The sequence below is a fragment of the Zosterops lateralis genome (genome assembly GCF_965231275.1).
Source record: "Zosterops lateralis genome assembly, chromosome: 7".
In the NCBI taxonomy this organism is placed as follows: domain Eukaryota; kingdom Metazoa; phylum Chordata; class Aves; order Passeriformes; family Zosteropidae; genus Zosterops; species Zosterops lateralis.
This window is the reverse complement of record NC_139767.1, coordinates 38,361,702-38,650,059: the sequence shown is the minus strand read 5'-3', so window position 1 is coordinate 38,650,059 and position 288,358 is coordinate 38,361,702. Positions and strand designations below refer to the sequence as shown.

Below are 288,358 nucleotides of genomic sequence, written 5' to 3'. Positions count from 1 at the left end.
TGCCAACTACCTGCAAGAGGAAAAACAGCAGGAATAAAGTTTCAAACAGGAGGTCCTTGGTTCAGGCAGACTGAAGTGCAGCTCCCAGGGAGCGAGTCCAGGCTGGGCCCAGGGGAGCTCCGGGAATCTGGGATTGCCCGTGGAATTAAAGGGCTGGAAAAGCAGGACCCACCTGCTGGGTTTAGTGCTGGGACACAGCAAGGCCTCGGCTCAGGGGCAGCAGTTAGAGCCGGGACCGCAGGAGAACGCCCCAAAGCCGGGTTAAACATCCTGCGTGACATGCAGCACGCTCCAGGAGAAACTCGGGTGGGAGAAGCCCCCGGATGCTCCACGTTCCTTGCCTTTAGCTGCTTTGCCTCCCTCAGAATGCTGACCTCGCCGTGCAGCTCCTACAAAATAGGAGAACCTATGGGAATCATCCACTGGTGGATCTCTAGTTATTAAGAAACAAAATGTGTCCAAGCTCTACTGCAAAGCAGCAGCTCCGAGGAGACACAGGGATTTATTCCAGAGGGGACACAAGTACTTCACAGCTTTTAATACATAAATGAATAGGAGCAGAAATTTTGCGTTTATTTTAGGTCTGATGATGTCCACAGTTGCACAAGCATGGAGGGGCCGTAATCACATTCCTATGTTATTTAGGATATTTTGAATGGCAATATATAACAAACCAATATGTCTCATAATCTGCTATTCAAAGGAAACTAATCATAAGCCGATAACGTGCAGTTTGGGGTCTATCTGTAATTTACCACACTTTTGGTTAAATTACAGCTCCTGACTGTAAATCCCCTGAGAAATCACAATTTTAATCAATTACACCTCAAAATAAAAGAATTGTGATACATAATGGCATTAAAAATTATATTCTTGCATATATAACGCAGACCTTTATCAAATACCAAAAGGTATAGAAAATCTATTTGGTAATTGCTTTGATGTCTCCTGTGAATACAGCAAATTACAAGACCCTCCTGTCGCTACAATAAGATTTGAATGTATCCACTTTCTGGAGTGTATATTGGACAAGAACAAATATTTGCAAAGGTCCGGTTTCACTTCGAACTTCTTCCAAGCAGTTGTCTCCTGTCTGATGCAGATATTTTAGTATTTTGTTGATGGATTATGATATGGATTAAGACAACAGCACACTTCTTGGTCTTTTCAGCTACGTACTGAAAAATTACCTACACAAGAAATGAAAAGCCTTACCCGAATGAATTTACCTCTCGGACAGAAGTTACAGCAATCATCTGCCTGCCTTTGACGACAGTAGCTTCTCTCTGAGAACTTCTGCCCAGTGTTGAAATGTTTCTGGTAGATCTTCAAGCATTCCCCATCTGAGGCTTTTCTCCTCCACAGAAATCCTGCAGAAAGGAAAGCTAAACCAGAAAAGTTGTTTGTAAGAGATTCAAACAAGTCACACCTAGATATATAACAGCAGGAGAAGGAAGCAAAAGTTTTGGGTGGGTGGTCTGACAAATATTGAAAAGAAACAAATTGTTTTTCTAACACAGTAGGCCCATGAAAGCAGAACTGGCTGAAGGACCCAGGGGTTTCTTACCAAGGCACAGCAAGGTGGTACTACCTGCCTAGAGAAAATTCATAATAATCCCCTAAAAATTACAGAAAAACAACATTTTCTTTAAAATAAAAATACAACCACACCATTAAATTATCACATTGGCAATATTCACAGGTTTTCAAGTATTACACTCGAGTTGACTTAATACATTTTTCGGAGCATGCACAAATAAATATTCAGAATTCCCAAGTACCTTTCCCTGCCTTGGCAGATTCTCCTCAGAAGCAGCCAGGACTTGGAGATACTGTAATTGCTAAGACACTTAAAAAAAAAAAAAATTTGAATTCCAGCCTTTGAGATCACTTTATCTGGCAGGAGGGCAGTAGGATTCCTATTTGCTCAAACAGGATTCAGCCCTTCCTGCTGAGATGCCCCCAGAAAGCTGGCTCAGAATCACCAGTGAAGGTCAGAGCTGTTGGTGAAGCTGTTTTCCACTGTGTTATCTGATTGCTTCAACATCATTTCCCCGTATTCACCAATTTCCCTCTTGTGCATGAAATCAATGCATCAATTTACTTCCTGACTCCCAAAGCTCATTCTGCTTTTCATTTAAAGAAAAAGAGAGTGAAAATCAATCCAAAATGGTTCCGCAGCTGCTGAATTATTCTCTGCCTCGTGTCTTTACCGATGCTGAGGGGCACCATCATGCAGCTGCTTCTAGGAACTGGACTTCACCTCACCGAGTGGGTGGCGAGGGAGGCTCCGTCCGTCCCTGGATACGAACGCTGCGGGAAAAGGAAAGACCTCAGCGGCCCGGCCCCGGCCGAGCCCGGCAGCCCCCCCGGCCCTTCCTGCCCCGCTCCCCCTCAGAGGAGAGGGGCTGCGCGCCCCGGCCCACGGTCCCCTCCCTACCTGCAGCCGGGCTCGGCGGGCTCGGGCCGGGCTCGCCTCGGTTCGGCTCCACCCGGCGCGGTTCGGCCGCGCTCGGCCAAGCGGCACTCGGCTCCGCTCGCTCCGCAGCCCCGGCCGCAGGCGAGGGCTCGGTGTGTGCGGCGGGAGCGGCGGGCGCGGAGCGGAGCGGGGCCGGCGGGCGCCGGAGCCGTCCGGAGGCCTCTCGGGCGGGCGCGACCCCGGGAGGGCGGCGGCATCTCGCCTCCGGCGGGCCGCACGACGGGCCGGTGTCCGCGGCGCCGCCCGGCCGGGCTCCAGCGGGCCCGGGCTCTCCGCCTCAGCCGGGGGCACCGGGGACGGGCGGCGGCCGGCCGTGAGGAGCGAGGTGCTTTTGTCCCTCCCACACATCTCCAGCCTTCAGCTTGGGAGCTCTGGGCCCCTCCCTCATACACCGATTCTCCAATTGGTGGAGAGCCGCCGCAGTGACTGCTGCGCTGGCCTGAAGCTTGAGATCCCGCAGTCGCTGCTGCTGCTGCTGCTGCTGCTTCAGCCTTGCCGCGTGCACCGTGCAGCCCCATCTCCTCCTCCTCCTCCTCTTTCTCCCGATCCTCCTCCCTGGGATGTGGGCAGACCCAGAGGGTAAGTGGGAGCCCTGGCTCACCTCAACCGTTCTCATCCCCCGCCCTGTCACAGGACCCCACAAGTTCACTCAGGGGAGGCACGGCCAGGCCACTGGGCCGTATGGGGGAGCAGATAATTCCCAGCATCAGAGGGTGACCTCCCACCATGCACCAGCCAAGCATGCTTTGTCCCTGCCCACCCTCTCTCTTCCTGCCTCCAGCTCAGGACTTCTGTCCCACCAGCTCCAACACAGAGCCTTGGGCACACGGGTAGAAGAAACAAGAGTGGTGCCAAAAGAGGCCTTGAGGCTTGAGTTTGCCTGCAAGATGTCCTCCCCCTGCAGGGAGCCCATGGGTGCCAGGCAAATCTGAGATCCACAGGGTGCTGAGGGCCCCTTAGAGCAGCCCCTAATTTATTAGGGAGCTGCATCTGCTAAACGGTGTTTCAGGCACTGCTGTCACACAGAGATTTTTACCACAAGCCCGTGAGACTTTATGCTTCCAGGGCAGGCAGCATCAGCCACAGAAAGGCAGGATTGATCTCTGGGCTGGGCTGGTGTTCTGGCCCTATCAGGGAGCCCCAAGCCTGGACAAAAATGCTCTTTCCTATCAAGCATCCTCTATCCTGCGTACCATGTCCAGGTCTTTGGCAGACACAGGTCCTGGCACAGGTGCTTCTCCTGGGGGGAACCATCACCCCAAATAAGCAGCAAGGGTGCTGTTCTCGCAGTCAGACAGCAGCTCTAGCTGGGAGGGAGGGGATAAAATGGCTAAAATCTGCAGCAGACAACCATTGTTGAAAGTAAAACAGAGAATCAAAAAGAGCGTGAAGTCAAACAAGAAAGCAACTCGGAGGAGGGTGAAGAGCATAGAATCATAGAAGCACAGAATGATTTTGGGGTGAAAAGGACCTTTAAAGGCCATTCAGTCCAAGCCCTCTGCCATGGGCAGGGACACCTTCCCTGCTGAGAGCTCCAAAAAACCTGGCCTTGAACGTTTCCAGGGATGGGGCTCCACCATACGTTTGGGTAACATATGGCAGTGTTTATCTATCCCTCACACAGAAGATTAATTTCTTACTATCTGATCTGAATCCCATGTTCCCCTGCCAGCACCTCCATTTGCCATTTCCCCTTTAGCACCTCCAGTCATCTCCTTCCTGCACCCTTTCCTGTCTCCATCCTCCCTCCTAGCAGAGTTGCAGGTTATCCAGTAGCTCCTGAGTGGCCTCTTTGCCAACATCGGGTCTGCTGAGGTGTCATGCGTGGCACTCGTAGGGGACATATGCATCTTACCAGTGCATCCTGCCCACTGGAGCATCTGCTTCCACTGGCCCCGGGCCAGCCAGGCTGCAGCTGAAGGTGATGGGGAAAAGATCACGTCCCAGTACAAAATCGGTTTGTGCAATATCATCCAATTTGTGCACGCCACAGTTCAGCAGACAGAAGAGCAGTGTGAGTAGAGGAAGGAGCCCTGCCAGAGCCCTCCTCCTCAGCAGGATGGCATCTGATGTCTCATCGGGTGTAAGAGCTCCTGAAACCCTGCAGCTGCTGGGGCATATGACTAGCAGGGTTGGGCAGGGCAGCAGACCAAAAATGCCCCTCAGAGCTCCTGCCATGTGGCACAAGGAGCCCCTCTGCGTGTCAGAAAGCTGCCACCAAATTTCCTGGAACTGCAGGATTGACACAGCCAGAATCACGAAAGAGAAAACTGAGGGCAAATCTTTTGGAGGACAGAATTCTTTTTAAAGAAGCACCGCACACCAGTATCTACTCTATTCTTAAGAGGCTTCTGTAGGCTTGCAGGGTGTCTGGGGTCTCCTGAAGCATGGCGTGACCCCCTGCTGGCCATTGCACCCTGCTTTCCACTCCATCCCTGTATGTGCCATCAGCCAGACCCCAGTTCATGCCATCCATGTCCCACACACTCAGGGGACCTCTCCACTGGCTTTTCCCTTGACAGAGCCATTGCTGGTGCAGTTCTGTGCAGGTTCTGTGCTGCAGCCCAATACAAGGCAGGGCTTCCTGAATGTCAGCTGGGGTGGCAGAGACCTCGCTGATTTTGAGGTAGATAGACAGCACTGGGGGTCATGGCAGCCATCACAGGTGGCAGAGCTGATCAGCAAGAGCCTCAAGAAGCAGAGGTCAGAGTGCTCATGGAGCACTTTGTCTCCATGTGGATATGCAGAGCAACTTCCTCAGGCTGAAGAGGTATGGGATGGCAATTTTGGAGAGACAAGGTGAGCCCACCGTGACCCTGCAAGAGCTACCCCCACGCTGGGGCCCAGCCCTGCCCCACAGAACTTGCCCCACGCTATTGCTCTCATTCCCCAGAGCTGCCTGTGGCCACGGTCTTTGCGCACAGCCCCAGGCTAGAGCGGCTGCTGCCTGTTTGCCACGCCAGCGGCTTCCACCCCAATCCCATCAGCGTGGCCTGGCTGCGGGACGGCCAAGAGGTGCCTCCGGGCCCGGCGTTTAACAGCAGCCCCATCCTGCCCAAGGCTGACCTCACCCACCAGCTCTGCAGTGTCCTGGCCATGGCCCCCCGTGCTGGGCACAGCTGTGTCAGCCGTGTGAGCCACCAGAGCCTGGGCGCCCGCAGCCTTCTCATCCCGTGGGGTAGGTTCCATTCAGACATGGGGTGCAGGCTGCAGATGACAGCCACTGGCCCTGTGAGGGGCAGCACCTGATGGGCGCTGTCACTCTCACACAGTCGCCCTCTTCCCTCCCTGTCCCAGCAAAGCACAGCACATCCCCTACCATCAGCGTCACCATTGCGGTGCTGCTTCTTGTGGCCACAGCCTCTGCTTGGGTATTTTGGTGGCGGAAGCACAGGTGAGCTCTCCCTCCCATCACCTGCGGTAAGATTTATGGGCATGTAGGTCAGTGCAGGGGTTGCAGCAGCAGCAGCAGCTCTGTAGGGGTTAAGCCCCTGAGTGCCATCAGAGCTCACACATAGCCTTTGCAGGAAGGGTAATGAGGGTGCATGAGAGAGCCAAGAATTTATCATGTGAGGCCTGTTTGCCCACAGAGCAACAACTCTTCTACTCTCTCGTGGAGTCCCCGGAACCCCCATCCCCTCTCTAGATCACTGACCCCTGCCCTGCTCTTTGGACCACCCCCGTGCCCTTAGACCATTGGTTCCTGATCCCTATTTAGGCCCGTGCACAGCACATGGCCAGGTCTTTCTGTCCCTGAACCCTCTGGTGTGCTGGAACAAACCTTGCTGGAATTTATCATAACAACAGTCCCTTCTTGCCTCTCTTTGCTGAGCCTAGCCACGGCATGTGTGATGTGAGTCTGACTGCTTAGCCCGAATCCTCCGCGAGTGGCTTTTCCACAGGAGATGTTTATGGGGCTCTAGGTAGCAGCTCCACCATGCAAAAAGCACACTGCTAGAGATCTTTGTCTCGGCTCCAGCTCTGCAACAATTCAGCTGATTTGAATATCATCACTAAGTCCACTCCAGAGTCAATATCCCAGCCGCACCGTCCTTTTCAGCTGCAGCCCTAGAGTCCCCATCCCTGCCCCACAGTCACTATGCCAGCCCTTTCATCATTTCACCATGCACCTCTCAGTTCCTTTCTCAGCTCTGCGGTTTCTTTCCATTACCACTCACAATTGCAGCCCCACAGTGATTTCAGCAGCAGCCCTACAGTGGCTATCACAGGCCCAGACAATATCTGTGCAAGCCTGGGATTTCTGGTGCAATCTTCCATTCCCCTTTTCAGGTCTAGTGATCCTGTTCCATTTTCAGTCACAATAGGCAGTGCAAACATCAATATCACAGGCCTACAGAGATTTCAGCACACAAATCCTACAGTCTTTACACCCGTCCTATAGTTCCTATGCCATTAACAATGTCTATCCCACCCTCTGGTGATTTCAAGTGGAGTTCTAGAAAGCCCTTCCCAGCCCCAGTGGTTATAGCTCTTAACCCACAAGCTTTATTTCACGGCCAGCTGGGTTCTTCTTCATCCAGCCCTACGTGTGTGTTTCTCCACCTCCGCAGCCTGAATCTTGTCCTGCTTTAAATAGGCAGGATCTTCATCTTGGCACCAGCCCGGTAACAATTCAGCTCTGAGCCCTACAGTGTCTATGCTCACCCTGCAGTCAATATCCCAGCCCCACTGTGATTTCAGCCCCAGCCCTTTAGTGCCACACCCAGAGCCAGGCAATATCCCAGCAGCGCCAGCTTCTAAGGAGCCATCTTAGAGCAATCCCTTTTCATCTGTACACCCCTCTCCTCCCAATTTCAGCCTCAAGACCCAGCCCCAACATCAATATCACAGGCCTACAATGATTTCAGCACAGCAATGATACAGGCTCTATGTCAGCCCTGGAGTTTCTATGGCCTTGGCAGTCTCTATGCCACCGCTGCAGCGATTTCAGCTGGAGCCCTGCAGAGTCCCCTTCCCAGCCCCAGTGATTTCAGCTCTCGACCCGCAAGCTTTATTTCAAGTCCAGCACAGTTCTTCCAGCTCTGCGTGCGTTTTTCTGCCCGTCTCTGCCAGGTGTAGCTGCTGCAGGTTGAGACAACAGGGTCCTTTTTTTGTCTCTAGTTGTGCGGTTTCAGCTTTAGCTCTAGAAATGGTATTCCACCTCCATCCCATTAATCTTTATTCCATTACCAACCCCTGGGCACATGTCCCATTTCACAGTCGCTTCCCAGGTCTACATTCACTATCCCCTTTGAACAGTGACTGCAATTGCAGCACTGCAGTGCCCAGTGATTTCAGCTTCAGTCCCACAAGCTTTATTTCACTGCCAGCTCTTCTATTCCACTTCTGTCTCCACATCTTCCCAGCAGTGGCACAAAATGCTGCTTCTGGTTCTCAGAGTATGATTTTTTTATTTTTGCTCTAGCTCTGTGTTGTTTCAGCTCAGCTCCTGTTCCCATATTCAAGCCTCAACCTGCTAATCCTTACTGCAGCAACAGCTCTCCAGTCCCTACCCCAGCCCTTACAGCGATTTCAGCTCCAGCCCGCAGTTCCCGTCCCGGCTCCATATTCCCCAGAGCAGCCCCCCAGGGGTTTTACCCCAAAGCCTACCATCTTTGTGTCTCCTCCAGCTCTGCTGTCTCAGCTCCAGCTCCTCAGCTTCCCACTGCCTGCAGCTAAAACTGCTACTGCTTCTCACTGCAGCCCGGGGCTGTTGATAAGGCCACAAGTCAGTCATTGTCATCACTTCAATGTCTTTAGGAGTTGTATCACCCACCCTCCTGGGTTCTCAACCTTGGGGACACTTGAAGCCCGAAGGCCAACATGTATCTCCCCCCTTCCCCTGGGTCTCAGGCCAGCACTTGTCCGAAAGCCCTCCAGCTCCCCCAGGCAGCACCAGGGGCTGGAAAGAGCCACTGGGCCCCTGCTCCCTCATCCCAAAAGGTGTCCACGGGTTGGTTCTCGGGGCCTGGAGCCCTCCAAGCCCCCATAGCCTCAGCCTCTGCTGGGTACCACGGGGCAAGGGCTGGTAACCCCCCCCGGCATCTCTTGCAGGCCCTGAGCTGCAGCTCCATCCCCTTCTCCCGTGGGGAGAACCCTCCAGCCCCAGCATTTCCACTGTTCCACACTGTTTTGGGCCTGCCTCTAGTGCCAAGGGCTTTATTCCACATCCTGGGGCATTCTGTCTCTACTGGGCTCACAACTGCTGTTTCAGCCCTAGCCCTACAACCTTTACTGAATTAACATCAGATATTTAGGAAAGAAAAAAAAAAAACAAAAAAACAAAAAAACAAAAAAACAAAAACAAAAACAAAAAAAAAAAAAAAAAAAACCAAAAAAAAAACCCACGAGCCAAAAATAGTGCATTGAAACAAGCAAAATAATGAAAAGATGCAATAAATATGAAAAACATAGTTACTTCTAATAAAAGCAAAATAAAATAAGAAAAAGTGCAAAAACTGCTGCTTTATTTCTGATCCTGTAAACACTGCTTTTAAATCCAGAAACTACACAAGCGCTTCTCGCCGGGCCCTGGTAGCCGCAGCCGGTCCTCCTGCGCCGCACCAGGCCCCGCACCAGGCCTCCGGCCTCCCTTGGTACGGCTGGCGCTACTGCCCCAGGACACCGGCGGCCCCCAGACACTGGCGCAGGCGGACGCGGGAGTCGCGTCCGTGCTCACCCTCGCTCCCCGGGCCGGCAGCTGCGGACATCCCGTCCCGGCGCAGCGGCGCTCCTGCCGATCGACCGCACAGCGCCAAACGCCGCTCCCCGTCCCGCCGCCGGACGGACGCCCCCGGCCCCTCAGGCTGCTATTTATGCCCCAGGGCCGGCCAGCTCAGCCAATCACAAGCGGATGCAGCGCCGGCCCCGACAATCCCTGTTGAGGAAGCGCCGGCCAGGTGAGCCCAACCAATCACAAGCGGAGGCAGCGCCGGCCCCGCCAATCCCAGCTCGGCCAGGCGAGCCCCCCCCGCTGTCCCCTCACGTCCCCGCTCCCGCCAGGGCCGGCGGATCGGGGCCGGGGGGTTCGGGGCCCGGGCTGAGGGCGCGGCGGCGTTGCGGTCGCGATCGGGACCGGGAGCGCTGCGGGCGGCAGGAGCCGCTCCTGCTCCGCCCGCAGCCGGCGCTGAGGCGGCGTCCTGCCGGGGCTCCGGGCACGAGAGGACGGCGGCGGCGATTTCCTGGTGCCGGCAGGGCTGTTGGGTGAGAGGATCTCAGTGTGAGACAAGTGACCATCTGAAATACACAAACAATAAGGGATGCTCAGAGTTGCACCAGAAACACCACTGCCCTGACGACACAAATATATGAATTGTAGAAAACACAAACAAATGTGCAGCAAAAAAAAGCCAACTCTTATTACTGCTAGTCCATTTTCCAAATATAATAAAAATAACCCCATCTCCATTCCCCTCAAAAAACTTCCAAAATATACACCCAAAACCCCCCCAACTTAAAGACCTGCCTCTAACCAAATAAGCATAAACCCTACATCTTTTAAACTATATAAATTCATTAACCTAATACATCAAAACCACAGAATTTTTAATCCTTAGTAAACACCATATACACCGATCCATCACTATATACAAAAACAAATCCTATTTTCTATTAATAAAATAACAAAAAAGTCTCAACTTTTAACTACAAAAAAACCCATAAAAACACCTAATTAAAAATAAAATAATGTCATTATAAGTAAGCAAAAACTTCAAACAAACTTCCTCCAAAATAAGTATTTTAAATGCCAAAACCCCTCAAATATTTAAAATAACTACTTCAGAAATGCCTTCTGTACATTCCAGACTGATTTTGGGAGCAAAGCAAGGAAAGAAAAAGCACACAGCCCGTTTTAAGAAAACAGTGTTTACTCCTGTGCATTCCCTGTCCAGTGTGTTCAGCCCAAGCACAGACAGACTGCAGCACACAGATCTCCTTTGCTCTTTGTTAGTTTTAGCCAGCTAAAGCAAAGACTTCTTTTTCCCTTTTTCTTCTGACTGTTTAAACCTGCTGCAGACTGGAAAACCCAGAGAAGCACAACAATAAACAAATCAATCCACAAAAATAAAAACAGCAGAAATATACTCAAATTAACAGCACCAAAACCAGTTATTCCTGACTCAATAAACCCATAATTCCTCAAAACCATCAAAACAAACAGACCACCTATAAATACACACAAAACCAAAATATCCATTTGACTACAAACAATATCTCCTAAATTATCCAAAACTATAAAACATACACTCTAATCAAGCAGGCTAAATAAACAAACCCCTACAACACCACAAACAATAATGTCATCATAAATATTAAGAAACCCTAAAAAATGAACTACATCACACTCTCTCAAACCCACTAAAACAAACACTAGATGCTCACCACGATAAAAGCCACCACTAAATAAATAAAAACCTCCCCTATACCTCACACCACAGCCAATTACACCACTGTGAACCTTAGAAAACAAACCCTGGAAAAACACAATATCCCCCAAAAACAATTCACCAACAAAACACAGTTCAAAAATACTCTGACCATGTGAACTATGAAACCAAACACGAAATAAATACACCACATGTCTCATCACACCGTCTACAAACAGAATAAAGCCACACAATAAATCATTAAAAACCACCAAACAGAAAAAACCCAGCTCTACCCAACCTGAATCCCTCCACACAACACACAAAACCCCAATAACACATTTCAGAAGTCTCTCAAGAAGAGCTACTTAGATTAATTCTACCTCAAATACAAACAAACCCACCCATAAAGTTATCCTCACTCAAAAACCTGATTATGTATAATAAATAATACTCCAAAAAGTCACGCAAAATACTACATATCCCCTAAGTACATAATATTGAATAAAAGCCACATAGAAACATCATTATTTATTAAAATTCCAGCTGAAAAGAAAATTCCTCCACTTCACACACTGACAACAACAGAAGAGGAGTTTCTCCAATCAATTTGAACTCCTTTTGTCTCCATAACTCCTTTTTCTTCTGGGAGCACCGGGGAGGGATTGGTGAGACGAAGCTGAAAAGAAAAAAAACATTCCCCCAATAAACCCAAAGTGGCTTATCTGTTTAGCATAGAAGTTTGTCCCTTGTCGTCCCCCGAGGAAATGCTCCAAACCCAAATGCTCCTGCAGCCTCGTCATGAACCACGGCCAGAACTCAGGATAAATTCCTCATTCTTCACAGCTCGATATCGAATTGAGCTGATGCTCCCCTTTTAAACCGCCCCCGGCTGGAACCGGCCCCTCGTTATCCATCCCAGCTGCACCTGTGCCTGCTCTGTCCCCTCTACATTAATTCTAATTTACCGGTTTCTCTTCGCTGCCTTCCCCGGGAGCGCCCGGCACGGCTCCAGCGGCGACAGCGAGTGCTCCAGCTCCGGGCACAGCGCCAGCGTGTCCCGCCCGCCCGCCGGCCGGGGGATCGGCAGCGGCCCCGACACCGCCTTGAATGGCCCGCCGAGGAAGCGGCAGTGACGGCGGACACCGGCCGGGAGCGCCCCGGAACTGGCCCCGGCTCGTTCGGTTCGGCTGAGGGGGGGCGACGTTCGGGGAAACTCGGCTGGGTTCGGCTGTTCGGCGATTTCCGTCAGCCGTCGGCTCTTCTCGGCTGTTCGGCAACACTCGGTCATTTTCGTCCCTCCCCGGCTCTGTTCGGTGACGCCGCGACTTACGTCACTTTCACCCCTCCCCGCCGCCATCTTGAAAAGGTCAGGCGCAGCGAACCGCGCCGCCATCTTGGTTGTGGCACACTTAAGGACCCCATCAGTGTATACAACAGGCGCCTGACTAAAATGTCTACCCTGAACCCGCCCGCGGCGCGGCTGAACCCACAGTGCATGTCCCTACACCTGGAAACGCCGCAGAAAATTGTCCCCGGGCGGCGCCGTGGTGGGGATTTTTATGCAGGCACTAAGATAGACACACCACAGGTCCTCTCTGTTTCCCGCCCTTTTGGCCGCCATCTTTAGAAGGTCAAGCGCCGCGAGTCGCGCCGCCATCTTGGTTGTGGCATCCCCCCCAAATGTCCCCCTCGGCTGCTCGCACAGGCGCCTGACCACATCGCCTGCCCGAACACTGCCGTGGCGCCGCTCAGCCCCCATCCCGTGCCCGCGCACCTGCGTACGCCGCGGAAAAAATCGCTCCCGGGCGGCTCCGTGGCCTAGGTCGCGCGCAGGGAGCCGGCTGCCACGTGTCCGGGGGTCCTCGCATTTTTTCTCGCCTTTTTGGCCATGATCTTTCGGTCCTCGGGCGGCAAAACTGCCCGTGAGCTCACAGCCCGGGGCTGCTACGGCGGAGAACTGCAGTACCGCTTTTTATCCACGAGATGGCAGCATTGCCTTACAGTTCACAGCCCAGGGCTGCTACGGGCACGGGGGAGAGCTGCAGTACCGCTCTGTGTCCACACGATGGCAGCATTGCCTCACAGTTCAGAGCCCGGTGCCAGGGAGGGGGGGCTGCAGTACCGCTCTGTGTCCACACGGTGGCAGCGCTGCCGCAGGGAGAGGAGGCAGAAAAGAACGTGGCCAAAATTCCCCTTCCAAACATCCCCGAAAATAAAGGCCCCAAAAGACCCCCAACCACAACAACTACGAGAACCCTGCCATCAACCAAGCCAAAACAAAAATAGCCTTAATTTTATGCTATATTTCCATATTTCTTCTATTTCTTATTAAGATATTTCTATTATCTCATGTATTTATCTAGTATAATTTATCTATTTATATAATCTACCTATTTATATTATTAAAATTTGTTACTATAATATATGGAACATGTAATAATAGTGTAACTAAAGATTTTATTCTTAGATGTTATAGTTGTCTTTTTGTTATGTATATATTTATTTTTTTGTATTTTTATTTTTTTTGGTAGCATTTATTTCTTGATATTTTAAACTATATGACTTCATTAACCTAACAGATCAAAACCAGAGTTAATTAGAATTGAAAGACTGGTTTTCTAAGGGGTAAACACTTAATCTTTATTAAAAAAAAATACATTCTAATAAATAATATAAAAATAATTTAAAAATAATAATATAAAATGAAATAATTTTCTCTTTCTGCGTGCTTTTGGGGGGATTGTTTGTGGGGGCTTTGTTTTGGGGGTTTTTTTGTTTGCTTAGTTTTAGATTTCTTGGGTAATAAACAAGGAGGTTCAGAGAGTTATAAAATAAAATGTCTACTTAGTTTAATTGCTATCCCCTAACCCCTAACCCTAACACCTAACCTGCTACCCTGACCCTTGACCCCCTGACCCCCTGACCCCCTGACCCCCTGACTCCTGACCCCTGGCCCCTGACCTTTGACCCCCGAACCTTGACCCCTGACCTATGGCCTCTTGACCTTTGACCTATGACCTTTGACCTTTTACCTTTGACTTTTGACCTTTGACCTATGACCTTTGACCTTTCGACCTATGACCCTTGACCTTTGACATATGACCTTTGACCTATGGCCCTTGACCTTTGACCTTTCGACCTATGACCCTTGACCTTTGACCTATGACCTTTGACCTATGGCCCTTGACCTTTGACCTATGACCTATGACCCTTGACCTTTGACCTATGACCTTTGACCCTTGACCTTTGACCTATGACCTTTGACCCTTGACCTTTGACCCATGACCTTTGACCTATGACCCTTGCCCTTTGACCTATGACCTATGACCTTTGACCTATGACCTTTGACCTATGACCTTTGACCTATGACCCTTGACCTTTGACCTATGACCCTTGACCTTTGACCTCTGAGCTATGACCTATGACCTTTTGACCTTTGATCTTTGACCCTTGACCTTTGACCTATGACCTTTGACCCATGACCTTTGACCCCTGACCTTTGACCTATGACCCCTGACCTTTGACCTATGACCTTTGACCTATGACCTATGACCTATGACCTTTGACCCATGACCTTTGACCTTTGACCCTTGACCTTTGACCTATGACCCCCTGACCCTTGACCTTTGACCTATGACCCATGACCTTTGACCTATGACCCCCTGACCTTTGACCTATATCCCCTGACCTTTGACCTATGACCTTCGACCCCTGACATATGACCTTTGAACTATAACCCCTGACTTACAACCTTTAACCTATGACCCCCTGACCCCCGGCCTTTGACCCTGACCCCCTGACCTTTGACCGTAATGCATTCTGAACCCTAAAATCAACCCCACATGTAACCCTATATGTAAATGTAACCCTGCATAATTAATTGGGTGGTTTGAATATTTAATTAGATCACCAGCATAATTAATTGAGCGATTTGCATATGTGTAGGTAATTAATAAGGTTATTTGCATAGGGTCATTAATTATTCAACTGGCTAATTGGGTCATTAGTGGTCCAGGTGGGAGTGGGGGGTGTGGTGATTAAGCAGTCATCTATAATCAGCTGCTCCCAGCTGGAGGACTAATTAGGGGGGCATACAGTATGTATACCCTGTGTATAGGGGGGGCTATAGGGTGTATATATAAATTAAAAAGAATAAAAATAATAAGTCTGGTGCAGTGGTAGGAATTTTCATGCGGCCAGGGACCAAATATTTTTATTTATTTAAAGTTTTTTTTAATATTTGTTCCTTGGCCGCATGAAAATTCCTACCACTGCACCAGAGTTAGAAATAAAGTTAAACTTTATTTCTAACTTTAAATTACAAAGAAAGAGAAAGAGAGAAACAGAGAAAAAACAGAGAGAGAGAGCAAAACAGACAGAGAAACAAAGCAAAAAAGAGTCAGAGCAACAGAGAAACACAGTGAGTTAGAGCGAAAGAGAGACTTGGAGAGAAACAGAGTTGTTAAAGTGGAAGTAAAAGAGAAACAGCATTAGAGCGAAACTGAGACAGAGTGAGCGTGAGAGAAACAGAGAAACAGACAGAGACTGAAAGAGAAACAGAGTTACACTGAAATAGAGTTACAGCGAAACACAGGGAAAGAGAAACAGAGCTAGAGAGAAACACAGAATGAAAGCAAAAGAGAAACAGCTAGAAATAGAACAACAGAGGAAAATAAAGAGTTAAGAGAGACAGAAGCAGAGTGAGAGAGAAAAGGAAATAGCATGAAGATATAGAGAGGAAAATAAATAGACTTACCTGGAAGTAGGGAAATAGAGTGAAGGAAAGCAAGAAATAGAGTGAGAGAAAATGACTCAATGACACCAAATAAAGACAGGAGCCAAAGGGGGGCAGAGGGGGCGGGAGGGAATCTTAATTAAGGTGGATTCAACTACTATTGAATGACCATTTTTATTTACACTTCAGCAAAACACATGGAAACAACATATACAAATGCAAGTACAGATACAACCCATAGACACGCTGATAAAAGTACAGCTTCGTACACAGCAATACATGGAAACACTGCAGCAAATGCAAATACGGAACAATACAGGGAACCGCAAGCCAAATACACATTGAGACAATAGAACAGTTTTTCTGCTTCTGAAACATCCATTATATCTCATTTTATTGGTACAGGAAATGCAAAACAAAAGCAGCACATGTAAAATAGAACAGTCATCCACCACACGCACCTCCTTCAGCTTGCACACAAACCCACCCTCACTCTCACCTCAAAGCACCTCCCAACAACCCCCAATCATCAACACACACTCGCAGCACTCCTCGGGAACGTGGTTCCCGGGAGCCTCAACACAAACCGGCCTGCCTGACGAAAACCCCGGTCCCTAGGCCGTCAGCACCCAAACTTTGGCGATGAACATCGCCTCGCAGACCGGCCGGGACCGAGGAAAAAAAAACCCAGCCGGGGGGGGAAAATTAAAAAAACCCCCCCAGCTGGGGATTTTTTATTCTAAATTTAAAATGTGTTGAAAAACCTGAAAGGCAAAAGTCACGCACACAAGGTTACAACCAGTCAAACCAGTCAGCACACACACAGGCAAACACAAGCAAACACAGACAACTCTCATACACACACAGTCACTCTTCAGCGTACATGGTAGATTCCAGGAAACTTGTAGCATCAGCAAGCACAGAGATGCTAATCCTCCTCAGGGACCTGGAAGACAACAAGAGGTGGTCAACAAGGGCTTATCTGACAGCAAGTTATCCCCACTCCAGGCCCATATCTCCTATGCCCAAAACTCCACAGAAAAGAGGTGAACTCTGAAGTTTTACAACTGTTCTACCTCACTAAGACTATGTGCCAGGGCAGGGCAGCTCACACATAAGTGGCATAAGATAGCCTGATACAACATAGTCACATACAATAGCATACAGCATAAGCCAGCATAGTCACATACAACATATTCAGATACAATGTAGGCACATACAATATAAACCAACATAGTGAGATGCAATAGACTCAGATACAATGTAGGCACACACAATATAAGCCAACACTGAGAGACGCAATATTGGCGCATTCAACATTGGCACATACAACGTGAGCAGAGACAGGTAGAATACAAGTGCTGACTTCAGATAACTCTGAAAGATACTGCAGGCACGTGAGGGGAATCTAATACCCTCCCTATAAAAGTCCAAGAGAATGGCATCTGAAAAGGCGGCGCTACCGAAGCTGAGAATGAAAACGGATGAAAACGCTCAAGTGTCCGTGTGCCGGCCTCAAAAAGTCAAAATGTAACGAGGCCGGAATAAGGATGATCTGGGAAAGTACGCGAGGAGAATACGGCCGATGTGGGCCGGAATGATGCAGATAAAGCGTCTGGATGTAACAAAGGCCTATCACACAGAAGACAAGGGACACAAACAACACAATGCAGACGCAGACAACACAGCAGACACAACTTGAAACTGCCAGGCAGCTTCACCTTATGGACCCGAGACTCCTAGCACAAGATGAGCCACAGGCTGATGACACCAAAGGAAAGAAAGCTTTAAGGCAATAGCACGTGATGATGAAACGGAACTCCTTACAAGAACTAGCGCCTAAGTTGTTAATACGATGCTCGAGAAGCTGGGTAGGCCGAGAGAAGGAAGCGATGACTGCCGGGGGACCGTGGCGATAGCTCTGGACCCGAAGGCGACCTCCTCGGGTAAAAACGTCCACGAGGATGTTGAGACTCAAAGACAGATGACGGCGCAAAACACGTGAGGACGCGGAACTGCCCTGCCCGGCAAAGCCTCCGGTGAGGCCGAGGTGAAACCCTCTCCCGTTACTTCCGAGGGGCCCGTCCCACTAGGGCCCTCTCCTCTAAGCTGACTTTGAATTGCCTCCTTTTGCAAAGCTTTTTCCCCTTATCTTTCACAAGATGAGTGGACAAAAATCCATCTTCAATGGAAAAGAACACATCCACTTCAGTGCTGCCATATCCAGTCTTGGGCTCTGCACCTCATGGTACCTAAGACAACAAAACAGAAAATGTGACAATTGCCTGACAGAAAAAGTAATCCCCAGGCCTCCCCTGCACCGCTACCCCGGCTCACCTCAGATCGCCATTTGACTCCTGAGGCTGCCCGGAGGGTACCTGCAAAAGGAAAAGGCACACATTTAGCGTGCTGTTACACACCGCTCACCTGAGTCATCCTGTCAAAATGTCAACTCACCTGCTTGCCCCTCTTCCCTGGTATGCGTAGGGCCGCAGCAGCTCCCACAAAGAAACAAGGCAAAAAGCAGGCTGAGTTACTGTGAAAACACAATTGCTCCAGTCTGACAGAACTCTGAAACATGTATATCTTAAACTTGTACCCACCAAGCTGCTGGGATCCAGGACTGGAACACCTTGCAAGTGGACCACCTAAAAAAAAAAACCCAAAAAAACTCAACAGTGTATGCTTAGAGTTGCACCAGAAATTGAGACCTGAGCAACAACTGCTTCCATCCACCAGTCAACACTCACCCTGTCTGCTTCACCTGGAGTGCCAATATCATATGTTATCTCCTAAAAATAAAGACAAAGAACAATGAAATACACCTCAACGTCAAGTTACTGCTGGTAATACTGTGCATGGGGAGAATGAGACCTAAAAGAAAAAAAGGCACCACAGTGTTCACAGCTTTCTCCATTCAGGTTTTTTAATTTTGCAGAAAATACAGAGGTTTTTTACTAACTGCACTCTCAATTATATCCAGACATCCAATGGACATGGAGGTCATTTTTCTACTCAGGGTAAGAAAGAGAATGGAGAAAAAAAAAAAAAAAACAACAAAAAACAACCCCAAAGAAAACATAAGTTAATGGTTTCTGTGTAGAAGTCCACCGGAAGGGTGGTCAGTGCTCAGAGAATGGGAGTCTCCTGGAAAACAGAGAATGCTTGGTCTTTTTTCATGCTATCCTTTATCTTTTTCATATTAAAGCATGGCACAAATGAATTTAGTGTTCTTTGATGTCAGTCTTTTCCTGGTTTTTCTCTCCTTTAGGGTCAAACTTCCACATACTCTGGGTAAGAAATAGTATTTAAAAAAGGAACAAAGAAAACATGAAAAAATAAAAATTAAAAAAAACTGAATAAAAATAAAAAGTTTTTAAAAATTTAAAATACAAAAAATAAAAACATGGAAATAAAATAAAAATCTAAAAAAAAATCTAAAAGTAATGTTAAAAAAAGTTAAAAATTAAAAATAAATATAAAATCTTTTAAAGAACACAAAACAACAGCTGGACTGGGATGAGGCCTTCCAGGGGCTTTGCTTCCTACTGGCTCCATCCTTTTTTACCAACTACCTGCAAGATGAAAAACAACAAGGATAAAGTTTCAAACAGGATGTCCTTGGTTGAGGCACTTCAAAATAAGATTTTTAACAAAAAGTCAGCCAAAAAAAGAGAGTCTGAAAATCAAGACATAAGCCTCACAGCTATTTAAAAACAAAACAAAACAAAAAAGCTGTCACTGGTGTGCATAACTTGCCAGCCCCTCATGGTTTGAAGTCCTTAGCATTTATTTTTACCAAGTTGACAACTAAAGCCTTGTAGAAAGATTAAAAACAAAATCCTGGACAAAACCAGGCATTTTCCCAAGCCCCCTCAGTGTGGAGCTGTGTCAGCCCCAAGTGTTTGGTCCCCTAGCCCAGCCCAGAGCAGGCTCCAGCTGCTCCCCAGGGGGGGTTACCAAGGGACTCACTTGTTTGGAGCTGTAAATGCAGGTGCCCTGCACTGGAGTACCAATAAATGTGAAATATGGGACTCTCATCATCAACAGTGACTGACCTTCCCTGGGGAGCCCCCTCACCCAGGATGGGGCACTCTGCCATGGATTTAATCCATCTGCATCTGAAAGGAAGTCAGGACAAAAGTCAAAGTGCTGCAAGATAACTTGACAGCTGCAGACAATTTGTGTCAATCCAGGAATACCCTCTACAGCCCAACTACACCCCACATGACAAATTTCAAGCCCCCAGGACTTGTCCCATTCCCCCCACACCCAGACTGAGCAACAAGGCAGAGCAGCTCCAGGCCAAACACACCAACACCCGTGACACAGGACAGGACAAAAGGGGGGACACAACAGGGACAGAAATATCTGGGCAAGAAGAACGACCCTGAGAACCGAGACAACTCGCAATGAGATGACCGAGGTCAGACCGATGGGGAGCTGACCAGGCTCAGAGAACCCTGCAGGAAGAAGATGCCAACGGGATCACTAATCCCAAGAAACGCAGGGATGGATGCCTGAGAATCCTACGGTCAGAATCTTCCACTCAGCTGTGCACTTTTAGAAGACCTAACCTGCCAGAATGGATCACAGCAGTGCACAGCTGTGGATACAGCTCAGAACAAGACCTGGAAAGGCATCAGAGTGGATGGTTGTGAAGAGAGATGGATAAGGCACCAGCCTGGATGGTTGTGAAGAGAGATGGATCCTGATGTGTCTGAGCACCCGAGTCAAGGGTTTGATGCCTGGCCTGGTATCAGCACCAGGAACAGGGAGATGTTAAGAACGATGCCTGGGGTTTCTAACAGATCCCTCAAAGGGATAACACAACAGACACAGAGCGCACAACAGACAAGTGACACGACCTTGCCCTGGGACTGCTCTGCCCTGCACATCTCAGCACTGGGATCAAAAATGAGACTTTTCCCTTTACACAGCCTAAGGGGTCACATCTTGGACATCCCCATCTCCAAACCTGATTTAAAAACCCCTCCTGGTGACCCCTGAACCCACACCCCACTTTCATGCCCTCTGTGGCTCCCAGCCCTCCACTTATCTCTCAGACATCTGGAGATGCAAATCCACGTCAGGTACAAAAAAAGGCCACCTCTCCCTCAGGGAAATTCCTGCTGTCACTGGGCTGTTATCTCACACTCAGCTACAATAAAGGAAAGGAAACGTGACCGTGTGATCTCAGCAGCACATTGGCCAAAAACCAGCAATTCTGCTACTCACCACCTCCTAAGCACACCCAGGTCCTCAGGCCCTGTGCTCCAGCTCTGCTCAGACACCAACACTGCGGGGTGTGCCTGGGTTAAGAGCAGACAAGGTGATGTGGCACTGCTGAAACTTGAGCAGAGCCTCCCTCCTCCTCCCTGACACACCTCAACTCCTCGGCTGTTACCAAAGCCCACCTGGATGGCCCCTTCAAATGGAGAAGGTCAAGGCTTCACCATAGAGTCCTGTAATGCTCCCATTGTCTGGTTGGTGAGGGGAGCTCGGCATCGTGTGAGTGGAACACCTAAAACACACAGCACTGGACGCTCAGTGTTCCACCAGCAAGTGAGGCTTGAGCAATAGTAACTGCTTCTGTCCACCCATCACTGCTCACCTCGTACACTTCACCTTGACTGCAGAGACCCAGCTTTGCCTCCTAAAAACAAAGACAAAGAGCAGTGCTGTGACATGGCCACCATTTACACTCCCCTGCAAACACAAACAGTGACTGACCTTCTCAGGGGAGCCTCCTCACACAGGATGGGGTGCTCTGCCATGGATGTAATCCATCTGCATCTGAAACAAAGTCAGGACAAAAGTCAAAGTGCTGCAGGATCACTTGACAGCTCCAGACACTTTGTGTCACCCTCACTGTTTTTACTCCTGAGGGGTCCATCCCACAAGGGCTCTCTCCTCTCTCAGGTAACTTTAAATTGCCTCCTGGCACTGAAAAGGTTTTTTCCCTTCTCCCAACCACCAGCCCCAGCAACTTAACTTTTGAATATGAGTGGACAAAATCCATCCTGGGCAGAAATGAACGTGTTGGCTCCGTGGATTTGAAGACGTTCTCTCAGTGCTGCCATATCCAAACTCCAGCTGTGCACCTCCTCACACTACCTGGAACCACAGAACAGAAAATGTGACTATTTCACTCCAGAAGAGTCACCCCCAGGGCTCCTCTGCACCCCTGTCCCAGCCCCCCCTCAGATCTTCCCCCCACTCCAGAGGCTGCCCAGAGTGAACCCAGCAAAAGGAAAAGGGACACACTGAGCACAGCACTCACCTCTGGGCCACCTGCCCAAGGGCCAACTCACCCCCTCCCTCTATTCCCTGGCACACCTGGGGCAGCAGCAGCACCTGCAAAGAAACAAAAAAGGAAAAATTATGCTGAGTTACTATGAAACAGCAACCTCCCTGCTCTGCCTGAAGCACAGCACAAGTGAACCTTGATGTTGCACCCATCTACCCTCCTCTGGCATCCTGGGCCAGCACATCTGCCAAGGAAACCACCCAAAATAAATAAATAAATAAAACCAGTGAATGCTTAGAGTAGAACCAGAAGTGAGACTTCAGCAAAAGCAACTGCTTCTGTCCACCATCACTGCTCACCTCATCCACTTCACCTTGACTGCAGAGATCCAGCCTTACCTCCTAAAAACAAAGACAAAGAGCAGTGCTGTAACATGGCCACCATTTACACCTCCCCTGCAAACGCAAACAGTGACTGACCTTCTCAGGGGAGCCCCCTCACCCGGGATGGGGCACTCTGCCATGGATTGAATCCATCTGCATCTGAAACAAAGTCAGGACAAGAGTCAAAGTGCTGCAGGAGGACTCGACAGCTCCAGACACTTTGTGTCAATCCAGGAATACCCTCTACAGCCCAACTACACCCCACATGACAAATTTCAACTCCCCAGGACTTGTCCCATTCCCCCCACACCCAGACTGAGCAACAAGGCAGAGCAGCCCCAGGACAAACACACCAACCCCCGTGACACAGGACAGGACAAAAGGGAGGACACAACAGGGACAGAAATCTCTCAGCAAGAAGAATGACCCTGAGGACCGAGAGAACTCGCAATGAGATGACCGAGGTAAGACCCATGGGGAGCTGACCAGGCTCAGAGAACCCTGCAGGAAGAAGATGCCAACGGGATCACTGATCCCAAGAAAAGCAGAGATGGATGCCTGAGAATCCTAAGGTCAGAATCATCTACCTGTCTCTGCATTCTGACAAGACCTAATCCACCTGAATGGATGGTGGCAGTGCACAGCTGTGGATACAGCTCAGAACAAGACCTGGAAAGGCATCAGACTGGACACTTGTGAAGAGAGATGGATCCTGATGTGTGTCTGAGCACCTGAGTCAAAGTTCAATGATATCAGTGCCTGGCCAAGGAACAAGGAGATGTTAAGAACAATGCTTGGGGTCTCCAAAAGACCCCTTGAAGGGTTAAGGCAAAAGACACACAAAACAAAACACACAAAAGACACAGAGTGCACAACAGACAAGTGACACGACATGCCCTGGGACTGCTCTGCCCTGCACACCTCAGCACTGTGAGACCTTCCCTTCACGTGCCCTAAAGGGGTCACAGCTTGGACATCCCCATCTCCAAACCAGACCCAAAAATCCCTCCCGGTGACTCCCAACCCACACCCCACTTTCACCCCCTCTGTGGCTTTGAGCCCTTCACTTATCTCTGGGATGTCCAGGGATGAGAATCCACATCAGGGGCCAAGGAAGGCTGTCTCTGCCTCTGGGAAATTCCTGCTGTCTCAGTCAGGTGCCATAAAGAAAACCAAACATCCACGGATGATCTCAGCAGGGCTGTTGGGTGAGAGGATCTCAGTGTGAGACAAGTGACCACCTGAAACACACAAACAATAAGGGATGCTCAGAGTTGCACCAGAAACACGACTGCCCTGGCCACACAAATATATCAATTTTAGAAAACACAAACAAAAGTCCAGCAAAAAAAAGCCAACTCTTATTATTCCTAGTCCATCTTCCAAATATAAAAAAAATAACCCCTATATCCATTCTCCTCAAAAAACCTCCAAAATACATACTCAGAACCCCCCAACTTAAAGACCTGCCTCTAACCAAAGAAGCATAAAACCCACATCTTTTAAACTATAAAAACTCATTAAGCTAACACATCAAAACCACAGAATTTTAGATCCTTAATCAACACCAGCACACCATATACACCAATCCCATCTCTACATACCAAATCAAAACCCATTTTCTATTACTAACATAACAAAAAATTCACAACCTTTAACTGCAATAAAAACTAAAAACACCTAATTAGAAATAAAATAATTTCATTATAACTAAGCAAAAACTTCAAACAAACTTCCTCCAAAATAAACATTTTATCCACCAAAAAAACCTCAAACATTTAAAATAACTACTTCAAAAATGCCTTCTGTACCTTCCAGACTGATTTTGAGAGCTAAGCAAGGAAAGAAAAAGCACGCAGCCTGTTTTAAGAAAACAGTGTTCACTCCTGTGCATTCCCTGTCCAGTGTATTCAGCCCAAGCACAGACAGACTGCAGCACACAGATCTCCTTTGCTCTTAGTTAGTTTTAGCCAGCTAAAGAAAAGCCTTTTTTTTTCCCTTTTTCTTCTGACTGTTTAAACCTGCTGCAGACTGAAAAACCCAGAGAAGCACAACAATAAACAAATCAATCATCAAAAATAAAAATAGCACAAATACGCTTAAACTAACAGCACCAAAAACAATTATTCCTAACTCAATGAACCCATAATTCCTCAAAACCATCAAAACAAACAGACCACCTATAAATACACACAAAACCAAAAGACCCATTAGACTACAAACAGTATCCCCTAAATTATCCAAAACTATAAAACATATACCATAGCCAAGCAGGCTAAATAAACAAACCCCAATAACACAAAAAAATAATTTAATTGTAAATATTAAGAAACCCTAAAAAATGAACTACATCACACTGTCTCAAACCCACTAAAACAAACACTAGATGCTCCCTATGATAAAAGCCACCTGACTTATTTATTTATTTATTATTTATTTTATTTTATTTCTTAAATAAATAAACCTTCCTCTATACCTCACACCACAGCCTATTACACCACTGTGAACCTTAAACAATAAACCCTGGAAAAACACAATATCCCCCCAAAAACAATTCAGTAACAAAACTCAGTTCAAAAATACTCTGACCAATGTGAACTATGAATTCTAACATGAAATAAATACACCACATATCCCTCGTCACACCACCTACAAACAGAATAAAGCTACACAATAAATCATTAAAAACCACCAAACAGGAAAAAAAAAGCTCTACCCAACCTGAATCCCTCTATACAACACACAAAACCCCAATAACACATTTCAGAAGTCCCTCAAAAAACTACTTAAATTAGTTCTACCTCAAATACAAACAAACTCACCCATGAAGTTACCTTCACTCAAAAACCAAATTACTCACAATAAATAATACCAAAAAAATGAGACAAACACTACACATCACCTAAGAACCTCATATTGACAAGAAGCCACATAAAAGGGCCACTATTAATTAAAATTCCAGGAGGAAAGAAAGTCTCTCCACTTTAAACACGGATAACAACAGAAAAAAGGAGTTTCTTCCATCAATTTGAACTCCTTTTGTCTCCATAACTCCTTTTTCTTCAGGGAGCACCGGGGAGGGATTGGTGAGACGGAGCTGAAAAAGAAAAAAAAGTCCCCCCTATAAACCCACACTGGCTTACCTTCTGCTGCTGCTGCTGGGTATAAAGGTTTGTCCCTCGTGGCCTCCAGAAGTGACGCTCCAAACCCACGTGCTCCTGCCTTCACTCCAAGAGCCACAGCCAGGACCCGAGCACTCACTGCTCTCAGCTGGATACCGAACTGAGCTGAGGCTCCCCCTCTTAAACCGCCCCCGGCTGGAACCGGCCCCTCGTTATCCATTACGGCTCCCAACTGTGCCTGGCCTGTCCCCTCATTATCCATTACACCTCCACAGTGCCGGGGGATCGGGGCCGGGGGAGATCGGGGTCGGTGCTGAGCGCGAGGCGGAGCCGGGGGCGGTTCCCAGGGCCCGCTGTCCAATCAGCGCTGCCGATTCCTCAACGAGCCCGCCAATTGGGAGCCGGGCGGGGATTCAAATCGGTGCCGGAAAAGGCCGATGGTCTATGAGCTCGGTGTGGAGCTCTCCGGTGGGGTCCGGGGTCCTGGCACCTGGGACCCGCCCCGCGCCCGTGGAGCCCCGCCCCCGGCCGCCTCTGGGCCCCGCCCCCGGCCGCCTCTGGGCCCGGCCCCGCCCCTGGAAGCCTCTGGGCCCCGCCCCCGGCACTGCCCGGCCCCGCCCCCGGCCGCCTCTGGGCCCGGCCCCGCCCCTGGCAGCCTCTGGGCCCCGCCCCCGGCACTGCCCGGCCCCGCCCCCGGCCGCCTCTGGGCCCCGCCCCCGGCACTGCCCGGCCCCGCCCCCGGCCGCCTCTGGGCCCGGCCCCGCCCCTGGCAGCCTCTGGGCCCCGCCCCCGGCACTGCCCGGCCCCGCCCCCGGCCGCCTCTGGGCCCCGCCCCCGGCACTGCCCGGCCCCGCCCCCGGCCGCCTCTGGGCCCGGCCCCGCCCCTGGCAGCCTCTGGGCCCCGCCCCCGGCACTGCCCGGCCCCGCCCCCGGCCGCCTCTGGGCCCCGCCCCCGGCACTGCCCGGCCCCGCCCCGCGCCCGTGGAGCCCCGCCCCCGGCACTGCCCGGCCCCGCCCCCGGCCGCCTCTGGGCTCCGCCCCAGAGCACCCCGGCTCCGCCCCGAGTCGGCCCAGCGCCCCGCCTTCTTCAAGTCCCATTTAACCAGAATAAATTTTTGGGGTAGGAGCACCCAAAGCCAGCAGAACTGACCTTAATCACTTTTGGAGGATCTCTCTTTTCTTCCTCACCAAACTCCCACTGTCAAAACCCAGCCTGAGGCTCAGCTCCCCATCCCCTCAATCCCTCCAACGCATTCCCAATCCAACAATGCTGCTGTCCTTAGTGTATATCTTAATTGCAGTAACTGCTTAAGAAGTAACTGAAAGACATTAAAGGAATGAAGAGAAATTGAACAAGAGCTGCCAGCTCCAGAGGCCATCCAAGGGTTGCTAAAACCCCTTACCATTTATTTTAATTAACCAACTCAGAGCAATTAAGACCACACTGAGAGAGTATGATTCTTTTCAATTGAGTTATAGATTAATATTGCAGAGTGTAAAAACCTTTCTAAACCTAGAAACTTTTTTAAGAGACACACAGGGCACAGCTGCAGACAGAGTCTGGTGACTCAGGGGAAAAACCCCAAAGTTTTCAGTCTTTAGCATCTTCCACAATGTCACCATTGACAGCAAACATGGCTTCAGCCTCAGCAAGACAGACTCAGAGATTTTGCAGATCCTGGTCTCGCCTCAGCATTTCAGCAGGTTCAGTCTGCAAGGAGAGAGAAGAAAATGAGTCAGAATGGACAGCCTACCTCCAGAAAATCAGCATCATCCACAAAGCATTAAATAGAGCTGGAAGAACTTCCCAAAGGTCCATTTCCCTGCAGACTGAGGGCTCCAGGTTGAAGCACAGGCTGCACCTGCCAAGGGCAGACTTTGGGAACCCCAGAAGTAAAAGCTGCTCGATATTTCAATACAAAGTGACAGCAAAAACATTAAGTCCATTTGCACAAAAGGCAGAAGAGACGTGACCCAAAGTTAAGTTAAGATCTGGAGAAGTGAATCACAACTAACTAGAAACAACCTGTCAAATTATTGAGACACAAATAGGAACCTAATGCTGTGCTGGATAAACACAAAATGCTGATCACCATGAAAATTGAAGGAAAAGTTGCTGAAGATCTTCCATAACACAAGATAGCAATGACATGAAGCAGTGCAGTACGTCTTACAATGCACTGAAATGCTCTGGGTGAAATCATCTGTTCTGCAGAAACTGTTGAAGCATATTAAGGTTTCACAGAGATGAATAAACAAAGAATGATATAAGGTTAAATCTCACCCTTTGCAGCACCTCTTGCAAGACAGCTCGACTTTCAAGAGTTAACGGTTCCTCACGAATAACAGCTTGCTTTTCCGGGGTTCCTAGAATAGAGCCCAGATGCCAGAGTTTAGATCCTGAAACGAAAAATCCAAATACAGCACTCCTTCAGAACCCTGAGGGACAGCCACGGATTCTGGGGCTACAGGAAACAGTGAAAAATGGCACCAAGAACAGTGCAGTGCTGGCTGGGAGAAGCAGCATTACTCCCTGAGAAAATGCCATTCTGCAGCCAGCTTAGTGCTCTAGAGAATTTTACTGCCATGGGGGAAAAAAAAAAAAAAAAAAAGTATTATAGCTGGGGAATGAAGGAAAAAAATCCCCAAACCACTGTCCAGAGTACGAGGGTGAACATCCCCAACAACACAGCAAAATAAATGAGAAGTTCAGAAAATAACAGAGACATTAAATCTGGTTCAGATGAACAACCACCCTCCATTAGAACAATGCTCTCACCAAAGAACTCTGGCATAGAGCCTTAATTCAGGATACAGTTACTGAAGAATATTTGAAGACCACTTTTAAATGCTGTACACCAAACTAAACCCAAGCCTGCTTCCATTCTCTAGACACATTCTCCGACAGCTGAGTGAGAGTCTCAAGCACACACTCAGTTGTCAGATTTGCCTTTGCCCTCCTCCGCAAGGACAGAGCAGACGTGGCCAGTGCAGGTCAGACCCACCCCAAGCCCTGCCTGAGCCCCTCTGGCCACCCTTCCCTCTGCTAAGGCTGACCCCAACAGGCTCCAGCCAGGCCCTTTATGAGTTTGCTTTGTGCACCCTCCTGATCTAATGGGAATGAACCCTCCTGTGCCCGGGGCCCGGTGAGATTTTCCTGGACAAAATGCAATTTCTCATACAAAAGGCAGTTTTGTTTGTTTGGGGTTTTTTTTCTAGGATTTGCCTTACACAGGTGATGTTCCTCACAACTCAGCACTACGATGCCAACAGCAGCAATACAGAAAACCCCTCTGGGACAGAGCAGCAGAAAAACCCACCTCCAGACTCACCAGAGAGATGACAGGAGCGCCCTCCCTGCGATGCCTGCTGAGCCAAGTGGAGCTGGCAGGGTGACCCATGGACATTCTGCGTTCACCTTTCAACAGAGTCAATACGGAAACAGAACAAATCTCTCTCGGTGTCGAGATGCCTTCAGGTGCACTTGGAGATGCTCTGGGGTGTCCTTCAGCAGCCAGAGCAGAACAGGGTTTCTACAGTGCTGTAAGTGAGAAATACAATTGAATCAGAAGAAAATAAAAGGAAGCACCTCTCCCTGTGTTTTTTATATTTAAAAAATCATGCATTAGAATTTTTTTAAGCGTTCATTCTTGCTTTTATGCAAGTGTAAGTTATGAGGACTCAGCTTCCAGCCTGAAATTGAAACAGCTCCTCAGGCTGACTGACCTCAGCCAGACCCCCAGAATCACTGAATTGTGGAAGGGAAAGCGCATCCCATTCCAGCCCCGACCCAGGGCACGGACACCTTCCACCAGATCCAGGGGCAGCCACAGCTTCTCTGGGGAACCCGTGCCAGGGCCCCGCCGCCCTCCCAGGGAACAATTCCTTCCTGATATTTAATCTAAACCGGCCTCTGAGGCATAAACTGAAAAATCACAACTAATCCTTTATAGTAAATTAAAGACCATATACATTATGTATATTAGTATAGAATAGTATATAGTATATTATATAGTATATAATATAGTATATTAGAATAGATTCCAAGTAGTATTTTAAAATATATAAGATATATTTATTATTATATATTACATTTATAATATATGTATGTAATATATTATTATATATATTAATATATTATTAATATATTTAGTAACACTGTGCTTATTACTTTTTTGCACATATTTAAACATTACAAATAAGAAACCTTCAAATAATCAGAGAATGAACTAGAAGAACTAACCTAAACAACAGAATAACAGCATTAAGAGCACAAATAAAGAAATGAACACAGACTCTAAAATAATATGTTCTCTTAAAATTGTGCCAAAAAAGCCAAAGCACACATGAGAAAGATAAAGGTGAAAAAATGAATAAAAAAAAAAAAACCCCACGGCCTGGAGACCACCACCACTAAACACTGAGCTTGCCCAGAAAAGCATAAAGTAATTACTATTCCAAACGAAAATAACCAAGATCAAAAAATAAATATGTACGAAGAAAGTCTGTAAGACATTATGCATATGTAAAACCTCAGAAAATAAGAAAAGGGCCAAATCCAGCCCGGAACTGCCCTTGGCTCGTTCGGTTCGGCTGAGGGGGGGCGACGTTCGGGGACACTCGGCTGGGTTCGGCTGTTCGGCGATTTCCGTCAGCCGTCGGCTATTCTCGGCTGTTCGGGGAAACTCGGCGATTTCCGTCAGCCGTCGGCTATTCTCGGCTGTTCGGGGAAACTCGGCGATTTCCGTCACTTCCCGGCTCTTTCCGATTGCTAAGATCATTACGTCACTTTTGCCACTCCCCGCCGCCATCTTTAAAAGGTCAGGCGCAGCGAGCCACGCCGCCATCTTGGTTGTGGCACACTTAAGGCCCCCATCGGTGTCTAAAACAGACGCCTGACTAAAATGTCTACCCTGAACCCGGCCGCGGCGCGGCTGAACCCACAGCGCGTGTCCGTACATCTGGAAAAGCCACAGAAAATTGTCCCCGGGCGGCGCCATGGTCGGGATTTTTATGCAGGCAGTCAGATAGACACACATGGGGTTCTCTCTGTTTCCCGCCCTTTTGGACGCCATCTTTAGAAGGTCAAGCGCTCCGAGTCGCGGCGCCATCTTGATTGTGGCATACTTAAGGACTCCATAGCCGTCTAACACAGGCGCCTGACTAAATCCAACAACCTGAACCCGGCCGCGGCACGGCTGAACCCACAGCCCGTGTCCCTACACCTGGAAACACCAGGAAAAATTGTCCCGGGGTGGCGCTGTGTTCAGGATTTTTATGCAGGCAGTCAAAAACACACACATCGGGTCCTCTCTGTTTCCCGCCCTTTTCGCCGCCATCTTGAGAAGGTCAAGCGCCGCGAGCCGCGCCGCCATCTTGGTTGTGGCACCCCCCCAAATGTCCCCCTCGGCTGCTCGCGCAGGCGCCTGATCACATGCCTCCCAAACACTGCCGTGGCGCCGCTTAGCCCCCATCCCGTGTCCGCGCACCTGCGTATGCCGCGGAAAACTCGCTCCCGGGCGGCTCCGTGGTCCAGGTCGCGCGCAGGGAGCCGGCTGCCAGGTGTCTGGGTGCTCGCATTTGTTTTCCGGCCTTTTTGGCCGTGATCTTTCGGCGCTCGGGTGGCAACACTGCCCGTGAGCTCAGCCCGGGGCTGCTACGGCGGAGAACTGCAGTACCGCTTTTTATCCACGAGATGGCAGCATTGCCGCACAGTTCACAGCCCGGGGCTGCTACGGGCACGGGGGAGAACTGCAGTACCGCTCTATATCCACAGGATGGCAGCATTGCCTTACAGATCACAGCCTGGGAGAGCGCTGCAGTACCGCTTTTTATCCACAGGGTGGCAGCACTGCCACAGGGAGCGGAGGCAGAAAAGAACGTGGCCAAAATTCCCCTTCCAAATATCCCTGAAAATAAAGGCCCCAAAAGACCCCCAACCACAACAACTACGAGAACCCCGCCATCAACCGAGCCAAAACCAAAAAAGCCTTCATTTTAGGCTACACTTCAATATTTCTTCTATTTCTTATTTGGATATTTCTATTAATTATTACTATTTATATATTATATCATGTACATTATATTCCATATATTTTACATATCGTAATATATGGAACATGTAAGAATATTGATTGCATCTATTGATATTATTTTTTGTATTTTATACTTCTCTTTTTGTTACTTTTTTTTTTCAATTTCTGTTTACTTGTTGCTATTTTAAATTATATGAATTCATTAACCAAAGACATTAGAACCACACTTAATTAGAATTGAAGGACCCTGGTTTTCTAAGGGGTAAATATTTAATCTTAATTAAAATAATAAACACGCTTTTGGGGAGGGGGGAATTGTTTGGGGGGGGTTTTGTTCTGGGTTTTTCTTGTTTGCTTAGTTTTGGATTACTAGGCTAATAAACAAGGAGGTTCAGAGAGCTAGAAAATAAAATGTTTAATTTTATTGCTACCTCTGAAAACCACCTCACATCCAGTTACTCCTGGTAATACTGTGCATGGGGAGAACGAGAGCTGAAAGGAAAAAAAGGGCACCACAGTCTTTACACCTTTCTCTGTTAAAGCTTTTTAATTCAGCAGAAAATAGAGAGGTTTTTTGCTAACTGCACTCTCAATTATATCCAAGGAGGACATTTTTCAACTTCTTTCTTGCCAACAGCCAAACTTCCACAGACTCAGTAAGAAAAAAAAAAAAAAAAGAACAAAGAAAACATAAAAAATATGTAGAGGGGAAAAATAGGATAAACAAGTTAAAGGTTTCTGTGTAGAAGTCCACCAGAAGGGTGGACAGTGTGCAGAGAATGGGAGTCTCCCGGAACAGAGAATGGTTGGTCTTTATTCATGTTATTCTTTATTCTTTTTATATTAAAGTGTGGCACAAATGAATTTAGTGTTCTTTGATGTCAGTCTTTTCCTGGTTTTTCTCTCCTGTCGGGCCAAACTTGCAAATACATAGTATTTTAAAAAGGAAAAAAAAAAAAAAAAAAAAAAAAAAAAAAAAGTAAATAAACTGAAAAAAAGTTTTAAAAATTTAAAAATACAAATAAAAAATAAAAAAAAACCCCATAAAAATTAAAATAAAAATCTAAAAGTAATATAAAATAAAGTAAAAATTAAAAAAATAGAAAAAATATAAAAACTTTTAAAGAACACAAAACAACAGCTGGACTGGGATAAGGCCTTCCAGGGGCTTTGCTTCCTACTGGCTCTGTCCTTTTTTACCAACTACCTGCAAGAGGAAAAACAACAGGGATAAAGTTTCAAACAGGATCTCCTTGGTTGAGGCACTTCAAAATAAGATTTTTAACAAAAAAGTCGGCCAAAAAAAGAGTCTCAAAATCAAGGTATAAGTCTCACAGCTATTTTAAAAACAAAGCAGTCTCTGGTGTGCGTAACTTGCCAGCCCCACATGTTTTCAATTGTTACCATTTATTTTCACAAGTTGATGACTAAAACCTTGTAGAAACCTAAAAAAAAAAAAAAAAAAATCCAGGACAAAGCCAGGCATTTTCCCAAGCCCCCTCAGTGTGGAGCTGTGTCAGCCCCAAGTGTTTGGTCCCCCAGCCCAGCCCAGAGCAGGCTCCAGCTGCTCCCCAGGGGGGGTTACTAAGGGACTCACTTGTTTGGAGCTGTAAATGCCGGTGTCCTGCACTGAAGTGCCAATAAATGTGAGATATGGGACTCTTCTTGAACAGTGACTGACCTTCTCAGGGGAGCCCCCTCACACAGGATGGGCCACTCTGCCATGGATTTAATCCAACTGCATCTGAAACAAAGTCAGGACAAAAGTCAAAGTGCTGCAAGATAACTTGACAGCTCCAGACACTTTGTGTCAATCTAGGGATACCCTCTACAGGACAACTACACCCTACATGACAAATTTCAACTCCCCAGGACTTGTCCCATTCCCCCTACACCCAGACTGAGCAACAAGGCAGAGCAGCTCCAGCCAAACACACCAACACCCGTGACACAGGACAGGACAAAAGCGGGGACACAACAGAGACAGAAATATCTGGGCAAGAAGAATGACCCTGAGGACCGAGAGAACTCGCAATGAGATGACCGAGGTAAGACCCATGGGGAGCTGACCAGGCTCAGAGAACCCTGCAGGAAGAAGATGCCAACGGGATCACTGATCCCAAGAAACGCAGGGATGGATGCCTGAGAATCCTAAGGTCAGACTCATCTACCTATCCCTGCATTCTGACAAGACCTAACCTGCCTGAATGGATGGTGGCAGTGCACAGCTGTGGATACAGCTCAGAACAAGACCTGGAAAGGCACCAGCCTGGATGGTTGTGAAGAGAGATGGATTCTGATGTGTGTCTGAGCACCCGAGTCAAAGTCACCTGGCTGAGGAATGCAGAGATCAGAAATGCTAAGATTGATGCCAGGGGTTTTAAAAGGCCCCTTGAAGGGCAAAGGGAAAAGACATGAAAGATATGAGATGCTCCAAAACCACAGAGTGCACAACAGACAAGTGACACGACGTGCCCTGGGACTGCTCTGCCCTGCACACCTCAGCACTGATCAAAAATGAGACCTTCCCTTTACACAGCCTAAGGGGTCACAGCTTGGACATCCCCATCTCCAAACCTGATTCACAAAACCCCTCCTGGTGACCCTTGACCCCACATCCCGCTTTCATCCCCTCGGTGACTCCAAGCCCTCCACTTATCTCTCGGATGTCTGGGGATGGGAATTCACATTGGGTGCCAAAGAAGGTCACCTCTCCCTCTGGGAGACTCCTGCTGTCACTGGGCTGTTGTCTCTCAGTCAGCTACAATAAAGAAAACCAAATAGCAAAGCATAATCTCACCAGCACATCCCCCAAAACCTGGCAATTCTGCTACTCCCCCTCTCCTAAGCATGCCTGGGTCCTTGGGCAGCACACTTCAGCTGTGCTCAGAGGCTGACTCTTGCAGTGCCAAGGTCTTAGAGACATTATTGGTCCTGAGCCCACCCACCACAGCCTCCACTAGGGGTGTGAGCAACCCCAGTTAGAGCAGGAAAGAAATGCAGGCTGGACATCCCCAGTGAACCCAAACCCTGTGGACTCTGCCCCCCACTATCACTTCCTGCCTGGCCCTTGCCTTGGGCTTACTGCCTGCACCTCTCAGGGCTTCTGGCATTGTCCTGCATTAGGATTGCTGCCTGCACCTGCTCTCAGGGAAACACAGTGTTGGTAGCAGTGCTGTGAGGGCTGGTACACCTGTACTCTGACTTGTATCCCAGCCTGTACCCCTGATTTTCACTGTGTGCTCTCTAGCCTGTGAGTCCTTTACCTCTCAAGCCCTCCCTCAGCCTTCAGCCTCTGTAGGTCAATGCTGAAGTGCTCTGCACCCTCCTGCTGAACCCTACTACCCTACACCCTGCAACCCAGGATGCTCCTGGGACACGGATCCCAGGATGCCCAGGCGGGCAAGGCCAAGAATCTCCCCCCACTGCACCCTAACCCTGTGGACTCTCAAAGACTAAGACGACCAACAGTGCAAATCTTGCTAGAATGCAGAGATGGGTTGGGACTGCCCTGCCTGGCCAAGGCTCAGGTGATGCTAAGGAGAAACCCTCTCCCTTTACTCCTGAGGGGTCCATCCCACTAGGGCCCTCTCCTCCTCTAAGGTAACTTTAAATTGCCTCCTGGGACTGAAAAGGTTTTTCCCCTTCTCCCAACCACCAGCCCCAACACTTTGCTTTTGGAATACGAGGGGACAAAATCCATCCTGGACAGAAATGAATGTGTTGGCACCGTGGATTTGAAGACGTTCTCTGCATCCACCTTGGTGCTGCCATATCCAAACTCCAGCTGTGCACCTCCTCACACTACCTGGGACCACAGAACAGAAAATGTGACTATTCCCCTCCAGAAGAGTCATCCCTGGGTCTCCTCTGCACCGCTGTCCCACCTCCCCCTCAGATCTTCACCCCACTCCAGAGGCTGCCCAGAGTGAACCCAGCAAAAGGAAAAGGGACACACTGAGCACAGCACTCACCTCTGGGCCACCTGCCCAAGTGCCAACTCACCCCCTCCCTCTATTCCTTGGCACACCTGGGGCAGCAGCAGCACCGACAAAGAAACAAAAAAGGAAAAATCATGCTGAGTTCCTGTGAAACAGCAACCTCCCTGCTCTGGCTGAAGCGGGACACAAGTGAACCTTAATGTTGCACCCATCTGCCCTCCTCTGGCATCCTGGGTCAGCACATCTGCCAAAGGGACCACCTAAAATAAAACAAAACTGACCAGTGAATGCTTAGAGTAGAACCAGAAGTGAGACTTCAGCAGTAGCAACTGCTTCTGTCCACCCATCACTGCTCACCTCGTACACTTCACCTTAACTGCAGAGATCCAGCCTTACCTCCTAAAAATAAAGACAAAGAGCAGTGCTGTAACATGGCCACCATTTACACCTCCCCTGCAAACACAAACAGTGCCTGACCTTCTCAGCGAAGCCCCCTCACCCAGGATGGGGCACTCTGCCATGGATTTAATCCATTGGCACCTGAAAGAAAGTCAGGACAAAAGTCAAAGTGCTGCAGGAGAACTTGACAGCTCCAGACACTTTGTGTCGACCTCACTCTTTTTACTCCTGAGGGGTCCATCCCACAAGGGCTCTCTCCTCTCTAAGGTAACTTTAATTTGCCTCCTGGGACTGAAAAGGTTCTTCCCCTTCACCCGACCACCATCCCCAACACTTAGCTTTTGGAATACGAGCAGACAAAATCCATCCTGGACAGAAATGAACGTGCTGGCTCTGTGGATTTAGAGACGTTCCCTCAGTGCTGCCATATCCAAACTCCAGCTGTGCACCTCCTCACACTACCTGGGACCACAGAACAGAAAATGTGACTATTCCCCTCCAGAAAAGTCACCCCTGGAGCCCCTCTGCACCCCTATCCCGGCCCCCCCTCAGATCTTCACCCCACTCCAGAGGCTGCCCAGAGTGAACCCAGCAAAAGGAAAAGGGACACACTGAGCACAGCACTCACCTGGGGGCCACCTGCCCATGTGCCAACTCACCCCCTCCCTCTATTCCTTGGCACACCTGGGGCAGCAGCAGCACCTACAAAGAAACAAAAAAGGAAAAATCATGCCGAGTTACTGTGAAACAGCAACCTCCCTGCTCTCACTGAAGCAGGACACAAGTGAGACTTAATGTTGCACCCATCTGCCCTCCTCTGGTGTCCTGGCCCAGCACATCTGCCAAGGAGACCCCCTAAAATAAAACAAAAAAAGACCAGTGAATGCTTAGAGTAGAACCAGAAGAGAGACTTCAGCAATAGTAACTGCTTCTGTCCACCTATCACTGCTCACCTCATCCACTTCACCTTGACTGCAGAGATCCAGCCTTGCCTCCTAAAAATAAAGACAAACAGCAGTGCTGTGACGAGGCCACCATTTACACCTCCCCTGCAAACACAAATAGTGACTGACCTTCTCAAGGGAGCCCCCTCACCCGGGATGGGGCACTCTGCCATGGATTTAATCCATCTGCATCTGAAAGAAAGGACAAAAGTCAAAGTGCTGAAGGAGCATTTGACAATTCCAGACACTTTGTGTCACTCTAGGAATACCCTCTACAGGCCAACTACACCCTACATGACAAATTTCAACTCCCCAGGACTTGTCCCATTCCCCCCACACCCAGACTAAGCAACAAGGCAGAGCAGCTCCAGGCCAAACACACCAACACCCGTGACACAGGACAGGACAAAAGGGGGGACACAACAGGGACAGAAATATCTGGGCAAGAAGAATGACCCTGAGGACCGAGAGAACTCGCAATGAGATGACCGAGTAAGACCCATGGGGAGCTGACCAGGCTCAGAGAACCCTGCAGGAAGAAGATGCCAACGGGATCACTGATCCCAAGAAACGCAGAGATGGATGCCTGAGAATCCTAAGGTCAGACTCATCTACCTATCCCTGCATTCTGACAAGACCTAATCCACCTGAATGGATGGTGGCAGTGCACAGCTGTGGATACAGCTCAGAACAAGACCTGGAAAGGCACCAGCCTGGATGGTTGTGAAGAGAGATGGATTCTGATGTGTGTCTGAGCACCTAAATCAAAGTCCAATGATATCAGTGCCTGTTCAAGGAACAGGGAGATGTTAAGAACAATGCCTGGGGTCTCCAAAAGACCCCTTGAAGGGTTAAGGCAAAAGACCCACCACACAGGAGACACAAAAGACACAGAGTGCACAACAGACAAGTGACATGACGTGCCCTGGGACTGCTCTGCCCTGCACACCTCAGCACTGTGAGACCTTCCCTCTCTGTGCCCTAAGGGGTCACATCTTGGACATCCCCATCTCCAAACCCGACCCAAAAATCCCTCCCAGTGACTCCCAACCCACACCCCACTTTCACTCCCTCTGTGGCTTTGAGCCCTTCACTTATCTCTGGGATGTCCAGGGATGAGAATCCACATCAGGGGCCAAGGAAGGCTGTCTCTGCCTCTGGGAAATTCCTGCTGTCTCAGTCAGGTGCCATAAAGAAAACCAAACATCCACGGATGATCTCAGCAGGGCTGTTGGGTGAGAGGATCTCAGTGTGAGACAAGTGACCACCTGAAACACACAAACAATAATGGATGCTTAAATTTGTACCAGAAACACCACTGCCCTAACCACACAAATATATCCATTTTAGAAAACAAAACACAAACAAAAGTCCATTAAAAAAAAGCCAACTCTTATTACTCCTAGTCCATTTTCCAAATATAATAAAAATAACCCCATCTCCATTCTCCTCAAAAAACCTCTGAAATATACACCCAGAACACCCCCAACTGAAATACCTGCCTCTAACCACATAAAAAGTAGAAAACTTATATTCCTTGACCTATAGAAATTTATTAACCTAGCACGTCAAAAACACAGAATTTTAAATCCTTAGTCCACACCAGCACACCATATACACCAATCCCATCACTACATACCAAATCAAAGCCTATTATCTATTACTAACATAACAAAAAAAGCCTCAACCTTTAACTGCAATAAAACTTCTAATGAAAAATAAAATAATTTCATTATAACTAAGCAAAAACTTCAAACAAACTTCCTCCAAAATAAATAATTTAAACACCAAAAACCCTCAAACATTTAAAATAACTACTTCAAAAATGCCTTCAGTACTTTCAGACTGATTTTGAGAGCAAAGCAAGGAAAGAAAAAGCACGCAGCCTGTTTTAAGAAAACAGTGTTCATTCCTGTGCATTCCCTGTCCACTGTATTCAGCCCAAGCACAGACAGACTGCAGCACACAGATCTCCTTTGCGCTTAGTTAGTTTTAGGGCAGAGAAGTTCCTTGCACTGATTATTTCCCCTTTTTCTTTGGGCTCATTAAACCTGCTGCAGACTGAAAAACCCAGAGAAGCACCGAGAGCTGCACCTGCAGCCACGGGGCCTGGACCTCAGCATTTTATCAACACCAGAACAGCGGATAAGAGACCAAAGGAGATGAGCTACAGCCACAGCAAGGGCTTTCTGAATTTACCATCACCCTTCAGAAAAACAAAGTGTTTTATTATTTTATGTTATTTATTCTTTATGCTTGTGACCACTTTGTTTGTTAAATAAATAGTTTTTTCCATTTCTTCCTAAAGAAATTCTTTCACAAACCAATTGAAAAGAGAGACCATTTTGCTTTACTCTCTAAAAAAAAAAACCCTATTCAAAAGTTTCCTCCCAGGTTTACCCTAAACCACAACAACAAACAAATCAATCCACAAAAATAAAAACAGCACAAATATACTTCAATTAACAGCACCAAAACCAATTATTCCTAACTCAATGAACCCATAATACCTCAGAACCATCAAAACAAACAGACCACCTATAAATACACACAAAACCAAAAGATCCATTTGGCTACAAACAATATCCCCTAAATTATCCAAAACTATAAAACATACACTGTAGTCAAGCATGCTAAATAAACAAATCCCATAAAACAATAATCTAATTATAAAAATTAAGAAACCCTAAAAAATGAACTACATCACACCACCTCAAACCCACTAAAACAAACACAACACCCTTGCCATGATAAAAGCCATGACTAAATAAATAAAAACCTCCCCTACACCTCACACCACAGCCAACTACACCACTGTAAACCTTAGAAAACAAACTCTTGAAAAACACAATATCCCCCAAAAACGATTCAGTAACAAAACTCAGTTCAAAAATACTCTGACCATGTGAGCTATGAAACCAAACATGAAATAAATACACCACATATCCCTCATCACACCACCTACAAACAGAATAAAGCTACACAATAAATCATTAAAAACCACCAAACAGAAAAAAAACCAGCTCTACCCAACCTGAATCCCTCTATACAACACACAAAACCCCAATAACACATTTCAGAAGTCTCTTTAAAAAAGCTACTTAAATTAGTTCTACCTCAAATACAAACAAACTCACCCATGAGGTTACCGTCACTCAAAAACCAAATTACTCACAATAAATAATACCAAAAAAGTCAGACAAAACACTACACACCACCTAAGAACCTCATATTGAAAAGAAGCCACATAGAAGGGCCACTATTAATTAAAATTCAAGGAGAAAAGAAAATCTCGCCACTTTAAACACAGATAACAACAGAAAAAAAGGAGTTTCTCCAATCAATTTGAACTCCTTTTGTCTCCATAACTCCTTTTTCTTCTGGGAGCACCGGGGAGGGATTGGTGAGACGAAGCTGAAAAGGAAAAATGTCCCCCCAATAAACCCGCACTGGGTTATCTACCTGTTTGGTACAAAGGTTTGTCCCTTGGCGCTTCCCGAGGAAATGCTCCAAATCCAAATGATCTTGTAGTCTCTCCATGAATCACACCCAGAACCTCAGGATAAAGTCCTCACTCCTCACAGCTCGATACTGAATTGAGCTGAGGCTCCCCTTTTAAACAGCCCCCGGCTGGAACCGCCCCCTCGTTATCCATCACAGCTGCACCTGTGCCTGCTCTGTCCCCCCTCACTGTTCCCAGCTCACACCCGGCGCTGCTCTCTCCCCTCCCCATCCTGTGGCATCTCTCACCTGCAGCTGCTGCCCGTCCGAGGGTGAGGGCAGAGGGGACTTGCTGTTCATTCCCGAGACGGTTCATTGTCTGCACCTGACACGATGGGGCACCGGGCTTCCCTTGCTGTGGATAAGGACCCCTCTTCTCCTGCAGGTGCCCGAGGCTGAAACGGGGATTCCACCCCCGAAAATCCATATGCCTGAGGATCATAATTCCCAAGGAAATTCCCCAGAAATCGTTACCCTTCATTTGAAATATTTCCTTTGGAATCACTCCTGACTTGTCCTTCTGTGGAAGCGTTTCAAACATTCATTGGAGAGTTGAGGAGCCGAGTTGGCTTGTTTATGACTTGGCTGACAAGCCCAAACAAAACCCAAACACCGAGAACTCCAGCACTGCTGGCCCCGCCCCCTGGAACGCCCGGCCCCGCCCCCGGCCGCCTCTGGGCCCCGCCCCCAGCTTCTTCAAGTCCCATTTAACCAGAATGATTTTCTGGGGGCAGGAGCACCCAAAGCCAGCAGAACTGACCTTAATCACTTTTGGGGGATCTCTCTTTTCTTCCTCACCAAACTTCCACTGTCAAAACCCAGCCTGAGGCTCATCTCCCCATCCCCTCAGTCTCTCCAAGGACCTCGGCTTGGATTTCCCAATCCAACGAGGCAGAAATCCTGCTGTCCTTATTGTATATCCTAATTGCAGTAATTGCTTAAGAAATAATTGAAAGATATTAAAAGAATGAAGAGAAATTAAACAAGAGCTGCCTGCACCAAGGGCCATCCAAGGGTTGCTAAAATCCCTTACCAATCCCTTGGCCCTTGGGGAGGGGGACCGGATTCCTCACCAAAGCTGGTGGGAAGGAAAGGGGAGTTGCCAGGCCCACCCCCAGGTGTTTAGAGCAGAGTTGGGGCTCCCCAGCCGTGTCCTAGCTTGGGACTAGGCGGAACAGCTTGTCCCTTTCTCCCCGGGAGCCCCATCCCCAGAATGAGGTAAGTGATGCAGGGGCAGCCTGAGCTGGAGATGACAGGAGTAGGAGGGGGGTGACCCAAAGTATCCTTTCCCCCTGTGTAGGGGTTGAGAGGACAGAAACCATCCTTCCTGGTCAGGTCTGAAATCCAAAAGCCGTTACCTGCATTAGTGCTGATGCATCTGACAGGAACAGGGATAGGACAGTGTAATATTAGTGTGGAGGGGGCGTCAGGAAAACCCAGCTTGAATATCTTTTTTCCTAGTGCTGCTTCCTGGAATTTTTTTCCCGTCTTCGCCTTCTGACTGGTCTTTTCCCAGCCGCAGCCTGTCACCGTACTTCATGCTCAAGACCTTATTTCAGCTTTTGTCCCTCCCACACATCTCCAGCCTTCAGCTTTTGGACCTATGGACCCCTCCCTGACACACTGATTGTCCTCTGCCATTAACAATCTCTATCCCACCTCTCTGCTGATTTCATGTGTTCAGAGTTCAGGTGTTCAGCAGTTCTAGAAAGCCCTTCCCAGCCCCAGAGTTTTCAGCTCTTGACCCACAAGCTTTATTTCACGGCCAGCCCGGTTCTTCCACCTCCACATTCATTTTTTCTGCCTGTCTTCTCCAAGTGTAGCTGCCCCAGGTTGAGACAACAGGGTCCTTTTTTTTGTCTCTAGTTGTGCGGTTTCAGCTTCAGCTCTAGAAATGCTATTCCACCTCCATCCCATTAATCTTTATTCCATTACCAACCCCTGGGCACGTGTCCCATTTCACAGTCGCTTCCCAGGTCTACACTCATTATCCCCTTTGAACTGTGATTGCAATTGCAGCACTGCAGTGCCCAGTGATTTCAGCTTCAGGCCCACAAGCTTTATTTCACTGCCAGCTCTTCTGTTTCACTTCTGTCTCCACATCTTCCCAGCAGTGGCACAAAATGCTGCTTCTGGTTCTCAGAGTACGATTTTTGCTTTTACTCTAGCTTTGTGTTGTTTCACCTCAGCTCCTGTTCCCATAGCCCAGCCCCAACCTGCCAATCCTTTCTGCAGCAACAGCTCTCCAGTCCCTACCCCAGCCCTTACAGCGATTTCAGCTCCAGCCCGCAGTTCCCGTCCCGGCTCCATATTCCCCAGAGCAGCCCCCCAGGGGTTTTACCCCAAAGCCTACCATCTTTGTGTCTCCTCCAGCTCTGCTGTCTCAGCTCCAGCTCCTCAGCTTCCCACTGCCTGCAGCTAAAACTGCTACTGCTTCTCACTGCAGCCCGGGGCTGTTGATAAGGCCACAAGTCAGTCATTGTCATCACTTCAATGTCTTTAGGAGTTGTATCACCCACCCTCCTGGGTTCTCAACCTTGGGGACACTTGAAGCCCGAAGGCCAACATGTATCTCCCCCCTTCCCCTGGGTCTCAGGCCAGCACTTATCCGAAGGCCCTCCAGCTCCCCCAGGCAGCACCAGGGGCTGGAAAGAGCCACTGGGCCCCTGCTCCCTCATCCCAAAAGGTGTCCACGGGTTGGTTCTCAGGGCCTGGAGCCCTCCGAGCCCCCACAGCCTCAGCCTCTGCTGGGTACCACGGGGCAAGGGCTGGTAACCCTCCCCGGCATCTCCTGCAGGCCCTGAGCTGCAGCTCCATCCCCTTCTCCCGTGGGGAGAACCCTCCAGCCCCAGCATTTCCACTGTTCCACACTGTTTTGGGCCTGCCTCTAGTGCCAAGGGCTTTATTCCACATCCTGGGGCTTTCTGTCTCTACTGGGCTCACAACTGCTGTTTCAGCCCTAGCCCTACAACCTTTACTGAATTAACATCAGATATTTAGAAAAAAAAAAAAAAAAAACACAAAAAAACCCCCCAAAAAACAAAAAGAAGAAAAACAAAGAAACAAACAAAAACCAAACAAACAAACAAAAAAAAAAAACCCAAAACAAAAAAAAAAAAAACCACAAGCCAAAAATAATGCATTGAAACAAGCAAAATAATGAAAAGATGCAATAAATATGAAAAACATAGTTACTTCTAATAAAAGCAAAATAAAATAAGAAAAAGTGCAAAAACTGCAGCTTTATTTCTGATCCGGTAAACACGGCTTTAAATCCAGAAGCTACAGAAGCGCTTCTCGCCGGCCCCTGGTAGCCACAGCCGGTCCTCCTGCGCCGCACCAGGCCCCGCACCAGGCCTCCGGCCGCCCTGGGTACGGCTGGCGCCACTGCCCCAGGACACCGGCGGCCCCCAGACACTGGCGCAGGCGGGCGCAGGCGGACGCGGGAGTCGCGTCCGTGCTCACCCTCGCTCCCCGGGCCGGCAGCTGCGGACATCCCGTCCCGGCGCAGCGGCGCTCCTCTCGACCGACCTCCCGACCGACCGCGCAGCTCCAAACGCCGCTCCCCGTCCCGCCGCCGGACTGACGCCCCCGGCCCCTCAGAGCGCTATTTATGTCCCAGGGCCGGCCAGCTCAGCCAATCACAAGCGGATGCAGCGCCGGCCCCGCCAATCCCTGTTGAGGAAGCGCCGGCCAGGTCAGCCCAACCAATCACAAGCGGAGGCAGCGCCGGCCCCGCCAATCCCAGCTCGGCTCCGCGAGCCCCCCCCCCGCTGTCCCCTCACGGTCCCGCTCCCGCCAGGGCCGGCGGATCGGGGCCGGGGGGTTCGGGGCCCGGGCTGAGGGCGCGGCGGCGTTGCGGTCGCGATCGAGACCGGGAGCGCTGCGGGCGGCAGGAGCCGCTCCTGCTCCGCCGGCAGCCGGCGCTGCGCCGGCGCCCTGCCGGGGCTCCGGGCACGAGAGGACGGCGGCGGCGATTCCCTGGTGCCGACAGGGCCGGGCCGGGCCGCGGGGAACCCCCGTGCCGGCCCCGGGACCCCCCAAATCCCGCCGCTCCCCGCGGTGCCGGGGAATCTGTTTCCAGCATAGGCAGAAAAATCTCTACGAGAAACCTCAAAACTCGAGGACACGGGGTCTGAGGGGAGAGCGGAGATTCTGGTATAATTTCAAAACGCATTGGGAAAAATAAATCTATGGAACAGCTCATTTCCTCTCTATGGAAACCTCAGAAGTAAAAGCTGCTCGGCCAATTCCATAAAGCATTCCAAAATCAGGGTCCTGGGGAGCGACGTTCGGGGCAACTCGGCTGGGTTCGGCTCTTCGGGGAAACTCGGCGCTTTCCCTCAGCCGTCGGCTCTTCTCGGCTGTTCGGCAACACTCGGTCGTTCTCGTCACCCCCCCGGCTCTTTTCGGTTGCGAGTAGCATTACGTCGAGCCGCCATCTTGGTTGTGGCACCCCCTTAAGGCCCCCGTCGGTGTCTAACATAGACGCCTGACTAAATCCAACAACCTGAACCCGGCTGCGGCGCGGCTGAATCCACAGCCCGTGTCCCTACATTTGGGGAAACGACAGATAATTTGGTCCCGGGAGGCGCCGTGGTCGGGGTTTTGTGCAGGCAGTCAACTAGACACACACGAGGTCCTCTCGTTTTTCCCGCCCTTTTCGCCGCCATCTTTAGAAGGTCAAGCGCCCCGAGCCGCTCCGCCATCTTGGTTGTGGCACCCCCCCCCCCCCCCCCACCCCCCAAATGTCCCCCTCGGCTGCTCGCACAGGCTCCTGACTACATCGCCTGCCCGAACACTGCCGTGGCGCCGCTTAGCCCCCATCCCGTGCCCGCGCACCTGCGTACGCCGCGGAAAACTCGCTCCCGGGCGGCTCCGTGGTCCAGGTCGCGCGCAGGGAGCCGGCTGCGACCTGTCCGAGGTCCTCGCATTTTTTCCCTCCCTTTTGGCCGTGATCTTTCGGCGCTCGGGCGGCAACACTGCCCGTGAGCTCACAGCCCGGGGCCCTCGGGGACCGGCACAGGGGAGAGTTGCAGTACCGCTTTTTATCCACAGGATGGCAGCATTGCCTTACAGATCACAGCCCGGGGCTGCTACACGCCTCGGGAAGGAGCTGCAGTACCGCTCTGTGTCCACACGGTGGCAGCGCTGCCGCACGGAGCGGAGACAGAAAAGAACGTGGCCAAAATTCCCCTTCCAAACATCCCCGAAAATAAAGGCCCCAAAAGACCCCCAACCACAACAACTACGAGAACCCTGCCATCAACCAAGCCAAAACAAAAAAAGCCTTAATTTTAGGCTGTATTTCAAAGTTTCTTCCATTTCTTATTTTGATATTTCTATTAATCTTTACTATTTATCTATTAAATCATGTACATTATAGTAGGTATATTTTACATATTATAATATAGGGAACACGTAAAAATACTTAGTGTATCTATTGATATTATTTTTCTTATTTTATAGTTCTCTTTTTGTTACTTATATTTTTCTTATTTTTGTGTATTTTTTTTCAATTTGTGCTTCCTTCTTTATATTTTAAACTATATGAATTCATTAACCAAACACATCAGAAAGACAGTAATTAGAATTGAATGACCCTGGTTTTCTAAGGGGTAAATATTTAATCTTTATTAAAATAATATGGGCACATTTTCTCTTTCTGCATGCTTTTGGGGGGTTGGGGCTGCTTGTGGGAGGTTTTGTGGGTTTTTGTTGGGTTTTTTTGTTTGTTTGTTTGGTGGTTTTTTTTGTTTTGTTTTGTTTTGTTTTGTTTTTTTCTTACTTTTGCATTTCTTGGCTAATAAACAAGGAGGTTCGGAGAGTTACAAAATAAAATGTCTGCATTGTTTTATTGCTGCCTCTGAAATACACCTCGACATCGAGTTATTGCTGGCAATACTGTGCATGGGGAGAAGGAGACCTGTTTAGGGGTTGAAAGGAAAAAAAAGGCACCACAGCTTTCTCCGTTCAGGTTTTTTAATTTAGCAGAAAATCCAGAGGATTTTTGCTAACTGGGCTCTCGATTCTATCCAGACGTCCAGCAGACAGGGCGGTCATTTCTCAGCTTCTTTCTTCCCAACAGCCAAACTTCCATATACTTGGGGGAAAAACAGTAAGGGAAAAAAAAAGGATCAAAGACAACATGAAAAAAAATTTAATTTATTTAAAATAAAATAAAATACAAAAATTTAAAAAAGAAAACTCAAAAGTTATAAAAAACGTTTAAAAAATCAGAAATTAAAGAAATAAAATCTAAAATAATAAATAAAAAATATAATTTAAAATATTTAAAAATACTAAATAAATAACATGAATGTAAAAACTGAAATAATATCCATATATTTAAAAAATTAGGAGTAATTAAGATTTTAAATAGTAATAAAGAAAAATAAAAACTAAAAAATAAATAATAAAAAAATAAGAATAAAATAAATAAACCAAAAACATTTTAAAAATACAAAACAAAGAAAAAAAAACCATGAAAACATTAACCACAATACTATATTTGACATAAAAAAGCAAAAATCAAAAAGTAAAAAAAAAAAGTAAAATAATAAATATAATAAAATATGAAACTGAATAAATGTAGCTCTCTCCTCAGGCCATTGCCTAATAGAGCTCTGGGAGCATCCTGGATTATGCAGGGATAGGGAAAACAAACCCAGTGCCTCCCAGAAAATAAGGTTTTCTAGACTGCAGGAAATCTACTGCGCTCGGCTCGTTCGGTTCGGCTGACGGGAGCAACATTCGGGGCATCTCGGCTGGGTTCGGCTCTTCGGGGAAACTCGGCGATTTCCGTCAGCCGTCGGCTACTCTCGGCTGTTCGGAGAAACTCGGTCATTTCCGTCAGTCGTCGGCTACTCTCGGGTGTTCGGTGAAACTCGGTGATTTCCGTCAGCTGTCGGTCATTCTCGGCTGTTCGGCAACACTCGGCCATTTCCGTCACACCTCGGCTATTTTCGGGTGCGAGTAGCATTACGTCACTTTCGCCCTTCCCCCGCCGCCATCTTAGTTGTGGCTGAAGCCATTTCCGGTCGAGGCGCCATCTTGGTTGTGGCACCCCCTTAAGGCCCCCGTCAGTGTCTAACATAGGCGCCTGACTAAATCCACTAACCTGAACCCCGCTGCGGCGCGGCTGAATCCACAGCCCGTGTCCGTCCACCAGGACGCGCCATAGAAATTTGGTCCCGGGCGGCGCCGTGGTCGGGGTTTTGTGCAGGCAGTCAACTAGACACACACGAGGTCCTCTCGTTTTTCCCGCCCTTTTCGCCGCCATCTTTAGAAGGTCAAGCGCCGCGAGCCGCGCCGCCATCTTGGTTGTGGCACCCCCCCAAATGTCCCCCTCGGCTGCTCGCAAAGGCGCCTGACTACATCGACTGCCCGAACACTGCCGTGGCGCCGCTCAGCCCCCATCCCGTGTCCGCCCACCTGCGTACGCCGCGGAAAATCGCTCCCGGGCGTCTCCGTGGTCCAGGTCGCGCGCAGGGAGCCGGCTGCCACGCGCCCGGGGGTCATCGCATTTTTTCCCGCCTTTTTGGTCGTGATCTTTCGGCGCTCGGGTGGAAACACTGCCCGTGAGCTCACAGCCCGGGGCTGCTACGGGTCCTCGGGGACGGGCAGGGGGAAGAGATGCAGTACCGCTTTTTATCCACAGGATGGCAGCATTGCCGCACAGCTCACAGCCCGGGGCTGCTATGAGCCTCGGGGGGGGAGCTGCAGTATTGCTTTTTCGCCACATGGTGGCAGCACTGCCGCACAGCGCGGCCCGGAGCAGAGTTGCATTTCCGCTCTGTGCCCACAGGGTGGCAGCATTTCCGCACAGCTCCGGCCGGGGCTGCCACGTGCCTCGGGTACCGGCACGGCGGAGAGCTGCAGTACCGATCTTTATCCACAGGATGGCAGCATTGCCTTACAGATCACAGCCCGGGGCTGCACGCGCCTCGGGGGGGAGAGCTGCAGTACCGCTCTGTGTCCACAGGGTGGCAGCGCTGCCGCACGGAGCGGAGGCAAAAAAGAACGCGCCCAAAATTCCCCTTCCAAACATCCCCGAAAATAAAGGCCCCAAAAGACCCCCAACCACAACAACTACGAGAACCCCGCCATCAACCAAGCCGAATCCAAAAAAACCCTTCATTTAACGCTATATTTCAGTATTTCTATTTCTTATTTTGATATTTCTATTAATCATCACAATTTATCTATTATATCATGTACATTATAATATATGGAACATGTAATAATACATAGTGTATCTATTGATACTATTTTTCATAGTTTATTGCTGTCTTTTTGTTATATTTTTCTTATTTTCTTCTATTTTTTTCTCAATTTGTGTTTACTTCTTGATATTTTAAACTATATGAATTCATTAACCAAACACATCAGAACCACAGTTAATTAGAATTGAATTACCCTGGTTTTCTAAGGGGTCAATATTTAATCTTTATTAAAATAATATGGGCACATTATCTTTCTGTGTGCTTTTGGGGAGGGGGGGTTGTTTGTGGGGGGTTTTGTTTTGGGTTTTTGTTCGCTTACTTTTGGATTTCTTGGCCAATGAACAAGGAGGTTCGGAGAGTTACAAAACAAAATGTCTACATTGTTTTATCGAGGCCTCTGAAATACACCTCGACATCGAGTTACTGCTGGCAATACTGTGCGTGGGTAGAATGAGACCTGTCAAGGGGTTGAAAGGAAGAAAAAGGACACAGACGACAACTAATGTGGCTGCTCTGAGGCTCTACCCATCTAAAGCTGTGGGGCATCAGGGTTGTAAGGCAGCTCCCCTCTGAGAGGGTTTGGTGGCAGCGTTGTTCCCAACTGGTGCGTTCGACCCTCTGCTCTTCACCAGCTCCACTGTGGTATCCCCCATGGCACTCTTCCATTTGCACTGAAGCTCGACAAGGCTGTAGGACACCAAATAAACGGATCATTTCAACCACATTTGTATGTGGAGCTCCTTAGATAACTTACCTTCGTGGAATGGTGTTTGTTACAAAGACTGAAGAAAAAAATTTAAAAATATTCTTCAAGTCATCAATTTATTAGGGTATCAGAACCAATGCTTGCAACCCTAAATATATTGAATGCATATGAAATACTGACTGCTTCACTGTATGACATTTTATTAAGCTTTACCATCTAACTCAGCGAGGAGTGAACATTTATTACTCAATTCACCTTCTTCAGAAATGAATTAGAATTAAGATTCAGAATTCACAAATGCCCGGACCTTCACTTTTCAGATGAACATCCCAGAGGTGTATTTCAACTAATTACTGAATAATACTTGTAAATACTTGTAAAAGTGTTGGCAGCAAAAGCCTAAGGTTACCAGAATGGGCACAGAAATAAGACATTTCCTTAGGATTCCATTTTCTTTCAAGTAGTACAGATGACAGACCAACTCATGTCATGCTAGCAAAGTTAACTCTAAAAATCACGAGTTAATTTCAGCTGGTAAGGCACATCCTTTCATCTGCACAAGTTAGTTTTACATAGTGTAACAAAAAATTAAACTCATGGCATTTCAACATACTGCACTCTTTGCAGATACATTGTTACTGTGGCAATTACAAAACTAACACAACATACCTGTAGGAAATACAATTCCATTACATGTATAAGAATTTATTATACCACCATTTATAGAAAGCATTTCAATCCAAAATAGTCAAAACAATCTTAAATATCTGGGTAAGAATTTATAAACATTAGTAAAGATATACCACAGACCACAATTTTCTATGTTTTCAAGTGTAAGTTCTGGTAGATATCCACATTTAAATAAAATGGACAATACTAGCGGAGATGCATACCTCTTTCGTCTTTATTTATAAAGAAGTGACAACACTAGAAAACACATTGATAACCAGTGCTTTGAACAGTGAAGGTGGGATCTAAAAAAAGTCTGATTAAACTAAACAACCTTAGGTCTTTGTCAAGTTGCATATCTGCTAGGAATGCTGAAATGCAGAGTTTACAACTGCAATATTCCATAATGGAACAGCCACATGATATCAAATATAATCTCAAATTTCCAAACTGGTACATAAAAAAAGCCATCACCAAGTATTAAAAGACCACTGCAAGTTCTTATTGCTTTTTGAGTTAAATAATAATCTTCAAATGAGCCAAAACCCCAACAATCTTTATCCTCCTGTTCATTCATTAACAATGGAAGCAATCAGTTAAATGATACGGCAAAAGAGGCATTTAAGAACACCCAAACAAAACCTATTTAAGTACATGGGCATCCCCACCCTCCCCCTGAAACCCACTATAACCACTTAGTGCCAGTACAGGAGCAAAACTCGGTAAGACAAAACCAGAAGTCTGACTACGGTAAGAAGGAAACACAAAGAGAGATAGAGCTTCCTTAAATATTTAGAATCTGATGTCTTCCAAAACAAAGCACAACATCCTCATAATTTAAAAAGGGAAGTTGCTTTCTATGTATCTAATCCTCACACATGCTGAGTAGTTCTTGAGTCCACTGAGCTCCGCTGTGCAGCAGCTGATTTTGAATTCAACAATGCTTCAAAAACTACAGTAATATTCAATGCGCATTTTACTACGGAGAAGAATAAAACAAATGCATATTGGCGTTGTTCTTGCCAGTTCAGCATTTCTGCAGCAATTCCATTTGTTTCTTGCAGTGTGGAAGTTCTACCAGCTTCAGTCTTCAGAATCATCTTCAGAAGCTGTTGGAACAACACAGTGTAATCAGAAGCCTTGACAAAAATGTGTCAACTTAAAGTGCTTTAGGATGAGTAGAGGAAATAAAGGTGATTTTATAATATTAAATAGTAGATTGTAATACCCAGCCAAACATTGCGTAATCACATATCTTAATTCTTAAATGCATCTCGTGTCAGAAAAATACAGCATTTTCAAATCAAAATTCAACAGAATAAATATGCAGTGTCCTCCTACTCTTCTTCCTCAAAGTAAGAGGAAGAAAACTTAGTTATGCCAGAGATTCAAGTTTTATGTAGTGCTTAGAGTGGTTAATCCCAGCAGTAGTCAGAGGAGGATATACTCAATCCATGACAGCAGCACCCAACATAAGGGAAAGAATTTACTCACTAAATTAACAATTTGGATACCTAGAAAGATTCAGCAGTCTAAACAAAGACTTGAATTTATATCTATCTATCGATCTATCTGTTGCTTAATCCAACCTGGGCCTACTTGGAAGCAGCTCCTCTCCTGTCCTTTCAGCATATGCAAGATGAACACAAAGCCCACATATGCACAGGGTCATTGTCATTGCAAGGCAAGTTAAAAGACAAACACACACTTGTCAACTATGACAGAAAAGTCAATACACACATCTGCATTGGGTTTGTAAAATGTTAGCTTGTCTGTAACAGGAATTTAGTGCGTCCTCTTAACCGAGGTCTGCAGGCAACAAAGTATTTATACTGGAGTAACTTGTTCCATCCCTGAACACAGAAGAAAAGTCTGACTCCTTGCTTCCTCAGTTCTTAGAAGAAAAATGTAACTGAAGCGCATCAATAATAAAACTAGAACTTAGTATTCCTCACCTGTAAGTTAAAGGCTGAATCAAATATAGATTGAATTAAGGAGTAAAATGACACTCATTCATTTTCCCCTAGTAAGGATGCACATAGCTGAGGAATGAATTTGGAACTCAAGTCCATCTTTGTCCACTCTGATTGCAGTAATAATCACCTTGAACCAGAACTCTCTCTTTCCCCCCCCCACACACACTCCCATTCTTCATAGTATTCCAAATGCATCCTGTGTACTGAAAACCCATATACAGTTGACAGACACTCACATGCAAAGTAGGAAAAAAAAGTGTAGACCAACTACCCTTCTACTGCCTATTCAACATGCCCAGAAATAGATCCGGGGTATATTCCCTAGAAATTTAGATTTATCAGCATATAGTTTTGAATTTAAACACACTTTAAAAAGTTATTAGATGAATAGTAGGCTAATCCTTTGCCAAACTGGCAACCTTTAGACTTTATTCACGAGGTCTGATAGGTCTGGTCAAGGAACCCACAAAACCAAAAAGTGTGTAAATGGAAAAAAACGAAGAAGAAGAGGGCAAGAAAAAGAAAGAGAAGAAAAATGGCAACACAAGCATCTAATTTAAATGCAGTAAAATTCAATTCTCAATGTTTCTCTCCGACTAAGACTCTTGTAAAAGGAAACAACCTGAAGGTTACCACTTACCCTGTAATTACAAATTACCAGAACTACAATAACCAAACTGTAACTAGTAAGGGATTTTTTTATCGATTGCGGATAACACTTCTGTGGTCTAAACAACTCTGTGCTGTTGGGAAATTAATCATGGAGAATTAAAATTAGTTCCCCCTCAGAATAATTCTACTGATGATGGAAAAAGCACTGCTGAGTAAGGTTTTCAGTAATTATGTTCAGTATTACGAATCTTGGCAAGGAGGATTGTAGTCATTAGCTTTGAGTTGATCTAATGGGAGAGGAGGGAAAGAGGGGAAGCACCTACTTTCAATATCTTCCATATGTGCCTGAAGAGTTCTTGCAAGGTTAATAAACTAGAAACAAGGCAGAGAGAAAGTAGTTTAAAAGTTGCAAAGTTATCTGCAGAAATTTGCAACAAGTTAGCAAAGTTTTCTTCACTTTTAACATCCCAAAGCTTCATGACAGATCTTGATTATCCTAACCCATTTGCCCGACACAAAAAACAGTGCAAAATTTAATATAAATCCCCACACATTATATTTTTAAATTGCTATTGCACAGTTATTTCAGCTGTGAAATGTTTGTGGTAGCAGCTTGTGACATCATCTTCACGTTCTACAGTCTGTAAAACGCATCAGTTTTGAGAGCAGCAAACATAAACAAGTGTCAGTTTAATGAAAACCATTCCTAAAATCTGTAATGCAGAAAAACATAATCACGGTAAGGACTTGCATTAGTTAAATCCATTTCATTTATTTCACCACTAATATAACAAAACAGAACCCTCTGAATAAATGTGGTTCACGAAAAATACATAAACACGAAAGTTTTGTTTATAATTAAAATCTTAGGACCAGGATGACTATTATGCAATAGTGGCAGTTTGATGTTAGAAGCATGTGGTATCAAAACCCAAAGAAAATTCCTACAAATAAAAAGCCTCAGCCAAGTGGTTTTCTTTTGTCACTGCCAATCTGCATCACTGCTTCAGTTAAAAGTCTAGATACTGAGACACAGCAGATAAAATGACCTTCCACGGCTTACTCATATGCTTGATACCGAACACCAGCATTGGTGCTCTCCCTGGTTTAAAATGCAGCGTCACACACAGAAGTATGTAATGCCTCCTCTGATGGGAAACCAGTAAAAACATGTTCTTCAATGCAACCAAGCTAACAATCTACGCTGGATGCTGCCTACGATTAGATCACGTGTCTTAGATCTCTACAGTTGCAGCAGAGAGACCGGACCGTGGACTATAAGCCCTACATTAGACGTGTACAGAGAAGAGAAGCACTGTTCTAATACATTAAGAGATCAGATAGAGCACAGTCCCATCTCTTCCCCAAAGATCTCGTACCTGCTAGCTTCAACCATTCCCATATGCATTGGATAAGCTGAATACTGTCACTTCTTTGTACATAAGCAAAAAACCTAAAAATAACCGGCTTTTCAGGAGCTCGGTTGACTAAGAGAACTGATTAATTATCAAATAAACACGTAGAATACTGGATTTATGTGTGATTCACTGTGCAGAAAGAACTCTGTATGCTGATCTCTTACTGGTTAAAAGGTGTACTTAACACGTTCTTAAGCCAGGCCTTTCAAGTGACAAGAATGCAGCCAAATGCAACTAATAAGAGTTTGTACTACTGCCAGTGAAATCATATTACAGCTATCGGCTGTTGCAGAATGTTAATATTCAAGTACACATTTATGTGTACTCCAGCAGACAAGCACTGCAAGTTCTAGACCTTTACAATATAGACTTGCATAATGAGAAAAATTAAACAAATCAGGTAGTCCAGCATTCTTAACTGCATGTTTGGCACAGAGAGGTTAACCTTCCAGTTTTGCATAAATTCACAATAATCATGACAACACGTATGCTAACTAATCAATTACCAACAACCTTGACAAAAAGCATTCCGCATCAGAATACCCGCAATTATGCAGTACCTTCGGTGGTTTCCAATCAAACACGGTGCACTGACAAGCACAGCCCATTTTAGACCTAAATCTGTTTAAGAAGTGTGTTTCTTGGGTATCTAGCTCCTAGGTCACTGAAGGCAACAATCTTCTTCCAAGTTCTCTGTATGAGCAATTCCTGCCAGAAAATCACTGCATACTTACTCTGACACGTGTGCTGGCCTCATTTGCAGTTCCTAACATATCAGAAAAGCGCTGCTCGCATAAGTGTAACAACACTACAAGGTAGAGACCAGAGCTGATAAATTCATAGTCTGCCTTAAAGGAGATCAAAAGAAACATTCAGAATGTCAGTAATACATCTGCATATATGATTCAAGTATAACAACAATTAGATTTTAATGGAATCATTACAGATTTATCTCTAACTGTTCCAAAAGAATGAGCAAAATGTAACACTAAAAAATTTAAGTTGCTGAAAAGCTATTTATACTTCTAGTCCTTCCCGTCCACCCCAAATCCAACGTTATCCTTGAAGATTAAAATAGAGTTTTACAAATTAAATCTCATGATTAGTTCAGAGGAAAGAATGTACAAATCAGAGCATTATATCATTTGGGGAAATAAAACCAATATTGCTGATTTCTTCTCTGTGGTCCCAAGGCTTTACAGAAAGCCAAAATAAAGGAATTTATTTTAATAATGTCACGATGCTATAGATACTTGAGAAATTCCTTTACCTGCTAAGGTAAGAGAAAAACATCGAAAATGCTACTGCTGAACAGATAATTCAGTCAATTCTTTAGGAAAAAAAATTTCAGAGTTCTTATTGCTGTAAAATTCAGTGACAGCAACTGATAAGTACTACTACTAAAGCAAGATGATGGCACTCTTGAGAAAGACTTTTCAGACACTGCCCTAATTGATAGGAATTCTAGGGTAAGTACTAGAGTCCTTACCCTAGAATTCCTATCAATTGTACTAGCGTAAGAACTGATTTTAAATAATAAAAAAATTAGAGGCTGATCTTTGCCCCAAAACTGATGTCACTTGATATTTCTAGTATCATTAGTCTTTGTACATCGTCAGAATACAACCCAAAGTATGGCGAAAACCCCTCAGAATAAAGTCCATTAAAAATACCAGCTTTGCACTATTTACTCATTTTTAAATACCACACAATCCAGTAGTTCTAAGATACCTTATTTTAAATAACAAGAGTAATACCAATGGGCCCTTGATTATTTTTTAGTTAGGAAATTATTTGAAGGAGCACTTAGAAACTGCTAGAACAGAGGTTAGTTTCTACCACTCTAATGAAACAAAACAAGTTTGTAATTGTATGTTTAGAACAACTGCAAATCTGTGTTCAAAACCAGCTAAAAACAATGACAACTCCTGACTTAATGTGAAATTCAATCTAATCATGCTAGAATTTGCACTGCACCTATGAGGCAGAGACAGTGGATTAAAAAGCTAGGTAACAGATATGAAACTAAGAAAAGAGATACATTACACTAACTGAAAGCTCAGCTCTAGGAAGCGTAGCAGAAGGTAGTCAGAATATTGAGGAGAAAAATCTGTTCCACATTAAAATTACTTTATATGCGTAACAGTCCTTCTGAAATGGGAGATGCATTTGGCTTCTCTAAAGACTGCCCTCCCAGCACTAAAGCAACACTTACCAAATAAGGTAAAATATACTAACTTGTTCATTTGCATGTGCCCTATAGAGTTCGTGAATGTCAAAGTCTTCGAGATTAAGATGCAACTTCTCCTTGCACAATTCACAAGTTGTCACTGCTTCCAAAGAAGAACCTGGTGGGGAGGGAGGCAAGGGGAAAACGCAGTGTCAAGTTTCAACAATCCATGACATACGACACATTCATATAAACATTTTTTGGCTTTATTTTGCAGAGCAAGGTTAGAAGAAAAGAAAGCCTCTAACAGCAATGTAGTGACATCTGCTACTGTCAGAATTTAATTTTTACTGTCAGAATTTAAACACTGCAGAATGCTTATCCTCTATCCAGCTGCAGCTATTTTGCCTCACACTTACTCTGGACATAATATGCCTCTTCCTGCAAGTCTGGCATAAAATCACTTATTGGGCTTTCTGAATTTTACCGTGTAATCCAAATACACAGAAAAGTAAGAATAAATATACCAGAATAAAGTTATTGTTAAGTAACATTTTGTCTTGTACCAGTTTTAAAACAGACTCCTTCATAAGCAAGACGAACAAAGCAAGTTGATAGTGGACTTATGTCTTTATATATAGTTAAATACTTCAAATAAATTTCTTCTACAGGCTGAGGCTTCTAAAACATCCCTCCTCTAGTGCTGAGCAAAAAAGTCCCTTTTTTACTTTTTGTGCCGTGCTTTGGTACAAAGTATTTCACGGCTTCTATCAAGCCACCTACTTCTAAGTCTGAAGAATACTGCAGATAACAGTTACAAACTGGTCAATCAATCTGTTACAAAAATATTTCTACACCACAATGTTTCTTAAAGAATTATATATGCACTTCTAAGTTATTTTTGAACAAGCGATTTTAAAGTGCCTTGAACAGGAATTAGTATCTTTTAAAAAATTGACATATTTAAGTCTAATTACAATGCAAAATAATTTTTCAATTTTCAAATTCCCATCACTGCTAGGAGTTAGCTTGGCTATAGAAGTCTTGAAAAAAAGCACAACCATTTCCCTAAGGGTGGAATGCCACCCAAAGTGGGACCACTGAAGTGGCAGAATAATTCTAAAGCTACACTTCTGCAATGTTCTCTTTTGTTTAACATCTTAGTAGACAATCACAAAAACCATAGCTCTCTAGACAAGAATACAGCTCTTGGAACTACTCACATGAGAAGCTGCACAGACACAAAAGGCCTGTAAGTGCCATACTACTGTTTGTCCCCACTTTCCAACTAAATACTCCAGGTAAGTGCAAACCTTCTGATAAGCTTCCCTGTGTAACTGGAACTCTATCTTGGTCCAGAGTTTGCTTTACCTGAATTTATCTTCGACTGCAGCCATTTTTTCATGCACTCCTGGTGAACATACTGCAGACTTCCAGTGCATTTGCATGGCTCTATTAAAAGGTTGTCAGAACTTGCAGAGGACATCTGACAGATTCTGCATAAGTCACCCTCTTCATCTTCAGAATCTTCTAAAAGAAGGCTGAATAGGATGGAATACCAACAAACGCTGTGACATTTCATGTAGGACTTTTTATAATGAAAATTCCACTTATCAAACTGTTCTCAAACCTATGAGAATTAAAACAGTTTTCTTTAAAGACAAAAGTGAGAATAAAGGTGACAGGGGACTGAGTTGCCACCTCCTCTAAAGGAAAGTTTTCTTTTAAAATCATGACGGCAGAAAGCCACCTCTCAAGTTAAAATATGTACATTTTACTATTGCAAAAGAACATGCTAACTTACCTTTCTTTAATTTTCTGGAGCCTTTCCGGATCTCTTGAAGGCGGTATTTTAGACTTGCCACTTTCTTGTCCATCAGACTGATTCCAGCCAGAGGGAATAATATCTACAGTTATCATAAGATTGTCAGACAGACTGCTTCCTAATGTTGGAGGCACTGCAAAGCGAAAGAGAGAACCAGGCAGAATTCCCGAACTTCTTCCACTAGGGGCTGAATCTGGTGGGGAGGCAGTAGCTGTAGAAATAACAGATACTGCAGGTGTCGGTCTGCTAACAGAAGCCCGAGGAGGGCTATCTGATGCTTCAAGAGAGTTCTCCTCACCTGACTCTCTCCTTCTAAAGACATGTTGTGATCTAGCAGTTGTATCAGAGGTAGAGATCCTTGCGGATTCATCTCTTCCTTCTCTTCTTCTTCTGGAAAAGAGAGGTGTACATCTGTTCCTCAAAGAGGATGACAACCAGGATCCTGTGCTCCTACTTTCAGTATCTGGTCTGTAACTTTCCCCATCAGAATCAGAGCTGCGATTCTGTGAAGCTCCAGATAAACCCCATCTTCGTCCAAGGAAACTAAACCCCTGAGAAGCTTCGGATGACTGAAGTCCCGTAACTTCCGGAGTTGCAGCTCCATTACTACTTGACAGGGTAGTAGCTTGAACTCTTGGGACCACCGTTGACTCTTCAGAGCCCAATGATCTTGTATGCAATGAGTCTTGGCTAGACCTTCGAGAGAAAAACGTAGATGACATACTAGATGCTAAACGAGACAGCAGCTGTCTGGTTGTGCGCCTCCCCTCGCTGTCAGCTGCAGACTCATTCAGTGACCTCTGAGAAGATAAAATCCTTTCAGAACCACTTGAGGAAGGGGTTTCATCTCTAATGGCAGTAAGAGAAAATGCTGGCTGCACACTCCTCTGGGGAGATTCCAATTCATTTCTCCTTTGTCTTGAAGAATAGCTGGATCTTGAAGAGCTCATGTTAGAGTCTCTGTTGAAAAAAGATGGCTGAGGATCAGAAGGCAACTGGCGGTTCATGGGCGCATTCAGCCTCAAAGTGCTTAATGAGTTCTCTTTTGGTCTTGCTCCCTCTGCATATGAAGAGGCAGGTCTGTCTTGAAGATCTGTTGCAGAAAAGCAAAGCAAAATATTACGACAAGACGTGTTCAAACAAATCAGGAAACATTCAAGGTCAGGTTCAACAGGGCTCTAAGTAACCTGTCGTAGCTGAAGATGTCCCCGCTCACTGCAGGGGATTTGGACTAGGGGACTTTAAAGGTCCCTTCCAACCCAAACCATTGTATCTTTCTTACAAGTGTATCTTCTGTAAATGCTGTCTGAGTATCTCAACACACTGAGAAGAATTCCACTGTATAGGAACTGTAGTTCACATGAAGCAGCTGAGGTGGCTAGTCTCCTTCCTCAAAAGGCTGCACTGGGTGTTGTGGGTGGGAGAAGGGGGAAGGAGGAATAAGCATGGATGGATGAAGGTAGGAAACAGAAGCTCTCTATGTATTCTCAAATTAAAAACTTTCATGTTTATAGTTTTGGTGACTTTCCTTTACTGGATTCTGCATTGCAATCACCATTTACTGCTGAAGAAGATCTTTATTTATCTGGCAGATTCCAGCTAATGAAACATCTGCACAGATGCCAATCATCTACCATACGCTTTTGATTACACATCACGGAACACATTTGGGAGTTATTTTATAGCACTTAATATCAGCACTACTGCTAGAAATGCAGCCTAGACAGTACAAAGCAAGGTTGTTCACCAATCCACTTCTACCATTAGGCTCCACCAGGCAGAGTAGTTGAACTGTCCACTTACTAAAAAGTGCTAAGAGTTTGATGACATTAAAATATACTCTTCTGTTGAGGCAAGCCGACAGGATGCATTCTGAAAGTAGTTTTCACTTTCTCTGCTTAGCTTCTATACTTAGAAAGGTGGCGCTTTTTTTAACTTCTGTGTTACAAAGTATCACTAACTCATCTGCAAAAGGTTGCAGATCAAGACTAAAGGTGAGCTTCCCCTGAGACAGCTCTAGAACGTCACAGCACTCTGAACATAAAGTGAACATTACAGTGCAAAAGTCCTTACTAGTCCTAGCAGCTGCCATGAGACAAACCTCTCACCTCACATAAAGTGTGTTTTTATTCATTTTTTATTTTCAGTGGTCTAGCAGTTGTCTAGCAGTTTTCCCTAATAACTATTTGAGAACCCAAACAAGAAGAGATAATATGCACCTTTAAGAAAAAACTTTCCTAGGTCAAATTAACATTATTTCTCTTCCCATACCTAAATACAAACAGATTTTAAGACAAACAAGAAAAGAGCATTACTGAGCAATCACAGAGTTGCAGTGGCGACCACCAATGCCACTTTTACACGACCGAATGCATCTACAAGCTAGACCATTCATATATCCTTTGATGGTTTGGTCAACGCATGGAAAGTGGCTGACCAACTGTATTTAAAAAGATACATTAAACTATATTTTGTGTTCGCGTTTTGAATAAAATATTAGAAGACCATGCCCAGTGAAGTTTTGGATGCTCCATCCCTAGCAGTGTTCAAGGGCACATTGGATGAGGCTTGGAGCAACCTGGGATAGTGGAGGGTGTCCCTGCCCATGGCAGGGGTGGAACAAAAGGTCCCTTTCAAACCAAATCCTTCTGTGATCCTATGAACATGTTAAGAAACTAAAAGCCATACAAACTGTAGGTTTCTCAGCTTTCAGTTACACAAAACATACACGTTGAAGGCGAAAAGTCACTGTTCCTGTAGCTGGGATCCACCAGGTTATTAACAGACAGATCTGTTCTTCTTTCTAACTGTGTTCGCTCTCTCACCAGATCAGTTCCAAGCGAGCCAAGCATTACCGATGAAGATCTGGGAATCCTACTGCATCTCCATGAGGACTCTAGAAAGAAAAAGTAAAAAAATCCCCCATTTTTGTAAACATCTAAAAATCCATTAAGACTGGCACTTATGCAGACATTTTCGTTATGCATATCAAGGGCAAGGTTAACATTACCACTAGGCTGACCAAGGACCCAGCTGCCAACATAAAGCTAAGTGCACTCTGCTGATGCTGGCACTTGCTTCATCTTGCAGCAAGTTAGTTCTGAAAACTAAATCAAACAAAAAGTAATAATACTTTTGAGAAGAGTCAGATACATTAACACTCCTATAGGACAGAAGAGGAAAAGAAGTAGCATCTTGCTTTCTAATGGTAGCTGGTTTTTAAAAAGGTTTCACAAAACAGCAGCTTGAGACTTAGTAAATGCTGCCATTCCTCTTGACACTACTTAAAAGAAATTTCATTTCTCAAAAGAACAGCTGATGAAGCTTAAATGTAGTTTAGACACAATTTTAAGAACAATGACTAATGCTATCCTTGTTCACATTACAGAGCAAAACACTTCAGGATAAAAAGAGATCTTGTTTCTTGCAAACAGCACCAACAACTGCATAGCAAACTGTATATACATCAGCTGTGGACAAAACTCCTGTTCCAAAAGAGTTTTCTTCAATGGCTCTGAAAAATTCACCCTGATATAGCTTCATTGCTAACTTAGAAAACCAAACTTAAGCACTCATTGGTCGGCAGTGGAACGGCCAATCAATGCAGAAACGGAAATATAAACAGTCCTACACCGGAATGAGACATATTAATGGTTGTCATGTTATTAACGGAGTAAGAAAGTATCAATGATACTGAGGTTTGAGCAAGAATTTATTGATTTTTATTTGGATGGCTGTGCAATTCCTTAAGGAGATATTAAAAAACCCATTAATCCATACTCACAAGGGTAATCTGAATTAATCTAATGATCTGTATCAAATGGTTTAGAAATATTTTCAGTGTAAGGTTTTGACCGTTACTTCCTGGGCTTTAGACTTCTGTTGGCATATTGCATAAATACTGTCTATCCAAATTTTCATGAACTTACTCACAGCTTCAATGAAAATCTCAAGTTTTCCTGAAAGAGCACTTAGTGTAGAATGTTTCTTTAGGCAGGACCTAGAGAATGAGTTCCGGCCTTGCTAAAAAAAGAACACTTTCTTCCCTGACCTCTAACAACAGTGCTCTAACCAGCCATGACACTGCGCCTGAACATATTGCTACGTATGGTAAAGGTTTCCTTTCTGCTGTCCTTCACACACCTTGACGCATCAACACCACTTGACCCATGAAGTAAGAGCAGCTGCACTCATTCTTTTCTTGAAATCTTAACCAATTAAGCTACGTTTGAGCCATGAAATTCAGCTTGACCCCAAAAGGAATAGGTACAGGTAATAATTCTGAAATGACGTGAGTACAACTGGATTTTCAAAAGACCACGTTAACAGCATACTTGAAAGTTTGGATACAGCTATCAATTGTGGACATACTCTTCAGACAGGCATAAATTTTTCTTACTTAAGAAAGATATAAGCATAATATTTGAAGCAAGTCTTTTAAAACTTGGTAAAACCTGAACTTACTACTCAGACAATTTCGATGTAACTCAGCTCCAGTAATCAACCTCTCACCTGAAAAGGCAGTCAAGCCATTACTTCTCACAGAAGAGGTAGATGTACAAGATAGTTTAGGTCTCTTTGAATCACTATCTTGCTGCTGGCTATGCAGTCTTGAATATGCTCCCTGAGTTCTCTCAGACTCACCATAACACCCAGATGTGAAATGAGAGGAAGAAGATGTAGACTGAAATAACATTAAAAAATAAATTACATAGTATATCAGATGCACTTACACTGCACAAAAGTGTACATAAAGTAAAACTCACAAAAATTGTTAAGAATAACTTTAGATACAAAACCTTTTCTTTAAAAATATCATAGGAATTATGTTTGTGCTCTTGATTAGTATTTCCAGGTTTACTCATTACAGTCCCACCAACAAAAGTCAGTTTCTATAACATTCAACATTGTATTTCTTTTACAGGTAAATGTGGCTTACAACAAAAAAAATCTTGTAAAAAGGGGGGGAAAAGTTATATTCCTGGCCTGTAAGATGCTACAAACATAACCAAACATAGCTTTATAGATTCCCAAGAGAACATATTCTGCTGTCCAAAAATGGCCAAAACTGAAGAGGTCCATTATTTTATTTCACAGTTTAACTAATCCAACTTACTTTTTATCAACCTAAAATATAATTAGCTAAGGAGTGAACTTAAGGAAAACTGTTCAAAAAAAGTATCTTTTGATTACAGTAAGCGCAACTGAAGGAGTTCGGAGTAAAAAAACAGGTACAAAACAATTTTTGCATTGTACAGCAGTGAAATAAAACAGTTTTCAGAAACCAGAACTATAGGATTTTGAAAAAAATGTTTAGAATAGCCTACAAAGCTGTTCATCCGGTTACTTACAATCAAGGCATTCATTTTCTATTTGAAATACTTCGGGTTTATTTTTCTATATAAAAAAGAAAAAGTTGAGCTCAACCAAAAAGCTGAATTGAGCTGTTTGTCTTCCCAGAAACTATCTATAACCAAGATCCTTTAAAGATCAAACAAATCAGATTATGTTATATCTGTGTTTTATTTCTACTTAGTTATGGTTTTTACTAAGTTTAAGCCACAACTTCTTGCTCTTTTAAACTAAGAAGTCTCTTAAGGATTTCCCTCATCTCACCATAAAAAAATAGTTAGGGAGACAAACTAACATCAGAAACAGAGTACAAAGCCAGGTACTTTCCCTTATTAATCTTCTATTTAACATTTTACTTAGGTTTTAATAATTTGCTACTTGATACATGGAATTTTCAGTATCTTCTGCAAGATTCATTTGCATTAGAATTCACTTTAAGAGAATAATTAACCTTAATGGGGGAAAAAAAAAAGGGGGTTCACCTTGAAAACCACAGCACTAATTTAACTAAATATGTTAGAACCACTTAGATTCCATTTGCATTTAAACCATATGTAGACATGTACCATGACTTCCCCTGAAGGCCAACACGTGCACACCAGTTCCTCCCTCCTCACCCCCCAATATATCAGTGTCTTCACCTTCAAGTCACCTAAGAAAACCAACACCTCCTTTAACAATGCGAGCACTCTTACGAACCCAAACATCTTTCACTCTGAAAGCGAGCAAGATTTTTATTTCATTATCGTTCCACCAAACCTGCTCAGAGTTTTCTGCTTTTCCTATCTTAGTATTTCTACTGCGCTTCAAAGTGTTAACTGTCACTCTACAATGCATAAGCATGTCACAAGCAAACAATTTTATTCTTGGAATTACAAAGGCACATTCTAGAACCCAGTTAAGACAAACTAATAGGGTCTGAGTCTTGAATCTCAGGTAAACATTCTCTCTTACTGTATGATGTAAGCAGCATGTAAGTAAAAACAATTAGACTATGAAATACACCTTACAATTAAATTTCCTAAAGCAGATCTCCAAACCCATGAACTTCGTGTTAACTCACAAAGCTAGTACCATCCAAAAAACACCCCCATGGAAACACCTGAGTGAAAAAGTATAAATAATATCAACTTTGCCATCCACAGGACTCTAATATGTCTGAGATTCTAATAACCCCCTTCTTTTTTCTTTTTCAGAGTCAGAGTCAGGTCAGAGCTACTGACTTCAAATGTATTTCTTAACTCTTAGTAAAACTAATACACATCACTATTTTTATCCTCTGAATGTTTTTTAATACTGCTGTCTTCTAGCTTTTGCTCCATCTTGAATTAGTAAGATTCACTTTTCTTAAAAACATTACAGAGAGTCCCTGCTGGCAGCTTTTGAGATTGGGAAGACTAAAGTAAAACCCTGGGCTTTCAGTATTTTTTCCCAAGTATTGCACATTAACAGTTCTCACCAATCTGCTTCTGCTTCCCAAAAATCTTCCAGAATGAGGGTGATCAAGTGTCCCTGAGTAGCGAGTTGGAGATGATGCTGTAAGCTTCCAAGGAGTTTCACGGGTATCCCTTTCTCCAATTCTCCAATCTCTACTGGAACTATTCAATACACTGGATTCCTGAAGAACAACATGATTATCATATGCATCTTGTAACTCAAAAATAATTCAGTATCTGATCTGAACATTGAAAATACAGGGAAGTAGAAGCAGTAATAAATCTGGAAACATTTAATAAGAAATTTTGAGGGATAGCCCAGAAATAAAACAGGCTTAGAGAGAACCACTGGCAAAACCAAAGTTTTGTTGTTTGGTTTTCTCTAAGTACTTTATAGCAGCTCATTCATCTGTCCTCTGTTTTGACCTAGAACAACAAAAAGTTGAAGTGTAATGCTTTTGAGGCATTACCCTGACTTAAAATATTGCAGCTACAGTGCTGAATTAAGGGCCTCCTTTTCAAGTGTTATGCAAAAAGTCCTACAGGTGTAGAAAGGGTCTCCCTTACAACAAAAGCACCTCTTTGGCCACTAAAACAAGCTGAATTTCAATGAATAGATTATAATTGAGCAAAGAGACTGCGATTTAATTCGTTCCGTAGAATAGTCATGGAGATTAGCAAAATTAATAGAAATAACAGAAATGCAACCGTTTAATTAACGCTAAGCAGCAATTTTAGCTCAGCTTGTTTTCTTCAATTCAGCTTAAGACTATTTAACATCCCTTGTCAGAACTTAACAATTAAATCCCTACATAAGGTATTCCGGGTATGGTGTCAATTTTCAGTAGCTGAGAAATGTGACCAGGAAAACATTCAAAACGATTTTATAAACTACTCTTCACCCTATGCCTCTAATGAAAAAAAAACCAAAAAACTTATAATTAACTCATCATAAAATGTTTACTGTGTTGTAACATAAAGGATAGGATTTTTTTCGCACATGACATTAGTTCAATTTTTGTATTTTAACGTTACCTAGCAACAACACTATATCCCATACATCTGATTAGTTTACAATTAAGCTCTTTGTTATGCCTCCTCAGATAAGCAGGGGCTAGTACCCAGATTGATCTCAAAGTACATGATGTACAAGAATTCGAGATCTGCATGAAAAAAAAAGATACAACAAACTCACCCAATAGAAACCTTATTTGTTAGCCCTAATCAAAACCAAATACAAATTCGACTGATCTGTCCCAGAAGTTTTTGATTTAACCTATAATCAAGTTTTCTCTCTATAGAAATTCTGCATTAAAAATCCAAGTCCTCTTTATACCTAAAGAATTACTGATAGCCAAAATTTTACTTCTAAACAACTTTTAAATCATTTGTAACTGAACTAGATCTTAAATACTTTAAGGTACGTTTCTGAATGGATTAACAAAGTGAAAATGCCTGTCCTTTGCATTCCTATCCAACTGGACTTAAACCTTCTTGCTCCAGTCTCTGTAATCTTAATTTGCAAGCAATAAAGCAATTTGTTCCTACCAGCTCTGTAAGTACCAAAGGTTAGTCAGGAGAGGGAGCTTCCTTATGGAAGCACCAGTCTTGTGTAAGAAGCTGTCATACCTTCTACAAACTGGGAGTGGAAAAAAGGCATACAACACGATCTTTTATCCAAATGCTTTCCCTTCTGTTTTAACTGGCAAGTGTTATGAGATCATTCCTCAGCTCAGAATCACTTTTCTCAACAGGAAATAGTCAAAAGAATACACACTGCAGTGAACACACTGCAGTTCATGTAGTAAATGAAATAATAAGGTACATTGTGTTAAAATCTTTAAACAGCAGTAGCACATCCAACTTCACAGCACCAGTTCAGCTGAAGACTTCTCTTCTGATCAGTGGCTTTCAGTATATGTACATTGTGCGTGGACTGTGTCCATGGATCTCTACAAAAGTAAGACAGTTCCATTTGCTTTTGCTGAGCAGCCAGATGTGGACTCCATATTTTCTGAGCTTGAGAAGAGCTAGCTCTTCTCAAGGGAAACTCTTCAACAGTTTTTCTTTCTCCCAAAACAACATGGTGTAAACAATATTCCTTTCCCATAACAACAGGTGTTTGCTATTTCTGTTACTCAGCCAATGGGAGAGGTGTCAGCCCTATGGACCAATAATGTGTCTTCTTAGTGCAGCGTGTCAGAAAAGGGCTGAATGAATTGTAAATAAACCTTCTGATTTCTACTGCCTCCTGACTGGAGTCACGCATTTTAATTTCATGCCCTATCACGACAGCCAGTGAAAAACATTTAGGACTCCAAAATGCAAATACGACTCACAACTGCTTCCACTTCTACATTCCCTATAGCCTATATAATAACAACCACATGCATCCTAGAGATAACGAAAATGTAACATGTATATTTAATTGTGCTAAAAATAATGCTCTATTACTTGTAAAACTATTTCTCAAACAGGCGTTATATAATACAATGTCCCAGATAGCTTGTCAGCAGGGACCAAACTCCTAACCATTTTTTAAAAAATAGGAACATTTAATCACAGAGTTAAGTTTCTGCAATTTCAAAGACCAAAACGAGTTTACATTTCTGGGCCCAAAATTGAGGTAAGAATTGCTGACAGAAGCAGAAAAAAAAGTACTAAGATAATTGAGTCAAACTGCTATCTGTTGCTTCCAAGTGTCAAAAATAATTTCTACAGTAGTTTAATCTCTGCTTCCCATAATACTCTCCCAAACTGCAAGTATCTGAACAGTGTGAATGCTTCCTCTTGAGCACAGCTCTCCTTCCCCATAAAAGTAGGTTGGTTACTGTAAAATGCTGCTTGTGAAAGAGCAGAAGTCCTTTTTTTTCAGTCCCATGCAGTGCACACAAAGCCAAGCTGGACTAACATACTGACATGACAGGCTAATGTGACTCTGCTTCAGTTTTGTATGGCCTGGTTTTGGTAGCTGGGAGGTCACAGAGGTGGCTTCTGTGATTAGCTGCTGGAAGCTTCCACCATGTTTAGCAGAGCCAATCCCCAATGGCTCTGCAGATGGACATGTTGCTGGCCAAGGCTGTGCCAATTAGAGATGCTGGTAACACCTCTGTGATAACAGATTTCAGAAGAAATTAAAACAAAAGCAGGGATGCAGTTTTAATTTCAGCCACAACAGAGTAGGAAGTGAGAACAAGTGAGGGAGAATAACACGGGGACACCAAGGTCAATGGAGAAGGAGGGGGAGGAGGTGCTCCAGATGCTGGAGCTGAGATTCCTCTGCAGGCTGTGGTGAAGACCATGGTGAAGCAGCTGTGCCCCTGCAGCCCACAGGTCTACGGGGAATACATGGATCCACCCACAGCCTGTGTGGGAGGTGCTCACACTGGAGCAGGTGAATTCCTGGAGGAGGCTGTGATCCAGTGGGAGACCTGATGGAGAGAGAGGGCGCCTGCTCCAGGCTGGAGCAGCCTGTCCTTGGAGGACTTCATCCTGTGGAAGAGTGACTCACACTGCAGCAGTTTTGGGAGCACTGCTGCTCTTGAGAGTGGACCCACACTGGAGAAGTTCATGGAGAACTGACTCCCATGGGAGCGACCCCACAGCCTCACAAGGGAAGGACTCCAGACCCTGAGCCAAGCGGAGGAAAACCTCGGGTGATGAACTGACTGTAACGCCCACGTGCCCTCTCTCCCCACACTATCAGTGGGAAGGAGGGAGGGGTTGGGAGGTGGTGTTTCTCAGGGCTTATTTTACTTCTCATTATCCTCCTCTGATCTTGTTAGTAATAAATTCTCTTTGTACCTTTAATTTCAGCCTGTTTTGCCCTTGGAGTGTCCTCTCCCAGTTCTTACCTCAACTCATGAAGCCTTCATCAAGTTCTTCCCTCCTCTGCCCAGCTGCGGCAGGGGAGGGCGAGTGACTGTTGCGGGTGGCAACTGGCATTTGGCCGGTGTCAAACCACGACAGAGTCTAAAGCTCCTCTTCCTACCTTTTCAAGTATAGGAGGTGCTGCAGAATGGTAGTGCCTTGTGTACTGACAACATAGTCCTGTAGTTTTGCATCACCAACACATCAAGTGTAATGCCCTACACACATCAAAGTTCAAAAAAAACATCACCTCTCCCTCAACAGAAAACTCCATTTACCGAGGTTTATGATGGCAGTGACTCATAAAAAAACAGATCCATATTATCAGGATGCCCTCTCATTCATTAAACAGCTGACTTCTAAAGATGCAGCTACAAACGAGCAGGTAAAACCAGAAAATCTAGAACTACCAGTTCAGTGATTACTGTCATTGGCCTGGTTAGTAAATTCCTGCATTTTAGAAATTTTGTTTGTCTGAGTTTTAGGGCTTTTCTTGGTAAAAAAAGAGACTTTTAAAATCATTTATACTTTATAAAAATAAAAAAAATACATTACCTGGTATCCAGATTCTAATCTCCATGAAGATTCTCTTGTACTATATGCACCAGATAAACTGTTTCCAGTTCTAGATCCTAGAGGAGAGCTCGAAGCCTGAACAGATATTCTGCGAGGAATTCTTGAGGGTTTTGACTCCATTCTTTGTATCCTGTACAAGGACATACTGATCATTTTTTCTCATAGAAGCACGGAACTCATACAAAACAAGTACAGGTCACTCCAGGTGTAACAAATATGATTCACACATACAATTATTTGCACAGTGCTTTGGTCTGACTGTGCATCAGTTAAATCGGGAAATGAGTTCTTATCCTAGTTTTTGTAACCTCTTCTTTACATCTCCTCCCATCCCTCATTAGAGTTCCTTTTATGATTTTGTTATGATATATTATTGCAATTATAAGAGGTACTCCCTAAAACACCACACAGTAACGCAAATGTTACACCACACATATTAACGCAAAATGAGTCAGGAACAGATTACTCAGATTCCTTAAATTCATATATTACGTTTTTACTAATGAAATGCATCTTAACAGTTACAGAAATTATATTCAGACTTCTTACTCTGGGTTGAAACTGTGAAACTTCACCTTCCTGTGAAAAAACACATCTGCAGTCTATCTGCCTTCAACTTCTCCAAAGACAATTCCCATGAAAGCTAACATATGCAAAGGAGCACAGGCTATCTCACAAGTGTATTCATAAATTTACTTCTCACTTGCTGAGTTTTTATCTGCCTTTTGCTATTTCTAAGCATTTTAAAAGAAATGCTCGTGCCTTTTCCACATGAGATGTGTTCCTATACTCATCCCTGTCCTTGAAATGGTATCTGACTTAATGTTTACCTAAAACTCCAGATAGCTAGATTCCTCCTCCTCAGGATAGTACAGACAGAAGCAGACCACAAATGGCAGCTCCTAAAAAAATTTAAGGAAACTGCAGTGTCCTCAATGATGCAGCACATGAAGAGTAGCAAAGACATGTAACAACTCAAACAGGTGGCTTAGAATCCTACTGATACAGGGTGATTTGCCAAAGCAGTACAGTCTATTTAACCACTTCTAATTCTGGCCTAACCTTCTGAGAGCAGGAGTAAATTATTGATTTAAAAAAACCCCTACACATCAACGAAGTACATTTTTTCCACAATTCAGTCATGCTCATCAGTATCACACTCTGCAAAAAGCTGCTATATCAATCCTGACACACTTCATGTCTGGCTGCAGTTTCAAGGTGAGTCCACATACTCAGGATTTTCATCTTTGCTCAAGTCATACTGAATTAAATATTCTATCTGCTAAAAGTCAGTTAGTTTGTACAGAACTCCACTGACCTAACAGTTGGGATGGCTGAGGTTAGTTTCCTTAACCACTGTTCTCATGCATGTTCAGTTGTTAGCCAGCTTTACGACAGCAGCCAAAACACAAATTGCCAAAATGCTTAATCTTGCAAGCAGGACTCTACAGTATACTAAGTTTAAGTGACTGTTTACCTTTGTGTACAAAAGAACTACTGGCTTGTATTACAGAGGACACCTGCTGCTAGACCGCGCTTCCAAAACCAGTAACCCGTTCGTGTTTGCCAAAGCCATTGCCAGGTAAACAAGACTTGGGTAGGAATCTGAAATGCTCACTTGCCCAACTTTGTGTTCATATACTGAAATAATTAAATAATTTAATTTCCTGGATCACATTTAAAACCTTAGGCAAATATTCAGCACTTTATGCAATTCTCAGTTGTAAGCACATCTGTATCAATAAGAATGTTCTAAGCAGCAGTCCAGAGTTCAAAAGAACAGTTAATTGTAGAAACTTAAAAGAAACTGAGGACAAGCCTAACTATCTAAACTACACCACTTCAAGTGGATCATTAGTTCAATAAAATGTAGCAATCATATTTATTCCTAAACTGTAATGATAGTTAATTTACCCTTCAGAGTAATCTGCCATAATGTGCTCTACAACTTTAGTACTTGTATGAAAAGTTGCAATGAGTGCAAAAAAAGTAACTATCAAAGTTGCAAACTGTGAAGCCAAAATAATACTACAATAATACAGACTAGATTGTAGGCTGCACAGAACAGACACATGTCTTGATGAGATCTGATATTCAAAGACTGTTTGTCTATGTTTTATCCTGATATAAAATACAAGGAACAAACAACACAGAATAATGGAGCCAATTCTGTACTATAAGTACTCGACAGAAGTGCCAGCGTTATCTCCTCTATTATGGATCATTCTGTTTCTGAATCACTTTGTTTCAGATAGGTGTGGAACTAGATTAATTCAGTAGCATAAATAAAAGTCAGACATGGACACACACAGAAAATGCAAAGGTTCAAGAAGAGATGGAAGGTCCCACTACTAGGAATTAATGTCCAGATGAATCAGCAGAGGAGACAGAAGTGTAAGACAACTTCAAAGACTAAATTATAAATCATCTAATACCAATAAAATTGCTTATGCGCCATTCACAGCACAGAAAAAAATAAGAGCATTCACACAGAACAGGACAGGGTGGAAGACTTGACACCAGAGCCAACTACCCGCAGAGAATGAAATGGAGTCCAAAATTAGCAAATTCCTTCTACAGATACACATAAATAGACACAAGACTAATTTTCTCCTTCAGTGGTAGCCCCAAGAGGACAGATGATGTTACCCATCAGCCTAATCTTGTAAATTAGCACAGGTTGCGATTTCAATCCAAGTATGTCAGGATAATACTATCTATAGAATATTTTCTTCCTACAAGTGAAGAAATCCTGCAGAAACTATACCCAAAAAAAGGTGCTAAAACCAAGTTAAGGCAGCACAATAGAAATGGCAGAATTTAACGTGTCAGTTTATGTATACACATTAGGATTAAGTTTCTGCGTAGAACCTTAACACTTTTTTCTGCAGTCTTTGCTTCAGCCAGCAAATGAGAAGGATCTGCTATAAATATCAATCAGAGTCACGTAAGAATAGGCATTTGACATCTGTCATGTCTGATGCAGAAACAAAAAGAGGCTGAATAAAAGGCCTTATAATCTAGGCAAAGAAATTCTGATCAAGGAAATTGGATTTTACTTTTATCTTTCAATAAAAATTCACTGACAGAAAGTAGATCATTAAGATTAAACATTTTTTAAAATCTGCTGCCCAAGAGCTCTTCAATTTCTGGCCATCCATTATAAAATTTACTTGCAATCCAACTAGCAGAAATCATAGAATAGTTTGAACTGGAAAGGATCTTTAAAGGCCATCTAGTCCAACTGCCCTGCAATGAGCAGGGACATCGTCAACGAGATGGCTCAGAGGGTGCAGAGTCCCATCCCTTGCATGTTTCCAGGAACAGAGTATCCACCACCTCTCTGGGCAATCTGTGCCCACTATGCTCATCATAAAAAATGCCTTCCTTAAATTTACTCCTTGTCCTATCAGAACAGGCTCTACTAAATGTCTGGCCCCATCTTTCTTATGGACCCTTTTTAAGCACTGAAAGGCTGCAATGAGGTTTCCCTGGAGGCTTCTCTTCTCCAGGCCAAACAACACAAATTCTTTCAGCTTTTCCTCATAGTCTTACCCAGATGGACAGAAATGCAGCTGAAGTCAATGCAGCCATGATATTCATTTACCAGATAGACAAAACTAGATCTAGGCTTTTCACCTCCGGTGACCAACAATAGTAAGATGTCTTCTGGGTTTGGAGTTTTCTCCCAGAGCTCTCTGAAAACCATTTTAAGCACTGTACCTTGAAAGCCTGAGATGCAACTGTCTTCATAGGTGGCTTGAATACAAACAAAACACATACCAGGCTTATGCTGATCATGGTAGCACAATGAGGTGGTGCATGCTAATAAGGTGAGCATGCTAAGCTATCACAGGGCACAGGACAGAGCCACACAATGGTCTCACGCTAAAATAAAAACCACTTTATTAAAGCCATAACAATACTTGTCTGCAAGGGAAATACTGCACTCATATACAATATTTCAGAATGAGAATGGTTCCTTTTTACAGTATCATCATCTTAAGAGTTTTCCTAAAGAAAAACACTCAAAACCCCAAGCATTTTGTTTACACGCACAAGAATTCAACAAACGCCAAACAGTAATTAACATGCTGTAGTGAGTATCATAATGGCAAAGTAGACATTTCGATTTACATAGAAGGTAGAGACCAAAAAAACCCCTTAAATTACTTCTCTGAGGAAATAATAACAATAATCACAGTAACAGAAATTGGGTTATAGTCTGAACTGATTAAAAAGCCTGTTGTTGCCAAAAAGTAAAGGAACACCTTACTAAACTATCACACCTGATGTGTCCTTCATGGAGAACCCTCAACACAGTGAAAATACACTTCTGGCTTCTCCATTATTTTAACACTACTCATGTTCACACCCAACAATAGAGAAATGAGAATGTGTACAGCAGGATGAGCAGCAGTACTCTTCTTATCAAAGCAATGTATTTCATCAGCTTATGCCATGAAACACTACTTAGCACTGAAAACCGCATGAAAAAAATCTGGAAATAATTCCAGAGCCTCCTGTAAAAAGGGACATATGCAATACTTCAAGATTTGGTCAGAAACCAAGTTCTGAAATAAAACTTTTAAGTCATACCTGAGAAACAGATGACCAACTTGAAAAAGGAGGTAGAGCTGCACAGCCTATTTTGAGCACATAGATCAAATGTCCTGCCCTTCTTGAGCTGTCATCCCTCCGGCAGCATTATAAAAGATGAACTAGACCTAACATAGCCATGGGTAGAGATAACAAAGTAATAAAACATCCAAGAGGTTTTTGAGGGAAGGCAATGCAATTTCAAAGGACAAAAATAGTTACTATCCTTAACTGTCTATTTTTACACCCTTTCACAAAAAGGGTTTCACAACACTCAGAGAGCAAATATTTATCTCCTGTCTTGACCCTCTCTATCGATAAAAGAGGAAGAATTTCAGGTAGTCATGTTTACGAGTAAGTAAAGCCTTTGCCAGCTCTCATGATTGCTACGAGATTTAAGCAATCTTGAACTCTCCATCAGAGGGTATCATAAGCTTCACTGCCTGCTCCTAAATTCATTCTTCTAGCTTGGAACTATGCACAGACACTTCTACCTAAGACTCGAGGTCTCATGTCTACATGTTTTTGTGTGGTTTAACATAAAACTATCCATAGGATTTTCTCCCGACCAACCTGTGCTCGCGTGTCGTCCTCGGGGCTTACTCACTGTCATGTTTTTAGGACAAACAAGACACTGCTCACGAGTCTTTCTCTCAGACCGTGAAATTCTTCTTTACGGGTATTTTCTCAACCTTCAATGTAGTGAAATTGACAAATAACTCGGGAGTCTCTCAGGAGCCCAATGAGGAGCAAGAATATTTACAAATGTCGATGGCTGCCCACGCTGCCGCGGCTGGTGGCCTGAGGCCGGACTGTTCCCGCAGGCAGCGGGTGCTCCGCAGAGCCGCCGAGGGCCCCGCACCTCCCCTGCCGGGCCCCGAGGAGCGGCTCGCCCGCACCCGATCCCGCTGCCCGGGCAGCATCCGGCCCCAACCGCCGGGCAGAGGCCGCGAGGAAGGCGGAGAGGACCAGGGGGCACCGGGCGTCACACGGCCTCGCTACGGGAGCGGGCGCGGAGCCGAACGGCCGTTGGGGGCGATGGCGGAGAGACGGGCGGGCGGCCCGGTCCCAGCACGGCACAAAATGGTTCCCTCGGCCCTGGCGTGAGGCCGCCGGGGCGGGCGCGGCCCGAGCCGCAGTGGCCGCCGCGGGCGGTCCGTACTCACCGTCACGGACGGGCCTGGGCCGGGCCGGGCCGGGCCGCGCCGCGCCGCCCGCTCGCGCCGCTCCCGCAACACAATGGCGGCGGAGCGAGACCGCCCGGCTGCCAGGCGCGGCCGCTCCCAGCTCTCGCGAGAGCTGCGGCCGCGCGTGCCGGCCCCGCCGAAGGCGCGCGGCGGGGGCGGAGCCTGACCGGAGCCGAGGGCTGAGGGCGGGAGCTGAGGGCTGAGGGCTGAGGGCGGGAACTGAGGGCTGAGGGCTGAGGGCGGGAGCTGAGGGCTGAGGGCGGGAACTGAGGGCTGAGGGCTGAGGGCGGGAACTGGGGGCTGAGGGCGGGAACTGGGGGCTGAGGGCGGGAACTGGGGGCTGAGGGCGGGCGGGAGGTGAGGGTCGCTGCCGGGAGGGGCGGGATTCCTGTGGGTGCGCGGAGCAGCGTCCCCACAGACATCCGAATCGCATTCCACGTTTAGCCTGAAAACTGCAACACGGTGTTTAAGTTTTCAGTCTATGTCACATTCTCTTCCTTGCCTGAACCCTGTAAATGAATCCCCCCGTCTCTCGTGACCAGGTACAGCGGGCCGTCCCTGAACGACACGGCGGGATGGGAATGTTGGACGCAGCCGCCTCAACGGCAAAGCAACTGAATTTCATTTTAATTCATTTTATTTGCATCGAGGTCTCAGTTTTGTCTTCTAGAAAGTAACAGACTTTGGCAGGCATTTTTACTTGAGGGGAAGACGTTGCATGTTGTAGGAAATCAGGAGATAATCTTCCCAAATTCTTTAAATGCCAAGTCTTCGCATAATCAGAGATTTTAGATTAGCATTCCTAAACAAATGATGATTTCCAGTGTCTCTGGCCACTACAGAACACGGCAGAGACTTCACGCTGTGTTTCTGGGCCAGGCCCGGAAGAAGACAGGTTATGTTATTACTAAGGAATCTAGACTTGTATCACAGCAGTCATGAGTCTATATTTTACAGATCCAACGTCCATCTGGCATCAGTCTGCAGCAGTGAATCCCGGTATCAAAGTGAGTGCCATAGATCACACTTTGCAAGTCAGATAAGGGGGGTGTGCAACAGTAGCAGGCTGGCTATTCTTTAAGGGATGAAAAAAGGAAAAAAAAAAATTAAAAAGGTAAGAAAACACAACCAGCCACCCTGGCATGGGGCTACAACACATACAAATTCAATGTGTCCATGCCTAATAGGTCCGACAGATCTGGGACACATGTAAGACCAGCCAGGCTGGTTAGAAACTAGACAAGTGGTGGCTAAATTATAGACTGTCCTATTGCTATGTTTAGCAATACCTTTGATTCTGTTTCCATTCACGCTTATAAATATGGTTGGATTGTATTGCATTTTATTGACTTCCTCCTACAGAGAAATAGTGGGCAAAGTACTATACTATTGGAGACAAGGATGATGAGCTGGGAAGAGCTGTAAACAGAGAGAGGAACAATTGAATAAAAACTGATGGGAAGAGAAAGGCTGTTAGGTTTTTTTTTTTTTTGCTGATGGGCATGTTCCCTTTTACCATCAGGCCTAGAGCAATGCTTATTGGACTTGGGAAAATCTTGTCTACACCACCCAGAAGCAAGCCGACTGCCCCAGGCAATACCATTTACTCGGCACAACTGTCTCCGGGGACGAGGACAGCTAGAATGGGTTTGTGAATGATTCCAGGAGTAGCAGCTGCTCTTTTTCCTGGCTAGCAAACAAGAGCACTTAGAGAAAGAGCACTTAGATCTACAAATAAATTCAATCTTTAAAGGAGTCATTCTGTGTTTTAGTAATGCAAAAATCAAGGGTTATTCACAGATCTAGTGAAATACCTGTGTAAATGTGGAGGATGAGGCTAAGGCCTTCCCCGCAGCCAGGACAGATCACAGCCACTACTCATCAAGGGTACTATGCTTGTCTTTTTAAAAGCAAATTAGAAGGTAAGAGGGGAAAGCCCCATCCAATACAAAAGTTCAGAGGTCTTCAATTCAATCTTGCTATCATCAGAAGAGGATTTACTGGGAATGCTAGGATGTTATACCATTCACCACATTAGCCCTGTCCAATGCAATGCACAAATTGTAATACTGGAGAGTTGATGCAATAACCTATTATTAACAATCTATGAGCTCTATGAGCCATGTGCTAGCTCATAGCAAAAAAAGAAATTGGATTATCACCTGAGTTCATGAGCTTGTTTTTGGTTTTGGTTTTTTGTTTGGTTTTTTTTGGTGGGTTTTTTTTGTTTGTTTGTTTGGTTGGTTGGTTGGTTTTTTTGGTTTTTTGTTGTTGTTGTTGTTGTTGCTTTAATCTGCATAATGGATCAAAGATCTACCCTGTAACAACTAGTTTAATTACAAAAACAGAAAATCAGGAAAGCTTAAGACATAGTGCTCAATACTACCACAGTGCACAAAGACTTCTCTACAGTCTGAACCATTGATAAAGTGGCACTATCTAATGTGGATATGATTTGGGTTTTGTCTCAAGGAAAATATCTAATCTTGAGTGTTAGTGGCTGAAGCCACAAATCCTGTGTAAGTGTCCTCTTTGTAAATGGCAAAGCAGTAGGTTTAGAGTACATCTGCTTTATCACTTTATTTAACCATATCGATGATATGGTAACAGGCAGATTTAAATCACATAATTATTTACAGTAACTATCCTTAACTGTCCATTCTTACGCCTCTTCACAAAAAGGGATTCACAAAAGCTGTTTTCTCCACAGATGGTTGAACTTTTTGTAGTGTCTGTCCTTAACTTCAATAGGTCATAGTCTGAAATTTTAAGATTATCAGAAATTGGTGTTGTCTAGTTGAATCGTTTATACTTATCCCTATTAGTAAGTGGTTCTTCAGTAAAATTCACTTTTAATAATCATTTGGAGATGGGCAGTTTCCAAAGACTTTTTGTTAAATTTCTGACCAAACTGCAAGAATCTTATTGGAGAGCACATTGTTTTTTAAATGCAATTTAAACTGCATCTTGACTGTTCATTTGTTATGAAGGATTTCAGGCAATATCCTGAGAATTTTAACCCTCTTCTTTCAGAGAGAAAAAGCAGCAAAAAGGTCTCAAATCTAGAAAATGGTTTTTGATATGGCATCACATAGATGATCCCAAATATTACAGTAACCATTTCTGAAGGTGACAGAGGCAGGAAGAAGACCTCCATGGACAGCAGCCATTGTGTCCTAGAAAAAGGAAAACACATCCTTGAGACAAAAGTCCATTTATTCAACATTTGCTATGAAAAAGAGTTTTTGAAATACATCACCTGCCGTGGGTGTGTGGCTTAGACAGCTAAAAAGGAATAGGTTGAATAACTTGCAGACAAGACAAAAACCAAAGCAGTCTCAGTCATCCTTCTAATGTGTTTCTTTTCTGCACTGAAGTGCTACTAAGGTTATACATGGACTTGTTCTTTTTACTGTGTCAGCTGGAACAAGTACCAAGAGGATAGTCCCTATGGTTGACACTAAACACATCCCCGGGGCTGTCTTTAACGAATTTAACCCTTTTCTTCTTTCTGCAGGCTGTTGTGTGCAGAGTCCCCAGAGCAGCCGTCACGGCCCCAAGGCTGCCAGAGCTCCAGAAGCATTTGGAAAAGGCATCCAGGCAGAGGGTGGGATTGTTGGGGTGTCTGTGCAGGGCCAGGAGTTGGACTCGGTGATCCTGATGGGTCTCTCCCAACTCAGGAGATTCTGTGGTTCTGTGTGCACTAGAGCTACTGAGCATGACACTAAATGTATGAGAGGTTCCCTGGTTTCTAGGCTGCCAGGTGGGGTTGTGGTGTTGCTCCTGGTTCACTTGCTAAACAGTAGGTCTGCACCATATAGGTTTTACAGAGGAAGGAAAACTAGGATGTGAAGAAAAGCAGAGTTCATGTTCAACTGTCTGTGGTAAGCCTTATACAAGAAAGATTTCTGAAAATGGACAGTAAACCAGAAAGTTGTTCTCAAAAAATAAATCCAAAGCACAGTTCATAGCTTAAACAAATCTGGTAAGTGCAGTATCTGTAAAAGGCTGGTGGTCTCTATCCAAAATGCAAGATAAACAGCAGTGATACTAAAAAAACCCAAAATAAATAATAATAATAATAATAAATTGCAGAGACAAGAAAGTTTAGAACAGATTAAGCCTTAAAGACCTACTGGAATACTGACAGTGAGAAACATGGCATAACTTATCGAAATACATATATAGGCTTTACAAGGCACTTTGAACATAGTAGTTTTCTTAAGGCAAGGTTAAAATAACTTCTTTTAAATGTCTTAAAATGGGAAATTACCTTAAAACCTAATTTTGATATGGGAAGCTTTGAAACTAAAAGACTTTTTAATTTTTTTTGAATTCAAACTGAAATAACTTTGTGCCATATGGATCCCAGTTTTATGAGATAAAACACTGTGGGGCACACCCATTCTAAAGAGGTTTCCCTCTTGTTGTTTTACCTTATAAATCTCTACTTCTTTTTTAATGTCCATCTAAAATCATTGTCCAGTGCTCCTGAGAATTATTTTTAAGCATATTTACTTTATCCTGTTACCAGTTTATTTTAATCAAGAAACTTCTATGTACCTTCTGAATCACATCTGTTCTTTCTTTTGAACACTGTAAAGTAAAAGGCAATTATTAAACCACACTAACAGATTGATTTTGTAAGTATTACTTATACCTTGGGTAGGTGAACCCAGCGTACCTGTATCTTCTTTTGAAATTTTAGGTTTTGGCTAAACTTATATTTTGTAAGCTAAAAGCATGTGTGTTTAAAATTACAGAAATCATTAGAATTGTTAAAAAATATTCAGTTATGTTTTATAAAGGTAATGAGTTATTTTTTTTTCTATAATTACTATTTCTGGAATTCTAATACTATAAAAAGTGTCAATGTTTAAAAATCTTTCTTTACTTCTTTTCTTCTTCCCATGTTCCCAGTCAGGAAGAGTAAAGCTCTATGGAGCACAAAATTGTACTTCTAGTACTGTTTATTCACCAGGGAGCTCTTACTGCTCATTTTAAATAACGCTGATCAAAATGCTTCTGTTGGTTTTTTCTCTCAGAATACCTATATGCTCTTTCATTCATTTATGAGGAATAACCAGTCTTCTAACTAGAGACACAAAGTTAAAACAAACAAACAAAAAAATACTGAGAGCTTCAGCAAACATCTTTGTTTGTCTTTTCCCTTTCCAATAGCTGTTATGTTTAGGAAAAAAAATCTAAATATTTGTATACCTTGTGAACAAATATCTTAATAAATAGGAAGAGTTCTTCACCTTAAATCACATATGTCAATTGCTTCTCATCTTTGCAATAGAAAAAGCTGCTAGTGAAAAGTAACAACACATTTTAGAGAAAAGAGAGTATTTAGACATCAGTATTTTCTTTCATCTTCCTATCCAGGATGATGTCTTCAACCTGGGCTAGAGCAGGGGAAATTACTCCACTGGAGATGAAAATGTCTCTGTTTATTGTCCTTTAGTGAGAAATTTTAGCTACTAAAAACTAGGATAGCCTTAAACTATCTTTCTATATACCTATTATACAGGATTAAAAGAGTTTTTGAACAAGAATAATAGCAGTGTAAGATTTTACTGAAATCTATCTGAGCTCTGCCACTGAGGATAGTATGTAAGTAGGGTGGGGAGTGCAATCTGTTTTACTTCCTTGTTGATGAGAGTGGACTGGAATCCAGATACAACATAATTATTGTTATTGTCACATGGTGACTAATTCAATGTTAAAGCAGAGAAGGAAGTGGGAGGAGCAAAACGTCAGGAATTATTAGTTACAGTACATATAACGAGGAGTTCATTCTTCTTTTTCTCTAATTGGCAGTGGAGTTGTCTCGAATTTATTTATTTATTTACCTTATTTTTAATGATGTCGAACACTTTTAAGGGTAGGAACAAATGACTGTGATTGAAACATAATTAAAACCAGACAGCATTTGCAACTGTTGCTGAAATTATACCTCTCTCTTGCCCTTGTTTTATGATTGAACAGATTAATACCCCATTCTTAAGGTTCCAGTAGGAAAAAATGAAAACCTGTGTTTTGCTGGGCACTTAACAGGACCAGAGTAAATCTCTTCCTCTTGTGCCTTAAACAAACATGAAAATAAATATCAAGTAGATTTGACTTAATAAATCATGCGAAGGATTAGGAATATAGGCCTTGTTTCTACTGTTGTATGTACTACAAGTGTATTTCACCTATGGAAAAGCTGCTCAGCTCCCCGTCTGCCTGATTTTTTTTTTTTTTTAAACTTTGCAGTGCAGATGTGGTAGGTACAGTGGTGCATTAAAAATATATATAATCTAAACTAAAAGGTGTGTACATAAATGTAACAAAGGCCTAGCTAGAATTTACCTAAGAGGTGATTTACATGAAAAAGGCCCTATATGCTCCACTGTGCCCATTTTAAATCAGCTTAATATAAAGAAATTGAAGGAGAAAATAAAAGGATTTTGTCTTGCCCAAGTATAGGGAACCATCAGTCAGCAGAGACAGGAAGGGAGAAGAAGGTAAATGAGGTCACGATTCTGCATTTGGCACAAGGTTTTCATCAGGGAGGCTCACGTGGGGCTGAGACAGCATATCTTCACCTTTGCCTCACACAGAGAGGACTGAAAATAACAAGAAGACAATATAGCCAATGTCAGAAACAGATCAAGAAATGAAAGTTGACTTCATGGGATATTAAACAACAGAGGCATTTTTTCACCTTAATTTTTTGAATGATGCTATGATAGACGCTGCTCATGTTACACAGACTGTGAGACAGGACATGCACAGAGTTTGTGGGAAGGAACACCCACATACCAGACTTACATTTCAGAGCTATAGATTGAAACCAGGTAGTGACACACATCTTTATGATGACTGATTATTTTATCCTCACAGACACATCCTGTAGTTGTAATTCCAGAATTTGGCTTTGTGATGTGTAAAAAATTTATTATCTTGTTGTTTGCTCACTATCTGATAATTTAATTTGATACTTCCTAATTTCTGAAATAAGAGAAATAGCAAATAATGATTTCCTTTTCAAGGTCTGACTTTATAGATACCTATCATCTTGACTTTGAGTTTTGCCTTTTCTGAACTACAGGATTCTAGTCCATTTTTCAGTCCGTGAGTTCTTCTGTAACTTTGAACATCCTTTATTTTAATTTTCTGGTTCTACTAGATAATTTCTGTCAGAAGTAGCTGTAACTGAACTCATTATTGAGGGTATAGGCACATCATGGACTAACAGTGGTTTGGTGGTGATTTCACGTGTGCACTGTATTCCCTTTCTAAGCACTTGTAACACGGTGCTTGGGGTTTTGATCACTACAGGCCATGAAGAAATACAAATGCCTAAGGATTCAGTCAGGAATGAAATTCATGCTTCTTCCCAAAAGGAGGGTTGAACAGAACTCTGCTGGATTGTAAAACAAGCCAGAGAAGCTGCCTTCATTGTATCTTGTGTTATTCCCATACCCTCACTAGACATCTGCTATTAGCTTGTATAGGGCTTACATGGCAAGGATTTGGTAGTGGGAAGACTGCAGGGGTGGCTTCTGTGAAAAAACATGGGAGTTTCCCCCTTGTCCAACAGAGTCAGTTCCAGGACAAATCCACTGCTGCCCAAAGCTGAGCCCATCAGCAAGGTTGTTGGTGCCTATGTGATAACACGTAAGAAAGTGTGAAAACACTGTGGAGCAGCTGGATGGAAGTGGAAGTGAGAAAAATGTGTACTAATCCTGCAGACAACCAAGGTCAGTGAAGGAGGGAGAGGAGGTGCTCCAGCACCAGAGCAGAGATTCCCCTGCAGCCCATGAGGAAGCCCGCGGTGATGTGTGTTGAGACCCTGTGGCCTGTGGAGGACTCCACACCAGGGCGGTCTGCTGGCAGAAACTGTGGCCCAGGGAGAGGTGACAGGACCTGGTTTTCTAGCAGGCCTGGGGGGGTGCCCACACTGTAACAGTTTCTTCCTGAGGGACTGAACCCCATGGAAAGGGCCCATGCTGGAGCAGCTCTTAAGTAACTGCAGCCCACGGGAAGGATCAAAGTTGGACCAGTTTGTGAAGGACTGTGCCCTGTGGGAGGGATCCCTTGCTGGAGAAGGGAAACAGCATGAAAAAGGTGGAGTTGAGAAATGTGTGCTGGTGTTGACTGAGATAATTTTCTTCATAGTAGTTTGTACGGCCCTATGTTTTGGATTTGTGATGAAAACAGTGTTGATAACGGGAATGCTTTATTGCTGCGTAGTGCAATCCCATTCCCCATCCCCACTGCACTGCTCATGGGAGAGAAGGTAGAAGAGTCAGAACAAAACAGTAAAGTTGAGCCTGGAAAATAGAGGAAGGGGCGGGAGATTGATTTTCATTTTGGCTCTGTCTCTCACCATCCTGCTCAATTTTAAATTGGCAATAAATTAAATTAATCTTCCCCCAGTCAGTTTTGTTTTGCCTTTGATGGTAATTAGTAAGCAATCTGTCTGTCATCATCTCAAGCCACATATTTTTTCATCTTATTTTCTCCCCCTGAAGAGGTGGAGTGGGAGAGGGGCCTAGTGGGCATCTGGCAGCCAGCCAAGGTGAACCCACCACACTGTTGGAGACAAAATACTATCTTGGATGCTCATTTTCTGATCTCATATAGGGAAACTTGTTTGTTTATTCCTTGAATGTTCCATAAGTAGGAAATGTGTCAAACTAAATATCTATCAACTACTGACTTTTTCCTTTCTCACAAGTGAGTTTGATAGCTCTGTTGGGAAGATGGCTCTCTTACTGCTATACACATACCCCTAAATAAATCTAAATCTTCCTGGAACGACTGAACCTGAAATCTGAATCTCTGTTTAGTCACATATGGCTTTTTCATTTGAGGCAAGCTTGTGTGAAATTTGACAAGTCCGGAACAAATTATTTAGATTATTTCCTTTCTAATATTGTGCCCAAACCCATTGAGTATCCCATATGCAGCGCCTTCCATAAAAAGGGATTCATTTTTGATCATATTACCTCGATCTGGAAAAGGGGGGATTTTTATGTGTTGCTTTGTGTTCCAGCTAGTGAAGCTATCTTCTCAAGATGCATAAAGGAAGTGACAGCTGTTAATAACTTTCACTTCTTTCTTTTTATCTGCACACTCAAAGATCATTTTTTGTTCTCTCCCACATGCCGGGATGGATGCGTGATCCAGAAAGGTTCTAAAAGCCTTGACCCAGTGCCTGAGAAAGTTGTGCTCAGGAGAAGAGGATGGGAGGGTTACCCAGGATGGGATTTTGAGTTGTGAGTGTTGCAAGTGAGGTAGCATGTTCCCACCCTGTAGATACCATTTGCTTGGGGTTTTTTTGGCCAGAGTCTTAGGAGAAATACATAGTTATTGCTTTTTTGTGTTCCATTTAGAGGTCATACCCCAGTGACTCAGAGAGCTTTGCTCTTCACCTTGGAAATCAGGATCTAAGATTCAGGAACAATTAAATGCAGGCTTCTCCTGTTTCACATGAGTATTAACTTTATAACTCTGGGTGGGTTTGCATTTTAGGGAAACAAGAATGTCTTTGTCTTGCACAGCTTCAAGTCCTTTATTTCTGGTTTGGCTTTTTTTTTCTCCTCTAAATTTTAAATATCAAATACAATATAAAAGGCTTTCATTTAGATGCTCCGTACAATTTTTGACTTTTGTAAATAATAAACTGGTTTTATCCAAACTGTACAGCCTAAATAACATCACATTCATAAGACAGGATAAGAAAATTTAGATCTTACATTTTATATCAGATTCTTAGTGTAGTTAAGTAGCACTTCTTAATATTTTCATTCTTAGACCTTGAGACTACTAACAAATCTATTGCTTCCAAAAGTAGGCAAAGGAGATTTGGCCACAAGCTGTCAAAACAAGAAATTTTCACAGCTAGAAGTATCTACTTTCTTTGTATATGTTTGTTGAATAAATGGGAACTAAAATATTAGTGAAACAACTTCATTTTTCAAACCACTATTCAAATTATTATTAACATAAAAACCTTTAGTGTTTTGACTGATGATTTAGCTGTGTTTTGCAGAAAGTCATAGAAAGAAAATGCATGGCAGACTATTAGCACGTTCACTTCTCGTTAAAGATGTAAAGGATAAAAAAAATTCTAAAAACACAACCAGTAACATTTTACTTCTAAAGACAATGAAATCTGGGAGAAAAGGCTTTTACAATGGGAGCAGCTCTGAATAGCAGCTGGTAGAGCCTATTTAGAAGACTTTTGTGTGAATCACAAAATGTGGAATTTAAGCTGTTGTTAAATGCAGATAAAGGTCAGAGATCATGATCTCCAGAGACAATTGTTTGCAGTATTTCCAACTTCTTTTATGTACAGGAGGCATGTGCAATGCAAGAGAGTAGACAAATCACTGCAAAATAAGGTTTTCTTGGCAACAGAGAAGAATTTACTGCTTGTAACAAAGACCAGCATACAAATGGGTTCGAAATTCAGACACAGACAACTGTTGGAATCAAGAACTGAGGATAAGAATTTGTCTTGCTGAACTGGCTGGTAGGGAAAGGATATAATGTAACTTTTTTTTTCTAGGAAATTGCCTCTTTGTCACTGGAGTACTTTCATACGAGTTCACACTTAGAATCTGTAGATATAATTTTTTTTTTAGTTATATAAGCATTTACAGAACCTGTAGTTCATACATATTGGCATGGCATGGCATGGCATGGCATGGCATGGCATGGCATGTCCTGTGATGCCCTGTGGTATGGAGGATCCCTTTGGCCAGTTCAGATCTGCTGTCCTGGACATGCTTCTCCCCAGCTTCTTGTGCACCTCCTTGCTGACAGAGCACAGGAAGCTGAAAAGTCCTTGACTTAGGAGGAGCGATGCTGAGCAACAACCAAAAGCATCACAACATCAATATCATTCTCATACTGAGTCCAAAACACAGCACTCACTGGACCAGCTACGAGAAGAAAATGAACTCTGTCCAGGTTAAACCAGAACACCTGTGCAGAAACTGACATTTCTTCAGACTCCAGTGAAAACTAATACTGCATCTAATATATGCTAGTGTAGTGATTACTGATATCTTGGAAGCAGTTCTGCAGACCTCACTCAAGTAAATAAGCCTTGTATATGTAACTGACTAATATTATACTTACAAATATTACTGACATCTTGTGACATTTTTTCTTAGCTCTCTAGACTGATTATCAAGCACCAGCCCTGATATGCTACGGGGCTTATGGACCTTCTCACAAACTGTAATGGTGCAGTTTTGAGCCATTCCCACACATCCCATCCCTGGATCCCGGAGAGAAGAGCGCAGCACCACTCTCTCCATGTCCACTGCTCAGGAATTGGGCCCAGAGGTCACCCCTCAGCTGCCTTCTTTCCTAACCAGACAGGCCCAGCGCCCCAGCTGCTCCTCCAAGGACATGCCTTCCAGCCCCTCACCAGCTCGGCTGCGTCCCCCAGCATGTCGTTCTCCAGTTCTGGGGCCCAGGGCTGCACGTGGGTCTCACGGTGAGGCCGCACCGGTGCTGAGCTCAGAGGAACCACCACCTCCCTTCACCATCATCTGGTTCCTGCTGAGCTGCTGCCAGCCAGCACCCCCGGGCTGAGAACTGAAAGTATAATAGCTATTGATGCTCCTATGCAAGAGGTAAATGAAGAAAACAAATGCAAATGCTCAGTCGGAAACTCAGGAAACAGATCATTAGGCTAAACACAGGACTGTCAGATCATTCTTAAATAATTGGATCTGTAAGAGGAATTTGCTACATAATACAAGAACTGCGTCTCTTTGTGGTCAACTGATCCTTGCCTAGGAGAGGTAAAAATCAAGTTCAGTCTCCTTCTAGGAAAACTCTCCCTATCTTTTATGAAATGTCCTTACATTACACTATTGGCCAGGCTGTATATGAGAAAACAAGGAGGGTGGGTCCTGTCATTGCAAGCTGTTATGTAGAAGAAGGTTAAAAATAATTCAATTATCATAAAATCAGGAAATAGGATTATTTCTTCCAAAACATCATTGCCTTTACTACTAATAATCAGACATATTGACACATGAAAAAAGTTTGTTTTCACATAAATAAACTGCTCTTCTCAATGAAAAGATAACTTTTACATATGGATTTTCACATCCAAGACATTATTTAAAAATTAAGGATCTATCTGGAATGTTAATGAGTATAAATGAAGGCCTCATCCAAAATCCAGATAACAAAAATAGTTTGAAATCACACTTTTCTTTTGCTGATCTATTATGTTTTCTTCCCTAAGACATATAGTTTTCCACTGAACATATTTCTCTTGCCTTATTGATGCTTCCTACGTGATCCATCATGTTCAAGACAATTCCTTCATAATATTTTCATATTATCTGTCGCATGAAGCACACATAAACAATAATGACCCATTGGATATTTTTGAGATAACTGCTGCTCTACCATAGAAGGAAAATAAAAGATGGCCTTAAACCCCAATATCAGGCAAAGTAGTGAGTAAACAGCACAAGAGACAATTGAAAGCATATTTCTCCATCGGATGGACAGCGCTCTCAGCAAAAGGCCATCATGTATTTAAAGGCCGAATTTTAATCCTTAGGTACAAGAGACCAATGTAAAGATTATTGTGACTCCAGCGCGGAAGGGCCCGAGGACTTGAGGATCCTGCGGGTCGCGGCCACCTCGAACCTTCTGCGATTGAGCCAAATCGCGGCTGTTCCACAGCGACCCACCCGGGGGCGCCCGTGCCCCCGCAGGGCCCGCCCGTCGCAGTTATAAAATATTTCGACTCTTCAGGACGAAAATTGCTAAATACCTGTAAAATATCTACTGCTTTAATAGAAATACCGAAAAGCCTAGTTAAATAAGATGCATTTAGCCTTTACCTGAAATTTCAAGCCTAAAAATAAGAAGAACTTAGCCAGAACCAAATGCAGAGCCAACTCCAGAACTGGAGGAAATGGTGAATTTCAGACCAGCAGGTGGAGCCGGAAACAATCCTGCGGGAGTGGCATTTATCAGTTAACCACTGCAACTACACATGGCCAAGATGTCATGTACAGAAACTAAAGAAAGCAATAGTACACCAACAAAACAGAAAAAACACCCTCACAATATTTTATTTACTTTCAAATACCCATATGTAGGTAGAAATAGGGTTGAAACATATTCCAGGCTCAATTCCTCTGTTGTGTGATCACATAACATCATGTGAGGTTTTTTCCCTTTTTCTCAGCGCTCATTTTCCTCACTGAGGCAGCACGGTTTCTTTTCCCGTTGCTGTGACCGTTTATTGGCACCACTTGACACGGCAGCTCTGACCGGGGAAATCAGAATCAGACACCTTGGGCGGCAGAAACAACTGATTTTGATGTATCCCATGACACCATTTCTCCATTCTCTTGTGAGGACAGCTGCTCACACGAGTAGATCTTGCTCTGGAAAGCTACAAATTGAAGCAATTTTATAACTGAATTATTATTGATTAACTGATTCCCAGTGATGTACAAAGAGGGGAAAGACCACACTGCAAGACGAACTGTATCACCCCAATCTTAATACTCTCAACTGCTTTTAAATACCCTTTGAGGAATTGCTTTGTTGCAAACCATTATGCTGCTTTATTATGCAATTTCTCCATAATTTTTGGTAGTTATATGAGAAGGACAAGGTCACTTATAGCATCACTGAAATAACTGAGTGCATATACTGAGGATAAGTTAATGTCTTTAATTTTTGAAAATATCTACAGCATCTGCATCTTCTAATAAATTTACTGCTTTTCTTTGTATCCCTTGCTAATAAAGCTGGCGTCCATGTAAATGCATGCAATTTCACAGACGGCAAAACACCAGATTCGCCTTGTTTATATGTCATTATCAATGTTAAAGATTCTTTTCAAAAACTATTAGAGACCTTCTATTCAGTGACAGTCATAAAGGCTGGTGTCACTTTATGCCTTCTGAGTCTCAATTAATTAAGAATTGGTCAGCTTTGAAATCAGTAATGGATTTTTTAACTGTCTCCTGCTTCTTCCTCAAGATCATCTGTCTTTTAATCTCAGACTATAGCAAGAATTTAGCATTTTGCTGAGCAAAAAATATTGTCTGGAATTTAAATAATGTAGATTCAATAAGAAAAATACTTACATTTGAGGAAAAGCGGATTGAATTATGGGTTATTGCTTATCTGTGAAGTTAAAATCCCCGATTTTGACTCTAGCTCTGCAGAGCAAAATAAAGGTCTCACAAAAAGAAAGCTTATATCTTACATTTTTTATAACATAACTCAGCCTGCTTCTATTTATTGCGCAGAGTTAAAAATTTTTATGCTAATATATTTAGATTCCTGTGATTATACTTTGTGCATTTAAATTTAGAGTGTGTTTTGTTTGGAAGGTGTCATACATATAGCCTCTGCATTGTTGTCACTTCATAAAATAAAAAGCAAATACAGTAAAAATTACCCATAATTTCTCATATTTTAAGGCACATTCATGGCATTAGGTAAATGACTTAGTATCTTAGCTATCAAAACTATAGGTTCTTTTGTTTACCTTAATAAATAAGCATGACTGCCAGTTTCATCTGAGGAAATAATGTAGAGAAAAGCAAAGACATACTTTTAGTTTCATAACCAAGTTCTATGAGTTGCAAGTGAAAGGGGAAAACAAATCCAGTGTACTTCTTTAAAATCATCAGTCTGCATTCCTCATTGCCACTTCTAACATAACCGGTTACAGATAATGTTCATTTTATGATAAAGAGTAATTCAAACAATTATGCAAAACAAATATAGGCAATTAACATTGATTATGTTCCTGAGTCCAAATAAAGGAAGGAAGGAAGGAAGGAAGGAAGGAAGGAAGGAAGGAAGGAAGGAAGGCCACAGATGACCAGACTAGAACTGAGTCTACATATTACATCTTCTGAGAATTTCTGCCACAGCTCATTTAGACAACAGTTCTAGACTTTCAAAAGTCTGGTTGCCACCTGAAGATTCACACAGGATTTATAAAGTCTGGATAAAATCAACTTTCAAAGCCTTGGGCTCACTGGTCCCTATTTTATAATAATAATATTAAGTGCTTTATAAGGATCCAAATTGCTGGGTTTGGCCTCAGACTAAAATAAAGGTTAAATTGTGCCTCTCCAAAGATTTGTTTACTAATAAGTTTGGTGCTTTCTGCAGTGACTTTTCGTCAGATGGGTAGTTATTATCCTGACCTGAGATATTGATGACATTGGTGGGGCTTTCTATGCTCACCCTCACTCGTGTGCTAGGACGTGGCAGTATTGTTGATACAGCATTTGGAAAAAAGTTCTGCACTGTGAGCTAAGTCCATTGCCCAAATAAAAAATTACATTAGGACAAGGGGAAAAAATAGCCACTAATACCATATTTCACTTAATCACAGTCCGCTTATTCCATCCAACTTTTGATGCACATCTCTTTCTGAAGTTAATAAAATTGTTTCCTGTGTTCTCTGCTTCCTCTGTGTTGTATATATGTATTGATTGATTTAGGAGTCCTCCAAATACAAAGTAGGGTAGGCTATTTAACACTATACTAGACCAAATATTTATTTTACTTTTTGCCTAATTTTGCCAAATAAATGCTTCTTTCCACTGGTACTTTATAATGAGGAAAAGGAGTATCCTGTTAAAGCCAACAAATCAAGACTCAGGAGAAACCATAAGAATTGCCAAAGTAAAAAAGAATAAACATGAGCAACTTGTGTCTCTATCACATGGAAACATAGCTAATGGAAAAAAGCATAGGAATGATGAAAAAAAAAAAAAAAGGAAAAAAAAAAAGGAAAAAATCTAATTATTTTGAAGAAAATACCTCCATTTTGTACTAAAAATATTGTATTAAAAATGAGGTCTATCTCTGCATCTAATCCAACCATCTGCAATAAAAAAATAGCAATATCTACACATTCTTGGAGGAGCATGCAATTGTCTGTATGTGTCCATTAAGGACAGCAAAGCAGCTACTACCCTGCTGGTGGGAAACATGCAAATGCCAGGAGTCAGCAGCCTACTTAAAATGAAACCCTCCCAAAACTATTTGCGGCCCGTGGCAATGGTTTCCTTTGTCCAGATGATTGCTAGAAGAATTTTACACCTTGAGTCTTGAATAAAGTCAATTTACCTGCTTAGTTTTAAGTAGTAGGTCAGTCTGCTAGTTTGAGTGCATTGTGTCAAAGTACACCTTGAGGAGCTTCTGCTCCTGCCAAGGAAATTAACTTCAAGTGAAGATCAGAGTAAATATTTTAAAAATTATTTGAAACAAATTCTGGTAAGATATTTATTTTCATAGCCCTAAGTAATTTTCCCCCCACAACATGCCTCTGTTTATATTGGGAATGATATTTTGCAGATATCTGAAACTCGTGGCTCTCTAAAATACCTGTGTGGTTTTACCTGCCTTCTTCATTTGTCCTTGCACACATCAGCCTCCTGCTGCCTTTCCAGTAAGGTTTACTTTCAACCTCTGCCATTCCTGGTTATCACCCTTCTTTTGACTTGAAAAAGACAGGAATAATTATGTAAGCCATTCACCAATTAGTTTTTCTTTCACACTTACATGTCTGATGTTAACAGCATACATAAAATCCAGTGTTTTGTTACAGTCTTCTTGTAAGATCCTAGCAGTGGATGCGCCCAGGTCTGATGGACAGACAGACTTTGATGGAGGCATGTTCTGAAAGGGGGCCAGTTTATCTCTGCTCACTCTGGATCTGGAGCCACTGACCCCTGCAGAGGTGACAGCACTTGCTCCAGCACGGTTGAGAGATGTAATTCAATCATGCATTCCCAAGGAAATGAGGCTCATACAAATACCCTGCCAGTCCCACTGTTTACTGTCTTGACCAATTTCAACCTGTTTTGAAAGATGGATAGAAATCTGTGTTCCTGCAAGTTTTCTGAAAATCAGTCACTGTGCAAAAGTGAATGACAAAATAATAGTAGCCATTTGAGTGACAAACCCAGAGTGTGTAGGAGTGGAGATTACTAGTTCTGAGCCTGAACAAACAGAGAGAAGTTGCTTGTTGCAACAGAGTTGCTAACTGGAGATCCTGAGTGAGCAGTAAAAGCAGACAGCAAGAAAACTCGTTGGAGGTCTCATTTGGTGTCTGTATCTTTCCAGGCATGAAGGACAGTAATAAGAATTAATACTTTGAGTGAAGAAAAGAATGCATATGCTGTATATTCTGGTTGGAACAAACCTCCTGGCCAGCCAACTCTCACAGATTTACATTAGCATAACGTATGTGGTCTCCAGTCCTGGAAAGGATATCAAAGGGATCATGGGACAAACAGGACTCCTGCGGTAGAAGACGAGTCAAAGGACAAAACCCCATGGAAATAATGTCCTCCCGATTGTTCTTTTCACTGAAAACTTACCATTTTGTGCAAGCATGAATATTCAGATTTCTTTTAACAACATCAGTAAACACAAATTAAAATAGCTCTATGGCTAGTGGGACTAGCAAAGCCTAGTTTCTTTTCCCTCTCCCAAAGGCCACATTACAGCTTTTGCTGTAATTAACAGAAGGTTAATAGGAGATAGGGCATAGAATCAATGCATGGGTTGTTACATAGTTTTTAGACTAAAATATCTATTTTCTAATTCAATTTCCTTGAACAAGTTGGATTTTTAAATAAGAATTAAGCTTATGAAAGATCAAATATTTAATTTATAGAGACAAAAATACTCCTGAAATTAGTGACAAAATAAAATAGATTCACTACCTTTTCACAGAAAGAGGACTTGGAGAATTTATTTTTTTTAATTGCCACGCTTACAAAGAAACAGCAATGAAAATTACCTTTGGATTGAGATGCATAAGTAAAATCATTCTGTCAAAAATGCCAGCACTCTGAGAACAGGAATCTTTAATGAAACACCTCTCTGGTCATGGGTCTCACACTGCTGCTGTGCAATTGTAGCAATGGCAATACAGATCAGATTACAAGGAGATATTTTAAATAAGTCTTCATGTGTTTGTTATTGCACTGACTGTTAATCAGCTGCTCTGTAGGAAAGCAACTGTAGTCAAAATACAAAGCCTGATTATGATAGTTGCAAAACGAAGAACATCAAACTTTTACTTCTCGTACGGTAGTAACGTACGCACTATTAAGGCACATGAGGAATTTATCAATTCAGAGACAAGAAGGAAGCTCTAAGTAATGGCATTTTTAACAGGTAAACATTAATCTGGAACAAGAGCAGACATGAATTTAGATCAATTCTTTACAATATGGTCATCAGGCCACATATGAGACCATGTTTAAGTGACAGCTGATTCTGGAATAAATACTCCTGATTTCGTATGCTGTATTAGGAATGATTTTATCAGTTTTCATATGTGGCATATTAAAATATGTATTGGCCAACTTTGCTCGACTAGTTCAGATGCTCAGGTCAAGCACCTGTGTTTGGTGAAGATCTTTGCTCAGAAAACATCTCTAAAATTCTGTGAATGGAAGTTGGTGAATACCCTATACTTTTAGAAAACAGTCAAACCGCATATTTAGGTAATAAAGATTAATTACTGAACCTTCAATTTAATAAAAAACATTTCATGTCAGAGCTTGAGACAGAAAGCCTGCTTTTCTGTGTGATTCTCATTTTCCTTAACTTAAAGACCAACAACTCAATATTTCATTCATTCTGTGGTCCAACTTATGCAGCAACTGGCTAAGGAATTGAATAGACAACTGCCTCCTTTGTCTACTGCCCTAATACTCCACCAAACTACACTAGAATAATAAGCTCATGAGAACAAAGAGGCCAAACTGATGTCACACATGAGTTTTAGCCCTGTTTAGTCTTAGCTCAGAGAACTTGTCTGCGCAGTCTTGAAAATATTTTTTTTTGTTATAATAGTAAAATGTAAAGCCCGTAAAATAGTACAGGATTATTTCTATAATATGTTAATTTTCAGTCCTTAGGACTGCTCAGCTTAATGGATGACTGACATTTAATTAGCTGTCAACTTTGTAGGCCCTTTCAAAAAGATGAATCTTAGATTTTTATCTATTCACTTTTCTGAAAAATTTAAACCGATAGAATATGAATCAATGTTGTCAATTTTCCCTCCTCCCCCCCAAAAGTCTGTTCTTTCTATCTTGTTTTATAGCTGCCACCCAGAATTTAGGAAGCCAGACACCTCTTTTTTGGCCATCCAAATCTCCACTTCCCTGGAGTGTTATTAGACACATGCATCAATATGTAGTTGTCTTTTGTGATGAAGCTCTTGTGCATATAGACAACCCCAGCACTGTCCTCTGGTGTGGATTTTCAAACATTCACAAAAGAGGGATATCTGGAATTTTGAGTGGCTGCAGTTACTATTCTGCATACATCTTAATATTCATAGGAATGAGATAATCTTTCACTCAAACCTGTCTATGATTCTGTATAACTGAAACAACAGAATGCAATGGCAGTTCAAACAGATCAGATTAAAGAGGATCTCATGAGCACCAATTCATGTCCACTCAAATTAAGAACATATGGGCAGGTGTGGAAGATGTAATTTCCAGGGCTAACTGCATCAAGCCGAACTTAAAAGACCTATGCTGTTCAGTGCACCAGTAGTGCTGGTCTTTCACCTTAGCTCTAGTTGAAATACAACTCTTTGGACTTGAGAAGAAAAAAATTTATCTCTCACCTTCCACAAATTGTGTAGGAAGCTTAGGGTGGCTAGGCCGAGGAACCTGCACACCACCTTTGCCCCGCCAACTTCTTTTGGTTCCACGTAGTTCAGTGCACACAGAGACAGCCAAGAACTCTATAGATGCTGATGACCACAAGAGAAGAGATTAAAGTAAGTCTCAGATAACTGTAAGAAGTAACTTAATAGCTAACACTAAATGCCTCTGGTGTGCTTATAAAACTCACACTTTAATGAAAAGACCTAGTATCAGTAAATACAATTAATACTTTCCAGCAGAAGTAGGGCAAAGAAATCAAAACTCAGATTACTTTTGTAAATTCATTTGGCTTGAAACAAATTGGTGGAAGTTAGAGTGGCACAGAGAATGGAACTAATATGTTTGACACTGGCAAAAGCAAATCCCCATATTTTTGACTGAACTCCTTGGTAGAGTGAATGGGAAAATAGTAAAAAGTAATGCATAGCTCAAGGTTAAACAGCAGCACATACTTTTGTACTTTCTATGATAGAAAATTAATGCTTGGTAAGAATGGGTTCACAAAGTTAGGTGAACCCTTAGTAAACATCTTTTCTTAATAAATGCCCATGAAGGAAAAGACAGACTACTGAGGACTTGCTTAATGATAGGTTTCAAATACAACTATGGGAATTTTTTGCTAGCAGTTTCCTTGACATCGTCTAGATCTCTTGACTGAAGAACTATAATGATACTTGCTATTTAGTTACCTTTTAAAAGTTGTCTGCGACTTACCTTGATCTTCTCTCTTGCGGTTATCAGCATCTATAGAATTTGTCTCTGCCTTCTCTGTGCACTGAAGTATACAGAATGAGATAATTTCAGGTTAGTCTGCGATGGAAAATTGCCTGTTGCTGGCAGTTTGTTCTTAAACAATGTTCAATGCTGGACAATCTTGTTGAACTGCCTCTACCAACACTGATTTTTGAGAGCACATAGAACATCAAAGTAGAGATCAAGACTTTTTAGTAATTCTTTGCCATTACTTCAGCTTTTTCATAGAACTTTCACAAGAAGACAGCCTTTGAAGAAACAAGTATACACCTATCTGCCCTCCTTGAAGAAGAATCCTTGCTAGTGACATAGGTGAGAAAATTTAATTGTGCAATAAACCACTCTAGTTGAGTATGAGGTCACTTCCAGTCAAACTTGTATGAGCAAAACCCAACTTCATGCAGAGATATAGTTTAATAACCAAGACAGGACTCGGATTCGAGTGTTTGTGTCTCTCTGCAGCTGGTCTGGCAGAGGAGCACGAGCTCCAAAAGGCGGGCGGGGTGTGCTCAGTCCGAGGCCTGTCCGAGCGGCCTCGCTGCGCCCCCGGGCTGGGGCCGAGGCCGCCCTCAGGGCCGGGCCGTGTCCGCTCCCCCGCAGCCGGGCCCGAGCAGCCGCCCCCGCAGGCCGCGCTCGCTTCCCTCCGGGGCCCGGGGCGGGACTGAGCGGAACGGCGGCGGGGAGCCGAGGGCCGGGCCGGGCCCCCCAGGGCCCCCTCAGAGCGCGGGGCGGGAACCGCGGGGCGGGAACCGCGGGGCGGGAACCGCGGGGCGGGAACCGCGGGGCGGGAACCGCGGGGCGGGAACCGCGGGGCGGGAACCGCGGGGCGGGAACCGCGGGGCGGGAACCGCGGGGCGGGAACCGCGGGGCGGGAACCGCGGGGCGGGAACCGCGGGGCGGTCCTCCCCTGAGGCGCCGCTCGGCTCCAGGGTGTGCGGGCACTGTCCTCAGCAGATGGACGCCACAGCCACGGCTGAGTGTGGGCCAAGGGCCATTAATACGGTAAAGCCAGAGAAAAGAGGCGGTCAGGGTCTTGTCATTACCTCTGGAGGTATCCCACTATTTCTCCCCCCCCCCCTTTTTTTTTTTTTTTTAATTTATTTTAATAGCTGTTTAAAGTTTTTCCTAAACTGCTAAAGTACTACAGAAAATGAGATCGAATTAAGTCTATATACGCTGTTAAAAATACTGGGAAAAGCACCGAGGTTATTTTTAACTCTTGCACTTCATGAACATAGGCAATCTTTTATGAGATGCATAAAATGCAGCTGTATTTATAACTGCTGAGTATGAGTTAATGTAGACATTCAAGACTATGCACTTGGAGTGTTTTGGGCTTTTTTAAATTTCTCTGTTTATGTTAAAATATAATGATACAAGAAGCATCAAAACAATCTTTATTGATTTCTATGATCAAAATGTGATGAAAACCCTGAATTTTTAGAGGCTAAAATTTGGAATGACATGCTTAATTTGATAATACTACCTATTGTAGTCATAAAACGTTCAAACACGATACACCTTTCCCACTTACAATAATTCTTACAAGTTTTCACAGAAGCACAAATTAGTCATTTTACCATGCCAGGAAGAGATTTAGCATAGAGATCTCTGTAGTGGATAGCAATAAATTCATGCATTTTTAACTTTCAACAAAGAAAGTTAATATAATCTGGAGGGAGAGAAGGGAAAAGGTACAGGAAAGGCCAAGACTGGAAGCTTTGTGCAATCAATACACACATGCCAGTTTTATTTACTATTCTAGTTACATTAAGTAGCTTTTTTGTTACATTTTTTTTTTCTGGCCTAAGATTTCCCCAAATATGTAACCATAAATGTAGGGAGTTTAGAATTTTCAGTAGTGTGGAAAAGGTCCTTTTCTTGCTTGCTTTCCTGCAAACAAATGTTCGTTACTTATGTAGAAAACAATACAAAATTTCCATACTACGTGTTGCAGTCTTTTCAGAAACACTTCTAAAAATATTCATGTTCTGATAGATGCAATAATTATCTCTAGACCCATAGTTCAGCTCTCTGTAGTCCTGAAAGAAGCCTGAACTTTATTGGGGTTATCTTGTGGCCCGCGTGGTGATAATGTTCTGAGGGTTCTAAGATAGTGCAAGTAGATGTGACAGCAAACAGATGATGCAGAAAATGTGCTCAGATTAAGAAATAATGAATTAGCAAGAGATTCTGAAGACATGGCAATAGGATAGGCACTTTTTTTTTTTTTTTTTTTTTTTTATGGCAATAGTATTGGACTCAGGAATATTATTACTGAACACTTTGACAAATTTTATTGTTATAAATTCCTAGCAAACTATCAGTTCATGGAATGTGTATTTCTTTATCAACATATACAACTAATCTTGGTACAAAACTATTTCTAAGAAACTTTTTTCTAATATTTGGAATGTGTAACTTTACAGGATACAGGAAATTACAAGCTTATGATTTCAGCTCTTAGTTCTGTCTACCTCAATCCTTGTCTATAAAAAGAACATAATCATTTGTATTTTTTTAAATGTAATAGTTACTCTTTGTAAGGCAGTGAAGAAAGAGCAAGGGAATGTAACTTTTAAGGGCCTTTGTATATTTTACCTTTCAATATAGCTGTCATCTAGAATAGCATTTATGATGTTGGAGGGGGAAATTAAATATACCAAGGGGTTGATTCTGTTACGCCAAGGATATTCTTGGACATTAGACCCATGTCCTCAGTATTTCCTTCAATTAGTGGTATCGCTGTGAAAGTCATTATCTCAATGGCTGAAGAGAAGTGTCAGTGCTTTTATCCTCCATCTTAGCTTTTTTTTCAGTAATTCTTGCTCTGTTTTACATATTTTCTGGTTTATGGATGTGTCACCAAGGTCTTAAAATATAGAAATGTGTTTATAATGTTCTTTAGCAAAATGGCAGACACAATAAGGATAAAGAAAGAGAAGAGCTATAAGCTGAAGGATCTGAATTGTGTAAGCAAAGCCAGGTTCTGCCTTGAAAATATAGGTTTTGCAGGCATGAGAGACTTAATTAAATAAAACTTGAATAGCGTGGGTCTCTTAAAAAAAAAGAAAAGCCAGAAACCCCACCACCCAACCAACCAAAAAAATCGTTGTTCTGTCACAGTATTGGTAATCTGCATTATTCTGTTTTAAGATATAAAAATCATCCAGACAAAATGCATAAATTTGACATAATTTTAAAGGTACTAAAGTGGATGGTGTTTTATGGATACAATTTTTGAAAGTACACTAAAGGCAACATGATTAATATCCTAAGTGCAACTTGAAAATGTCTATACGGACAAAACAATTTGCCACAGCTCTTTTTGGTGCAGGCAGCGCTATAAATGCGGTAGTAATATGCTGTATTTTAAATTAGGTTCATGGACAATTAACTAAGACTGCTGAAATTTTTGCAAGACTTCTTAATCCTCGTGACCTGGGCAGGTTCCAAGTTGGCTGATTACATAAGATTACTTCCTGCTTAAATATAGTTTAATAAGAGATGCCATCACTTCCTGTTCTAAACTACTGTATGGTCTGGTCAGCCATGTAACAGCTGTTGTGTTCCACCCCGAAAGAGCTTCTTTTCCCTTGTGGGTGCAATTACAACAGATCTACACTAAATTTTGAGATAGGCTTTTTTGCATCCTTGTGGTTAAAGAAGCAACAGGAAAAAACCCCACCCCACACTACATCATTTGATCAGAGAAAACTAACTAGGTTTGGTCAAGAAGAGACCTTTGTAGGCATATGAAAATGAACCAAGTTATTATGTAAAGTATTTTGTAGACCTAAATAGGGAAGGGAAAACGCCAAGTATGCCTAAATAGCAAATAGCATCCATTTTTTAGAAGAAGATAAAAATTAACTGAATTTGCAAGTTAGTATTTCCTTGCTTTAGTTCTTCTAAAACACTTAGTGAAAAAATGATATAAAAGTAATCCCTGATTCTTGTGTTTTTATGTATGTCTTTTAGTCATTTTAATTTGCAAAGTTTTTGATAGAACAAAGTGAGCTGTCATGGTAATCAAAGATTTTCAGTACCTTATGTGCTAACATTGCTGTTGGTGAGGTTGGTGCTTTTCCAGTCAAACAGCAAAATGTTACCGAATTCTTTTCTAATGTAGAGGTAATTTATTGCCTGACTGTAACATTTAAAATGACCTTGTTTTTAATTAATTCCAAGGGTAAATATAACATCCTGGATACATGTCCCAAACGACTTGCAGTTGAAAGCACCCTTGTACTTAAAATCCAGTGCTGGTTCTGAGTACCAGACAGAGCCAGATATTTTAACTCTAAAATTTAACAGGAATATCAGTACAGAGGGACCCAGTGAAAAACTTTTTTTAACCTCTCTACTTTCAAAAGCTTAGTATTTTAATTGTTTAGATTGAACCGGCATTTCTCACTTTTAGAGATTTGATTGGTTAATAAAAGGCTATTTTTCACCGTAGACATGAATAAGATGCTGGAGGAGCTGTGGAAGGCAAGGTTGGGGTGTGAGATACTGCTGAAATGGGATTGGCAGAACAAATCATAGATTGCTCTATCTTTTAAGATGAGCAGAAGTATTCTTTAGCAATTTATGAGTGAAAGGAAATAATGGGTAATTGCTTTCACCTCTCTCACAGGGAAATGTGCTGTAAGAAGACTGCACTTTCTATGAAGTGTATTTGGTAAGTTGTCTGTACCAGAGGCCGATGCGGAAACTCCTTAGGGAAGATTTCCAGGCTTTTATAGAATATGTGAAGTCTAGATTCTTGCTGCCCGGATTCTTTCCCATCCTTCAGAAGTTCTTATCTTGATTCTTCAAATCTGTGTTTTCTACAAACCAGGTATGGCTGCTCTGTGGATTAATTTAGGTCAGCACCTTTGCAAAACTTGAAAACAAAATTTACCTACATACTGATTTTCAACAATTACAGAGCATTTCTTAATGAAAGCAACTTAGTGGTGAACATATTGATCTGGTTGCAAAACTATAAAATTCGTTTTATACTTTTTATAAACTTATGTTTTTAAAGATTCCTTGGCCTTTTGCACCTTTGACCCTCATTCATTGTAGTGAAGTAGATACTCATTTGACCACTCCGTGGTTGGCATAACAAAACCACATGTATAAGAGCATAAAGCCAGGAGTACTTAGACATGTTAAATTGTATAAATTGCTGCCAGTGGTAGCATAAGCTCTGCAAATGCTGACAAGTACCTGTGATGACAATAAGCCTTCTAAACACAGAGCAAATCCAGCAAAAAGGCTTTGCAATATTTTTGAATGCAATATGTTAAAAAACAGATTGCACATCAAAATTGAATGATATATTCAGGTTTTTATGAAAATCAACCTTTTAGGTTTTTTTTTTTTTTGTTTTTAATTAATAGTATTCATTAAATGATAACTATCTCAACCCTGCATCAGGGGATGGACTAGCCTGACTAGCCTTATAAAAATTTTGCTATTTTTGATCGATGGTAGCTTTCTTCTGGTCCTTCCAGCGTGGCCAATCTGTTTTAATATCTTTTATGATAATAAAATACATGCTTTGCAAACAGTGCACAAGACACCTGTTAGCAGAAGTATATAATGTAGTTTCTAGTCCCTAGTGAATACTGCATAGCCTTTTAAAACACTTTCAAAGACCTTTTGTTTGTTTAGGTGTATAAGAAGGTCTGTCTAGAGCAGATCCTGTTACAAGATCAGAGTTTGTGAATGTTGTGTGAGTTTTAACTTTAGTGTAGCCTCACAAACAGCTGGATTGCTACAAACGAAAGGCTGTAAACCTGTGCTGCTGGCCTGTGAGCAGAGGTGCAGAAGGGAGAAACCTCTAAAACTCTCTGGGTCTCTGGAGAGATCATTGCAGTGAACTCTACCTCTGTGGTCCCACAGGAATTTTGGATTTGACCTTCCAGACATTTATGTACGGTATGTAAATGGCCCTTGTGACATCAGTGTAATTATTCAAATGTGAGGTTACGTGTCTGTAAATACGGTGCTTATTTTATTTTTTTTCTCCCGATTCAGCAGTTAAGATTATGTGCGCATTGGTGCGTGCAGCTAGTTAAAAAAAATATAATGATAGGGTCAAAAAGCGTAGCAGAAAATGCTAAGGGAACTACAAAACTCTGGCTTGGTGTATTTTTTTTAATGGTATTTATGCTGGAAGCCTGAAAAGAATGTAAAGGCTAACTGTATTTGTAATTAATGCATCATGAAAAAGAAGCAAAAGAAAAAAGAATCTGGTTTTTGTAGTATCTGTGCTGCAGTTTGTATTTGCATTTTTTAAAATTGAGAATTACAGCTTTCATACTGCCTGAGGGAGAACAGCCAAATTTGAAAGCTAGGGACCTTTCTGATGTAATAGTTAATCACTTTAAATGCATCAGTAACATCCACTAACAACAGCTTCTGTTGAGTAAGCACACTAAGACGAAGGAATTGTAATATGTTTTTAAGACCTTAGTAAGTTTTGCAGTAGTAAAACTGATTTGTTTATGACTAGTGGAAAAACTGTTACTTTTTAAACATATTTTGGCGTAGACTATAAGATACTATGTAGCTACCCAAGTCCATTTTAAATAGCTGACCAAAAGGCAAATAATTATTCACTACAATGAGAAAGATATTTTCCGTATTTTGATGACAAATATAATCCAGTGGTGTAAATTTGGATAGTTGACTGAACTTTGTGAGGAGAAATATGAGTTGGGACCTGTGGTTCTGTGCTCACGTTGATTAAATTCTGTCCTGCTGAGCATTACAGAAAACAAAGATTACATAATATTGTCCAAGCATACACACATTTGTCACAAGATACTATAATTGCTCTTACTAAAAACAAAAAAATGTATCTACAATGGTTATTTAGAGAGGTTGTAATAATAACATTTCTATTATTACTAGAATGTCTTTTATATGTTACAAGCAGCAATATTAAATATGCACCAAACATCCAGTAAATTTGATAGTGAATTATCTAAATCCATTTTTTGATTCCCCTTACAAAATTCTGTTATCTCATGAGTGACAGTGTTGTTGTATTGTAAAATGTGTGAGCTTTTGATGGATAGTATCCTGAGCAAAGCAGCTGTTTATTGTATCTGTACTAGTTCTTACCCCACACTCTTTTTTTAGACCATTATTAGTAAATTTTGAGGTTAGAGAGGTACTGACCCAATCAAACATGTACAGAGCTCAGCCTCTGAGTTAATTAAATGTGGGTTAATACCATATTATAAGGAAATCATTGTCCTTATTACAGTTATTAGGTAGTTAGTCAAATTATAGCTTCAAAGGAATGCAGAGCATGGAGAATTTGGGACTAAATTATGCATTTGAACCTTAGGCCAGCTTTACTGTTGAGACAGTTTGCTGCTAAAAGAAATTGTGTGTCATTGAAATTAAATGCCTTTCTGGGGATGGATGCTTCCATTTTTTAATGAAATTACTGAGTGTGGTGTAGTGAAATGATTAAAATCTGTATTCCGGGAATGTGGTGGACAAAAAAAAATCAATAAGTGCTAGGAAACCTTTGCTGCTGAATGTGAATCCTTGGAATGAAATAACCTGATAGAAAAATAACACTTAAAAACATATCAGTACATTAATGTATTTAGCATGAGTCTCACGAGACATCATCTTTGCTAATTTTTAGCATAAATTTTACTGTGTAATGAGAAGCTTTCTTTTCTCATATCCGTATTAGGCAGTGTTTTTGCCCTTCCCCCAGTGCTCCTGCACTGCAATCATTGTGCTTGCACTTATTATGTTACAAATGACCGAGGTAAGGCTGACATTCTCGTTGCATGCAAAAAGAGCTTGTCTGCCAGGCTTTTTTTTTTTTTTTTTTTTTTTTTCCCTAATGAAGCAGCTTTGTGAAATCTCCCCATGTGTTAATACTAATGAAGATCCTCCAGCACAATTAAAATCGAAGCCAGTGGCTGAAGAGGAAACAGAAGACAATGGCATCTTTCTACATGTGCATATTTCTTTATGCATAGATCGACTTTATTTAGAAATATTGTTGATTTTATGCATAGATCGACTTTATTTAGAAATATTGTTGATTTTTTAGAATGCTTATAGGCTTAAGTAAGGTTTAATAAGTAGTATTTAATAAGTATTTAGTATTTTTGTATTTAATAAGTTTTTACCAACTCAGACTGAAATCACTAAGCTTTCATTGCACTGTGGCTTAACTTTATGGTGTTATGGTTTGTAGGGAGAAGCCCTTGGGCTCTTGCAGTGTACTTTAACCCTGCTTGAGTTTGAGACTATGCCAAGGAAGAAAAAAAAAAAAAAAAAAAAAAAAAGGAGGATACCATGTGTGTAGTGCAAAGGGTTGGTGTAGGGAAGCACAGCTTTTAGTTTTCTACAAATAACCTCTGTGGGTTGTTTCAGGCAAGACGAGAAGATTTGTATTTAAAAGACGTATTTTTTAATTTTAATTCTTGTGTCAACAGCTGGTGAGTGTTAATGCTTCCCTTTGATTTTAATTTAGTTCTGCCACCCTTGTTGCTTGCTTTACTTGAATTTATCGAGTACTTAAAGAACTTAAAAGTTGAACGTTGCTTCTTTAAAATGTTTCCCCTTTTAGAAGTGGATCGCTTTTTTTTTTTTTTTTGTAGACAGTTGCTTTTTTTGTTTGTTTGTTTTTTGTGCCAGTTGTTTACACCACAGATTCTATTGTTGCTTTATTAATTTTTTTAACCTGAACCTAATCTGTAGGTTCTTAATGCGGGCAGCTTTGTTTCTCCCCCGGCCGCCAAGGTCTTCACTAAGAGCTGCCCGGGGCGGGCCGGCCCTTTCCGCGGGCCCGGGGCCGTTCGGAACTTTTCCCGGGCCGGGGGCGGGCGGGGCGCGCGGGCGGTGACGTCACCGGGGGCGCGGGGTCCGCGGCCCCCCCCCCGGGGTCCCGCCGGCTGGGGGCGGCCGCCGCGCGCGCCGCCGCCCGCGCGCGCCCCCGCCCGGCTCCGGGGAGCGCCGGGAAGGGCCGGCCCGGCGCGCGCCGCCCGCACCGCGGAGGGGACGGAGCGGGAGAGCGGGAGCCGCGCACCGCGCGCGCCGAGCGGCGGAGCCTCTCCAGGTGAGCGGCCGGGGGGCGAGGGCGTTCTGCCGCGCCGGGGCTCCCGGACCCGGGTAGCGCCCGCCTCGCCGGCCGCGTCCCCGCCGGTGCGTGTCGCCCCTTTGTTGTGTGGGCCGAGCGCGAGTCCCGCTGCGGGGCCCTGTTCGGGCAGGGCTGCGGCCGGGAGGCGGCGGAGCGGCTGCGTGGAGGTGAGTCCCGCGGAAGGGCCGGGGCCGGGGTCGGGGTGTCTGCGGACGGGACGGCCGCGTTCCGAGCGATTTTAAACTTTGCTAACGCCGCACGCCCGCGTCTGGGCCGGGCGGCGCCGGTCACGTCCCTGCCGACGGACACCCGCAGGCTCCGGGGCGGCGCGGAGGCTGCCGGCGGCCACCGGGCGGCTCTTTTGTGTGGCGCTGTGCGGAACGCTCCGCTCCCGGCGGCCCTCCGGGCCCGGTCCCCTCTGGGCGGCGGGCGCTGCCCCGCTCCCCGCGCCCGGGGCTGTCAGGGCTGTCCCCTCGCGCTGCCCCTCCGTGCGCGCCCCCGCCCCGCGCGGCCCCGGCCCCGCTCCGCGCGCGGGGACTCGGCGCTCCCCCCGCCCTCCTCCTCCTCCTCTCCGCGGGGCGCGGCGCGGGCCGGGAGCGGGCGCTCCGCACACCCGGCTCGCCCTGGGCCCCTCTGTCCGCGGCTTTGTGCGTGTCCTGCCCTTGTAAAGAGAAACAGGCAGCTGCAGTGCTGGGCCGAGTTGTTGAAATTTATCCCTTTGTGTATATTACAATATCCTCCATTTTTCTGCCCTCTAAACAACAAGCCTTTCGCCATCTTGGGCAAATTTTTATTCCTAGGTCTGACCGTCTCTTTTAGGAGGGAATGAGTAGAAAACCTGAAAGCGCTTCTGGATAAGCATCAAAGTTTAGGGAATGTTACAGGGACAGATAGTGACGTCATGTAAAGTTTAAGGGGATTTTTCTCTAAGACTCTGTGCTTTCCCCTGGAATTCCTGATCTAACGTGCTGTAAACTGCACTTTAAAGAGAAAGGTTCCTAGTTGAGCGTGCACAAGGGGACACTGTGAATGTGCTTCTGCATCTGGTGTCTGGTTTCATATCAGGAAAACAATCGTGCACACCCCCTCCCCTCCCTTTTTTCTGCCCTGGCCTTAGTGTTTAATGTGCAATGCTTAACTGTTGGATTATTTTGAAAACCGTTCTGAAGTTACTATGTTAAATAACAAATTATCTGGAGATCTGCATTGATTTTGTTTATGGCAAGTATTAATCTGATATGAAGTTTACGTGAGATACTTGGTACAGGATCCTCGCTGAGAAATAAACAGTGTCTTCTTGGCGTGAGGAGCATGGCAATACAGACCTCCATTTTTAAAACAGACTTGGAGGTATGTTTGAAAGCAACGAACTTATTAAGGTATATTATTAAAAGGTTCCGTCTGGAAAGTACCTATAAATATTACATGTAGTTCGGGTTATGTTCCAGGTACTGTATAATGTGTGTGGCTAAACGTAGTAACTGTACTAAACTCATTGAAAGAACCAGCCTACAGCAACTCCTTACCCAAAATCCAAAACCAGATCTCTTTTCCTCTGATTACAAGTTTTGCATCAGCTATTGTGAAAGGGAGAACAGTAAAAGGTATTGTTCTGTTAATTTGGTTCTCAATTGATTTTTTAATCTCATGAAAGTTTTTCTGGTCACATGACTTAATGAAACGTAATTGGAAAGGAATAATTGTTGTAGGTAAAGTTTTGTTTTTTTCATTCTTCTTTCTAGCTTGTTTGACTTGCTTCGTATGTAAAGTCAGGCTATGGAGAACGTGAAACTACTTGTGTTTAATTCTCTTTTTCTTTGTCTTCGGGATTGGGAAAAATAGTGACAACAGTTAACATAGACAGTATAGGAATAGCTGGTTGTACATCAAGTCACTATTGAATACTGTACTTAAAGCAGCCTTGAGGTTATATTAGAACAAATGTCAGATGCTTACTTTATCTTTCTTTCTTAAATGCGTCAGAAAGTGTGGTCGGATTTGCTGTTTCCTATCTGGAGGAAAATGAAAACATTTAAAGAGTTGAAAGCAAGTATAGCAGGTGATTCTAAATTATGAATGCGATTAAGGTCTAGAAGATTGGATACGTTTTAAATGGTGAGCAGCAGAGGGTAAGTAGTTTCTGAAATGGCAGTATAGTTTTGATATCGTATAATAAACTATATACATGTTTTTGTCAAAATGCTGCAAAATCAGTAAGCTGCATAATGTTAAGAAAATGGTAGCCAAGGTAATTTTTGTAAAGCATATGTAGAGAAAGCACTAAGAATTGTTAAGGAATCTTCAGTGTTCAAGAAATTCTATGTTCACTTCAAGCAAGTGATGCTGGTTTGATGATAGGTCGTACCAATTCCTGTAAGCAAGGGGAGTATTCATGTCAGGTTGTGAGGAAGTTGTTCATAAACAGAACTCTCTGGAAAGTAAAATATATTTCTTCAGAGGATCAGGTATTGTTTCCTTCTTGTTCCTGATCCAAAGTCTGTTCTGATGGCACAGTACAAGGTTTTGTGACTATTGTGTATTGAAAATAAACTGGAGTTGTGATACCGTGTTCTAGTTCCAGCCCTAATAGGGTCCTTTTTTCCAGTAGCCTGGAGGGGCTGGGACCCAGGACCCAGTAGTTAGGACCACCTTACCTCTGTTAATTGGGGGTGGGAAAGGCCGGCAAGGCACTCTGTTCCTTCTGGGGACAGGGAAACAACAATACCAACAGTACCCTGGGTTCCCTGTTCCAAGTGAACCTAAGGCATTCTTGTTTCCCTGTGAATCTTTGGACTCTTTTTTGTAGTCTCTGTCACTGGTATTGTTGCTATTACTATTCATTTTCTTATCTCATTGCTGTTTCCAGTAAATTGTTCTTATCTCAGCCCATGACCTTTACCTTTTGTGCCTCCAATTCTCCTCTCTATCCTGAAGAAAGGGAGGGAGAGAGTGAATGAGCGGCACATGGTTTCAGTGGGAGCACTGATTTGGAGAATACGTTCCTAAACCATGACATACAGGTATTTCTCATCAAACTTTTTTTCTTAAACTAAATTCTGCTGTGCTGGGTTCCTTACAGGTCTGTGATCCCACAAAAAGGTAATTGTTTTTAAGATTCTTGTAGGTTGTCAATGCCATTGTAAAATTTTTTGAATGGTGTGAGAGGCAGAAAAACGAAATACATACTTTGTACCTTTTGGTGAAAAATACTTGATTTTCTTGAACATGTAATAAAATGTTTTGCATTTTCAAAGGATAAACTAGCAATATCTTTATATCATGGAGGGAAAGAGCATTAGTTGACCGCTTTAGTATATTTGTTTAATCTTTATATTAGCCTTATGTTAAGAAGAAAGTTCTACAAGACTGGCTTTTTTTGTCATTTTTTTGGGAGACAATTAAAATGCAAATAAGGAGGTAGTAGAAGCCTTTTCTTATAGGTCCTGTTGCCCTCTTTCATGTTTTCTTTGTTTGCACGTTTATTGTAGAACTGCATTTTAAAGGAGCAGATGTTTTGCAAAACATCCTGATGTGTTGCTTTTTCATATGGGAGTGCGTAACTGTTCCTTCTGATGCATCGATTTGACAGCTGGTTGATTTCATGAAACTGCTAAGAAGCCATTAGTGGTGTCATTGAATTCAAATAGAACAGTCCCTCCCAGCCTGAACTGCAATTGTTGAGGTCTTTGTTGCTACTTTTCTGTTCCTGTGCAAGACGTGGAAGATCAGAGTTGAAAATAAAATGAAGCTTGTGCACCCGGTCTCATATTACAGGATGAGGGAAAGGAATATCTCGCTGCTGTTAGTTCTATAATTTTCTTATAATGGCCTATTTGAGAATAGGAGATCTTGACTGTTGAGAGGTACAACCAACAATGCAGTTTCCTACACCCTTCTTTCCCCCTCTCCCTCTGGCACATTAAGGGTTTCACTGTATGAACGCTCTGTGTTCAAATCCCTTCTCTGTGATCCATCTCCCAGACGCTAATGTATAGGTATCTTTAAATAAAACTTAAAAGTGTAAATAATGGTGAATTTTATTTTTTTTTTTTTTTTTTTTTTTTTTTTTTATAAATAGTCTATTCTAATAGACTACTAGGAGTGATACCTGGTGTGCTCATCACTTACATAATTTGGCCCAAGGAAGATTCCCATAGTCTACTAGTTTTTTCTCAAGTGTGGTTCAACTTCCGAGTTAATATTGTAGTTTTACTACAGTATATTCAGGGAATTATGTCATGCTACATTATAAGCTAGTTTGTGATTGGTAATTGCCACCACAAGGAACACCAAAACAGTTGTCCAAGTTCGCAGTGATTTTTGTGATGGTTTGATAGTTTACAACATTCTGAATGTAGACAAATTATAGTAAGTGTATGTCGGTTAACATATTTTATAGAATTGGGAAGTTTGTATTGAAGAACATTATGCAGTATTCGAAATCTTGGTAGAGGTGATTTTCCCCACTGCATCACAGAAGGAAATGAAACATCCTTTTTAAACTGACATCTATGCTTTTAAAGATTTTTTTGTTATGCTACAATGTTTTTACTTTAAAACCATTTTTACTGTAAATAACAACAGACAAACCAACAAGGAATCTCCAGAAGATTTGTGTGAGGAAAACGGTAGGTTCTCATTAATTTTTTAGTTTGTCTTTCTTAGGACTTTATGAAAGCGAGACAATATTAGTTTCGCGTTATTAGTCCTATCTCTGTTACAGAGATAAGGACTCTGGAAGAGTTCAGTCTTTTACCATCATCACAAGTAGTTGGTGGTAGAGGATGAAAAAGGCGCTGTCTTTGCTGAGTTTAATTTGTAGTGTGCTGGGTAGTTTCCTCGAAAACGGAAATGTGTGGTTTGTTAGTCTGCTGAGTAATTGCTACGGGTAGGTAAGCAGAATGCAGCACGTAGTCATTAAACAAAACTGGGACCATGAATTCATTCAGCCTCTGCAGAAGGGCCAGGCAAGATGCAGTATTTGCCATCATTTTGTTTCTTAATCATACATTTTTAAGTGGAGAAGAGGTATGTGGAACATAAAATCCAGTTAGCACACAGTTTCACCTATTAGCTGTGTTAGGTTCTTATCCGAGTTCTTCAGTGTTTAAGCTCTTTACTGTCCTAAATTTACTGTCATATACTGCCGTGGTCTTGAGCCATTCCTTAAGAAGAAAAAAACGAATATACTTTGTTAAAGTCCAATACAGAAATTCCTTTGAGATTTAAATGGAAATAAATAATAAAAGCGAAAGTAGTAATGTTACTGTAAGTACTTCTTTTTGGGGGAGGAGAAATTGTGATTTATTTTGTTGTGGTGTTAGCATTTCATGAGATGCCAGGTGAAAAAAACTCTTGGATTGTGAGGAAGTCTTAGCACTTCTTTCCATTTTTTAATGTAGCGACAAGGAGCAAAGGATACAAGGGGTTTTCCCAACTTAGTTTAACAGAATTAATCTATGCATTTGACAAAATTCCTAATATCAATTCCTTCTCTTTTTGTAGAATATCTTTCAGATCGTCGGAAAAATGACCAATATCAAAACAAGTATACATTTTAAAACCTTGCTTGGTGACAGATGATCTTTCAAACATAGTCTCTGAAAGTATGGACTTAGGAAAAGGTGTGCTGGGCTTGTCAGTGTCTGTATGATGCCTGTTGCCTTTAATGTGAATTCTCTCCCTTTACCTTGCTAGTCGTGCCCTTCAGGGCCTCCCGAATGTCTTGTTTTCTCTGTGTAAAGGACATAAGACTCTTTTCACTTGATGTAGGTCAGGCATTGTAAAGAGCTGAATGGGTTAAGCCTTCGTAGTTTGCAAAAAGAGATTGCAGAGATTTTTCTAGCTGCTGAGGGAGGAATCACCCAAAACCTTAAAACTCAAACGACTAAAAATGTAAAGAAAAACTACCTGAAATATTGTTCCACCTGGTGGACTCTGCATTAGTAATTAATGGGACTGCTAAATTAAGTATCTGTCAACAGTAATGTTTACAGTATAAAGCCGTGGGAAAGAAGGTAGACTTAAAAACAATACGGTGATTGTCTAATAATGCTGTTGTCTTTCTGGAGCTTCACACAGAACTTAGGGAATTCTGCTCTGGAATTGTTGGAAAGGATAATGAAGAATTTTCATTTTTTGAGTAGTGACGAACTCTACCAGTGTATTCTGTAAATTACAGGAAGTATAATGTAGATTTTCTTTAGAGTATTTAATACAGTAATTTAAAGGCACAAAATAATCTGCCTAGCTGTTCTTGAACTTGAACCTCAGTCTGTTGGATTAGAAGCTAAAACCTTGAAATCTTCTAGAGAGTATTTTTTTCTTCACTGAGCACATAGATAATGTTTTTGGATTGTGACCCTATTTATTAATCGATTTGTGTTAATGAGTTAATGTTTTTCTAAAGCTGGAAGATTCTTGAGTAAACAGTTCAGTGTGTTTTACCAGATACCTGTTTTAGAAGAGTCTTATGTAATATCCAAGTATAATCAACAAAATAATCCCACAACCCCCTCCTCAGTCCTCAGTCTTCCTACAACAGGAAGCCAGTTGGACAAAAATTATTGCAGTGGTCTGTCGGTGCACAGGGACATAATTGTGTGGATTTTGCCCCATTTTTTGTTCTTGCACTTTTCCACAAGCGTGCACTCATTAATCAAAGACACTGTACGGCTGAGGGCAAAGAGGTTCATCAAACTGGCAGCTAGTTTGGTGTAAAGAGCAATGTGCTGAAGCTCTTAAAGTGCTAGGACATAAATAAATCTTACATCTTTGTATGCAAACCCTGGAGGTTAATACTGTATAATTCAGTGTCCTGTCTTTGTTTTTATGATGGATGTTTTTAAGTGTTTGAAGCTTGATGCAAGCCTTCAAGCAGGTCAGGGCAGACAGGCTGATTGGCTGAAGCAAAAGCTTGGCAAAGGGGCTTGTGTGTCTGCTGTGGAGGGGTTTTTTTTGGCTTGGAGATCATTGTTGTATTGCCTGCGCTGTTGTAGGAGAGTTCTAAAGATTGACAACCCTTGCTGTGCTAATGGACATAGTAATGAAATGCAAATAATTTCATCCTGTTTGTTCCAAAGTTACTGCTGTTTGTATGTAGCCTTAACAGAACTAACACGTGGAACGAGCCAAAAACTACTAGGATTTCCCTGTAAAAAACGATGCTGGGATTTGGCTTTAACGTGAATTGGTTGCATATTCATTATTTAAGAACAGCTAGTTACAGCAAGTGCATAGTCATTTTCAAGCTATTATAAACCATTCTACTCACACATGGAGACTGTGCTTGAGCTTTTGTTTTTTATTGATCTACCTGCATTTGAAATCTGGTTGCTGCAGTCACCGGGGCCCTTCATTTTAGCTGCGCTTGCATCATAGAACAACCTCAGTATTAAATATTTATTTTTAACTAAATGCTGAATAAAATGTTAAACTCTGAGCTTTGAAGAAACAAGGTGTAAGAGTGAGCAGTGACATACATCTTAAAGGTGAAATCTTGTTATGTAAAGATTAAAAAAGTGACATCAGCCCAGCTTTGTACTCCTTTTGTAACTTTTGTTGTTCTGAGTAAGAAATCCTTGTTAGATTTACGCAATGTTTCCTTGCTAACACTGTAGTTGTTGATTTTTTTTTTCATGCATTGTATACCCAGTGCTTTTGGGGTAAAGCCAAGAAGTATAAAATGTGATTGTATTACACAAAGTGAAGGTGTAGTAAAATAGAAGTAAGTAGTCCTGTTGAGTATCCCGTGGAGAAAATAATGGATGTATTAGGAACAATTGGACTCTTAAAAAGGTATGCTTATCTATCATTATAATGTGAAAAGTACCTACTTAGAAATATTAGTTACTAATATATATAAGCCGTGATGTAAAGTTTATCTCCCTGCATTCAGTTTTGCTTTTCAGTTAGAAATCAAACTCATACAGAAAAGTTTGGTAACTTTTCTGTATTTTTATTTGCCCTAGTGATTAGAACTTTTATAAGGAGTAATATATTTTTGAAAATAAAAGCCAGTTTTCCTAATATCCTTAGCTCTTGTGAGAATAAAAGGGAGCCCAGAATTCCTGCTTTCCATACATCTTGTGATCCAGTATGTTTTAAGTTATTAACTTGTTACTACTTTATAACCTGGCATGTAAATAGAAAGTATTGCTGAAGAAAGTTGTGAATAAATTCTTAGTTCATATGTATGGATCCAGAAAAATGGGAAACCATTAAGGAAGGTTTCTTACTGTGTTAGTCAGCGAGATAATAATATCAAACATACGTACCTGAAAAGGTCTAGTTTTTCAAGCTGTATCAGTTGATTTAATAAAAGATGTTATCACTCCTTACAGCTCTGGTCTTGTCTGAGTAGTTACAGCAATTGAAAAAAGGATAAACTGTGAGAAACGCAAACCAGTATTTTTCCATTGCATTTCTGATCAGTTTTCTTCCTTGGAGTTACCCATAGCACCTCACTGCTTCTTTTCAGTGTTGAAGAAGATGCTAGATCAGGGATAACGGAGACTACAGCTGTGTGGTTTAGGAGAGAAGTGAGGTGAAAGAGTGCTCAGCAGGTCCCTGGGGGGACCCAACCTTTACAACAGTTGTAACGCCAGAAACGGTTTCTTCGTAACACTATTGTAGGAGCTTTCTAAGCAGCAAGGAGAATTCCTGTTTGGGTTTTTGGGTGCTTTTAGTTACCGAGTCTAATATTAGAAGCAATAGACGTTCCCTTTTTGGCTCTTTCGGTGAAATTACCTTACAGAGGAGTCTTAAGAAGTGAATTGTTAAGCGTCTGGAGGGGAAGCCATCTAAAGAATGGCTGAGGTCTCTTGGTTTGTTCTGTCTGGAGAAAAGGAGACTGAGGTCAGACCTCACTGAGGTCTACAGCTTCCTCAGGAGGGGAGGTGAAGGAGCAGCTCTGATTTCTGCTCTCTGTGATCAGGGACAGGACCTGAAGGAACGGCTGTAGCTGTGTCAGGGGTGGGTTTAGGTTGGACATCAGGAAAAGGCTCTGTCCTCAGAGGGTTGTTGGGCGCTGGACAGGCTCCCCAGGGAATGGTCCCGGCTCCAAGGCTGCCAGAACTCCAGGAGTGTTTGGGCAATGCTCAGGGACAGGGTGGGATTGTTGGGGCATCCTGGGCAGGGCCAGGGGTTGAATTTGATGATCCTTGTGGATCTCCTCCAACACAACACGGGATATTCTGATTTTATGTGAATACACATTGACCCTCCTCTTAGTAATCACTGACACTTGGTTAACAGCAGACAGTGATTGAATTTTTTTCACTGTGTTGTCAGCAGAGACTGTGTTAAAAAGCTACTGTCCCAAAGAAAGTGTGAGAAATGGGAAGAAAGTTGGGATCCCAAGTCTTGACTAAAGGGAGTGAAATACTGTGGATTATTGAAAAGAATCAGAGCAAGATATTCCAATAATTCTTATCTCTCTGTCAGCTTAGTAGACAATGTGCTTGGATTTAGTCATACCATAAATGTAACGGAGAAGGATTTGGAGGATAGAGTTTTAGAATGGGTGCATATATGAACACAAAGCATGTATGCCTCATTTTGATGACATACGGAAGTCCTTCTGTTTGGTGTTTTTCCTGTCTTTTGTTTATTTTAACTTGCAAACAACTTGCCAAATAAAAAATATCTAAAGGGTTTATGTAGTTATATACTCACTACCTGATGCATACAAAAGTGTTCAGAGCAGTAAATTTCAGAAAAGAGAAAAAAATGAATATGGAAAGAATATATTACTAAAATGATAACAGGCTTAGTAAGGGTCCTTTATTGTTTGGCCTTTAACTGTGGCATTAGCACTACATTTTTCTGCAGTTCTCTTTTCTTTTCTAGAAGTGCTTTTCAGGCCTGATTTTCCCCCTTTAAGGCTTAGAGGGTATAGTGAGTTGTCTTCATGAAACCAAATATATTTTTGAACGAGAGTGGGAAGTACTGACTGCATGGTCTAGCCTTATCCAGAGGGTTAGTTTTGAACTGGTTTTTTTATGATTTGTAAAAAGTAGTGTGTTCTTTATCCAAAGAAACAGTCAAAGGGCATGCAGGGAAGGAAAGAACTCACTTGCTTTAGGTTAAAACTAATGTTAGGTGCACCAGTAAGTGCAGTCAGTTGCGAAGTGCCCTTTTTCGCCTGGTATTAGGAACTGAAAGGAACAGAATTATGCTATGTCATTTTCCTTTTATTTATATGTGAGAAAGATACAGAGCAGTTTGAAATACTTTTTTGAGAGATGTTTTTCTATGTCAACTTGTTTCTGATTATCATTGAGGTAAATTTATAATCTTTTGACTCTTGCAGATGCCAGTAAATTTTCAGTGTTAGCAGTTAAGATGTTGTAGATATACAGCATATTGCAAAGTTTATTATGTTGATGTAAGTGGTTTATACAGAGCACTGTTCAAATGTAGCCTGCAGTCTTTTTGTGGTCATGGAAATGAATTACGAGTTCTGAGAGATCTGTGAATAGTGTAAAGACTTTATGTTAAAACAAGCGTGGGCAATCACTTTAAAAAGATTTCTAGGCCCCTAAATGCCTAATTTTTATAATTGTGGTAATTTTTATACCTTGCAATTTGTTTAAAATAAATAGATAAGCAATCGTCTTAAGGAAGGATTTGTGTTATATGTTCTAGGAGACATTTGAAATCCATGTAAGTGGGATCTCTTTGTAAAGCTGAGTTACTTTTTTTTGCTTCATGTGCCCTTGAAGTACCTGTTGACAACACGTAAAATTTTATGACCATGCTTTTGTGCTCACCTGTTTGTCCACGTGCCTGCCCATTCCATACCATAACTATTGTTTGTCATTTCTTCTCAGCCATAACTTAAAGTAGGCTAGATGTTCAACAGTAAAGTTCTACAGTTTCCTGAAAATTAATCCCTATTAATCACTATTGAAGGAGGTGCACAGATTAGATCTGCTAGCTGAGGAAGTGGTAGGCCAGTATTAGTGTTACTTCACCAATGCCCCAAGCAGTTCTGATTCCTCAGTGTGTGCCCACTGTCCAGCAAGTAGATACGCTGTCAGCACTGTCCTTGCAAAGTGGATTGTTGAAGTAGACCCGTATCTCCTCGTGGGTCTGGTTTATGGTGGTAGGAAATTGTAAAGAATCATCATAGGAGCACTGCTCACAGGAGAATTTTTTCAGCCGCCTCAAAAATAGCGTGAGGAGACTTGTAGTAAAAAGCTTTTGCATGGTAGCATGTACATGGCTTTTGTGCACAGTAGAATGCATATAGTAGATACTAAATTTTGCTTTTTTTGGATTAAAATTTTGTTCTCAGAATAAATTCAATATGATTTCAATTAGAAAATGTTGCTCACTTTTAAGTAACATGACTAGAATGATGTTTACATCTGTAACTGCAAGCAATAAGTAATCCAGTAATTTTTATTGATGGAAAGACCTTAGAATCATTCCCATGTGCGCATTATTTCTTATTGAGGGCACAGAGATAGTCTCGCACAAGTCTTGTGTTCACTAGACTTGTTATCTTTCCAGTCCAGTATTGCATGGGAGAACAAACATTTGCATTTATGAAATGCATGCACATAATAATACACAGTTTTCCAGAGCTTTCATTTTAGTTGAGGGTTTTTCAGAACCAAAATCTGTGTGCTTACCAGTGCCCTGTGAAATGGATTGTGTGCATTTGTCACATGGATGGCTTACAGACAGCTGATTGCTGTTTCATTAATAAAAGGAGGATGTGCTATTTTATATAGTCGAATGTAAGTGAAAACTGCAAGGTTTAAAAAGATATAGTCATAGCTATTTTTTAAGGCAAGTGAGGTGTCTGTGTGCTCTCCTCTACCCCCCATGCCCCCAGCCCCTGCCTTATATTGTGGACTGGATTTCAGTGATAAAGAAGATTCACTGCCATCCTGTATGTTGTAAACTAGACTAACAAGAGTCAGACTTGTTTGCCAGATATTAAAAAGCCTGCATAGATAGCTACTTTTGTTGTAGTAGAAATCATGCTGGTCCATGCATGTGGCAGTAATTAACTTCTGTGGATGCTATAAAATAAGTTGTCATAGAATTGTTGAAAAACAGGTTTTAGTATGTTTTCACTCATTGAACAGAAGTCAGGTGCCATTACATCAGTATAAATTTAACTAATTTTGAACAGTTAAAGTGTAAGACTACAATTTCTACAGGACTTGAATAGGAGCTTGATTTCTTAAGCAAGACATTTAAGTTCCTTTTTTGTTGTCTTTTCTTCTTGTAAATAGACTATTTTACATAATAATCAATGAAATAATCAGAAGCTGTATTTTTAAAAGTGTATGGCCTCAGGATGATTAATTTTCAACTTGCGTGTTGCTTGCTTTCCTGTTCTGTGTTGGTGTAGGGGTTTTTTGGTCTCTCTCTTTTTTTTTTTTTTTTTTTTTTTTTTTTTTTTTTTTTTTTTTTAAATGAGCCATAAAGAAAGAGTCAAAGGTCAAATGATCAGCAGTCTGTAGATTTCAGACCAAAAGTGAGTTTTAGAACAAACTCATTGTTAAAAGCAAATGGTGGATTCTGTGGTGGATTTTTACTAATCTGATTCAATGTTTCTTGTCTGAGATACTCAGATACTGGTTGATACTTAGGGCAATATTTAAAAAATGTGTAGCATTTCTCTTGATGTTCTTCTTAGATGTACTTTGAATTCCATTAGTAGCAGAGTTAAATTAGTGCTCAGCAGTGGTGGAAGTTTCATTTTTGAGCTTTTAGGAGCTGAAAAGTCAGGGATATTTTATTAGGAAACACTTCATTTATTCAGACTTGCTAGCTTGTGGCCTCTTGTTATGTCATACCCTGTAGTGGTCCTTTCCACTCAGGTTTAAGACTTTTTTTTACAGTATTTTCTCTCTTAATCAGTAGACCGCCAGCTTCCTTTTACAGATTCCTAAGTTATCTTTTCAAAACTGTGCTCTTATCCTGAACTTGAGAGCTCACAGAGCAGGAGAAAATACTTGCAAGCTTATTTTTGCCCAGAAAGAGTAGGGAAGCAGAAGAAAAACAGTCTGAAACACAAGTTTCAGATTTTCAAATAGGTACCCATTATAGCATCTTCAGGCTTGCTGTAATCCATGCTGCTGTTCTTCCCATCTTGCAGAAACTAGTAGAATGTCTATACATCACTTTTGTACTAGAATGATGCTAGTATAATGAATGTAATACATGTGAATGGTTTGAAGTAGGAAATTATGACTACCAGTAGTTCCTTATTTTTAGATAATATTTTCAGAGTATAATTCACAGGGCTATTTTTTTTTTCCCCTTGCATGTGTGGCCAAGATTCATACCAGTGCTTCAGCGAGACTGAGGGACTAGGGGGAGTGGAGAATCCTGACAGAAGAGCCCATCACTCACACCTAATTATCAGTTTTATTTTAAGCTAGGCAAGATTGCTAGCTTGCTTTACACTTTCAACTTCCAGTGATGTCTTGTAGTCTCTTGTTTTGGTGCCACAACACTGTCTCGATGGTTTTTGTTCATTAATACGGTTGAACTGGTATGCAAATTCTATTTCTTTGAACTGTTTGTTAACATAAATCTTTTTGCCAGAAGAATTACTGCAATTCATAAGTTGTTACCATAATTCTTTATGGCATTTCAGTGTTAAAATGCAGCTAAATACATGCTGAAGGACAGAGGTGAGATTTGTAGAGTTGTGAGTGTAGTTCTGAGCTCCTCAACGTGGAACTGCTGAAGTGCATCTAGTGTAGGAGTTGAAGGGACTGGAGCATCTCACCTCTAAGGAAAGGCTGAGAGAGCTTGAACTCCTCAGCCCAGAGAAAAGGTTCAGGGGAATCTCATCAATGTTTATAAATACCTGTCTGAAAGGTGCAAGGAGGACAGACTAATTGTGAATCAAACCTGTATTTCACACCTTTTCTAACCATTTATTACGAGACTTCAGTGCTGGAAGACTTAAGAACAGTGACTTACTGACATTTTAGATATGTCTCAACTATGTGCTGCCCGTGTGACTAAACACGTGCTTAATAAAGGTACCTGTGTCATTGGTGAGAATTTCCAAAATATCAAAGAATTTAAAGTTATTTGTACTCACAATCATCATCATCCTAATAGTCTCACTTAATTCCTGTGAGACTTTACAGTTGCATTGCATTTTTGTTCTTAAGTAACTTAATCTATTAGTTAATAAAAAGCCTTCTGAAACTTTCTAATAGCTTTGTTTTCTTCTTCTTCCTTTGATTTTTTCATTCTTACTTTCTCTGTCTTTTCCTAAGCTATGTTTATGTCTGTTTGATTATTGCTTTTATAATACTGTTTAGGATTCTCTCTGAATGTACAATGCAGTGAAGCTTTGTCTGTGACTGGGGCACTACGGGAAACAGTCACTGTGTCTTTCAGGCAGACTGAAGCAGCTCTGGGAATGCTGAGGCCGTGTCTTGGTGCTCCCCTCTTGTTTGCAAGAGCTTCCAACATTGTGGAGCAAATACACAGTCTCAAGGTAGCAGTCAGTCTTCAAAAAGAGGATCAACTCCTGCCACTGCATTAATTCTCAAACTTTGTCTTGTTCTTTAGCTCAGAATGAATGTTAAAGGCTGAAATGGTACTTTGCTAGAAGAAAAAAATTACTTATCTTCTACTGAAGGTGGTGACAGGAAGAGGAGCAGTTTAGAATTTTTACCGACAATGTTCCTTTCTTCACTTTGTTACTGGCACGATAGAGTTGTTAACCAACATGTCCTCATTTGTTAGAGAATAGCCTTGACACGATTTTTGTTTCTCATGCGTACGGAAGTGACACATAGGGAGGTTATATAGAACGGCCGTGCTTTTCAGTCCTGAGTGTTCTTGCTGATCCCTGTAAGTGCTGAGTCAGAGAAAAATTCTGTCATGTCTGTAGAATGTGGGAGTCGATGAAAACTGATTAAAGTGATGCAAAAGCCTTTCAGCACTTTTGGGCAAGCTTTGCTAAAAGACCATTTTTTCACAAGTCTTGAATCTTGATGAAAATACCTAATTATGATGTAGACCATGTCATAGCTGACATGTCATAGCTGACATCATTGCTTTCAGCCAACATAACAGTGAAAGGTCCTGGTGTGGAAAGGTTCATGGTGTAGTGTGTCTGATGTGCTGACAGAGCTTTGACAGTCCATACAGCTTTTTGTTTCTTTCACAGTGACTTTTTTTTCTGAGTCTCCAAATGTCAGAATCTTCCCTTGTCCAGTGGCACAAAATTGTCAACAATGGGCATAAACCCCCATAGCTCAGCTTTCTGAACTTTCTTGCTTTTTAGCTTGATCTGTTTTAGAGAGAGGCATGTTTTGCAGGCATGCTTTACTCAAAAAATGCAAAAGGACCTAAAAGTTGAATTGTTTTTGTTTATATATTACTGAAATCAATAAAACCTCCAGTTGATTGTTATGCTTTTGTGGTCTGTTGCACTGATACAGAAATAAGCTCAAAGGAGGATTGTCTTTGTTCTTCACACAGTGTATACAGAGATTTTTCAGCATTTGGAGGTCAAGTAATGAACAATTGCTTTAGAATGAGAATTAGTAATATTTTTACAGTATTTGAAAATGGTCAAACAAACAAGTTTAAATTAATGGAGACTTAAATACGACGGTTCAGAGGATAATAGGGACTCTGTCTAGAAGGTATGTATTTTGATATGTTTGTAGTGCCAGGGAAGGCTTAGATTGGATATTAAGAACAATTTCTTCCCTGGAAAGGGTTGTCAGACCCTGGCCACGGGCTACTCAGGGCAGTAATGGAGTCCCTGTCTCTGGGGGCATTTAAAAGCCCTGTGGGTGTGGCAGTTGAGGCCATGGGGTGCAGTGGCCTTGGCAGTGAACAGTTGGGGAGCAGTTGGACTCAGTGGTCTTGGAGGGCTTTTCCAACCTAAGCAATTCTGTGTAAGTGGATCTCTGTACGCAGGGATTGAATATGAGAGATGTCTCCAGCTGCATAGATCAAATTACTTAGATAAAAAAATACAGTGGAACTATGTGTGAACCTCAGTCAGGCATTTTGGGGCCAATTCAGAGTTCCTGTGTGCACTGTTCTAGCAGCCAACTAACTTCTGTATTTCCTCTACAACAGAGAGATATGGTCTGCCCACTGCAGAATCAGGTACTTATGTAAGGGTTTGTGTGACTTCTACTTTCATGAAGCAATGCTACCATACTCCCTGTAAAAGTCTGGCTTCTTGAGCTTAGGATATTTGTCATAAAAATGGACAACTCGCATTTGCTGCTGAAAAGATGATTTCTTAGTACAGTGAAACCCAATTAACATTTCTTATCTTCATTCTGTTTGTACAGAATTAAAGTGCGGGTAGTGGCCTTAGATCTCCTGCCACTTCTAGGATTTTGCCTAACGTAGGTGAAGAGGGGGTAGCTTTTTGAGGACTGATAAAATAATAGTGTGAGAAAACAGAGCATTTGAGGGGAGTAGAAGTTATGCTTTGTTTCTCCTTTCAAATACTTAATAATCTGAGAAACGTACAATTGCAAATGACTGTAAGAAACAAGATGATCTTGAAGTAATGAGACCAAGTGTAACTAGGTCATATTGAAGATGGTTTAGTGTGGGTTTTTTATTGGTGGGTCCCCACTTCCCACCCGCTCAGTTGCGTTGCTTCTGTTTGGAAGGTGCAGCAAGAGCTGTAAAGAGCTTATCCACTGAAGGGTTCTGCACAGCACGGGAGAATGTGCTGAGTCTTCATGGGCCAATACTTGACTGAATCTCTGAGGTAAATGTGTCTCTAGATGGGAGGGTTTTGTGCAGTGGCTTTAGTGATTCTCTTACGTGCTTGTTGCATTGGGAATGTTCTGGTAAGGCCTCATCTGGAATACAGTTTATTTCTGTTTTGTTCCAGAAGGATTATTCATATTCAAGAAGCATATTTTTAAAATAGGTGAAGAGAACATACACTGAGGTTCTGAGGGTGATCTGGAAACTTATACAAGGATTTGAAAGAATTTAAGCTGCTTTAGTTTAACAAAATTTATACCTTGCATACTCCTGCCCCATGGTCCACAAGCTCCCAAGAAAAAAATGTAAAGAATGTAGAAATTTCAGGATTCAAGCAAATGGGGTCAAATTGGTGAAGAACAATTTTAGGCTGAAAACCTGAAGAATGTAAAGATTGGAGAAGGAAACCAAATTTGGAGAAGGAAACCAAATTTCAAGGTGGTATTTGATCCATTATGAGAAGAGTTGTATGATGTGGGATAGGAAGGAAGTAAGTTTGATCCAGAAGTCGTTTTCAGTTCTGAGCTCTTTCCATACTGGTTCAGTGGTTTGTAGAAGGGGGCAGGGGGAGAACTGCAAGCAGCTAAAACCAACTACATAAATCTTTTAAACTAAATTAAAACCAGAATTCAAAGTCTTAGAGAAAGCAATTGACTTATGTTACTCAAATGTTCTTCATTCCGACTGATGTATAAATATGATGATGCAATACTGAACTCCTGTTGAATTACAGTTTTCAAAATCATAAGGGATAATTTTGCTTTTGCAGATTCAGCATTTTCTGAGGTGATTTTTGGTTGATCTTTTGTTCAAAATGCATTTTTTGGAATGATTGGTTCTCCAGCATTAGTTCACCAGAGGAGACAAGTAAAAAACTATAAAAATATGTTTTTTTTTTTTTTGTTTTTTGTTTTTTTTTTTTAAATGAGAGTACTTTTCTAAAACTGTATTTTAGGCCCATGACTTCTCTCTTTCTTTTGACTCTTCCAGTAGAAGGAGTTTTCAATAAATACATTGTCATGTATTAGTCTTTAGTTGGTATTGATGACTTCTCTGCTAAGCCTTTTAAAACTACCGAAAATGGCATGTCTTGTCTTACACAGACACAGAAAAACTCACTTCAGTTTTTTTCAAATGTTCAGATTAGTTTATGGGAATAAGGGCCCCCCATTTTATCAACTGTTTTTCCAGTAGGGTTTTTAAGAACTACTGGTTACAAGTATGAAACAGATTGATAAAGTTCCCTATGCTCACTTTCTCAGTCTTTCATAAATGCTACAACTTTGTTTGCTTTCCTGTCACAGTAAACCTTCAGAGCAGACTGAATTACTAATGAAATCCAGGAAGAATGCAACCTGAAAGCAGTGTTCTTTCCAGCTTTGTTTGCAATATGATTAAAAAGGGCATTAAGTTTTTAGAAGACAGGCATATCTTTTGTAGTGTGGCTGCATTGGAGAAATAAACAAATTGCCATCAAGATAGAAAATGTCTTCCCTCACGGCTTTATGAAAACGTTGTTTTATTTTCCTGCATTCTGTGGCCCTTTCAGATACTAAGTTTCGATTTAAATGAGAAGATGCCATGCCAGAATGTAAACCAGTTATTCTAGTCTTGCTTAAAAACCCACCTTGTGAAGTGATAAGAGTAACAAAGGTGGGAATTCACCTCATCCTGTCTTCCCACTGAAGTCTAACCTTAATTAGCTCCATTTATATGCTAATATTAAGCACAGGAAGCTTCCTTTGTCTTTACCTTTTAGGCAGTAAGGAAATAATGCAGGGAAGCCTGATTAGATTACATTAATGTTGCATAGTCTATATTGAAATTTGAAACTAAACAGTAAAATCACTCTTGTCCATGTTAAGTGTCCCATTCTCCATTGACCACTCTCAGATTTTTATGTTGTTTGTTTTTTGCTTTAAATACTCAACTTCCACCTCTCTCCATTGTTATTGAGTGTGGAATGTTGGCTGTTTCTGGCCTTTTATTCTTAAATTGCATTAGGATTTTGTTTGTGTCTGCGGACATTTTGTTTTGCACTTTCTAATAATTGGTTCTAAAAACAAATCTAAAAAATAAACCACAAAAAATGCTTCTCTGTAGGGCTTTAATAGAATAACTGGGAGTACTGAAAGGAAGAAGAAACTAGTTTCAAGGACATCCAGTTAAATGGTAAATCTGAGCTTTTCATGTTTGTGTATGTGCAATTATGTCAAGAAAGAGAATATTTAATATGAAGCAATATTCTTTGGTCCTTTAGTTTTTAATTTTGGGGGTTTTTTTTACTGTATGGAGAAGTTGGTGTTGTATTATTTCCTTCAGTTCATGCCAAATCATATCTTTGCTCTTGAGTTTTACCTTGATTTTCCATTTAGGGCATCTCTTCACTGTGTACATTGGACACTGAGGCCAAAACCAGTCTGTGTGCTTTTAATCAGGGAGCCATAGTAAAGCCTGTTTTTAAAACTATTTCATGGCTAGATTCAGAGCTGAGGAAGCTGTGACAGTGCAGTATCCCTGCCTGCTGGGTGCTTAACTAGCTGGTTGTCATTCTTGGCAGGTGGCAAGCAGGAACCTGAAGAGCTTTTTTCACTGCCCTCTGCTGAACCTCTGTCCCAAAGTTCAGGTTTTGGGGGGCTGTTCGGTGCCTTCAGGTCTGATCCCAAACCCTGAATTTAGCAGTGCCACAGAAATGTATGTAGTCAGAAGTAGAACATACGTGCAGAATATTAGCTGAGAGTAGGTACCTGGGCTTTGAGCTTCAGTTAATGCCAGGAGTGCCGCGTTTCCAACTTAAGAAAAGAAATATCCCTTTGTTTTCTGCTTTCTGGAAGACAGTTCAGGACTCTAGTGAGCCAGGAGGATGATTGAGAGTGTAGCAAAATGCATACTTTTTTAAGCTTCCCCTCTCTGAAATATTTTGCTCCCATTGTTTAAATGGTGTTATTACTGTTTGTTATCTTTCTATCTCCTTCCTTGTTTGGTTCCTGTAGGTTGGGATTTTTTGGTGGTGTCAAAGCATGGCAGTAGGGTAGAGAAGGAGAATATCAATATTTAGATTTCCCCTTGGGAGAATAAACATGATACCTTTCCTTTATAGTTTCATGATGTTTCCACTGAGTGTTGTGAGGAACGTTTTGTTCCTGTCTGTCCTTTGTCAAGGAAAAAAAATACCTGTTGCTTTCCTGGCAGGCCTGGGAGTGTAGCTTGACATCGGTGGCCAGAACAAACAGAAAAAGCAGTTGGAGTTAATGCCCACACATTTACAGGTTGTAATTTAAGATTACATTAAAAAAAAAAAAAAAAAGGCTGTTGTTGATGAACTGCCTACCTAGATTTAAATTAGCTAGCTTGCCAGACTCTTAAAGAAGTTCTTGCTCGTGTAGATGACTGAAATTTTGTTTTGTGAACTTATTAGTGTGCTTTCTTGTCTGTGCCACTTTGAGATGGGTGAGCTTTATGCTCCCAGCAGTGTGATGCTGTAGAAAAGCATCTAGAGTAAAAATACCTGTTCTTCTATACATGTTTCCTAAAAAGTGTTCAGCCTAAAAGCTGAACAAGTCAGCTTTGGGTTTGCCAGTTAAGGCAGTGGGAAACACAGTGCTGGGAAACTCAGTGTCTTGGAAATGCCTCACTTTTAAAATAAATTTTAGTGTTCTGTTTGATGTGTCTTTCTTTGTCCTTGTAAAAGGTACTTGATGACTCAGTTGATCATCAGTTTTCTGTTTTCAGGTGGCTGAGCAGCAATGTCACAGAACTGACCACGTTGGTCATAGTAAGTAAGCTGTAACAGTAAGCATTCTGATAGTTCTCTGAGAAGCATGACTCATACAGGGAAAAGGAAAATACTATTTACTGAATGGCTTAGTGCTAGATTCTTCATCCAGGTTGTGATTTCAGACAGACATTAAGTACAGCCTCGGCTAAAACTTAATGGATTCTTAGTCCATGGGTGCAATTATTTTTGTGACTTCAGGTTAAGCTGTTGAGAAGGTCTTTAACAATTAACATAATACTGCTACCATTCTTTCTGGATTACTTTGTATGTGGGCTTGAAATATAAATTTGATAGCATGTAATTTTAGTTTATACCTTTAGTAGTTTTGATGTCTGTTGTACAGTTTACTGAGTATGTAAAGCTAATTGAGAGCATGTGCTTGCAGGTTAATTCCAAAATTGATTTTAGCAACTTTGAAAGGCATTTTGTACAGCCAGAGAACACGTGATATTTTGCTAGATGATGAACATGAGTATTCTGGTTTTACTAGACTGGGTGATACAGTGAAGTCTTATGTCTCAATAGTGACGTTCACCCCAGACGTAACTTTACAGTCAGTAGAGGTGAAATTTGCACTGACAGTAGGAAAGAAAAGCTTAATCAATAATTTTTGCATGCTGGTTAAAATAATTTGTAAGATTAAATTTGAAAGGCTCAGGTTTCAGATGTGCTTTCTGTTCAATGTGGAAGAAGCTGTGACAGCCGCTACCTGTGTCTTAGTACAGTGTTTATGGGAAAGGCAAGAGCACCACCAGCAGCTGCTAAATTCTAAAGAATGAGTACGTTAATATGAAGAGAGATTTGTTAAACAGGAGGGATCACGTGAAATAAAGTTCAAAAAACCAGTTTTCTAGTGAACATTTTGCTTAGCAGGCAGTAGTAGGAGAGCAGATGAGGGTGGGAGGTATGATAGCCTGCTATTTCAAAATCATGAGCAGCATTCCAAACCATTAAAAAAATTAAAAAGCAGAACTAGGAAAGTCATTAAGTAATTTGCAATAACAGACGGAAATAGGAAGGCTTTATCTAGTGTTTAATATTTAGTGCAGAATCAGCCATTGTGAAACTTCCTGTAATGTGATAGTGTACTGCCAGCTTCCGTAACCTGAGCTGGTTTTAGTGAAAAAGTCTTCATTTAATAAAAGCTTAATGCTGCTGGTTGTTTGTAAATCAGGTAATGTTTTTTGCTGGGATGTACTGAGAGTGCTACTTTGCCAGCCTCCAGTGACTGGAAGGATGTAGAAACTTTCTAGAAGAAACTTCCAGTTTTGCAGGGGATAAGGGGATGAAATGTATAATTGGTATTAAACATTACCCGTATGTTTGGCTTTGAAAAGCTAAACCTGCTAACTTCCTGACTTGGGAAATCTTGTTTTTGAAAGTACCATCATTCATTTACATTTCAAGACTCCAAAAGGTGCTATCTATGAGTGCCTTCATTAAAGTCTTGTTGTTATAAACCTGATGATGTAGTGTATATTCTTGTACTTGACAGAGAACATATGTTTGCATATATGTGTGTGTATATATGTATTAATGCTTATCAATATATATGTGTATATGATTCGTTTTATTAATCCAGGTATAACCTATTTTGTCTGAGGACCTAATTCATTAGGTATTTTTTCAGTAAGTCAAGATTCTCTTTCCTATTCTGACCCAGTTCTAATCTGGATTTTTTTTTTTTTAATAAATTTGTATGTACATCAAGAGCTGAAAGTAATGTTGCTGGTTTCAGTGAGGCTGTGGTAGTTTATTCTGTGTAGTAAGTATCTTACCAGGCATGTTTCATTTATTTGGGAAAGAATAATGTAAATTTTGATCGCGTATATGTCCATTATGTAAATACAGATGTTTTCTAACTATTTTTTTGCATGTTTTGTCAATAGTCAAAGGTTTTCTTTTTAGGTTTTTCAGATAGTTTCTTTAAGGCAAATACAGCAATGAAAAGGATGTACAATTTGGAGTTTCCGTATTCTTGCACAATTCAGAGGAAGTAAAGAATGGTGTATTGAGTACAGCTTAAATGCATATCAGTTGAATAAAGCATGGGCTTAGAGCTAGTTGGGGGTTATATGTATCATCTGCTTTAGATATTTTACAGAGGTGATGTCAAGGTGAAAGCAGACTTGCAGAATGGTTGGAAATCATTGATATTCTGACTCTGAGGCTGTAAATGGCTCTGTGGCAGATGGAGGCTTTGTCAAGGAAGAAAAATGGCAGCTCTGCAGCATCATAGACACTTTTGCTTAGCAGCTCAGCACATAGCCTGTGACCTTCCAGCGTTCAGGAGTTCCTCCTGTGCTTTAATAAATTGTCCTCCAGTTTTACTCCCTAAAAGTGGATAAATAGTAGTCATTATAATTCAGTACAATTTGTAGTATTTCATCGTGAAAAAATTATAAGCCTGCTTTATTGCTAGGTATTAAAAGTAAGCTTTGAAGGATGCTTACAATTTCTGCATTCAAGTGCCAGTAATAGTGTTTAACTAAGCACTGTTACTACTGAAAGTGAAGGTGTTCGTGTCCATGTGCATGACTACGAGTACAGCACAATACAAAACCTCTGTCTGTGAACTGGATATGTATATGTGCATATTCTGTGTGTGAAGGTGTATATGTTTATGAATATTCTCTGGAGTATTTGAAACACTATCAAATGGACAGTGTTAATTTTTAGAATATGTTCATACTCTGAGCATCTATATCTGTGATTTATTGCAGCAAGATACAGAATTTTAGACTATGTACTGAAGTAGCTTCTTCTTCAGGGTTCAGAGAGAATAAATACAAATAAATAAATTTCTGGGTTCATGCTTCTTATTGATAGAAATTAAAATATGTTTTAGCACCTGGCATTATCTTAGTCTGTGTGGTGTTGATATGATTTCATCTGTATTTTTGTCCATACTTTTAAAATAAGAGTTCACTTTTTTAGCAGAATCAGTGGTTTGTGTGTTCTCATGCCTGTGAAATTTATGCCAAGTTGTGTGAGTTGTGAAGTTTTATGTCATGTGCTTAAGGTATATGCATGATTGCCTGATGTCAACAGCAATGTACCAGAATTACATATTTCATATGTACAGCAGGTTTGCGTATCTTGTCTTTCTCATTTGAATTACACTACCATTTAACAGTTTTCGTATATTCTTAGAAATAGGTTATAGAAATTGGATTCCATATCCACTAGAGTGATCCCTTAACAAAACCAGTGATGTCAGTTGCTGTAGTATATGGCTTCAAGAGCCTGTAAGATCTTGTAGAAGATGCTCAATTGGACTGTTGGTCTATATTACATGGCAGTAAGTTATCGTTAAAAGTGCAAGCTTTTCACAACTATCATCTTCCAGCCATACTCCTTAGCCTACTTGACAGTTGTTGGATTTGTGGAAAGCAATTGCTGTTTATCACAGAAGAAAACGACCTAACACTTTCAAGGGTCAAGGTTGTTGTATTAGAGCTTTTTTATTTCAGAGCCTGGAGGTCATACAGTCCTTGCTTTTATATTAATCATGCCTCCTCTATCTCTTTAGCTTCAGTCATTTTGAGATGTAATGTGGATGGCTTTATTGCAGGAGGGCAGATGCTTCATAACTGGAAGAAGCATTTTTGATAGTGTGTGATAGTCTTCATGTATCTTTTTATTAGGATGTGGTAATGCATGAATGAGAGTAAGACCTCTTCAGATGGCATATGCCTGGGTGTTTGTATCCTGTAGTTACATACCTTTAAAACTGAGAAGAATGGAAGAAAAAATGAGGCCATGTGTGTTATGCCTTTAGCTTTAAAGGCTCTTAATGACATAGGTGCTTGTTAACTTAGCAATGGAGCATGTTTAAAGACAGTTCATGGAAATTTTTTGTGCTTTCACCTACTTTCCTTGTTCATTATGTCCACTATCTTGATGGTATTCTTCCTGGGCCGTATAAAGACCATTTGATAGAACTGGATCCAGGGATGCTTAAGTCCATATTCTGGCATGTAATGATTTTTCTCCTGTATTTTTTCAGTGGTCTTTTATGCCTTTTGGGTTTTTTTGATGTTGTGATGGCTGTTGTAACTATAGAATGACTGAATTACTTCCTTACATCCCCCAGATAAAATAAATTACAAATGACTTCCATTTGTTCCATGAGAGTTGTGTGCAATTTTTGTGTACTGGAGTAAGTAATTATTTGCCCTTTCCTTTTCATGGAGCTAAGGTTTTGTAGTGTTAATTAAAAAAAAAAAAAAAAAAAAAAAAAAAAAAAAAAAAAAAAAAAAAAAAAAAAAAAAGGAGAAAACCCAGCAAACACCATGTCATGTGTGACCCACCCACCCGCCCCTGCTTCTGCAAAAAAAAAAAAGCCAGTCCTACCAAAGAAGTCAGCAAACATTTATTCTCGGTTGTTTTGTATTAGGTTTTGGCATGACTTTGAAGCTTATCAACAATAATACTAACTTGATAGTACCTTGTAGTAACAATGTGCTATTTGTATTAGTTCAATTGAAAAAACAAGTAGTGCTCTGTATTCTAGTTTCAATAGTTTTGGGGTGATTTGTTATTTCAAAACATAGGTTTAATACTTCTGGAGGTAGGGGTGCAAACAGGTTTCTTTTTATCCATGAAATATAAGACAGTATATAACCTGCAAAACCAAAATACAACATTAGTATAATGAGAGAAAAATGTCTTTTAAAATACCTTTGTAATTTTTAAATTTTTATGGTCACCTCTGAGTCGTAGAATAAATAATTCCATTCTGTATTAATCTCTTTTTCAGTAAAGTGTGTTATGTATAGTTCATACTTTAATACACTGTCACTGAACTTACTGGATTGTTTTACTTCTTTCATCCTGGTCTTCCATGTTCAGGCAAAGAAAATATACTTGTATTCATGTAATGATGCTGAATTCTGTCCTGTTTAATCATTAGATAAATAGAGAGGGTATTTTTCTAAAATGTCGTGTTCTGCTAAATTCTCGTATTAAGGGGTGTGCAACTTGAATTATGAAAGTATAGTTTGTTCCAAGTGACAGCCAGTTTTTATTAGATGTTTCTGCCGTTTTACAGAGGAAATAAAACTCCTTTGTTTCTATAGTACCCGTTGATTTTTCTTTCAAGGCTACGTTAACAATACTGATAGAAGCTATGCAATTAGAATCTACATTTAGCAGTAAGCAGAGAAAGAAATTTTGTAAAATAAAAAGTGTTGTACATACAGTGTTAAAATATTTAGCAGTATTGCTGTACTTTAAGCAGAGAAACCAGGAGGACAGGATACTTGAAAGGTCGAAAAATGAGAGAAAGAACAAATGATGCAAAAAGAAAATGACACTGAGGTCTTGGTTTAATACAAATGTATTCCAGGTTGATGGCTGATTTCATTAGCAAATCTCATTGTTATGCAATGTCTGTTCTTCTGCAGCAAAATGAATATTGTATTCTCAGAGGATCTGTGTGTGTATGTGTACTTTGATGATAGATAAAGAATATATTTATTGTTGTTCCAAGCTTTTAAAACTTCTGGAATATCTATATAGTTTCAAAATAATTTATTTTCAATTTTCCAATAATGTGGTAAATTAATGGCTATTTTTATGGAAAATAGCAATTTATCTCTCCTTCTGAGTGCATTTCTTTGCCATGTTTGTTACCTGTGTGATCTTTTCAACCAAAATCTTTTTTGACCAAACAGCAGTTCATACTGAATTTATCCCCCTCCCCGCCCCCCCACCCCGCCACATATATATAAAGAAAATTAAGATTATTGGTTTTTGTAATACTTTTTAAAATGGGTCATAGTAATGTATGCAGAACATGGAAATACACCTCATCTTGGTGTCAAATCTCATAAAACTCAAATGACTACATTTTAATAGATTGTACTGAAAAACATTAGCAAAACTTTATGGTAAGATATATCAAATTTATTATGAAATGGTATGTTTTGGTACATCAGACAGTGTGTTCCTTGAGATCCTGATATGGTTTAGTTTGTTTTGTTTCCAAGTTGCTAGTTAAAACCATTCAGTAATGCTAAGACATTTTGATAATCAAAATGCTAAGAATGAAAAGGAGCATATGAGAAAGCTTTGATGCAGGAAAATTAAAGTGTACTGAAATTATTTAATTCAGCTATTTTTCTATGCTCTCTGAATATTTATTCCATGTAGGTATACTTTGTGGGGTTGAAATCTAGTGGCAAATGTTTGTAATGCAACTAAATAAGTGATAATTTGGGATTTTTAGTAGTTCTGTGATTAGTTTTAGGTAATGAGCTTTCATGAAGAATGATTTTGGGCACTGGAGTAATGTAAAGAATGAGCTGATTTTCTGGGGTTTTGTGTGACTTACGTGCACTGAAACAATTCTGTACTTATCAGGGTTTTGGTAGAGATGTATTAAGTAAGAGTGGCATAATGACTCCTTTTGAGTGATGGTTCACTGGTAGCTACTGTGTTAATTTCAAATCCAAGATACCCTTTAAGGATCAAATCGACAGATACAGTGTTCATCTTTTTATAAACAATTCAATGAGGACCAAAGGGCCTTTAAAGCTAAATCATAGGCAATATCCCCCATAAATGTGACCAGGATATGTGAGAGGTGGAATGAAGGGAAGATTGTTGCCTCTCTTCCCCTTGGCAAGGACACCTCTTTCCCTTGCCTTTGGTAGGGCTCTAACCAATGTAAGGATGCAGAGTCCTTATTGTTAGCTGATGGTTTTAAAGACTGGTTGATGTAGTTGTTCTTGGTGACGAGAAACTATTTGAAATAAGGTAATCTATCCCTTGTGATGAATCTTTCTTTTCAGTTTGTGGACCAAACTTTAGACCAATGAGTTCTAGTGGTACCAAATGTAACAACGGAACTCAAGAGTGGGCTCTGTACAGTAGCATATGTAGGGAAAAATGGTACCAAAGCTTGTAAATGTTGTCAGGGTCTGAATTTATAAGGACACAAGTAGGACTTGGTTTGGTGTGCCATTGCATTAAGGTCTCTGGGGGGTAAATGGTGGTTGGGACTTCTGTTGCAGGCTGAATGAAGGGAAGAAAATTAGTTGTTGGGTCTGTCCTTTGTGGACACTCCCCTCCTCCTGCCAATCTTTTGTACTTTAGTTGGAGGTTACTTCTATTAATTTGTTAGGTTTTTCTTGAATGAAACGATGTTTAAGAATCGCTGTTATTCCTTAAGTGATGTATTGTCCCTTTTGTCTCCTCCTTACTGGTCCATGCAGTTAGTGTCAGAGGATTCCAGCTAAAATTGCTAGAAACAAAATACAGACTAATACTCCATCTGAAACTTTTATAAATAAGCATATTGATTTAATAAACTGCAGGAAGTTTATGCACTCCACCACCATTGATGCAGCTGTGTTCACAGATGATACTGGATTTAGGTATTGGGCCGGTATTCATAAATGCTTGCTATTTTGAGCAAGTGCTTCTGCTGTGGAGTAACATATTTTTTGCAACAATTTTGAATTTGGATCAAATTATAATGCAAAATGGACATCTCTGGCTTTGTTAGCATTCACTGCACATTCCATAGTGATTACATGTTCTTCTCAGGTGTGTGTAAGCTACTTTCATGGCTTAACCGCTTTTATATTTCTTTATCACACGGTAAACTTTCTAAAGTTCACACAGAGACTTTCTAAATCACGATGTGCTGAATAGAAAGTTACATGAATGATCGTAGGTAGTTCTAGACAGACTGAAATCTAGTAGGTAAAGGTTTCAGGATTTTGTAATTTATGACCATAGATGTAATTCCCATGGGCAGTGTTTGAAATCTCACTGGATGAATGCTTCAGTATTTTACTTACTGTTATCATATCTATTGTTTTGTAAGATTTTGATTATTTATTTACTTCATTTACCTAATCATACCCATAGCTAGAGTTGTATCCAGTACACGTATTTATACTTAGATTTGCTATATAGAAAGTGATACTGTTAGAAAAAGTAAATCTTTCTCAAAGACACTAACTGTCCATTGGGCTCCACAGGTTGAGGACGTGCCATTTCATGAGGGCAGGGGCTGGTGTGTGTTTGAGATACAGCTGGAGTGGTTGATTCATGGTATCATAGTACGTCAGTTTTATAAATGTAATTTTTCCACGAAGCTGAGGTGTTTGACCACCAGTGTTTTGGTAGCCTGTAAAAACCTCTGTCTGAGAACGACAATTGCTGAATCTTTGTTACTCTCCTGCCGACGGACATAGGGGTATTGTGGGCTGTAGTTCAGTATATTTAACTTCTCTGACTACAGTGGTAGAAACCAGATCTGTGCTTTTAATGTGTCACTGACTGTTACTGGACTATGGTCTGATTGAGCCTGGGGTTCAGAAAATAAGTGCGGACCTTCTGTTTTGCTGCTTCCAGTGGCATGTTTTTGTTTCTCTCTCCTTCATTGCTCTGTCAAAGCTAAACAGTTGTTCCACAGTAAGTATTTTTCACATTATGAGCAATATGGATTGAAATCATTTTAGAGAAATCATTGTTTATGAGCTATTACTTTAACATGAAGTACTATTCTGCGTGATTCTCCTGGAGTCATAACAGAATTAAATTCATTGTGGCTGTATTTTAGCATGCAAATTTCTTATATTTGAAGATTGGGGGTTCAGATCATGATCTCCTAAATCTTGAAGTGATACTAGTACCAAACTTTCTCTGATTAAATACAACATATATTGCTTTTTAAAACTATTTTAAGACAACTGTGAAGAGTGCTGCTGATACTCCTTGTTTTTGCAAGGCATTTCTCATGTGATGGTTTGGAATGTTAGTGTTTTCTTCAGAAACACTGCACGTGGTTTGACAAAACTGCTTTTTTGTAAAACAAGAAACAAAAGTATGGAGGAAATGCTGAAGTTTTGGTGTAGTTTAACTTAAGGCAATGAGTTAATATGCAGATGTTTGATGAGGAAATTGTGGCTGCACTCGCTATATCTGTAACAAGCACAGCCTGCAAAATTCTTCTTGGTTTGTTGTTTTGATTGCAGAGATCCCACTTAATACATCTTAGGTTGTTTGGAAGATTGTGAGGACGGAATCACTCCTTCGTTGGCAGAGGCTGCATTTTCACTGTCAGTGTTTGCTGATACAGATGCACCCCTTCATATTTTATGATCTTTCCAGTAATGCTTTCTGTATTTTTTAAAATAAGTTTCCTTTGTTTCTTTCCTAATTGTGAAAAACAGTTGCAGTGTATTTCTAACATCGATATAAGAGACCTTTTTGTTGCATTGTTTCTTGATTTGTTTTGTTTAGATGTGTTACTTTGGTGTATTCCCTAGGTTGTCTTTGAGGCTGCTGAATTTCTGAGAGAGGAAGAATTCGATTGATCCACTGCCCCCCAGCCCTCAGTGCCTTTGCATCTCTCTCCTGCTATGCAAATGATTTTTCTCAGATCATGTGTTGTGGTTCAGGCCCTTGTGCTGTTATTTTAGGTTCTTATAACAGTTTCACTTTTATTGAAAAAAGTGAATGTTTATCCCTTGCAGAAATTCTGTATTCTGTTTTTGGACCAAATACTTTATTCCAATTGCTTAGGAGAAGTGAGCTTTTTCTTGTTAGTCAAGGTTTTTATTTTGAAGGGAGTGTTCTTGGGGTTTTTTAGGGGTTGCTTTTTCCTTTTTTTTCCTTTTAATTTTCATAGTCACCTCAGACTCTCTTCAGTTCCACCATGAAGATATGATTTTTAAACTGGAGCTTGTGGAAATTAATTTTTGGAATGATTATAGCCAGGGAACTACCTATAATCTCTTCTCACTGAATCATTGCCATGTATGTAGTCCATATGTGACTGTTTCTTTTTCTGAAGGAGAAGTTTTTGGCAGTTTCAAGAAAAGGCATTTGAATGTTTTTTTCTTTTAAAATTGTGTTAATTATTTAATTCTTACAATTTCTGTGTATTGTTAGTAGATTTCTTTAATTGTGCTTATTTTTGGAGGTTGATGCTTAAATTCACATGCAGTGATTAGTGTTTGTTTTTCTCAGTTTCATATATTTCCAGGATTGTTTCAGGGTATAGTTTCATAGCACTTCTGCATACCAAAACAACTTGGGGAGCAGTTTGTTCTGGAGAGTGTTTGTGTGCATGTACATTAGCATCATTTACAGGAAAATAAAGATATTTTCCTTGGGCTTGGCATAAACAAGAGAACAATGCAGGCTGGCACTGGTGCTTACATAACAGTGTGGGAAAAATTTCCTTCACAGTTCAGTTGATTTTATGCTTTTCTGCTACCTTTTCTCCTCTCGTAACTAAGTACAGGTAAAGCTGCATACTTCACCTGAGCCGGTTTTGGTCTGTGAGCAGCTGTGTTACAGTGATCCAAGTGCTCCACCTGCCTTTTGGTTTGTTTACCAGGAAATCAAGATGTGTAAACTGCAGGAAGCACTGTTTGACCCTCTCTGACAGTATCTCATTACAATAATTGCTAATCTCTGAATAAGACAGCCATGTTTTGTGTGTAACACAGAGGGAGCTTGTGGTAGATTTTAGATGCTTCCTTAAATACAGCTTTGTCAACGCTTGCTTGGATTTAATTTTCAGGATAGCTTTTGTCAATAGGCATCTGGCGACCTTTGGGTTCAGCAAACTTGGACATGATAGCATGCGTGCCTTCTTCCTTCTTGACTGAAAAAGAAAGCAAACAACAAAAATCTCCAAGACCAAACCCTCGGCTTGTTTTGGAGTGCTGTCACTGCTCTGTAGCGACAGGATAATGGCTACTTCCTGATTAAACCCCTCTCCACAGTAAGCTGTTCGTGTTCTTTATCTGTTCTTCTGTAATGCCAAGTGTTCAGTGCTTTTCTTCTGTGCTTCCTTCCCCCACCTTCCCCCCTCCCCTGCACCTGCCCCCCCCAGCCTTCCCTGAGTTAATAGTTTGAAATGTTTATTGAAGATTGAAGAAGAATATAAAAAGAATATATAGAGTAGCAATTTTTTTTTTTAAATTCTAAAAGAACTGCTTCTTTTAATGCTTATCTGACAGTAGTGATGAGCAAAACACTTGATTTTCATGAGATTAAAAAGCCCCAAACCATTGAAGTCTATTTAGGTTTTAGCCAACTAGTATTACCTTTATGAAAAATTTTGATGAATACTCACTGGACAAATGCAGTGACACAGAATGCATGTGTTTCATGCAAATTCTGAAGTATTGGTATTTTAATAATATTTTTATCACTTCCAGAACTGTTTCCTGTCGAACAAACTTAGTCTTTCAAATAAAACAAAACAGCCTTTTTGTCAGCTTTTCTTATATGATCATGTGAGTGCTGTTTCTATCTTTATTAGAGCTGATGTGTTATTTTTGCTTCAAGTAATTTCTTGGCTCTTGCTGCTGAGGACCAGGTGAGTGTAAGGTATCACTCAGTGCACAGGTGTGGTCTTACTTTTCTCAAGAGTATCAGTCTAACAGATTTCATTTTGTAAAACAATGGTTACAGAGCGTTTTTGGTCTTACTTGGCTTGTTAGAACATGGATCTACAATGATTGTATTTTTCTTAAGGTTGGTCTTGTGTTGCACTAGTACAGGTGGCATAGCATTTGCAGTAGTGCTGTACATACCATGGATTAATGTTAGTGGTGTTCTGTAGTATATGATACCAATTTGTGTTCTTGGTTATTTTGTGGAAGTTTAGAAAAGTGCTAAATTAAATTTTGCACTTCTGATATAAATTAATAATAAATTAATATTGTGTTCTTGGTCCCAAAGACTTTTGTTTTCCTTTTGTAAACTAGAGTATGAAAAACCTTGTAGTGAACTCCTAAACAAAATCATTGTTGCTCTTCAAAAGTCCACTTTTTCTATTATTGTATTTTATGTAGAAATAAAAGGATGTACAATTTCATTTAGTAACAGGACATATCCAGTATGTTGACAGAAACTGGAACCAAAAATGAAACATAGAGAAAAAGTATGATTCAGTTAACAGAGAGAAATGTTTTTAATAATAGATGGTTTAAAAATAGATATTATTATTATTATTATTATTATTATAGAATTAAACAGCTATTATTAAAAAACATGTGAAGGAGACAACATATATGAGGTATCTGTTTTGTTCACTCTGTGAGAAAAATAAGTAAGTGGGAAGCAGCATTCCTCCAGCTTGAGGAAGAAAGGAGGTTTTGGACATGCTTGGCCTATTAGTTCACATGAGTTGTTAGCTATAGAGAAAAGGGTGGGGAGAACGGAGTGGCTAGAGCATGTAGATACAGGTCTTTTTTAAGGAGAACAAGGCAGGAAACATGCCATGGGGAAGAAAGGAAGAGGGATTCAATGTACATTACTTTGTAAGGTGGTGAAGATGTGGTATATGGAAGCCATTGATTTGAACTGCTCTTTCCCCAAAATACTTGTACTGTATTCTGAGGATTGCTGAGGAATGAGTGCATTCTCTCTGAAATGATGACCTTTTCATCTTGAGAGCACTGACTGAAAGATAAAGGTTTCACAGGATAGCCACAGGTTTCATAGACATGCTGCCTCCCTTACAACCCCTTTAATACTGGTACTTAATTTGGAAGCCCAGTGACCCGGAGTACTATCCTGTACAGTAATGTGTCTTACAAAACAAGATTCTCTTGGTTTTTTTTTAACAAAATACTGAACTGCTGCTGTTAATAGATAAACTTTATATAATACGATATTCCAGTTAAGTTACAGTAGTGCTTAATATTGACTCTGTCTATGAAATGTTCTAGAGTTTGGGGACCAGCAAAGCAGCAGATTTCCTTGCTGTGCAGCTGTTTTCTTGTCCCCTTGCTCCATTTTTTCCAATGTCCTACTGTCTGGGTGTTTTGAAAAGGTTTCCCTTGCTGTTTGCAAACTTTTTGCATATTCTGCTGCTGAGTAGACTCTTAAAGCTTGGTGCCTCACAGCTGACCTTGATGGCTCAAGCTTCAGCTTAATTTACAGAACCTGATTCCTGCAGAACAGGTAGAACAGCCCTGATGGGAGCTGCAGGAGCTGCTTTGCCCGGGCTGCCGGGGGGAAGGGAAGTGTGGCAGGCAGCACTGGCCAAGGGATACAGCTGTTTCTGCTGTGCAGGGAAGGGAAACGCCAAAGGTCCTCATGGAGCTCTTGGATTGAGTGATGGGTGGCAGGAGTTAGGGCTGCTTGGGCTTCCTGCTCCCACACCCCACGAGACAGCCACAGCTTTATCTGTCGGATATGACCATCATTGACTGCTTGCTTTTGCAGAATGCCTTTAAATTTTGGAAGAATGGTCTATTGCAATGTGTATCACTGTTAATCTTTAAGGGGTTCTCAAGCTTTGCAAGAATACAGCACCTGGTACAGCAAAAGTGGACTCCTGTGTTCTAACCAGTTCTTTAATCATGTAGGAAAATGTAATGTTTAGCGTGTGGCTTTGTTAGAGCTTGAAATCTAGATACAGTACTTTTGTTTTGAAGAGGGAGGTATGGATTGCCTATTATCTTCTTTCTTTCCAGTTTGTAAAAGCAAAAATGCGATATGGCAGGGTTTTTTGTGTCTAAGCACTTATTTCACGTATGTAAATAACATCAAGATGTCAGATTTGCATCTGCTTGTTTTGTAAAAATAATATTGTGGATGGAGTCAGCCAGAATAGTCTTCTGACACAGCAGTACCTGTTGTGGCTTCTGTTGCCTTCTTTGTACCTCACATGGTATAACTGACAGTAACATATTAAGTGTATTGGTGCATAGAAGTGTCTTGGTATGATGTTTTTGAAACACAAGCCAATCTCGCTGATGATTCACAAAAAAAAGGTTTTATTGTGGTGGTTGATTTAGTAAAAGAAGTGTTGTGGTGGCTTTTTTCCTAGAGATTTTACATAAAGTACTTAGAGTAAATTATTGAAAGTGACATAATTACAGTGACATCCTGCGAAATTTGCAATATGTAGCAGTTAACTTGGCTTTTATGGTTTGTACAATATTTGAGACAGTGGATCTCATTAATTATATTGGCACTTTTATTTGAGTTCAAGAATCTCAATGTGTAAACCATCATAGCAGTAGTAGACTGTGTGTTGGAGGGTCTGTGAGCAGTCCTTGTCGCCAGAGCAGGGAGCATCACTGGGAGCCTGGGATGTCCATAGGCTGTGAGGAACTGCCCCCATTCCTGTGGGTGCCTCACTTCCTTCTCACGTGAGGTTTGGTCGGTGTGCTCGGTTGTTTTGTGGGTTTTTTTTGTCACACCACTGGTTTAAACCCTCCCTGTTTCTGTGGCCCTTGTGGAAGCTGTGGAGCGCTTGGCCTGCTGAGTCACCTCTGAGCTGGCACCCATGCTCTGTGTTTACCTTCTGAGCATGACCCTTTTGGAGACTGCATTTTGCATTTGTGAGATGCTGGACTGTGTGTTCTGAGAGTCTCTGATGTGCTTCCCTTCATGAGCTGCAAGATTTCTGGCATCAGAGCACTGATTGACACAAGAACTAACGGCAGACTGACAGTATTATGATACAACAAAAATCTTGCTGTAAGGCAGGAGAACACAATATTGTGGACTCTTCTATAGTTGGGGGTCATAAAGTTACAAATTTCACTTGGTCATTGAGAAAGTATATTTTTACCCAACTTCTTTTTGTGTTAGCGGTAATAATTGAAATAATGAAGTAGTAATGAGAGTGTAAACTAGAATTTGGACCTTAGATGTCTTCAAAGCACACTTAGTAGTATTCACACATTCCAGCTAACATTGATAGGATACCTAATCCATGAAATTACTTGTTTATATTTGTTTGAGAAAGGGTTTTTTCTTCTGCTTTAGGGTACATTTCCTTGAAGATTTTTAGCATAGAATAGGTAGATGATGGACTGTAAAGAAATTTCAACTTGATATATTTAAAAATTATTTGATTGTTGTTTGCTTTACTAAACCTTTATTTTTTAGTGTTCCTATTTTTATAAAACATTAGTATTTTTTTCCTCAAAAAGACAACATTTTTCTTGTGTAAAGCTTCACATACTTCCCTTCTTTGTTCCTTTTTACTGAGAGATTACTTTCTGTTTTCATTGGGTTCAGTTGCATTAATGATTATTATTCACCATAAAAAATTCTGGGAAAATAGCTGGAGTTTTGGGCAAAGCATTGAGGAGAACTGACATAAATCATTACACCTGCAAAATTTTAAGTAATTATTTTCCTAGTTTTACTTAGTGATTTTTCTCTTATACAAATACGAGAGATTAAGAAACAGTAGTGAAAATTCATAACTATTGACTGACAAAATAGCTCCAATGGAACAAATGTTTCACTTATACTTGAGGTTCAAAAGAATATGAATCTGCTGTAACTGGTATGGACTTTTTAGTCACAGAACATATTAGGTCTACAGTGTAATTATTGCTGATCCTGTCTAATGACTGTTTTGGGGATTATCTCTTTTGGAGTTAGCCATCTGCTGTGGTTAGAGTAATTAAACATAATTTAGGGTTTGAAATCAAAAGTATGGATGTCTGTAGGAGAAGAATGTAAATTTCTTCCATTCAAAATAATTCAGAAATACCAATATTCCACTTTTCTATTAAAGACTTTAAGCAAGCAGCTGAGTTAAAGTTTGGAAAAGCACCCTTTCAAAAACACTTCCCAGACCCCTGCAAACTGAAATAAAAGGAGCAGGATGGGGTGGGAGAGGGGAGCCTTAAAAGGGCAGCTTATTACTGTTCTCCCAGTTCTTATTTGATCAAACAGATGGTTTATGTTGGTTAAAAGCTTGCAAGTATAGCTGTATTTACTTTACTGTATTAAAAAAGAATTGATTTGCCAAGGATGTCTTCTTATTTATGACTCAAACAATGGATTGCTTCTAGGTGGTTCTTAACTATACTTATTTCCAAAATACTTCAGAGACTCACATCAGAGGAACTCCAGGCCTGTCAGCCTGACCTCAGTGCCCAGGAAGGTTGTGGAACAGATCCTCTTGGATGCGATCACGCGGCACATCCAGGATAACCAGAGGAGCAGGCCTGGCCAGCAGGGCTTTAGGAAACGCAGGTTGTGTCTGACCAGCTCCATCTCCTTTTATCGCCAGGTGACCTGCCTGGTGAATTAGGAGAAGGCTGTGGATGTGTCCACCTGGACTTCAGCAAAGCCTTTGATATTGTCTCCCACAACATTCTCCTGGAGAAACAGGCAGCCCATGGCTTGGACAGGTGCACTCTTTCCTGGGTTAAGAAGTGACTGTATGGCCAGGCCCAGAGAGTAGTGGTGAATGGAATTACTTCCAGCTGGGGTTGGTCACCAGTGGTTTCCCCAGGGCTCAGCACTGCGGCCAGTCCTGTTCGATATCTTTATCAGTGGTTGGGATAAGAGGATTGAGGACACCCTCAGTAAATTTGTGAGTGACCCCAAGCTGGGCAGGATTGTTGATCTGCTTGCGGGTAGGAAGGTTGGGAAGGCTGTGCACAGGGATCTGGACAGGCTGGATTGATGGTCCGAGGGCAGGTAACTGAAGTTCAATAAGGTGAAGTGCTGACTCCTGCATTTGGATCACAGCAATCCCCTGCAGTGCTCCAGAGTGGTTGGTAATCTGGAAAAGGCTCTGGGGGTGCTGGTGAAAGCAAAGGTAATGGACATATATATGTAATAAACACTGTATGCACACTATATTCCCAGTGACCTACCTCCACTGATCAGCACGTTAGATTGATTATCGTCACAGATTGCTAAAAATGAATGAGGTATTCTTTAACTGTGGATGGAAAATGTTTAACTGGAGTAAAGTATGTGTTTAGATGTCCTGAATGAAAAATTAAAATGTTTAATAATATTTTTCCTTCATAAATTTCCTGAAAAAAGTAGTTTTGTTGTTTTTACTGTTGTTCTGAAGGAGAAGGTCATACTCCTAATATTCAGTATATCTCTTTTTTGGCACCTTATCAGTATAAGTAGATGATTTTTTTGTGTTTGCAGAAAAAACATAGGTCTTTTCTGCACGTGGGAACATGATTTGTGATAAATTGGGCTGTGAAGAATAAAAGCAGTGAAGTCTTAAGGTGCTGTTGAGGTTGGAGTGGCTGTTTGCCGTTGGTACAAAGGGTAGGCAGTTCTGTGTGACAGCCTGTACCTCCTGTGTTAGCAGTTTGCACTTTCCCAAAGTAGTATGCTTTGTTCTGCTAGCTTGCAAAGCTTGGAGACTTTCCCTGTGCACAGAAATTGCAGTCTGTAAAAACTATTAGTGACAAGGAATGAACAATTTAGTTAGAATGGGTGCAGTGTATCTTCACAATATTTTGCATTTCTCTGTTGATTTTGTTTTTGTATTTGCTGTGGCTTTTTAAGTTTTGTTTGTACTGGCTGAGACAAACTGAAGATCTACTTTCTGGAGAAGCAGTTAACAGGTTTTATGCTGTCTTTCCAAGGGTGCATTTGGGAAGTCAGTTTTTAATAGAACTTTGGATCGGAAGTGCTGTTTATTATACCAATTTTCTAAATTGTTTAAAATAGAATTTGGAAAAGTGTGTCTTTCTTGTGTACTTGGCATTCTGCTTTACAAGTACTGGGAATGAGTTTTTGTAACAGTTTGATTTAGGTTCAGTACTTATTCCCCCTCAGATTTTAGGCATAAATCTGAGAAAGGGTGTTGCTTCTGTCTGTGAGGGAGACTCCACAACAGGAACAGGTTTCTTGGAAGTTTCCCAGTTAAGAGTTCTATGTGCATACTCTCATGGCATTTTTAATAGTACAGGGACTTTGAATTTTTTTCCCCACCTTATTTAGACTGTGATCCTCACTCACCATCAACTCCTGCTCTGGCAGATTGAGTCAGGCAGTCTGTTGATGCTGCTACCACTGTGCAAAGGCATCATTGGCCTGGCTTCTTAAGTATTTGAGAAACTACTTCACAGAATCACAGAATATGCTGAGTTGAAAGGACCCCCAAAGATCATTGAGTCTAACTCCTGGCCCTGCACAAGACCATCCTGAAGATCCACACCATGTGCCTCAGAGTGTTGCCTGAACACTTTTTCTAGTGTTTTTAATAATAATATTACTGTCTCTTTTTCTTAAAATACATATTTGTTCAGTGAAATAAGTCTGGTGACTTTTGATTTAGACAATTCATGACACAGGTAAAAATGTCTTATTTTGTATAAAAAGCTTACCAGTAAGCAGCACCACCACAAACCCCTAGCAGCTTTTCTTTCTGTATTTATACTGTCTCACCATAATTGCTGGGTCTTTCGTTGAGTTAAGAGTCTAAATGTGGGCATTTTGGCATGCACTACAGGTTCTTTAAAGTTGTCTGTCAGGGAGCAGCGAAGAGCAGGGCTGCTCTGCAAGGAGGGATAAGCTGGCGGTTGAGGATTACGCGGGCAGGGCTTTTCCCAGCTCCGGCACAGTCCCGTGTGATCTGAACAGTGCTGGCCTGGTTAGGGTTAGACAGAACAGCTGGTCACAGGTAGCAGAAGGTGGGAGCTGATGCCATCCTAGAGGGAAGCTAGGACATCGGATGTAGCCAAGAGGCAGGGAGGGGCTCGGGCAAGCTGGAAGAGCGATGGGCTGGCTCTGGCAAGGGCTGAGGGCTCCAGCCTGAGCTGAAATGGAGCTCCTGAGCACAGGGTGTGGTAGAGGCGTTCAAGCTGAAACGTGGTGTAACTCTGAACAGCAGTACCAAACTCCCATAGTACTGCAGCTCTGCTGAGTTCCCTGACAGATGGGTGCTGTTAATGTTAACATGCCTCTCATGTGAAAGTCTCACAGGAACCTCTTGAGAATTTAGTGCAGATCCTGAGGCACATTGAGTACAGACAGTCCCATTGTCCCTTGCGATTTCCTTTGCTGCCATAGAAGAAAGACATTTGTCTTGTCTCTTCCAGATATGGAGTCTGGAGAGCGGTTAACGTCATCATCGGTCTCCTCTACTGCAGCTGCTTCCACTCCAGCATCTTCGACATCGTCGGTAACTTCAGAAGTATCGAAAGGTGGCCTTTCCGCCGGAGCCGCGACGCTGAGCTCCGCAATCAACACATGTGGTAAAAATGACTCAAGTCTGTATTGCAATGTAATTTTAGTGTTTGTCAGCACTTGTAATTATTATTACAAGTCAAATGTAATAAGGTTGCGCAGATGCACTCGAGAAAAATGCTTGAGGTTTGTTTTGGTTTTGCCAAGTGACATTCATTTGCTGTGAATACATTTTACATAGTACTTATTTATTGAAGAAATGAAATTAAGTAAAAATTGCCTATTTAAAATGTGGGGAAAAAAATCCATTTGCAAGGCTGCCTTGAAAGTGAGGATCAAATAAAGGGTTTATCTAGCAAACTCTGTGCCACTTTCAGATTAAGTTGTCATGATCAGCTTCTTGAGCGTGCATCATGTTCTTAGCATTTAAGCCCAGCCCGTACTCTAATTTTACTTTTGGAGGAACAGTTTCTTCTAATGGAGCTTGAAATGGAAAAGAGGAGTTTCACAGTGTCACAGTCTTGGATAATCTCACTAGAGTGAATTATCTTACCTTGAATCAGAAATGTATATGGAAGTTTTCTCCATATAGGAATCTCATGACTGGAACTCCTATTTCAGCTGAATGATGCATACATCATCCACAGAATAAGAAAGGGTAAACTCTTCCCTGCTGTTTCTCACTTATCTTTTGGGAAACAGTTCTGTTTTTAGAGAACATTGTTTCTGTTAGCCCTATTCTTAGATGATATATGGTAAATAGGAAGTTTTTTCAGCTTAAATTCATGAGAATTCCCTGCAGCAAAATGAGCAAAAGTATCCTCTACAAACTGATACAGCTTGATAATAAGTAATGAGTAGATTCCAAGTCCCCAACTCCATCCTGCATTTGTTTACTTGCAGCTGCCCCAAGAAGCTGAAACCAGAATGTCTGCAGACCTAGAGTTATGTTTCAACTATTTATTTTAGTTTCTCTAAAATCAGCCATAAAATTCTTAACTAAATCTCTTCTGGAATAAATAACAAAGTGTTTCATTTTTCAGTGCCCCACCAAAAATTAATTTCCAAAAGGCACAGATATTAGCCCGTGCCACTTGAAATGGTTTTCTGTGGTGGTTCCTAGAATGTATCAGGAGCTAATTTCCGTATGGCTATGAGTGTACGGTCCTAACCTGAGGATTTCTGTGTCTCATTTACCTCTCATTGCTGCTTTTGCTGTGTACATATTATATCATGTAATTTTATATCTCTTGTTAATGTTCTGCACATTTATAGGACATGAAACTGGTCTGCCAAAATACAGTAAGACTGAAGCAGATGAATAATGTAATAAAGATACTAAACTGTCAGTTTTGTTCTTCATTAGAAAACACAGATAGTTCTTCACTAAAGACCTTTTAAAAATTCTATTCTCATCTTTTATTAAAAAAAAAAATCATTTTTGTCTGATAGCTAATAGTTTAAAAGACTGATAGTAATTACCAGCATTCATTTTTTTTTTCAGGGTCAGATTGTTTGCCTGGCTGCATCTGATGTTTAAGAACATACATAATTTTTCAAGGACACTTAGTCTTCCCAAAACCAAGCTGGAATGTAGTTTACTATCAATACTGTCCCATCAATTTTATTTATGAGTACACCTGTTTCTCTGCTACCACAGTGTACTATGGTTACTGTTGTATCCACTCTGAAAAGGTTCCAGGGAAGTGTTTATAGCCGGCTGAAGACACTTTTCCCTTGAATGACCTATGGTGTGTCCTGAATTTACAAGATACTCTGTAGCCAAGATAGATTATATACTAGCCAGTTCTAATCTCAGGTGTTCTTCACTCCTGTGATACTTAAAAAACCCCAACGATGTCTGTCAAACAGATAATTGAATTATCTTCAAATTTAAAAATGCATTTTTCTACTATCTAATAATTTCTTTTTAAGAATGAGCAATTATTCTTACTAAGAGAAGGTAATGCATCTTAATTCATGAGATTAGAGAGGTTCTTTTTAGCCCAATTCATCTCTTTATTTTCCTTGCAGCATTCAATAGTTTATTAAAGTAGTCTCTGCAATAAACTTGATTGCATACTCTGTCAGGTGCCCATGATACATGGTGAGTTAGAACTGGGAGTCTTTATACTTTGCCAGGGAGATTAAAATACAAGTAACTTAGTTTGGCATATTCCCAGGTCAAAAAGACAAAGCACCTGTGTGAAACCATTGTGGAATATATCACATACTGTTAGTCTAATTGGTTAATTTGCACTAGTTCCTTAATAATTGAAGCATTCTAATCAAGTAAACAGATACTTTATTTGCTTTCTTCTTATTCACCCATTGCTGAAAATAAGAAGGTGCACTGGAAAACTAAATTACCTCTGGAAAGAGGTTTACATTCACCCTCATGAGAATGATCACAGCTTTGGAAGAATATAAATCAGTAGCTTTTTCTGTAAATAAAACCATAATTCAGTCTTTTATCTTTCTGAAAGGCAATAATACTAGTGTTAAACTATTCTAAGCTGTGTTGTTTTGATGCTGTCATATCTGGAAGGTCCTTAATTTTTAATTTTCAAAAAAAGGAAATTCATTAACTTTATTAAGTAACAAAACACAACAGGTTGTTTTTTTTTTTTTTTCTCAGACCAGAGGCTGTTTTTGTCAAAGCAAAAATCTTCAGTCTTTTTGGACTTCCCTATTTCTCCCTAATGAGATCCAGGACAATTTTAAAATTGTGTACATAAATGCACAAAGCCATTCTTTGTTGCTAAGAGACCAGCATTGCTGAAATGTATGTTGCCCTTTGGAATAATGCTTTCAATCATTTATCTGTGCAGTAGTTAGTAAAATTTCAAAAACTGTGCTCAAAAATATTTAACCTATATGAAAGTAAGCCAAGAATGTTAAGAAGTGAGATTTAATATGAAATTTAGCTATGTGGAGCATGTATAAGGTAAGTTAGTAACTTGAATAGCAAACACTAAAACAGGAAAATTAAGGAAATACTAGAATTCATTGCTAAGCAGACTGCTAGTATTTTCATCAGATAAGAAAGAGAGGAAATGTCAGTACCGTTCAGTTTAATATTACAAGACTTCTACCATTTTTTTGTCTCTGTTTTATTTCTTTCACATGTTTAAATGCATATTTTAAAATGGAGGTCTTCTCTTTCATAGAAACGTTAGATAATGGCTTAGATAGCACACTTAGTATGTCTTTTTTTCAAGGCCATAATAGTGTGTAGCATAGTGCAGTTAGCTACACTTTCTGTATGATGAAGAAAGTTGATGAACAACCTCAAAGATTCTTTTAACCTGGAAGGTCTTCATAGTATTATGAAACTTTGCAATGCAGCATTGCTCATCAGCATGATTAAGAATTCACCACTGTGGTCTGTGAGAGAGAAGCATTGTGGAAGAAGATACACAAATGGGGTTTGGGTTGGTTATGGTTGTTTTTTGGGGTTTTTTTTTTTGTGTTAATTTATGAAATGATGTTACAGCCATTTGAACTAAATTCAGCAAATGTAGACCTGAAACATGATGCTTTTACACCCATCAGAAGTTCAGAGACATACTCTACATATTACCTACAACAGTTAGCATCAATGAAGTGCAAAACCCTTCTTGTCTTGGAAGGAAAAGAGACACCTGAACCAGAAATCTGAAATCAGTAAGAGGAATTTCCCTGCACTACTGTGTATGTAGTATTCCCATTATGTTGCCTTGTAGTTGCTAGTAAATGAAAATCCTAGTGAATGCCTTTGCATTCCTAACAATAACTCATCCTAACATACCTAATAGGATGAGTTACTGCAGTCAGGAACTCATTCCAGAATTGTTCCTTATATACACAAGCACAGTAATAGTGCTTAAAACGTGTAGAGGGAAAAGTAAGATTAACAAACAAGTTAGTGGTTTGTGTGTAGGAGTTCACCAGAAGCATGGTCAGTGTGCAGAGGCCTTTGTTGATAATGGCAGTCTTCTGGAAAGCAGGGAATGCTTGGTCTTTCTCATACTGTCCTTTTTACGTGATGCTCCTTATATTAAAGGATGGCACAAATGAATTTATTGTTCTTTGATGTCAGTCTATTCCTGCTTTTTCTCTCCATTAGGGACTACATTGTTCTTCTGGTTATGTATGCTTTTACAGTCTCAGAATTCCACGATTTGTTTCCATACTTGTGTTCAGGCTCTCTAAAGCTGAAGTTTGGTTCTGAAACTCTTATGAGATCCTCTACCAGGATTACAGAATTTCTGTCTCTTTGATTTTTGTCTGTCATCTTTGCTATTACATATTCTTACCTTGTCCTACCCTATGGATACATGCTGACTTGCTGTACTGTGCCTGCTCTCTTCTGTGTTGCTCTTCCCCTACCTTCCAGGTGTGTAGGGGCTCAAATAACTTCTCTATTTACTTTTCTCTGGTCACTTTCCCTGTTCATTTTCCTTTTCATATATTTTCCTTTCTGTATTAGCTTCAGTTTCCTTATTGTTTAGGTAAGCACAAGCTCCGGCTGTGCTTACATTTTACCTGTAATTTTTTACAGTCTGGTTCATCTAACTTTAGTGCTCCCTCTGAAATCACACTGCCACTCACTTCTCCCCTGCCCCTCACCACCACCACATTGAAAAGGTCTGGAGAGGAAAATTGGAGGCACAGAAGGCAAAGGTCACAGGTCGAGATAAGAACAGTTTACTGGAAACAGAGAGCAGATAAGAAAACAAATATTAACAGCAGCAATACTGACAGAGGACATAATAAACAAACTATTCAAATGGAACCCCCCCCTTCACGACAATAGACAATTCCTGACCTCTGCAACATTCTCCCTGGAACAGAGTCTCTTTTCCTCTGCCAATGATGTGAGACTTATTTGAATAACCTTTGGGTCCTGGCCGTTCCCCCTCCCAACCACTGCAAAAATTAACCCTGTCCTGGCTGGAACCAGGACACATCTTCATCATGTCTCATCTTCATCGTGTCTGCCACCTCCCAGTCTGAGAGATGGCATTACTCATACTGAAGTTAGAAGCAGGACCACCAGTTGAAACTGGGGCATTTGAATAGGGTTGATACAGAAAAAAAATAGAGGCTGCATTTTTGCAATGCAGTGTCAAACTCAAGGATAAAAACTTATTGCAGTGGCTCTAGAGTTACCTTTGGGTAGCTAGCAGTTCCTCTATGTATGTGATCTTTTCATGGGGAACAGCTTCAGATGTGGTTTTGTGGTGGAGGCCTTGGAGTATTGCAAGACTCGGATTGCAGAGTTGACTGAAAGCTGTTGTGTTACTTTGTAGTTCTCACGTAGGAAGAGTGCTGAGATAATAAATGTTAAATCTGTGAATACTGATTTAGTTTATAAGACTAGCAGTTTCTTTTTGGGGTGATCAGTGTTATATAGCTTTCTATTACATATTTATTTTCAGAATGCATTGAAATAAAACTGCATTGCAATCTTTATCAGAATGGCTTTAGTAAATGAAGACCAAGAGTTTCTGCAGGAAATACATGTTATTGAGAATTCTTAAATGTTTTGTTCTCACTTCTAGGTTTAGTAAATCTGCTCTGGATTACACACACCATTATGCTTACTGAAATACTTAAATATGGTATTAGAACAACTGAAGTTTGTTTTTATTTCCTTTGTGGTTCAGAATGGTGGCGAACAGCAGACACGCACTCTCGTCCTGGTGCAGCTTTTTTCCCACCACTCTTGGGAATTCCCACACTGTTTGCGCCTCCTGCACAGAATCATGATTCTGCTTCATTCCACTCAAGAGCTACAGGAAAAAGTAGTCGGAGCAATACAGACAAAGGTAATGGCTGAAGTTGTCAAGAAATAATCACATTCAGCTTCTGCACATGCAGAAAAATGTGGAATTTGAGCTTTACCTTCCTCATTCTTCTCATTTCTAAACAGTTCTATAAAGATTGGCTCTGTTAAGTAAGGATGATACATACCAAGTATGTGTTTGGCCTTTAAATCATGGTTCCCTCTGTATGTTAAACTAAAATAACTCCAAATCCGAGTGACACTTTGACAAATTTTAGTACACGTGGCAAGTAACTCGTAAGTAGTCTAGGATCTTGTTCCGGGTCTGTGAAATGTTAGTGTGGCTGGGGGATCTGAAAGAAATTATCTGTTACTTCAGATTTGTTTTAAACATCACTTTGTAAATCTGTCATCTTTAGGTATAAATGGATCACTGAATGGCAACAGTACCACTGCAGTCTCAGCTCTCAGCACATCCATGCTCTCCACTAGCATCGCAACATTGGCAGGACCAGTGAAAACTATAACCTCAGGAGCTGGAGGTCGCAAATACAACCAGGAGCAAAGCAAAGTTCAGCTTTTGGACACCAGGGCTGACAAAATCAAAGATAAGGTAAGTACACAGAAAGAAACTGAAGATTCAGGCAAAAAATTTGGCATGATAAGTGTTCTGCACACAGGAGTATTTTTCAGTTTTCTTTCCAAGTACAAAATGTTTTGGGTTCTTCTGATTTATTGGAGTGAGATCTGTACCCTTGTCTCCACAGACATTTTTTGTGTGTATTGGCTTTTGAAATTTTTTAATTGTTTGGGCATTTTTTGACATACTTATGAACCGAAAGTTACTATTAGTGCTAATTTTACTAGTTGATAAGTTGATAGTTGCATCTAACACCTTGTTTTATTTAATTTATCTTATTTTTAAGAAGTGTGTTTTTAACACCAATATTTGATAGTATTATATTACAGTGTATGTATATATATACACATATATTGGTATTACAGTTATAACATTAGCAACTATTTTTGTGAATTCAATTAGGTTTTCATGTATCTTATGAAAACAAACCCAAAATTTTTAGATGTTAAAAATGCTTTTCTGGAAGTCATTTCCTACTTACCAGAAGAAGGAACTATTATTAACTGCTGTGTTTCAGCAATGATCTTTGCCATCTAACATGAAAGACATGAGTAGTCTCAGTGAGTTAGTAAACCTTATATACTGACCTAAGCACTCTAAGAACTTTGCTACTCTTGGAATCAAAACTATTTAAGTAAAATACAGAAAATGGTGTACTGGGAAGGTGATTACTGTCAGAATAGAAGCTAAGGGAGTAATTCTCTACTGATAGCCATCTAGGCTAAAATCTTTTTCTTTCTTTATATCTATTTACTTTCGTTTTGTGAGTGAATTGAGCTTCTTGCTTTCTTTCTGTTACTGAACTACATTCAACTACCAAGTCTGAATGTTTAAATGTGAGAGGTTGGCATTTTCAAGGGACAGCTGGTGCTTGATGTATCTGCATAAAAATAGGCGTTAGCACTGAAATGGTTACTTATAATTGTGTACTGATACTAGGGAAATGATTAAGAATATTTCCCTTCAAAACGTTCTTTGTGTTCAACAATTGACAGCTTTTGAAAGTATTAAGCTAGTTAAAGGTGTTTGGGAAATCTTGGACTTTTTTCAGGCTTACATACTAAAAATGGCTCTTTCTAAAATTACGGTTTTATCCTGGGTATCTACATGCAAAATTTAACTTTCTTTCTGTGATGCACAGCAGAGATAAAGCTTTTTCCAGATGGTCTTTCTGTATTTCTGACAATTACTACAGTTAGACAGACTACCAAAAAAATTTCTCTTTTAATATCTCTAAATACCTTCCAAAAAAGGTACTTTTTAGCTCTGCTTTATTTAGAAAATTTTACCTCTTTTTGCCCTTTCTTTGTTTGTGTTGTTGGTTGGTTGGTTGGTTGGTTTGTTGTTATGGTTCTCCCTGCCAATTTCTGTCAGGATGTTTGTGGGCATTGCTGTCTTCTCCTTTGTGTTACCTTTCGTCTTTAAGTAGAAATTTGGCACCATTGATAGATTTCTTGATGCAGGCACTAATTTCAAACTCCAATTTTACTTGACTAAATACTGAGGTGCTGTAAAAAGACGGATTTGATGTGCAAGTATCTTTCTTAAGAATGTTGTGTTCTGTTTCTTAACTTTTAAGTCCTCTGTCTTGTGCAGATAAATGTCAGGTTGTCGGTTTTCATAAGTTTCTGTAGTAATTTTTTTATAATGAAATGGAGTTTGTTGTTCCTAAATCTTACTTGATCTGCTGATTTTCATAACTTCTTTTCCTCTGAAACTTTTTATTAAGTAATTGGTATTTGTCATTGTAATGATTTGAACAACCTTTCGTATCAGAACACAGAAATTACTCTGAGAGCTCCAACGTGAGGATGATTATCATTATTAGAGCTGGGCTTTGTACAAGTGATGTTATGGTTTGAAATTTCAAAGTGTAACACTTGCCTCTTCTTAAAAGCATGTCTTATTTTAAAACCTTTTAATACACTTCTCTGAAAGTTCTATTCTTTAGGATTTTATTTTTTTTAGTATTCATCTTCTGATTTCTTCAGTCATCTCCTTAGTTAAAATTTCTTTTTTGAGGATGGTATCTAATGGTTAAAATACTTATTAATATGGTTAAAATATTTATTTATTTATTTATTAAATAGTTAAAGATATTTATTTAGTTTAAGAAAAAGAGAAAAAGGCAAAGCTGATATCAAACTGTTTTTACAGTTGATGAAGGTCTGAAGAGTTACTTTCAATATAACATAGTTGTCAGAGTATTTCAGCAGGTTTTGGTCCATTTTTCAGAAGGAAGTTCCAGGAGCAATATGATGAACGTATTCTTTTCAGTCCTCAAAACTGTCCATTGCTGTACAGGTCATACTGTGAAAGTATAGTTAAATGAATGTGCCACTGAAACTTTGATAAACCTAATATTTGCTGTTCTTTCTGCACTAATTTGCAATACAAGTTTTGGGTATGAATTTTTTTGGAATTGTCATATTCTGTGGAGGTTTACTAGACCCGAATTCTAGGTCAGTGTTCTTGGCCTAAAAGTCAGCAGTGGTCAGAGAAAAATTTCAGTGGAATTTTGTGACCAGTTTCTAATTTTTGTCATCTCGTGAAGCACTTTCACTTTAAACATTGCAGGTGGCTTTACTCCAAAGTCTCACTTTCCTGTGTTTCAAAGATTATGTGTAATTATAAGTTTATATACCAGATGAAAACTGAAGCATTAACAGAGAATTCATCTTCCCGGTAGAAGCCCAGGAAAAAAGCAGTGGAAAGCTCTAGTAACAGCGACAGTGACTCGGGCTCCTCTTCAGACACCTCAAGTGAAGGTGTAAGTAGTAGTGACTCTGATGACCTGGAGGAGGATGAAGAGGAGGAGGAGGAGGAGGACCAGAGTGCTGAAGAGAGTGAAGATGATGAATCTGATTCTGAAAATGAAGCACATCACAAAAGCAAGAACAAGGTATGACACCTCACTCTGCTGCCCAGTCTTGTTGCTGCAAGCTGTTTGTGACAAGTTGACCTCCTCACGTCCATGAATCAATAGTCAACAATTATTTAACTGCTCATTAATAAATGCTAAGAGTATTCTTTTTAGGTTTGCTTCAGAGTTTTCTGTTTGTGGGGTTTCTGGGAGTGGTTTTTTGGTTGTGTGCGTGCATGTCTGTGTATTGCTCTTCTTTACAGGCTAGGAGTTTACAGTTGGTTGATAGTAATTTTTGTTACAAAGTAGGAAATACAAAGAAGTTAAGTACTGTGTGCAGGTAGTGAATTGAAAAGATATCATTGTGGATATTGCTTTGGCACTTGCTTTTTTTCCTAGTAGAGTGGCTACTTTCCCCTAGTAGTAGAACAACAAGATTGGAATCTTTGGTATCCTGTTAGATTTACAGTCAGAAATACATTTAAGAACAGCCATGGTTTAATACTCCTTCTCTAGTAAATGTTGTTGTCACACGCTGAAACTGTCTGGGAGGAAAAGAAACAAAATGAACAATAAATATATTACGAGACTGATTAAAAGATTATTATTGTTCATCCTCTGCCAAGACTAGTGTAAGAAATGGAGACTGATCATATGTTTAGCCTTTTTAAAAGAATCTTTAACTTACATAATGAACAGTCAAAAATAAATATTTTGCAGGTGCTAATGCATAGTGGTGTAACAGATATGAAAACCGATGGACAGAAATCACAGGAAAAGTCTCAAGAAAAAAGAACACACCAGCAGATACCTCTTGTGTCTGATTCCCAGACTCACTCATCATTCCAGTCCCAGCAGAAGCAGCCTCAGGTTTTGTCACAGCAGCTTCCGTTTATTTTTCAAAGCTCTCAGGCAAAGGAGGAATCTGTGAACAAACACACAAGTGTAATACAGTCTACGGGATTGGTTCCTAATGTGAAACCTTTGTCTTTGGTACATGAAGCCAAAAAGGAGACCTATTTAAAACTCATAGTTCCTTCCCCTGATCTACTCAAAGCAGGGAATAAAAATACCTCTGAAGAATCTATCACTTTGACCAGCGATGTTAGATCTAAACGGGTGAGTGAAGTTTTGGATTATTTGTAACCTGTGTCATCTGCTTAAAAAGATGTTATATTGTGCCATCAAGCTCTTCTAAATATAGTGTATTAAAATTGTAAGTATATGTATTTTCATAATCGTGGGAGTTTGCGTTCTTAGAGTTGATCTGGATTTCTGAATGGTGTAAATGAACTACATTGTGTGGGTCATGCATCCTTAAGGACAATGTACACCTGAAATCAATATCAAAATAAGCAAAGTACTCATGGATAAATTGTGTTGTCTGGATATTTTTCCTGTGCTTCTAGGTTCAGTCAAAATGCTGATTTAATTCTTCACGTATCTAGTATGTAAGCATGGCTTCACTTTTGTGCAAGTTGGATAGTTTCAAGTCGAAGTAATTGAAATCACCTATTTTAACCATGATTTTAAACAAAGAAGCTGAAAGCCGTTTTTTAAAAAAAAATGCCCATTGAAATGTTGAGTTTTGTTTGCTCTTTAAAGACAGATACTTATGCACTGATAGCTGTAAAAACTCAGTATGGCCGTTTCAGTAGTTTTTTTTAGAATCACAGAATGGCCTGGGTTGGAAGGAACCTTAAAGCTCTACCCTGTCCTGCTCCCTGCCATGGGCAGGGACACCTCCCACTGTCCCAAGGTCTGCCAAGCCTCAGCGTCCAGCCTGGCCTGGGACACTGCCAGGGATCCAGGGGCAGCCACAGCTTCTCTGGCCACCTGTGCCAGGGCCTGCCCACCCTCCCGCAATTTATCTTCCTTTTTACTGGTCAGGACTGTACAGTAAGGTTATATGTCTGTCTTAACAGTTCTGCAGCTCCAAAAGTTTTTAAATCCTCAGTTTGTTTATTTTGTTAATAGCGATTAAGGTGACTGCCGATGAATTTTCTATTCAGTGAGATTTGAATGGGGATTAGAAAAGAGTAAAATCTGGCATTTTACAAACACTAAGGCTTAGTATATATATATAAAAAAATATATTTATTAAAAATACATTTACCAAGGCAACTATCATTATTATTTTATTTTTTCAAATTTTTTTTTAAACTAAGTAGTGTTTGGGAGTAGTAAACTCAGTTCTGATTCACAGCTAACACACAGGCCCTCAGTGAGGACTGAAAAATAGTTAATTTTTATTGCTAGATTAGAAGATATAAACTGGTTTTCCTTTCCAATTTCCTGTTACTCGATAAAATTCAAATAAGCTTGTCACTTACCAGGAGTATCTAAATAAATTATAATTATGAGAACATATATCTTTGCTATTGAAAGAGGCTTCTGCTTTCAAGCTTAGGTTATGAGTCTTTACCTGGTGATAAATCACACATTTAGTAGTTTGATTTCTCTAAAACTTTTACTGGGGGTATGTACTGTGTGAATATTTCTTTTAGAGATCTTCATAATTTCATATTCCATTTTAAATGGTAGTAACTTCCAAGAATGTATTGTGTTTGACTTAATTTTTAGAAATAGGTTTTAAAGTGTGGCATCTTTATCCATTTTATTATATTTCCTATTGAAGGTGATGTGGGGTTTTTTCTTTGGAACAGTCTTTAGACTGCAAGCTTGACATGCGTTTCTCAGCTATTACTGAGTTTTACATGAAGAGTTTCAAGTACTACTCTTGCAGTTAAACAGTTAATATTTTACAGCATTTCTGAGTAATACCTTTTCCCTTTTTTTTTAAATTAAATTTTTCTACACCAAGAGTCCTCTACTGGTTTTGTAATATTGTGGCCATTAGTGTGTTATATTTACCTTGTGCTTTAAAGTGAAAAAATTATTAAAGGTACATGTACTTTCACTTATAGGATTTTCATATGCTGAATTAAGTAATAAGAAGACTTTTTCCTATCCTGGTAAACAAGAGTAGTATCTTTCTAAAAATGGCCTTTTTCATAATGATTAATACCTTTATGAAAGTCTCTGTCTAGAGCATTGTAGCAGGTGAGAATCCTAATTTGAATCAACTTCATCTTCATTTCAATTCATCTTTTCCTACTTGATTTGCAGTGAAAAAAATCATGCAAGACTTGCGTAACCAGTGGTTACTTATCCTTCTGTTGTATCTAGTGTCTGCTTTTGACTTTCTAAAAATGACTTAGGAGATGTTTAAAATTTCCTAGAGCTCACCTGCCTGAATACCAAAGAAAGCCAAATAAACACCTCCACATTTTATTCCTCTGTCTTCTTATTTCTTTAGGAACAATATAAACAGACATTCCCAGCAGCACAGCTAAAGAAACAGGAATCGTCTAAGAGCCTGAAGAAGGTTATTGCAGCTTTGTCAAGCCCCAAACCAACATCTAGTTCACCAGCTCATCAAAAACTCACATCCTTGGAAAACAACCATTCTAACCCATTCCTGACAAATGCACTTTTAGGTAATCACCAACCCAATGGAGTTATTCAGAGCGTCATCCAGGAGGCTCCTCTTGCACTCACTACGAAACCGAAACCCCAGACCAAGATCAATGAAAGTGTAGCCATTTCTAGTAGTGCCCCCTTTCCTTTGCCAATAAACTTGAGTGCGTGTGGGAAAAAGACAACTGGTAACCGGACAGCTGTAATGCCCTCTACCTCTCCTGTGTTACCTGGTTCAGGAAAGGATAAAGCAGTCAGCAATAATGCAGTAAATGCAGTAAAACCACAACACCGCCTTCATTCTCCAAAACTGGTGGCGGAGCAGTTCAGAGGGGTAGACTCAGATGCCCCCAGCAGTAAAGACTCTGACGACTCAAATGATGATGACGACGATGATGAAGATGAAGATGAGGACGATGAAGAAGATGATTCTGATGATAGCCAATCAGGTGGTTTAACCTTTTTAATAGGAAAAGCAGAAACTTTTTTTTTTGCATTTTGAAAGCATGCATTTCCCACCATATTTTAAAATAGGGGCAGGAAATGCTGGGCCAGCATGACCCACACAATGCCCTACATATATCCTTGAAATTAGCACATGTGTCCCCATTCTCCATTGTCATGTCCAAAAATCATGTTTGAGGTGTTCTGATACTTACTTAGCTGTCTTGGTAAGGTGGGTCCTTAGCTATTTGGAAAGGCTGTCAAGAGACCTGCCTTCCACATTAGTCACCCAGCCTGCAGCTTGATGTGACAAAGTGCTCAGGATGGGATTGACATTAAGGCTGATCCATGGTTAATGATTCTGGCAGACAGAGACCAGCTGCAAAACAGGTTTCCTAACCAGAGAGGGACTAAACAAGGGCGTCCAATTGTCAAGAGTGGCAAGAAAGGTGTGTTTCTGTGTGTCATTCAGATGCACAGTGGTCCATGAGCAACTAATGGGACAGTTTTAAGGGCTACACACCAGGCTGTGCAATTTGGAATGGCAAGGCCTGTTTTAAAGAGTTGACTGTATTCACAGTCACTGTTTTGTCGTGTGTGCTGATATCCCTTGTGTCCACCCTCCACCTTCATCATCTTCCCCCTCTCATCCACACACTCTGTACTAATCTTTTTATCTCAGGATTGTATCTCACCTTTAGTTGCTTACTCTGGCTGTCCAGATTCTTACTCTTCCTTTGCCCAGATCGCCATATTTTTGATTCTGACCCCTGTCAGTCCGTATCCAGTTCTGTTGTTTCCACGATGGAATTCACACCTGTGAAATGCCCTTCCTGGGTAATGCCCGGCTCCTGCTGGGCTAATGGGATGATTTAGCTGTAGCTCATTCTGGGGTAAACAGTCTTAAAATATTGCAGCTTTTGTCACTCATCTGTTTCCATTCAAAAGAACAGTGTGTTATCATGCAGAATACTTAATTCTGTTATATTTGTAGTAATTTTAAAGTTAAGCTAGTTAGTTAGGACCTCCTATTTATACTCAAGAGATGCTATTAAAAGAGCATATATAATAAGGGAAAAGAGCTCGCAAGTGTTAGAACTTTAATGTACTTGCCAGTAGTTTCCAAGACATAATGAGCCTTTGCCACACTTTTTTTAAACAGAGTCTGACAGTAATTCTGAGTCAGATACAGAAGGGTCTGAGGAGGAAGATGATGAGGATGATAAAGACCAAGATGAATCGGATACCGACACTGAGGGTGAAAAAACCCCGCTGAAACTGAATAAAACTTCATCCTCTGTGAAGAGCTCTTCCAGTGGTCTTACAGCTCTCTCCACCCCACTTAATCTCCAAGTAGCAAAGACGTCAAGCTCGGCACCAGCTGCCTTATGTCCTGAGTCCCAGTCTGCAGTGTTCCTCGGGACGGGAGCCTCCACCCTCACACCAACTACACACTGTGGTATCTCACTGTCTTCTGTTACGCTACCATGTGATAGCTAAGGTCCATGTGTTGTAAAAGAAATTGCAGAAATAGTCTGGGTGCTGGTATCAGGTGACAGCTCAAGAAGATTTTTACCCTAAGAACGGTGATTCACTGAACAGCCACCCCAGGGATGCGGCAGAGGCCTCCTCACTTGAGGTTTTCAGATGCCAGTTGGTCAGGGTGCAAGATAATCTTGGCAAAGCTTCCTTTCCCAAGGAATGCTGGACGAGGTGTCTTTTGACATCCCTTCTGAGTTTGGCTGCTGAGTGTCTCTGTGATATTTTCACTGTTTGAAGCTGTCATTAACATCTGTTAGCCAAATTGCAAGTTCTCCAGTCTAGAACATTACACTTAGACGAGGACATTTTAACTTGTGTAATTATTTGAGAGAAGATAGAAGTAAATATCCAGAGTTTATATTTATTACATTAAAACTCTTCATTACTAAGTTTTGAGAATTCTCCATTTTATTCTAAAGTGGTTATTCTTACTTCTGATTTCTGTATGTTCTAGTTTGTGTTCTGAATCTTCAATATTTGCCCCTTCCTCGACAAACTTTGTAACCATATTTTATTAAAACATAATTTTCTAATAATTCTTTCAAAATTCTCAGAATTTAGGGATTATACACAAGAATTTATTTTTAAATATTCTTGTAAAGTACATTTAGCATTTGCCTGATATTATATAGTGCTTATAATAAGTCTTTTGGTGACTTACTTAGTAAGATTTAGTAATTACGATGGTTGCAGTAAAGAATGCATTTTTGAAAGTCACACTCCTTAATTTGCATGGTAACAATGAAATGAAATCACATATTTCCTACTTTGAATTAGAGACTTGATGTTTATTAAAGTGCATGTAAGCAGATTTTTAAATGGGGACATCTGCTTATAAATTGTTTTTTATACTTGGATTAAGTGGATAGGAGCTTCATTCCATGTCATACAAGGGCATTAGCTTTGAAGCAGTGTAACATGATCTACCTAATATTTATCCCAGAAACAGGCTTGTTAACTGTACATTTCGTAAAAGATTTCATCTGGATTAGGAGTAATCCAAATGGGTAAATTAAAAAAAATGACATTTTTCTCAGGGATCTGTGTTGATTTGTGATGCTTTAGAAGTCTGATAGCAGATATTTCTGTTTACAGTAGTAGGAGGTAGAATAAATAAGTTTTATGTCCTTCTCTTATGTATAATAATACTACACCTAAGAATCACCTAATAAGAATCAACATAATCTACAAAAATACTTTTGTGAACCTTTTACCTAGAGTTGGTCAGTCACAGAAGGGGTCTTGTGGTCTCTTTATCTGTATCTGCTTTGCACTTTTCACTTGACTTGTGTTTGGAAAAGCAGCCTCCCTCCCTGCACTGTGACCATTCAAAATAATGCAGTAGTCCTTCATGTTAGGTTAAGAATGCAGACCTGTGTCTAAATTTTGGGATCTGAGCACAGGCATTTCCTCAGTGCTTTTTCTAGGGGTCTCCTCACATCATCTGGAAGGAGCTGCTGGCAGCTGCCTTGGCAGCAGGTGCTGTGCTGCCGGGAGAGGCTGGAGCGAGTGCCAGGGCTCAGTCTGGTGATCAGTGGCCCTCACTCATGCCTGTTCCCAGGGAAGAGATGTGTCACATTCTTGACTGAAGGTCCAAACTACCTTTTTGAGAAGTGCATCTTCCAAAAATTGGTCTATGTGCATAGTTCATGTCCTGCGGGTGTCTGAGAGGTCTGAGGTCACCCTAAAAACCCCACATTTGGCAGTTGTCTCTGGGATACTGTTGGTGTCAGTTGCTTGACAAGCAGCAAACGCAACATCTGTTTGAAGTGGGAAAAGCTGAAGTAGTTCTGAAAATTTTCTGCATTTGGCATTTGACTGCATTCTATAGACAGTGTTCATGGAAGACTAAACCTGTTAGAATATGGATCTTTAAAGTAAAATGTGCTTTTATTTGCATCTTCTTTACTGAAAAAAATTACATACGGTCTTGTCTAGAAAAACTGGTGTGCAAGGAATTAAATTAGCAATATTTGAGAGCACTAAACAGGTAAAGCAGATAGGCATGGGATAGTTAGTTTTACAATATCAGAGGATGAGGTTAGAGGAAACTTAGAGGAAAATGTATTTTAGAAGGACAACACTTACATTAGTTTTCTTGGTAATTGAGGTACATAATGGCAAGAATGAAAAAACAGTTCTCTTTTGTTTTGGGGATAGAAACATAAAACGTACATTTAGGAACATGTTTTCTTTTGTAAGTTCTGATAGGTATTAATCAGAGATTCTGTTTTTAGGTATTTCAAAAAGACGAAGAGTAGCAGATGAACGGGAGCTGCGTGTTCCTCTTGATTATGGGTACGTTACGTATATACCTGGCTTTCCTTAAATAGAGACAATGTCTTCAAAAATCCATTGGTAAAGAAATGAGTTTAAAAATTTTGAGGCTGAATAATTCAGCTTCAGCAATTTAGATTTCTGACTCCCAGTGACGGTATATTTCTTTAAAAAGTGTCAGCATATTTAATGTGTTAATTTTTGTGCATTAAATTTGCTCTTTTGCAAACATAACCTGTCTCTTAGCTATTTTGCTTTGGAAATTATTCCTAATGATCTGAACCGATAAAGACTCCAAATAACTCCCTAAAGTATAGTTCTAAGCTGTTTAAAATCTGGTAGTGTGTAAGTTGCTTGATAGAAATAAGTTCATGTATTTAGTCAGTTTTGACTGTTTGATTTAGGATACTCTAGTCACATTTTCCTCTTCCATTTTTTTTGTAGAATTCTTAAATTTACACAAAATACTTGTTTTTTAAAAAGTGTATTGTTGTATGCAACTATTTCATATTACTCTAGCTGGCAAAGAGAAACCCGAATAAGAAACTTTGGTGGTCGTCTTCAAGGAGAAGTAGCATATTTTGCACCTTGTGGAAAGAAGCTGAGACAGTATCCTGACGTAGTAAAGGTACATAGATTTTTTAACTTCTGTGTTATAATGCTAGTAAGCATGCTTGCAATTAAAATATATGATTTTTCTTTTCTCCAATAGAGATACTTGTTTTATGTGATGTGAGGTGTAATGTATCTCAGTCTGTTACTGATTTGATGTCTTAAAAATGCATATCCCTGTGACAGAATATGCAAAACGTTGCACTCTCAAAGTTAGCTGTGCATCAAAGCTGGGTTGTAATTATTTACAAGCTGAAGTGGAAAAATATGTGATTTTTTCAGTATCTCAGCAGAAATGGAATAATGGATATCTCAAGGGACAATTTCAGCTTCAGTGCAAAAATAGGAGTGGGTGACTTCTATGAAGCCAGAGATGGACCGCAGGTATCCATTTTTTAAAAAGTAAAGTTTTTGTTCCAAGGAGCATTAACTTAAGTTTAGGTGGAATATTTTTTGCTACGATCTGAAGCATTACCTGTTTCTAGTTAAAAACCTATTTCTAAAAGCTACACGTGTTCTTAACAGTAGTTAGATTGAGATGTGGAGAGAGCTTGATCCTCGGCTGTGTTGAGAACCACCTTCAGTGGTTTTGCTTGGAGGGTGCTTTAATGATCAACTCTGAGTCTGGCTTGGTCTAGTTTGAAAACTTGGAGCTACGTATTTTGTCTTAGCATTCAGGTATTTCTGACTTAAAACTTTTTTCTTCTTTAATTGTGTACAGCTTCATATCAATAGTAATTTATGTGTAGATATTAAATCCCACTCTGTTAGTGTGTTCCTGTGCATAATATATGTACGTGTGTATGTGTGTGTTTATATATATATGTAAATTGCATGTTTTTCTATCAAAGTGTCTCCTGTATCAGGAATACTGTCTGAGCATCCTGAAGTGTGACACTTTCATAGAGGGGGATGCAGAAATATACCAGTTATGCTTTACAGTGGTAAAATTGTTTGATGATGTGTAGATAAATCACATCAGGATAAGTAAAACCAAAATTTTAAGTAAATTGTTACTGTGTTTGTGCCATGCTTTGTTACTGTATTTTGGCCATGCTGCCATTTCTTCGGGATGCGCACAAAAATTTTTGGACTTTCCTTAGTGCAGGTATTTGTTTCTTTAAAGGATGAGTATTCCGAACGTGTTACTGGCTCTCAACAGTCTTAAGTTCAGGCTCAAGTTAAGGCTTATGTTCTTGTAATACCTTGTAGAGATATTTAATGTTTGCGTGGTGTGGATTTGAAAGCATTCAAGACTGAATTCACGGTAAGCAGCTTCTTCTAGGTGGTGCTTCCTGGCTTAAAGGCTGAAACATTGCTATACTTGCTTCATGTTTGGCCTTCAACAGTTACAAGTTCCTGTAGTTATGAGCTTCATTATGTACCAGCATGTCTTGATGAAATAATTAATTTTACTGGGATGTAATGTAATGGCAGGGCATCTGCTCTCTTTTTGCCCTGCTCCCTTTTCTGTGTCTGTTGCCTCTATTACTTCATTAATCTTGTCCTCTTCTTTAGTTATATCTGTCTTCTGCCTTTAGTTGATTTGTAGTTTGCCTTTTGATCTGTTAAACTTGAGAATGAAGGCAGTGTGAGGCACAGATTTCTATAGGCAAGACTGGCAATGTGAACAGTTTGCTGTACATATCATCACTGAACTTTGTACTGATGTGGTTTTTGATAGGTTCCACTGAGACTTGGCTACACAAAGGAGAAGTTTACTTATTAGAGAAAGAGACCGAGGGCAGCTGTGTCAGATGTGCTAAGATGTGTTTACGTTTTATGTGTGAATGAGAAGTTACAAAACAGTGGGGCTATACTCAGGCTGATAATATTGCCTAATGTAACAGTATGTGGCACTGATACTTCATAAAGAGAGCTTGCCCTCTCTTTACTAAAGTTTTTTGAATGATCTAGGTTCAAAATAATGTATGATAATCATATCTTCATGGATGTCTGGAGGTAATTCCAGAAATTTTATTTCTGCTTTTGTGATAACTTTGATTATTCTGTATAGCCCTTAGTGATTATTCTTCCCTTCCTTCTTTATATACTTCTGTCATCTTTTGAGACATGCAACACGTGCTGGGCTAAGTTTCACACAGCTCTAAGATGAAACAAGATGTGAAGAAAATTATCTTAAGGCTAAATCAGTATTATTAACGATTTACCTGTAGCAAGCCAAAATGGATTCAAGTGGATTACCTGCTTCTGTTAGTGTCTGTGTTTCTGTCTTGTGGTACAGAAACCACCAAATATTATGGTTTATTCATAGTGTTTGAATGCTGTAACAGAAGCATATCTGGCAAAAGTGGGCTACAAAGGAGTAGGATTACAAGAATGATTGAAGTTTGACAAATGTGAAAATTCAGTGACTGGACCTGGAAGCTTTAAACTGCTGTGATTTAGAAAGATTAGTATGAATGTGATTTGGGGTGATGGAATAAACATGGGTCCTTGTGAGTTTAAGTAATATGTGCAGGAGTCTCTGTCCTATTGAGTTCTGCAATTCAGTTTGGAAAGCTATGTTGTTAACTTTTCCCCACAAATCTAATCTGAAATTTAAGTGGATTTTTGCTTCTTGCAAAGTGCCTATGGTTTTTGTTCATTAGCTTGATTAACAGGATTTGAACTTGATTCTGTTTTCATGCATAGTTGTCTGGTGTCTTTTTGGCAAATGTCCTGCTTGAATGTCAGAAATTGAATAAAGTTATTTTGATTCGTTGGAACAATAAACCACAACATTTCACAGTGCTATTCCCATTTTTTCTCTAATGTTTGAGTATCAAAACTTCAATTTTATGGAAGCCTGTGATTCTCTTAGGGCACAACCTCTGTATTTTATCTTTGAAATGTCAAAAACCAGAGTATCAGCCTGTAAATTCCTTTAATAGAAATGTATTTTGAGTTAGATTTTAAAAGTTTTGAGCACAAAATATAGATGATTAATTGACTCTTGCTTAACCCTTAATGCCTTTGTTCTGGACTAATTTTTTTTTGTCCTCTCTTAAACTTGTGAAAACTTGTGCATCCACAATGCCTTTTGACAGGACATTCTGTCTTCTTCCATCCCTTGAAGCACCTGCTCCTTTTGCTTACTGAACCATTATTCCCTTTATTTGATGGCCTCTGGTTTCTCTTTTAGGCAGCGTTAGGAAGCTGTAACACCCAGTGTGGGCTCTGGTACTAATGATCTGGTAAACGTCTTACTTTTCTGTGGTGTGTATTTATTATCGTTAGTATTGTTAACTGCAGAAAATACAAACACAGGGCAAGAACAATCTCCATTGCTGTTCTAAAGTACTTTTTGAACTATGGCTGCTTCTCCCCTTTTCTTTGGTTCCTGTTTTTCCTCCCCTGGAATGTACTTTTTGTGAGATTAGGTTTTCTAGGTTGGAACTTGGTGTAGGTAGTAAGTACAAATATTAAACCTACCTCAGTAAACTGAACCTGTGATAAACTGCAACTGAAGTACTAGGCAGAGAAACAAAAGTTACACTTAAGTAGTACTCTTCAAGATAGTGAGAGAATTAAGTTCTAGTCAAGTGGTAGAGGTGAATATTTTGGATTAAAAAGTCCTTAGGGGTGCTACATGATGATGATGTGGTACCAATTAATGATATGGTCTTGGTTCTGAACAGTGCATTTTCAGAACATAATTAATAACAAAGCTCTTTGGAATGTGTGTAAACCAAGTGTGACTTGTACTCTGGAGCTGGTCATTAACTGGGAACGGTGCAGGCTTTAGAAAAGTATCTTTGCAGATGCTGATAACTCCTTTGAAATCTGAATGTCTTATGAACAAACTGCCATTTCTTTTGCTGAAGTTATGCAGAACCTTTGTGATTGTGAAAAATGAGCAGAGATAATTAAAAGATAAATTACCAGAATAAGCAAAAATAATTTATTTTGTGGTACAGTAAATTGGATTTTAGGGTTTATGTACATATAAATGTGAAAACTAAAGCATTCTAAATATATTTTTCTAAACTGGTATTTAGGGAGATTTTTAAGTTACCAACTTTCCTTCTTGTTTTAGCAGATATTTTCAAAAAGTTTTACAAACCTTTTTAAGGCAAGTTATGAAGAAGTCCTGAAGGATGCTTAGCTTGCTGTTTTTACCCTGCATTTCTCAAAAGCTTGGGGAAATGGTAGAAGATGTTAAAATTCTCAAATGCTGGTGTTCAGTTAAACAGGATCACCTAGACAGACGGTGCTCCTTTTCCACTCAGTAGATGCAATAAACTACTTTTTAGTAACCAGTTAAAGTTATTCCTTCATGAGGATTAACTGGGGTATTTTTATTAAAAACGTATTTTAGAATCTGCATTCATGATGTTACAAAAGACTATAGTGCATGCTTTGTTTGGTTAGAGAATATAGTTCACGTAACTTGTGTTTAGATATGTGGATGCTTAGCAGTTACTTTTCATTGATTCAAGTTGGTGCAGAAACTGTTTTGCAGTGAATGAAGGGAGAAGTCAATTGTACTAACTAAAACTTGAAGATTAAAATGCATCTCTGTTTTTTCAGCTCAGTTGTTGAGCTCAGCTCTACAACACTGAAAAGCAATATTTAAAAATACATTACTGCCTTTCCTTGTTGCGTATGCCAGAATTTCTGTAAACACACTCTGTTGGAAGACAGCACCTCATAGCTTGACACATTTTTTCATTCATGTTGAGCAGTGGATTATGTGGAAGCAGAATTGTTGTTGTTGCATTTACATAATAAGGAAGAATCTGTTTTGCCTTTTAGAAAGGGTTGAACAATTTTATTTGATGAGAAATAATTAAAAATAAGATGGTAATGGCATATCTACTAGGTAAAAGCTTCATATGTGCTTAGATAGTCTTCAAAATCTTTCTTAGGTGGTAGAATTTACAAAAGCTGTTAGTGATGTCTCTCAGTATGTAGCTTCTGTGCATCATGAAGAAATTGTCCTGCCCAAATCATACATCACAACACTTGCATATTTAATATCCACAACTCATCTTAGATTTTGGGTTATTTTAATCTGTGTTTGTAATATCTCTCTGTGAAATGTGTCAATTAAAAGGGTGTGCAGTGGTGTCTTCTGAAGGAAGAGGAAGTCATTCCCCGTATCAGAGCTATGGAAGGGCGTAGAGGACGGCCCCCGAACCCAGACAGACAGCACTCCAGAGAGGAGTCCAGGAGCAGGCGCCGCAAGGGCCGACCTCCCAATGTGGGAAGCGGTGAATTTCTGGACAACACCGACACAAAGCTTTTGAGAAAGCTCCAAGCTCAAGGTATCTGTGTTCATTTGCACTGTTGATACAGTTACTGATACATGATGTGCCATTAAGATGTTTCATGGAAAAATTTTGTAAGCACAAGTTTGTGCAAAAAAAATCCTGTCTTTACTCTGTCTTTACAACACGCAAATGTCTAGAACACAAACTGTATCTGTATTGTTGGACAGAACTGTTTTTATGAACTTAATATTTTCATTTTTGTAACAGAAATAGCTAGGCAAGCAGCACAAATAAAGCTACTGAGAAAGCTTCAGAAGCAGGAACAAGCACGAGCTGCCAAAGAAGCGAAAAAACAGCAAGGTAAGTATTACTTGTACAAATTTGTTCATGCCAGGGGATTTTTTTGAAAAGTGTTTATGAAAAGTTACCTGCCTGTTGCCATGTTCTGCTGATACTATTTGCTTTTGTTTGTTAGCTATTATGGCAGCTGAAGAAAAGCGAAAGCAAAAGGAGCAGATAAAGATAATGAAGCAACAGGTAAACTATGCAATAGCTGAATAAGCTCTTTAAATTATGTTTTAAATCATTCAGTAAGGTGTGTTTTAAATATTTAGTAAATTACTAAGTTTGCTGATTGCAAAGTGTATGTTTTAAATCTAGTTTTAAAGACCACACAGTGTATGTTACCTAAAATTCTAAACTCCATTAAGGCCATCACTAACCCATGTCCCCAGGTGCTACATCAACATATATATCTCTCAAATCCCTCCAGAGACAGTGTCTCCACTGCTGCCCTGGGCAGCCTGTGCCAGAGCTAAACAATCCTTTCCATGAGATGTTACCTAATATCAAAGTTAAACCTCCCTTGGTACAATTTGAGACCGTTTCCTCCTGTCCTGTCCCTTGTTCCCTGGGAGCAGAGCCTGACCCTCACTATACAGATGGGCTTTACCCTCACTATTGGGAAAGTGTCTGCTGTTCCAGAGAAGGTCATTGAGTTCCTTTTTAAGCTTCTGGTCTAGGCCTGCCCCCAGCTTGCAGGGCTATTCCATGGTCTGGGTTTTGCTGTTAAAACTTCACAGCAAGTCCAGCTGGATGTGTGCACTTTCCTTCAAAATGTCCTAGTCACTGTGACTCAGTCAGCTCTTTTGAGATAATAAAATCTCAAATAACATGCTAGTGAAATTTTAATAGCTATTTTAACAGACACACCTATGCAGCACAGGTAGTGTGAAATAATTCCAGTGTTTGCAATGATTACATTTCTAAATCAGTGTAGTAAGACTTTGTTCAGATTTTAGGAACTAATTCATGAAGATGAATTAAATCAGGGTATGGTTGCCCAGCATCCATCTGTGGAGTGCATAACTTGGTCATTTTCCTCTCACCATGATGAAACGTGCTTAAATGTGTTGTAGTACCCATGGTTCCTGTTTCAATTACTGCTTTTGTTACCACATGTTTACAATTCCATCCCCTAAACTACATATTAAGGTTAGCATCAATTACCTGAGTGCTTTAAAAACCTGGAGAAGCTGAAGCGTACGTAACTGAGCATGTCACCCAGCTTGCATGTGGATGAGTGTTGTAGAGTGTTCCAGAGTCCCAGTGGCTGACAGAGCACAGGCTCTGGGTTTTGCTGAGCTCAGCTCTCTGTGCTGCCCGTGTGACCATGGTGGCCTGAGAGAGGCTGCAAGAACTTGGGCACAAACAGCGCTTGGACAGATCTCGCTATTTCTTGGTCAGGGAGAACACTTAAAAAACATAATGTATTTCATGCCATAGCTCAGCCTTCTGTCCATTCCTACCTAGCTCCATCATTGTCATCAGCTGCAATTTGAATGCTCTGGCTTCATTACTTGGTCTTTAATCTGGTCCTCTTGAAGTTGTTAAAAAAAAAAAATAAAAATTTTGATAATTTTAACATGAGCACCTATGCATAACTAGGTGTGGCATCCTTCAGGGTTATACCAGACATCTAATACTAGTAAAATTTCTAGACATATGGGAACAGTTGACTAAAACAGGTGAAACTCACTAACAAAAAATTATGTATGAACTTTGTAATTTTTCAAATGTAAAAATAAATTTCCTTTATATATATTTTTATAGAAATAACTTTCTTACCCTTCTAGGAGAAAATTAAGCGAATCCAGCAAATTAGAATGGAGAAAGAACTTCGAGCTCAGCAAATTTTAGAGGTAAAAATAATGGCTCAAATGTAGTTTTTCTGTTGCCATTTTAAAGAATGTTATATTTTAGTAGTCTTACTTATAGTTAGGAATGTAACTAAATTTAGCAGCTCTAACAACCTTGATTTCCAAAGGCCGCTTCAAAAATGTGTCTTAAATTATTTTTCTTAAAAGATCATTAACTGTGATCTATAATCTTGCAAGTATTCACACTTGAGCTCCCGATTTCCCATCAGCGTGGTCTTGTGGTTACTTAACAGCAAAGCAATCCTTTGTTAGAGAGCAAGTTTGCAGTAGTAGGATATTAAAACAATATAATGCTCTGCTCTGTATGAATTGCAGTTGGTTTAAAAATACTATGTCTGTTTTAGAATATACTCTACAGGTTTGTGTTTTTAAGTATACTAGCAAAGACAGATTGCTAGTTTCCAAGTCTCCATTGACATAAAAATTAACAGTAATCTCTTTGCCATTTATATTGTTTCTGTGTGTACCTTGTGTACTTGCTTTCTTAAAATAGCCAGGTGAAGCAATTTTGAGTGTGACTTGAAATTCTGGTTCAATTTTTATAAAGTAACTGAAATATGAATTGATTGATCATGAAAGCTGCATCAGAGATTTCTTGCAATATACCCAATAAGTGATGATGTTCTTAACTTTTCAAGGTACATAACTTTGCTTCTAGTCAAGTTGTGATGGTGCTGTTGTGTGTTTTGCATGCATAGGCAAAAAAGAAAAAGAAGGAAGAAGCAGCAAATGCCAAATTATTGGAAGCAGAAAAACGAATAAAGGTTAGTTTGAAGGAGCTCCAAAAACCAAGAACTGTGTTATTGTACGTAATGTACAATATTGATTTTTGATGTATATAAGCAATAAATCGGGGAGGCTATTCATTGATGATGAAGCTGTACATAGAGACAACAAATAACAACATGTATGTATGGTTATAAAAAGGCATGAAGCATATGCGGAGGAGTTTGTGTGACATACACACACAAATACACAGAGACAGTACTTTGTGTCATTACCATGGTTTACATAGCAAAGTGTGCAGTAACATTATTCACAATATTCTTTTAAGCAGTGTATTGAAAAGTTATGTTGTTTCTCAGCAAGTGTAGTCTTTTCTAAGCTGTAATGCATACAAGACTACAGAACTCTTTTACAAATACAGGAAAATACAGAGTGTGTATGTGTGTATATAAGAACTTTTATTGCTGCTTCAGCATTCTAGGTGTGTTCTGACATGGAACTCTCAACTCACCAGACTTACTGTCATGTATGCTGTGTGTACTTCTTTGTAAGTTAGAATTTAAATCAGATGTGCTGTTTTACTGTGGCAGAACTGTGCAATTTGGTAAGTAAATTTGGATTGATGTTTTAAATACACTTTTGTTCTTCTGTTGAAGGAGAAAGAGATGAGAAGGCAGCAGGCTGTTCTTCTGAAGCACCAGGTTGGTATAAGTTTAGTTGACCAAGCAGACAGAATGCCAATTGTGAGCTACTACTTTCAGTTGTATGGGGGAGGGGTGGAATCCTCAAAATAGACACTTTTTAAACTTCTGGGTTTGATTTCTGCACAGATTTTCCTTTGCCTTATGATTTTTTGCTTTGCTTTGGTATCGGGGTCTTTTGGGGGATTATAAAGTGGTTTTATGACTTTGTGATTTCTGTTTCATAATGTTGTGCCAACTCTTTCTACCAGGAGTTGGAGAGGCATAGACTAGATATGGTATGGGTATGTTTATTTTTGTACATCTAACACCGCATTGTGATTTGGTTGTGATATGGTTGTCATAGCAATGCATAAAATGTAGCACTGGCTGCTGTCATATTACATACTGCTGCATGGCTTTACAGCACAGTGCATTGCATACATCTGCTTGTCTTGTCTGTTAAGGAAAAAAAGACATGTCTTGAACATGTGTATAAATTGAATGTGGCGATAACTACATGTGGTTTTTAAGCAGGGATCTATGTTACTGATGTCCCAGTAAAAATTTGACTAGTATATAAAATCAGGGATTGATGCAAAATTAATAGGTAGTCACTTGGATGATTTTTGCAAGCCATGTCCCATTCACTGGGAATGAATCCAGACATTTTTAGTACAATTTGAGTTAACCTGTTTTAGAAATCAGGGTGATGTCTTCCCCTTGTAAGATACTGAGGAAATTAGCTTTCAGTTGTTGGTAAATACATACTGTCATAAGTATACAATGAAATACTAGAATGTAAACGGAACCTCACCAAATTAGATGATAAAATTCCTATAGCCTTTACTGGGGCCAAGAGTTGCTCTTCAGCTGTTAAGGCAAAAACCCTGTACTTAGTGCCTTAGAATGCTGCTCCTTAATGCTTTTGAAGCTACTGACATAATTTGCTGAGGGACAGGCATCAGTTAATGCAGGTGTTGTTGCGTATGTATATGCACCACCACTGGCTTGATTAAAACTGATATAGAGCTGATAAAATTAATAATGTTAATTTGCTTCTTGGTTACAAAAATGTTAATATTTGCAATGTTTGAAAAAGACCAGTTTAAAATTTCTGCCGAATTGGCTATTGAAGAAGTAAATTGCAAGTTCCATCATAGCAGATGTAAGGTAACTGACCTGTTCCAGCCAACCATTATGCTTTTTGTTCTGCCAGCTTATGAAGGAGCATCACAACTGACCATAAGTAAATCTGTATGCTTCTTTTTTACACTGTCTCCATGTTCATTGCTTTACCTTTTTGCTTTTGATTGTTCTTGTATTTGCTTTCTAAACCTGAACTAAAACATGCACAGACTCGGCCATTCTTGTCCTATATTTAGTATTTACTGTGACTTGTCTATTAATGCTAAATTTGTTACTTGGCTTTTTTACTGATTTGAGAATGTGGTTTAGTTTTCTTCTAATATTACCTGCTTCAATAGGAACGAGAACGGAGAAGACAACATATGATGCTTATGAAAGCCATGGAAGCACGTAAAAAAGCAGAAGTGAGTATTAACCTCTGGAAGTTGGAAATTTTTATGGTTTCATTCTGCAGTCGTCTGTAGAAGAGCACACAGCTTACACAGCTGTAGAACAGCAAGCAGGTGGACAGATGGGTAGTTCTGAATGTCACTTCTTTTTTTTTCTGCCAGTGTAAATTTACTGGTCCAAACATGTTCTTTGTGTCTAATGTGAAACTTGATCTTGCATGAAATCCACTCAAGATTGTATTAGTAGAAGTCATGATCTCAGTGCACTCACAGTGGTTATCTGCAGCTGTCACTAGTGGTCTGGTGATACTCGGTATAGAGTCAAAAGGAACAATAAAAAGCCATGGGGTCTGCCAGAACTCTACAGAGAAGTCAGTGGTTAATACTGACCTACAAATGCAGCTGAGTATTAACTTAGTATTGCCCATACTCACATTGTTGCAAAATATGGTCTAATAAATGGAAAAGACTAGAGTGACCTCTTAAACTAACCTAATAGTAGAGGGTGGTTCTGAGTAATGGGAAGGATCTTGGCTTGGTCTAGCCCTTCTGTGTCCACAGGTGAAAAGCACATACAGCATCTTCAGCTTTGTATTGTATCAGGTTCTTGAGTGGTGGCACACACACATACCTGTGTTTGTTTATACGCGCGGTTCTGTGCTCTGAACGGGTGGCGTTGGTATGTGGCACATTCCGTACATTTTACACTTGATATTGGCTGTACAGAGGAGGTGTGTGGGGAGTTGTGTCATCAGGACAATCAGTGGGTTGGTGTTTGAACATGTGACAGCAGAGCCCCTGGCACCAGGGATGGGAAGAGGCCACGGGAGCTCCAGGTTCAGAGTCAGTCTTGGCATGGTACAGAGAGAGTTGCTGTAGTATTGATGTGACTCCTTTGTGGAGGGTGTTGAAGACACAAATAATAGATGCTTGGCTTCTCAGTCGATGATCCGTGTGTTCTTGCTGTGCATATAAGACATAAAGGACTGTTCAATTTCAGGTTGCATGCAGAGTGCATGGTAATTCAAGGCCAGAATCTGCCTGTGTTTGAGAAGATGGGCTGTGTTTTATAAGATACTTATATCTAGTTTATGTATTATGTGACTTTTTAAACCATGTATTGTTCAGAGAGTTTTCTTGAGTGGTCTCTGCTGTAGCAGGTGCAAATTAACAATACTGAGGTGTAAGCAGAACCTTTAAAATCAGATGCCTTGCATGGCAGTTCTTTGCCATATTTTCACTCAGTCATCTTTTTTAAATGGTACTTCAAAGAGTTTTTCTGCGCAAACATACTTGAAACCTGTCTGCATGGACAGAAGAGAAAAAAATGAATCTCACTTAGCTTTACAATTTCAGTGATTTTGTTCTAGCTCTCCTCTCAGGTTTACTTTAATGCAAGTTTCTTAATTAATATGATTATTAAGATTACAGAAATAGTGCTTTTCAAATTCTTAGATTGTTCCTTCGTAAGTTTAACATGTGGTTTGTTTTTTTCTTCCTTTTAATTCTCTTAAGGAAAAAGAGCGGCTAAAACAAGAAAAACGTGATGAAAAAAGATTAAATAAAGAACGTAAACTGGAACAGCGAAGATTGGAATTAGAAATGGCGAAGGAGCTAAAGAAGCCTAATGAAGATATGTGCTTAGCAGACCAAAAGGTAATCACAGCAAAAAAGACTTACTTTCTTGCTTCTTGTTTGTATATTTTATAATTCTGTCGATAACTTTTTTCTTGCAGCCACACTCAAAGCATTCAAGTTTTAATTGAGGTAATTAGAGAACAATTTGAAATATATACAAATACAAGATATGAGCACACTATATGTTTGGTAATTAAGAGCTTTTTGTTTAAAAGGGCCTGCTTTCCAAAAACCATGATTGCTTCAAAAAAATTCTTTACTCGGCTTATTTTTACATCAGGAATACGCATCATGTCTCAGTACACAGGCACTAGATAGTCATCTAGAGAACTCTTACAAGCTCTTGCTCAAAAATAATTACTCTCCCAGTCTTCCTAGTTCTTAGTTCTTGTCTGCAAGGACCTAACAAAGCTTAGGTTCATAGTCTCTGTTCCGGAGAAGTCACTTCTCTTTTTCCCCTAAATAATTTTACACCACCTTTTACAGTAATTTGGCTCAAAATAGATCCTTACAGTATCTCCTGGCCAAAAAGGAAGTATTTCTTAATCTCTTGCCTCCTATAATTTGTGGAAAGTTAAACGTGTTTCAGTATTGAATGGACAGGCTGTGCAGGTTCCCTGTTGCCTGTACCTTCCAGCATTGTCATGCTGTAGGTCAGAAGGAAGTGTCAATCAATTTTCCCAGCTGTTACCAAAAAAAATTTCCTTTTGAAATGCACTAGCAAATCTTTCACCTTTTTTCTTTACTTCCCAGCCTTTCCCAGAGCTGCCTCGCATCCCAGGCCTCATTCTTGATGGAAGCACGTTTTCGGATTGTCTCATGGTAGTGCAGTTCCTGCGTAACTTTGGTAAAGTTCTTGGCTTTGATGTGACCATAGATGTTCCCTCCCTGAGTGTTCTTCAAGAGGGTTTGCTCAACATAGGGGACAGCATGGGAGAAGTACAGGACTTGCTTGTGAAACTTGTCTCTGCAGCTGTGTGCGATCCTGGACTTGGTACAGGATACAAGGTAAAAAGAAAAAAATCCATAGTAAACACTCTGTATATATGAATGCATTCTTCATAATGCGTCTCTGACACCTCTCTCATATGGATTTCCATTCTTTTTCCTTATTCTTTTCCACAGTGTCACGGTTCTAACGTTACTCCAAAACTTTGTGTCCCATCAGCCATTTCCATTTTTTCCATTTTCCCATTTTCCAGATATGATACATTTCTGTGCATTTTCTCTACACACAAACACACATCCCATTTTTATTTGGACCTTTTGTAGGGCACTGTTGCACCTGTGGCCATGTCTTTAAACTCCTCTCTGTCCATTCTTTTGTATTCTTATCCTCATGTTACATTCTCAGTGAATCTTGCTTTTCTTTTCCTAAGGTCTCCTGTCTAGATCACTTCATCAAAACCCCAATTCATTCATGACTCTCTTTCTTACTGGCCTTCTTTTTCAAACCAATACAGCTTTCTTCCACTCTAGAGCTCTTCATAGCATCCTTGTACAAAGCAGTATTCATCAATTTTCAGTTGGACCATGCCTTTTTATGTGTAATACATTTAATTATTACTAATATTATCTCTGTTTTTAAAAACTTAGAGGTGAAGACATTCTAATTTCTTACTCTATTTAAGACTTACATTTGAGTAGTTTCAAAGAATAATCATGTTTGAAGTCTGTATGTAAAAATGCAAACAAACCCATACCATCTTCTATAAACAGTAATACAGCCTACAAAGGAAACCGGTGTTTTTAAAACATGATTGTTTGAAACGTCTTTGTTCTTTTTAGGCTAAAACTATTCTTGGGGAGCACGTACTGAATGTTGGTATCAATCGAGATAATGTGTCTGAGATTCTGCAGATTTTCATGGAGGCTCATTGTGGACAAACAGAGCTGACAGAGAGCTTGAAGACAAAAGCTTTTCAGGCACATTCTCCAGCTCAGAAAGCATCAGTACTTGCATTTCTGGTCAATGAGTTAGCATGCAGCAAAAGTGTAGTAAGGTAAGATTTTTTCTTAAACAGGTGTGTAAAAATAAAATTTTAAAAATGTTGTCATTCAGAAATACTATATATTCACTGTATTCTGTTACAGGAGGACTACTTGTGTTCCTCTTACAAAGAAAGCTGAAATTGGTTGAGTTACTGCTTCTTAGCTTTATTTACTGTTGATATGAAGGAAGAATAGAACTTTTCCATGTTTGGTCTGTAACTTTGTTTTCAAAGCTTGAACCAAAATTTCTCTAGCAATTTTTGGAATAAAAGATGAGGTTGATTGCAAAGAAATTTACTAGATATTCTAGGGAATAATTTAGAAGAGTTTTTTTGAGGCTTCTGCAGGACGCTGTTTTCCCTTTTTTTCCTTTTGTTTTTGAAGATATTTGTTGTCCAGATACTTTAAGAACGGTCGTAAGGTGAGGTGACAAGCTTGATGTATCATTAAGAAGGTGTATGTTGCATTTGTGGTCAGCAGTGTATAGCATTTCATAATTTTAAATCCCCCCTATTTTCAACACCAATGTGCAATAAAAAGTTAGGAAATGCCAGTTTCTGGGATGCCTGTTCTTCCGCAGACTGACTTTTTGTGGTAAAGTCTTCCATCATCTAATTGAGTGCTGCTTTGTTTCCTGGTGTATTTTCTGGGTTTGGTACGCTGTCCTGCAAAAGTTAATCAGGGTTGTGTAAGGCAGGAATGGAAGAGATGCTTCAGGTTTCCCAAAGCTGAAAAATAGCAGAAGTGGGCAGTGCAAGTACCGTGCATCAGCTGTGCAAGAAAGTTCATGTGTATCAGTCAAATTCATCATAGAAAGAAACTTCCTCTTGTTGCAGATGACTATTAAGTCCTATTTGTAGACATGTTCGCTGAGAATTTGAGTTTCTGTATTTTGATCATAGAAACTGTCGATACTCTGATCATAGAAACAACTCTAATCTTCTGAATTGTTGAGGCCGGCATGTCTCCGAAGTGGGCGCGCAGGCAGTAACTGCACCGAAGCCTCTTTTGGTTCTTAAGTTTCTGCAGTGAACAAGTGAATGTTGGATTGTAGATCCCAGGGATCCTAGGTGGAATACCTCAGATGTACCAGTGGTAACTGCTTTTTCAGAGCAGGGCACCATGCTTTGTGGCAAAGACATTTGGAGACTTAACACTGAACTAGAACTATGCTTCTCGTGGAAAGCAAGCTGAGGTGATACTGAGGATAAAAACTGTCATAGGTACAGCACTGTGCTAAATCAGCATTCCTAGTATTGTGATTTCCTAGCTTAAAATGATTTATTTTGAATTTTAATGATTTCTCCAAGGCAGTTTATTTGAGGGAAAAGTGTCTATATGTAAATGTCTGTCAGGAAAAAGATACATAACTTCACAGTTAATGGAATTTTTTCATCTTTGACAGTGAAATTGATAAAAACATTGATTATATGTCAAACTTAAGGAGAGATAAATGGATGGTTGAAGGCAAACTTCGGAAGTAAGTTTCATTTCCTTAATATTACAATATTTTGCTTTTTTGCTTTTGTTCACATGCACTGCTATATAGGGAATTGGTTCTAAGCACAAAATCAGCTGATGAAGTTACAGGTTTCCCTAATTTCCTAATTAGCAATCAAACTGCTTAATTATGACAGATGTGGATTTAGACTGTTGCAACTCCAGTCGTTTACAGTCTGTTAAAAATGCATGAGATTCAGAAGGGTTAGTGTCGTGCAGACTTGGAGCAAAATCAAGTCTGATTTTGTATTCTTCGGAGGAAACTAAGAAGTTTTAAATTGGATTATTAAAGGAGCCATAAAATTGCTATTGACATAATCAAAGTTTATTTGGACCTACCATAATTCCCAGTGTTCATTCTGAAAGGCATTTTAAGACAACGTGATTTTCATACAACAATTGCCAATTGAATTTTGCTAATTTATGTTCTCTTAGTGTTGCTCATCTGTCAATGTCACGTTGTTCCCTATAGCTAGGGGTCATATGTAGAATGCAAGCTTTTAGGTATTCTTTATATTTTTTATATTTCTGTTTAAGGTAAATTGGAACTTCTTAAGGGTTGTCAGTTTCATATTCACTGTTCTCCCATCCTACAAGACAAAATTCCATACAGCAACCATACTGGCTCCAACTACCAGGAAGCTGGACGGCATAAAGTTAATGAATCACAGGGGGTAAAAATGCATAGCCAGACTCTGCTTTTCTTTTTCTTTGTCATCTTTATCTCTTGCTAGGAACAGTAAATCCTTTCTTAGTCCTTGCTTTTTAGGTACTTTTATTTCTAATCTTATGTCTCCATTTTTTCCCTTTAATGTATCTCAGAAGGAAGAAGGAAAGAAGTAAAGAAGAAGGACAAGAGGGAGGTAGAGGAAAAAAAATAGACCAATGAAAAGAAATTCTCTACTAATACTGCAAATCTCACTCTGCACAGAGTTAATGTATTTTAACCTTCAGGATAACCCAGATACTTTTTTCCTGTCTTCATCTGTATCCCCTCTATGGGATATAGCTTTAAGAAATGCTTTTGAAGTTCTGATGTAGCCAACTTCCCATTAGTGAAATGGGACCCTTTCCTGTCCTTGTCTTCTTAGGACCTACTTAGTCTTTCTCTCCCTCCATCAAACTGTAAGTACTTGTAGATGTAGGATCTTCCCTTTTCCTTGTAATCTCTCATTTCTTCCCTGTCAAGTAGTGAGCATCATACCCTGAAGTCCCAAGCTCCTCCTCCTTGCTGCAATCATTCCTCCATTTCTTGGTTTTCACCTCATGTGTGGATTTCAGGTTTCAGTAGTGCTCTCCCTATTTTTGACTGCAGCTGTTGCAGCAGAGCTCAGAAATATTGCTCCTCTGCTTCTTTGAATTCACTGGGCTTGATAAATCTCTCTCAAACTTTGATTCAAAATTTTTGAATTTTCCACTTTTTCTGATGAATTCCAAGGAGGTTCTAGAAGAGCCTTCTTCAATCAATTTTAACCAATGTTTTCTTTATTATATCAATCGTATTTTCCATAAGCCCCTACAACTGTTATGGGGCTTCTCTGAAAATAAATCTGTACACTTCGGTCTTCTTTTTGCTAGTTTTTCCTGCTTCCAGACTTCATTCTTACATATTATCTTCTCCATCTATTCACATCTTGGTCTAATTTTTAAGCATCCAGTCCCAAACAGTTTTGCATGGGAATACCTGATAGTCGAGTAGTCGCTGTATGATCGGCAGCTGTGACCTCTTCTCACCTACCTACAGACATTTGTGTGCCCCTCAGCACATGCCTCTTCTATGGGAAGTATGTAGGTGATGAATAATGGAGGCTGAGGAGTGGATTGATTCCATCTCAGCTTGGTTGGCCACTGTTTGCTGTCATTCAAACCACTGTGTCCAGGCTGGCTGCAAGTATATCCAAGAAGGATGAGAAAATATTCTGTCTGCATCACGCGTGTTCGATGAAGGATTTTTTTTTTTTTTTTTTTATGCTGATGTTCTCATTTTTAAACTACCTAAGCTTCTCAGCTGGGGAGGAGGGCAAAAGTAAATACAAAAGCCTGTGCTTGACAGATGCAAAAAAGCAACAGTAAAATCACAGGTTAGAAAATGGAATCATTGTCTTTTGTTTTAAGGGATGCTTTCCCTCTCACCCCTTTCCCTGCTCTTCCTTCTTTTTCTCCGCCTTCCATCAAGGATCTTAATAAGTATAATATAGATGGTTAGAAATTGAGTTCTGAACTGCCTGGACTGTTTCTGCTTAGTTGATGGTCAATGAGAGGTTGCATCTAATTCCTTTTCTATCACATTTCAATGTGAATCTTGCTACTAATCTGGTTTTTTGTGAAGGCATCTATCTCATGTGATCATGTCATCTTTCTTTGTGCTTTCTGTGTGATCGCTGCGGTCAGACTCTTACCTGAGATAATTCTGTGGTTTGTTTTTTTTTAAACTAGATAATAAAAATCTCAGCATCTCCTTTTCCATGACGCGTCTTCTCTTTGGCATCTCTTTTGTAGCTAGATCAACATAGGACAGAATAAAAATGAAATAACGGCCTCTTAAAGAATGAGGTAATAATTTGGTTTTTTACAGGACTTGAAACAAGTTTTTCCACTGCAACAGTGTTCTTTTAATATGCCAGTGTTACAGAATGCTCTGTCTAAATTAATTTCTGTTGAATGAAACCATTGCAAGTCTAAATGATCATGGTATATGAAAAACAGCATCACTACGGGGAGAAATTACACACTTAGTTTGGGTAGGAGATGCTAATGCTGAATTGCCAAACTTTAATTTTTTTGAGACACAAGGTGAAGTACGTTAAAAGTACATGTTCAGAATTTCTTTGCCTTGATTCTACCTAATACTTACATGCAAAAATTTTGGGGAAGTCATGAAAACTAAATCAGAAGGTGAATTTTTCTTCTCTGATCTGGTAAGCATTATAAATCAGATTAGAGCAGGCTTAAGTCAATCATCTGGTTCTCTGATGAGCCGCCCACTCTTTTTATAAGCCAGTAGAGTTTATAATTCTCTCAGCAGTTGCAGGTTTGGGCCATACCCAAAGGTGAGAAAGAACAGTTCGTTACGTAAGGGTTTCTTCTCTCAGTGAGCCATATGTGTAGGTAGCAACACAAAAATCATGCTGCTTCTTGAAATAACTGAACATTTTTAAAGGTGTGTTGGCATTGGTTTTTGCCTCTGCACTGCTTTGAGTAGGGACTGCTGCTGCCTTCTGCTTGTGGTGCTACCAAAGGAGAGCATCTGTGGTTCATTTGTGTGCTCGATTATTTGCAGTATCAGGCAAGCTTCCTTTACTGCTTGACAACATTACATCTTTATTTTTGCTTTCAGCAAAAGTAGCCTTTTTTGTTTCTTCTAATTCCCTTTAGCTATGTGAAAGAGGTGTTCTCAGATCATTGAACATTCACTTGCCAACTTTATTGCTGAGTTGTCTTCAAGATTATCTCAGTGTATGTAAATTGTAAATGTGGCATTGCAGCAGTCAATCCAATCATTGACTAGTGATTTTGGTAGTTAATTCCTCTGTATTGGAAGGAATTTCCAGTCCATGCAAAGAGGCTTGAAGTTATCCTTGTAAAAAGGAAATTAGTTTTTTTTAAAAATTCAGTCAATAGCCTGAATGGTATTGATGCTCAGTGAGACTGAGGGTTTTTGGACCATACCTGAAAATGTTACTTGCTTCCAAATTCAGTGAAAGGCCTGAGAATTTTTTTTTTTAATCACTAAAACAGGTAAACATCCACTTGATAGAGAAAAGATAAATGTATAGAACTTTTTAAATTCTCCAGTGGATTAACCAGTACATAAAAACTGAACCAAAAAAACCAGCAACAACAAAATCACACGGAAACCCAAAGCCCAGCAGTTTTCAAGTCCCCTTGATGATTTCTTGGCTAACAGTCTTTTTCTAGAAAAAGTGCTGCTCCCGGTTGAACAGTGTCACCTTCATTTTCAGTCTGTGCTGTTGAGAACTGGCTCTGGTTATCAGCGTTTGAGAAGGCTGATCCATTTGTCAGTATTCCCTGGAGCCAGTACTTGGACAGCACTCATACTTTAGCCACTTGCTGTATGGAATATTGTTCTGTAGGATGGGAAGAGAGAGGAGTGCGACAAGGAAAAATTACGTCCTGGTAATTGTGTTTGTCGTTACCGTTCTGCTTTTCCCATCCTACCTTCTTCAGTCATCTCTTACAAAATCTTTGTCTTTTCTACACGTTTATAAATCTCTTCTGAGTCAGTTGCGTTTTTGGTCTGCGTGATAAGTGACTGGTTCAGCCTGGCTATTTACACCTCCTGTGGTTCAGCATGTTTGCCTGCAAGCTCCCTGATAGGTGGAACTGTAATTTTTGCTGTGTGGAATCTTGTCTTATAGGGGTTTTATAGAAGAAGGAGGTCTACTACAACCATAATAACTGGTATGTAAGTTTCCCTTTTCTTTCATAAAAGGAAAAATGACAGTTTGAGTAATCTTTAGTAGTTGAGGCAACTAAAATTCCCCAGAAAAAAAGTGTATCTTAGAATAAAAAGTTCAGCTAAAGGACTAAAGTCAAATAAAATTTAAAGTTCATAAAAATCCGGAAAAAAAAATTAACCAACCTTGCTGTTGCCATGCAATGTGTATAATTTCATACTTCCAAGTGAGGATTTTTGCCTTTTTCTCCCTGGCTCACACACAGGTATTTCATCATCATGTTCTTAAATGCATTAAATAAAAAAATAAAGAAGTTGAAATGGTTCTTTCTTCACTATTGTCTTTCCTGACTTCTCAAAATCCCTCCTGTGTTTCATTTCTTTTGAACAGTTACACAATAAAATTGACCTGGGAGAAACAAAGTCTATTCAGAATGGAACCACGAGTTGTAAGGGTTTTATAACCTCAGTTTTTCTTGTTGACTAGTGACAATAAATACTGAGAAAATACAGTGTCATGATAAATCAGAAGCTCTAATTTAAATCTGAAGTGTATGATTTTCTTTTAATCTCACGGGAAGAGAGTTCATGCTACAGACATAATCCATCATTTCACCCTTTCTCGTGTGTCCCAAGGCTTAGAATCATCCATGCCAAGAAAACTGGTAAAAGAGATGCTGTGGGGAGTGGGGATGGAGGTGAGGAGCCACATTCCTTGGAGACACCCACACCCGGCCGCAAGCGCCGGCGGAAGGGAGGGGACAGTGACTATGACGATGATGACGACGACGACAGCGATGATCAGGCAGATGAGGATGATGAGGATGAAGAGGACAAAGATGATAAAAAAGGAAAGAAGGCAGAAGTTTGTGAAGATGAGGTGGGGAATTGTCAGTATAGTGAAACTTTATTTGCAAATAAGCTAAAACTTGTTTTCCTTCTGTTTCTCTGTAATATGGCACTGTTTCCACAAAACGTTCTCATAAAAAGGAGGGAAGAATAACTTTTCTCCAGTGTTTTTCAATATTTATTAGTTTTTATTATTTTGTTAATTCCTCTTCAAAAATCAGGAGGATTGATGCTGTAATTTTTGTAGCACAGTTATAATTTGAAGTGGCTCTACAATTTCATGTAGATATTGAAATGAAATGCAAATATGGACTGACCAAAGACTTACTGATGGGGTTTTAAGCAATGCCATTATTTCATGTGTGAGAAACACTTAAAATTATTTTGACTATCTAAAAAGCTTCATAGGAACTAAGATTAAATTCTATAGTGTTGTGTTCATGCACAAGCTAAGTTACTTCCAGTTTTCAGCAAACAATGAGCTTTCTCCTTTGTCCACATCTGGGAGGGGTTTGAAAAGATTCAAGGTGTATCCTCTTTTCAGTTATCTTGTTGCTAGTGAAATACATTGCACAAGCACACAATTTGAACTTTTTTTTCCTCTTTAGTATATTCCTCTCATTTTCTATTACATCTTTTTCTTGTAATAATGATAAGACATAGTAGTATGATTGTATCCTGAAATAAATTTGGTGTAACAGTATATTTGGTGATTATAGGATGATGGGGACCAGACAGCAAGTGTTGAAGAACTAGAGAAGCAGATTGAAAAACTGACAAAGGTGAGAGATTATTCTCTTTCCTTCTACAAATGTTATCACTAGGTCTCATGAGTTATTATATTAAACATAATTTTCAATGCTCCAACTTAATATAAATTGAAGTAAGTATCTGCTCTTGTTTTGTAAAAATATGAATAATGCTCTGATTTACAACACCCAGACTGTGAGTTTAGTCTGGTGGCACTAAGTGGAGGTCACTCAAAAGGCTGTTTAGTAATAGTTGATAATATATTTGCACTTCAGAAAATAAAAAGCAATGTAATTTTCATCCAGATCTACTTCATATATTCCTGTTTGTTGATCTTAGAAAGCAATGACAAATTTTGTATGAGAAGCAGTGGCTTCAGTTATTGGGAGTGTTGTTCTTATGCCCTCCTTTCCATGCTGATTTCTGCAGCTGTGCTCCAAGCCAATGCAGGACTGTCTGGGCTCCACATTTTGAAAGAGGCAGCAATAGAACAGGAAGAGAAGTGTAAATGAGAAAGATGTAATGCTCTAATTAAGGGTACTCATGGCCCATGTTTTTATTGTTCCTATTAGAAAATTTGTCATTTAAGACTTTGTGTGTTGGTTTCTCTCATGTTCCATATTGCAGTAAATTAGCAGTCCAGGATTCCACCTGACTCCCAGCAGTGTCAATTTAGCAGAGCAAGATATGAATAAACAAACTGAAGTTTCTGTTGGCCCCCCTCATAGAGCTGTGTTACGTTCAAAGACAGAATTTATTTTTGTGTATTGTTGTTGTCATTCTTTTATGAACGGTTAAAATATCTCACTAATCTCCCATCAGCAGTTGCACTATCATCTGTCTTCAGGGCTCTGTTTACCATTTGCTGATGCTGTGTAGTTGTCAGGATTTCAGCTGTTCTTGTGCAGTGAAATCTTTGTTTGATCCACTGCTTTTTAAGAGTCAGGGATAAAAAGACAAGGTGCACCATTGCAATGTGTTCTTGGAGGAAAACTGATAAACCTAGGCTGAGCCAGGGAATGATGTAATTGATTTTTTTAAAGGAAGCCTTGTAAGTAAAATCAAGACAGTGATTGTGAGTAGAATATCACAACACACAGACACACCACTATCCTGAATATCTGAGAGGACCTCCTTGTCTGACCCTTGAACTACTGTTTAGTCTGGCAGCCAGATGTTTATTGTAATCATGAGATTTTTTCCCCCCCACTGATTTATAATGCTCTCCCTTCTTTAAATAGCAACAAAGCCAGTACAGAAAGAAGTTATTTGAAGCTTCACACTGTTTGCGTTCAATGATGTTTGGTCAGGACCGTTACAGGCGCCGGTACTGGATCCTGCCCCAGTGTGGTGGTATTTTTGTAGAAGGCATGGAAAGTGGTGAAGGTAAGAGCCATAAAGGAGAGGCACACAGGGCCAAGACACGCTCCCCATCCCTGGAGAGACTGGCTTTGTGCAGCAGGGTCTTTGCCCTCAGTCAGATGACCTCAGGCTGCTGTCAGTAGAGCTCTCCACTCTTGTGGCTCTCTGATATCTCTGGTGGTGAAAGATCAGGTAAAACCTTTCAAAACGAAGATTAGTATTTTGGAACTTTTCAGTTGTTAAATTGATGATGCCTGAATTGTTTGTATCTTGATAGAGACCATAACTGTGAAGACATTTTGAAGTTTTAATGGGGGAGATGTACTTTTCATTGTAGAAATTACAGTTTTTCAGGAGCAAGTAAATATTTGTGGATGTGCCTGCCATGAACTGTAAGCCATGTGTTTATTTGTAACTGCACTATTTGATGAACTTAAGGTGTTAGATTTTCTACCTCCTTCCCCTTACACTAACAGTTCTCTATTTAAAAGCATTTTATACTTTTAAAGACTTTTTGTCTGAGTTGGCAGTCAGTATAAGGGAAGAAGAAAAATGGTTAAGAAAGAATAGTAATGCAAAGAAGAGAAAAAAATGTATTTTCCTTTTGTAAAAGGTAGATCTTCAGATCTTTTGCACCTCCTATGTTTGAAGAAACTTACTTTTTTTTAATCAGCTTCTGGTTGCTGTACTTTAAATTGCTTAGATATTAGCTGCCTGTTTGGTTGTATAGAGAGTTCCAATCATGCTGGGTGGCTCTTGAAAGAGTATTAAACTTCACAGTTAATATTGCTGCACAGTCAAAGTTGTTAATGATTTGTATTGAAAGAAGTAAAATGTTTAATGTTATTTCAGTATTTGGGGAATATTTGATATTGTAACAGGAATTTTGGTCTTCCCTTTTATAGCTGGCTGTGTGTTTAATGAAACGATCAGTTGCAAAAATAAACTTAGGCCTGTAAACATTGCATTCCCTTGATATCACCAGAGGGGCTTCTCAATGAGGCATGCAGAGTCCTGGCAAAAATTTGTCCCTGTCAGAGACTTGGCGCTGGCAAACTGCTTCAGATGTGTGAATCCGGTAACTTGTTAGCCATGTTGAAGTGATTTTTCCTAGAGGTGTTTAGTAGTGTTTCAGTCTGTATGCCTAGAAACTTGTTTCCTTCTGCAAAGTGTGCTGTAAAGTGAGAAGGGATTTCATTGACCATATCAATAACAGCAAAGACATGGGAATCTACCACGTGTTGAGCCAAAAATGATGTAATTTTTAATTCCAACTATGGTTATAAAAACTTCATAAAATAGTTGATCTGTTACAGGTAATCTGTGCTTCTCACACCTTTTTAGGTCTAGAAGAAATTGCAAAAGAAAGAGAGAAGTTAAAAAAGGAAGAAAGTATGCATATCAAAGAAGAAGAATTTGAAACAGAAGAAAAATTACATTGCTTAGCTACAACTCACTGTGAGCAAAAGGAAAATCTGAAAGAAAAGGACAGCACTAACCTGTTTCTACAAAAGCCTGGGTCATTTTCAAAATTAAGCAAACTGTTAGAAGTAGCAAAAATGCCTCCTGAGTCTGACACCATGTCCCCAAAACCCAATGGCAGTGCAGCAAATGGCTGCACATTATCTTACCCAAGTAACTCAAAAAGTTCTCTCTGCAGTCTGCAGCCCCCTGCATCACAAAGCTCCATCGAGAAGTCTGATTCTAATAATCTTTTCAGTCCTAATGCCAGTGGGACAGGAAAGTTCTACAGTTCTCCATTAATTCCAAATGATCAGTTGTTAAAGACTCTTACTGAGAAGAGCAGGCAGTGGTTCAGCCTGTTACCACGGGTGCCCTGTGACGACACCTCGATGACACACGTGGACACACCGGCCACCCCAGCCCTGCTCACTCCCCAGTCACACCCACCATCAAAGTCACCGTCTCCCGTCCCATCTCCTCTTCTGGGCTCAACCTCTGCACAGAGTCCCATGGGATTAAGTCCTTTTGCATTGTCACCGCTGCAGGTAAATAAATTAATTTTTGAAGAGCTTGAATTTGCAGGATGTCTGTTTATGCAAATTATTTCACAGGCATGTGATCATTATATCTGCATTTCTTTATTTTTTTTCTGGTTCTAAATGTTAGTAACTAAATACAGAAGTTTTATAATACTAGATTGTGATGTTTCAAGTAAGACAATGTATGATATTTTGTACTTTTATTTCAGTAATTAATTTGGCCTTTAGGGTGTTGGCTACTGGTATTAAATGAAAAGCAAGTAAATACAAACTAGTTTTTGGAAGTGTGACACACCAAACCCTACCTTTAGAAACTATTGTTTCTTAGCATTAACTGGGCCCTAATAAGAACTATTACATGCCAGTGTTATATTAGTTTTTCTGAAACAAATTGAAGTACTGAGTAAAGGCTTTCTTTGTGTTTTGATTATTGTTTGACAAATAGCATCCTAATCATAGTTCAGGTTTCTTGGTTATAGTAATGGTAGTTGTGCTCTGTAGCAGATGAAGACAGGACTACCTATAATGGGACTTCAGTTTTGTGGATGGCCTACAGGAGTTCTTACTTCAAATGTTCCATTTCCATCTCCTTTACCTGCCCTCGGATCAGGGCTGGGATTATCAGAAGTCAATGGTAACTCATTCTTGGCATCTAGTGCTCCTGCAAGTAAAAGTGAATCACCAGCACTACAAGCTGAAAAAATAGCTTCTGCCCCTTCTACAGCAGCTGAAGTAGCCAAGCCTGTAGATTATCCTAACCCAAAGCCTATACCAGAAGGTAAGTGTAATGCTACACTAAGATGATAATTTCTGCAGTGCCTCTATCATGTTACTATTTTTTTTTAATAATTTGCCTATTGATTTTTTTAAATGATTGTCTAATTTGATTATGTGTGATCACATTTAAAAAGCACCTGCAAAATGTTTATATGCTTGTCTTGATTTAGAAATGCAGTATGGGTGGTGGAGGATTACTGATCCAGAGGACCTAAAATCTTTGCTTAAAGTGCTCCATCTCAGGGGAATAAGAGAAAAGGCCTTACAAAAGCAAATACAGAAACACATGGATTATATCACTCTGGCCTGCATCAAAAACAAGGATGGTATGTAGTTGGTATTTATGTTACGCGTGGTGTTGGGGTACCAGACAACTAGAAGTCTTTGGGATATGTTTAGCAGAAGACTTGAAGTAATGGTTGGAGAAAAAAGGTAATGGTCTCCTTATCTGTAGTTGCCTTTGTTGCAGTCGTGACACGAAGGAAGGACACTCACCCATCAGGTTGAGAAGTGAGAAAAGAAGGGCCTTTATTTTGGGAAATTTAACTTACATAGTTTTTGGGATTTAGTCAAGGATCGAGGGACAAGAGGAGCACTCCTCTGACCCTAGTGATCAAACCAGCAGTCTATTACAGAGAGGAGTGCAAAACCAATTTATTTTGTTTATGTTAAAATCGTGAGAATTTCGATACAAAAATGTAAACAATCAGAAGGCTGAAATCAAAACAACAGCCTTTTCACCAGTCTTGTTCTGTAAAGTTACTGGAGTAGAGAACTGCCATTTAATATAAATAGTTCTAGTGTACAAGTAACCTTCTTAAGCTCTGGTAACTTTCTGAAGCACTTTCCATCTCTGTAACACTAGGCCTCTCCTTCCCCTTCTTGCCTTGAAATTGCAAGTTTGAAAGCATACAGAATTTGTTGTGCATATTGGGTATTTTAAGAATAGTATACTTTTACAGCAGTCCTTCAGCATTTGACTGGAGTGATGGGTAAATCAGCTTGAATTTACCATTGCAGTTTTAATGCTAATTAAAATAATAAAAATGTGATTCTCAAATACAGTTGCAATTATTGATATCAATGAAAATGAAGATAACCAGGTAACTCGGGATGTTGTGGAAAACTGGTCAGTAGAAGAACAAGCTATGGAGATGGATCTTGCTATTCTTCAGCAGGTGGAAGATCTGGAGAGGAGAGTTGCATCAGCTAGTTTACAAGTTAAGGTAAAACCAACTTTCAATAAAATGTCTCTTTAAATTAAATGGTAAGAATTTAAAGTGGATAGCAGTCTTTGTGTATTGGTAAGTGCCTTCTTATTCCACCCTAATTGCCCACAAATGAAACAAATACACTGTACAGTATCATAGAGATTTCGTGTTTGAAACATTTTATTGCAGTTCAGTCTTCATCTGAAGATTCTCAGAATGGCAGTTCCTGGAGAGTGTTCTCGTACAGTGCAGTTCTGGGTACATTTTGTTAACCTTCTCTGAATGCAAAGATGGTATTTCCTATAGACTGCTTAACTCCAGGGGGGCTTGCCACTCTTCTGCCTGCTTTGTGTGATTGTTGCTGGTAATGCTTTTAGAAAGGCCTACAAATGCATCAGAATAATTTACTTGAGTATTGTAGAGCCATGGAGAACATGCAATGGTTATGAGTGTGTGATAGAGTTAAGAATTCTCTGGATTTTGGGATTTTTCCACGGTGGGTATAAGGTTATCAAATTGTGTATGTTTAGTTATAGTACAGGTGCAGTGTTTGGGATATAGTTTTTGGCTTGAGATGGATGTTACTTTCTTGTGTCCTGATACTGCTTCCTGAGCCTGCTGAACAGGTAGACCAGTTCCTGATGTTTGGACCAATAGAACAGGATACTTCACAAAAGGATAAGAATTGCAGACTGTTGCAGAACGGTCCCTTCAGAAAGTCTGGTAATGCTTGTATTTCTTGATTAATTATTTTAGTTCTCTGGATATTTTGGAAAATGTCTCTACAGATGGATTACAAGTAACCAAGATCTACTGGAAACACCGCTTCAATGACTTAGTTTGATTCCATAAAACAGTTCCTCTGTTTACACACTGAGTTAACAGCAACCAATAAATGCCCAAACCTTTCTATTGACATAGGGTTGGCTGTGTCCTGAACCTGCATCAGAGAGAGACGACTTGGTATATCGTGAACATAAGTCAATTACTAGATTGCACAAGAAGCACGATGGAGATAGTGCTGGAGGCGGAGAAGGCAGTGCCAGCTCTCTAGAGCGGAGGAGTGACAACCCTCTAGATATAGCTGTAACCAGGCTCGCTGACTTGGAGCGGAACATAGAGCGAAGGTATCTGAAGAGCCCCTTAAGTACCACCATTCAGATCAAACTGGATAATGTGGGCACAGTTACTGTCCCTGCTCCTGCACCATCTATTAGTGGTGATGGTGACGGGTAGGTTATTGAGATTAACTTGAAAAATTATTGTGCTTCTTTGCTAATTGGAGCCTATTTTCTTATTGCCTGTTATCTATGTACTTTCTTGTATGTCTGTGATCCATATGGATCATGTTATTCTGCATGGTGCTTTGTAAAGATTTTTTTTTGTTACGTTTGTTAATAATCTTGCAAAGTTATCTTACATTTAACTGGTTGTGACTAAGCTTTGAGGCACGTAGCCACAGTCTGTGCACTACATGAAATTTAGTTGCTTAAACCTTATACTTATTGGCTGTGTACGTTTTGTCATTGCTTGGCTTTCAGTGTGATAATGATTGTCCCACATTTAAACATGAGCAAACACGGGTGTGACCTACTTAATTTGCCTGTATTTTAATGCAGAACTGAAGAGGATATTGCTCCAGGGCTAAAGGTGTGGAGAAGGGCACTGTCAGAAGCACGCAGCGCTGCCCAGGTAGCTCTGTGCATTCAGCAGTTACAGAAATCAATAGCATGGGAAAAATCTATTATGAAAGTTGTAAGTATCTAAACTGTTTTTGCTATATCTTTTTTTCCAACTTCAGGCATTTAAGTTTAATAATGCATTTCTTATTACTTCATATAAAACCTCACACAGTTAAACTGCACTTTGTGCAGAGATGAATAAGCCTAATGGAAAAGATTGTCCCTTGCGTCCCAAATTCAAGATCCCAAACTTGCTAAGATAGGAAGCTCTTGTAAATGGTTACAATATTTAACATGGTAATTATTCTTTGATGATGACATTGAGGTAAAAGTCATCTTGCTCCATCTGATGAAAGATACTCTTTCTAATGGAGTGTTTCTAACCTCACCTGTGGCACAAGTTTTACAGAGGTTCAACATCACATATCCTTCATTAAGGATTTTATTTTTCAGAAAGTTGAGATGTTTCAAATATGTGGCTTTTTTTTGCATGCAGAGTTCTCACAACTGAACATACAAATTAGGCCAGTGTGTGAGGAGACGAGCTGAAATACCTGTTTTCTTGTACACTCAGCAAGTCAATCTCTGTCAACTACATACACAAAAAAAAAGCACACAAAGGGGATATGTCAAAATTTGCATGGACCTCTGAATTTTTAAAATCTTGAAAACAAAACTTATTATTACAGCAGTACTGACTGTGATATGATCAAGTATGACCAGTGTTTTGTAGAGGGTGGCAAAAGTGATTCTTCCATTTCTGATCCTTTTCCTAATTTTTAAATTTCTGTCAGTCCTATACAGATTATAATCACATCTAGACAATTAAAGGTTGATTTAAGTAAAAGCTGTAATGTCAGGCTGTACTTTTGAGTTTATATAGCTGTTAGTTTTAAGCAGTATCTTTAGGGCAAAAAGCTTATAAATTTGGTAGGAGCATCTGAAAAGGCATTAGAACATTTCAAGGTTAAGTAATTTATTATTTAGAAAAAAATGTATTGCTCTCAACTTGGTTTAAATATTCTCTGCATTTAATTCCAACACAGTTGGTTAGAGCAGGGTGCTCGTAACACCAAGGTCACGGATTCAATCCCTGTGTGGGCCATTCACTTCAGAGGTGAATTCAATGATCCTCATGGGTTCCCTTCCAACTCAGAATATTCTGTGATACCAGTAAACATATGTATTTGGTGAAAATATCTAGAGATTTTTTAAGTTCCTGAAAAAGATGTCTAGAAATAAAGGATTAGCAAAATCACACAATGTACATAAGAAAATTGACTGTCCTTTAGATATTTTTAAGTTACTGTGGATTTTAAGAAGTGCTGGGATCATTTGTTTTGCTTTACTGAATTTGTTCATTGTGGCCCTTGGGTAAGATCCTTGCTGATTATTATGTGGAAATACTCTTGTAAAATACAAGTTTTCTTTATTAAATAGCAACGTATATATACAGTATGGGCAAAAATGAAGAGAAAATTTCTGAGATAGTACATTTGGGCCAAGAGATATATATACCTGATAGATGTACCTTCACTTCTCACAGACATTAGTGAATTACAAGAAGTGCTCATCTTTTTTTGTGCTTTAGGGATGCCTGTCTTATAGTAAATGAATTGCTTTTCCAGCATGTTCCCCAAATATAGCCTGTAAATTAGTTCCTTACATATATGCTCTCTATATTCTTCTGTGGATATGATCATTAGCAGATTCTGACTGAAGTAAAATGAAAGTATTTTAAAGAGTGAATGTGTGTTTGATGGGGAAGGGTAATTTAGGTACCATTTATGTGTTTCAAATTTTGAAAATTGAATTAAACCCATTTCTCATGAATTACAGTACTGCCAAATTTGTCGAAAGGGAGATAACGAAGAACTGCTGCTCCTTTGTGATGGTTGTGATAAAGGCTGTCACACCTACTGCCACAGACCCAAGATCAGCACCATCCCAGATGGGGACTGGTTCTGTCCTGCCTGCATAGCAAAGGTAACCTGTCACTGTTAGGGACACGAAAGAGCCACACACTCACCGTCAGGCTGAAGTGAGGAAAGAAGGGCAAGTTTATTATGATTTGGGGTTTAAATAGGATTTGGAATTTGATCAAGGATTGGAGGACAGGAGGAACAACAACTCTCTGACCCCCGTGGTCAACTCAGGAGTCCATCGCAGAGAGGAATGAAAACAATCTACTTTGTTTTGAGAAATAGAAGTTATGTAAGCAAGATCATCAGAAGGCTGAAAATCAGGGCGACAGTAACCCTTGTGTCAGGATAAAGGGACTGGAGCAAGTGACTGGTTTGTTATATGTGATAGAGTTACAGGTCTACCAGTGCTTTTTTCAGTGAAAACAATGGTCTGTATGTTTTATGGGGAGCTCCTATTAAATGACGAGGTTAGTAGTTTTATTTAACTTGTATTTTAGTGACAGTAAAGGCTACAATTTTATTTGCTCTAAACTGTGAGTTTTTTAATGTAAGTAGGCACAGAATTTTCATGCTAATTCAATACCATAATTTCTAATTTCTGTTTTAAAATCTGTTCAGTATTTGTTTTCAAATTTCATCATTAAGTGTTGTAAGACCAATGTCTCTGGTTCTGTTTTAAAAGAAAAAGCAGAGAAAAAAACTTAGTGAAATTTTTTTGTATGTTTATATCAGACATTTAGTAATGGATTAATGTTTGTCTAAAATTATGCCAACTTGGTTGTTGGGAGGTACTGTTTTACTAATTTGAATGTCAGCTGCTTTTGTATTGTCACAATTTGAGAATCTAGGTCATGAGTACCAAGAAATTCTGCAGCTTTATTTGCCTTCAGAGAAGAGCAAAAAGTGAATAATCTCTAATATTAAATATTTGTTTTGTATTTAACTTGTTTTGGTGCTTCTGTTTCTGATCTTCATTGCTGTCTGTCAGTGATCACACAGGTTTCTGTAATTTCTAGGTTATTACTTATTTCAGTTCTTTCTATTGTAGGCAAGTGGTCAAACTCTAAAGATAAAAAAGCTTCAAATGAAAGGTAAAAAAAGTAATGAACAAAAGAGAAGCAGGAAATTAGCAGGAGAAACAGAGGATGAGGACTCTGCAACTACAAGCGTTGCCTTAAAAAGAGGAAAAACAGACCCTAAAAAAAGAAAAATGGATGAAAATGTTTGTGTAAGCCAGTTAAAGCAAGAAAATTGCACTGCTGTTAAGAAACCTAAGAGAGATGGAGACTCCAACTCCAAGGACCTGGCTATATGCAGGTAAGGTGTCAGATGCTAAATTTAGGGCTAAGTCTTGTTGAAACAAGTAGTACTTGATCTTTTTTTCTCTCTGTTCTGGGGAACAGGAATGCTATTCTGTGTGAAATGTATGTGTATATACACGTGTGTCTGCTGGGAGGAGCGAAGCCCAGCCCCAGCCCCACGGCACCGGCGCCTTTCCCGGGGGTATCAAAGACAGTCTCCGCTGTGTCCGAAGGGACACCACAAACCATCTGCTCTGCTGGCCTTGCTGCTCAGTGAAAAGAGACAGTTTTAGCCTTGTCATGGTCTTGGAAAGTCAGGTTTGGCAGCTGGTTTGCAAATGGTTTACATTGAGGATCAAAGTTGCAGAACCATGTTTTCTTTTGGAACGTTGATCATTAGAGTTTCATCTCACATAGGTTGCCTGGAGAGAACTTATTGCTATTTTAGTTACTCACTTGTCTGTCTCAATGTATGTTATTCTCAGCCTGGCAAAGGGTGCAGAATGAAGTGCTTTCCTTTTGTAAAGTCAATAGTTTGGCAGGTCATAGGGAATTCATGTAATAGCGAAAACACTGTGAATGTATGTACAGTTAAAAAACACTGACTCGAAACCTTATTTTATTCAGCATGATTCTCTCAGAATTGGAAACTCATGAAGATGCCTGGCCTTTCCTACTTCCTGTAAACTTGAAACTTGTTCCTGGTTATAAGAAAGTTATTAAAAAACCTATGGACTTTTCTACCATTAGAGACAAACTAAGTAGTGGACAGTAAGTAAACCTATTGTAAATTTCACTTTACATTTTAAAAATATTAAACACTGAAATACAGTAAATTTTTAAATTAGCTAAACTATTAACTGTTGTTCTGCTCTGACACATCTGTGATTACTTCTACAGTCAAAATAAGAATTCTTAATTGTATGCTTTTATCTTTGCCGTGTCCAAGCGAAATAGTATGCTGGATGGGAGAATGTGTGGAACCAGCAGAAAAAGAGTAAAACTGCCAGGTCAAATGCACCAAAACAATCAACAGAAAGGCTTTTTTTCCTCATCTTTTTTTGATGGAGACTTGTTAGTGTTATTGCATGTCAGTGAACCAAGCGTGTAGGTTTTAAGCTGCTGGAGTCCCTGTAGATGATGTGGCTGTGGAGTGAATTTCCAGCTCTGTTGTGGGTAACTCTCCTGTAATGGTGGTTAATCATTTTTTAGTCCTGCAATTAGACTGCACAGATGCTTAGAAGACCACACTACATGCCTCTGTGTACCTTCCCTCCCTGTTAATATTCCCGTGCTCTAATGAATCTGTGAAAATGGACCCTCTGCAGTCTGTCAGCTCCACACGGAGCAACTTTCCTAGGATAGCACAAGGAGCTTTTTAACCTCTTCAGGCTCTTTCTCCCATGAATATGAGATTTAAACGCTCCCCATGTGCTCATATCAGTAGACTTGTAAGTTTTATTCTTGTTTTTAAATATTCCTATGAATATTAGCACACTCTCTGGGCTGTTCAGGATAATAAAAAGAATTAGCAAAGACATTGTCACAGGATTATCTGGACAGCCTTTTTTTAAATGCATTTGTACGTCATTTAGATAAATTCATCTCTATTCAACATTTGGAAAGGACCCTGAGCCCAAGAATAGATGCATAAATGGAAAATAACCATAACATTTTAACTAGAAAGCTGCTGAAGAGAAGGAAGAATTAGTTTTCTAAAAGTTTGTTTTCCAGTACAGGCATGAAATTCTACCTTACAAACTTATGAGGAAAATAACAAAACAGTGATTAGAGTGCGTTTCCATTCACTGATGTTCATTTTCTTGTTAGAAATTCTAATTTAAATTCTGACTTAAGTGTTTTCTCATGTAGTTGAAATATTTTTCCCCTTTGATTCTCTGTGTTCCAAAAATCCTTCACTTTTTTCTTCTTTCAGGTACCCTAATCTTGAAGCATTTTCGCTGGATGTCAGGCTTGTTTTTGACAACTGTGAAACTTTCAATGAAGATGATTCTGACATAGGTAGGGCCGGCCACAACATGAGGAAGTATTTTGAAAAAAAATGGACAGAGATTTTCAAAGTGAGCTGAAGCTTCTAGAACACTTTTCTTTCTTTTCTTTTCTTTTTTTCCATTAAATGAGGACTGATAAGACCAGCAATGTGAACTATATTTACATGGAAGTGCAAGGCACATACGCAACTAATTTTTTCCTTTGAAATATCACAGAGTTGTGATATTAGTTTAAAGGCTTCACTCCTACAGCAACCATGGCCCCTTGGTTATTGGTTTGTGTGTTTTAACAAACTAATTTAGGTAGAACAGGGAAGCACACCCAAAAAATTTCAAAGAAAGGGGTGTTATAGTGCAATAGCAATTTATCAAAACGCACTGAATATTCAACCACCAGAGCTCTACTTGGGGAAATGGTTCTCTTTTCCCTTTCAATAAATATCTATTTTTCATTTTTTTTACTTTGTAGTTTATTTTTTAGTGAATGTATTTAATTTTATGAATTATTTATGATTATACAGCATTCAGAATCTTCGTTTTCTATGAAAAGGAAGAACTAGAAAATTGCTTTAAATGTTGAAAATACAACAAGGAATGTTTTAAAATATAAAACAAAGCCAAGTAAAACTGTTTACACTGATGTGCTGTGAAGGCACTAAAATTAAACTTTACTGTAGAGTTACAATTACATTTATATATATGTTGCTGCATCACTTGTGTAGTTAAATTGTATTTCAAGACAGTGAAGAAAAATTGAGACATGTATATACTGTTCATTATTGTTTATATTAAGTCTTGTTTTAAATATGTATGATGTGTACATATTGTTTGCAGACATTATTGTTTATGCCTTAGGAGGATGGTAGCATTTTATTTTAGTCTTAAGGTAATTATAGCTCTATGGCTTGTACAGTAATTATCCTCTACCAACACTGTGGAGTCTCCTTAATCTTGGTAGTGCCTGCCTTTAAAACAGGGTGTAGGGGATATTAGTTTTCCATTTTTCTATTTTGTTATATAATTTCAAGTCCCCAAGGCCTCAAATTCAAGTATAATCATTTGTATCCATGTGGAAGAAAATTGTGACGATTTCCTACGCACACAGTATTTTTTCATAGAAACATTTCCCTCCATTTGCCTTGCCACAGAATAACAAAAGACATTTGTAACCACTGTGTTTTATCTACTGTGTGTTGTGGTGGCCTGTTGGGGCAGATAGATCAGAATTTTTTTTTGTACTAATGTAAGAGTACTTGAAGTTTTATTTAAAAGAAATGTTGTGGAAAGGTAGCATTCTTTTTCTTTTCCTTTTTTAGGAGTGTTATTTTTCACTAGTATGTGTGGCACAGATACAATAAAAGACTGTTTTGCAAACCAGATTTTCTTGGCAATTTTAATACTTCAGGTCCTGTGTATACAGGGTTTTTTTTTTGTTTGGGGTATTTTTTAGATAATATCTTAGGAGTCTTGCATTTAATATTCAGTTCTCTTTATGATGCATCTCATTCTCCTGGGCTTTTAATGGTAGGTCATAAGGAAGCAATTGCTGAGCAGTCAGAGCAGTTCCCTGCTGTAAATAACAGAGGCTGATCACTGTCCTTGGGGACATGAACCTGCTCATGCCTGGTCATGTTTCTGAAAACCACTGTCCCTGTAAGGTTTTGTCTCCTTTTTGGCCTGTAGAAGGGCATTAATCATAACCCTTGCTCTGACTGAAGAAAACACAGGAATTACAAGCAGATATTGTTGAACTGCAGTACCTGTAGTTCTCTCACAAAATAACGTTGGGAGGGTGTTGGTTTATGCTTGTAAACTAAGTCTGCCATGTTTGAGTCTTAGTGCCTATTTCTTAATGAAAGTTTCCATTGCTCTCCCCAGAATATCTTGTTCAGTAATATTTTCCTTTATTCCAAAGTCCTGTTATACTAATCTGTTATTACTTTGAATAAAAAAAAAATCACATTTGGGTGTCAGTCTTGCCTGCTGATGGAGCTCCCGCTCTGACTGCTCCACGCCTTTCCTCTTCATGACCCTTCTGAGGACACTCAGTTAAGAGGTTTGCTGGCATGTACCAGAGACGTGAAGATTAATCACTGTTTTGAATTTATTATGGTAAGCTTGTAAGAAGGTGTTATAAATATGCTTAGATAATTGAGAATCTAGTTCTTCAGTGATTTTTTTTTTCCAGGTTCTGTAGTGGTTAATGCCTTATCTACAGTACTAGAACTGCTAGTTTTCTGAAATGTCAGACAGATTACCAGTTACACTACATACAATATCTATAATGCAAGTTGCATTTTTTTCAGCTTGTATCCCAGTTCAACTGAACAGCTGGGAAGGTGGCAACAGCTGCTATTAGTGATGACAGTGAGACAAGCATCATCTCTCTCTAACTTGACATGGTCAGTGTATTGCTTTCCTTGCTAACAGTCAGTGTCTTCATTACTTCTGCAGTAAAATTAAATTTACAGGAAATATTATATTTGAATGGGAAGCTTGAGTCATGCATATACCCTCATGTTGCCATAGAAAAGAGCAGGGATTCCTCTTTGCTGATTTTCTCTCCTGTTGATGTTTGTATGTTTTCTTAAGAGGAAAAGTTTTCCAGTGTGCTCTCATCCTTTCTGAACAAAGTGTTACGCCAGTTTTAGTTTAGAGAATTTATTCTGAAACTTTTAAATTTACTATTTTCTAAGTACTGTAATGGCACTCAATGAAGAGTGTTTTGGTTGAGTGTGAGTTCTCTTTTGTCTGTCATCTCTTTGAAAAAAATGGAATCATAAAAAAGCAGCTGAAAATGCTTAGCTTTAAAAGGAGGTCTAAAGCCTTCTTTTTATTAATAATGGCTTTCACCTGGGGTTCAGAACAATCAAAGGCCAGGCTTCAGCTGTGGAGTGTGCAATCAATTAACGAACAGGGCCTGGGATGGGCCAGACTGAACACGGGAGACCCATCGTTTAGCGGATGCCTCCTGGGCAGTGGCTCCGAGAGGGACTTTGTCCTCAAAACAGGTAGGTGCCGGCTAAACCGTTTATTAATATTAAGCATGAGTTGCTGAGCGTGTATGCGGAGGGGGAGAGGGCGATGGTGTAAGTTACTGTGGGCTGCTGGGCCCGGGGGAGCGCTCTGTGCTGGGACTGCCCTTGGCTCTGCCCGGGGCCGGCGGTCACTGTGCGGGGCGGGCCGGTCACGGTGCAGGCCGGTCACGGTGCGGGGCGGGCACGGTGTAGGCCGGGCACGGTGCGGGGCGGGCACGGTGTAGGCCGGTCACCGGGCGGGTCTCGGCGCTGCCCGTTCGGACATGGCAGTGCGCCGATCTGAGGGCACGGCAGTGGCCCCGAGCATCCGGCCGCCTCGGCACCGCCCGCACCCACGCGGAGTTCGTGCCAAGGCGGCCACAGCGCCGGGGCTGCTGGGCGGCTCCGGGCCGGGGCTGAGGGCGCTGAGGGCTGAAGGCCGCACGATCCGCGCCCGAGCGCCGAGAGCGGGAAACGCACCCCCGGCTCCCCCCGCGCCCGGCGCCGAGTGGGTCGGCCCGGGCCGCACCATGGCGGGAGGGCGGGGGAGCGCTGCGCCTGCGCAGCTCCGCGGGCCGGCCGGGGCGGAGGCGCCGCCTGAGGAACGCGGGAGGTGCGGGGGGGTCCCCTCAGGGCGGGTCGGGGTCCCCCTCAGGGCCAGGCTCCCCTCAGGGCCGGGGCAGGATGCTGGTTACCCAATATCTGCCCCTGGCGGTCGGGGTGGCTCCCGGCCGCGCCGCCTGCGCCATGGGCTGGGTGTGGGTGCGGCTGCGCTGCGGGAAAGAGCAACAGGGAAAGGGCCGCCAGCTGTGTCGATAATTGCTGTAGCTCTTTCTGTGGACAGGTGCTGCTGGTTTGTGTGTTATGATAAAAAACACGTAATTGCCAGAGAAGATGATGCTGTGGTGCTGAACATCTCTCTGGTGACAATGCTTCTGCTGCTCCTCACTCCTTCAGTCGATTTATTGATGCTGAAACCTCCTCTTCTTAGGTTTGCTTTCCTGCAGTGGGCTTCTGAAAGTCTCCTGACAGCCAGAACAAGGTGCCTTTTTCAGCTCATCTTTCCAGATGTCAAGTTTGTCTGACTCTTCAGTTTCTCCTAGTTGAAGAAAGTATGTTTATTTTCTTTCTGCAGCTATGTTATTGATACTTCTTCATCTGTTTAATGGTTTTAAAGAGAGTAGTAGTAAAACAGCATCCTGAAGCTAAAATAGGTGGTATTCAATGGTCTGGTCGTTAAATCAGTGTGCCATACACTGTCTGAAGAGAACAAGTATTTTGCTCTTTCACACGCATCTCTGTGTCTGTGTGTATATGTACACACTCTGTGTGTGTGTGTGTGCATTTATACATACCTGTGTGTCCACGGGCACACAGACGTGTGTGTGTATGTTTCTATGTTAAAAAAAAAAGTATGAGTATACATGGTTCACAAATGTATGAGTTTGTAGATGCCTCAGCACTGAAATTATTCAGAATGAAGCACTCATCTAAAACAGCAGATTATTATTTAAGTTAACTCAATATAAAAAGCATTACTAGGTTTCTTATTATAAACAGCTGTAGGCACTTCATTTTGGCTCTGTGCTTCCTTATTCTCAGGAAACTTGTCTGTGATCTGCAGCATGGGGAGTAACTGGTTGGAATGTACCTCTTCGGGGGATTTCCCAGACCTCAGCAGTGTAAATCACTTGTCTGATACAATTTAAACTGGTTCCAGCAGTTTTAAGTCCCGGGAAAAAGTGTGTGAAGTTCACACATTGTCTTTTGTTGTTCTATGTGTAGCAGCAAAGGCAATTTCTGGAGAGGTTCCAATTCTGATCACCCAATTATTATTCACATTTTGACTTAAATGTTTTAGTCAGTCTGGTCAAACCTTGGATTGGCAATATACGTGGTATTGCACTGATGTTTTGCCATCACTACTGTCACTGTCTGTGAAAGTAAGCAGAAGGGAGCTCTGGGACAAATTCAAACGCAAAAGAAGAGGTTGCAGCAAGCACAGCTGGCCTGGGAGGTATAGAGAGATGGTTTGAGCAGTCAGAGATTAGGTTGGGAAGGCTAAAGTCCTGATGGAATTAGATCCAGCCAGGGATGTCAGGGGCATCAAGAAAAGCTTCTGTAGGTGTGTTGGTGATAAAAGGAAAGTTAGGAAAAATGTGGGCCCTCTCTGGAAGGAAGCAAAGAGACCTGGCTACCCAAGACATGGGGAAGGCTGAGGTACTTTATGTCTTGGTCTTCACTGGAAAGTGCTCCAACCACACGCTACAGAAAGGCTGGAGAGGGTGTTTTTACAAGGGCACACAGTATTAGAAAGGGGGATGGATTTAAACTGAGAGTAGGTTTAGATTAGAGATCAGGAAGAAATTCTTGGTAGTGAGGGTGATGGAGCCCTGGCACAGGGTGCCCAGAGGAGCTGTGGCTGCCCCTGGATCCCTGGAAGCATTCAAGGCCAGGCTGGATGGGGCTGGGAGCAATCCGGGATAGCAGAAGGTGTCCCTGCCCATGGCAGGGGGTGAAACTGATGAGCTTTAATGTCCCTTCGAACCCAGACTAGTCTGTGATATTATGATCTGTGCTTAAACAAATATTATGGTCTGTGCTAGGTGGAAAACCTGCCTTTGCAAATAAGTTTTTCTTTCGTTTTTTTTCTATCAGAGTTTGTCTCCCTAAGGTAGTATGTTTCATTTATGCAACAGGAAAATTAAGTCTTAACCGTTAAATTTTTTTTTCAGATTTTTCTTTTTTCAAAATGGCGACACTAATTCGCACTTTAGCAGATCACAGCGATGATGTCACCTGCTGCGCCTTCTCATCATCGCGCTTGGCCACTTGTTCCTTGGACAAAACAATCCGCGTTTACTGTCTGAGCGACTTCTCGGAGCTGCCGTACTCGCCGCTGGCGGGGCACGCGTACGCCGTGCACTGCTGCTGCTTCTCGCCCTCGGGGCTGCTGCTGGCCTCGTGCTCCACGGACGGCACGGCCGCGCTCTGGGACAGCCGCGACGGCCGCCGCCTGGCCGTGCTGCCGCAGCCCGGGGCCAGCCCCGTGCGCGTCTGCCGCTTCTCCCCCGAGCCCGCCCGCCTGCTGGCCGGCGCCGCCGACGGCAGCCTGGTCCTCTGGAACGTGCAGGCCCTGAGGCTCTGCCGGTGGGTGACAGGTGCTTCTTGACAAATACCGTGTTTTGGAGTGAATATGGCTGAAGTGGTGTGCTATACTTGTAAACGACAGACTTACACCGCTGATGGATATCACAAAGAAATGGGGACAGAATTTAGATCACCAAAAGATTTATCAGTAGGACAGGGAGAAGTGCTGAGTAGCTTTTTGGTTTTTTAAGTTAAATGACGTGAACTTAAAAAGCTTTAAGTTTTACAAAGTTATCTTGTATCGAAATCCTGATTTTTTTAAAGTTTGTTTCATTGATTTTACATGAGGCCACGATGCATTGCAGAAATTTTCTTTGAAGGTCAGTTTTACTAAGTGCTTTGGCTGGCTTAGTTAAAATACAGAATTTCTTTTCCACATTGCTTTGTGTACAAGTTGTTCAAAATTAATCCCACATCATAAATCACAAAGTATTCTACTCGGCTATAGCTTATCATATGGGTGAGTGGGTGTTCTCGTTTGTCTCTAAAACCAGAAGAATTGTCAGTCTTCTTTCCCCTTGTTTGTGTATGTGTAAATCTGTGTTAATGATAGTTGTATATTTATCTTTGACTTTTAAAATGTATCCTGCCAGAGAGTTTTAACAGTGCATTGTGCCTTTTAAGTGTTAAATCATGCAAATTGTCTTTAGTTTGAAAATTATTTTATCACTCAGTTAAAATTATTGCCTTGGGCTTCCGTCTCATTTTTTTTGTCCTGCTGTCAAACAGCAGGTCTGGTCCCTGCTGCAGAGCTCATTTTGCTCTCTTTTCATAGTTGGTTTGAGTTTCTCCTTCCTTGGTTAGCAAGTTCCAATGTGCAAACCTTACAGGAGTTTGGCTTGTTGCATCAGAGTGCGTTTGAGAGGTCACTGTAGAATTTTCCCTACTCTAAATTCACATCCTGTGTACTCTTGCTTTTCAGATCTGGGAAAGTTAAAGATGGTTCTTTGATGGCTTGTGCATTTTCTCCCAATGGAAATTTCTTTGTCACTGGTTCATCAAGTGGTGATTTAACAATTTGGGATGAACAAATGAGATGCCTGTATAATGAAAAAGCACATGATCTTGGCGTTACCTGCTGTGACATTTCTTCACATCCAGTATCTGGTTAGTTATTCAACTCATCAGGGGAGGAACATTTTAGAGAAGAGATACTCTTATTTCTCCCTAGCTCTTGTTTTCATATTCTTTTTGCCATTTGTGCTCAAAATACAAATGACCTTGTGAAGAGATGGTGTTTTAGAATATTCTGAATATTCTTAAGTAAAGGTTGTGGTCAGGTTGATGGCAAGGAATGTACTAGGTCAACAAACAAAGTGATAACTTTGAGTAGCTAATTACCCTGTGGCAGACAAGGGTTTTAGAAGATGCAGTGCTTGATTACCATTCCCACTTGACTCTTTCATATTTTGGCTCCCAAGGAGCAGGACCGGATTAAAACGATGCAGAGAGCTTAAGCTAAATGCTTGAACTGTGGAATATGAACAGATGGGCTATTTTCCTGTACCTCCCTTTTTCATTTAGGGGAATCTGGGGGAGTAATGAGCCCAGAATCTCCTGTGTTCCAGTAAGATGTTCAGTAATCTTAGAACTGTGTTTTAGCATTTGACCACATAGTCATTTACTTGTAATGGAGGTTAGGAAATTGGGAAGGAGCCTCGTTGTCAGCTTTAGGAAGTAATGCAGCAACTTGACTTAACAACCTTGTGTGTATACTTTCGTGCCTTCCAGGTCTGCTATTGAGACAAAGTGATCTTCATCAACATATTTAGGCTTTTGTATTCAGAATACACAAGCTGCCCTTTCAAAGGCCCCAAAAGTCATAACTGAGCAGCCACTTGCATCTTCAAGTGCACAATGAGTATTGTTGCTGTGCACCAGCCTGTCTAAGGTGAGGTGCAGAGCAGGAAGAAAACAGGAGAGAAGCAGTGGGGGAGGAAGCTGAGGAAGAAGGATGTGAACATACACTTCAGAACAGAGAATTAGTGATTGAGAATACCAAATCAAACAAATGCGTGTCCACTGAAAGGTGTAGGATCTTTCTTGGTGACTGTTTTAGAACTTCTGCAATGATTTTTGTGCTGATGTAGTTTACTGATTTGCTGTTATTTTCAATGTTTCTGACTCCCATTTATATATTTTATTTTTATCAGATAGTGAAAATGGACTCAAATACTTCCAAATGGCTTCCTGTGGACAAGATAATCAGATCAAACTATGGCTTATTTTGTTTGCAGATTTTTTAGGTTTGTATAGAAATGTTTTTTGAATATACCATCCTAGGTCTTTAGTGACAATTTAAATCAAAAGACAGTTTTATACTACTGGATTCACAGCCAAACTACCTGCAAGTTGAAAGTTTTCTTTCAATTATTAGCTGGAGAACAGCTAAGGCATTCAGCACTTTGTGATGCTGCGCCATGTAGATTTTATTTAGCAATTTATTTATCAACAAGTATTGAAAGTAAAGATTTTCTAAAAATTCTACTGTGGCCTTTCAACAGGTTGATAGGTTAAAACCTCTTAATCTGCCTGGCCAGGGAGAGGTTTGTTTACATGTTTCTGCATATCCTGGGCCTTGAATAAGAGCTGGAGAAAAGCATGTTGGCTCCTGCAAAATCTGCAAAATAGAGTCTAGGTAAATTGCCAAAAATATCTTCAGTGGGCACTTTTTTGTCATCTTGTTTATATAAAAGTATGTAAGGATTAATATTGTGTGTCCAGATACATATTTAATTATCTAAAACCTTTTGAGACATGCTAAAAACTACAAAGTGAGTAAGTTACAGATATTAAAAGGGGAAGAGATCTGTGATCTTTTTATCCCCTTTTTTGTAAACAGTATGTCACAGAGTCACATCTTTGGTGGAGCTTTGGGCTTCTTAAAGCACATTGTGTTATACCTTGTCAAATATGGCCATATGTAATAATTTACTTTTTGTATTTTTAGGTGTTCAGTTAAAATATAAATGCACACTGAATGGGCACTCTGCCCCAGTTCTGGCTTGTGCATTTTCGTGTGATGGACAGATGATAGTCTCGGGGTAAGCAGCACCTTGCTGAAATGTCTGACTGTCCAGGCTCACTGTTGTAAAAGAGGAAGTTCAGAAGAGTTGAAGATGTCTAAATATTTATTATCAATAATTAAGGAATAGTTCTGTGACCTCTAGAGCTGTTGAAGTGTCTTTACAGTCCTCTTGTAGGTGATTGAGTTTGAAATCTTGGGTTGTGGAAAAAGTTAATGAAACAGTTTCCTTTTCCTTCTCTGCATCATTTTAATGTCAGTATGTTTTATTTTAAGGTCTGTGGACAAGAGTGTCATAATCTATGAAACTGTAAGTATAGTATAATACAGGACCATTTGTTGGCGTGTTGTCTTTAAATATGAGCACTGCTTCTGCAGTGTTTTATCAATGAAAAAATATTAAAGAATACAAATGATACTAAGCCAAAATATTTACTGTGCATTTGAGGGTAGGAGGGGAAGGAGTCTACGGAAAAGTATCTCCTGAGAGTTGATCAGTCTTTCTCACTTTTTATTTACATTGTGAGGATTTGTCAGTTGATTTCTCTGCAGTAGGGTGTTACTCAATTAATCCCATACTTACAAGTATTTCAAGATTCATATTGAAGTGGAAGGATTTTTTTGTTACCCTGACTTTAGCTTAGTTTCCAAAGCAAGGAGAACTGTACCTTTTGACATAAAATCAGGAATGGTGATGACAGAAATTCTGTAGTTAGTTATATGTAAAGTGCACATAAAATAGAAGCATAATAAAGAATTCAAGAAAAATTTTATATTAAGTACAACGTCTTTAAAACATTGTTTAAGCATTTTCTATAATAACGTTGTTATATCCTTTGTGATTCACCTGTAAGTCATATATATACCTGTAGTACTTTATAGTATTAAAAATAATAATTTTGCTGAAAATGAAGGATGAGCAAATTTTAAACTACTTCAGCTTGCTCTGTATACACCTATCATATTGATACAATTTTTAAATTAGCATTAAAGTTTTTTACCAAAATCACTAATATTATACCTGCACAGTTTTGGGTCCAGTTATTTTAGTAGTTTGAAGTTTAGACAGGTGTGTAAGATGTCCTGTAGAGTCTGGGAACCTCAGAAAATTGAAAGATGAAGGAAGCCACAGTCTAAGTATTTCTTAATATTGTTCATCAGCTTTTGTGGCCTTAGGTTTTTATTAAATGGGACAGTAACTTCTAGTTGTGAATTTTTCCTTTGGAGATACTCAAAACCTGCTTGGACACCTGCTCTAGGTGATCCTGCTTTAGCAGAGGGTGGGACTATATGATCTCCAGAGGTCCCCAACCATCCTGTGATTCTGTGGGGAAATGTGGGGACAGTAAATCTTTGTGGGAGGGAGAAAGATTTCAACCTGTATTAGGGCACTTTGATCATGCTGGACAGTTCAAAATACTGGAGTGCTGACTGGAGTGATGAATTAGTGATTCAGAATAACTTTGCTCATCATCTTCCCAACCTGTCTGTACTTGTCAGAGAAATGCTATTTTTCATAGAAGGGAAAATCTTTCAATAATAAGTTAAAACTGCTAAAATTCAGGAATTTAGTTTTTTAGTAGTATTTAGTGGCCGAATAGAGACTAGGCCAGATAGGTGGGGTTAATTATTGGTCCAATTGAAAGATTATGGGTTGACCCCCACAATGACCCTTTTGGTCATTTCTAACACGAGATTTGTAGACGAAATGTCTTTATCTACACAACCAACCAGCCAATATGGATTTAATTCAGTGTTTCTGGCACTGTTCCCCTTGCATGTTCCATGCTGGCTGATTGTGCAGGGGAAAAGTGTTTCAGGGAATCAAATAGAAGCTTCAAGTAGGAAATTCGAGTTGCATTTCTGACTCTGCTGCTGATCAGCTTTGTCAAGGTTGTAGGTGATTGAGTTTGAAATCTAACTTCTCTGAAGGTAGCTTCTGTCACCTTTCAAGAAGCAATACTCCCTGTTTTAAAAGGAAGCATACAAGTGAAGAAACTTTTTTTTTATTCTTCTAAGATTTAAAATCACAAAAACTCTTTTACAGAGTACTGGCAAAACCCTTCATACTTTGTCTCAGCATAAGAGGTAAGAAATCAGCATGATTATTCTGTTTCCTAAATAAAAGAAATCCTTTCCTCATGAATTCTCAGACTTTTTTTTTATTTGTAGATATGTTACAACTTGTGCTTTTGCACCACACAGTCCCTTACTTGCCACAGGCTCAATGGATAAAACTGTGCACATATGGCAGCTTGACCTTAAGCAACCCTGTGCAGGTCAGTGTGTGAAGTATTTGTAATCTGTTCTTTAAACTAAAACACCATCTGAAGATGCAAAAATCCCGCGTTCTTACCTGCACTTAATGTGTAACATTAGGATTGTGTGCATATGCTTAGAAGAGGTATTCTCTTTCTGTTATTTTATGAAGAAAAACATACTAGATGTATCTTAATTTTATTAATTTGCTTTATCTGTTTTTTGGTACCTGCAACTGCCTATTCTCTGGACAGCATTTAAGAAATGAATATTTTTGCCAAAGTGCTGAAAGACTTCTTGGACACCCATAATTAGTGACAAATTGAAAATACACTAATTGCAAGCGTAATTGTCAATTAGAAATGCACCTTACCAGTCATTATAGGTGAAAAACTAATTCTACAAATTACATTAGTGCCATTAATATAAGATAATTAATGGTACAAATTACACCAGCACCTAAAATTTGTAGAACAAAGGTACATATTGTCTTTGTTCAAAGCACAACAGTAAGTTTGGATTTTGGTGTGCCTTCTTAGCAAGTACAAGACGATTCCAGTGTCTTCTAACGCTTTTCTGGTTGTTTGTTCAATTCAAATTTGACAGAAGTGTAGGCATCTAAGAGATTAAATTCCTTTAAACTTTGAAAATTGATAGGTAAGAGCTAAACCCAAATTACTGCCCTCCCAAAAGCACGTCTAATAAGCATTTCTTTTATTAGATGAAGACTATATAGTACTGAGAACACTTAAAAACAGGGTCTATTAATGGCATTGTTTCTTTGAACTGAGAATTTCATTGTTGGTTGCTTTTTGGGGGGTTATGGTGAGGTCTTTTTGTGGGGGAGGGGGGAAGATGTTGCTTGTTTTTAATTTTTTTGTTTGTTTGTTTGGTGTTTTAACTCCTTTTCATTTTCAAAGGAGATACTGTAAAAAATGAATCAAAGGTGGCTGTTGAGGACTGGTCAGAGGATGATGTCTCAGCCTGGCTCTGTGCACAGGATTTATCAGACTTTGTTGAACTTTTCAAAATGAATAATATTGATGGCAAGGAACTACTGAATCTTACTAAGGAAAGTCTTGCTAATGAATTAAAAATTGGTAAGGGTATTGAAATCCAAATAGTTTTTAACCTCTAGAGTACTTTGAAATGTTGTAATGAAAGCATGTTACGAGTTCCATACATGTTTTTTTTTTTTTCTCCCTTGAAATGCCTTTTTAATTTCATTTCCAGGGCTGTTAAAAACTCCTAATGTTACATTGTCCACAGTATTCTTTTTTTGTATGTGTGTGTTTGCTCATACCTGGAGACATACAATGCACTTCTACTAATGGTGCTCTTAAATGGTCTTACCTGATTTTGTTTCTATTTTCCTTGTTCTGTCTTGTATTAAGCTGTGGAAAAGGAGTTTCAGCTTTTCTCTATAATTCATGTTTCTCAGATTGGTAAATAAATAGGGTGGTCTATCGTTTTTCCTATTAGTCTGCAGAAGTGCCATGTTTAGAATTGCTTGTTAGGCAACTGATGCTAATGAGATTTTACTTCACATTATGGATCATTCAAACTGAAAAGAAAGTGTTATTTAACTTGTGCATAATATATTTTGGTGCTTTGCAAGCAGAGATAGATACATGAAACCTCTAGAAGTTTTTCACAGTCTTTGCAGTTTGGAGGACATCAGTTTTAAAAACCACAGGCTGAGGCAGCTTTCAGTTGTACCTTTTTGTAGGCCCCAGGCAGCAGTGCTGTGCAGGTGCAGAGTGAGAGGTGGGTAAGAGCAGCTGTGTCAGATGCCAGCGTGAAGGGAAATGCAGCCAGTGCCTGTGCACAGCTCTGCCTGCCCAGGGGCTTGTCCAAGGGCCACCCCAGCAGTGTCCAGGTGTGGCTGCAGGGCAGGGCCACTTGCACTGTGGGAGTGAGTGCACAGCCACCAGGCCACTGCTCTGCCATGGCTCTGCTGCACTTGCACTGGTTTTACTGATTGTTTTCATTACTGTCCCAGCAGGAGAGAGAGAGCCTGTGGCAGAGCTGACTGGGGCAGGAGCCAGGGCTGGCTGCAGGCTTTTGGTTTAGGGGGTGGTGAGATGGAACACAGCTGCTATTTCAAGACCTGACTTCTTTGCCTTACCTGCCTGTGCTGTCCACTTCATGCACAAATAATTTTTCAGAGTCTCTAGGCCTGCGCAGTAAAGTTCTCCAGAAAATTGAAGAACTGAGGATGACAATGACCTCGGTTTCTGTTCCTGATGAGTTCCTATGTCCTATAACAAGAGAGCTTATGAATGATCCTGTCATTGCCACAGGTAAGTCTTTACATGACCTGAATTAAAATTAATAACTTAAGGGTAAAAATAGGGCCATTTCTGTGTTCCCACACCTATCCTATCATCAGCCTAGAAAGATACACTATTCTAAATAGTTGTGGCAACAAACCAGAATTTTAATTAACGTTTAATTTGCTGAATTACAGCTCTGATATGAAGAAAATACTGTATCAAGCAACTTCTTCCTTTTTTTAATGACTCCCTTTATATAGGGCACTTAGTTAAAAGTTTGTACAGAATGAGACTCCTTTAAATGCAGCAAGCTCTTGGAACTGTGATATGCCAGCAGCATAAGATGTAGTTAAAACATTTTGTGAAGAACTAGTGTTTAGTAGTTCTGTTATTGTGGGGAGAGGGAAGGAGGAGCATACAAGCATCAGATGATCAGTATAATTTTTTTGTTGCCCTGTGAACAGTGACTAACTTCATCCAGTTCTGAGGTATTAGGGCAGACTTCTGAGAATTAAAAAGGGCCAAAATATAAAAATATTTCCTAACTGCTGGAGTGATGGTGGATTTATTCAATAAGGAGTAATGAGCCAAGAGTGTAGCTCTGTGTTATAGGAGGGCAGAGAGCCCGGGTTTGTATTGCAGCACAGATACTCCTGGGTGACTGACAGCTGGGGCCTGATTTCTGTTCTTTAAGGATCAGCTGGTTCAGCTCCCAGCTCTGAGAGCCAGAGTCCTGAACCTGGCCAGTGATGACAGCTCTGTTCAGCAGAGCAGCAGGCTTTAGCTTGTTAGGCAACTGATGCTAATGAGATTTTACTTCACATTATGGATCATTCAAACTGAAAAGAAAGTGTTATTTAACTTGTGCATAATATATTTTGGTGCTTTGCAAGCAGAGATAGATACATGAAACGAGACAGAACTGTTTATACCCACAGTAAAGATTTCACATACAGTGTACAGATTCTAGATTTCAATTTTCCTGTTTGGATATATTTCCTTACTTCCCTTAACTGCACAGTGCCCAAGCCTCTGAAATACGAGCTTTTGTTGATGGTTTCTTTGCAGATGGGTATTCCTACGAAAGGGAAGCAATGGAAAACTGGATCAGCAATAGACGATCTAGTCCCATGACAAACCTTCCTCTCCACTCTCTTATGCTCACACCAAACAGGACACTAAAAATGGCCATTAGTCGCTGGCTAGAGACTCAGAAGAAATAGTTAAACCACTTAATTTTGAATTTGTTTGTTAAAATCAATTGAAATTTTATGCAGCTGAAGGAATTAATGGTATCAGTAACAAATGGAAAGAAAAAGTTGTGTTTATCTTCTGATCTGTGGCTGGTTCAACCTTCACTGGTGGAAACTCCTAGAAAAACTTTTAAGTTCATGGTAGTTCTATTTTGTGATATTTCTGTTTAAGAATCACTTATTCAAACCTAGTTTTTCAAATAAAATTTTTACTACATTTATGAGTTTTGAGTCTTCATCTTGCCAAGTAATCTTTCAGAAGGTAAGAAATAGCAAAATATAGAATCTGTATTTCTTTTTCTACTGTAATAAACAAAAATGTGTATGTCTTTCTCTGTTCCCCATTATTAGACACGTAGTTGGAAAAGCTGGGAGAGAGTTTCTCCTGTAACCATCAGGGACTGCGTCTCATCCCACAGGTATATTAATAATCTTTATTTTGTATGGAAAGAGTACAGTAGCTGTGCAAAAATAGAACTACAGGACAAGACTAATATAGAACTTGTACAAAATATCAAAGAAACAGTAAACAATAAATAAGCTGAAGTGTAAAGATGCAAACTGCAAAAGGGTGTGTAGAGCTAGGTACAGCTGTTTACAATGTACACAGAACACTGTAATCAAGCATGATGGAAAGAGTATGAAGCTGAGCACTCCAATTGAATTGCATTCATAGGAATGTCACTGCAGCAGTTCATTTTCAGAATGTTCTTGCCAATAAAAACCCCTCATTTCCTCAAAAAACCAACTTCTCAACTTCGTCCCGGTCATGCAACTGCACATACACCTTTCCTCAAACTTCCACATTCACTCCTTCCCTTTCTTGGGTTTCCCATAAAAACATGTACTAAGCATTTAGTTGTTGTACCTTTTCACAAATAAACAATAGATCATTCTGCTTTAAGATAGCACCCAAAGGTGATTAGATACCTTATATAAAGTGCGATTATTGTTAATAGGCCATAATATTGTGTTCTTCAGTGCAATAACCAATATGGTCAAAGCCTCTCAATACACATGCAAATGTCACTCATTTTATTTAATTTCTTCTATTTACTAAAACCAGTTATATTTACATGTCAAAGCATGGCTGCTTATAGTTTACTCATACACAAATTATTTATGCTTCCTAAAATGTACATCATGCAACCCAAATTAGATCCCACTAGAAAAGTGATAAAATAATTAGATTTTAAAAACATGCATGCATGTTCAAATCTGAGTATTCTGCAGCAGATTGTCTCCCTTAGCACTGCTGTGAGACATTAGCATGTAAGCATTTGAGAGGCACGAGTACTATGTGAGATGCAAGAGATCCAAAAATCAAGATTGAAGCCCTATGTGAAAGAAAACGCTTATTTAATGGTAACATGTAATGGAAAGGATTCCTCTGCTCAAGCTCCTAGGCCAACCTAATTGAGTCTTTCTATATGAATTTGTTATTCCAGTTACTGTCACTGCCCTGTGACGGTAGGAACAGTTGGAAGTGGTTGTATCCCATTAAAGACTGCTCCCTGGGACCCAGCCCTGCCCAGGCAGTCAGTGGTTTGTAGAGCAGTCAGACCCTGCGAGGCTGTGAGCCAGGTCTCCCCTGTCCCTGCACAGAGCAGTATTTATACATTTGATTCAATGAACGAGCGCTTTGGTTTTGCCGTGGTGACGTGACTGAGGTGGCCGTCCTGAGTGCTGTGGGATGGAAGTTTGGCTCCAGAATCAGGGTATAAAAGAGAACCTTGGTTGGGTGATCTGTCTGTACATTGGGGAGGGATTTGGCACGTGAGCTCCTCACGTTCTTTAGCTTCCACACTACTCTGGCTGCCATCTCCAGGGGCAGCAGCTGCAGAGGATCCTTTAGTTGAGTAGTGTTTAACTGAGAACTGCTCCAAGCTGGAGGGCTGAATGCCAGCAGAAGCAATGCTTGTGGCTAATCCATCTGCTGCCTGAGAGTGCCAAGTGCGACTAGACTGTGTGTTCTGCTGCTGAAACCTTGCAGTCTTGTCCATGATTCCCATAAACGGGGTATTGCGAGGTCGGTGCTCAGTACCCTGAGCTTGACTAGTGTTGGTCTCCTTCAGCCAAACATCTGGGCCCAGCCCCTTAACACTGCCTGACAAACTGCTGGCTGAAGTGAAGCTGCTTGATGAGCTGGCAAGAATCACACTACTGGATGGAGAGGCAGAAGAGCCACCACAGGGTCCAGGGCCTTGGTGCCTTGAGTCACTGAAATTCATTGGAGCAGAGGCTGTTGATGTGTCACCAGGTTTAGATTTAGCAAAAGAACAAGAGAGAGTCTCATGCTGCTGTGGATGTGAGCGCTGGCTGGACACAAACTTCTCATTGTGCAGTTCATCAGTGGGAGCTGTGGAAATGCTCCCAGATGACAATGTGCTTGTCCCATCCACATGTTGATTTCTACCGTGCCGGATGGGCAAGGGACTGTGGGGAAGATGCTGCAAAGACAATTGTGGCTTGGTGCTACATTGACTGCTTCCTGGTTTAGATCCAGGCTGGATGGAGCTCAGATGCTGATTAGTTTTTACAATCTGGGCTTGCTTTGTTGGCTGCATGATCAAGCCAGGCTCTCTCAAGTACTTGTTGCTTGTTCTGCTTTGAGGGGACACAGATTGAGCTTTCTGAACACCTTCTTGAAGGGTCCTGCTAAATAATGAAGCAGCTGAAGAACATTGCAGCCTTTGTGGAGGGGAAACAGATTCATTGGGCTGTGGTAGCTCATCTTCCCTGTGTCGAAGATTAAAATTATCATTCACACCTGGTACAATGCCCTCCTCCTCATTATCAGAGTTGTTGGTTTGTTCCAGTAGCTGTGGAGACTGATGCTTCTGTTGCTGTGTTTTCTGGAACTGTTTGCATTCCTCTTCCACCCGAGCCAGGAGACGTTTTATCTCCTGATTGCTGGGGCACAGCTGAGTGGCTTCCCGTAGGTCAGCGAGAGCAGCAAGTAGTTTTCTGTTTAGGAAGAAGTAAGTAGACAATGAAAATTGGGGCAAATCTGAGACCCAGCACTGCCTACTGCTAATCCACCCTTGCAGCGAAAGTTCTTGTTGCTTCCTGTTTCAGGTGGTGACTAATTAGAACTGGAAGTTCTCCACCTCAAGAAATTCTTAACTAGGGTGGAAGTGCAGACCCAATCCTAAACTCTTCAGTCAAATATCCTGACACCACAGGCAGGCAGGCAGGAGAACTCTGCTGGGAACACCAGGAACTGACACTTTGTCTCACAAGCTCTTCACAGTTACCTCCAGAGCAGGGAACCTGCTGAACTCTGGTTCACGACCATTTATTGACAGGTTTAGAAAGGACAGTGAATCAAAAAGGCACCTCTTCCTGTACTTCAGCTACACCACTATAGTTTGTTATTCTTCCAACCTAAAGGGATAGTTCCTCCTCTCTCTCCTTGTTTTTGTCTTCAACTGCTAATGACTCATCATATTCTGTCCTATCAAAGCAGCCAGTAATCATAAACTTGGCAATAAATAATGAAATGCTGGAGTTGGGTGGCACACTGCTGGCCACATTCTGCTGTGTCATGTGGAGCAGCAGATCCATTCACCATCCTTCTTCAAATGAATTTGTTACTTTCTAGACTGCCTCATAAGTATTTACAGAGTATTCAGTATTGCTATTTGGATGTGGTTGGCTTAATTTAATAGAGAGACCTAGTACAGATGCAAAGTGTACTCAAAAATATTGTTTTCTTTCCAAATTTAAAATATAACTAGCAGAAAAGAATAAGCCATTAAAGAATGGCAAGTTTAAAAAAATCTGTGCTGACAGATGCACAGAATTAAACAGTACCTGCTGTTCCTCTTGGCTCTTGCTCTTGCATAATAGGCTTCATAACACTTAGGCTTCAGATCCAGGGCTTTGGTAGCAAACTCTTCAGCCATACCAAAATCCTAATAAAGGAATCAAACAGGTTACACAAAGGCAGCTGCCAGCTCCGTGTCGTGCCACCAGCGCTTGCGGCAGAGGCTCCTGCCCCAGTCAGCAAGAGCTCAAAGCACACACGGGCACAGCTGTGGCACCTGGGCATGCTGTTTGATAATAAAGGGTGGTAGCAGTCATTTCCATTCAGTCTTTTAAAAGTAGCAGAAAGATGCAACAGTTCATCATTCCAAAATACCTGCATGATGCTTACATCTGCAGCTGCAATAGATCCCCCATGGCTACACACCCTCATCTTATAAACCACCCATTTACTGACATGATAAAGCCAAGATCAGGATATAGTGAAAAGGATTCTAAAATAGCAGAGAGATGTCCACATACATCCCCAGTAACACAGTAGGACATAAGTCTCAGATTCCCAGTGCCAGAGAGGCAGCAGACTAACAGCAAGAGCTTACATTTGTTTTGCGGCGGCATCGCGACAAGTTCAGGTATAATGAAACTCTCAGCTCAGTGAAGGCTTTCATTTCCTCACCAAACCCTTCCCTTGGGAACTTCCTTAGTGCATACTGATAGCGCTGTGCTGCTTCCCTCATCTTGCCTTTCTGCAAATTTAAGGGAACAAGAGGTTTTTCAGAAACTTTTAATACTGCAACACTGTTTCCAAAAAGCGTATTTATATTTGACATCTACCCTTCAAGTAGAAAACACAGAGACAGACTTTTTAATAAATATACACACTATGAACTACACTGTTCAACAAGCACAGCGAGAGCCTGCATGTTAACTAGAGTTTGTGTTTCCTTCTGAACTCAAATGCTTAATGGCATTTGACGAGGCTATTACTTGCACTAATATGTACTACTAGTACTGGAAAAAATCATATATGATTCTTATTTTGTTTCAAATAGAGTAGTAATATATCAGATTATATAGTTCAAAAGGAAGCATAAAGGCATTCAGTCTACCTTCAGGCAGAAGTTCAATGTTCTGCTGCCAGAAAAAAATAAAAATCTACCTACTTTATACAGTGTGTTTCCTTCTTCCATCAGTTTCTGCAGAAGAATCAGGAGAATATCGGGTTTGGAGGTGGCCATTGCCCACGCTGCATTTCCTGCAAGTTAAATTTTAAGGGTCTCTGACAAAAGGGAAGAAAGTGTGTTTCTGTTGTCTACCACAGTAGAAAGCCTGGTCCTACTTCAGTATATATTCCACCCACATGGAACCAGTGTTACTATTATCATCATAATTAGGGTGTGCACATTTAAAATACATCTGTGCTGCCACCTGGACAGCAGCCAGGTATTAAATGGTCTGATACATTTCATCCCTGTGAAGGAATGTGTAGAAATCACAAATTCAGGCCTAAGTAAGAACCTGTATTTGATCACACTTACTACCCAAATAATATAAAATAATATGAATAATAATATGAAATAGTGATTCAAAGGTACTAAATATTCAGTAATTATCACATACACACCTGCACCATGTACTTACATGAGTTATATTTTTTTGGCCTACCCTTTGCAAAAATACAGTTCCATAGTTTATTAGAAGAATGCAATTTAAAACTTCCTTATCTAAATCATTCATAGTGCCAGAATTATGTATCAGTAATAGCACAGTCATCATTTTCTTGTCTTATGGCAATATATTAAGGCAGAGTAACCATATACAGTGACTCCCTCAGCCTTCACTGTCAGCACACATCAAAGAAGGAACAGAATAAAAGTTCTTGTGTTTCCTCACTTCTAAAGTGAGTCTTTTGTCTCTGCCTTTAAAGGAGATTGTTTCTCTTGGGTGAGTATCTGCAGACCAGACAGCCTGCAAAGATCTGGTGTTTTATTTCATCTACTTTACGGAAATAAGTAATTCTGTCAGAGCAGAAGGCAGTTGTTTGTCCTGGTGCAGGGCAGTCTCACTCACCCAGCTTGGCTCCCTTTCTCAGCAGCGTGACCACGACCGCGGTGTTGCGGCAGCCAATGGCTCTGTCCAGCGGCCTCATCCCACTGTGGTCCACGTGCTCAATCATTGCTCCTTTCTCCACCAAGTACTGCACCTGGGAGAGGAAATGAGACATGCCTTGTAACATGGCTTTTGGTAGCAAAGGAGACCAATGAAATATTTAAGGTACCATGTAATCTTCTGTAAACACACTGAGCACATGCTGCAGAGCACAGCACAGCCATCTAAAACCCACCGAAGGCACCACAGCACGGGCAGGCTGGAGGGAAGCAGCAGTTCTTTCCCAGAACCATCACCTGCCCAAGTGCCACCAGCAGCGATCTCATAAGGGAAGAGGCACCAACAGTCCTGCCTGTAGACAGGCCCCACAAGCCACGGGCCTGCTCATGGATCTCCTCACTGTCCCTGTCCCAGCTTGGCCAGTGGCCGAGCACAGACCTACTGAAGGGACCAGGCTGGCCAGGGAAATAGGAGCTGGCACCACTCCAGGACAATGACCGACAGCAAATGCAGGGACAGGGAGGAGCCTGGACACCCCTCATTCTCCAGCAGTCTCCAGTACCCAGTGTCATGGACAAAAACACACACAGTGTCTGAAAACTACCAAAACCACTAGGGAACCTGAGGGCTTACTTACAATTTCAAGTTAATTCAGACAAAGGCTGAATGGGACAATTTGTTACAGCGAGTTACATGCCACAGCAGCACCTGAAACAGATCTTGTCTCCGCAAGCTGCAGAAACAGATGTGAGAGGCTGCATGTGCTGTTCTATCTAGTTCCTTGCTGACCTCGTGGAGCTGTCCACAGTGCATGCAGACCTGAGTGTGCCCTTCCTCTTGTTACACCTCTTCTTGGGGTATTTCCTCTACAAAGGCACCAACTGACCAGGACCCTGAGAAGGGACCTCAGTGGGTTTGCAGTGCAATTCTGGGCTTCTGCTTCATCTAGAAAATGCTTTCCTGAGCAAACATTTTCATTGCAGCCAAGATGAGAGCAGTGTAACCATCTTGGCTACTTCCCCAAATTTCCTATTTTGGTAGGCCATATTTTTTCTAGATTCTAAATTTTTATAGGTTTTTTTGGAATTTTCTGTTTTGTTATACTTACAATATCAGCATCCCCATAAAAAGCTGCCAAGTCTAGGGGTGTTCGTCCATTTTTGTCTGTCTGATCAGTTGCTGCACCTTTCTCTACTAAATACTGAACTACTTCCTTGTGGCCTTTCAGACATGCCCAGCTCAGAGCAGTCAGTCCTTCCTTGTCCAGAGATGAAACAGTTGCACCTGTAAAATGGAAATGAACTTTGTTATGAAAATTCTCTGTTTAAACAAAAAAATTGCTTAATTCACCCAGATACAACCCCTGGTGCAGCTGTAATCTGCTATTTATTTTCTACCTTCAGAAAGAAGAAATTCCACAGTGCTCAGATGTCCTTCGCAGGAAGCCACCATCAGTGGTGTCCGGCCTTGCTTGTCACTTAAATTCACATCAGCCCCATGCTCCACTAGAAGTTTAGCAATCTGAAATAGAAAGTATTAATTTCAAAATACATTCCTTGCACCAGTGGGAGTTTAGATTGGGTATTAGGAGAATTTCTTCTCAGAAAGTGCTGTCCAGCCCCGGCCCAGGGGCAGGGGTGGAATTCCCATCTGCCACATCCCTGAAGGGATTTAAAAGCCACATGGGTGTAACACTTCAGGACATGGGTTACTGGTGGCCTTAGCAGTGCTGGGGAACAACTGACTTGATGGTCTTGGAGGGCTTTTCCAGTCTTACCAACTGTGATTTTATGAAATTGGCAGATTGAGATTTCAGCCATAATATCATAAACTTTTAAAAAAGAAGACTAAAGTGGTATTTATGGCAACCACTGAGCAATTCTATGTAGTTCAAACCCAGACTGCAGTTCAAGGCCTTCTCCTGACAGGAGAGGCCAGCAGGAGGAAGGCTTCTGAATCCAAGGTTCTCTCTCTGCACAGCAGCACTATGAAAGATCTGAAATCCCCTCTGATCTTGGTCTAGGAAATAAAATACTTTAACTCACGTTATTTTGCAGGTATATTATAACTAAGACTGTTGTGAGACCAACGTGCTTCATAAATTATTTCAAGGAATACAAAGCGTTTGAAAGTGAGGATTCTGAGCACATCCCTCTGAAGCAGGTGCAAACATGTGTTAGAAGACTGACCCTAATTATTTTCAAACCTAGAGATGGGAGGAGTGAGGGGCCCCTCCCAGGGGATGCCCAGAGCTGTGCAGACCTGCCAGTGTCCCTGCCGGACGGCGCAGAGCAGCGGGGCCACTCCTCTCCTGCTGGCTCTGCTCACGGCCGCTCCGTGCCCCAGCAGTAACTTGCACACCTCCAGCTTCCCTCTTCCTGCAGCAGCTGTCAGAGCTAGAGAAAGCATTTGCATCAACATCAGCTCTTGGCTTATCTGCCCTTTGGACATGTGCACAATATGTGAGTGTTACTGAACCCCCATTTTTCCAGCTTTTCACTGTGACCCTTACTGAAAGCGGAAAAGAAGAAAAAAAAGGAAAATACTTTCCCCATTGTGATTTTTCTCCCTCTTCTATTTTGCTCATATTGTGTTCTAAACAGAACTTGAATTTTAAGTTTTGTTGTTTGTGTTGAAGCCTCACCAATCATGTCAACAGTGTTTAGAAAATGAATTCATGCATGATTTATGCAAGAATCAGCAAAGGAGTTGCCCCTCCAGTTTCTAAAGCCTAATAACCTGCATTTTCTACTAAGAAGTGGGTCAAATTGTGGATTTCTTGTTACTCATTTTTAGCATTTTCAAACATGATCCAGTACAATTTTTTTTAAGTTCCAATGAATGCTGAAAGTAAAGGAAATTACAAACACTGCAGGAAGAAGTAAATTTTTTTGTTTCAGCACTATCTTACCCATTCCCTCCTCAGTGGATGAAACTGCACTGTGTTACAGTTACAACTGTTTAGAGCTGAACGACTGAACTGTAATATTGTTATGGATATCAATATTATAAGCAACAGAGTCCAGTCTTGTTCAAAAATCCCCCTTGTAGGGAGTTCACTTCCTCAATGAGTGAGGATTCCCAATGTATAATGCAAGGATTTCAATAAAAAACACTGACAGGAAAATACTGAAGAACAAAATTAATTCAGAAACAGATGCATGGCTTTTAGAATTCACTGGATTTACAACAAGGGTTTTGTACACATACAGTAATGAAGCACATCTGCTTCTCTAGGATGTGAGAGGCCACTGATCACCATCCCAGTGCTGCTCCCATGGAACAGAGATGCCACTCACAAGGCACACCAGGGAGCTGCAGTGCAGCCATTACACTCTGCCTTAAAACCTGCATTTGGCCTTTCCCAGATGTCCCACAGGCAGGTCTTCTCTTCCACTGCCTAATTAGAACAAATGAGGCTATGGCCCAGCATTTCCTGAAAACTAATGATATTTAAACTAAGGTTCTCAGACAGAGAATCCCATAAAATTCCAACTGAAACTTAAGCACTGTATTTCCACGCTTTTCCATTTAGTTACAAAGTCAGTAATTTACAATAATTTTAATATAAAATAGCTCTTCAGTACTTGAGATGAATAGATTCAGTAAGTTAAAACTACATTTATAAACTGCATTTTTTAATTAAAAGTGGTATTTTCCATTATTTTTATTGCAGAAAATAAAATTTAAAAAGTAAAATTAAAACCTCTTTATTCTTCAATTAGCAACTCGAATTAGGAAACACACGAGAAGGGAAATACCTGTTTCTCCCCACAAGGCATCAGTGTCATTGATGTCCATGTCATGGTCTTTTTCAACTGTCAAGATGTAATGAACCACCTGCCAAAAACAGTGAGCAGAGATGTGCTGAGCCACAAGACCATCAATTGTCACTTGTGTGATACAGCAAGGGAGAAGAGATGCAAAACAAGTGAGCGCTTCTCTCTCAGTGCATACAATCAATAGAAAAGAAAATCAGTATTGCTCAAAACAAATACAGTAGGATTTTAGAATGACTTGAAAGCAAGTGAATATTATTGAAAACCTTTTAAAAAGCCCAGTGCTCTTCTGTGAATTTGCTGTTTGCCATGAGTATGATTTAATGAGCTCCCATGTGGCCTCTACAGAATAGAATAAACAAAATGAACTATGGCAGAAATAAAGCATCCCAGTTCAGTGAGGAAATTCCATATCATCTAAAACAAGAGAGCAAAAATGAGAATATTTGCATACATTTTGTAAAATGGTGATACCTAGGTTTTTCCTTCCACATTGGTTATATCTTATCTGTTTCTCTAAATTTCTGAATGATCTAAGCATATGTTGATAAATGGTAATTTTTAAATCTGAAATAAGCTTTAAATTTTGTTGTGGTTCTACTATATTAAGGAAATCTGTGCTTTGAAACCACCTGCTAAAAGATTATTAAATTACAACTTTTTGTAATGACTGTTTTAAACAGATTTTCTAATGGGGCACATGGTCACTGAGGCTGCAGCCAACAGGTGAGGGAGGAGAATCACACTAACAAAGTTGGGGATGCTACAGGAAAAAACAAAGGCAGAACAGGAGAAAGGATCTGGGTGTTTTCAGGCTGTCTGAAAACTGTTGTATACAATGTATGGAAAATCCTAAAATTCAAAATGCTAGTATATTATTTATTAAAATTAATAAAACACACAGATCTTCTTTCTAGGTAAGAATACAGCTTCTTAATGTCTTTAAAAAAGAGAAAGATGGACATATTTCAGATATGTATTTATGATTAATGCGGTATCTTTTGTTGATATTCAAGAGTTGACTGCTTTAATTTAATCAGTGGACAGCAAACAAGAACTTTCATGAGAGTGAAGGAATTATCCATTCATCCAAGTTAACCATAGTTCAGAATCCTCAAGTTTATATTGTAAATATACCATATCATAAATAACCTGCACGTAGACATTTCTATATTTGGATCATCTAAACAACTTCAAAGATCAGACTCTTTATCTTATAGCAATTTAAAAATAGATTTAAAAGAAGTAAATATTGAAACAGCTTTTTTGCAGAGATTTTGTTTCCACTTTGGTACATCACTCACTACATAACTCAGTCCCCTAGCTGATCTTCATTCAAGTATCTTTACTTACCCATTACTTTTCTATCAAGGTTATAGTTTGTTTTCCCAAGGAACAGAAGCCATACTTGTATTACCTAAATACCTAAAGCATTGTAAGTACTTCTTATGTGTTGATTTTTAGTGTTCCTTCCCAAATTTCTGTCTAAAAGTGACACTGAGCTGAAGTCTGTAAGTTGACACATGTATAAGGCTAAAAAACTGAAGCCTGTGCTATTGCATGCCATGAAAAATTCAGAGAAAAAATTCAACCTGAATAGAAACATACTTGGGTAGATCAGTGATACAGAAAATCATCACCACCACTAGAGATTTAAGACTACTTCCAAGAACAGAGAGGAGAAAGTAGACAGAATATGACACATGACCAAATCCTGAAACAAACTGTACTATAAGATACTCAGCTGGAGCATTTAAACCACCCGCTAATACAAACTACAATAAATATCAGAAGTGTCAACAATTCTTTCCAAGCCTCTTTTAAAAATAGCTGCAAGCACTGTTGTACAATTCTGATGATTTCAAACATATCTGGAACCCCCGAATTCCCAACCCACCTGACAGTGGCCCATGCTGGCAGCTGCTGTCAGCGCTTGTTGCAGCGCCTGGCGCTTCCTCAGGGAATCCTGTTCCCGGGACGGAGCCACCCAGGCCAGGCCGAGCAGGAACTCCAGGATCCCACAGTGCCCTCGCAGTGCACTGTGCACCAGAGCACACTGGCCCTTCTTGTCTGCAAGGTCAGCCTGAAGGGGGAAAGGGAATGTCTGAGGTTAAATGATACAGGGAAAGGCTGTGCAGAGGAGACGCTTCAGGGCACTGTGAGAGAGCAGCTCCCACTCCTGACTTCCAGGACAAAGGGAACATCTGGGGAATTACAGGCCCAATAGCCTCACCTGAGCAGCTGAGAAGGTGATGGAAAAACTAATCCTGGAGAGCACTGCCAAACACAGGAAGGACAAGGTGAGCAGGACCAGTCAGCCTGGCCTTGCCAAGGGGAGATGGTGCTTAGCCTGCTGGACAGCCAGTGGCTCTGAGGGGACCAGAGGGTGGGTGAGGAGAGCTGGGGATGCCTTTGACCTGGACTTTAGAGGGCTCCAACACTCTCTCAGTAACAGTCACTGACAAGCTGATGACAACAGGTTGTGAAAGTGGACAGTGAGGGGCACCCAAAACTGGCTGAACGGGTCTGCTAGAGGGTTGTGACCAGTGGCACGTGCAAAATGCTTCACGGCAGTCTGCATTCACCCCTCGAGCCTATGCCTGATAATTATATACTTAAGTAATCAATAACAGCTTTTTTAGGCCTTTGTATGACTCTTCTGACTGCAGGCTTGGCAATCTTTGTGCCCCAGCTTACCTTTGCACCTCTCCTGCACAGCAGTGACACGATGTTCATGTGCCCTGCGGCGGCCGCGTAACTGAGAGCCGTCATCCCGTTCTCTGAAGTTCCATCAATTGCAGCTCCAAACTCGAGTAGAAGAGTGACCATTTCTTCGTGTCCAAGGTGTGACTGGACACACAGCACTGGAGCATTATTCAGTACTTCAGTCCTGTAATTCACATTTGCTCCTGCCAAAATCAGCAGCCGACTCACCTAAAATTTAATTTAAACAAAACAATGTTTTCCTCAGATTTGTCTGAATTTGGTATCTTGATCAGGTACTCATTTGATACACTAATTCTGATGCAGGTTTTATTAGCAGACATCAACTTTAACTCATATATAGCAATATACCAGTTTAAAATCTTCTCTTAGTAAATATATTATTGTTTTACTGAGTACTGCACTCCTAAGAGAAGATTTGTCTCTCCCCTGAAACTCACCACTCATCAGAGCTGCATGTGGGACTTGCTGCTATCTGCTGCAACTATCTCCATTAAGAGAGAACCAGATTGCATAAAATCTCAAGAAAATGGCCAGAGCATGCCCATGTGTGTTTATGTACACACAAATTTCCAGTCAAAAGCCTTAGCAGTTGGCTCAAATTCCAGCTGACTGACTTGGATTTTGCTATCCATCATCTGGGGATTCAAATCATAGTGCAAAGTGTGGTATTTTAAATCCTTTCCTTTCATAGTACTTCCCCCTTTTGCAACTGACACTTTCCCAGAGAAGCAAAGAGCACTGAGCTCTGCCCAGCAAGGCCACGTGAGACATCTGACCCCAAAAATGCACCCACACACTCACCTGTGTGAGTGCAAGGAAAAACCCTTCTTTCCTTCAGTCCTGTGAAGGAAAACTGATTTGAACTCCAGCAAACAGAAGTACATGAGGGCTTGTCACAAAAGAGTTCAGATCCAGGTGCTTTTCTGCTGAAGGGTTACACTGACTTCAGCATTCCCCTGCCCAGTGCAGCCCTGCTGATGTTCCTACCTTCACATTGGGTGTGTAGATGTTTCTTAGGGAAGCCAGGGCCGTAGACAGTCCATCAGTGCTATAACCAATCCACAAGGCTTGTAGATGACTGGAAGAAATTCCTGTCCTTTTACTGAGACCCTAACAGAAATGATACAACAGGAAATCTCTCTATAGAATTAGAAATCCTTTTTTAATCTACAAGTCAATATAAAAAGGAATAAAATCTTGATCAATAACAATACTAAATATTTTGCATAAGCTCCCAACAGATTTTTTTAAGCAAGTCAGAGGAGAATCTCTATGATGTGTTCATAAAATAGGTTATAAAGTCTTTCAAGCTTTACCTTGAAAATATGAGCTTTAAGGATATGATGGCCAAGTTCCATAGTTTGTTGGCGGTTTAACTTTCCCTCCTGCCGAGAAAACATGAAAGCCAGTAGAGCATGTCCATTCCTAATAAAAAGGATTAGGAGAGAACCACTTTTATAACTCTATTTCAGTAAATATTCTAACGTGTCTTTATGCCTGTTGTAACAGTTCCACTTTGCCAGACTACTGAAACATACCATGACATCTAAACAAAATTCTTTCCATAATGAGATAATGCAAAATGAAAAATGGCAAATTTTGAAGATGAAACACTCCTGGTATTTCTTTCTGTGCTGTCCCCTCACAGGGGGCCCGTGTCAGCTTTGAAGTGGTTTACATACTGCTGCCTTTTGCATTCTCAGAGCCAGGAACTGCAGGCATCAGATCTTTTAGAAGATCTGAATACTTGTAAAATTTGAGAGAAAACATGTATTTAGTAATTCTACACCAATATCAGTAGTGGTCAGTGTTCTAGGAAACAGTGAGAGTGGCACAACACTTCGAAAACAAGTTTATCATAAACTATTTGTTAATCAGACTATACACTGGAACTGGGCAATTAGCCATACAGCTAGCTGGACTCTTCAGCTGAGGGGGAAGTTGTGGGAAGGGACTTCTCACCCCATCTTCAGACATTTCTGACAGAGCTTTCCACAATCAGAAGCTTTACCTGGGCCCAGGCAGCCCCCTGGGCAAGCACGGGGAGTCCCCAGTGTGGTGGGAGCAGGGCTCCACAAGGCCACACTCCCCAGTCCCACCTACAGAACTGGTTCTGTTACAGTCACTTGAAAGCTCAGACAAGTCTTGGGCTGGTAGTAATTTTAAATGTTAGCATTATTTATTCTTTTGTAAAACCCAAAAGCTGTAAACCCCAAGGAACATAGGAAAAGAAATAACAGGGAGCCAACTGTGAGAACACAACGAACAGTAACAGCCACTGTCTCCAACTCAACCAACTCTGGCCCTCCAACTCACAGAAAGTGAGCTTGAACAAACTGAAACAATGCCAGCAGGATACAATTACAGCGCAGAATGTCTCAATATTTTTATGTTTAAAAAAGCCCAAATTATCTGTTCCTTCTATTCCTGCACTCTACATTACATAGCCAAGGTGCTGCTGCATGGGATTCTCAACAGTTTTGCTGTCTCAGTAACAGTGTAGCTCTCATCTCTCCATGAAGGTAGCAAAGACAGATACAAACTCCTGACTTCTACAGAATCAATTATGCATTGTAAACTTTGAGTCTTAAGTCACATTACCTCTAAATATGGAAGTTTTAATTTTGGAAAAAAGGTGTACTTGTATTTTAACATCACTCTTTCCTCTCACCTCTCGATTGCTGCAATCAAATATACAAAACCTAATTTTGGTTACTTGCACATGAATTACTGCAGTTTTAATTTACCTTGGCTCACATAAGAAGTCAGTATTTTCACCTTCTGCTCTCCAGACAAGCCATTCCCTGAAGGAAGGATGGCAGAACATGCGGGTTTTGTCGCGTCTTTTGATCAGGAAACACGAAAGGGCTTCCATCCTCTGGCTGAAGTCTTCCCACTGTTGTTCACTGTTTATTTGTCCTGCATTAATAGCCTGGAAAATCTGGTCATCTGTCATGGGATGCAGGGATGCCAATGCCACATTCAATATGGGCTGAGCTCGCTCAAAAGCAGAATTTGTCATGAACTTCATATTGCACTGCAGTAAGTACAGCTCTGACAGAGACACAGGAACAACTTTGTAGCTTGCACTTTTGATTACTAAATGACCTTTTTGGAAAAGATCCAGAGTGAGTTTCAAATAGAGATAAGATCCCAGGCTTCTCATGATCAGGTGGTTACTCACTTTCCCAATTGTAGCTGGATCAGCTTTTCCATTTAAAGACATGTTGTTTATAATTTCCTGACTGTTATTAATTCTGTACTGAATATAAGCATTCAAATCATTGTGAATTCCTTTGTTGTCTGGAAAGTTGTCCAGGGATATTGCGATAAATGGTAGCGAATTTACCACTTCCTGTGAGGGAGGGAGGGGGGAAAAAACCAAAAAACAAACCAAAGACATTTCAGTATTCCAGCACTGAGAACTCAACAATGCATCCCTGCTACATTTCCCTTTTGTAGTGAGTACCAGATTAAAAAGGAATTCAGTATTCCTGAGATTGTTTTGCAAATATTCCCTCCTCACAAAAGGTAGAACAGTATTTCTACATTTTATCATTTTTCATAGGAAGGTCTCAAATATTTCACTGACCAAACTCAACAACTGAAAGGGATGAGAAATTACCACTTCAAAGTTAAGGAAGTGGAAAACAGTCACCAGAACTGGACCCTAAGACAGGCCAGGGAAAGGGGGAATGACCCATTAGGCAGGAACATTTTATAAAGAAGTATCACAAATGAGGAGAGAGAGAAGACCCCCCATTTCACCTTCCAGGGACAATGTAGCAGAAAGGTGCCCTGCACACATCCCCAGCCTCTGTGCCTGAAGGGACAAGTACCAAGCACAGCACAGACACTTCAGCAGGTTCACCTGAACACACTTTCATGTTTCTGTTACACAGAATACTTCTATGTTTATGTGAATAAAGACACAAAAGACCTTTATTTAAAAGAAACACTTCCACAACTACTAACAAACTTCATACATAAAGTAAAACTTCTGAAGTTTTACTTTAAAATTTCTAAAATTAAGTTTGAGAACCAGAAACTTCTTACATAGAGTCATATACCAGAAAGGTTTAACAAACATCTCCAGACTTTTACAACACAAAAAGGAATTCTATTCCCCTTTATGCAATTAAATGGATTTCAAAAAGCTGCACTTTCAGACTAGTGGGATGCTTTAAGCACAGACACTCTTACTCTTCTCCAGTCTCCAGAGAGAGAATAGTCCCTGCTACAGAACTCCCCTTTTAAACCCAAAAATTTAGCTGAGAAATAAACTCTTCAGCCAGTTAAACACTCAGTGTGCTGGTGGTAAGAAGGCAGAGAAGAAATAAGCTCTCAGAGGCTGTACTGAAGCATCTGCACCTTAACACTGCACTCCTGAGGTACAAGGGAACACTCAAATGTCATCATTTCTGGTATTATAAACTCTACTGACAGCTGCAGTAAAGTGATTCACAAGGAAAAAGACCTCCAGCATTGTATCTTTGCACTGCAGATAAACATGTAATGAAGGAAGGAAGGAAAAAATCCAAGAGACTTTGAGTTTCTCTAACGCCAGTATTTTTCATAATAATGCCAACTGCACCAATATAAATGATCATTTGGTCTTTGAGTGTAAGAAAAGCATTAAAAGGTATTTTTACCTGGAAATTAGTTCTTACAGTCACAATGAGCTTCAGCCAAGGAGGAAACTTATAGATTATACTTGTGATAAATGAAGAAATTGTGTCACCATAATCAGGTTTATGAAATTCAGCATCATTTAAACCATCTACCAAAATTATGAAGTCTTCCTCAGGAATCTTCTGCTCTGAAATTTGAAAATAAAAAAGGAAAGGATAAAAACACATTCTCCCTTAACATGACAATCTTTATCCTCAAATTCCATATGCCAAGAAACAAAAATGTATCTTTATGCACACCAGTACATCTTAGGGCATTTAAGCATTATTTAGGAGATGAAAAACAATTTTAACAGGAATGATATACTCTGTTCATATACACAGCCCCCATTCTGCCACAGATCAGGTATCTGCTCAATCTGATCTGGCATATGCTGGGAAGCAGCTGTTTTCAAGAGAAGTTTGCTAGGGTTTTATTAAATACAAAAATCACTTTGCTACATGCTTTCTTTTACACACCATACTCGAGGGAGTGGCTGCAGCTGTATCAGGGGAAGGTTAGGGTGGATATCAGGAAAAGTTCTTCCCCCAGAGAGTTCAGGCACTGCCCAGGCTCCCCAGGGAATGGTCCCAGCCCGAGGCTGCCAGAGCTCCAGGAGCCTTTGGACAGCTCTGTCAGGGGTGCCCAGGGGGGATCGCTGGGGGGTCTGTGCAGGGACAGGAGCTGGGCTGATGATCCTGTTGGATCCTGTTCAGCTTAGGGGATTCTGTGATTGTTGGAAAACTGCCATATCCATTTTAAAAGCAAGCAAAATACACATCCACTTTGAAGATATTTAGGGCCAGGAAATTGGAAAGGATGTGACAAAACTCAAATGCATCTAAAAACAAAATCCTTTAATGTGAAAGTGCCAGCCTTAACTTCAAGCTAATAGCTGTCTTCCCATTTTCTAGCAAAAAAGTAAACATAAAGTTTCCTTGACCTTTAATAAGTTTCACAGAATTTTAATTTAAACATGAATCAACTGATCAAAATCCCATGAATTATTACTACAACTAGCACAATTAAGGAATCCCTTTCTCCAGGAATGTTCTGCTTTATTTGTTTATAATAATTTTCACCACTCTTTATGCAGTTTGGATTCCATTTCCAAGTCACGGTTTAACGTACCTCTCCTGAGGTTTGAAAGGGGTTCCAACACTCCCCTTTTAAAAGCTGCTGCTGGATCCTGGACACAAGACCTGAGGCTCAGCATGCTCTGCAGGTGAGGCTCCCTGATGAGGAGATCTCTGTACGCCGTCAGCTGCTGCGAGCGGCAGAGCAGGGCGGCCACGCTGTGCACGAACTCGGGCACCAGACACGTGTATGTGTTATCAGCCTGGCAGTAATGATAAGCAACCACCTGCAGAAATACAAAGTATAAAGCATTACCCTTTCAGAATTTTGGTTGGTTACTAGTTAGTGCAGCTATGATAAAAGTGTTATTAAATTTGTCTCCCCACTACAAAATGCTTTTCAGTGTTAGATCCCATCTGTAACAGTCTCTGACAGCCTGGGTCAAACACAGGGAGGAAGAAAATGAAACAAGTTTTTGACCTTGCAGCACATGCAGAGAGGAGAAGAAATCAAAGTGTCAGATTCTGGCAGGAAAGCATAATGAAGTGAGTTTGTGGCATTTGGATACAGTGGGTAAGCAGCTGATTAACTGAGCACAAGAAAAGTAACCTGAGGGTCTGACCAGGTAACCCAGTAGCTGTAATTTAACAACACCATGTCCCACACTGTAACCACCTGAGGACTAATCTGATCATCAGGCAAAAGTAAATGACAGACAACTATTAAAGACATGCTTACATAAGCAAATGGAAAAATATGACAACTGGCTTTATTCCAAGTATTCCAAAGCTCTGCATTACTTGAAAACAAACCAGGACACAATCCATATTTCTTTGGGGAAAAAAACCCACAAGAACAGCATGGTGCTCACAGTGAAGAAAAAGCCTGCACTTCAGTGGTTTTCATAACACTGGTTCAAACAAAAATGTATCGCTTTTAAAGACTGCAAATGTTAGAGGTCTTGTTTTCTCTACAATTATTCACATAAAAATGCAATTCAGACCCTCATTAATTTTATTACTTCAGCAAAAAATGAAGCACCTAACATATTAATCTAACACAAAAATGACTTCAGACTCTCAGAGTCTGAAATAAAACTACATTCAAGCTCAACCTGTACCATAGCATAGAGATGGGTTATACAAGAACTAAACATTTTATCTTCCCTGCTTCCCCCCACCCCAAATTTTGCTTTTGGAAGGTACATTGAGCAGCTCCCTGCAGAAAACACAGTCCTTTTGGCAAGGAAAGGATCCCAACCTCCCACACCCAGACAAAACTGATGAGAATTGTTAAGGTAACTCCTAAGAGCAGGCAGGACTCAGGTAAAGAGGCAGCAGCCAAACAGAGCCATCAGTGCTGCCCCTGTCCCAGCACTGCCCGCAGCCTCCCGAGGGCCCTGCAGAGCAATCTGACCCCCAGGTTGGAGGCTCTAACACACTGAACATCCCTTAGGAAGTGAAAACTCACCTTGGAAGCAAGGCGTCTCACAGAATCCCCTGTCTGGGTTTTGTATTCAGGAGCCCCAGGACAGGTCAGAGTCTTCATTGTACTGGTGTCCCCTGACAGAGCAGCACACGGGGGTAACTGGCTTAAGGGAATCTCCTGACAAGAGTCACCACCTGCTTTTAAAAGACAACAAATACAAGAAATATCAAATTTGCTGATAGCAGATTGCATTCTAGGAAAACACCACAGATTATCCTACTGCTAGAGTAAAAACCGAAACTGAGCAATACCATTATAAAAGAAGCATGCAACTAGTCTGATAAATACAGGCACAGACTCACAATTTTATGATTTTAAAACAGATCAACTGACTTTTAGATCAAAACTATAGAATTTCTGAAAACAAAACCATGCGGATGTGAAGGGTTTCCTTCATACACATACAATGCCTCATTTAAACTAGTAGTTACTATATGACTGAACTCTTGGGAAATTTTTCATTGCTATTATTAGTAATAGTAACATTTGAAGCATCAGTTGGAGGAATAGCAGCCATGACAGTCTCACCATCCAACCAGTTAAAGTAGGCACTGGTCTGGTGACAGGATGCTGTGGACCCCAGGAGAAGACAAAAGGGGTTTCTCCATAGCTTTATCCTCACCTCTACAAAATTCTATGGAAAGCATCCACAGCAGGAAAGAAACACTCATTTCTCCCTTTCCAAACTCGTGAGAGACAAAGCTGCTGCAGTCACATCCTCAGAGTTTGGGGTCCACACTGACAAGAGGAAATTAACCTAGACATTACCCAGAAAAGGAACATACTTTTAGGAGATGAGCTCGGGCTGTTGGAGGCTATTTGTCTCATGCGACTTCCATGGCAGCTGAGAGCCACCAGCCGTGAAATGACCGCAGTCTTCCCAAATCCCACGTTCCCAGTAATGACTGCTCCCCTGCTCTCTGCCGGGTCAGGATTCTGCAGTTTTTCCTCAATGGTGTGAAACAGCCATTCTCTTCCAACAAACACCGAGTCTGTGGTTATGCTTGGCACTTCAAACAAGAGTGGCTTCAGCAAAATGTCCTGAGGCTTATAGGGGATGAAACGAGCTGAAAAGATGTCAGGGAGGAGAGTTTATTAGAAGAATCTTGACATGCAATCAAGGAGCATGGTTTCAGGAGGTAACATCATTTAGAAGCTTTGCTGCTATCAGTCATAATCAGACATTCTATTGCTTTCATCATGAACACAATAAAGTCTGCCTCAGTTCAGGTCATCTCCATAACTTTTGCATGAACTAAACTCTAGAGGAAAGAAGCTAAAGGTATAATGTATTTTTTTACAACTGAACTCAAGTTAATAAGTTACAGAATCCAAAAAGTTTTCTTAAAAATACATTAATAACTTGACAAATGGGGAAGCACCATTTTTCAGTTTAGAATGAACTATGTGCTGAGCATCACAGCCTTAGGTCTTCAAATCTGTAAAGACATTTAGAGAGAAACAGAAAATGGTACAGAGAAGAACATAATTTTTCTGTTTAAAAAAGTCCCTTAAATTAATACAAAAAAAATTACTCCCTTGTTTTTCTGTACTTTTCAAGTCACAGGATCAGTAGTTACAGCTTGGAAAACACCTGATGACTTAGGGAAGAATTTGGGTTTGATTGCATAAAATACATTAAAATTTACAGGAATAATATTCACCAATAATACACTCTGAAGATTCATTAGTCAAATGTAATGTTACACAACTTCTGTTTCAGCAATGATCTATGACTGTGAAAATGGAAGAGGGCAGCACAGTATCTACACACAATCCTCAAGATCAGTTTTACTAGGAGTTCACTTAAATTTTTCTGCCTTTAATTGTTATTGGTTTTAACAGACGCACACACATTCCATCTCTAAACCATGGCAGTGTGCAGGAAAAGGTGTAAGGGAGCATCTCGTGGGCAGACATGCAGAGTGGCTTGTCAGGAGCACTCCACAGCACACCCACACTCCCAAGGGCTGAAGGAATGTGACTGTGCCAGACAATGCAGGTGTAAACATTTACCTTCCTGCTGCACTCTCCCGCCCGCGGTGTTGTGCCAAGGCAAGCGAATTGAAGTCCGTAGAGGAGTATTTCTTTGTCCATCCAAGTAACTCAGATCTTCCAATTTGGTTGAACTTGTTGCTAGAGTATTAAAGAACTGAAGCTTATTTTTCTTTCAACACAAGTTACAAAGAACGTTATTATTTATTACAGTCCTTCATCCACATGTTACTTACAGAGAAGTTTTTCTATACAATGGCAACAAAGTCATTCAGGTTGTAACATTTACAAAACGCATTTCAGTCAAGTTCACTACAGCTTTAGCTGGGTTTTTTTTCCCCTGTTTAAACGGCCCTCAGTTCTCCCATTGAGAGAGTTTCATTTTTACTGTGGGAACAACCACAGCAGCAAGGTCAGAAGTGTTAGAACAGGTTGGGCATTACCTGCTAATACACCACCTGTCACCAGGCAGAGTCCTGGAATAACTGATGGACTTCTGAAGCGTTTCAAAAGTCCTGACCTAATCAACACCTACCAAAAAGCATGGTAACAGCCCTCTGGATGACAGTTTTAATTTTCTTTGTATCCTATAGAGATACAAACTAACAACAGAAAGATTCAACAGAAATGTCCTATCATTAGGAACACCCTCGGGTTTTGACCTCAGGACTTTACCTGCAACGGAGTTTGGACGAGGCATTATTAAAGAGGCAGAACTCTGAGTGTAAGGAAGGGGTCCCTCTCCTGTTGGTACTTCTTTTGGCAAATTCTCAGAAGATCCAATGGCTTCCTCTTCTGCCACTGGTGAACAATTATCTGTTCTTCGATCACGGCTAATGCCTTGGTGTTTTCCAGCTCTGAGACTCCCATCCTTACTCCACTCTAAGCTGGATCCACTACGATCATCGTTTTCTGATGAACTTGTTATAGTGGCTGAAAGAGATGGAAAAGAACCAAGTAAAGTCAGAGGAATATGGCACGCACATTAGAATTTTCATTCTCAAATGGCACTGTGAAACATAAATGTCAAAAATTCAGTGTTGTTCACAGGTCTGTCTCACCTAAAATACATAATCACATATGGATGACAATCAGCCTGTACTCATATACCTGGCAAACTAATCTTGACAGAAACCTTTCAGCAAACAAGCTATTTACTGTTCCCTTCTGAAGCACCTACTACATTTCAGTGTCAGAAAGAGCAAGCAGGAGTAGATACCTGATGAATCAGAACCAGTGGAGCATATTAATAAAATTTCAGATTATATTAAACATACTGATTTATGTTTTTAAAGAATGCTGCAGTATAAATCAGAGCCTCAAATAAAGGCCCTGGGGGGAAGGGAGTTTTTTTTCTGCTACGAAAATTTCATATGCAAGGCCACAATCAACACAGACCCAGAGAGACCCTCAGCCAAAAGGCAGCTAAGGTGTTTTTGGATGCTGTGGTACAGAACAGCAGCTTCTGCTGCTGCAGTGATTCCCTTGATGAGAGACAACATCAATGGCATTGCCCAGTGGGATCCAAATGTTCCAGTCTGGTTGCTGAGAGTTATCAGTGTGCCTGTACTTGTCTGAGGTTGTATTTAATCAAGGCCTCCTGCAATAATGTGAAGATTTTATATTCCTGAAGACCTACTTTAGTAATGTTTGATAAAACTATGTTAACCTCCTTGCCCAATTAGGAATACTTTACAGAGATATATTTTTGTATGACTAATACTGAAACTCCTCTGTTTAATTTCAAAGTTTTTCAATTACTTATATTAAACTCTCACAAAATATAACTGAACAACAACTATTTATTAAAGCTTAAGCCAACACTCAAGGCATTTTGAACACTTTAATGCAACAGAGGAAAATACAAAACAGGATGAAAGGGCATCAGGATCAAATAAAATATATAAAATAAAATAAATTATATAAAATAAAATAAACCAAATAAAACCAAATAAAATAAAATAGAAATGCACACATTAAAACAGCAGCTGTTATAGCCAAGAACAGGATTTCAACCTTTCCCAACGGGATCCACAGACAGTGTAAAACCAAACACGGTGACATAAAGCAGCTGCTTGGACTTGCACAATTAAAAGTAAAGTAATTTATACTACGTGCACCACTAATGAAAATGCTCACCTATAATCCCACTGTCCTTGCTCTCCAGGGTGGAGCTGGGGGTGCTGATGGTGCCACAGGGACTGCCCTTGCTGGCTGCTGCTTTGCCAGCACAGCTGTTGAGGGTGGAGCAGGGGCTGTCGGTGCTGGGCGAGGTGGTGCTGCTGGTGAGGGTGGAGCAGGGACTCACTCCTTGGCTGGCGACCGCACACTGCCAGGGGAGAGCAACACACACTCACTGCACTGCAGGCAGGACCCTGCTGGGCCCAAACAGACACCTCCAGCTGAGGTGGAGTAACAGCAAAGTAAGGAGCTCATCTCTCAAGTAAAAGCTTCAAGAAGTGAAAGCTCTGTCTAGACTGGGAATCTTTATCTTTCATACTACTCTTAAAAAGTGATCGCTGAATTAAAAAGGGAATTTCACAGTTCAGTGAAAGAGTTGCAGTGAGGCAGATTTCTGTACTGGATACCCCTCCCTCCACCTCTTGCACCTATTCTTTGAGTTTAAAAAAACCCAGAACTGCAGTCTTACTCATTTTTCACTATCAAGTGTGAAAACTCAAACTGATGCACTAGGATTTAGGAGGGCTGGGACTAAAAGTGGAGAGAGTAGGAGAGAAGAGCAGAGCTTGGTAGTTACTGTGGAGTTTCAGTTAGCAGAGGAGTTTCATGTGGATAATAGCTGCCAGCTTCTCTCCAATCCCTCTACCCCAAATGACAGAGAAGGACTGTCTGACTGAAGTGAACTTCTCAGGAAGAAACAAACACAAGCATGCTCCCACTTTGACAAAATGCTGGCCTTCTCCATTCTTGGAAATCATTGAAAAGAGAAGGGAAAAATTTCCTTCTAAATATTAAAAGCAGAGAGAATTCTAGAAGCTATCCACATTCATAGTAGATTAGATTTAACCTCCAGAAATTATGAGAACTCTATTCAGTTTGCGTGTTTTGAAATTGTGAATTGATCTTGAATTCTTGAAAACAAACACTTGGTAAAATTAAAGCCCAATTCTATTACTATATGTCTATTAAAATGGATGGTATTTGGGTAGATATCAAGTAACTGCAAGTAGCAAATAGAGGAAATAACGTTAGTTCTCTCTGAAACAGGATGAACATCAAATATATTATATTCCATTATCCTACCATAACTTCGCTTTTCTCTTCCATGTGAGCAGAAGTTGGGATCCCTTCCCCCAGTAAAAACCCCAATCTTGTCATCAATTCTTGTGCTGCAGGAGAACAGCTTGAGTCTTTGTCGGGCTTTGCTTTGGATTGGGAGGAAAAAAGTTGAAGGTTAGTCTTATATCTGGAAACTGTTAAAAGAGGTAGAAAAAAATACAGATATTTAATTGCTGGTGGGTCTTGGATCCTCTGCATAACCTCACAAATCTAGGGCAGGAAAAGCCCACCTGCCAGTCCAACCAGAAATGTTTGAGTGCAATCAGTTCATCACTGGACTGATGAGTGACATAATACAACAATTCCCCTAAGAGCAGTATTAAGCTCAATGCTATCAAAGCCTGTTGGCAAGCTGAAATTCTATTTCTGTCACAGAAAAACATGAAGAGTAGAGGTTAATAACACAGATGCTTTGTAATCTCACAGTTAACACTAGAACTAGTACATTACAATTTTGTTTTGTTTGCTGTGCAGAAGATGTGACACCAGTTCTGAATGTCCCAGCTCTTCTGGTGCAAAGATATTTAATTTTATCAGTACAGTGTTTCAAAATGTCTTCTAGCATTCAACAGGCATAACAAGACAAAATTCAAAACGAGGCAACCTGCAACAAAAGCAGGCAAGCACAGCTCTGGCCTGGCACACACTCTTGCTAATGGAATCTCACAAACAAGCATTTCCAGCCATTTTCCCTCTTTGATGCCAGCAGTCTGGCATCACCCACCAACCTGTGACCATCTGCTCTGTCAGGAACATTTACAGGGCATCTATTTCTTTCACCCATTACTAAAAACCAATGTATATACATAGGCCTGTCCCATCCTCAGGCATAAACAGCTAATTAAATAAGGAGCATCATCCCACCACCTGGAGAAGCAGCTCCCAGCAGGAGCTCTTATCCTCAGAAGTGCCAAGGGGGACACCAGGAGCAGCTTGGCCACTTCCCAGCTGGCACTCCTGGGCTGCTGGTGCCATCCCCCTGCTGGGAGCCACCAAGGGCACCCAAGCAGCTCTAGCACTTCGACTTTTGGAGATGTTGTGCAACAAACAATTCCCAATTGCTACAGGGCGCCTCAGTGGGTGAGAGAAGCAGGTGCCCAGACTAAGGGATGAATTTTAGGAGAGAAGATGCAAGGCCCTCAGCTGCAGCACCTTCTGCACCACCAGTGAGAAGGAGCCAGGGTGAGGGAGAACCCAGAGAACCCAGCTGAACTGTCCCTGGCCTTCCCTTCACAGTGTCCCTGAGCCACACCAGCGTCAGGACAGTTTTTACTCTCTGTGAGCAGCACGTGGTGGTCTCTATCCATCTAAGACACAGCTGACACCAGTGGTACCTGCAAACAGCACATTTTCCCCCAGGCTGCAGACGGAAGAAAAACACAAAGTAACAACTGTAACTCAACAGCTTGACCATAAGCACTACTTCAACTATCATCCAATTTTATGAGTGGCATAAACCCCAAAGTTTGCAAACATGCACAGTACTGGTCAACTCTTTGTCTTTATTTCACTCCAGCTCAATGCCTACTTGAATGCATGTATTGCTTAACAGCTTAAGGTTTTACTCTGCAAGACTGACTCTCACTTAATCCCATAAGAAGGAAGTCTATGAGTAGATAGCAGAGGATTTTTATCTCAGAATTTTCACAAATTGACAGGCCTTCAAATATTTGCCTGGAAAATTTATTTCCCTTATTTTAAAAATATTCCTATATTTTAAAGAAAGCAATTTTAAAGATTAATTGTAATCTTTATGTCACAATCCTGGAAACAACAGTTTGTGAAATCATCTTCATTCTTCTCTCAAAATTACAAAAATTATTACTATTAGTACTAGAAAAACTGTAATATTTGACAAGCCTGAGTAAATGTTAGGTGTACTACCAAATTCAGTCAATAACAGAGACCAAAGCTAAGAGCTGGACCTAGAACTTGAATGGCAGCACTAGAAGGTGACTGTGATGATGAAGGCACATGAGCAACCAGGGTAACCATACCATATCAAGTAGACAGTGAAAACAATTTTAAATAGTTCTATTTTTGCTATTAAGCATCTATATTTTAGAAAGAAAACATTGACTTTTTAAACTGTAGCTTCCCTTACAACTGAAAAAAAGGAAAACAAAAGAATTTTCACCTGGAACATCATCAGTTATATCAACTGCCCTTAATGAGGTTAGTTAAGCTGAAAAATTAATCTAAAAATACATGACATACACTGACAAATGTGTCATGACATTCACTGTAAAAGCCACGCTCTGTCACGCACTAGCCAGATTTAACCAACGTGAAACTTTCCAAGAATGCAAATTAACTCTAGGGAGGTGGCTTCTCCCCTCTTTGCCAACATAGGACTTCATTGTTACCGCCTTTGTCAGCAAACTTTTACAAGATTTCTAAAACGAAGCACTGCAAAGAATGCAAAGCTACACATTGGAGACAATTGATAATAAGAGAGGAGTTCAGGAAAAGGCCAGAAGGGCGTTGCTCTGTGTGGCAGGGGAGGACCCTGGGACAGCAGTGCCTGCAGCACACCATGGCCAGCCGCAGAAGGAGACAGCTGTGAGGACCGTGCAGAGGCTGCAGAGCCTGCTCCCAGCACAGAGGGTCCTCCTCCCCAGGCAGGGCTGGGCAGAAGGGAGACAGCTGTGAGGACCGTGCCGAGGCTGCAGCCCCTGCTCCCAGCACAGAAGGTCCTCCTCCCCAGGCAGGGCTGGCAGCAGGGCCCGGCACACACTCACCGCTGGCGCTGGGCTCTCCCGGCTCCGGCCTCCTCTGTGCGCCCAGCGCTGCCTCCCCGGGCACCCTGGGGCTCTCCACATACTTGGGCTTCCTGACTGCACCTGCGGGGGGAACAAGCTGAGCGTGTCTAACTCTTCCCACATGCACCACAAGCCTCCTATGTCCTGTATCTATTCTCTATGAAGTAAAAAATGCAGAGAAATTACTCCTTACACACACGGCTGCTACCACAAAGATCAGCGAGCTGCTCCCCTTCCACTCTTGTGAGAAACACGTGCTCCAGGCTTTTCAGAACACGAAGTCTGCTAGAAAACAAACCCAATGCATGTGGTGTGTAAGCTGCATACTGCATGGAACCCCACTAGCTGGGCTCCCTCCTTGTCTCAGTGCTGATGTTTAACTCAGGACCACACTTTGGCTCTCAACTGTGCCTCCCCTCCTGCTCTGCACTCCCCACACTAACAGAGCAAAACCCCCTCAGGGAGCACTGCAGAGGGACTCTGGGCCTGATACCAACTGTCCCACATTGCCCTTGATAAAGGGGCTTTCTTCTTCCTCACTTCGGGCCTTCAAAAAGCATCCTTCTCCTCAGTTCAGAGTTCAAGGGCACACCAAAGCTCTCTCACACTTTGTTTATTAAAACCCCACCCTATATTTAGGCTGCAGCATTTATTAGGCATCCCATCTTTCCTTTGGGCAGCAGCCTCAGATGCTACATTAAGTCTCTGAAAACTCCATTGATTTCTTGCTCTTTTTCCTGAGCACTTTAAGACTCATGACAGATGTAAAAGAGAAGCTGCATCTCTCCCTTGTGGCCTCAGGCTGGCAGGTGACACTGGCACAGGGCTGTGAAGGCCTGGCCACCCCACTGCAGGGTAACACCATCATTTGCCCAGAACTATCTGGCTGGACCCATCTGCTCTTTCACATTTCCACCCAAAGTGCAATATGGGAACGTGGTGACAACCTAATTTCTCAGCTAAGAAATACTGGTCAGGAAGTGTCAGTCCTACACGAACACGTATTTGTATCTCTAGTAGAGATTCTTGAGTCGATTTCACTTTTTGCACCAACAGCTCGGCACCAACACCAGAGGGAGCTCTTCCAACGCCACTTTCTAGCAAAAATAAGGGACGTTGGCCCTGGTGAAAGCAGCTAAAAATACATTCCCCTGAAACAAAATCACTTCTTTAAGGAGACAATAGTCTACATCTGTCATTTGTAAGCAGAAGTATAATCAAACATACCAAAGTTGGACAACAAAAAGCACTCATTCTAAAAGACCAAAAATAACCTGTAGCAGTTGTAAAATTAGATCAGCATGGAAAGATCTTCATGATTTATTTTTAACCCTCATGTTTTAAAAGCTGTGGAGGAGACCCTTTACTGAATTTTGTTTGTCACAAACTGCTGTGGAAGTGACTTACAGTACCTAAAACCTGATACACAACATTGCAACAAGTAGGAGAATTAATGGTAAGTTTATTTTCATGCACTAATCTAGACTAGAACACATGAATTAATCCTGGGATGGAAAAGACTCATTTAAATGTGAGCTGCATCTGTAGAACAGCAGCTGTTTCCCAGAAGTGTAGGATGGCTGAATCAGGTCTGATGGCAGGTTCATGTGGGACAGGGCTTTCTCAGCAGCAAATTGCAGAGCAATGTCACCAGGGGAAAACACTCTCTGCTGTGCTCTGGTGACTGCTGAGTGCCTTATCGTGTCCTGAGGCAGAAGCAGCCACTTGCTCTTTCAGGGTTCTAGATGGATTTTTGCTCCAGGAACTAAGCCCAGCCTTTCCTTCACACCACACATCAGCAGGTGAACACAACACTGCCAGACACAGCGACTGCACTGTCTCCTTTCCACACCTGCCTGCCTTGCAGGCCAACAAACACCACTCCAGTCTATCACCATGACTTCTCTTCAGTGCCATTCCACACTGACAGTCATTTCTGCAGCCTGTTCCAGCTCTGTCCTAAATCTACCGCAGATTTTTAAAGTTGGTATCACCAGAGTTACACCAGTCTCCTCCCAAGGGAGACAAACTACAGATTTATACAACTCCATAACAATACTTTTTTTAAGTCATCTATTGCTTTGATAGTAATTCTTAATGGCTTTTTGACTGCAGAAGAGCTGATTTCTCAGAAGATCACTGTAACCTGTGCAGCTCCATCCTTCCCTTCCCATCAGCACTAGGTGGATCTGTAGCTGTGCTGATCCCAGGGACTCCTGATGCAGGACCCTGGAGCTGGGACAGCCTAGTGCTGGCAGAAGGAAGTGTCCCCAGGGCTGCCAAGGGCAGGGCACAGAACTGCAGCCTCAGATGAAACCAGTTCTCTGACCTAGTCTAGTCTCAAGAATCAGGTATGAGGATTAATTTGCTTATTAATTAGAAGTTTTAATTGAAGTTTAACTTCAAAACTTACTAAAGTTTTGTTGTACATTTATGCAAGACTCTCCCAGAAGTCACCTCTGGCATTCACTGATGGAAATTCATTAATTTCAAAGGAAACCTTTCTCTGTTAAAGCATTATTGTATCATTAATGTACAGATAGCAGAAAGCATTTTTTTCAAATGCAGCAGCATCTTTCATTCATATCTTAAACTCCACAATCCATTTTTTTGGAACATGCCTTATAAATCAGCATTTTCATTCTTTTACTTAAGCCTTCTAAATCAGACTACAATCAACTATTACCTCTTTAAGACAACGAATACTGATTTAGCTGCACACCTGTAAGAGAACCAATCCAAACAACCTTCACTCTAGTTTTGTAGTGGAAGAAACTCAACTGAGAGGACTGAAATTAGAATTTTGTTCTACCACTGTTAGACAACTTCATCACTCCAACCCAACTTTAGAACAGTATTTCAGCCTTCTGTGCAGTCCTTTTTTCTTTCACTCACCATATCCTGAAAGATCTGTAATTTGCTACCATGCTACCAAAATAGAGAGCTTTGAAATCAGGACATCAGTATAATCTTGTTACTGCCCCTGTCCCAGATACTAGGCAGCTAATTTATATTAAATCATCTTCCATTAGCTAGAGCTTGGTGAAAGTCAAAGGAATAGCACAATGTTTCTGTCAGCCTCCTATATCACCTGGTTAGGTCTTTGTACAAAATAATGATGCATAAATGCCAGTGCATTCCCAGCACCGCAGAATCTTAGGAAATCTATTCCCTTGACTGTGGGTCACAGTGGAATGACTTTGCAGTCGTGGTGAATATGTCTCTTCAGTCACGACTCATCGACTGTTCAGCGTTTTCTGTGCTGACAAAGGACAGCTTTTGACACTCTGTTCCCAGGCCTTCTAAACTCAAACCTGTCGAGTGTCTCCACAGGCAACAGGACATGGACAGTGTCACTTGTCTGTCCTGCCCTGGCCTGAGTGAACCCAAGTGATGCCAGTGTGCTGGAATGATTTCTATGCACAGAATGCTGATAAAGGGAGCCCCATGGAGCCCCATATTTAGCCTGGCTCCCACACCAGGGGAGGCACCACTGAGGACACAACTGCTGAAAACTAACAACTTTCTTGTCACTTCCACAGCAATTTATCTATTCATACATTTGTGTATGGAGATACAAGTAAAATAAATGAACTGTAACAAACAACACTCACTCTTATACAGTCACTAACATACACATAAAGGTCTTTGCAGCAGTCCTCTACCTGATAAACCAACCGTAAAAAAACAGGTTTAATCATATTCAGGCACTTTAATATAAGTATCTGCAACACCAAATAGAATTAATCTTTTGCTACACATAATAATACATTCTATTTAATAACCAATTACTTTTTTAACCTGGAAACATGCACTTGCTGTTATTGGAAGTTAAATATGATTTTACTGTATTATTTTATGCAACATTAATCAATAACTGAGATAACACGTTATGAAGATTTTTAGTGGCTCGTTGTTTCATCTTACCTGGAGACTTCTTGTTTGCTCTTGCCTGCATCAGATAGGACTGGCGTGGCAGCAGGGGCGAGGATGGCAGCGACATTGAGACTCCCTTGGCCAGGTTTGTTCTGTAAGTGTCCTGGGAGCCTGGCTGCTCGCCACTGGGGAAGTCTGCATTGTGGCCAGATGTTGCTGTAACCTGTGAGGCATTCTCTGGGCAGCAGTCACCTGCTAAAAATAAAATTTTGTCATCTATTAGGTGATGTGCCAAAATAAACAGCCTAGAGTTGCACTGAAATATAAGTATTTAACACAAGAAAACATTTGCCAGCAACAATTGAGCATGACTCGCCCTACTTTGCCACCTCCACTGTGGAATCCAGAAAACCACTGGGAAAACGTAAATACACAAGAAAGCAACATTTTAATTTAATGTAATAAAGAGAAAAGGGAGGAAGAAAAATCTATCAAAACAATACTTTAAAATTACATGACATTGCCTGGTACCTACCAGAGGTAGGTCAGTTCTAACAGGCTGTGTCAATTCTGGAGTGGAAGGATCATGACCTCTCACGAGCTTGTCAGTGTAAAACAAACACATAAGGGAAGCTCCTGTGAAACCCCACCTTCATTTTTCTAAAACCTCTGAGTTGTACATTTGCCCCTGCTAAGCAGTCTCTGGACAAAAACCTTTCGTAAGCATCAACCAACACTGGAGCTCTTACTCAGTGATCAATGTAAGCACAGAAACAACTTTAAAACTTTAAAAACCACACACAAAAAACTCGGAGAATCAAAACCAAATCCCAGTTTAGCTGCACCTAAGAATGCAACTGAATGGCATAATCTGATTAACAAACTATTTTTTTCCCTTTAGATACAAAAAGATACAAGGATGGCTGACTACAGTAAAGCTTCTGTAGAGCTTAATATTCTAAAAGAGAACTCAAACTTTAAGATCAAACTAATCCTACTGAATAGGGAGCATAACTAAAATGGAAACCTTCACACCTGTCTATATCAGTAATTAAGCATAATAAAATGCATCTAATTCTTCATTCAATATAAATTGCTTAGAAACCAGAAAGAATGCCACCTACATTACCAAAATATGTGTAAGCTGAGGTTGATGCAGATGTGGGAATTCAGATCATATGTTAACACAAAGGAATAGGACCACTACCTTTACAATAGCAAGAGCCAAAACAATGAACATTCAGCCTCTTTGAAACTGGATCTTGAGAGCAGCCGTAGAGAAAACTTATATTCCATGGATTCCCTCCACAGGGAATTCCCTCATCCCTTCTGGGCTAGCCTGTTTTGTCTTTCTCTCCCTTACCCTTTCTACTAAAGTGAAACAAGACTCTCAACCTACTTAAGAAAAAATCTGATATAAAATTGTGCTACAACAGAAGAAATCTTAAATTCTGTAGTTCTGCTTTAGATGTTTTAAAAAGAAAAAGAAGTGCAGGATGCTGCTGCTGACCAAGGCTCCCTGTGAGCCCCACGGAGTGAAGGACACCACCACATCCAACACTCCAATGTGATTACACATTACCACCAACAGCCTTAACAAAGTTCACTTTGCTTCACAGGATGTTTCACCCTAACAAATATTAAGAAAAGATGCAACTTTATATACAAGTTCAGAAGGGAACTACATGTGGGAAAAAGAAAACATCTGTAAGAACAAGGAAATCCATCCAAACTGGAAAGCCCCTTCCAGAACAAGGCAACTCCATGTCCAAGCAGTAAGAAACTGTTTAAGGATTACCAAATCCAGTGTGTTTGATATTCTTTCACTAGAACTGACAGGCAAGTGTGCACACAACTCTGTAACATGGTTTAGTGACTGAGTATAAGGTGCTTCATTTTTATATAAAACACTAAGCCCTGCCCCTGAAGGATTGTGGCTTTGAAAACTGAAATGTTTACATGTGTGTTGTGCTTGCACACAGAGCCAGCCCAGCTTTGGGAGAGGGAACCCAGGAGACTCAGGGAGCCCAGGAGGCTCAGGGAGCCCAGTCCCCAGGCTGTGCAGTCAGGACAAGGCAACCCAGTCACCAACACTCGACCAGGAGCTGCAGAGCCACCCCTGCCAAGGGAAGCCATCCATAGCCAGCCTTGGGACAGGACACAGGCTGCTGCCATGGCCAGTACACGCATGAGGGGAGAGCAGTATTTAATGCTTTTGCTCCCGAGACTCTGGGAAGACCAGAAAATGAGAGAAACTAGCATGGAATGGAAAGAAAACGCATTATGGCCTGAGTAAAGGGAGCAGTGAAGTGCACTGAGTGAGAAACAACCCAGGCAAAATTAGAATAAATGGTTTAAATGGCCAGCCTTTGCCAACTCTGCTTGTACTTGACATTATTTGCTCATTTTCTGGCATTTATTTCTGCACCCTGGATTACTTTATCAGTACACAAAATATTAATGTTCTCCTGTAGCTATTAAAAAAACCACTCAAATTTTAAAGAAAACAGTGAAAAATAGAGGCTATTCAGACCACTGAAGTAATTTGCATATGTGTTTCAAGGGCATGATTCTTTTTGAGGGGGGGGGGTGTTTATATCTATATACATCACTGGAATTAGCTTCTGAAAAGACATTCGCCACATTAAATACTCAATGCTCAGCAAAAAACCTTAAGCTCTTAAATAACTGACAAGAGCAGCTGAAAGCAGGCAAAGCAACACAAGATAATCAAAAACAGCTCCATATTTTAAGCATGAAACAATGCTTCTTCTGTTACAGGATATTTTTAGAGTTAACAACAAAAAGTCAAATTGAAACTTAAAAGTATTCCATTTCAAGTTCTATGTTCCAGACAGTGAATATGTACTTTATGCACTACAAATGCCCTTTGCTCTTAAAATTCAAAGCCTAATATCACAGAGCATTTGGACAGAGAAAAACAATTGAACTTACATATTTAGATTTAAAAAGGCAAACTTATTTTATATAATAAATAAATTTCCAGAAATAAAGTTTTCCAGAATGGTACCTGAAGCCTTGATGCTCTCAGCTGGCTTTAGACTGTTAGTCAGCTGATGAGATATAACGCAAGACAGGTGTGTTAAAAGCTGCATTTAGCTGACCAGAATCAGCTGAGAATCAAACCCTTACTCCTAAAGGCAAGTAATTCTTAAAACACTCAGGTTTAAAATAAAGATTAAATAGTGATTATTGGTCTTAATAAAAACTCAGGCTTTTCTGCACAGCAACTTCACTTTTCTTTTGAGAGCAGCAATTTAGTTGCCACTAGCAATAAAAACAAGAAATAAATCATAAAAAACCCCAGACAGACAAAAAACAAAACAAACCAACCAAACAAACCCACCAAAAAACCCCAAACAAAAAACTTCAAAACCCAGTGACAGTGAATTTCAGCACATTCCTGTTTTGCTGCCCCAGTGCTGCACATCAGGCTTGTAACGGGGGCCTGGGCTGAAAGGAAAGGGAGAAAGTGAAACAGGGATGGTGGAACCTCATACAGCTCCTGCCTTTGAAAGCCATTTTACTTATGAAAAAGAATACTAAGTATAATCTCAATTTCTTAATTGTATCTGATGATGTGAGTAAAAGAGGAAATTCTGAATTCACAGATTTCATCCAACCTGTTCAGTATACAATATTCCTACAGGGCGAGGCAGACAAACAGAAGAGACTAACCATACTCCAGTCTACAATGGAACATAATGCAGAAATAAAGCCTCCACTCTATACATTCAAGTCTCTGTAAGACTCATATGTAAGTCAAAGATATTTACATGAAGATACCTGAATATAACAAGAAGGAAACCAATGCAAATGCAAACTAAGTCTCGAAGAGTATTATAAAAATTTAAGTCTGATCTACCAGATCTGAACCAAACAAGACACAAGCAATATTTATTAACATGGACCCTTTTTGCAGACCAAAAAAAAAAAAATTTTAAAAAAAATCTAAATATGCAGGCAATCACTGAACATCTGATGTATACCAATCTGTAAGTACTTCAATAAGTACTTTTATTTCAGAAGTCAAAACCACCCATCTTGTTTCTCCAGATTCTCTGCCTTTCAAGCCCTACATTGCTACATTCTAAATATTATCTTTTAGTTGACAGAATAGTCTGACCACTTCTTTTAATATCTGTAACAAGTCTTGAAGCTGGAAAACCTAAAAGTCCCAACGACTTACCACACTGAATTTCTACTGACATCAATGAAGTTTCCAGGCATACCATGTACTACATTTGATGTTCAGCTTCTGATGGGATTTAGTGCAGGAAGAACACTGCTCACTAAGCACAATACTGCCATTATTTGTGTTCCTTCAGGCCTGATATTGGGTCAACAGAACGACAATGCTCACGCTACTACAAAGCCATCTGAAATGACTGAGTATGTTCTGTAGAAACTTAATATACAGGATTTTATCTTCTTTTTAAATTAAAATACATTATATGTATTTTATACTCAGTGAGCTTTTGCTTAGTAAGTTAAAAAAAAAGCAGATTCTCAAATGCAGGCAAATTGCTGACTTTGGGACAGTTAAAGAAAACAAATGTGATTATATACTGGAAAGCAGCTGGCAATACAGAAACCCACAGGAAATACTAATACAAATTTCTCTCTGAAGCATTTTTAAGATTTAAGAAGGAGTAGCTCTGTAGAATTTCTAAACCAATCACAATTAAGAAGTATTTTTTGTTTATATTCTGAAGCTTATTATGTATATTCTTTATGCTATCACGTCACCATAGGCACAGACAGGACTTAGAGGTAACCTGGCAGAACTCAAACAACAGTCTTCTGGCTTTGATTGTTGGAACTGTGTCACTAACACACAACATTTCTATGCTATATTACAATAAAAACAGCCATCTCCTTTCAGCTGAGGCCAGAGGCAGATCTCCTCATGGTTACAGAGGTCAAGCTAAAAAACTCAAGGAAATAAACTGGACAACAGGTAAACTTCAACTATGAGGACACAGGAGAGAGAGAACAGAAACACACAATTCTGTGGTGAGTAGAAAGAAACACAGGGCAGAAATAGACAAAGAGCTGAGATTACCTTAAATCTAGAAAATAAAGTCCAATAACAAAGCAAACAGGTACCCTCAGCAGAGGCCACAAGGTGAGCCAGCTCTGCCAAGCCCCACTGCAGAGACACCTTCCCAGGAATCTCCAGAGGACTTGGAAACTTTGGAAATACTTATTTGATGACAATAAGCCAACAAAGAGGAGAAAGTACCACCTTTTACTTTCTTTCTCAGACTGACTAAAACCTTTGAGAAATAATGAGAAACTGTGGGAGTAACTGCTGCACATTTCCAGCTCGATGTAAGTGAGACAGGTAAATGCACTGATTACTTTCTGGGACACAAAATTAATCTTCCTGCTTGGTTTCAAACATTTCCCAAATAGTTTTCTATCACTTTAAGGTTACAGGTGAAGACCGTAGGGTTTTCCCCCTCAGGTTCTGTCCTTTACCAAGTATGCACATCACTAATTCAAGGAAGGAAAAGAGAAAAGAAAAATCAACTTACAGATAGTTATCTCTGTTGTATGGAAATAACTATGTCTGAAGGACTGTAAAGACAGGTTTCTTCATGCTGCACAGAACCAGAAAACATCTGGATGCAGAAAAAGTTGTATGTCTGGGTAAAAAATTGGTTTGTTTGAAATTTTGTTCATTTGGCACAACTGTTCACCTAAATAGGATACCAACCACCTTGTCTTCAAATCCACATCTAGAAATTAGTTCCGTAAGTTTTGCTTGCAAAAGCTGCTCTACATGTAACTTGCTGCCAACACAGCTCTTTTCACCTGTGTTCATGTATGTTTGCACAAATTGATAATTACATATGTGCATGTTTAAACACACTAATTTTCCTTTAGATTTTATCTAATTCTACAACAGCCACCTACCCTACCTTATCAATGCCTCCCAGCCACATCTAAATAAACCCATTTTAAGAAAACGATTGTAGAAAAATTTCTACTGAGGCAATTGCAGGGTCTGAGCCCAACCATGTATCTCTTAAGTACTGCTTTTGGTGCTGCCTGAGGCATCATTTTTCCAAAAGTGGTATTTCCAGGTGACAGCCCTCTACCTGATCAAGGCAGAAGTTATTTCCACAAAGACATTCTCCTACTCTTCAGCAGAACACTTCAGTGTCTCTCTCAAAGCATCAATACTAATTCTTGCAACCCTCTTTTTCAAGATAACCCTGAATTTAAGAATCTATTAAAACCTGCAATCAACATTCCCAGCAGCTAGATTTCAAAAACGTTATGTACAGCTACAGTTCTTATGTCAGGGCAAATGAGAAATTCTAATACTAAAATCCACACAGGGTACTGTTAAAAAAAGTACTAATTTCTTTGTCCTTTAACCTTTTTACACTTCTTAATATTACAGCTGTCCCTGCCTTCAATCCAGAAAAAAATCACCACCATTCCTACTCGCAGTAGTTCCACAAGGCTACCAGCTGTAAAAGCCATAAAATAGAGTTAACACACAAACAGGAAGTTCTATTCAGTCAAACAGGAATCATCCCACTCGGATCTAAATCATGCAGACTTCCAGGCATTCCTTTCATGCAACCCATGGGACAACTGGGGTTACTTCAGTTTAAGAAGAAGCTGCTGCAGTTTAGGCTAAATGCAGTTTAGCCCCTTCCAGTGTGACTGCAAATGGCCACACGTGGCCGAGGCACAGCTGCAGCTCATCACCCTGGTGTCCCTCCCAGGCCGCCTGGGCTGCCCACGATGACCCACAGCGATTTTACTGCCTTTGAGCTCCTCAGCATCACTCCTAAACCATCAGTATACTGAAAAAAGACCATGCAGGCTTCCCAGCTGTGTTCAGGGTGGCCCTACTGAGATGAGCTGTCTCCTTCCTCCCACATTCGGAAGCTCTGAAAAACCTGAAAACTTTTTCAAAACTTCATAAGCAAAAAAAAAATCAAGCCCATGTACCCAGAGAGCTGAGAGAAACATCTAAATTTACTACTGCATTCCTCTCCCCAACAGCAATTTGAAGAATGGCCATGCCACATTAACAGCCTTATCTCTCCAGTCAGCTCCATCGCTGGGGTGCATTTCTACTCTCTTCAGAGAACAGGAGATTTAAAGCTGTTGTTGCTATTTCATATGCAAAGGGACAAGAAGTGGGAAAACTCTACAATCAAAAAACCCCTTCAGTTTCTCCCTGTTTTCAGTTTAAAGACCAGGGAGATGAGCAAGCAAAAAAGTTCTACAAAGACTGATGTTCTTTCCCTTGCTTCACATCTTTTTGAAAAGTGGAGAAATGTCTTAGAGCTGTAAGGATTGGAATGTGCTTTGGAACAACAGAGAAAGCTAATAAGCTGGACATAACTTTACAGGAAGTCCTGGTGTAACACAGGACAGAATAAAATGTACACATCTCTCTTCAAACTTTTCACATCATCTTCAAATATAAAAAAGCGCCAAAATCTCTGAAATCCGATGTATAAGTTATTTACTTTCTTCTAAAAAGCTGCTCATGAACTCCTCCTTGCTCTAGCTCTCACCAGTCAGCCATTATTCACCGATTTTTCCGAATACTTGGTTTCCATAACACCTAATTAAGACATGGAACCCTGGAGCTCTCCTTAAAAAACAATAAAAAACCCCCAAACAAATAAACAAACCCACCAAACCAAAAATTAAACCAAAAAACTTCCCCTGCTCTAACTCTTCCCTTGCTGCTCAGAAATACAGCAGCATTGTATTTGCAAAATCAGAGAAAAAACTTCTTTTGCACACATTAATGCAGACAGATGTCATGAGATCCTAAAATAAAAAGCCATGCTTTCTGACCTACAGGAAAAAGGTTCTTCCAAGCTTCAGATTTTAATCAAAGCCTGGTCAGAGCTCCATTCTAAACAGCCTCATTTTCCTTTTGAGCCAAAACCAACTTCTATCTAGTATTTTAACGAAAAATGTACCAGTGAAAGCCTCACCACAGGAATCTTTAGGCCACTCTGTTTAAACAACCCCAGCTGGTAACTTCAAGCCACCAGCAGCACACACAAAATTACCAGGATGCCTCTCGTTTTGCTCAGTGATCATTTCCGTGCAGCTCTGATCTCGTGTCCATGTTTTTTCTAGTCAGCACAGCTCCCACCATTCAGTCATTCAGAAAGCAACTGTGGCAGAGTGCAAACTTCACAAGACCACAGAAATTTCCTGAAGAACAACACATTACCTGCCAGATGAACTCAGAACCGGTTTTTGCAAAAGAACAGTGAAAAACCCCTCCCCTTGTAGGACTCAGTGTAATGGTATAGGTTTAAAACTGCAATGCAGGATGCATATAACTGGCTTTCCAAGAAAATAGGGCTGTGTTGCTCTAATAAACAAAGATATGGCAGCTTTATTATGCTCTGTTCTTCATACATTTAAGAAATATTTGTATTTATTTGTATTTTACTCTGGGAGTAAGAAGTTCACGTTGCCAAAGAGCATAAATTTACCCTTATGGATAATTTAGGATCGAACCCATCAGAAAATCAGCAATGTTAGTCTACATTAATAGTCTGAAATTAAAAATGTAACTCTGAAAACCAGGTAATTTTCACTCAGGTCCATGAGCTTTCCAGCCACTGCAGCAAAGACTTCAGCATGCCTGGCACAGGCAGGTTCATCCCAGGCACCAACACCTGCACATCTACAGCTACTGCTCCTCCTCAACTAGCACTGCTGGGCCTTCTCTGCCCTTGAAAATGGCAACCACAGCTCTCAGTTACCCTTCTGCCTGGAAGGTAACGCAGGTAAGTAGTGGCCTACTAAATTTATGGTTACTAGTAAAGTAAGTTTTACTTTAAGTAAGATATGTTGATAATGATTACTTTTACCTTCAAAAAAATCTCTGTAGTTAAAGCAAAAGCTAGGACATAATAGAAACCTGACAACCAGCTTAAAACCTTTTCACTAATTCAATAATTTTTTTTTCAAAATATATACATAATAAAAATTCTATTGCCCTTAATACCTAACCAGTGTTGAGTTTTTTTAATAATATAATAAATAAGCAATTTAAAGTGCATTTCTGTAGCTGAGGGCTGGCCCCAGGCTATGGAGGAGCTGGCAGCACAGCACACACAGCCTGCTCTCAGTATTTCTAGGGCAACAACCAGGACCAACTGCTCTCAGTGTCCTGCCCGCTGGAGATGCAGCAATAATTGCACTGGAGCTGCCCTGCAGGTGGGGCAGAGCTGCAGCTCCTGCTCCCCTGGCAGCAGCTGGGGAGGCAGGCAGGGAGCTGCCCCTGGGACAGGCACTGCTGCACCAGGGCATGGACAGCCCTGGCCTTGCAGAGCTCAGCTCAGCTGGGGGATAAAACATGGCAGTAACAGTCATACCTGGGTCTTTCTTGGTCCCTTTGCCACCCTCTCGGCTCTTTTTCAGAACGGCCTTTAACATTTTAAGTGTTGCTCCTAGAGAATAACAGAGAGAAACAAAAATAAATGCAATGTCCATTCACAAAGGTCAAAACAAAAACTAGACAGGACGAATACAAATAAAACAGTGAGGTGATTATGAGAAACTTTTTGGTAATCATGTTTATTTCTTACAGTGTCACTTGGTTAAGCAAAGTACTGATGCACAAGGAATGTTTCAATACCTGAACTAAGCAACTAAGAGTTTGCTGTCTTCTGGTACAGAAAAATAATGCAGCATTCTCCACATTCCACATCCAAATGCAGTTACAGGGCTAAACCTGAGTAAGTTGCTGTAAGACACTCCAGCAAATATAAACGAAAATCAAGCTCTAACTCGTGACTGGAGTTGAGCAGCCCGACCGGCAGCAATGGGAGCAGCCTGGTGTCACTTGGGAATGGCAAGTGCAAGCCTGTACAGCAGGGATAACAGCAGGGCATGGCACCACCTCCCTTCTGTCCCCACACACAGCACACAGGGGAGCTGGGCAACAAACTCCTCCATCCCCACAAAGCTTTCTGCCTGCCACATGACACACTGATTACTCTTTGGATAAAAAGCAAAATTAATTTGTGAGGCATACAAAAACCATCCACCACGTTAGAAAGTTAGAAAGCCTGCACTACGCAGGACCTGAAGCTGTTAATGAATTTCAGAATCTAAGAAGAGTATTTTACATACATGGGGGTGGGGGGGGAAAGGAAGACCTGAAAAATCACATATTGTATTTAACTTTCTTATTTTGCAAATATGACCAAAAGAATTTTCTATTAACCAGAACAGACAGGCTTGATATAGAACTGAAACTCTACAGTGTATGTCATTCCTATTCTTAGAATATAGATAAGGACTAATGAGAGACCAAATAAAAGGCATCAAGGACAATTCCATCCTTGACTTTCACTTCTTGGAATTGAGGCCAACTGTGCAAAGAGTTCTTCAAGGATCTGGTCCAACACAGAACAGAACTGGCATGATGCAAGATGGTTGTTTCTTCAGACCACATTCAGTGTGGATATAAAAAGTGCCTACTCCCTGGAAATAAAGAAATAAAGTCCACTTCCTTTCTTTTCCCCTATAAAATGAAACACAAAAATGAAAGATCAGCACTTCCAACGCAACTCACCTTTTGCTGTGTGAGTTATGCACAGAGAGAGAGAGAGCTAACCACTAAGGGCTGCAACAGCAAAGCAATAGCAGTACTCTTTGTTTGCAAGCTGAAAGGTATAAAAAATAAATTGTCTTCTGAAGTAATGCTGAAACAACCACCTTGGGTCCAGTACAACATCACTCACCTTTCAGTGTGCAGGTGAACGCTGAGGGAATGAACCAACTACTACAGCTTAGAAATACTACAGCGTTAGTATCTTAGAAATAGACAGCGTTACTTAAAAAATACAAAAGGAAACCCAAAAGATACACCAAAGTTATTTGTACCTACTGTGATGCTCACTGACATACACCCAAAAGCATTTCAGCTTCAGGTAATGTATTTCTTCATAGCCATCGTTCACACCTCAGAAACATTAATTAAAGTGAACAGCAATAGCGTGTATTTATGATTTCTCATCCCTTGAACCAGGCACAAGATACTAGATCTTGTTTTAAAGATAACTGTATTAATAGGTTATTTTCCAGTAATGCTGGTGCATTGTCTTTCTAAGTAGACTGCACTTCCCTCACAGCTAAGCTGAGGTAGAATCACTGCTTGACACAGACTTCAGGAACCCTTTCAGCTATTGCAGTTGCTTCACTTTGGAACACAACTCCAGTTCACATTTTCTTAATTCCAATTTTTAAATTCTGCCATGAAACCACTTGTTTTTTGTTCGGTTTCTTAAATATTTAAAAAACTATAACTCCCATTTTAAAATGGCATTAGATGTGGACTTGTTATCCCACAATGCTAATAATAATAACAATCCAACAGAACTCTTCTGCTTGTTCGATTGAAGACCCTCTCAGCTGCTGACAAAGGTGGATTCCCAGCTCACACCAAGAGCATTTTCAAACAGATGCTGCCCTCCCACCAGTTCTACTGTTTGTCTTCAGATGCAGAAGACATTCCATACATGCTTCCTGCTCAGAGCATGAAGGGAAAGGGCAGAAAGTCCCTTGATTCAAGAACTTATAATGATCAGCTTCTTTATGAACAACTCCAAAACACTGTCAGCTTTATAAAACACAAATCTTGGGTCATGGAAAGAGTTGGGAGCACAGGAATACACAACAGATCATTTCTCAACCTTTGTAAGTTAAGTACTTCATTACCTGAGGAGTCCCCTCTGAACAGCAGAGATGGAAAAATCTCTCCACATTTTCACTCAGCCTGCAAGTCTCTCCTTAAAACGCAGCAACTTCCTTGCATGTGAATGCTTTCCATGTAAAGCTACTAGTGAAGACACTAGCATCAGGAACAAGATGATTCACAGCTCTTGTTCCACCTCCCTCACCTTTCAGAGAGGGTTATTTTCACAGATGTACCCACAGGAGTTCATCACGACTGCAGAGGTCAAATAAACTAATCCCACAGGGCAGACAAGCACCTGAGCTAATGCCCATGCTCTCCTGACATTACTACCCACAGCTGTGCTCAAGCTCCCATATTCAGATCCTGAAAACCAGTTAGCATTTATTTGCAAAGAAATAAGGGGTAGAACATCTTAGTCTACTGTCTGCACAGAAGTACTTAAGGCTTTGCCACCTTTCAGTGTGAGATTTATTAAACACATACTTCAAATAATCTGTATTTTTGAAGTGTATTTTGCATTTTTGAATCCAAAGATGCCAACATTTGAATCTCAAAATCCTAAGCTCAGAAAGAAAACTTCATTTAGCCAGAACTGCTATCACTGCCTACAAACACATTCAGAGTGTCATTCTATGTGTCACACAGAGAAGTTCCAACATCTCCCTTTTCTGGCAAATTCAAAGTCTTTTAGCTGAACTGCAGATTTCAAACAAGAGGAATATACAGCAAAAAACAATACTTAAAGGAGCAACATATTACTGATATAACAAATTAAGACAGTAAGTAAAAAAATCCTTTAAAATTACCACATTTTGGGCCATCAATATCTAGCATTTTGTAATAAACAGAGGGCATATCCCCAGATATGAGACAAAGATACAACTTCCAGCGAGATATATTTGTGTTATGATGATTCAAATGCACAAATGAAATGATAAAGCACTGGAGAGACCTGTCCCTGACCCTTTGTCCCTACAGCCAAGTGGAAAGTGGCACATATAATGTTTCCAATAAGCTATATTTAGCCAGACCCACTGAAGTAAAATAGTTATTTATTTATTAGTTATTCATTTTTACACAATACTCTAAACAATTATGGTCTTTACCCTTTGCAGGTGTTTCTCATGCAGAAAGATCAACACAGCTACAAAACAGATATAACACAGATACAGAACTGACCAGCTGTAGCACATTTGTGTCATTTGCTCTTCAATCATCTAATCATTATTAAACTTACCTATGAGATACTCCACATTTTCTCCCTCTCATCTGACCCAGTGAAAGCTATGCAGCAGTTTAAAAGGAAACTGCAAAAGCACAGCAAGGTTCCCAGTTTGCTGTTCACTTCTGAAGTGGAATGATGCCCTGAAGCACTATTAAAATACAATATGAGGTGAAAGATGAGGAAGCGTGAGAAAAACCTCATTATCATGTTAGCTGTTAGAATGTGCTTTTGCAGTAGCTTTTTTCCCACCAGTCTGGATCTAGATTTCATTTCCCAGATGTCACAGATGTAACTATTCTGCCCTGCAATCACCCCGTTTTCTGCTACGTTACTCTTTTACCAAATTGTGATTATTAGCCCAGTGTTCCTGAGGACTGCCAACACAGGGGAAAAGCTGGTCACTTCACTTGACTGCTGTCCAAAACTCTTGGGCAAGAGCCAGACACTGCAAAAATGACTCTTTATCACCATTTCAGAGGTTGCTGCTCCCCTCCCCTTGTTACTACCCTGAAGCACTGAGGAAACCGAAGCAGATGGAAGCACTCACAAGCCAGAACGATTCACTTCAAAGGTGATAAACCCCTGTTTGAACCGACCCCAAGGATTCAGCAATCAGGCAGGTGGAGAATCACCAGTGCAATCACCTGTCTGCCTACACTGGGAGAGAAGAGGAGCAGCTGTCAACACAACCTGAAAATCTTAATTGTTCACAGCTGTTTCTTGTATGAAAAATATCTGATCACAGCAGAGGTGTTTTAGACTTTTTGTTCCCACTCTGCTAAGATCCTCCAGAGCAAATGCCAAGACCACAGACATCTACCTTTCTCTGCAGAGTTTTCCCTTTCTTCAGTTATGACTTACAAAACAAAATGAAAACTAACTAATCCCAACAAAACCCCAAACCAGGTCAGTATTATGCCCAGAACACAAAAGAGGTGACATTTTTCACCATCACAGCTACTCAGCAGGTTTTCAGTGAAATCTAGTATGCCTGAGATTTTTGGTTTTTTGATATAAGATGGGGCTGACAAAACTCAAAGCTTATTTCTATTTTAGTTCCTTATCATATCTAGTTCTAAATCTCCTATATTATTCATCCTTCTTATCAGGTATTTTCAGGATTTTATTCTCTGCTTTTTCATGGAAATTTCCTGTTTTACTAATAGATTTCTCCTGACACTACAAATCTCTATTTAAACATAGACCAGAACACACACCTGTATTTGGTGTCAATCTTTTCTCCCCCATGTCAGCTACCCTTAGAAATTCTGGGACAGTATGTTTTCTATAAACCCTAATCACAAAATACCTGATCTTGAAATGTCTGGGAATCACTTGATTCCCAGACATTCCCCCACAAAAAGTGAGCCACTCACTTTTTCTAGAAATACAACACAGAGGTCCATCCAAAATCTGTACAGAAACATGTTACTTACTTCCTGCTTCACAGGCAGAGATGAACATATTTATTACTAAGTGAACACTTTGGAGGGTTTTCATGTGGCCTTTAAAATGCACTACTGTGATGTCAAATTGATGTTGATGTTTTCTTCCTTAGGATAACTATTGTTACCTTTAGTTACTAGAGGAAGAGTGGTATGTGTGTAACAGCAGCTTGAGATATCCAAGGTGACAGAAAGGAAACATTAGGACCCATTAGGACTTTCATTAGGGCAGACTCACAGAATGGCTGAGGTTAGAAAGGACCTCTGGAGGTCATCTGGTGCAGCCCCCTAGTCAGGGCAAGTCACACAAGAAAATCTTGGAAACCTCTATCAAAAATACAAAGCAAAATTATTTCCTTCAGAAAACGTAACTGTCTAAATGGATCCCTGTGCTGGTTTTGGATTAGACAGTTAAATAACAGTTAATATAATGTGACAGTACCTTCAGCAACCTTTCTCCTCCTAAAAATAATAAAAGAAAAGCAAGTGCTAAGTGACCCTAAAATGTGGGAATAACAGGACACAAGGAACACAAAGCTCAAACATCCCAGACTGTCCAGGACACACTGGCACAATTGCACAACTACACACACACACACACACAAAAAGAAGGGTATATATCCCTGTGGACAAAATTAATTAGCAAACTTTGGAATGAAACATTGACATTTTTCAGGATGCCTAAAAAACAGACATTTAAGTCACACAATCCAGAAAGTATGCTGGGTATCTCTATATACTGCCTCTTCAACCTCAGAGCATCTCAGAACAATGCCAGCTCACAGCAGCCTGCAGGAAGGGGAACAATCTTATTTCCATTTCACCTGGGAGGAGCAAAGCCCAGTTTTCCCAAGGTCATACTGGTGGAGCCTTTACAAGATGGCCAGTGGGGTCAGCCCTGTGCTCCTGCTGCATTGTGCCAGGTGCAATTCATCATCTCTGTGCTTACAGAGGAGATGACATGGGAAAAAAGAAGGATCTCACAGCAGGTACAGAAGGAAGGAAAGCCACTCCCCTGAAGCACAACAAACTGTTAGATTAGCTTGGCTATTTCCTGAAATCTCACTCACCGGAATGAGGCAAAACAAAAATATTACTCTCCCTGGTTTCCACCTCAGATCCTGGGATGCTGCCTTTCTCTGTCTCTCGTGAAATGTAAACCTTCCATTTCTAATTATTTGCTTGTGTTGTTTTATGGACCAGACTCAGGCACTCCTCTGTAGTGTAAACTACAAGGAAACACTCTAACATCCATGATCTCCCAATTCCTTTCCCCCTGAAGCACTTTCCACTGTAATGTACACTGCAGTGGCACTGAGAGGCCCAGTTACAGCATCACCACCAGCTGTTTGCAGCTCCTGACAGGCAACATCTGCCCCAGTGGGGCACACACCAGCCCGGCATTGTGGGCTCCCCACACACACAGACCCCAAAGCAGGGAGATTATCCACATGAACTGGACACATGCTTCAGGTGTAACTCCTTGTCAGCCACCACAGAGCTCAAATTAAGGACAGGAACATGAATACCCAGAACATCCCCGAGTTCACTCAAGAAAAATTAAAGGCTTGTCTATACAAGGGGGAAAGTGCTTCACATTCACATCCTCCCCCATCCTGCAATAACTCTCTGGTGTAGACAAGATCCTGCATGCTCTTACCAAAAATATGAAATACCCAGCAAGCCTATATTTATTAAAATTTTACAGTTGTCCTGTTGTTTTCAGTAATTAAACAGCCAAGCACCACTAAAGCTTCTAACTCAGATGCCAGAAAGCATTCCTTCCACAGGCAAGTGTCCAAAATAAATGAATTAAAGTCCTCACAACCAGAATTTAACTACTAGTGAAAAACAAACATTTATACTTAAAAAAAAAAAAGTAATTATTCATTAAAATCTTAAGTCTATATAATTCTTTACAGGTTTGCCAAGACAGCATATACTGCCTCCCCTCAACCTGCTCCTGGGATACCCACGAGCCCACTGCACATCACACAAGTCGAGTTCATGACACACAAAGAGAAGAGATGCAACACCAACCTGAACTCAGCTCACAATCCTGCCAACGGAAACAAAGTTCAGTTTTTCTCCTGGGGAAGGCTGAGAACTGAAGAAAGGAGGGTCGAGCAAGGCTCACTGAGAAGAAAAGCACCTGTTTTTCCTATTAGAAGAGATGATGAAAACAGGTAGAAAATAAACTTGTTTCTACCAGATTGAGGGAGAGTGTGAGATTCCTCAGAGGGCAGCGAGGCAGATGCCTGGGACACTCAAAAGGAGCTTTCCCCAGAGGCCCAGGGAGACCCAAGGCAGTTCTGGTGGCACAGGGTGCAAGAGCCTTGGGGAACCTTCTGCTCGAGCATGGGAGAGGCAAAAAGAGAAAAAAGTCCTCTCTGACAAACTATTCAGCACATTCCTCTGGTGCAGACTTTTACAGAGCTTTGAACTCCACCAGAACAAAATAATTTAATGTCACTTTTGTTCTCCTTTACTTACTGTCTTTTAAGGACAAAGTGCAACTTTTTTGGTCAGGGAAAAACCCCATATTAATTAGGTCTTTTATCCCTCAGACTTTCAAACTATCCCCAGTACCTCAAAATGAGTGTAAAAGATTTTATAAGTTGCTGCCATCAATCACTACATGACTTATTGCAAACTCACAGAAAATATCTGGTGACATACCACAGTGGCACAAAGAATGGCTTAGACAGAGAATAAATAAATAAAAACATACACACCAGCTCTGTATTTCTAGAGTTTTGAATATACCAGTACCATTGAATTCTGAAAGTGCACAACAGATTGGTACATGATGCTAGAAGGCACAATGCTCCTATACTCCATTCTACCTTTGCCAAATATAATTTATCTAAGAGTAAAGCAAAGTTTTCCCTTTATGTCTTGTCACATTGTCTCCTAACTTTTCAAAGTAATTCTTGCATGAACATAAAAATTCTGTATCAGTAGTTGGGAAGTGCTGAAGATTTTACCTTACCATGCCTACACTTTGTGGTAGCAATATTCCTCTTCAAACTTCCAATTGCTGGAAAATTTTGTAGAAAAATCCAGGAACTCACTCCTTACTAACACAAAAAATCCCTTTGTGACCTCAATGGTATTTAGCCCAGTGTAAAACAGACTTTGAAGCATATTAACTAAATAATCAACTGAACTCAAAGGCATTTTTGGTGTAAAATACAAAACAAGTCTCCCTCTAAAACTCACACTAACAGTACCTTGTGTTTTGTCGTTCTTGTTCAAAAGCGACAACAAAAAAACTCAAGCAACAAAAAAACCCCACACAACACAGAAAAAGGGGGAAAAAAACACCACAAAACACAGAAAAAGAAAAAAAATAACCCCACACAACACAGAAGAATCAAACCCAACCCACACATTAAAGTCTCTACCAACTTCCACCTCATTTAAATTTCAAAAGGCAAAGGTCATATTGCGCTTCTATTTACTCTTCCTTGGATATTGTTCAAATGCTGAATTGTTAAAGCATGGTCAGAAATATAGATCCTAAGGAAGGGACATCTGCTAAGATAGAAATGGATTGGTTTAATTGTAAATTACTGAAAAAAGAAAAGCACAATCTTTAGAGTAAACAAATCCTAGTATTTTTCCAGATTAAACAAAGCTGAAGCAGATAAAATCTGAACGCTTTTCAGCAATTAAACACCTCTGCTGTTTTAAGAGTGATAGCTTTGGATTTAACTTAAAACTACCAGCTTTTGACAAGTTAAGACACATTTAATATTTAATGTAGCGAAGTTCCACCAGAACTTAAGACAACACTTAAAGATATAAAACCACTGTGACCTACCCTAAGGTCCCCAGGCCTGACTCCATTGCAGAGCTGCAGAATTCACATTTTCACACAAACACACACATCAAAAACCTCCTGCCAGGGCGTTTCCTGTGCGCTAACAAGTTCCAGCTTCTCTCCTTCTGGAGCTAAATTTAACCAAGACTAAGATTGAGTCTAAAAAAAAAAGAAAGCAAAAAACCCCCAAACAATAAACCAAAAAAAAAAACCAACCCAAACTCACTAACAAACAGAAACAACACAAAACTCAACCTACACCCTATACACAACTTCAGTGTAGTGCAGCAAACATTTTACAGAACCCTTTGGTCTTAAAGCAGTTAATTATGCAATGTAGGAACCATGCAATAACAAGCAGCAGCCCCTCAGTCCCCCACCCCACACACCCTGCAATGCACTCTGAGGGCTCCGAGGCACAGTGACAGCAGCCCCCACTGTCACTAGGGGTGTGTGACACCTGGTGACCTCCACAGGGCAGGCAGAGGCTCCACCACGGCCAGGGGTGTCTGGCCATCGGAACCTCAGCACTCACCACAGCCCCGCCAAGTCTTCAGGCTTTGCTGTAAACATGCTAATTCTTGAGTATCTTAACTGCAGATTTGTATGAGCCAGGTAGGGGCACGTGCAGGTAGAAAGGTAAGAAGCAGCTCAGGGACAAGGAGCTGGAGCACTCAGCCCCTGCCCGCAGGCACTGCCCCAGTGTGCCTGTGGCTTGTCCTGAGCCACCCCAGGGCCACCCCAGGGGACACCTCTGTGCCAGGCGGGAGATGCCACTGTCACCTGGCACACCTCCACCTCCTGCAGGCGGCAATTCGGACACAACTGGGCCACCAGGCATCTTCTCTTAAAAAGGTGATAAATTCCACTAACACTTGGATCACTGTTCAGGAGGAAATTCTGCTGCACAGCAAAATGAGACTGCAAATAATTATACTGTGGGCTGTGCCGTTTTTTCTCTTTTAACACCACCCTGTATTATAGAAACCTAAAACATGGAGGAAATCTGAATTAAATGATAATTCAGAAGTTCCAACTTGCATCACAATGAATTAAGGGCAGCTTATATAAAACTCATATATTCAAAATACAGATCTGTAACTTCGTATATATCTTATATATTGTACATATTTATTATGTAGTTACAATATTTAGGACCACTAGAACTCTAAGCTGCATGTAGTTTTCCAATTTCATACACGTCTAGATACAGCTGAATTCCCTAATGCACAAGAACTAGATCACTTCAAGACTAGCTGTCTTCCCAAAATTATTTTGGCCATTTAGACTGCAGAAGTGCCTGAGAAGCACTGAGAGTGCCTCACCAAGTCAGTCACCTCCCAAACACTGCAAACCATAACCCCTGCACCTGTTGACACAGAGTATTTACAGAAAAACGTCAGACAGACATAATCCAGCAAGCATTGCCACCAACTTCAACAGCATCAAGACTGTAAAGGGCAGATCTTGATTGGAGCGCAGACATTTAAATTTCTGTAAAGAAATTCTGTAAATCTTGCTGCTGCCATCCCTGAACATCTCCTGCAGCCCAGCAAGAACCCCAGGCTGAGGTGTTACACCACCCACGAGGCTGAGAGCAAACTGTTCTCTGCCAGCCTCCAAGGCCTTGTCCTGTGGGACAAGACCCCAACGAGACACTCACTTCTGCCAGGCTGGCTCATCTGCACAGCTGGTCACTCCAAAAGCCAGTGGAACTTCTGCTTTCAAACTGGCACCCTCATTAAAAATTAGTATTCCTGATCGAGAGGAGAAAATATGCAAAACACTGAATTGGTGATACTACCTCAGGAAACAAAGCCCGTGTCCCAGCAATGCTCCCAATCACACAGTGGGGAAATAACTCTCACAGGCACAGCGGCCTGGCCCTTGCCTCCCACACTCTAATGAACATCCCCCAGGCACAGCAGTACCTCCATACTTTACACAAGGAGGCCAAGCATTGAAGCTAAGATATTGTAAAGTTGAATATTCTAGTAACAAAGTTCCTTTACAGATTAGGCCTATGGCTTAGCAGGCCTCCTCTCAGTGAGGGGAAGAGCAAAAACAAAATTCTGGAAACACAGCAGGAGAAACAGGACTTTCAAGAAGTTAAAGCAATTCCATGAACATGAACTAGAATGCATATACTTCAAGAAGCAGGAGGGGCAATGATGGATGAAAAAAGCCTACACAGGGATGTATCACCTACACAGCACAGAAATCTGAGATCACTGTGCTGGATAAACCTCTGAAGGTTTATGAAGCTGAAAGACAGGGAGGGGGTGCAACAAGACATTTTAGCTATGAAAGGAGGCCAAAAGCACCCTGCTTGACTGAAGCACAAACTGAGTGAAAAAAACCCCTGTACTCCAGTTCAGACTCTCCTACACCCCAGTGAGCAGGAGATGGACACCACAGAGACTCCAACATGTCTGTGGAGAGCCCAAACACAGCACAGAGATCATCTCCTGAGCTCTGGAGTTTTATATTTAGATAAATAATCTAGTCAATTAAGCATGCTGAAATAGCTTTACAGAACTTCTCAAGTACAATGAATACTGAAGGATTAATTCAGTCATACTAAACAATGAATTTTAAAAGGAAAGGATAGTAGGAGGCAGCAGAGCAAACAGACGTATTAACGTTAGACCACACAATAGATATTCTGCATTAATGAGCAACTGATCCCTTTATTTACTTCCCTTCAGGATAAGATCAGAGAGGTTAAGACTCCACAAAAACAAACTTATTAAAAAAAAAAAAAAAGAAAAAAAGAAAAAAAGAAAAAAAGAAAAAAAGAAAAAAAGAAAAAAAGAAAAAAAAAAAAAAAGGCACTTCTCAAAGTAAAGTTAAACACAAAACCAAATGCAGTGAGGATCACGTAATGTTTCAGAGGTTGCTTCTGGGGTTTCTTCAGACCCTACACTATGCCTCCAATATTCAGAAATCCTTTCTTTTTAACAGTGGTGCTTCCTATACACAAACATATTGTTAAGAAATAAAACCTGAAACATTTGTTAAGCCATATGCTGAGATGTTTTTTCCATTGCCACAGCTTTGTGATAAAAAAACTCTCCAGCCTCCACATCAAGCCTTGGGAGCTGAAAGCAACCAAAAGACATGAACTAACCCAGTTTTCTCAGACTTTCCCACATACAAAACATAAAGCTGACCTTTCTCTGTTTTTCTGGAGAACATGAAGATCTAGCTCCTGATAGAGCCTGAAATACCACTTTTTAGTCAAAATAGCATCTCTACAGATAAACCTTAATTTTAAAATCACGGATATAAGTTACAATTTACAGATATTTATGAGTGTCATTACCAACAACTAACAGATCCAGCTGATGTTCTATGCACAGGAGTTTCAAAGCTTGCTAAATAATCTCTCACCTTCAAAGAAAGGTTTAATTTTGACGAGAGGAAGAAGTTCAGCTAAAGAAAAACAAACACCTCTGCTAAGACTGCTCAGCTGCCTTCCAACATATAATTCAGATCACAAAGTTGCCATGGCATCAACTTCAGGACTGTGGTCATACACACAAAATGTCTTTTTCCTACAGACTCTTATGGGAAGCTGAGCAACTCTGGCCATGAACCAAATATGTTTTGGCTCTAAAGCAGATATAATTCATCACCATTTGGGCATTCCAATGGTTAGCTACACTGAGAAAGCAAGGCAACCAGCACTTCAGAGCATCCACATAAATGAAGCTCTGAATACACCACCCCATCAGTGGCAGAAAGAAACAGCACTTGTGTTTACCTTGCTCACTGGCACTATTTAATAGTAGATTACCATTTTTCACTTAAACAGCAGATCAGAACAAATGGAAAAGGTTCCTTTTTGGCCACTGTATATTAAACAAGAGTGGGAGGAAATTTTCTAGGATCTAAGGTATCACACTTATTTCCCTTATTCCCTGGTATTTCCAGTTTTTAAGTGTCAGGCTATTTTTAAGCAACAGCTAAAAAAAAAATATGACGTAACACAGGATTTCTGCATATATTGAATAATTCTGCAAAACTCTGAAGTAGGCTGGATGAGTAAAACATTTAAAATACTCCAGACCAGTGAACAAACCTCTTGCCAACCGTTTTTACACCCAGCAGTCACAGAAGCCCAAAGTAAACCTCCCACATCCTCAGCTGTTGGCTTTCCAAATGGTGCAGCAGCAGTGGCTCGTCAGAAAGCGCCGAGTGAGGCAGAGCAGGCAGTGCCACTGTCACCCTGCCCCGGGCTGCAGAGGGGACCACGGGCAGGGGACACATCCCGGACAGGGGACACGTTCTGCATCACAGCAAATCTAAACCTCCTTTATCCCCGGGGATCACCCTCACACCAAGACGTCTCCAGTCACACTCTGTCTCTGAAAACAGGAACCCAGGACACGTCCCCTATCCAACAAACACGCATTATGAGGCTGTGGCAAACACAGCGGTACTGAGAACTCAGAAAGCTTTAGAAAGTCAGCTTTAAAATACATTGTTACTATACACTATCAGTAACCCACATATTAAAAACGAACCCAGTTATCGTTTTATGCCCGAGATGGCCGCAGGAGCAGCGATGACCTCCAGGGCAGGCCCTTCTGCCGCAGCCGTCAAAACAAGGTCGCTGCCCAGGGAGGCGCACGTGGCACGGCCACCCCCTGACCATCCCCTGACCATCCCCTGACCACCCCCTGACCATCCCCTGACCACCCCCTGACCACCCCCTGACCACCCCCTGACCATCCCCGCCCTGCCCCGCCCGGCCCGGCCCCCTCCAGCGCCCCCCGCTCGCCTCTTAACGCCACAGCCAACACCACCGAGAAAACAAGTTTTCCAGAAAGCGGCACTGGTTTTTCCTTCCCCCCAGATCTCTACTGTTAAAGCATGAAAACCGCCCCAGTCACGGAAAGGTGACAGCGCGGGCCGGGGAGGCGGAAATCCCGCCGGGCCCCGCCCGGGCAGCGCCTCCGGGACCGGCCCGGCCCAGCCCCGGCCCCCCGAGCCCCGCGTGGGGCGGCCCCGCTGTGCCCGGCCCGGCCCGGCCCGCTCCATCCCCTGAGCGCCCCGGCCCGGCCCGGCCCGGCCCGAGCCCGCACACGCTCCGCCGTCACAAAGTTTTACCGGCGGCTCCGCGCCCGCCGGCCCCGCGCGGCCCCCGGCCCGGGGCACGGGAGGGAAGGAGGGGAAGGGGCAGGGAGGTCTCACCGGCGGCGGGCCCGGCCCCTCGCCTCGGGCTCCGCGCGCGGCCCAGCCCGGGCTGCTCCGGGCTCCTCCGGGCTGGGCAGGCGCGGCGGCGGGAGGAGCTCACGGGAGGGGCGGCGGCAGCGCCCGCCCCCCGCGGGACGGCCGAGGGCGGAGCGGGGCCGGGCCGGGCATGGAGCGGGGCGCGGAGCGGGGCGCGGAGCGGGGCGCGGAGCGCCCACCCGGCCGCCCCTCCTGGGCCGGGTCCCGCTGCGCCAACACCAGCCCCGAGCCCCCCGGAGCGTGTGCCGCCCGGAGCGCCCCGCCGCCCCTGCGCTGTGCCCGGCTGAGCTCTGCCCCCGAGAGCCCCGGGCACGGCTCGGGCTGGCGGCTCCTGCCCCCGAGAGCCCCCGGGACGGGCACAGCTGGGGGATCCCGCCCCCGAGAGCCCCCGGGACGGGCACAGCTTACATCCCACTTCCACCAGAGCAGCCTTCCATCGGAACAGGAAAGTAATCGCATCGGAGCTTATAAAAGCTGCACACGGCAAAAGATGAGTGGAATATAAATACTATAAATAATAAGGACAGATCTGTACCAGACTGCCCAGAGAGGCTGTGGAGTCTCCCTCCACAGGTGGTTGTACTCAAGAACCGGCTGGACACAATCCTGTGCCACGTGCTCTGCGATGACCCCGCTCGAGCAGGAAGATTGGACCGGATCACCCACTGTGGTTGCTTTCAAACTGACCCACTCTGTGGTTCTGTGAAAATCTCAGACTGATCCAAGTTACTTTCTAAACAGCACCACGCAAGGCATTTCAGCCAGCCGGATTAGAAGTGCCAGGAGTAGGAACAAGGAGTGTGGCCTGCCCACAACACAGGAAAAGACAAACTGCAGCCTGGAAAGAGCACCTTTGAAAGGGTTTGAGGCCACTGTGGGAAAGCCAAACGACATCAATGCTGCTGCTCCAAAAGAAGCCAGTGTGTTTTTTACCTGTACAAACAAGGGATCAGCAAGCAATTGTAGAGGTGGCATCACCTCTGAATACAGCAGTGAACACCATTCCCAGTCTATCCATCCATATTTTCCAAGATACTGAAGAATAAGAAACTGCAGAAGAAATCCATGAAACTGATCTGAAGGCTGAAGATGATGTCAGGCAGCAAGACTGTTAAAATATTTAGCTCCTCACCAAGATAGCTCAGATGGCAGCTTCTAAGAAAGAACGCAAGGTACTGGTAGTTTTACCGTGGGGCACCCAGAGTAACCCCAATGAGCTGTACCAAAGTAGCCACCAGAGAGCATTATCTCTGGCTGGGAATGTCACACGCAGATAGATAACTGTCTTACATCAGTGGGGTTAGCACTGAAGTGCCCGGTGATTTTAAGCACTAACTATGTTACACATAGGTATAACATAGGTTTAGCAGTGGTGATCGGCATGCCATTGTTATGAGCACATCCATCAAAAATGTCAGCAGGAACAACTCAGCTGATGTTTTCTCTCCCAACCTGAAGCTGCTTGCTTCTTCCACCCCATGTGTCCGATACTATAGCTAATCCTGCATAGAGGCCAAAGTGCTTAGCCTTGCTACACACAACCTCTACAGTTTCACATAATTAAATACAAAAACAATTCCTCCTCACACCAAAAAAGAAAAATGTAGGGACAAACCAAAATACATTTATAAATGGATAAATAAGGATTCACTGTTTTCTGTGCAAACTCTGATTTTCATATGTAATTCATCATGACAAACTAAATCTGAATTTAACTGCAAAATTACAGTGCCAGAGTGTTCTAGAACACTTTATACACTACACGAGCATTTCATAAAATGTCTTCCAATGTGTCTGTAAGGGGCACAAGGCAATCCCTGTATGTGTTCAGAAAGAAGTGACAGGCTGATACACAAGCAGCACATTCTCTACAGAACATTGCCCATAACTGCTTTGTTTGGTGTTAGAGGAGCAGAGGAACTGGAAACAAAGCCCTCAGGATGACAAGAGCACCAGCAATTAGTGACATTACTCTTCTTTTACTGTCACTTCAGCAGCTTGGTAACTGAACATTGGTTCCAAAACAAGGGGAGGATGCTGTGTGCACCTCAGCCAGCAGTACACAGTGTCTTTTCTCCAGTGAAGAATCCTCTTAATCACATTCTCTTCCCTACATTTTGCCAGTGTGATGAGGCCTATATTTGGAAATAAAGGAATTTTCCTTCTCTGAGAAAATGTCAAAGTTTGGGCAGGATTTTATGATTTTGTCTTTGTCTCTGAAATCTGAGACAAGAAACTGAGTTATGACTCCACTGCTGTGGGAGCATTTCTCAGCATGTCCAGTGCTCGCACTTTCTTCCTCTAGATATAAACACAAAAGTTCTGAAATAGTATTTACAGTCAATTTGATTTAGGTCCTGCTGCTTCACAGGAAAGCTCACAATCGATTCTAGTGCTTCCCTATTTGTCTTAGTAGAGCAATGCCTTTGATATTAGGAACGTAAAGATTTTTGCTCTCATCAGTAGCTTCCTTTTGGGAAGAATTTAGCTCACAGCTGTTCTTCTACTTTAACTGTTCTGCCCTCTGCTCCTTCCACTCATTTGTTCAGATGATTTATCCATTCCTAGCCACTGAAATTCTTCAGCTCTTCCTTTTTTCTTCTCACAAAGGTTATGGCTTTCCTCAGTCTCGCATTTACCATGCAAGTTTCCAGTAGCTTTTTTATTTCAGGAAAACAGGAACCAGACCATACTGAAATATAATGGCAGCATTGTTCATTGTCTTAACATATATGCTGGGGGCTAGAGAAATTAGAAATCAGACTGTCTTCCTTTTTCAGTTCAGTTTCAGTGTTGTTTATGTTAGTTCAGGCTTCTCATATTAACCCACTATTCCAATTCTCGGTTTTGGAGGGTGCCTTCAATAAATGTAGAGGCTTCTATTCAATGTAGATGCTTTTATCCCACCAGATTCATTCTCATGCAACGTAATATTTTGGTAGAAAATCCTCAGTTTACTGATTTTAAGGTAGTAGATTGTGATTTTAAACCCACCTGGAGATGAAACATGCAGCTGCTCCCTCAAGCCCCTTTCTTCGCCCAGTGAAATGCAGAGGAGAATCAAAGTAAAACTTGTATGTTGAGATAATAACAGTTCAATAATTGAAAATAAAGTAAAATACAGTACTAGTGGTAAATAATAAAAAGGAAAGCCAACTTTCTAATGGTGCCTGGCTCGTGAAGCCACAAATTTGTTCTGAAGTGACCACATTCAGAAACAGACTATGTAAACATCTACAAACTGAGAAAATCATACTGAATGTAGGCAATACCAATACAGTCTGCACTCCTTCCTGCTCCTTGTGCTGCCTCACCTGTATACCTGACTCCAGCTGGGAACCCAGAAACTGGAGGAAGGAAGGGTAGGAGTCTGATACAACTTTTTGGTACCATGAAATCAGGCCCTTTGTATCTTCACAGCTTCTAGTTAGTCATGCCCCCATGAAATACCTAATGATGTTTTCATAATCTTATCTATTCTTTTTATTTGAAAAATTTCCAGCAGATTAAAATGTACTTCCTTGGCAGAAAACAGCTGTATTTCTGAGGGCAGCTCAGCTGGCAGAGCTGGAACAAGCTGTAGGCATACAGCAACCTCTTGTGGCAAATTCAGCACACATGTAGTAATTAATAACCTTTGAAATTGCATAAGCTATTCTTGATATGAGTTATAAACCTCTATAAAATTGTTTTAACAAACAGCTGGAGAGGTGGAGAGTCCCTGATAGCTGGACACTCAGAAATACTCAGACTTCAGCTGTAATAGTCCTTCTCTTCAGCTCTGGAATGAATTAAACATTGGGAGCCCATTATAAATGAAGTGTCAGACTGAAATTTCTGTTAATAATATAATCTAGAAGTTTTTCATTGAAATTGAGCAAGAGTGGCATAATGGCCAGAAGTAGAATCTGTGGCCATGTATGACAAGAACCATAAACATACATATGAAAGTCCACATTTCTCCAACCACCTGACCCACTGCAAATACCTGTCCTGCACAGGCTGAGGAGGAAAGGGCAGCGAGAAGGTGCAAGGAGGGAAGAGGAGGAATAACATGTAGAAACAAGGGTCCTCAACAACAGCAAGATTTTCCAAACCAAGAGGTGCCTTCCTGGGAACATGGTGTGGGAATTGCACACAACAGCAACAATATGAGTATAGCAGATGACAATGATTAGACCACTGAATTGATTTTTTTTAACATTGTAGGAATATAGTCTTCTATGTTAGAATTAAAGGTGAACTCATGAAATTATTTGGCTTATTTATGCACCACTTACCAGGACTGCTGGGACTTATATGCCAGGCAGAGGTTACTGTGCTTGAAATGATTTGCAGATTTATGCATACCACTTAGAGAGGAACAGGCTGAACAAGTACATCCTGAAATGCACAAAGGCTTTAAACAACAGGTAATATTTGTTTATTAAAATTAAGTCTTGTGCTATAGTTCTCTTTTATTACAACTTCCCAGTCTTGCCATGTGTAATTTCTTTGCCATTTCATCTGCTACAGTTTCACACAAGTCAGGAATCCCATCATCTCAATTCAGGCCTTGGTCTGTGCACTGAACAGCACATACTGCAGCTCCTGCTAGACCAGTGACAAGCTGCACAGTCCCAAATTCCCAAGCAGCTCTGTCCAGCACCACCCAACCTAGGAGCACCAAGTGCTTAAGGGTAGAGACTCTTCCTTGCCCCAGAGGAAACTCCTCCCCACAGAGGAGTCCAACAGAATGTGCACGTGTGTCTCTTTTCACAGCTTGCACTGTCCCTTGGTTTCCCACCTCTGTAAGGTGTTTTGAGGGCTACAGATAATAACTGCATATTAACATTGTGTCCTCCAACATGGTAAAATGAAGATCAGCAGCAAAAATACTTTCCTGAAATCATGTCCTTCCCACTGAATGTCTGCATTGTTTGAAATAGTCCATGAAAAGCCTGAAAACAATTTTTCTGCAGGCATTTGATTTTTCAAGCCAACCTGTATTTGTTCTTTGTGCTGAATTTGGTGACAATTCCTATTTAAATAATGAAAGCTAAGTGTTAAGGCTTGAACTAAATAAAAAACTCCCTCCAACAGAAAGCACAACAGCCTCATCTCAGTACCATCAGTGATAGTGCAAACACAGACTGGACACCACCTGACAGAGCAGAACATGGAACAGAACACTTGCCAGGATTTCCTGTTCTGCCAGATTCACCTTATAGCAGGAGATTGCACCTGCTCTACATTAGCAAACCCATGAAACAGAGTTTATCAAAACTAGACCTCCCAACTTCTTGTCCGGACATGTTTTTACATGTGAAAGTTTAGGCAGGCAGCACCTGAAGATGGTTTCCACGGCAGCCTGCTCTGGCAGGCCGTGGGGCCGCCCACAGCGGGGCTGCAGTGCACGGGGAGCGGCTGCAGGGACACCTGCCTGGGCTGGGCTGGGGACAGGGGCAGCTCTGACACAGCTCCTGTCTGCCCTCACACATGGCCCTGACAGAGACTCCAGCTAACAATGTACTTACTCGGTCTCTGTGTGCACTGCACAGAGCGGTGGCGAGGACTTTTTAACAGAATCAGTCCATCCTCAGCAATCACTGTGTGACTGCCTAACTCACGCCACAAAAGGCATTAATCTCCCTTCTAGACCAAGCACATCCCCCCTCCCTGAATTTACTGCTTTAAACAGTTGAATTCAACATTCAGCTTCATAAAAATTGTGTTCATAAAGGCCTGCAGAATCAGACCCTACAACTTTTCACTAGGTGTCAATTTTTGTCAGAAACAAAAAGCATTAGAATTCTAAAGATTTTATTAATATTCTTTGCTTAGGGAGCATGTATTGGCCATTGATACATTAGAGTGCAGTGTGCTATTTTTGGCTTTGAGAGCATGAATAGTCATTTGACACATGGACAGCTTTAAGTCCTGTTTGTTCACTGACCTTCATATCAATATTCACTGCTGTAGAGTCAGCCTGGGGAATAGAAGTGTGCTATAAAAGATACAAAAGCAGACTGTTTTCCAAATCCCATACCTACAACTTCAACACCCATAAAGTATCTTCTTGCTGTTGTCCAGGACAACACTGATAATATTTCACAAGTAACTATCAGTTAGTTATGGAACCAGAGATAAAAAGCAGTTGTCTTCAAAGGAGAAGCAGTATTTTAATTTTTTCTATTTATTCAATGTGTAACCAAATCATTAATTGCATATGCTACTAATCACCACCTCCTGTGATCATAATTTAATCTTTAATCAGCACAAGGGTATTTACATTTGATGGATGGATGGAAAGATGCAGACATTAGTGTTAAATGGCAACACTAACTCCAGGTAACCTTCTCAGGACCCCTTGATTTTAGAGGAAGTATCGCCTATGTTTGCAATACCTTTCCACTGCAGTCACGTAGAAAGTGCACTTTGAAAAGAATCCTCATTGACAGTATAACCATTTTTTGAGTATCACCTTTCACATTAAGCATGAATTCAAGTATACAATTTTAGTGTACAATTTCACTACTCTGGTTATGCATGGAGCTGAAGCATATTTAGAACATGGGTAGGGTTGGGATAGATATAGTTGGGTTCCTCTGCTGAACGGAAAACCCAAGAAAAAATTCAGATAGGCTGCAGAATGATCAAAGGATCTACACATGGGAAAGCCACTCAGATTTCAATGTCTCACAGAACAACAGAATTAAGTGCAAAAGACTCGAAATTTTGTGCCACCAAAAGGTGGGGTTGCTGGTATAATGTTATTCTGGTTAAGCCTGTTTTTGTTATATGCCTTTGGGACCACCATAATGTGGGACTAACATTTAAACTCAAAGTAGGTACTATTGAAACTGAAACAGCTTACATCTGCCCCAGTCAAAGAGGATGAGAAAATTCAATCCCCACAAATTTTTGAAATTAGACCATGTGATCAAAAATGCAGATCAGCAACAAATGTTGTTTAATCCACCTTCATTTCTTAAACAAATAGAACAAGTAATGCAGACTAATATTTTTACACTTAAATCAGTGTGGCCACCATTCTTAAGTGCTTCCTGTGCAAGACAGTTCGCTTGGCTACATGGGCAAACCCCACTTCTCCAAAGAGAATAAGAAGAAGTGACTGGAAACACAGGGACTTGGGAGTTTTAAATTGTACAGATGCTGAAGTATTTATAAACAACATGAGCACAACCACAAGTGATTTAAGCAAATTGCAACACCCTTTGTGGTCTTCTCTACCAGCATTAGAAATTAATCAATGGCTCTTACCTGACACATGGCCTCAGTGGGAAGGAATAGAGGAGCAAACTCAGCTGATCCCAGAGGCCCTTGGTACAAGCCAAGGTGAAGGTTCTTTGCTTCTCAGCCACGTCTGAACTCAGTTGTGGATACATAGTTGTATATAACCTTGTTGTAGATACAGATGGTTACTCTAATGTTTGTGTTTGCAATTTCACCAAAATCTATGGATGGGATTTCAGTTATTCAGCTCCTGTCACATTATATCAGCTATTGCAGTATAGTTATGTGCTGATTCAAGATCTGCTGCCCACCCCTGTTGGAATGAATCTCACTTCAGAAAGAAAATTATTATAGCATGATGATCTGCAACAACTGCTGAAACAAGCTCAGAAGAATGGATAAAATACTTTGATTACTGTCCATTGTGATGGGGAAAGCACACAAGGGTTGGAACAAGTGAATTGAGAGCACATGGATGTATGGTGCAGACAGTGCAGACACTTACCATCACTAAAGGGAGGCTAAATGAGATGTTTTACCTTGTTCTTCTCCTATTACTAACCCTATTATGTTTCGTCTTAATTGTAGCACTATGTATTTGCATTTGGGAAATCATGAAGCAATTGACTTTGGTCCTGTCAGCCCTGTGATTCCTTTCAGGAAAATATGTGATGGTTCCAAAGTGAGACTTATGATGTATTTAAGAAGAATCATAAGTATGGAAGTGGGGAATTGATGACAGGAGCAAAGTTCCAAATAACAAGACAGAGAACAAAGCAGTTAAGCAATGGGAGCAACAGCCACAGGAATGTAGAAAACAGAAAATTTATGTCCTAGGTCCTTGAAGGGGAGGAAATAAAACCATCACCCTTCTTATTCAGGACCTTTTTGATGGGCCAACAAATCCCCAGGTCTGACTGTTTCTGTGGTGAGAACTTGCCCTTGCCATGAACTTTCCTCATTATATCATAATTATAATAGTAAAAGCCACATGCCTGCCAAGAGGCCACTGCTCCTGAGCACTGCCATGACTTCTTGGGACACTCTGCCTTGAGTGTGAGGCAGAGAGGAAAGCCAACAGCCACTTTGCCATGGAGCAGAGAAAGATCTGCCTGGCCTGAGACTGTCACCTCTAGGTGTGCCTGCCTTGGTCTGTCTCTGTGCTGGCTCTGATGATTCACCACCCAGCACCCCTTTCTGCACACAACTGTAAATAAATCAAAAACCTGCACCTTGTGTGGAGATCAATTTCTTGCACACCAAAAGGGTGAAAGAGCCACTTTTGGGACAATACTCTTCTACAATCATTACCATTAAAAAACAGTCACAGCAAAATTAAATTCTGAGTCAGTGGAGCTCCACAACCAAGTCCCAACAGCAGGACAGTATTATCCTCTGGCTCTCTATTGCCCCTCCTGTCACTGCAAGCAGGTCATGGCTCAAGGACATTGCCTGGACTGGGATTTACATTTGTTCTTCCCCATTTTTAAGCTTGACTCTTCATGACATGACCCTACTACTACCAGTCACTGCTAAGTCTCATACCCCATTCTACCAACTCTAACTCCAAACTCCAGTTGTAGCATTTGCTGCACCTCGGCTCCTCCCTGCCCTCCTATGCCAAGGCTTCAGCTCCAAGTCAGGTACTTCCTTCAATTATCCACCTCAGCCTCAAACAGTTTCAAATGGACTGTTTCCACTCAGTTCTTCCTGCTTGCTGGATCCCTGCAGAGGAGCTGGGTTTTTTACAGACAAAAATGCAAGCAAAAAAAAAAAAACTTCTTTCATTACACTGAAATCCTTCCCAGGACTTCGTGAATTACTTATCATGCAGTAAGCCTCAGGCATGCATTCAACCTCAGGCTCAATTGAAAGAAGCCCCATGTCTTTCAGTCATGACCTGCTTTCTTAGAATCCAGTTCACATCAGCTTTGCTACCATTAAACTAAAAAAAACCCCCAAAACAACAGGAATGACAGTTTCCATTCCCTCACTCAAAACTCACACAGTAAGTGAAACTTAGACCTTTTGGCACTGAGTAATTACTACATACCAGTAACACCAGGTTAGACAGAAGCCATGATATTGTAATAAATCCTGAGTACATTTAGTAACTCTTCTTATATTTTATTGTCAGTAACAGAAACACAGCAAGATACAAGGCACACAGCTTTTGAGCACTTCACCACAGTGTGCTAAGTGCTATACAGAATAGAAACTCACTTTTAAGTAAACGTAAGTATTTTAATCATTATCTTAACATTTCCGTGGCTGTTGAATAATGTAAATTCTTTTAGGCAGTATGAACTTCTCCAAGGTAGGCTGTGGCTTTTGGTGAGCCACTTGTAATGCTGCTGCATGGATTTTGTGGCTCATCTGTAACATTAAAGGGGGGAGAAAAAAGTTGTGATAGAATACAGATTTTCAGCTGTTCTCTTTTGAAATTTCACCCCATTAAAGTAGTTTAAAAGGAGCAGTAAAACCTAAACCCACAAAAAGTTCAAGTGATCAATATACAGAACTTATGGTAACTCAGTATATTTAGTTATAATTTCTGTTTTCAAAGTGATGTTAGTCTGACTACCTTTAGGGAATTTTTGATTTTTTTTTTCTTCCCTTGTTTAGTAGTTAATACAATGAGCTTTCAAGATAAGGAAAATACAGCAAATAATCAGTATGCCAGAGTTAGCAGTAAGTTGAATTAAATTCTTATTTTCCTAGGTTCAAAATCATCACTATTACAGCAGCTAATTATCACATTCTGAAGTAGCAAGGAAGCTTCACATACAAGACTCTGGAAACCAACAGGAGAAGGAAATGGTGGGTCAGAACAGAGGAGATGAGGACAGGTGGAAGAGAAAGAGGATGACTTGTATCTGTTCTCCCTAAAAAAGTCTGAGGAAAAATTCAAGATTTACAGGCTAAAGCTATAAACACAACTGTCGATAAAAGGCTTGTGTTGAAAATGCAACCGATGTTTTACTGAGCTCTAGGTATGAGGAACTCTTGTATGCTTCAGAGTCTCAAAATTGCAAGTGTGTAACAAAGAGATGATAATTGTCGATCTTTGGATTACCAGCAAACCCCAAAGAGCTGCGTGTGAAATCAGCTCTTCAAAGGGCAGGTGTAAGGCTGCACCAACAGCCTAAGGAGACACAGGGCAGAGGCTGTGTGTGATAAACAGAAGGGGCCATTAGCAGCTGTGGGATACAAGATTTACAGGACCCCAGAGTATCCCTAAGGCAGAAGTCAAAAGGAGTTGACTGAGTGATGTCAGGCCTCAGATGAAACAGGAAGATACGGGGCAGCAGTAGGACGTGCTGTGCCCGTTGTCTTGGGGATCGGTCACAGAGCAGGGCACTGGATCACCATCCTGGTGTCCCCTGCACCTCCCCAGGCAGCTCTGTGCTCTCTGTGTTTTTGCTGGGCCCTTACAGAAGTCAGAGTGGTTTCCAGGGTGGGATAAGGCACTGAAGACAAGGCTTTGCTCTGCACTGTAACCCCAGCTGGGCCAGACACTGCCAATCCTCCCCTGTGTTTGACTGAGGACACCCCTCAGGGTGTCTGTGCCTCTCAGCCGGGTGTGCGCAGCTCCCAGGCCGGGCTGCAGTAACCAGGAGGGCAATCACAGCAAGGAGAGAAGGACAGGCACTTTTAGCCCTCCAGCAGCTCAGCCACACAGCCCCTACAGAAACAGGTTATCCCAAGAACCTGCAACTGCCAGACACAGTTTAAGGAAAGTTCCCTTTTAAACTTTTTTTCGTGTTTAGATTTATGAGGAAACCCTGACTTTTTCTTCCAGACTTACTTTGTTCAGTGCTTCTGCTACCAAGACACCCATGTCCTGAGGTTTTGCAAAACTGACAACAGCACTGTAAAGCAGAAGAAAAAAGTATTTAGCATTTCCATCTCACAGAAACACTTGAGCACTTGTCACTTTCATTTTCCAGACTTAATACAAAATATTTTGCAATATAAATTTAGGGTTTGGAGCTAAATCTTTTCATCACATTGAAAACTATATAATATCAGAAAAGGCATGCTGTTTCAGAATAGAACAACAGAAAATCTGTGTGACAGGCTGTTTTATTCAGATATATGAAAAACTGTATATGAAATGTCCTTGAATATCTCAAAAAGGATTTTTTTTCTCAGAAGCTGAGCAGTTATACCTTTATCTACAAAAGTTTTCTTGATTCCAACCTAGACCCATGAAAAAGCTCACCCTCTGCTTTTGGAAAGTGTCTCCTTTCACAGCAACTCTGCCAAGCAAGATTTTTTTTTCACAAGATTATCCCATTACCTTCTCCATGTTCCAATGGATAACACCATGTTACCAATATTCCACAAATAAATCTGTGGATATGAAATAATTTACTTCAACAACAGGAAGAACTTCAAGTGGCATATTCTTCTGATAATACCATTATATCCATTGACACATCTGTAGCTTAAAATGGAGTAGGGAAAAATAATTATAAACCCCAAATACCATAAATGTGACTCTTGAAAAAGCAGATATTGCTTTAGTTGAGTTAATGATTCTGTGGATCAGGAAAGACATTTCCTAATGACATTTCAATTTAGCAATCAACAGTTTACTACACTGACAAATATAAGTTATTTAAGATCTGTTTTATACCATTAGGTAAGTATGACCATGGAAAAGACAGTTGCAAAATTACACCCAGACAATTGGCAACAAATGAAAATAAAAAGCTTCTAATCCCAGAACAATAAAAAGTGAAAAACTTCAGGAACACCACAAGTCATTAAAATTTTACTGTCACATCCTTATATTGGTTAATTTTTTTTAAGTGACATTTAAGAAAAGTGCATGCATTTAGGAAAAATGTTCAGTCTTTGAAAAGCTACAAGAAAATTCTTGTTTTAATGATCACACCACTGGTCACTGTTACTTTATTCAAGATAGAAGCATGCCTTCATTTTTGGGGGAAAACAGCTTGACTAACCTTATAAAGCAGTAAACAGCAAAATCTAAATTAGATTTTAGATTGAAATAGGGGGTATATCCTATACAGGAGATAAGACTCTTCCTTGGGGCCAGTTGATGTGAGTTTAATTTCCTTTAGAATGTGGACAGCCTAAAAGTTCATTCCTACTTTACTGGAGACTGTTGAACCATTCCTTTATTAGGCACAGGTATGTAATACATTGCTTTAATTTCTGTTCCATAAAACATGACAACAGAGATGAGACTCAGCCTTTGCTTTTCATTGCAAGGCACTGTCCTTGGGTTTTGAAATTGTTGGGTTTTGGTGTTTTTTAAGTCAGTACTTACTTCAATATCAGTATTATTTTACCTATAAATTGCACAAGTTAATTTAAGAATTAAACTTTTGTAGAATAAGAGGGTTTTTTTGTTTTCAAAGATCATTAACTATGAACTTGAACTGCAGGGCAGGGCTAAACAGGCCCTGCATTGCAATACCTTGACTTTTCTTTTCCTGGAGTTTTAGCATTTTTCATAACAGGTCCGTTCTCTTGCTTTTTAGACACTCTCATACCTCCAGCTTTAACTGCAAGAAGAAAGTGAAATGCAAGTAAAAATACCTACAGAATTACATACCATATTACATACACAAGAAGAGAATATTTTTACCCCAGAAAACCATTAACCAGAAATCACCTTTCAGTATTTAGGTCCATTCTTTACTTGTACAGACACAGGAGTAGCCACAGAGGTGCAGCAAAGGCTTCAAAATTCTGTGTCATGGCAGACTCAAATCAACCTCCAGGTACCATGAATCCAGAAATCAGAGTGATCTCAAGCACTGCTGACTATATTAAACACCTTACTATGTTAATATGCATTCTTCCCTAGAAACTATTACATCTCAGATTTGTATTTTAAAAGCAAAAAAGAAAAACAAACCACCATCTGAACACTTTCAAGTTTTTGAACAATGTGACTAACAGCAATAAGGATTTCATGATTAGTTCAGAGTATTCCAGAATAAATAGTGCAAATAAGAACCAGCTGTATACTCATCTTGTACTTGTGTTCCAACATGTTTAATTATATTTTATTAACATATCTGCCAATCACAAAACCAATTAGCACTAATTAAGCTACAGGTGACCTAACAATAACAATTTAATTTCTGAGGCATGTCTGAAAATTGAATTCTGAACAAAGTACATGTAAAGTTATCTAAAACATTCTATTGAAAGAAATACTTTCTCCCTCTTCGGAAGAGCATTTTAAGTTTTGAAACTGTGAGTAAGAAAGAACAACTTTAGTGTTCTTTTCTCATCCTACTGAACAACTTCCTTCACCTCTCAGCAAGACTCCTATTTTGATGGTGAACAGTCAAGGGTAGAGTTTAAATTTGGGGGTGGGAGAGAACAGGGAATGGGGAAAGAATTACTCAGTTAGCATGAGAAATGCATTTGTATCCATCTGTAACTAACACCCATTTTCTACCAAATCTGGCTCCCGAGCTTGCATTTCCTGACTGCAGGTTTAATTCTATAAAGGAAAATTCCCCCTCAGTCTTGTCCAAAGCAGCACTGTAATATCAGAGTTATGCTACAGCTAGACATGGCTTTTCTCCTCTTTCTAAAGTGACGTACCCTGTTTACACCAGGAGGCTTTAGGCACAAGGAGAGCCAGGCAAGGACGAGAGAGATACTGAGACGGGGACAATCTGCTATTGTGTCTACTGCCCACAAAACAACGTTATCTACAATGATTGAAAATAACCCACCCTCCTTTCCATCTCTGCACGGACCTGAAACGCCAGGAACAGCTGTCCCCCTGCTAACACACATCCACGGTGGGGGGAGAGTTAAACACAGCTGCACCTGGGATGCACCACAAAGCTGTGCTGTAATTTGCTTTCCAAAGCAGTAGAGAGGTATGTCAAACTTTTTAATACAGGGCTCAACTTTTTTATTTTTATTAAGTGACATGTTAGCCACATAATCTAACAGTTAAGTGACAAAATCTTCACTAATTTCCATTTTTAAAACACTATGCATTTTTAAAATAAAACAAGAAAGTAAGGAGGCACATTCCCTTTTATGTTTCCCTCTCAAAAAAACAAAAACAAAAACCAAAAAACAACCCAACAAACAACAACAACCCCAAAGAAGAAAACAACACAGAAACAAACCCAAGTGAAAACAAAGACAGCTTGGCTGAATACTGGTCAGAATGAAGGTGCCCACCTGGCCTTTGGTCACTAAGAACACGATTGAAACCACTTACTCGGCCAAGCTGGTCCCCACACAGTCACAGCTTCACCAGGACTTAGTTGCAGACCTGCAAGTTGCAGTTTACTACCATGCAAGTTCAGAAAGACCAGTACCTGCTCCAGGTCTCTGACTGCAGTGGTTTAAAGACTCTTTCGGGTACAGCTCAACTGTCCCTGCTACACACACAAAAAGCCAGGAATGAACTAGAGACAAGCTGAAAAAAAATATTTATATCCCAAATTCACATAAAAGCATGCTTAAAAAAATAAAAGCTAACTCCAAACAAAAAAAAACCATTTTCAATAAAACAAAACAGTTGTCGGAGGTTCAGGGAGACACAGCAGTACGTGCTCCTCAGGCACTAACTGCCCCTAACAAACCGAGGGGAAGCCCCAGCTGGTTTAAAGCCTTGTTGTGACGGTTCCTCAGGTTTCAGCGGCTGAGCCTGCGGTGACCGTCCTTGCAGTGACGATCCCCAGCTCTAAGGGCTGAGCATCTCTGTGTGCCGAGCACAGGCGGGACACAGCCCAGGCACTGCTGTGTCTGACAGGCCGCTCCCACAGCTCCTGCGGGGCCCGGGAGCGCTCACACTGTGTGTGTGCCTCTACGTGCTCCCCCAACAAACACAGGCGCCACTACACTCGCTACTCCAGCCTTAAACTCCCGGTACTACATCCTCACAGCCTCATGGGCAGAGCGGCGGCGGGAACCGCAGGCTCCAAGGCTCCCTCACAGAGGGATCTATGGGGGCGTGAGGGGGTCTGGGTGGAGGGGAAGTAAATTCTTCACGTTACTGCAGGAGGCGAGGGGCTATAACATTAAACACAGGTTTTTTCATCGAACATGGACACCCATTTCTCTCGCTGTCCCTCAGTAACACGTTCCCGATCACCGAGCGCGCCCGTGATGGGGCGGCGGGACCGGCTGTGGCGAGCGGCCGCGCCCCACAGACCCGCCTCCCCCATTCCGGTCCCACAAGGCCGCTCCTCTCCGCGAGGAGCTGCATCTGTGCGGGACGGTGCGCCGGGAGAGCCCCGGCCCCTACCTGCGGGAGAGCGCCGGCCCGGCGGGACAGCCCTCCTCAGCGCCATGGCGGGACCGGGAGCGCCGGGAACCGGGCAGGGCAGCACCACGGCACCCGCGGGGAACCGCGCACCGGCCGGAGCGACTGAGCCCTGTGCGGGTCGGAGCGGTCTGGGCGCGGCGGGGCGGGGTCGGGAGGGCGGGGAGCGGCCTGAGGGGCGGGACGGGGTTGGTAGTGAGGGGCGGGAAGCGGTGTGAGGGCGATATGAGGGCGGGAAGCGGTGTGAGGGCGGTGTGAGGGGCGGAGAGCGGTATGAGGGCAGTGTGAAGGCGAGAAGCGGTGTGAGGGCGGTGTGAGGGGCGGGAAGCGGCGGGAAGCGGCGTGAGGGGCGGTACGGAGTTGGTAGTGAGAGGCGGGAAGCGGCGTGAGGGGAGCTGAGGGCGGGAAGCGGTGTGAGGGCGGTATGAGGGGCAGGGTCGTGAGAGCGGGGAGCAGCCTGAGGGGCGGTACGGAGTTGGTAGTGAGAGGCGGAGGGCGGTGTGAGGGGAGCTGAGGGCAGTGGGGCGCCGGGGAGCGGTGTGAGGGGCAGAGAGCGGTGTGAGGGCGGTGTGAGGGGCAGTGTGAGGGGCGGGAAGCGGTGTGAGGGGCGGTACGGAGTTGGTAGTGAGAGGCGGGAAGCGGCGTGAGGGGAGCTGAGAATGGGGAGCGGTGTGAGGGGCGGTACGGAGGCGGAGGGCGGTGTGAGGGCAGTGTGAAGGCGGGGAGCGGCGTGAGGGGTGGTAAGGGCAGGGGAGCGGTGTGAGGGTCGATATGAAGCCGATAGCGAGGGGCGGGACGGAGTTGGTAGTGAGGCGCGGGGAGCGGTGAGAGAGGCGAAGAGTGGTGTGAGGGTCGATATGAAGCCGATAGTGAGGGGCGAGGAGCGGTGTGAGGGCGGTGTGAAGGCGGGGAGCAGTGTGAGGGTGGGTATGAAGCCCCTAGTGAGGGGCAGGGAGCGGTGTGAGGGGCGCTGAGGCAGGGGCACGCCGGGGAGCGGTGTGAGGGGCGGGGAGCGGTGTGTGGGCAGTGTGAAGGCGGGGAACGGTGTGAGGGGCGGTGAGGGCAGGGGAGCGGTGTGAGAGGCGGCACAAAGGCGATAGTGAGGGGCGGGGAGCGGTGTGAGGGGCGGTGAGGGCAGGGGAGCGGTGTGAGAGGCGGCACAAAGGCGATAGTGAGGGGCGGGGAACGGTGTGAGGGGCGGTGAGGGCAGGGGAGCGGTGTGAGAGGCGGCACAAAGGAGATAGTGAGGGGCGAGGAGCGGTGTGAGGGGCGGTGAGGGCAGGGGAGCGGTGTGAGAGGCGGCACAAAGGAGATAGTGAGGGGCGAGGAGCGGTGTGAGGGTGGTGTGAAGGCGGGAGCGGCGTGAGGGGCGGGGACTTTTAAAAACATTGGTAAAGATTCAAAGAGCTTGATTTAAGAGGTAAATCTTACCCTCTTCAATCAATAGTATCTGCTTGAAACAAGCAAATATTGTCATCCATGTGCCCTCTTTAAAAAATCCATGACCTTAACAAACATTGGAGATTTACACAACGTAGTAGAAACACAACTGGAAGTAGATACAGGTAATCTGGAGTTATTTACTCTATAAACGCCTCAACATTTTAATTTTCAGTATTTAAAATGTAAAAAAAAAAAAAAGAATTATCATTTAATAATTTACCATCTTTTTTACTATCTTTAATAGTTTACCATCTATGTTGTAAAGTATGATGTGGATGAAGAAATCTTCATCGTGAAGGTTGTCAGTTCCCTGAGCCTGTCAGTGGCTGTAACCTGTTGTATTCCTGTGTAATACAGTAATGTGGTGCTGTATCACCGTGTAATACAGTAATGTGGTGCTGTATCACTGTGTAATACAGTAATGTGGTGCTGTATTCCTGTGTAATACAGTAATGTGGTGCTGTATTGCCGTTTAATACAGTAATGTGGTGCTGTATCACCGTGTAATACAGTAATGTGGTGCTGTATCACCGTGTAATACAGTAATGTGGTGCTGTATCACTGTGTAATACAGTAATGTGGTGCTGTATTCCATCCCCGGGGCTCTGGAAGGGTGTGGGAGGTGAGGGCAGGTGGGGGCAGAGGATGGATCCTGGGGGTCCTGGTGTTCCACAGGGGTGTGTGTGTGTGCTGGGGGCGGCGAGACCGAGAGCAGCCCCGGAGCACCGCTGGCACTCGCTCTCCTGCAGTGGTCGGTGCTCAGGTTGGTTTTCTCACCCGAGATTCAGGTTGTTTAGAGTCCTTGGCCCTCTAAAAGCCCCGAGTTGCGTTGGTATAAAAAAGCTGAGTCCTCAAGGCCTTGTTTTCAGGTTTTTCGTGATGTTTATTATTTGATATCACAGAGTTTTTCTCCACTCCCAGCCGAGGTCTGGACAGGGCTGAGACATGAGAGGACTGCCCCCGATGAGATGTCACCTTACATTTACACAGATAGCTACATGTAGGTTATTTACTATTTTGTACCAATGCCTAGTGCTTACGCTGAAAAGGTAATTTCTACTTTGACCTAATCCTCTCTCACTACCGTGTGTCATCACCACCTCAGAAGATGGAGGACGAGGAAGAAGGAGAGGGACATGAGGTACCACCCAAATTCCACCATTTTGTCCCCCATTTACCTCTATTCTAAAAATCCTAAAACTACTGAATTTTGCATCTTCTACTGTGCTAAACTGCTGTTTTCACTTCCCAGTGATTTGCAATTCCTCTCTTTGTGTCGGGAGTCTCTCCCATGGGCTAAGATCAAACTCAGTGTCTTCCTGGGCTCTGTGCCAAGGTCTCCAAACCCCCTGGACCGGCTCCACACCCCCTGCCCAGGGCTCAAATTCCCTTTCCCAGGTCCCAGGTCACCCAAGGGATGTCCTGGGCTCCACCAGTCGGTGCTCGGGGGCTGCGGGGGCACCGGGCCCGCCTCAGGAACCGCCCGCTCTGCCCCGGGCCGGGGCCACCTGCTGGAACCGGAACGCCCAACGTCAAAACCAGGCTCCTGCATTGCTGTAAACATGAGCTGCTCTGCTGGGCTAAAGCATTTCGCCACAAAAATTAGCTCTTTTAGGGATTCTGAAAGGAAAATGATAGAAGAAAAAATTGTCAGTCTTGTAATTTGGAATTGTCATATTATTGAATCTCAATGATTAAAAAAAAAAGGAGAGAGGGAATGTAAAAATAGGATGTCATTAAGTGGAATCTGAAGAAGGGGGAAATTAAGTTTAAAAAATGGAAGAGAAAATAGGCTAAGAAACCAGTAGATATTTATAGCACAACCACCTCCTTATGAGTGACTACTGTTGGCTTGGATCTTTAAAGCAGAAAAAAATGAAAGGACATCCAGTCTAAACTAGATCTCTCTGATATTTAATTCTGTATGTATGAGGCAGGAAATAATTTAGAAATGCAGCAATTTCCTCCCTAGAAAGGCAACTTACTTTGCAAATATTATAGTCGATCATGCTGCATGCCTCTGCCCAAAAGCACTTAACATTGAAATGGATGATGGCAGTTTTGATTGGGGAAATAAATTCTCTCAGGTAAAACGATCTGCAGGAGAGAGAACAAAAGAACCCTACTCTGAAGTACTTGGCCAGTAGGAAGAGGTTTTGATATTCGTGTTTCTCTGCCTCAGCAGAAAAACGCTGATTTTTCAGTTTATTTACCTGAGCTGTTTGTTGCTGCACAGATTGGAGAGGTGAAGTTTTGTTACTTACCACATAAGGCAGTCGTGTTGTGCAGCTTTGGTGTGCTGCTTAAAGCATTAATAATGATAAGGTTTAATGCCATTGTACATCAGTTCTAGGAATTCTTTGGACAAACATGGGAACTTGGTTTAAATAAGAAATTGTAAGTTCATATCAACTTCTTACCATATTAAATATAATATACCATTTCTTTCTTTATTTTTCTTCCACCTTCCTTCCTTCATTTCCTCTGTCACTTGTTATATCTTTAAACCAGCAGCTGTTGTAAACTGAACCCATATTTACATAGTGCTTGTTGTTGGAGCACCTTATCCTTGACAGGCAGCCCTTGGCAGTACCTCAGCAATGCCACAGCACCAGCTTAGATTTGTAAACCTGAATTTATTTAACGATTTAATTTATTTAGACTTTTTTCCTGTTTTCATTTAGACTTTTTACCTGTTGGAAATTATTAGACTGATTTGTCTGGGTGAGAAGAATCAGCAAGAGAATAATCCTTCTGTGGCTATGGGATAGTGCAGTTGAAATCTCTTGCTTTTCCTGCCATCCTCAGTCCTATTTTCTGATCACACAAATATCAAACTTCAGAGATGATCATCTGGTGGTGGGGATAGACTTATTTTAATGACAGTAATTTGTGAATGACTGAATTAAAAATGAGTTTATATTGTAATGGTTCTATGTATTTTCAGAATGTGTTTTTTTTCCATAACAGAGGCAGATGTGGGAAAGCCTGAGGGGAGACACAGAATTTTAATTGTGATAGTGAAAGAGACAATAGTCATAGAAATTTTTCTTGAGTGGTGCTCTCAGCATTCTGGAACTCTTTCTGTTTCCTGGAAATTTCTCCTTTATAATCTACATTCTATGGGCAGGTTATTAGCTGATTGCAAAGTTTGAAAAGTCACTTGGCAGGAACCAAAATCACCGTGTTCCCAAGCAGACTGTCTGTTCTAATCCAGCTAACAGCTATTAGCATAATTATACACCAGACAGAGTCCACATCTAAAATAAGCAGTTAGCATGCAGACATATGGAATACCTTCCTCATGTGTCATATTTTAAATCACATCTCTATGTTGTTAAAATCTATTGCTCATAATTGCAGTATTTTCCCTTCTCTGTCATATTTCCAGTATTGCTTGTTTTCAAATGTCAGAATTACTAACTTGTGCTTACTGATATAAACTGATACTGGTTTTATATCTGGCAACTGAATGGTGAAACACAGCTCTGTTTTCTTCAGCTCCATGACAGGTGGGCAATACCTTTTTCAGATGAGTCAATATAACTGGTTTTAGATCCTCCAGGAGCCCAACGGAGACAACACACATTCTGGGGCATGTTTATAGCCTATTTTTTACTAATACATGCTTTAATTTCCCCCACTTTTGGTTTTATTTTCTGTTTTATTGTAGTTCAGCACAAAGTCAATAATCTTAGAGATCATTTGTGTTAAGTGTCTAAAGTATGGACAAGTGAAGGCAGCCATATTATCAGTGGGGTTTGTATTGATATAATTGTTCACTAGTGCATGTAGTGTGTACATGACAGAATCTGGAGAAGCCTGGCTTCATGTCTGTAAAGCTTGCCTGTTTCTTGTAGGAAACCTGACAATTTCAGGTCCTGGTTCAGATCTGGATGCCAGTGATTTCTCAGACTACAGGAGAAAAAGAAGTCTCCAGGCTGGAAGGTGCTGGAAGGTAAAGGGCAACATCATTAAGCAGAGGAACCTTACTGGCTAATTTTAATTATAGATTTTTTTTTTTTTTTTTCCACAGAAGGACTAAAAAAATTTACCTTTGTCATCATGCGTTTTATCCACCTAAGTGTCCAGGTTTAAAAAAGTATAGAAGGGCTGTGGAGTGAGCGAATTCTAAAGAAATAGGTTGCAACACACTGAGACGGAGGCCTTTGAGAAAAACTGATCTCCATTAGGATGAAATTCCAGAGTGCATTTTTATTTTTTTTTTGCCAAAGAGCAGGCAGATAGTCATTTCACAATCTTTCTGACTTTGAGAGTTTGCTGAAAATTAGCACATTATATTGCATCTTGTCTTATTCTTTTACACATTATTAATATAATGTTGAGCAGACTGGAAGGTGGTGTTTCATACAATAAAATGGCACGTATAAAGATAATTACTAATATCTGGGATGCCCTGGAGCAGTGAGGAGATGTGGTGCCTTTGGGTTGCTCCAGGTCAGCGAACCAGCCAACCCTGACAAGCTGATCCATCCTTGGGGTGTCTGTAGAAATGCTGCAGCTCCCAAAGGGACCGGCTTTGCTTTATACAGCACTGTCAGTGCCTGCTGGTGTGACAGTGAGCCCTCAGTGACATGGATCATACAAACAGTTAAGACAACAGCTATCCCTTCTCTGTGGAATGTAGTTTTAAAAAATGAGTGAAATTGAAAGAGGAAATTGAAGAATTAATCACATTGAGGCAAGCTCTACAGGGGGATGTGAGGACAAGGAGCAGAACAGGAATACTTACTGGAGTTTTAAAAGGAGAATGCAACAGTTTCTTCAGAGATACCATCACATGTACCTGCCCATTCCATTGTTGAACATGTCATACTGAGCTTTTGGTTCTCTTTCTATGTTCAAAGCATTTCTTTCTGTTCAAACCATATGAAAAGTCAATTCAGCTCCTACACATTATTTAAAGATACAGGGGATGCTGCCACAGAATGAGGGCACGCAAATTAATGTGGACAGCTGAAATCTTGCTCACAGCCCTTCCAAACACAGCCCAGGACTCAGCAGGGCAGTGTTCCCTGGGCAGGTGTGCTAGTGAATGGCAAAACCAGAAAGTTCTTGCTCCTGTGGTTAGTCACAAAGTGGGTACAGAAGAATGAGATGGGTGTGGCAGCAGAATAACCAGCAAGGCCAGGACAGCTGCCTGTCCAACCACCCACAGGCCACTTGTGCACAGGGCACCGTCCTGCCGTGGGAAGGAACAAGGTCAGCCTTCCTCTTGGCCTAATTGTGATGTAATTATCAACTCTGCTCTGAATTAAAATGCCACCAACCAAGCCAAATAAATATTACATTTTTTTTGATGTAATAAAAGCAAAAAGAAAACTCAGTATTTTTTGAAAATGCATGCATTTTAAACTAGTGAATGCCCTGTAAGTTGTATGCATCTCAATACGAAATATTTAGACTCTGTAGTGAAGTAGTGATGTCTTTGGAGAACAGAACTCATGAACTCACTTCTCCCCCTTCCGTGGCAGTGTTTGGAGAGGTTCCCAAGTGGGGCAGCCAGCACTGATTCCTTCCTTCTCTTTACCTGACAGCCACAAACAAATCCCTGCACTCTGTGACAGGAAATGACCAACTTTCAGGCACATCTCAGTGGCAGCTTTCCCCTAGTGTTGACAGCTACTGGAATTTACTTGTAGCCACAACGTCATGTTTCCCTTATTTTCCCAAAAGTTTATTCATGTTTATGTTACCTTTTGTGCGTGTTAGTCTTTGATACAGTAACTCAAATGCAGAATGTGTGCTTGAGTACTTGTCCTTGGCTGAGATGGATTCTCTTCAGCCTGTTCACTCTGCCAGAAAAACTCATTAGCCTTTTTCCCAGGGTTCTCAATCCTCCTTCAGGATACTGGAAACCCTGAAAACCCAAGGAAAATGCAGCGATGTGGAGCAATAATGGTGGTTACAAACAGGGTGGTTACAGACTCTACAGCACAGGAGAGTTTGTGATTTAGTTACTTAAAAAGAATCAAACATTTTTATTGGAAAGAAATCCAAGTGGAATGTAGTCAGAATGGAGACCATCATTTCTAGGACAACAAGGTGACCTCAATTTCCTTGAGAGAGCAAGAGCAGGGGTAGAGGAGTGGTGGAAAGAAAACAGGCTGGAATTCTCAAGTATCTTTAATTGCCAATACCAAAAGGAAAAGCACA

The 288,358-nt window shown here is 41.2% G+C and overlaps 6 protein-coding genes, 3 long non-coding RNA genes and 1 pseudogene across 44 annotated transcripts; 3 read left to right on the top strand and 7 right to left on the bottom strand.

Moving 5' to 3' along the window:
* The first annotated feature begins 4,299 nt into the window (after nucleotides 1-4,299).
* LOC310911425 (T-cell surface glycoprotein CD1a-like) lies at nucleotides 4,300-5,917 on the top strand (annotated as a pseudogene). Its single transcript has 4 exons — nucleotides 4,300-4,312; nucleotides 5,002-5,278; nucleotides 5,373-5,657; nucleotides 5,777-5,917. The product of its transcript is annotated as a T-cell surface glycoprotein CD1a-like (transcript).
* Nucleotides 5,918-17,656: 11,739 nt separating this feature from the next.
* On the bottom strand, nucleotides 17,657-19,697 carry LOC310911570 (uncharacterized protein). The gene is made up of 5 exons (XM_083865265.1): nucleotides 19,556-19,697; nucleotides 18,334-18,375; nucleotides 18,041-18,231; nucleotides 17,921-17,961; nucleotides 17,657-17,835 (listed from the first exon to the last, which is right to left on the bottom strand). Exons 1-4 carry the CDS (start codon nucleotides 19,625-19,627, stop codon nucleotides 17,922-17,924), a joined length of 345 nt encoding a protein of 114 aa, XP_083721391.1. The 5' UTR covers nucleotides 19,628-19,697; the 3' UTR covers nucleotides 17,657-17,835; nucleotide 17,921.
* A 935-nt stretch (nucleotides 19,698-20,632) lies between these two features.
* Nucleotides 20,633-21,099, bottom strand: LOC310911572. Its single transcript, XR_014590540.1, has 3 exons — nucleotides 21,001-21,099; nucleotides 20,822-20,895; nucleotides 20,633-20,744 (listed from the first exon to the last, which is right to left on the bottom strand). It is a non-coding gene; the product is annotated as an uncharacterized lncRNA (long non-coding RNA).
* A 12,574-nt stretch (nucleotides 21,100-33,673) lies between these two features.
* On the bottom strand, nucleotides 33,674-35,719 carry LOC310911571. Its single transcript, XR_014590539.1, has 3 exons — nucleotides 35,348-35,719; nucleotides 35,104-35,181; nucleotides 33,674-34,134 (listed from the first exon to the last, which is right to left on the bottom strand). It is a non-coding gene; the product is annotated as an uncharacterized lncRNA (long non-coding RNA).
* Nucleotides 35,720-49,975: 14,256 nt separating this feature from the next.
* On the bottom strand, nucleotides 49,976-74,841 carry MARCHF7 (membrane associated ring-CH-type finger 7). 11 transcript variants are annotated; one of them, XM_083865311.1, is made up of 11 exons: nucleotides 74,759-74,823; nucleotides 68,973-69,123; nucleotides 64,571-64,729; nucleotides 62,272-62,443; nucleotides 60,488-60,655; nucleotides 58,058-58,852; nucleotides 57,739-57,970; nucleotides 57,306-57,475; nucleotides 56,003-56,112; nucleotides 54,499-54,612; nucleotides 49,976-50,867 (listed from the first exon to the last, which is right to left on the bottom strand). In XM_083865311.1, the coding sequence occupies exons 2-11, from the start codon at nucleotides 69,111-69,113 to the stop codon at nucleotides 50,631-50,633; spliced, it is 2,298 nt and encodes a 765-aa protein (XP_083721437.1). In that variant the 5' UTR covers nucleotides 69,114-69,123; nucleotides 74,759-74,823; the 3' UTR covers nucleotides 49,976-50,630. The 11 variants fall into 11 exon arrangements, 9 of the variants coding, with proteins under 9 accessions (XP_083721437.1, XP_083721440.1, XP_083721435.1 ...); XM_083865314.1 differs by having other exon boundaries at nucleotides 57,739-57,892; XM_083865313.1 differs by adding an exon at nucleotides 52,670-52,718 and having other exon boundaries at nucleotides 50,719-50,867; nucleotides 57,739-58,852.
* A 16,358-nt stretch (nucleotides 74,842-91,199) lies between these two features.
* On the bottom strand, nucleotides 91,200-95,887 carry LOC310911293. The gene is made up of 3 exons (XR_014590483.1): nucleotides 95,218-95,887; nucleotides 94,461-94,589; nucleotides 91,200-91,301 (listed from the first exon to the last, which is right to left on the bottom strand). It is a non-coding gene; the product is annotated as an uncharacterized lncRNA (long non-coding RNA).
* A 120-nt stretch (nucleotides 95,888-96,007) lies between these two features.
* BAZ2B (bromodomain adjacent to zinc finger domain 2B) lies at nucleotides 96,008-196,597 on the top strand. Of its 20 annotated transcripts, none has more exons than XM_083864674.1 (39): nucleotides 96,008-96,307; nucleotides 99,896-99,940; nucleotides 101,152-101,187; nucleotides 103,130-103,727; nucleotides 143,705-143,860; nucleotides 149,444-149,605; nucleotides 149,982-150,175; nucleotides 152,892-153,104; nucleotides 153,786-154,184; nucleotides 156,385-156,994; nucleotides 158,152-158,448; nucleotides 160,769-160,829; nucleotides 161,328-161,436; nucleotides 161,703-161,804; nucleotides 166,480-166,690; nucleotides 166,904-166,996; nucleotides 167,112-167,173; nucleotides 168,772-168,837; nucleotides 169,554-169,619; nucleotides 170,238-170,282; nucleotides 170,534-170,566; nucleotides 171,749-171,814; nucleotides 173,315-173,455; nucleotides 174,191-174,445; nucleotides 175,226-175,440; nucleotides 176,835-176,909; nucleotides 181,983-182,226; nucleotides 182,915-182,977; nucleotides 184,187-184,331; nucleotides 185,652-186,316; nucleotides 186,812-187,088; nucleotides 187,258-187,413; nucleotides 188,153-188,313; nucleotides 189,220-189,530; nucleotides 189,918-190,053; nucleotides 191,820-191,966; nucleotides 192,954-193,222; nucleotides 193,834-193,977; nucleotides 195,143-196,597. In XM_083864674.1, exons 5-39 carry the CDS (start codon nucleotides 143,707-143,709, stop codon nucleotides 195,294-195,296), a joined length of 6,501 nt encoding a protein of 2,166 aa, XP_083720800.1. In that variant the 5' UTR covers nucleotides 96,008-96,307; nucleotides 99,896-99,940; nucleotides 101,152-101,187; nucleotides 103,130-103,727; nucleotides 143,705-143,706; the 3' UTR covers nucleotides 195,297-196,597. The 20 variants fall into 20 exon arrangements, with proteins under 20 accessions (XP_083720800.1, XP_083720799.1, XP_083720797.1 ...); XM_083864673.1 differs by having other exon boundaries at nucleotides 101,016-101,187; XM_083864671.1 differs by lacking the exon at nucleotides 103,130-103,727 and having other exon boundaries at nucleotides 152,895-153,104.
* Nucleotides 196,598-198,146: 1,549 nt separating this feature from the next.
* WDSUB1 (WD repeat, sterile alpha motif and U-box domain containing 1) lies at nucleotides 198,147-210,447 on the top strand. Of its 5 annotated transcripts, none has more exons than XM_083865359.1 (12): nucleotides 198,147-198,229; nucleotides 199,227-199,347; nucleotides 200,971-201,385; nucleotides 202,308-202,492; nucleotides 203,539-203,631; nucleotides 204,336-204,429; nucleotides 204,687-204,720; nucleotides 206,458-206,498; nucleotides 206,583-206,689; nucleotides 207,590-207,769; nucleotides 208,838-208,972; nucleotides 210,014-210,447. In XM_083865359.1, exons 3-12 carry the CDS (start codon nucleotides 200,988-200,990, stop codon nucleotides 210,166-210,168), a joined length of 1,422 nt encoding a protein of 473 aa, XP_083721485.1. In that variant the 5' UTR covers nucleotides 198,147-198,229; nucleotides 199,227-199,347; nucleotides 200,971-200,987; the 3' UTR covers nucleotides 210,169-210,447. The 5 variants fall into 5 exon arrangements, with proteins under 5 accessions (XP_083721485.1, XP_083721483.1, XP_083721484.1 ...); XM_083865357.1 differs by lacking the exon at nucleotides 198,147-198,229 and adding an exon at nucleotides 198,261-198,307; XM_083865358.1 differs by lacking the exon at nucleotides 198,147-198,229 and adding an exon at nucleotides 198,456-198,496.
* A 110-nt stretch (nucleotides 210,448-210,557) lies between these two features.
* TANC1 (tetratricopeptide repeat, ankyrin repeat and coiled-coil containing 1) lies at nucleotides 210,558-265,225 on the bottom strand. 2 transcript variants are annotated; one of them, XM_083865355.1, is made up of 26 exons: nucleotides 265,180-265,225; nucleotides 251,155-251,229; nucleotides 241,802-242,005; nucleotides 237,854-237,955; nucleotides 235,077-235,198; nucleotides 233,952-234,141; nucleotides 232,488-232,745; nucleotides 231,834-231,953; nucleotides 230,603-230,884; nucleotides 229,800-229,954; nucleotides 228,384-228,615; nucleotides 227,234-227,400; nucleotides 225,329-225,936; nucleotides 223,898-224,006; nucleotides 223,569-223,691; nucleotides 222,552-222,788; nucleotides 221,752-221,937; nucleotides 219,837-219,915; nucleotides 218,338-218,471; nucleotides 217,473-217,596; nucleotides 217,184-217,359; nucleotides 216,037-216,169; nucleotides 215,130-215,221; nucleotides 214,566-214,712; nucleotides 214,015-214,115; nucleotides 210,558-213,165 (listed from the first exon to the last, which is right to left on the bottom strand). In XM_083865355.1, exons 2-26 carry the CDS (start codon nucleotides 251,213-251,215, stop codon nucleotides 211,812-211,814), a joined length of 5,496 nt encoding a protein of 1,831 aa, XP_083721481.1. In that variant the 5' UTR covers nucleotides 251,216-251,229; nucleotides 265,180-265,225; the 3' UTR covers nucleotides 210,558-211,811. The 2 variants fall into 2 exon arrangements, with proteins under 2 accessions (XP_083721481.1, XP_083721480.1); XM_083865354.1 differs by lacking the exon at nucleotides 265,180-265,225 and having other exon boundaries at nucleotides 229,800-229,951; nucleotides 251,155-251,247.
* A 9,383-nt stretch (nucleotides 265,226-274,608) lies between these two features.
* DAPL1 (death associated protein like 1) lies at nucleotides 274,609-280,792 on the bottom strand. Its single transcript, XM_083865361.1, has 4 exons — nucleotides 280,721-280,792; nucleotides 277,907-277,994; nucleotides 276,263-276,326; nucleotides 274,609-274,830 (listed from the first exon to the last, which is right to left on the bottom strand). Exons 1-4 carry the CDS (start codon nucleotides 280,764-280,766, stop codon nucleotides 274,711-274,713), a joined length of 318 nt encoding a protein of 105 aa, XP_083721487.1. The 5' UTR covers nucleotides 280,767-280,792; the 3' UTR covers nucleotides 274,609-274,710.
* Between the last annotated feature and the right edge of the window lie 7,566 nt (nucleotides 280,793-288,358).

Coding starts and splice junctions, on each gene's coding strand:
- WDSUB1 (XM_083865359.1), top strand. CDS start 200,988: ATGGCGACACTAATTCGCACTTTAGCAGATCACAGCGATGATGTCACC. Junction 202,493..203,538: donor TTCTTCACATCCAGTATCTG/GTTAGTTATTCA, acceptor TATTTTTATCAG/ATAGTGAAAATGGACTCAAA. Junction 208,973..210,013: donor TGATCCTGTCATTGCCACAG/GTAAGTCTTTAC, acceptor GTTTCTTTGCAG/ATGGGTATTCCTACGAAAGG.
- BAZ2B (XM_083864656.1), top strand. Junction 161,437..161,702: donor AGTATCCTGACGTAGTAAAG/GTACATAGATTT, acceptor TGATTTTTTCAG/TATCTCAGCAGAAATGGAAT. Junction 170,283..170,533: donor CTGTTCTTCTGAAGCACCAG/GTTGGTATAAGT, acceptor TCTTTCTACCAG/GAGTTGGAGAGGCATAGACT.
- MARCHF7 (XM_083865309.1), bottom strand. CDS start 69,113: ATGGAGTCAAAACCCTCAAGAATTCCTCGCAGAATATCTGTTCAGGCT. Junction 60,656..62,271: donor TGGCTTGACTGCCTTTTCAG/GTGAGAGGTTGA, acceptor TTTTCTTTCTAG/AGTCCTCATGGAGATGCAGT. Junction 54,613..56,002: donor GGGCACATGCAAATGAACAA/GTTAGTATATTT, acceptor ATCTCCTTTAAG/GCAGACTATGAATTTATCAG.
- LOC310911570 (XM_083865265.1), bottom strand. CDS start 19,627: ATGATGAGAGTCCCATATTTCACATTTATTGGTACTCCAGTGCAGGGC. Junction 18,232..18,333: donor CTCCAGGTGAAGCAGACAGG/GTGAGTGTTGAC, acceptor TTTTTTTTTTAG/GTGGTCCACTTGCAAGGTGT. Junction 17,962..18,040: donor CAGGGAAGAGGGGCAAGCAG/GTGAGTTGACAT, acceptor TTCCTTTTGCAG/GTACCCTCCGGGCAGCCTCA.
- TANC1 (XM_083865355.1), bottom strand. CDS start 251,215: ATGTTAAAGGCCGTTCTGAAAAAGAGCCGAGAGGGTGGCAAAGGGACC. Junction 217,360..217,472: donor GGAATTTCTTCTTTCTGAAG/GTAGAAAATAAA, acceptor TCCATTTTACAG/GTGCAACTGTTTCATCTCTG. Junction 214,116..214,565: donor GATGCCGCCGCAAAACAAAT/GTAAGCTCTTGC, acceptor TTCCTTTATTAG/GATTTTGGTATGGCTGAAGA.
- DAPL1 (XM_083865361.1), bottom strand. CDS start 280,766: ATGGCGCTGAGGAGGGCTGTCCCGCCGGGCCGGCGCTCTCCCGCAG. Junction 277,995..280,720: donor GGGCCGGCGCTCTCCCGCAG/GTAGGGGCCGGG, acceptor TTCTTCTTGCAG/TTAAAGCTGGAGGTATGAGA. Junction 276,327..277,906: donor CCAGGAAAAGAAAAGTCAAG/GTATTGCAATGC, acceptor TCTGCTTTACAG/TGCTGTTGTCAGTTTTGCAA.